The sequence below is a fragment of the Polyodon spathula genome, chromosome 18, assembly GCF_017654505.1.
Source record: "Polyodon spathula isolate WHYD16114869_AA chromosome 18, ASM1765450v1, whole genome shotgun sequence".
Lineage (NCBI taxonomy): Eukaryota > Metazoa > Chordata > Actinopteri > Acipenseriformes > Polyodontidae > Polyodon > Polyodon spathula.
The window spans coordinates 24,841,886-25,130,243 of NC_054551.1; the positions used below are offsets into that span (position 1 = coordinate 24,841,886).

General features: G+C 37.7%; 13 protein-coding genes across 35 annotated transcripts in view; 7 read left to right on the forward strand and 6 right to left on the reverse strand.

Annotated features, from left to right (window-relative positions):
- Positions 1-606: 606 nt before the first annotated feature.
- LOC121330543 (laminin subunit gamma-2-like) lies at positions 607-15,155 on the forward strand. The gene is made up of 22 exons (XM_041277131.1): positions 607-779; positions 4,423-4,593; positions 5,022-5,142; positions 5,422-5,558; positions 5,770-5,892; positions 6,017-6,206; positions 6,320-6,432; positions 6,672-6,887; positions 6,997-7,170; positions 7,283-7,528; positions 7,812-7,951; positions 9,102-9,258; positions 10,328-10,533; positions 10,752-10,831; positions 11,059-11,196; positions 11,498-11,642; positions 11,841-11,990; positions 12,236-12,350; positions 12,897-13,096; positions 13,714-13,872; positions 14,268-14,367; positions 14,623-15,155. Exons 1-22 carry the CDS (start codon positions 701-703, stop codon positions 14,874-14,876), a joined length of 3,414 nt encoding a protein of 1,137 aa, XP_041133065.1. The 5' UTR covers positions 607-700; the 3' UTR covers positions 14,877-15,155.
- Positions 15,156-17,351: 2,196 nt separating this feature from the next.
- nmnat2 (nicotinamide nucleotide adenylyltransferase 2) lies at positions 17,352-59,483 on the reverse strand. Its single transcript, XM_041277224.1, has 11 exons — positions 59,283-59,483; positions 38,823-38,911; positions 36,853-36,920; positions 29,762-29,840; positions 25,026-25,152; positions 23,817-23,897; positions 22,531-22,575; positions 21,864-21,940; positions 21,267-21,368; positions 19,978-20,045; positions 17,352-19,506 (listed from the first exon to the last, which is right to left on the reverse strand). The coding sequence occupies exons 1-11, from the start codon at positions 59,365-59,367 to the stop codon at positions 19,404-19,406; spliced, it is 924 nt and encodes a 307-aa protein (XP_041133158.1). The 5' UTR covers positions 59,368-59,483; the 3' UTR covers positions 17,352-19,403.
- Positions 59,484-62,172: 2,689 nt separating this feature from the next.
- Positions 62,173-90,013, forward strand: smg7 (SMG7 nonsense mediated mRNA decay factor). Of its 8 annotated transcripts, none has more exons than XM_041277525.1 (25): positions 62,177-62,713; positions 69,521-69,552; positions 69,947-70,064; positions 70,480-70,612; positions 73,509-73,680; positions 75,498-75,569; positions 75,763-75,913; positions 76,171-76,306; positions 77,342-77,504; positions 77,698-77,851; positions 77,961-78,031; positions 78,240-78,300; positions 79,100-79,141; positions 81,584-81,706; positions 81,853-82,285; positions 82,493-82,616; positions 83,312-83,685; positions 83,871-84,245; positions 84,887-85,033; positions 85,392-85,478; positions 85,717-85,879; positions 86,524-86,724; positions 87,495-87,665; positions 88,542-88,693; positions 89,067-90,013. In XM_041277525.1, exons 1-25 carry the CDS (start codon positions 62,685-62,687, stop codon positions 89,178-89,180), a joined length of 3,798 nt encoding a protein of 1,265 aa, XP_041133459.1. In that variant the 5' UTR covers positions 62,177-62,684; the 3' UTR covers positions 89,181-90,013. The 8 variants fall into 8 exon arrangements, with proteins under 8 accessions (XP_041133464.1, XP_041133466.1, XP_041133465.1 ...); XM_041277528.1 differs by having other exon boundaries at positions 69,525-69,552; XM_041277530.1 differs by lacking the exon at positions 86,524-86,724 and having other exon boundaries at positions 62,173-62,713.
- Positions 90,014-91,749: 1,736 nt separating this feature from the next.
- LOC121330627 (neutrophil cytosol factor 2-like) lies at positions 91,750-98,282 on the reverse strand. The gene is made up of 15 exons (XM_041277272.1): positions 98,027-98,282; positions 97,260-97,342; positions 96,854-96,962; positions 95,908-96,042; positions 95,637-95,744; positions 95,256-95,315; positions 94,850-94,893; positions 94,318-94,459; positions 94,140-94,205; positions 93,842-93,905; positions 93,667-93,719; positions 93,273-93,424; positions 92,972-93,083; positions 92,603-92,723; positions 91,750-92,339 (listed from the first exon to the last, which is right to left on the reverse strand). Exons 1-15 carry the CDS (start codon positions 98,198-98,200, stop codon positions 92,242-92,244), a joined length of 1,521 nt encoding a protein of 506 aa, XP_041133206.1. The 5' UTR covers positions 98,201-98,282; the 3' UTR covers positions 91,750-92,241.
- Positions 98,272-102,217, forward strand: LOC121330712 (nmrA-like family domain-containing protein 1). The gene is made up of 5 exons (XM_041277435.1): positions 98,272-98,319; positions 99,792-100,055; positions 100,211-100,466; positions 101,340-101,533; positions 102,008-102,217. The coding sequence occupies exons 1-5, from the start codon at positions 98,272-98,274 to the stop codon at positions 102,215-102,217; spliced, it is 972 nt and encodes a 323-aa protein (XP_041133369.1).
- LOC121330629 lies at positions 101,447-107,164 on the forward strand. The gene is made up of 6 exons (XM_041277274.1): positions 101,447-101,533; positions 104,631-104,847; positions 105,122-105,178; positions 105,490-105,594; positions 105,776-106,435; positions 106,736-107,164. Exons 2-6 carry the CDS (start codon positions 104,659-104,661, stop codon positions 107,024-107,026), a joined length of 1,302 nt encoding a protein of 433 aa, XP_041133208.1. The 5' UTR covers positions 101,447-101,533; positions 104,631-104,658; the 3' UTR covers positions 107,027-107,164.
- A 3,334-nt stretch (positions 107,165-110,498) lies between these two features.
- Positions 110,499-114,019, forward strand: LOC121330644 (heme-binding protein 2-like). Its single transcript, XM_041277298.1, has 5 exons — positions 110,499-110,610; positions 111,001-111,081; positions 111,497-111,632; positions 112,415-112,580; positions 112,814-114,019. Exons 2-5 carry the CDS (start codon positions 111,007-111,009, stop codon positions 112,989-112,991), a joined length of 555 nt encoding a protein of 184 aa, XP_041133232.1. The 5' UTR covers positions 110,499-110,610; positions 111,001-111,006; the 3' UTR covers positions 112,992-114,019.
- An 884-nt stretch (positions 114,020-114,903) lies between these two features.
- On the forward strand, positions 114,904-119,854 carry LOC121330680 (5'-AMP-activated protein kinase subunit beta-2-like). 3 transcript variants are annotated; one of them, XM_041277385.1, is made up of 8 exons: positions 114,904-115,065; positions 115,543-115,715; positions 116,115-116,281; positions 117,357-117,450; positions 117,578-117,692; positions 117,784-117,917; positions 118,306-118,374; positions 118,548-119,854. In XM_041277385.1, exons 2-8 carry the CDS (start codon positions 115,545-115,547, stop codon positions 118,623-118,625), a joined length of 828 nt encoding a protein of 275 aa, XP_041133319.1. In that variant the 5' UTR covers positions 114,904-115,065; positions 115,543-115,544; the 3' UTR covers positions 118,626-119,854. The 3 variants fall into 3 exon arrangements, with proteins under 3 accessions (XP_041133319.1, XP_041133317.1, XP_041133318.1); XM_041277383.1 differs by lacking the exon at positions 114,904-115,065 and adding an exon at positions 115,072-115,181 and having other exon boundaries at positions 115,541-115,715; XM_041277384.1 differs by lacking the exon at positions 114,904-115,065 and having other exon boundaries at positions 115,241-115,715.
- A 1,714-nt stretch (positions 119,855-121,568) lies between these two features.
- On the reverse strand, positions 121,569-200,732 carry LOC121330681 (myomegalin-like). 10 transcript variants are annotated; one of them, XM_041277394.1, is made up of 50 exons: positions 196,375-196,575; positions 196,211-196,297; positions 193,432-193,484; positions 192,990-193,057; positions 172,504-172,614; positions 166,320-166,396; positions 164,224-164,347; positions 163,568-163,728; positions 163,320-163,476; positions 161,708-161,761; positions 153,855-153,992; positions 153,464-153,583; positions 153,219-153,311; positions 152,838-153,062; positions 152,467-152,625; positions 151,997-152,110; positions 151,149-151,286; positions 150,831-151,010; positions 150,482-150,676; positions 150,184-150,375; positions 149,258-149,348; positions 149,052-149,122; positions 148,605-148,721; positions 148,302-148,415; positions 147,989-148,095; positions 147,728-147,867; positions 142,335-142,468; positions 141,988-142,190; positions 141,354-141,777; positions 140,134-140,326; positions 139,583-139,699; positions 138,463-138,955; positions 137,496-137,731; positions 137,200-137,251; positions 131,711-131,952; positions 131,284-131,427; positions 130,605-130,802; positions 129,473-129,754; positions 129,247-129,378; positions 129,036-129,155; positions 128,196-128,385; positions 127,748-127,872; positions 127,247-127,483; positions 126,837-126,956; positions 126,388-126,593; positions 126,142-126,285; positions 125,920-126,058; positions 125,449-125,495; positions 125,058-125,109; positions 121,569-123,977 (listed from the first exon to the last, which is right to left on the reverse strand). In XM_041277394.1, the coding sequence occupies exons 2-50, from the start codon at positions 196,237-196,239 to the stop codon at positions 123,829-123,831; spliced, it is 7,407 nt and encodes a 2,468-aa protein (XP_041133328.1). In that variant the 5' UTR covers positions 196,240-196,297; positions 196,375-196,575; the 3' UTR covers positions 121,569-123,828. The 10 variants fall into 10 exon arrangements, with proteins under 10 accessions (XP_041133328.1, XP_041133326.1, XP_041133330.1 ...); XM_041277392.1 differs by lacking the exons at positions 196,211-196,297; positions 196,375-196,575 and adding an exon at positions 200,490-200,732; XM_041277396.1 differs by lacking the exon at positions 196,211-196,297.
- A 20,018-nt stretch (positions 200,733-220,750) lies between these two features.
- On the reverse strand, positions 220,751-232,331 carry LOC121294138 (paired mesoderm homeobox protein 1-like). 3 transcript variants are annotated; one of them, XM_041217725.1, is made up of 5 exons: positions 231,417-232,331; positions 225,040-225,215; positions 223,387-223,568; positions 222,504-222,569; positions 220,751-221,631 (listed from the first exon to the last, which is right to left on the reverse strand). In XM_041217725.1, the coding sequence occupies exons 1-5, from the start codon at positions 231,661-231,663 to the stop codon at positions 221,499-221,501; spliced, it is 804 nt and encodes a 267-aa protein (XP_041073659.1). In that variant the 5' UTR covers positions 231,664-232,331; the 3' UTR covers positions 220,751-221,498. The 3 variants fall into 3 exon arrangements, with proteins under 3 accessions (XP_041073659.1, XP_041073661.1, XP_041073660.1); XM_041217727.1 differs by having other exon boundaries at positions 222,508-222,569; positions 231,417-232,330; XM_041217726.1 differs by lacking the exon at positions 222,504-222,569 and having other exon boundaries at positions 231,417-232,329.
- A 10,143-nt stretch (positions 232,332-242,474) lies between these two features.
- Positions 242,475-247,267, reverse strand: gorab (golgin, rab6-interacting). Its single transcript, XM_041217644.1, has 5 exons — positions 247,109-247,267; positions 245,966-246,300; positions 245,493-245,593; positions 243,930-244,070; positions 242,475-243,265 (listed from the first exon to the last, which is right to left on the reverse strand). The coding sequence occupies exons 1-5, from the start codon at positions 247,161-247,163 to the stop codon at positions 242,881-242,883; spliced, it is 1,017 nt and encodes a 338-aa protein (XP_041073578.1). The 5' UTR covers positions 247,164-247,267; the 3' UTR covers positions 242,475-242,880.
- Positions 247,268-273,447: 26,180 nt separating this feature from the next.
- mettl11b (methyltransferase like 11B) lies at positions 273,448-281,145 on the reverse strand. Its single transcript, XM_041277219.1, has 4 exons — positions 280,910-281,145; positions 279,087-279,262; positions 278,133-278,385; positions 273,448-276,943 (listed from the first exon to the last, which is right to left on the reverse strand). The coding sequence occupies exons 1-4, from the start codon at positions 281,061-281,063 to the stop codon at positions 276,687-276,689; spliced, it is 840 nt and encodes a 279-aa protein (XP_041133153.1). The 5' UTR covers positions 281,064-281,145; the 3' UTR covers positions 273,448-276,686.
- A 1,039-nt stretch (positions 281,146-282,184) lies between these two features.
- The window catches only part of LOC121330817 (kinesin-associated protein 3-like), a 26,538-nt gene continuing 20,364 nt past the window's right edge, over positions 282,185-288,358 (forward strand). For all 3 annotated transcript variants that reach the window (XR_005951901.1, XM_041277641.1, XM_041277642.1), the window contains exons 1-8: positions 282,185-282,370; positions 283,383-283,514; positions 283,695-283,849; positions 284,072-284,130; positions 284,212-284,353; positions 285,233-285,332; positions 286,228-286,352; positions 288,092-288,190. Coding sequence is in view for 2 of the 3 variants with exons in the window: in XM_041277641.1 (XP_041133575.1) it covers positions 282,339-282,370; positions 283,383-283,514; positions 283,695-283,849; positions 284,072-284,130; positions 284,212-284,353; positions 285,233-285,332; positions 286,228-286,352; positions 288,092-288,190 (844 nt within the window). In the remaining variant the exon portion in view is untranslated. The remainder of the gene's footprint in view (positions 282,371-283,382; positions 283,515-283,694; positions 283,850-284,071; positions 284,131-284,211; positions 284,354-285,232; positions 285,333-286,227; positions 286,353-288,091; positions 288,191-288,358) is intronic.

A 288,358-nucleotide genomic window follows, 5' to 3' on the forward strand; every position in this document is an offset into this window, starting at 1 on the left:
AAGTTTAGCATCACCTAAAATTTTAGGATTGAGACAGAATTAAAAAACAAAATAAAACAACAACTATATGAACGTTATTTAGATCTATTATATAACATCACGTAATCAATGAAACTGAAAACTAGGAGGTTGCTACTAGGTGGTTGGACATGAATTTAGAAGTAATATAAGGTACATCATAACAAAACTATAAAACACCATGTTTACCATGTATTTAGAAAAGAAAATAAACTACTATTGACTGATCTAAATCAAAGAAAGGGAATTATTATATCACAGAAGGTAAGAGAATTCCAAACCCTTTTCTAGTGGCAGAGCTCTCTCTCTCTCTCTCTCTCTCTCTCTCTCTCTCTCTCTCTCTCTCTCTCTCTCTCTCTCTCTCTCTCCAATAGTGTAGTTTGATATAAATTCTGCATATAGACGTTTCACAGTTTTACCAGTTTATAGTTAAAGTGTGTTGTTAATGTTACTGTTTATGCAGCAACAGGGCTTGATGTTTATTCATGAGTGAATAAACTGACAGTACTGTCTGGAGGTGATGAGTCACCATTAATCAGAAAGAGGGAGTTCATATAAACCAACACCTGGTGAAGCCAAACAGTTTAATCAAGCGATTCTGAGCTACCTGGAGTTAACAAACATACTTCCTAATAATCCGTCTCACCTTTACTGCAAGACTCTTCTTCTCAGGAGGAGTGCAATGCAGTCTGCATTGACATTATGGTCTGGAATCTTCTTATTCAGCCTGCCTTTTGTACATGGTACCTTTAGATATGACTGTAAGTGTATGATATATTATTCTATGCTTTAATATATTGATTGAGCAATATAACCATTTCTCATTTTTATTATTAGTTCAGAAATGTTTTAAACAAAAATGTTAAACAATATAATCTTTGTTAATTTCATGGACAGATAGATGAGAACACTAATAAACAAAATGTAAAAAAGTTTTCATTTAGCAGAATACAGTAACTGTACTGTACACAATCGTTTTCAGTGTCTTTATTTATGGTGTTACACAGACACTGATATAGTAGCTATAGGACTAAATATTATGGCATAAAAAAGGGCAGACAAACTGGTAACTGTTTAGTGGGTTCTGGGTTGGTTTATCTTGTAATAGCCGAGGTGTTAACATGTTTAAACTTTTCCTAATAATTCTGATCATGCCTATTTATCCTGCAGCTATACTGTAGATTAACTGTTATTATTTACTGAGTAAAAGTATTCTGTTAGAGAAATGACTAAATAGGGCCCTTAACGTTTCTTCTAGGACCTTTTCTCAGTCGCATGTATGATGATAATATTCAGAATATATATATTCTACTAAAGGTTAACCCACAGTACAGTACAGAAACAAAACCAATTACTAATATTGCGGATTAAATCTGTGTACAACATTTTATGTGAAAAAAGAATAGTCTTTGATTCCACACTCCTTCGTGAGCTCTGAGTGGAGCATCACTGTATGATTGTGCATGCTCCTGTTCTAGATGGCAGTCAGTGTCATTCATTAAAGAAGATAAACAGTGCAGCCTATTTTTTGGTATTTACCAGCAGTGCAGGAAGATATAAGGTCTTAGTTCAATATTACACTAGCCTTGGAAGTTTATTTACAAAGGTGCAATTAATCTAATTTGTTGTGCACAATTTTCATTGAACAGTTTACGTCAATGCAGGACATGAGAAAAAAAAAATACTGATAAGGCTGATGATGCAGTTACTCATAAATGCCAGTCACAGGCTGTCTGGGGTAATGAATCGACAGACAGTTGTTCACTAGTACTGATGGAAAAAAATCCATCCCCTCATTCATTTACACCTCTGAATTTGAGATAAGGATTTTTTTTTTCTCCTCGGGAAGTATCAAAGTCTAGATAGATTGTGCACATTAAAGTTTCAGTTTTGGTATTTAAAGATCTCTAGATTTTAAACGTAAATTTTAAAACTGTTAAATTAGGACTTATTTAGATCTTCAATATTGTGAATCCACTCTAGTATATGTATGGTGAATAAAACTGAAAATCGCATTGCAATCTCAAGGCATGTCAGTTCTGTAATGCAGTAGCGGCTCATATTTAAATTTCTATTTTTTTTTTATTTGTATTCCCACACTTGTACAGTCATCAGTGATTTTAAACTGAAGAAGACAATAATGCTCCAAGAAGCCTTCCTGGAATTTCAGATTTTCAGAAAAACAAAATAATTACATGCATATTGGGTTGTTTCACTTTAATCAATTCAAAACCTCATAAATTCCCAAACTCTGAAAATTTCACACCGGTAACTGCTCTCTTAAAAGCAGTAAAAATGTTTGTTCAAGTATAGAAATGTTGGCAGTGGTTTTGGTGCCATCATTTTGGGAGACAGAATCAGACAAGACTGTAGGGCTGAGGAAGGATTAACAGGCCCCAAAAGTCTGTTTACATAATCAAGTAACTGTTGCATGATGTCAGCAACATCTTGTTTGACCCTAGACATTCGTTATTTTGTAAGGAAGAAAAGGTTAATTGATCTTTGGGTTAGCTTGACAACAGCGACTTGATAAGCTCTGGTTTAAAACCCCAGCTGCAGGCCTATACCTACGAAAGAAGGATTCGCTTAACTCCTGCATTGTGGGTAACTGTCTACTAGAAAGGCACTTCTCTTGTTAGGACATGGGGCTTTGGTCTTAGCAGAAACTCACTTCACTTTGAAGCGTGCACAAGCTCTTTATGATACATAGTCATATAAAAGGCAAAGGATTTTTGGAACACCTCGTACCGCTGCAGGAAACAGGTCACCCTTGTGCTGGTGGGCATGAGACCTGAAACCTGGCACACTCCCCAGTGTTAGGATTTTAAATCATGCTTGTCTTTAAAGGCTTTAGGTACAAGTATTGTTGCATATGGTTGAAGCATACTAGAAAATAATGAAATTAAAATACTCTATTATTGAGAAATGGTCACAATCAAATTTACTGAATTGTCAGACTGTAGATGTTTGCGATTGTTTTGTCAAACTACAAGTGTTCATGTTTCTCCTTATGGTTACAGTAATTAAGACTCAGTTCCGTTTGAATTGGTTAGTCTGATATTGTAAAACTAGCACCTACTCTTCATTGTCTTCTTTGAAACATGTTGTCACTGAATCTTATTAGGACTAAACATAAGGTAGTTCAAGATTGATGCTATTCATTGTTTCCAGTGAAATCAGCCAAGATTCTGAGACTTGTTTCATAATCATATTATGCTTTCGTATGCCATGGATCATAGGGTAGGCACCATTTAATCATTCACTATTATTTCACTATTATTTCACTGTTTACTGTGCAGTCACCCATAGAAAAGACACTGAGTGAACTCACCAAGTCATCTGTGCTCAGACCTGTATGAACCTGTGTGTGGTCTCTCTGAAAAAGCTTTACCAGCTCAGTCAAGCAGCGTGTTGAGAGGGTATAACTCACTGTGGGCAGGAAGAGATCTCGTCCTTTGATAAATGAGAGAAGACAGACATTACCAATGACCAGAAATGGCACAAGGTAATTACAGAATACAAATGTAAGCCCTATGAATATTTACAGCTCCTAAAAACAACCAAACTACCAAAAACACTTAGCTTTAAAACTCCCTCATATAAAAGTACCTTCCAATATATCTGTAGCCTACTAGCCTCATACATGCTTGAAAAAAAGAGCAAATTGAATATTGGTGTTAGTTTTTTAACAGAGAGTGGGTGGATAAACCCATATTTCTGTCTATTGTATCTTTTGCATCAGTATCTGCTATACCGTATAGTATGTTTACAGATTTGATTCAGTTTTTCCTACTTTGTTTAACCCAATAGACAACGCCTAGTGGTTCACCCAACCCAATAGTTCACTTAGTGGTATAATTAGGGTTAATTAGCACCACCAGCTGCATCTGCAACTATAAATCAACCATCAGTAAGAGCATCTAAAACAACAGTGCAGCCTTTCTCAGCATATACTGCCAAAGCTATACTTGTACACTAAGTGCTTTAGGTAAATTGTGGATTAATTTGAAATGAAATCACAGGGAGTGGGATGTTCCAAATAGAATTCTGTTTTTGTTATGTGTGAAGAGATGCTTTCACATTTTGAGGTTTTGTGGTTTTGTTCTGCTAGACGATAAGTGACATCATAGATTCAACATTTTGCAACAATAATATTAATTTGTGAAGTGGTTTGAAGATTAGCAGCTGACCCTGTGTTATTGGCAGGTTAATGGGGCATCACACGAGAATGGAACCTCACCCCAGGTAGTTCATTATTATTGTTTACAGCAAAAAAAACGTTTTGTAAAATAACAGGGAAAGCATGGTAAAGCAAAGGCATGCATAGTGAACCATGTGACAAAGCATTAGCGAAACTCTCCTGTTCTTCTAACTGCTGAATCACTGTGTGTGCTTTCCCTTTAGCTGACTGTAAGTGCAATGGTAAGGCTTCCCATTGTACATTCGACCCCCAGGGATACATCTGTTTGAACTGCATTGATAACACTGATGGACGAAACTGTGAAAAGTGTAAGAGCGGGTTCTTCCATCAGAGGCCTGAAGAGCGGTGCCAGCCATGCCGCTGCAACACTATGGGTATGTGAGGGATGCAGTTTTATATTTAGTGATAATGTAACTTTATATGATACCCAACCTATAGTAAAAGCATCCTGCAAACTAATGATTGTTTTACATAATACACACACACACACACACACACACACACACACACACACACACACACACACACACACACACACATGCACACAGTATTTGTGCATACGTCTTTGCGGAAAATCATCAAAAAGCCCAGTTAATGGAATAGCTCCCAGATTTCCCCCCTCAAAGGGAGGTGGTGTTAAACCATGTTATTATAGTTTAGGTTAACTGACCTCTGCTTTGTGTATCTCTAGCCATAAGCACCTCATTTAAATGCTGTTCTTGCTTCATCACATGCTTCATTCACTTCGTATTTACATATCTCTAGCACTCTCCTCATTAAATTAAAATGCCTCTTACTTTAGGATCCCTGAGTGCTCAGTGTGATAATTACGGGCGTTGCAGCTGCAAACCAGGAGTGATGGGTGATAAGTGTGATCGCTGTCAGTCTGGGAGCGCTCTTACACAAGCTGGGTGTGGTGGCAGGTAAGACAAGCAATTCAGCATTGGAAAGAATCCCTTGTACAAAGAGATTTGCAGAAATTACACAGTAACTACATATAAACTAAATTGTAACCAATCATATAGATGCATGAGTGTTCATGGAAACTAAGATTATCCTTCCCAAAATACCCCAAAAAACCCCCAAAAATAGTAAATACAAATATAATACCAACAGTTTAAACTGATAAGCAAACTAATACTGGGGAAGGACTATTGACCTACAAAGAGGCTTCTGTAAACATGATTTCATTGTTTTCACAGATGTCGGTCACGTGCCAGTGGCTTGGGAGCAGGTCACCCGGCAGAGTGCCTGGTGTGTTTCTGCTTTGGGCATTCTTCCGACTGTACCTTTGCAGAGGGGTACAGCACTCACAGCATCACCTCCACCTTTGACAATGGTAAGCTTAATTTCAACTCTGTCTACAAGAAAGACTGAGCACAGCATGGTATTCTCTGTTGTAGGTGGACCAAAGTGTCTGCATTATAGTGATTCAGAATGACTCTAATAATATTCATATTTTGTTGTTTCAGCTTGACTAGTGTCATATTGTATTGAATTGTTGGAAGTTTCTTGCTGTTATTATAATTTTCAACTTCTCTTGTGTACAGATCCCGATGGATGGCGAGCTTCTTTCAAAAGTGGTTCCCAAGTGCAGTTCCGCTGGTCCTCTAAGCACCGTGATGTTTTCATAACATCCATGGACAACAATCCTGTCTACCTGCTGGCACCAGGTAGGTACTGTAAAGGAATTGAGGGGGCTAATGGGTATTAAATCATGTTCTTACGTTATCTCATGTAGTTCCGAAGATTAGCCTTTAGATAACATGTTTGCTATAAGTTTTGACTTTCTTATAGATTCGTTTTTGGGGAACCAGGTGCTGAGCTATGGACAGAACCTTTCCTTCTCGTTCATGGTGGGTCGAGGAGAGCGGAGGCCATCCCCAGAAGATGTGGTGCTGGAGGGAGCAGGGCTGAGGGTGGCAGCTCCCCTGGCAGACCTAGGAACAATCCTGCCCTGCGGCAAGATGAGTGCCTACACCTTCAGGTGAGTGGCGGTCCACATGCTTGTTGAAATGTTAACTATTTTTTTTTTGTTGGGATTCTTTGTCATTTTGTATAACCCACTTATTGTATTGAAATGTCTTCTTAATATTATAGGCTTGATGAACAACCAGGCAGTAAATGGAGTCCGGTACTCAATGCATTAGAATTTCACAAACTGCTGAATAACTTGACTGCCATTAAGATTCGAGGCACCTATGGGGAAAAGAGTAAGGATGCTTTAATGAATTTAATTTGTTGAAATTTTATGGTGTTTGTGAAAATGTGAAACAGATAAGCTATAAGCCTTGTATGTCAGTCATGAAATGAATTGTAATGTATTTGAATCTTCAATGACATACAAAACACAGGACAAAAACGCAAAAAAAATCATTGACTAACAGTACCGGTACACTGGAAGCACCCATTTGTTACAGCCCCCACAAAGACGTTCCCTTGCTTGTTTCAGGCTATGGATACCTTGACAATGTGCGTCTGGAGTCAGCCCGTCGAGGTGCTGGAGCCCCTGCCTCCTGGGTTGAGAAGTGTAGTTGTCCCATGGGCTACCGGGGTCAGTTCTGCCAGGAATGTGCTCCAGGGTACCGGAGAGACTCTCCTAGCAGTGGATCTTTCAGTGCCTGTGTTCCCTGTAATTGCCGGGGAGGCACCTGCGACCAAGACACTGGTAAGAGAGAACACTACCAAACCTGGTGGATTTCATCTTGCTACGATATAAACTGTTTGGCCTGAATATGGTACCGACTGTAGCTAATGTGTCAGTGTTAATGTTTTAGGAGACTGTTACTCTGGAGACGAGACCCCGGTTGTCCAGTGCCCAACTGGTACCTACAATAGCCCAGAGAACCCCAGAACCTGCCTGCGTTGCCCCTGTGCCCCAGGAGTCAGCTGTGTCGTCGCTCTAGGCCACCGAGAAGTGGCATGTGTTGGGTGCCCTGCGGGAATGACAGGTAAAGACCAGTAATTTATTTCAAATAGTGCTGGACTTGCAATATAATATGGTCCAGAATTACAAAACCCTCACTGAGTCCTGACTTCTGGAGTGCCTTGTGTACCTGACAGGCTCCCGATGTGAGATGTGTGAAGATGGTTACTACGGCGACCCCCTGGGTGAGCGCGGTCCCCCCCGGCCTTGTCAGCGCTGCAGGTGCAATGACAACATCGACCCCAACACTGCAGGCAACTGCGATCGTTTGAGCGGGGAGTGCCTCAGGTGCCTCTACAACACTGCCGGCTTCCACTGCGAGCAGTGCAGTGAGGGCTTCTACAGGAGCACCTCCATCCCCAACTCTGCCGAGCGCTGCACACGTAAGAGACCATTCATTCAGCTTCATTATAGTATACTGTAGGGAAAACATGCTGCTTCTACTAGAGATTATTGCTTTATTTTATAGCCATATTCAATAAAACATCAGCCCCAGGAGGTCAATGGAGTTGTGTGCCTCGTAGCAGAAATCAGTCGCATGAGTCACAGTATAAAGCCAGGAGCACAGTTACTGGGAGACACAATCAATAAACAGGTAACTCAGTTGTAGGTAAAACAGGAAAAAGTATAATATCATGTTAATTCCCTCACGTGTTCTGTCTACAGCATGTAACTGCAACACTCTGGGCTCACTGTCACCACAGTGCAGCAAGAATGGCCAGTGTCAATGTAAAGAAGGACATGAAGGAACAAAGTGCGAACAAAAAACAGTTTGTCCAGCCTGCTACAGCCAAGTGAAATACCAGGTAGGCCATCATGTTCACCATCAATACAGATCACAGTTTATTACAGTGTTTTCCAAAAATTACAGTATTTGGTAAAAACTTGGTGTCATAGAGGCATAACCAGACCTTTGTGTATCGCATACAACAAAAGCGTGTACAGTGGGAGACAAAAATATATAGGCCCAATTGAAGCAAGGGCAAAGGCATATTTTCTAAGATGAGTGTAGTTGCTAAAAGGAGTAGTTCAGGTGTTGTTTTGGGTGGTTTCTTAGGCGTTTTATTCCATTTCAGTCCTGAAAATGTGCCTTTTACTTTTCACTTAAAAATTGGGCCCTGTTTGTACAGCTGGTATGTAAAATGGATTTAACCGTCAATCATTAAACAGTATAACTGTTTGGTTTTAATTTATCACTGTTTGGGGTATTTCATGTGAAAGTAACTAGTTGGGCTTTAGACGTAACAACTAGAGAACAAAACACACCTGGTCGGTGTTGTCTGTGGAGCTTTATTATGACCATTCTTTGCCCCAGGACCTTCCTGTTAACTCGGCGAGCACTATTTCTGTAAAGGGATATAATGTATAGAAGTAATTTTACAGTAAATTGATACTGTTCAAGTAGTACAGCAATGGTATGACAGACAGATTATTATGCATTCCCTTGCTAGAAATAAAACTGAAGCATTATGCATCAAAAGCGTGAGTGGGTTATTAAAGCATGGTATCTCTTAAAAACATGACCTTGTTTGTATATGCCAGAAGATAATATTTTTTCTTAATGTTTCATAATCAGGGAATACATTTACATTTTCGATGCAAGAGCTGTCATGTTAGTATCTATACCCTAGCTAGTTGCATTGATTCGATTTGAAAACAAGGTGGGGTTATTGCAAATATCAATCAAATAAAGACAGAGGCAAAAGCCTATTTGTATAATGTAGCCAGGGGCTATATTTCTGATATATCAATTTTGCTGTTGTTATAGGTTTGTCTTTCACTTTTAACTGCCGTTATTGTGCACTTTAGAATATTATTATCATCTATGTTCTTGTTTTAGTGTCTGTGCTTTTCAAAGGCTTTTAGAGTAGGTTCTGTATGAAAGGTGTAGCAGAAAACCGAACAAGGGCTATAATGCCCAGGTGTGCTGATCCTCCGGTTCTGTGTGTGTTCTAGATGGAGAGGCATTTGCTGAAGCTGAGGGATACAGAAGCTCTGTTTAAAAGAATTGATACCAGCCGTACCCCCTTCTCTGAGATGGAGGTGGAGAAGGCCATCAGAGAGGCTGAAAAAAACATTGCAGACCTACAGAGAGACACAGACCAATTATCAGGTATGGGGAGGTCAACAGGAGCAGCAAAGCTCTGCATACACCTTGTTCAGTCTTTAAAACAGATGGATGATTTAACTTTACCCTAAAGAACAATGCTGAACCAGCAGACCAACACTAGGTGACTCTATAAGAAATACCCTTCTGCATTCAGATTTTAAAAAGATGATAGCCACTACAATTCTATATATTTCATTATACGTCATCTTATAAAAACAATACCCTCCACAGTAAGCATTATCTTGCAGACAAATTGATCCATGCAGTGATTAGAGCCAGTTACTGCAGGGTAGTATTGCTTAATTACTATATTTCACAGGCTTTGTATACATGAGGAAAACCAATAATTTCTAACTCATGAGGGCAGGTAGATCTGTATTTATTCTGCACAAACACAGACATTGCCACAGCTCTGGGGTTCAGGTAAGTTTATTGTGCGACAGAAGGTGCAGTGATTGAAGAGAATCCTTCCTCTAGACACTAGAGGGAGAAAACAAAAATATTAAGGATTGCACAAGTTAGTGTTTGTGCAAAAAAACACCACCCTCATCAACAACAAATAAAATAATCCATGTAGCAATTCGTTCTCCCATTCACAGTCGTACTGTATATCATTAATGGATCATCAAAAAATAAAGAATACTGTTACAAATGATGTGTTATGGTTCTTACATGCAAAGATATTGTTAGCAGCATTTTATACAAATGAACACTGCCCTCTATTGGTCCTGTGGTCAATCACAGGTTTTATAAACAGCATTAGATTACTGCAAATATTGTAATCATATGGAAAATCACAAATCGTTAAACAAAAAGCATGCCCTATAAAGAGTTGTATATAAAATATCATAGTAATGAGTTTCATCATGGTTATGAAAACCTGCAAACCATATAGAGTAGACTAGTCCTATTAAAACCTTACACCTGTTGTACAGTTAAGGACTCGAGTCTCCTGAAATTATACATATTTCCCAACTAGATCATAATAGCTAAGACTAAGGTGCTGCACCATATGTCTTTGTTTAACATAAATGAAATGCTGTTTTTATTTTTCTCCCTATGCATTGTATAGGTTCTGACAAAGCGCTGCTCAGTCGCTTGGCTGGTATAAGTAACACACAGTCCACTCAGTCAAGAAACCTGGATGGTGTTTCCCGGACAGTGGATGGGATGAAGTCTCTTGCTCAGCAGTATCAGTACCAGGTTGACACTGTCAAGGGGCTGATCAGCAGTGCCAGACAGACTGTGGACAAGGCGAAAGTGGAGATGCGACAAGTGGTAAATATTGACTCATCAGCTGCAGAAAGAGGTGTACTAACCATATTCAGTGTTACAGTCACACAATATGTGGGTGTAATGCTGGTAAGATTTGTTACAATTGCATACCTGCATGCTGTCCTCCATTTAAGTATACTGCTGTGTGTTTTTTGTTAAGACACATGAATTAAGACACATGAGTGCAGTTATTTAATTATTTAGTTTACAATTTTCTTCAGGAACTTCCCTCTACGGACGCTGGGACAGGCACAAACAGCCTCTCAGGCTTGGCACATGAGGCAACCACATTAGCAGACAGGTAATTCTGATTCTTTTGCAATTACGAAACTCAGGTCAGAGTAAAAAGCATAACTTTCAAACTGTATTTCCTCTTGTGATACTCACTCCAGGTGGGGTTAGGGAGAGTGGGATCGCAACATCTACCCTAACAACATTAGCAGACTAATAGAGCAACTCTGTTAATAGGACAGGTTTTCAGAAGGTCGTCACAGTGCATATATAACCTGTACAGATATGCTTTTGCAGACACCGCACTGAGGCCGAAGGAATCGCGCGAGCAGCTAAAACCAGCAGCACCTCTGCAAATGAAGCCTATCAGCTGATGCAATCAGTGATCAATGGAGAGAACAAGGTGGCCAATAGCATTCAGGATCTGAACACAATGTGAGTGTCTTTGTGTCTTTGGACCTCCATCGACATGCCTGCAAATACTGTTTCCTACCCTGAAGAATAGGCAGTGTTCTGGGGGCCATGTGAACCTGATAAACTTGCTCATGAAATCACAAATGACAGATATACTTTCAATGAGGCTCCCCAGAATATTCAGTCTTATATATAACTATAAAAAGTTAGTGAAACATAAATTTTAACTTTACTAGTCAAATTATTTCCAATAAAATAGGTATGGTGTGTGTATATGTGTGGAAGGATGTGGGCTAAGGCAGTCTGCTTGTGTCTTTCTTAGGTATAACAGAGATATAGCCACAGTCAACGACCTGGAAAACCAGGCTGCCAGGCTGAGCTCTGCTGGTGAAAAGGCAAGCCGTTTGGCGACAGAGACCTTTAGGGATCTCTTAGGGTTTCAGATGATTAACCCAAGTTCTCTGCAGGTATGTGTCTATGTTTAAGACATGATGATTTATGATTAAACCATCATATTGAACTAAATACTGCAGTGATGAACTGGAGAGACATTTATGTAGAACACTATGCATGTGCAGTTGCATTAAGTTGCATTAAACACAAGCCCTTTATCAATTCAGTGTATTTTCTACTTGGAATTGACTCCTATTTTTGTTTCATTTCAGAGCGAGATGAAAAGGCTCACTCAGGAGGCTAAGCTCTTGCAAGCCAATGCGGAGGGAAAGCTCTCCAGTATTCAGAAATTAAACCAAGAGGTGACGGCTGATGAGTCTGAGGCCACAAAACTGCTGGCCAAAGGGATATCTGACCAGCAGGTAAGTGTTATCTGAGCTCTCTATTGTCGCTACAGGACAGATATGTTCTGAATGCCCTTACAGAGTTACTCAATACAATCTGATAGATAGTGCATGCTATTCTAGTAGTTTACACATGGGGCTAAAACTAACCTGTACTATAATGCATGAAACTAGTTTTTGAGTCATAATATAAAAAGAAACTGATTGCACCAAAAACGATCCTAACATTCTGCATATTTATTGGTATTATTATTTGATTGCAGCTTGGGGATCAGCTCCTAGCAAGAGCAAATGTTGCCAAGGCTGAGGCGTTGAGGGCATTGAACAACGGGCAGGCTAACCTGGAAAGGGTGGAGGACGTCCTAACCAAGCTCCAAGGTGAGTAGCAGATACCGGTAACCTTTAAATTATGGATTTGACATAGTGGAGTTAATATAATATTGTATAAGAAATAATTTCTAACCCTTTTATAACACGTTTATTTAAATGTATTTACTTATTTGACCAATTTCTTCTAAAGGCTTTGTTGTTGGTGGTGCTTTTTGTAAAAAAAAAAAAAAAAAAAAAAAAAAATTATAATAATGTTTTACAACATTCTAACACAGCTAAATCTACGCAAGACTTTATCAAAGCCAATATGACCCTTGTTATTCTATGACTGACACGGCCTTTTCGAGAACTGCTTCATCTGCTCATCAGTTGCAAACTTGCATTTATTTTGCACACTTTATTTTACTTGACTGCCTCTCCAAAATAGTTTTCCCAAGCAGGGGTTGACAAAATGAATGTAACTGTGGGCAGTCAACAAGCCAAATGTGGTTCTTCTTTTCTTCCTTCCTAATTCATTTCTGAAAAATATTATCAGACTATGTAAGCCTCTAAATTCTGCATCCAGACCTAATCACTGGGAATATTTTTCAACAGGGTTCAATGGACAGCTAAATCAAAACAAGAAGGAAGCTGAAGACGCAGTGGATAAAATCCCTTTCATTAGAGGCCTTGTTCGAGAGGCCACACAGACAAACAAGCAGGCAGAGACGGTACTGGGGAATGCTGACAAAGATGTGACCAAGGCAATACAAAATGCAAGAGATGCAGGGGACATAGCTGAAAACATGGGCACGGTAAGGAGCGAGCCACTGAGGAAGTGAGGGATTTACAGAGGGAGAAACAAAACAAAAACAACAGGTTCAGGCAATCACTGTATTCACTGGCCTGGCAATGCTTTAGAATATAATCCTTTGACAGTGACAGCCCACAACCAAGCAACAACAATACAATGTAATCAAACATACAAAACTCTCTGCTTCTGCAGCAAAAAGATTTGTACAGGATAGTGATGTTACAGTCGCAAACCAGCCACAATCGCAGACTCTGGTACAATAAGAATGTTTTCTGTAAGTTAGATTAATGAATCAGATCCAGTTTACAGTGGTTTGGTAGGGAACAATGTGTCCTACTGGAAAATACAGGTATCCGAAATATTGATACATAGTTAAAAATAAAGATTATAAACAAGCAGTACATGTTTAACAATCTCATTTAATCTCTAAAATAGAAACTGCTTTGCAACATTCTAATGCAATGTACCTGTATTATTGTCTGACAGATACAAAGTCTATGTTTAGTAAAGTTATGATTATATATATATATATATATATATATATATATATATATATATATATATATATATATATATATATATATATATATATATATATATATATATTTTTTTTTACAGGAAGCACAAAACTCTCAATTAAAATTGAATGGATTGTTCAATAATGTGTTGACGTTAGACAACGACCTAAATGGCTTGAAGCTGGCAACGTTACACGTTCAGGATCGGTTGGCCACAGCAGAAAATAATGCAAACCAGGATGCAGAGGCCGTGAAACAGGTACAAAAAGAGTTTTTTTTATCCAAGGCTTTATCGACAACAGCATGACATGAAATGCTCTTATAATGTTTATTAGGAAAATAGAATGATCCATTATTCAGTGTGTTTAGCAGAGCCTGCAATCCAGTCCTAATGCATCCATTTTCATACCAGATTTATCCCAAACTACACTACAGTCACACACGTCTATTTTATAGTAACACAGTGCCCTCTAGTGTTAACTTACTTCCACCGCCATTCCCAGTCTCTCTCAGATCAGTAATAGAACGTATGCCAAAACACCTTAACTACTATCCCTTCGACCTTTATTACCTGTTACCTGTATAACAGGGCCAGGCCAGCATTCAGAAGAAAAGAATACAAAGATAATTAAACACTAGAACATTTTGTTTCAGGCTTCTAAGGAGGCAACTGCAGCTTATGACAGTGCAGTACAGACTAAAAGAGCTGTTGGAGATACACTGTCCATCATTAGCAACCTGCTCAATCTACTTGGTATGTATTTGCAAAAAAAATAAAAATAATATATATATATATATATATATATATATATATATATATATATATATATATATATATATATATATATATATATATATATATATATATATATATATATATATATATATATATATATATATATATATAATATATATATAATTGTTCCTTATAGTTTCACTATATATGTGATATTTAAATCACAATGTATTCATTCCATTGCCTTGGTTTGTTTCTTCTTGTTCCTCTCAGACCAGCCAGGCAGTTTAGATGAAGGTAGACTGAAGCAGCTGGAAAGGTCGATAGCAGACAGCATGGAGCAAGTGGAGAGTCAGCTGAAACCCAGAATGGCAGACCTGGAACTAATGGAGGCAAGACAGCGACAGAGAATTACTGCCCTCACCACTGACATTGACAACATCTTAAACGACATTCAAAACCTAGAAGAGATTCGGGATAAAATCCCTAAGGGATGCTTCAACACTGCACCCATAGAGAGACCCTAATGATCTATTTATTCAAGACTCAAATGGTTTTATATAATTCTGTTATTTGCTCTGGTAAATGAATATTCTCATCTAGTTCGTCTATACGTTCCAATGTAAGTTTTTGGCTCAAAGTTAAACCTTACCCCCCTTTGTTGTGCACTGCAATGAAATGTTTTTTGACTGTTTTAAATATAATTTGTAAATGCATATAATTTATATTGATAGTAATATGTCTGGGCACTTTAATGATACTGGTAAAAGGTGTAGACTACCAGTAAAAGTTAATTTTTTATTTTCTACTTGTTGCTATTTATTTGTGTTGTCTTATTTTCCAATAACATCTTTGAAAATTTTCCATTGCATGACTTGAATACCAATGCCCATTTTTCTTTTAAAACAACACTTTATGAGCTAATGAGCACAGCATAGTCTAGTGCTCACTCATGATTTGTTTTATTAACACTGCATAACCCTGAACAGAATGTGTGAGTCAGTGACTGACTTGGGGTATATCAAGGGAGTCCTGCAGAGCAGATGCTGAATTTTGCATTTTGTCAAATCAGGTAAAAATCTATTTTAATGAATAAAGACTTGGGTAATTCTTAAAAGTTCAATAAATAAACATCACATTAGAATTAAAACCCTGGCATCTTATAAGCCATAACGATGCAAAGGTAAGATTGCAGTTGTGGGACCAACAGTATTCAAGTCTCCTTGGGCCTCAGCAACAACCAGCTGAACAAATCTGGATATATTAGAACAACAAACTTCATACCGTAGTCTGCGGAGAATACATAATATATGTGTACAAAGATGTTTTAGGGTATTTTGACTTCATCAAGAAGTTAAAAGGGATGAGTCAGAGTTTGCTGTCTTTCTCTTTCTTAATAGAGATCTTCTTATATAGTTATTGATTCTGAGTTGCTTTCTTTTTGGATATATTTGAGAACATCTATAATTGCTCAGGTATGATGTCAATGGCCGTAATGAATCACCTACAATATGCAGAATGCTACTAAGCCCGTAGCTCTCTTTTCCAATCCTCAGTGTTTTGTAAAATTCCAGAAATTATAAATGACCTGCAAGAATGTGCCCTGATGTTTACAAGAGTTACCAACTGTTGTGTTCATGTTTAATTAACACTCTGTTAGCCACCCCTATAGTGTTTACTGTGGCACCCTGAAGGAGATGCTGCTTCCAGCGCAGCATTAATGACAGAAGAAGTAACGAAAAAATTATGCAACCTTCCACAAACTTAAGAAAGGTGCTTTCCTGCTATTGCTGGAACATTTACCTAATTACCCAAAACGCAAGGTGAGAAAAGGGGAGTACGCCCAGCTCCAGGGATAATTTCAGGAACCAAAGTTCATGCTGTATTCATAGTAACATATTGTGGAGATACAGTAAACAATATATAACAAAGTACAATTAAATGTATACTGTAATATAAGAAAGTGAATTACAGTGTATATAGAAAAAATGGGGAATTGAAGAAAGGCTCCAGTGAAGCAAGGTGCTCATTGTGAGTGGATATGTATCAGGCCACAATACCATGCTAGCCCCAGGCAGAGTCATCCAGCTTTATAGAGCACAATAAAACTATTGCAATAAAGTAATATTCAATTTATATAGGGGCAGTATCCCCAGCAAACTGTACTCTGTTAAGAAAATGAAAACCACAATCCCCACCTACTGTGACCCATTTCATTGTAATGCACAGTATTGTGTTACCATATAATTACACCAGGTATCAAAACATTACTTTCTTTCTATGGAATTGCACGATAGTTTCTATATAAGAGCAGTAATTACCCAGTTATTACAATGTAATTATGGGGCTATTCATGCCCTGCCACAATTATGTTGTAGATTACTGTAATAGCATATCCATGGAACATATATTTTCCTTGCTATTTACTTTTTCAATGTTAATGAACCCTAATTAAAATGATAATCAACGCTTGTGTCGCTCACAATTAGCTGTGGGATAACAGTGGGATCCCTCACTGTCCCATAGGAGGACATCTCTGATCAGTAACAAACTCCAGGTAAATTCAACTCCTTAATTCATTTATTTCTGAACAGGTGTGCAGCATCCATGTTTTATAAATACTGCTACCCAATAACTTTATATGACTCAAGCTCCATGAAATTCCATAGGTTTTATTTATTTATTTATCTCTAAATAAAATTTAAAATTAAGACTGAAAAGAAGTCCAAGTTAAAATTGAAACATGTCTTGAAGATGTTTAAAATAAACCCCTACGTCTGCTTAGCCACTCAGAAATATATCTTTAAAATCTACATTTTTCTCTGGCTTCAGTAATGTGCAATTTAGACTAAGACTGGTGCTTACCAAGCTGATGTAACAAGACATAAATATGCTGTTATAGAGATCAGACATAAAACCTATAAAGAATATGAATCCAAAACCTCTTCAGAAACTAAATAAAGAAACAAATAAATAAATAATAACTTCACATCAATGGCAGGTATTTTGAACTTTTATTAATTTAAATGGAAGAATCACTCTAAAACAAATAGCAGTCAATAATTTTAATACTAGCCTTATTATACAATGAACCGATACAAACAGACAAAAATAATCTTAATGAAGTTACACTTTGAAAAACATCCAAAAACCACATTGCCCTTGATTATAGTGTAATACTGGGCTGAAGGAGTAATCCAATCTGCAGTTTAAATAGATTTATGCAGGACTTGTTTGGTTGTTTTTCTTTTAAATGTCACTATCAATTGAAAGTCTTTTTGTGGGCTTAGCATTTCCTTCGCTTCAGCCAATATGATATTCTCTCAGCAATCTCTTGCCTGGTATTTGTTCTGACTTGTTTGTCAGTTATGTAACCCAATCTGCAGACTGCAATGCCCTTTAAATGTCTTACACCATCTAAAATATCCCTGCTGTACAATCTCATGGCAATTATTATTCTTTATCAAACAGTCCATATTTATAACATACATAATATAGAAAATAGATACACCCAGAGACATAGAAGCACTAAGCTGGTTATTTTGTTAATAGGCATGCTGCTGTCTTTAAACTGGACCTGCGACCAGAAAAAAAAAAAAAAAAAAAAAGCCTTGATGACATCATGACTCAAGTTGGAGCTAAATGGAGAGAGGTGGATAAGCTGGGTAGTGATTGTTCAAATGTTTTTTTTTTTTTTTTTTTATTAAAAAGTTACCAAGGGCTCTAAAGGTATACACATGCCATGGTTTGAACTCAATCTGCTGCTGATGAAAATGAATAACGCTGATGTCAAGTCACTCCCAGTAGCAAATGTTAACATGGCAAGAGTCCAAGAGCAAGACTGTGGAGGGCAGTGGAGTGCGAAGGGGCAAGGAATACTCCGATTGGTTAGCTTGCTTCCATGAACGGGACAGTTCTCCAGAGAGTGTATACCTGAACAAGCATTAGCTGAAGGAGCTCATGTTGTTATTTTTTTAAGTGGGACAGCCTGCTTGTCAGCTCTATCCAAAAATACGGCATTAAATTGGCAATTTCTGGAGTGTGCCTTTTATTAGGATACTAATGCTCAGTTTCATGATCTGCCTAAAAGAAATTGTATGTCATATATTTAATTTATTTTGTAAATATATATTTTTTAAACAATTTTGGCTTTATCTGTGCAACGGACGGTGACATTGGGTGACAACATGAACACCAGTTGTGGGGAATAGGTGTCCATTTTGTGACTGACTTGAAACCAAAAGCACCAGGATTTGGCAACAGGTAACTGTAGATTAGCCCTTGATATACACAGAATAAGCCAACAAACATCCTGGTAAATATTTACAGTAGTAAGGTAGGCTTTGAAAATCTGCAGGTTCTACAGACAAATAAATCACAATTTTGTCTTCAGAAATCCGAAATACCGAAAGACATTTTTTTTTTTTTTAATGACTTGTTTCAGACCATCAAACCTGCCATTTTAAACGGTCCACCAGTGACTCTTTCAATTTATCAACATCGCTCCCTGTACTGTATAAACCTTGATTACTGGGAATCAATAACAGTGGATAAAGAATGCACTAATCAACCGGAGACAGTTCTTGTCATTTTAAATGCCTCATTGCCTCCTGGTCATTATTTGCCAATACGTTTACCACAGACCATAAATTTACACTGCAATAAAAGCAATCATGCCAAAAATATGAAATAAAACACATTAGCACATGCATGAGAAGAACAGTATTAAATGTACAGCAAATGCCAACAGCTTATCGTTCGAGAATATTCCTTGCACCCTCCTTCCACACCCTCCCCCCAGCAGCCCCTTGTGTGCACAGAAGTAAGTCTAGTCAAGGACGGATCCATGTAACCTGTGCCGTCTCATTCAGCGCAGTACCCCTGGGAGGCCCTGCTGCTATGTTACAGTTAGGAGGGACAGAGACACTGAAGACTCCCGTACATGGAAAGCAACAGAGTAGGAGGAGCATAAGTTTTACACAGAGAGAGAGAGAGAAAGAGAGAGAGAGGAAGCGAGAGCCACCCCTAAGCAGGAGAACAGAGAATGGAGGGCTCTATCCGGAGGTGTTGATGTACAGCTGACTCTGCAGGATGTAGTCGATAACTGGCTGGCTCAGATAGTCCACCACATGCCCGTCTCCGTGTTGCAAGGCCAGTCTGTGGGAGGGAAGAGGAAGGACAGCTATGTTAGCAATATTATTTCTTAAGGTGAATGAAACAACCTTTTAGAATGCTCCAGTGCATGTTTATGCACCATGTGGATTTGAGAAGCTTCTGCTAGAAAACACTTCCGTTTGCTTTCTGTGTGCCATGCTGCTTTCCTGCTCATAGCCACCTAACAAATAGGTGGTACAGTAAATACCATGAATTTTCACTATTCCATAATATGGGGAGAACTGCCTTGCCTGAAACATATGCATGTGAAACTGTTCATTACATAAAATAAATCTCCCTCACTAAACTTATCTTAGCAAAATAACTGTACAATTTTGTAGGGTAAGGGACAGGAAAAATGCAAACGAAACAAGTTAAGACCATCCTATCGCTGGAGCCTTAAAACATGATGATGGTGATAATTGTGTTATGTGTTTTTTTAATGAGAATGTTAATTTCTAGACTTTCACTTACCTGCTCTTGGTAGAACTGACAATAGACATGGGATGATTCATGTCATCTTTAACAACAATTATGTTATCCTGAAGTTAGAAAAGAAAAATAACCATGTAAACAGCAAACAAATCAGCTTAAAAAAACAAACAAACAAAACAAAACAAAAAAAACCCACAAAATGTCTACACAGTAGACACAGTTCCACTTTATTGTTTTTCATCTATAAATTAATCTATTGTAGCAGCTTTACAATCATATTTTGATAATACTGCTGACCTGGACAGACAAACGTTTACACTTTGGTGAACAATAATCTGTACCCACCAGAGGTGGTGGTGCTACAGCCCTTCATGGTTCACAAATCAAATTATTTTCAAGGTGCTGACATAGAGAAGGGGGAAGGCAGGGAATAGTCAACACTAAACTCAAAGCCCTTGGCTGGAAGGAAAAGCCATGCCCCATCCTGAATATCAGGTGTATTCTTCATGTTAGCTGACCTGGGTGCCTCATTTAAAGGGCTGATGTTGTGTTAACCAACTTTTTACATAACTGCCTATTCAGAACCAAGCATTCAAAATCAAAAATGACTCCTGCAGTTTTGCAGTGCAGTCTGTATTAGTTACAATGGTATCAAAGTGACAGGACCAGAGTGCAGCGGAACTGACAAGCAACGCTGAAGAGGAATACTGGAGGTATCGGAAATACAGCAGGTGACACCAGAAGGGAAGGGTCATGTGAATTAAAAGATGAACTTATAAAACACAAACTGCTTTAACACGATGTAAAAGTGTTGTCTTTAGAAGTGCTCCAGGCTACTACTCAATCCACACGTTGTCTGGTATTGTCTTTTCAGGAGTATTTGATGAAGTCTGAGTTCCAGTTTTGGTTTAGTTTAACTGGATGTCTGTGCATAGCTAAGATTCTTGATGTATTGATAAGGGAGCGTGATTGAAGTGTCTGTAGGAATGCTCGCTAAAAAGAAAGGTCTGTATCTTGGGAAGACTATCCTGGTAATATGGGTTTATCACAAATGAAAATGTGAAACAACTTCTAAAAAGCAAAATTAAAAAAAAAATTATTTGATTATATGATGTTAAATAAAATATCTAAATTATGCTTATATAGCTTTTTTTTTAATTAAATGTCTCAATCCTGTTAATGTGGGCAAATCCATTTAAAATGCAAGTAGTTGTTCCCTCATAAAACATGACCATGGTAAATTTGCAGTTTTCCCATTCTTGTATTATTAAATGACTGCCTCACCATAGCGATGCCTGAAGTGTCAGTTCTGAGTGTGTTTAACTCACCTTGTACTTGCGGAGGACCGAGGAATGGTTCATGATTCTATCTGTGTCCACGTTGTCACGGGGTACCACCACAATCCCAAAATCCCCTACAATCACCTCCATCTAGGAAAAAAAACAATACAAATACAGCCTTGAAATGCCAACACTTTAAGCAGCATGCCTGTATGCTACATAAACTGTAAACATGTTTATATATGCACAGGTACCCCACTATACACCTGTATGTTCTTAAAACAAGGGCTTGCTTAATACTGGACAGTAAGACCATCTGTAAATCTAATCTTTTTTTAACATTACATTAAGTTTAACAGATATTTTCTATTCACAAACCTTTGCTACATGGCGTTATATTTATATTTAGTGAATACAGTAGCAAGTTTTAAAAACCCAGTATGAACACATGTGATCAAAATAAAGTACTATAAAAAACAACCAAGCCTGTACCTGTACTTGTACTTGTCAATGGTCCATACCATTACTGTTTATTATTTCATATTGTTTAGTCTGAATTGACAGTACAATCTGATCACACATGTAAACAAGTTGTTATACAGCCTTTGGGATATTATTGAGATGGAGCGACTTAAAGTAACTCACGTCACTCTCTTTCCAGAGGCCTGGAATGCAGAAGGACTCGAGTAGGTCACTGCCACACAGCAGTAGGATGCGCAGCTCTGGGGACAACAGATTTTATCACACAGTTCACACATTCACACATCTCTAATGGTTTTGCATTTAGGATAATACAGTTTTCATTGTTAAAGTGTCATCCTGTGCATTTTTCTTTTTATCTGTATCTTCAAAATGCTAAGGCTAAATATATTAGAAACTGAAGAAGGCACTAGCTAATGTTGGTCTACTTGAGTTTGTTTCATGGTTTCCAGTAACACTGATACAACAATTGTTTTTTTTTTTTACATCATGTCTCTTAGATTATGTTTGTCAAATATGAAAGAACTAGACACATGTGAGAACTGTGTCAACACAATTATATTTCCATTAGGAATTGTTTAATCACACTTTCCAAGATTTATAATTTAAGCTTCAGCACTCTTTAGTTTAAGAGTTGTGAAACTGAGGCAATACAGCTGATTAATTGTATATTTCTGTAGTACCTTTAAACCAGCCACTGAAATGTTGTGTTTAATAATTAAAATGAAAACACAACTAATTGCAAATGTTTTTCTGAACAGTTTTAAATTCTACAGCTGTAAATAAGTCACAATTAGTGCAGTAAATGAATGAACAGAAAACAGGTTCTCACCAATCTCCTCGTATCTCATTGCAGTTCCCAAGTTTGCATTCTCATCTGCAACATGAGAAAGAAGATGCATCAGTAACATACCATTTTCTGTAGGGTGTCATGCAATTATTTGAAAGAAGAAAATACCTATTTTGAGTTAAATAGGCACACCAGTACAACAACAGCCTCTCTGGGTATGCTGATTAGACATAATTAGCAATTAGTAAGAATAAACAGATAAAGACAGGATTTTATAAAACACCTCATTAAAGTATTGGTAGTTCATTGTTAACAGCATTAAAGTTTTTTGATATATTCCAGATGTTCTGTATGATTACATATCGTGATGATTGTGATAAAGACATTAGCCAAAACAAATGATTTAGAGATATCTCTAAATAAATGGGAAGTTATTTGAAGATATCTTAAAATGATTTACAGATATCTTTAAATGAACAGGAAGTTATTAAGATATCTTCAAATGATTTACAAATATCTTTAAAACCCTCATTTTAAGATATCTCTAAATGACAGTTTGGTGCACCATGCTAGGCAATTCCACTTACTATTTTAAGATATCTCTAAATCATTTCAAGATATCTTCAAATGAACAGGAAGCCATTTCAAGATATCTCAAAATAACTTCCTATGAAAATGCTCTATGTTTTGAATGGACTTCCTGTCTATTTAACGATATCTCCAAATGAACAGGAAGTTATTTGAAGATATCTTCAAATGACTTAGAGATGTCTCTAAATGAACAGGAAGTAATTTGAATATATCTTCAAATTATTTAGATATATCTTTAAATGAACAGGATGTTGTGTAGAACTATCTCTAAATGATTTAGAGATGTCTGAAAAGTATTTAAAGGTATCTAAAAATGCATTTTAGATATCTCATTTTAAGCTCCATTTAAAGATATCTGGAAATAATTTTGAAACATCTCTAAATGCATTTTAGAGATCTTAAAATGATTTAAATTTATCTTCAAATATTTAGAGATATCTATAAATGAATTTGAGATATCTCTAAATGATAATTTGGCTTGCCATATAAAAAAGGTACTCCTATGCACCAATGTGATTGAACCACTATAATCTTAAATGAACAACTTTACTAATATAGTCAAGTAGACAAACGTTTTGGATGATAAAGGCATTATTCTACTGCTTGACTTAATTACTTATAAGATCTTATTATTATTTTAATGGTAAATGTTTCAGTTGACTATTACTTATGCACTATTTTAAATGATACCACAACCCTTTTAAATTTTTTTTTTAAAAACTGTTTGCTTTACTTACCCACAAAAGTGAAGCGATCATTGTGGGGGCGCACACAGCAGATCTTTCCCAGACTCTCACTCACCTTTCCCAGAAGCTTAACTGGAAGAAGGCAAAGCATGGAATGAAGGTATTATGACATCAATGGACTTAATTACAATACTTAAATACCCCAAACCTCAAAATTACAGTTCTTCCTAACAATATTAAGCAGACATTGATGCCCGCTAGTCAGAGTTGAATTACCTAATGAAAAAATGAACTACTTTAGGTTTAATTGTTTTGTTATTGAAGTGTTTAATGAAAAAAGCTTGTTCCCCTTTCTGAAGCCATTTTTAAGCAAGATTATATGATAAGTATGTTCATATGACATTTAAAGTCCATGTCATGCATGTCCTTTTTAAAAAAATGTAACATAATCTGTTACCACATTTCATTACCTCAAAAAGGTTACAAGTAACTGTAAAATGTAATCAGATTACAGCAATGTACGACATGTAATGAGTTACTCCCCAACAATGACATGTGAAAAAACCAAATACAAATCTGTGAGCGCACTGTGTTTGCACTGCTGCCAATGTGTTTGAAACAATCCTTCTTAATTGACACATTACCAGGTGAGGCTACACTTCTGTCCTCAGCTCGCTCAGCAGGAAGCCAATCTGTCTGTGTGACATTGCACTGCCAATGCAGACTTGACAGAGTAGTGGGTGTGACCCAAATCAAAAACATGGGAAACTTCCAAAAGAGGGGGGAAAAAAACATTGCCAAAAAAGATAGGAAACGGGCATTTAAAACAGCGACAATTTCTCTTAATAAAATAAAATACCAGGTGGAAAAGGGGGACGAGTGTGCTAGATATAACTGTATCCACATCATTTACTTTTGTCAGTATAAAGACTTGGAGTGACTTTACAATTCAATCTTAACAAGCATTTCATCTGGTAATGTTCTCACTCTGAAATAAATTGCTTTTAAAATAGCTGTTTCTCTGGCTGTCTGTACTGTATTAGCTCTTAATAACTGACTGCTCTAAAGAAATCTTAATTTTGACTAAGATTAGGCTTCTGTCCAACAGGCTTCTTTCTGACACAACAGGTATTGGTGTCCATAACTAGAAGCAATGACACCTAACAAAAGAAGAATATCTGTACAGAGGGGTCCACTTTATTTTGTTTATGACACAATGTCCCCTCCAGAGGATGGATAGAACACAAGAGTATGACTCACTTGCAGTGGGCTTGTTGTCTGTAATGTTGGTGTTCTGGTAGATGGGACGCGTCTCGTTCTGTGGCTGTCCAATCACTGGAGTCGTAGACGGGGAATTCACGTTTGAGAGAATGCAGCCCGTCACTCTCTAAGGAAAATAGAGATGAAAAGCTCAAAGGAGAGAAGAGACAGTTTGAGCAGTTAAGTATTCATTCACTATCAGCCTGTTGAGTTTTAGTGTAATTGTTAATATAATTAGGAGCTTGCACACAAGGTGTTAAGTGATTCTTCTCAAGTGCTTCAGAGGAATGTTCCACAGTACAAAATAAACAGTGCTTCCAAGTATTTTTTTTTTTATCTGCAGTGTAATCTTTTACCTTCAACATACACCATTCAGGGTCATTCTACTGAATTAAGTAGTACAAATAATGTAATAACTGCATGTGGGCTAATCCCCTACATTCATTTCTATGTGCAATGTAAGTGCAATAACCCTAGAAGGGGTTCTTATTAAACTTTCAATCTCAGGACTACTTAGCTCTGGGTTCCATTTAATGACACAATGTTGGAAAACTGTAACTAAGAACAACCTTCAACACTGACACTAAGGATGGTGACTATTGAGAGAGAAGGCTCCAGATCTATCGACAAGGCCTAGGAGACCCCTGGACTGGGCTTGAGGCCCTTTCCTGCTATTTTATAGTACAGCCTGTGTGTTCATACAAGAGCTATTCTGAAGCACCATATACATTAGTAATTCCAGTGACAGGCCTTCTTGTTAATTTGAGAAACGGACAAATCAGAATGTCAGCAGATAGGAGAAATACACTGAGAAATACTCCTAAAGGCCTTTTTTTCTTCAAAGATTGAACAAGCAATGTATTATACAAACTGAGTTTACCCAGCCACAATACAGAAGCAGAAAAAGTTCCTGCATTAAACTTTGTGTTAACCCCTGCCTGGTGTTATTGTGAAATTGAAATCACAGCAGCCAGCCCTAAATAATCCCTTCTTATTTTTTGATGGTAATTTAAAAAGAACACAAAATACACAACGTAAAAAAAAAAAAAAGAAAGAAAGTTGTACAAAAGGCAGATCAATTAATTAGCTCAGCGTGCTTAACTTGAAAACTGTACTAGAAACACTTTTCCAGCTTCTGCCATTGCTGGTAGAAAATACCGCAAGTAGAATCCTATGGACCATGCAGAATCACAGGCTCCTCCCAGCCTCCTGCTCTGACCTGATCTAAAAATGTTTGCTTCTGAAATGATAGCTATTATAATCCGCAGCTAGCATCAGGCTTTATTAAAGACCTGGGAAGTCAATGCTGTGATACTGGGCCTTCCTGGAGGCCAATGTTATGTCAGCTCAAAGGACGAAGGGTAGAGAAGCCTTCTGTTTTCCTCCTGGCCAATTGTACATTCACAATTCATTTGCACTCAGACAGGTTACATGCAGACTGCCCCTGTTGTTCATACATACTGTATACCGCTGCTTTTCTTATTAACAATCTCTGAAATAATTAATGCAGTTTTTTTTCATACACACAGTGTATGGGCTGGCCTCAAAGGAGTGCTAATATGAGCTGACGATAAGGCAAACAGCTTTGGAAAAGACCAGCTTTGAAAGTTCCTAAAAAGGTGTTTTCTCAATTTGTGTTTTTGCAAAATAAATAAATACACTTTGAATGCAGCTTATCCTTTTTGAACCAAATACCATATGCTCTGTTCTAAGGCAACACCCACGCCATATTAAACTATGAGAGCCTTCAGAATTTGGCGGCTAATTCATTTACTTCTGTACCATAAAAAGTTTCACATTGCTGAAAATCAATTCACTACTTTCCAGAACCACAGTTAAATACTCACTAGTCCAGTTTGTGGTGCTGTTTTATCATTCCTTAATCAATGAAGATCCTTATACTTTTCATATCTTGAAATTGGACTTTTTTTATATATATTTAAAATATATTTTAGTCTGTAATCCATATATTTATTTTATACGGATTACAAATTAATGAAAATATATGGTGCACCATATATTTTCAACATATAAAATAAATATATGGATTACAGATTAAAATATATTTTAAATATATCCCATATATATGGGGCCAATTTGTATATATCAAAAATATAAGGATCATACTTTTTTTTTACCATCTATATTTTAGACAGAGTGAAGGTGGGGCTGGCTGAGTTTCAATTGAATGAAGAAGTCTGTTCAGTGCCAGAATATTCGTTCCCCCTAAGAACTAATATTCAGGAATATTGGTTCCCCTTCCGAATATTTATACACCCTTTTTTTAAAATTTTTATAACAAAGTAATTTTTCTTTGCATACAAGTCTATATCCATGCACTTTCAACTAAGACCACTTTTAAGACCCCTTTCCCTAACCCTAACTCGAACCCTAACCCTAACTCTAATCCTAACTCTAATCCTAACTCTAACCCTAAACTTGTACCACCCAGTCTCTGACAGGTCCAGTCTCAACTACAATAATACATGATAACAGCCTGTAAACATTGCTCCCATTTGTTAGCATTATAAGTGCATAATTTGGTCCCACCAGTAAACAAATATTCATTGGTGGGACCAAATATTTGTTCCCCTGGGGGCACAAATATTCAGGGGAAACATATATTCTCTGACACCGGTACTTAAAATCTCTAAGTGCAAAGCCAATAAAAGGCAGATTTTGAGATGAAATATTATATCTTAAGCAACGGAACCCAGAATCACTCTGAATGATACACTATTAACAGAGATGAAAGAATCCATTAAAATTACATTTGAAGCATCTTAGTCTTTTTAAAGTGATCAAAAATGTAAGCCAAAGAAGGTTTATTAAAACCAAAAAAAAAAAATAGGGAAAGCTACACTGTGATAGATCCTTAAACAGTGCTAGGACTACGATGAAAGAGACTTTAATCACATACACCCTGAAGTTGGTCTGAAAACCCTTCTGTCTCAAACAGTTATATACCAATGAGATATAGTAATGCAGGGGTAGGGCACCTTGGCGCTCTCATTCTTTTCTATTGCAGAGGATTTTTTCAAACCCTGCTGAAGGTCAAGAACAAAAGTCCTGCAATAGAATTGTAACGGAGGAGCCAAGATGCCCATTCATGCTGCAAGGCACCTTAACAGGTATTGGAAGAAATAGGAAAAGAGTACTGTATCTGTTTTAATAATCTGAAAAGCTGCTAATCAAAATGCTGCTGCCTGTTAACTCTATGTTAAACAATGTTATTTTTAAAATGTAATATTAACCTTTGTTTTTTTTGTAAACCTATATTAACATTGCCAAAATAAACAAAAGTAATATGATAGAGGGAGCTCCACAATAGATCAGAGTGTTAGTATTAAGATCATTAAAATATCCCACTATGAACACAGAACCGCTGCATTTTTCTGTTCAGCAACTCCAACACGATGCTTCATTGAGCAACAAGGGAGACAGAGAGGACCACAGGCACTGGAGGGAGATCATGGTGCAGTCCCGGGGGTAAATCTATGGCACATACTCAATACCACCAGGATAAAGCTGGGGATCTAACACAAAATGTACCGATTGCCAGATTAACTGCTTCACAGATCAACCAATACCAGGAAGATTTAACCAAAACGGAGATGAATTCCTTTGCAAAGCTCTCTAAGAGTCACGATCCTCTTTGTACCACCAGAATAAAAAAAAGACGACTAGTGTGTGCCATCGTTTAATAGAACATGAAATGACTCTGTAAAGTGAAGACAATGTCTTATGAGACGCTTTGTCTGACTAATACAACAGTTTAATGACAATGAATTGCTCTTGCCATCGTCATAATTTAAACAGCTGCCAGTGATAATAGAGGTATTCTGTGGGACAATGATCACTTTTTTGTTCCCTTTTTTGTGAATTTAAACATGTTAAGAAGACATTCAAAATAATTTTAATGTAGTGGTCATGGCAGGTGTTGGTACTGAATATATATCTGGTTTCACAGCAATTAGCCCTCCTTTTGGGCCATCTAATATTAACAGGTAAGGTAGTAATATGTGTGCTTGTGAAACCAGCCGATAGTCTGCTGATCAGATTCACGATAGACAGCGGCTTTGGAGATTTTCCACACACACTGCTCTAGTAAATAGTTAGAGAGTATACAGATTGCGGTTTTATTCTGTGTAAACCATTGGGAATGCAATCTGCTTGAGCACTGTGAGCTGACAACACTCTAGCACAGGAGTCTGATCAGTCTACAACATTAGGACACTTTGTTGTTTACGGAATAACCTTACGATCTGAGGCAATTTGCTGACAGTAGGTGAGGCTGTCTGTCTCAGTACTAATGAAGACATAGAGTGCTCTTAGACAATGTAAGTTAAGGGAGAGATTGCAAAATTGCTGTTAGATGTAATCAATGGACCTTACAGGAAATCCAGTCACAGAGTCAGTAAATCAAAAAGCTGCACACATTAGTACTGATAGCTACCTAGCATGCAGATGACCTTCACTTGAGTGTGTCATATTAATATTGGTATTCAAATCTCAATACCCATAGCCCATATGAAACCATACTGTGCTTAATGAACAGGGCATTTTAATGGCTGTCCTGTTGAAATTAGGTAAATTCATTGGAAAGAAGTCACATAGTTTGCATTAGATTGTTTTGTGCAGAAATAAGCATATCAAGTCACAGCTTATTTTTCTAGCAAAACATAGAAAATAGTAGATCTGTAGATGCCTACATACAGATACAGTATATGTCTTACTTTCATGAGATCACGGTGGTGTTCCAGCACACTGCAGGTCGTCTGCCAGGTGTCCTGATAGCATTCCCAGGGGTCCACTCTTCAGAAAGAGAGAGAGAGCGAGAGAGCGAGAGAGAGAGAGAGAGAGATAGAGAGCGAGAGAGAGAGAGAGAATACTGCATTACAGTACTATAATGACATGTTAACTATAAATGTCAATGGACAATTAATTTTATAAAATGCCATTACAAGTTAGAGAGAGCTGATAAAGGATAGGGAAATCTAGGGTATCCATTACAATCCCAATCACTGGGAATCATTCTGTAAGGTTTCTTCAAATGAATAAAACCACGAAGCATTGAAACTGAATTACAGATAATATGTCAGTGTTATGTCATCCACGGTCAGGGTATGGTGGGCCATTTCTGTATCTTTGCAGGTAACCTGAAATAAATAGATATCACAAATTCTTTGGCTGTCAGTACTGCTAATTTCTGTCAACATCAAATAGTACAATGAATTGGAGTGCACTTCCTAATTAGTAATCATATTGCTCACTTCAGTTGTTATATAATTAAACACCACTATGATCACAACGCAATTTATTCAAAATCATTTACTATAATTAAAATGTTTCTTAGCCAGCTGATTGGTGTTTTATAAAGAAACACGCAATTCCAACTCTTTTGAAAGCTTTTTTTTTTTTTTTACCTCAATTCAATTTGCACCCTATTTGAGAAAATAAAACAGAACTGGCAGCTACAGGATAGTGAGAAACATAGACGACTACACCCAGGAAAGCCTACATTTAGCAGTGTGATGACACCACCCAGGCCTGTTTGAATGTAGTAACACTCTTGCCTAATGCTGGTGCTAAAAGCTGCAAATGATCTATGAAGTCTTTCTCAGCATGCATAACCCCCTCCTGGGAGCCTGCTGTGCCTGAAACATGATTAAGTCAGTGTTATTTAGAGTATTAACTATTGATGAACAATAGGACATGTTTCAACATTTCAATAACAGCTTGACACCACTGTAACAAGTTCTATAGTTATCTCCACGACAGGTGCGTACAGTATCTGAACTATTCAACTACGGCCCTGAGCAGTCACCACATTTACATATACACAAGGGTCTTGTATCTTAATCGTTTCCATTTAACACATTACATTTCACTGCCCTTGATCCTGTCTTGGAGCAAGACTCTTCCCCAGGCAGCAAATCGTTTGCACTGCAGTATACTGTATGTATGGACTGGCAGATACTAGATACTGTACCGCTGTCTTACTGCTGCAAAATTAAATTTGGTTAGCTTGTCATCAACTGGAAAGTTCAAGTCCTCAGTGTCTAAATTACAAAGAGGTGAAGGAGGCTGAGAGAAGCTCCATGGATTAGTTCAAGGGAAACGGAGGCTTACACCTGGCCAGCTTCATGCCCTGGGTACTAAATCACAGCACAGAAATACTGAATTTAACATTCCACTGTCACACATTCCTGCTCTACTACTGTCGTCACCTACAAGTATAGTTCTTTAATGGAATATCAGGGTTACATGTCTTTCAAGGGATCTTTATAAATAATAATGAAACTTATTAGATAAGCTTATGGAGGTTGAATTGGAGAGTAGCTCTACCAGATAATCATAAAGCCATAGACCAAGTGCTTATGTTCTAATATTCAGCTCAGACCAATCTTGCCCTTTTGCTCATGATGCATCTGTGTTGTCATCACGATAGCATACAGTTATATCTACGGTATCTGAACCACAGCAGAATCAGTATATATAAATATAAATGGAAAAATGATAAATAAATAAGCAGTAAAATATTGAAAACAAAGGAGCATCTCTTAAGCTACTGTATATAGGTAATGCAAATTACTTTGCAACAACAAAAAGCATCATTACAAATGTATACATTCCTATGGAGGTAACATAATCAACTTCTGACTTTACCTCTTCCAATACTCAGATCAGACTTCATGTTGGTGTTGATAATTCTGAAAAGTTGATATGCTGTGAATGTGCACATTAAATGAAATGTAAAGGCATCTGTCTTTGGAGGACATTGAATATGTCTTATGATGAATCCGGCAGGGTTGTGTGATGCACTGCCATTGTGGATTATGATCCCTGTCAGTGAAATGAGATGAGGTTAAAAGCTCAATAAACCACAAATGCAGACGATTCTGGCTCTTTTTCACGGTGGTTTTGATGCAAACTGGGGAAGTGTTTCATCACTGGTTCAAACTAGGGAAGTGTTTGATCACTGGTTCATGCCAGACCTCCACCCTGCTACAATAGTTAAAGATTGGCAGGCATGTACTTTATAAGCTTTAAACATTTAAAGATTTAAAATGTTTAAAGCTTCAAGGGTAATCAGAAATAACATTTACAAATACATTAATCAAGGTGCACTTGGAATTAGAACCCACAGCACTAAAACAAGTGAGGAGAGAGGGCACCCCCAGCATTACGAAGCTTCATTATAAGCAATCACAAATTGAACTCTCCTCATTATTGCACTGGGAGTTATTATTCTGTTCAAATTGGGCTCTATTTGTCAAATGTACCCCTTTTGAAATGTATTTAAAATGACTGCTTATGTTTATGCAATTCTAATTTTCTATATCTGTTATTTTTATTATTTAAAGCAGCTTCATTTGCAATCACTATTTTTCCTTTTTTTTTGACAGCAAGTCGGTTTTTCTGGCTGCATCTATGAATGATCTATTTGTAGTTTGTTTTACAGTTATTATGTTGGACCTTTTCAAACTAAGGAGACAAAAGAGGCTGCAGGTTCTGTACAAATGCTCCCCCATACCACATAAACTGCAAATCGTAATGATACCGCTCACTCAGAGTAAACTGTAATCATATTTTGTGAAAACATATGTTCACAAACCATATCTAACCAAATTCAGAATTTCAAGGACACATTTAATATAGTAATTATGCAACCCCTGTTGATACGGTGAATTTCCCATGACCCCAGTTATCAGTAAAATGTTCTGCTCTAGAATTAGAATCCTGCCTATTGTGAATAATAATCGCTGTTTCTAAGATCTCAAAGCTTCAGCCATGCTGAATTGATTACTGCAGTCTGCGACATGCACACAGGAATCCAAGTGGCATGTAAATGCTATAAACAGCCCAGCAATTAGAGTGCCCTGCTGGCCCATTCCCTCCTTGCATCCTCTTTCATTTACAAAGTATTCTGCCCCAATAAGCAGTCCTATTTTTTAAGCTGCAGTCACAACGCTCAGAATAGCTGCATGTGGCTGTGGGAAACACTTGCTATAGTTTTGTTTTATAATTGTTTTTTTCTATTAACGTTTGAGTGCTGCATTAATCAAGAGCTCATTGCAGAGCTGAGCTGTGTGCTTTGAAGCCTTTCATACAGTCCAGACTGAGTTCTGCGACTGTATTGAGAATTAGACGTTTTTAATAAAGTCATAAAACAAAGGTACCAATCTCAATGGCTTAAAAATCTAATATACCCTTTATTGCTCTTTATTGTTATATCATTCAAGCAAAGTAGTACTGCAATTAATTAATGCTGGGAATGATTACAGATAATTACCTCAAATTAGAAGCTGCAGGAAAATCTATATAAGGTTCACAATTTTAAGTCTGATAAGAGTGGTATCACCTTGAAAACTAAAAAGCAATTTCCTACAACAATCGAGGTATATGTTCTGGATTAGTGACCTACTACAGTAAATTCCACCAGCTGTGCTTGTCAGGTGACAATTAGGGTATAGTACACATTTTATCAATGTGTTAAAGGTTATGTTGCTTTTATTTTCCATACTGCCTTGGCTTCACTGAAAGATGTTAGCTGCCTGAGAGGTCAGGGTGATAATATGAAGGAAATCACAGCGGTGATGTGATTTTAATAGCAGGATACAAAACGGGAATAAACAGATCTGGGAAGAAATCTCTTATTTACTTACTTTCGTTTATGTATGTAAACTGTAATAACAAAAAACCAAAAAATAAATATTGGAAAGGAGCTCCGGTGTGACTCTTAACAACTGAAAAAGGCATCTCACAAAAACTGGTGGCCACAAGTTCTGGGTACATTTCAATTGATTAATGTAATTGTATTCTATAATGGAATATTTAATGTGCATGTATAGGATAAGGCACTGAGGGGTTCAAAATGTATGACATACCAACACATTCCTTTAAAGATTCATATAGGAGAAAAACAGGACTTTGAAATGGAAATAGAAAATAATAATTAGAATGTTAGAACAGAACACACACATCTTCATAATCAAGGTCTTGGAATGGGAGTGAACAGAGAAGCTTGAATGATAAGGGTAGATTTCATCAGCAATAAGATTAATTCCAAAGGTTTTAAAAGCATTTGCTCTAACAACATCAATCTCTGTAATCTAATTATCAATTTCATAGCATTTATTAATTATTCATTCTCTGCCTTACAGCAAAAGCATGAAAAAGAATGTCTTAAAACACAACAGTTAAAAAAGTTAAGAGATGTAGATCTACCTTCTAATCCATACAAGCTTCAAACAGTTTGAGTCAAAGAGCCTCTGACATTCCCTTGTCCCAAAGTATACATACTGTACCCTGCGCAAGAGCACCTAGTGAACCTTGACTAATCCGGGCCCGAGTGCCAGGAGGTAAACACTAAGAATTTGCAGAGTTTGGGATGTTTCCCGCCGAGTTCACTACACTTAAAAACAAATCGTCGCTATTATACACCATTAATTTACAGAAAAATACCTTTAAACATGCTCTGTTTACTTTCTTTTTGCTTCTTATTTTCTCAGATACCTGAGTAATTCGAGACATTGTTGGATTTTACTTTGCTCTCTTTTGCGGTAGTCTGCATGGTTGTCTTAGTGATGAACTACTATTTTTCCTAGCTTAAGCTAGTTCAATTTCATACACTACAGAAATCAAAAGTTTCAGTGTATCGTAACATAACCTATGCCACAAAGCGGTGTGATTGGTTGGAAAGGTTGTGATGGTGTATAATAACCAATAACCTCCCAGTTATATTAGTTTTACATTTTATGTTAGTGATGGGGAAACTGCACTGTCTGTGTAAGGTTCAAACATAAGCAAATACAGCTGCCAGCATACATCTGTTCAATTCCTCAGCATTATCTAAGTTTTAAATAATATTTAATGAACACTGTGTTAATTGTATGCTTCACTGGTGTTCAAGAGCCTTCATCGCAAACACTGCATGTCATCAACAAAACTGGTAGCAAACCAAACTGCAGTACTGTGAATACACTTATTAAGACTGGGAAACCCTTGGCTATAGCTTTGAAACAACAAGGGTAGGCTCAGGCCAGCCACATGCTCCTCTTCTCTACAGACCAGTATATCAATCTACCTACACTCACGTATCTTTCCAGTGATGTCTCATTATTTAAAGGCATGTCAATAAGCAAACAAATAAATGAATTTATGTTGAAAGCATCAGCAGTGTATATGTAGGATCCTTTCTCATTCAAAGGCTAGTATTTCAGTACATGTTCTAGGCTACTCTCACCTCTGTTCAGCCTTCTCATTACAATTCTCTTCATTTTAACAAACCTCACAGTCAAGAATACGCTAAGTACCTTTCTCCCCCAGGCAGTGTTGTAATAAGGGAACAATGTTCATATCATGGAGATAAATATAACTCTCAAAAAGTCACTGGTCTAGTCAAAGTTCTAGTATGGGTAAAAAGTTCTGTCCCCTTTTTACTCTCAAAGATATATTCTCAAAGTCGTCTATTCATCCATCAGTATAATGGATGGCAGTATATCCTCCAAAACAAGATTGCATTTTAAAATGTAGTTTGTGTGTCAGTTGTCAGTTCCAAAGATGATTCTTTCAAAAGGACAACCAAAAGGGTACCTCAATCCAAGCATAAAAAAACAGATATTTCTTACTGTATGATTATATGTGTGTTTGTGACCTAATATTGACACACTTTAATAATGCAACACCAGTCTTTTGAATAATTGATCTTTTCAGAATAACATTTTTTTGCTCAGTTCCTTGGTGGAGGGAGAAAGAGGATAGATGCAGTAGCAGTATAGAAAACAAAAATCACCAATTTAGAGAGAATATTGCCAGTTTTCACAATTTCTGTCAATATTTAACTCCCTGATCGGTGATAAATGAATACATTATAGTTAATAATCACATGTTGATTGCAGCTTATCAAGCACTACAGAGAAACTACTAAACCCCATCTCTGGAATAATTTCTTGATGCCTGCCTCTATTTGTAGTCGATACTTCAACCTGTGCACACATAATACACATTCCGAAAATTAGACAGGCTTAATGCAGACAGATTGTACACAAGAGCTGTACACTACAGCTGCAGCTGCGTTTGAAAACAAAATGATGGGGATACATCACTGCACTGGGGTAGGGGTTCTTTGCTTCAGAGATAACAGCTAATGGAAATCTTCATGAAATTATAATTTCTATTCAGCACTGTGAGCTAATGGATTGTTATAACTACGGTTATGTTTCATATTTCTGGCAGTTTGCAAAAGCATTGCACCAGTTTCCAAAGTCTCCAGATGTTTGTTAATAATGCTGTAGCAGTGCGAAGATATCTAGAGTTATACGATTCAATGCTGCATACTTTCATTAAGGTTTGCTCACTTATTATTATTATCCTTATTATAGTAATGAGTGTGCATCCAGATGCCAAAAAATAAGGGTGAGTTTCCTTGCATGTTTCTATGCCAGTTGGAAAATTAATCTAAGAATATGTGCACCATTTAGTGTCTCTAACTACACTGTAATTAAATGTGGTTACATATTAATAACCATGTGTGTATGTGTATATCTATATCTATATCTATATATATCTATATATACAGTATACAATATATATATATATATATACAGTGTAATTGCAGTGTAAAAAGATGCTAGCACTGACCAAAGTTTTCATTTTGTACTAAAACATTTTGTTGCATTGTATTGAACCAGAACCTGACAGACAGTGCTTGGGTGCAGTACTGGACATTACTTGCTGTAGCTAATTTACCACAACTTCAACTATTACTTCAACACCTACTCTAGTACAGAGCCCAGGATAAATAATGACAAGCAAGACTCACCTAACCCAGTCAGATGATTGGACAGCCAGCTGACACATGATCAGGCGATGTCTGCTGGAGACCAGACCCTGCAATTCAAGAATTATATCGTAATTACGTTATTATTTTTGAATTCTTTTTCAAACGGATATTATTTAAAAGTTTCTCTGTAAAACACCTATAGGCTAATGATATAACATGCAGTGTCGTTTAAATTAGAATGGGTGGAGAGAAGATGTGTTTGGGGACTATTCTTTCAGACAGAAGGAAAAAACATTAAATCTTGGTTTCTGAGCAGATGGGTTTACATTTTTTGAAACATTCCCACCTCCATGGAAGCAGGCACAGCCCCTGTCAACACAGGCCCTTCCATCTCTGCAGCTGGCAGCCATCCACCTCCACAGGTCCTGCCTCGCTGCTAGCAAACCTCAGCCAGTTAACACATGATACGCCCAGGAGACTGAGCAACTGGGGTTAGCAGAGAATGAGGCTTTATTGTGCCCTGACAAGACCTAGAGTCCCACATCCTCTAGCACTGCACTGCTATCAGCATACGCTATCACTGTCAAGGGCTGAGAGACAGGGCGCACCATGGACTGCAGGCCAACAAAGAATATGAAACCCAGAGGCATGTATAATTGGCAGTGTTGCAGGTATTTGCCTACTTGACTGAGACAAGAAATGTAATCGAGATTCTGTACTGTGCTGTTTCCTGATAGGATGGACTCACAAACGTTGGGTTTTAATGTTGTTTTACATTGCCATATTTAAACCCATGTAAGTTGAAACTGGGACACATATGCTTGCACTCAATTTTCTTTTTCTAAAAGTAAAAACAAACTGTCCGTTAATGTTACAAAATAAGTACAAAACAATACAAGTGTGTATAAACGTCCTTGGATTCTGTGTTATTTATTTTGTTACTGTGTTATACATTTATTATAAAAAAAAAAAATACAATTTAAATACGAGTGGTGTAAACGTTAAACTGGTGGAATTGCAGTTTCTATTATACTGTATATATTGTAACGACCCAGGATTTGTACCGTTACACGACTGGTCTACAGACCCTGAGTTTGTGTGTAAACAAGGAAGCAGTAAGCTTGCCTCAGCTGGGATTGATTGATTGATTGAATGCCCACATCAATCCGGACAGAGCTGAGAGCTCAGTCAGACAAGCTGCTTTGTGAATGCGCAAGACTGTTTGTTATTTTTGGCATGGCCCAGGCTGACAGGGGCCGGGAATAATCATCCCAATAAACCATGGATTCAAGTACCTGCAAATTGTGTGTGTCTCTTTCCTTCATTTTCCACGGTACACTATAATATTAATTTGGCCATTGTATATCATTCGGGGAACAAAAATGCCAATATAACAGAGAACAAAGTTTTTCTGAACAGGCTGTAGGGTTTAAATCATAACACATTTCTTTGTCTAAATGTCTGCTTTTTTGTACATATCCCTGTAATATCTTTTTCAACATAATCACAATTGTTTTGTTATTTTTATTAACATATCCCTGGACATAATATCAGCTATCAATTATTACTTTATCAGTTATGCATCAGATCTTCCCATCAAAATGTCTTTTGCTGAAATTCAACCTGAATCTGATTCAAATCAGAAATATTTGATTGGTTCCCAACTCTTGTCACAAAGTTTAGCATTTTGATTGGTTCATCTGTCCATCATTTTTCCCAGTATCGTACCTGCTCGCTCCGGCACAGGTTCAGATTGACGGTAACAGGTTTGTTTAAATAATTTCAGCAAGTTATTTGTTTCCAGGGCATGCTAGCAGAGTCACATATATGCATGAAGCCAGTAAACATGTCCTGTTATGGGTCAGTTCACAAGTCTTGTACAACTTACAGCTAAATTTAGTTCACATCAATAGAAAATGTTATGCACTGTAAAGTTGAAAGATTTCATAATGAGAATACTTTTAAGGTACTGTATATGTAGTATTATATTTTTTTAATTCGTTCCTTACCGGTTTTCCGTAGGAGTCATGAACTGGCGAGATGATTCCCCCAATTACAATAAATCTCCCTGTTTTGTGAAGGTGATCTCTTGCCTTTTCTAAGAAAGACAGAAATAAATGCTGTTAATATGAAACTTCACTTGATTCTTGATTGTGTCCTGTGGTCTTAATTATGTAAACTCAAAATCAAAATGTGGCTTTCACATAAGAGATTGGAAAATACGAACAGGTGAAAGATTTTATTTTCATTTTATTTCCACTTTTAATTTTACTTAAAACAAACAAAGGATGTTTTGTTGGACAGGAGAGGAAATGTTTAGTTATATTCAAGTCACTTTTCCTTCTCCAGCTCGGTGTATCATGTAGTGAGAATCTTATCCTCTACAGCCTTCAATGCATTGCAATAAGTACTAATTGTCCCTGTGAACACCCTTTATCCTAAAACTCGCATAACCACTAGGAATGCCCACCACTTTCAAACAGTCTTCTTGTCTCATTGGCTCTGATCTCCCAGCCTTGTACTGTACATCAGATTGATCTCACAAGCTGCAAAGTGGTCACCAGACCTTTTCACTGAGAAGACTTTAAGCTCCTGTGCTGATCGTTTAAGCGTGTTAACTGAAAGTATTGCCTTGTGGATCCAAGCATCAGGACCATACCTTTCGCACAACGCAGACAAGTAGAATCTAAAATGAGCTGTTGGCTCCAGGAACAAACAGATGGTCTACGTTACAGGCAGCATCAGTAGCCCAGATCACAGAAATGTATCACAAATCAGTTTTTACTGGTTGGTTCAATAGAGTGCTATTTATAATTTCAGTATGGTTAATAAGCCACTGTAGCATTGGGTACAATGCCAATGTCCCTTGGTTTCAATCCAGTCCAGATTGGTTAGTGACTGGAGTCTTTCCATATAGCTGGTTGTTTGTGTTCTGCTATGGTTGTCATGTGAAATTAGTTCTACTGGATCAAAGCCTGGGGTTCATTAACAATCTACAACCACATTATTGTCTACACTGATTAAAGTCTAAATATTCTCTAATAATAATGCAATGAAACTGCTCAAATTAAAAAGCAAGGAGCTCTGTTTGTAGAAAGATTCCTAGTATCTTCGTTGTTCACAGCAGGCTTTAATTTTGTCATTCCAGAGACACATCTGCACATAGCCCTCAAGAGACTGCTAACATAGGATATAAAATATTACAATACAAAATAAAATGACTGGAGCAGACACAGGGCCAATGAAATCTACTTATTGTGATGTTATTGGTCATGATATAAAACCTTTGTGGACGTATCTGTGTAATTTGATTACAATAGAGAAATCAAACCCATTAGCTATTATAATCTCAACAGGAAATAATTAGTAAAATGTGTACCAGGAATCCTAACACAGGGGCCTGTTTTAATGATCCTCTGTCGAGATTAGCAGCAATCCCTGCAAAGTCCGGACAGACACTCGATCGTGCCAAAACAGCAGCTGCCAATCCTTTTGACATGGTGTATATATATATATATATATATATACCATCCAGAAGCAGAGTTACAAACCCTTAGGTACTCTTTCAGTGTGGGATAAACACTGATTTCATTTCTGTTTGGGGGGGGTTTGTTCACAATGGGCTGAATGACCTTTTCTCGTTCATAAACCTTTCCTAAGAACTAAGTGTTAAATTCAGAAACCTGACAAAGACAGACAGAAATACACTTGATTTACAGCACTACTTCTGCAAACGATATTCAAGGTTCTCCCGAGCGGTGCATGTGGAAAAGACACTTTGCTCCAATAGCTTAGAGATCGCCAGTTAAAATCCAAGCTATGCCACTGTGGATGGGAGTTCCCAGGGGAAGTGCACAATTGGCCAAGTGTTGCCTGGACTGGGGATTCCTTTACTTACTGCACACCAGCCACCCCTGAACTGCATGGTCCTCCGAAGCTGAAAGTTCTGAATATGGCATGCTTGCAGAGCAATGTGTTTTGCATCAAAAACATGAAGAGCAGGACTAAAGCATACCCAGCATGCCTGAATGTGAATAGAGAATAGAAAGAATATCAAATAGGACACAGTGGGGAGGTTCAACTTTAAAAACGTTCCTCTTCATTAACAAGTATCCTGAGGCCAAAAGCAGAACAGCAATGAGAACACTGCCATTTCTGAGCTTCAAAATAAAAGAAATGCTGAAGCGCAGCTGTTATAGCATTTAAATATAACATCTATGTCTGATTGTATTACTCTTTCAGTGATTTCTCATTGAGGCAGAACTGAAGTACCATAGTCACGTACATCAGGCAGTTAAAAGTAGTTCAGAATATTTAATAAATCAACAGTGTTAATCTAAGCCCAAGAAAAACAACTGTCTACGGCATTCAAAACAGGTGCAAAACCCCCATAATGCTGCTGTAAATCGTGTTTAGCTACTGTAAAGTCTGATTTTACCAGCCGCTAAAAATGCAGCATATGTAAAGAATAGTGATCACCTGCCTCTCTGCACCTGCTGTCAAATTTGCACTTTGCCATCATTAATCCATACAATGATATCTAAATTCATTTAAATGAAGAAAGGAGCATGGAATTGGACTGGATCTGGATACAAAACGGGGCGCAACCATTGTAATGTGATGTAAGGATTTTGGCTTGCACTTAGGAAACTGCTGACCCTCCAAAAACTTTACACCTTCTTTACAAGGTTTAAACCGTTGTAGAAGAGAGTAACTAAGAGCTGTATAAAAGCACACACCTGCAGAGACCTGTCATTGGCTTTAGCATGGCTGCTGTGGTACACTTCCTGATACAGCAACACTTGGCTCTTGTTGAGGAGAGACCCTGGGATGCTTTTATTTGTATATTTGGTATGGAACTTTTTGGCCTTGTTCAAATTTTAATATCAACAAATGGCACAGTTAGTGGTATTATTTAACACCCTGTGAATATTTTCCACACAGCTGCTGCCTGTCCTAAATGATAAGACTAATACATTATAATCTAACAAGGGAAACGGGCCATGGTCCATGTCTACCAGTCAATACAATACATGTAATACAATAGCTAATTCACATTAGCCACAGGATCTGAAACAACTAGTCAAAAGTGTACTAACAACTGAACTGATAATAATACAATTGTGCAAGGTCAATTTCTCCAGCACTGCCTGTTCCTCCATCGCAGAAGCACCAGGAAATAATGGAACCATGTGAAATAATTGAATTTAAGGTTTTCAGATTACAACTGAGAAGCCTGGTTATTACTGCTGAATATAGACATGATTTTGATTCCGCAGAGGATAAAGGATCGACTGTATTTGAATCTATCTCACTCTCTCAGGCTTTACGCAACGAAATTAGAAATTACTCTGCTGATGATTGTCTTGATCTACTTGTATGAAAATGTCTCTTATAATGAAACTGGGCAGAATAACCCAGGCATGGTGTTTGAATAACCTTGAGGTTGGTTTAAATGTTTCACTTGGTGTCATTGCCGTCCAGTACAGCTGATTCCTACAGATACAAATGCAGCTTCATAACTGCAGTCCATTTCCTTTCTTCAGTAAAATGCGACTCCTTGGCACTTGGAACCTCATTTGAAAAAATGGAAACACAAGGGAATTAGTGTACAATTATTTTTATTATCATGTTTATGGTCTTCTATCCTCCTTCCGGCACCGTTCTGCCTCAGCAACAAAGCAGGGGGCCAACCCCAAAACCAGCAGTGGGTAAGATTCTTCTTTTTTTTTAAATATGTAGCTGTGTATTTCTCTAGAGCGAAATTCAATGACATGAGAAAAAAGTAGCACAGAGAGCAGCAGTAAAGATTCAGACAGTTATATACAATTTCTTTCACCTGGTAGCACCTTACATTCCATTAGAGAAAACCTAAAGTAATGTTCCAAAGCATAATCTTTGTGCATTACCCTTCAACACTCTGCTCCCATTGGATGTAAGAAGCTAATGCATTGCTTAATAATTGCTGAAACACTGTTTTAAGCGGTTACACAGTAATTACACAATTACATTGTAAAAACATCCTGTCTGAGCTGCAAATGTAATGTTTTAAAGAATTACCAGATTGTAATTTTTGATTATAGCATAATAGTAATTATTCTGTAACTAAACAACTGCACATGTAATTTTAGTAAAACATTGTATTATTATTTCTTGCTGGGCTGAGCTGTCACTTGCCTCTCTTGTTGAGTAATAGTGTTATTAACCATACAGTTTGGTACTCTTTAATATCTTGTCAGAAAAAAAACTTTTCTAGCAACTATTCATTTATCAGCGAGTGCTTGTGTATGGGTGTTAAAACACTTCATTTGTAGAGATGTTGAAGCATCACTGTCAGCAGCTTATCAGTTACCACTTTACAAGAGATCATTTTCCACAGTTTCTGGATTGGCATTTCCAAAAACCTGCCATTTACTATATTTATCTCAGTGTGCAATAGCAGCCTAAAATGTATTTACAGTATGTGCAATGACTCTCAGCTAGTCATGCCAAAGGATGTTGGGAATGTTGCCACAATGGAAGGCACTGTAGACTGACTCACTAGCAGAGCATTGCGGTAAAACACAGAGTTGTATCTCATGAGGAGTGAAGGGCACTCAATCGAGCTAGCATGAAAATGAAACTGACTATCTGTGCTACTGATCCAGATTAGTCTAGACAGAATTGATTTTGCACAGCAAGGTTTATGCGCCTTGCAAAAAGACATATCATAGTGGGTGATTATCAGTGCTGTATCTAGGGGTGGTTTTAGGGGTTTGAACCCCAGCCCAAAATTCATTATTCAATGATCTGGGAGAAAAAAAAAAAGTCAGCCCTCTACGACACTGCAAACCCCTGTCCCAACCCAACCAATCCGTGAGCAGTTTGCTTCGCTGCCTGCTTAAGCACACTTCAAAAAATTGAAAACAAAATTAGTCATCACTCATTTCTAATTATGATTGGGCAGTCCTTTCATTTTTACACAAGATTCAACCTTCGACTCCATTGACTGGACAACGTATGTGCATGTACTGTTCAACCTGATGTGAGATGAGACGTCCAAGTCGAAGATTAATATGAGATGGGCGAAAATACAAAACTTAATTGCCGATGGATGTTTTTAACGGTGCATGAGAAGATATGTATGGAAACACATATCACTCAAATGACAAAATGGTTATTGTAGCCATTTATAAATCATGCACAAAGCGCCTTCTCTGGCCACAACATCACATTGTTTTTTAATTTACCCACTTTCCTTGATACAAATCAATCCACGTTTGGGAGGTTACTACTGGACGTCCTCTGCTTTTGACCAACTCTGGGGACACCTAGGTTTTAATCTTTTTTAGTCCAATGTGAATCATAATTTAAATGGCTGCTGTGAAACCGAGACCAAAGTACTCAACAAGTTTGCAATGAAAAACAGGAGGATGGACTTGTTGATCTAAACAACAGCTAATATAGGTCATTCTTTTTTATTTTGTGTGTTTCATAACTGCATTGGAGTAGTTCTAAATGTGATTGAGAGGTGAAACATCATGGTTCTTAATAGGGCAATTTCGAGTACATTGCAAGTTTGGAGTGTAGTTCATTTTTGCTTAAAGAATCATTTTTATAAATTATTACTAGGCTGGAAGCAACTCAAAAAAATTATCATGATTAATCCTGAGATTAAAAAAATAATCTAAGTTGATCATGGTTTTAATTGCATATTTAATAGTAATACCCAAAAAATCTCCATCCCCAAAATCCTGGCTATGCCACTGGCGGTTAGAACTGCAGCTTAAAAGTGCATGATTTCAGGCATGTGTTCTGCTGTATAAACCCCATATACAAAATACAAACAATTACTGTAGGTAAAGGACAATAACTGATATAGCCACACAGCCTGGCAATGCAATCACAGTGCCAACATGCCCACACAACGTGCCCACACAGAAGAATGTGAAGAGTCTTTTCATATCTGCTACAATTTTATACAACCGTCTAAGTCAATAATGTTGTATTGCTATGGAGCACAGACACCTTGTTTATTTACAGACACAAACTAATATAGTGCTTAATGGGATTCGTTGCAAATGGACGGCTGTTGAGTGTTTATTTGAGTAAATAAATAAATAAAAAAGTCTACAACCTACAGCCTCTAACTTATTCTTTGCAGAGTATTATCTGGGCCGCCCGTTTTCTGTTTGTATGATAGGTCCAAGAAAATGCCATTATGAGGGATGCTCTGGCAGTAGGCCAGGGTTTCTCAGGGACAAAACACAGAGAATGCTGACTCAGGGCAAATGGAAACTGCAGAGAGTTAACAGAGTATGTTGAGATTTCAAAAAGCTTGTAGTTCCCCAAATCTGACAAATCTCCTACCAGTATCTAGATGACACTGTGATGATTATTTTACAAGGTGCTAGTGCTAACTGGTACCTAAAGGTAATGTGTTTGAGGCCAGATTGCTACAGTGACAAGAAAATTGTCCAGAGTATAAAAACTTTAATGATATGGAATTTGAAACAAATGTATTATTCCATGTATGTGACAGATTATTTATTTGTTTCTGTGATAGGATATGGAAACATTTGAGCTTAATCAATTCTAGAGATATTCTATGTTTGAACAAGCTTGACGAGCAAGTTTCAGATGGCAGGAAATCTGTCCATTGATATCTAAATAAAACAAAAATCCCAATATCAGCATATGTGGAATGTATAAAATAATTTTAGAGGCCAAAATGATTCAGATTTCAAATCCATTGTTATGTTGTTCAAAAATAATGACATCAGTACATTTGTCATCACAGTACGCATCGATTGAGACCCATGATAATTGTATTACAATTGCGCAAAACAGGATAATTAGGAATGGTTCCAGTCCCTCAAGATTATTAGCTCAGATATTGCATAAAAGACATACCATAATCAATACAAAGCAGTAGCAAGGACTATTCATCTTTCTGTCACCTTTACAGCCCTGGCCATGGCAACATACAGCTTTCAAATGACAAATGACATTTCTTGGCAGCGCAAGTTCGCTTCATTTTCCACGGTGAGCAAAGAAGCTCCTTGTACTGTGGAAATGTCAGACCTCCTCTCCTGTCAGAGCTCCATCAGCCTGTAATGGAGTCACTGAGGATTTGCAATGGCTGGAGAGATTTTTAGTTAACCACTCACTGGCTAGCTGGGGTTGCGCTGATGGTTTTAGCTGTGCTTCCTTGCACTCTCTTCAGAAACAAACCGTCGGACACATGTCTGGCTTGGGTCATTAAAATGGAGATCAGGTCTGTGTGATGGAGAATTGCTAGATAAGTCATATCACTATACAGCTATTTGTATTGTTACAAGTTTGTTATTTGTTTGGCTGGAATAATGGTTGCTGTAATGATGTAACGATGACAGTTTTGGCAGTTGTAAAAAATCTAATACAGCAGAACGTCACAGCTAGATGCTACCTACATCCAAGGAGAGACAGATTAATCAGCGGATGTGTGCACAACAGGCCAGAGCCATGCCAGCAAGCATGTGTAATCACCAGTCTGGTGACGCCCTTTCCCTACGGCTACTGCTGACAAAGACATGGAACAGTATCCTCTCTGAGGAGCACAGGGTGACTGCAGCATCTGGAGAAATTAAAAGTAATTAGAATTTTAAAATATGATGTCAGATGTACAGAAAAGGATCCAGGCGCTAGTTAGCTTGTGTCATTGCCTTTGCAGTCTAAATGTCCTGTTCCTTTTAATGTGCTCTATTTTAACATTCTCAAACGACACTGAATACTTATATAAAAAAGTGAAAGACATACTGCACTCCATACCTTATTCTGCAACTCACGATGATGCAATTGAACAAAACCCATAAAGTGGTCGCTCTTTAAAAGTAAAACATATTTCTGTTGTTTCATAGATTGTTGTGGGCAGAAATGCATTAGAGACAAACAAGAACTTTGGATTTCATACCCTTGATTCACAGCAGTCTAGTTTAATTATCTAAAAAGTGGTATTTGAGATCAATTGAAAAGTCAAACTTGATATGTTTTTATAAATCAGTCTATGGTATATGTTTGCCTTAATGTTTATTACTTCCTATAATATGAGTGGGGTAGAGCAGAGGCTCTACTCATGGGGGTGCATGGGTGTGTGGGTGATTTGTTGCTTTGAAGGATTAATTATTTAATTGATAGTGAATGGTAGACTGTGGAATGTGGCCAGGTGGTGGTTGATTGAATGATTAATTGTCAATCATCCCCTGGCCACATGGTATATGAGGAGAACAAAGAGGTTTGTTTGTAGAGAGTGTGTGAGTGTGAGTGTGAGGGAAAGAGAGCACATGGGATAGTAAAGCTTGGGTGTTTTGGGGTTTGTTTATTTGAAGAGTTGTGTAGTGTTTGTTTGCAGCTGTTTTGTTTAAACCTTTATTTTGTTGGGTCTCATATTTCGGTCCCTTTTTCTCCACTCTTCTCCCTCTGACTCTCACTCCTTTATTCCTTCACTCCTTCACACTCACTTCTCTCCCCTACACGCTGCGGTAAATCAATATAAAATAAAAGACAGACACGCTTGCTGCTGGTGGGACAAGACCCGTGTATTGTTGTAATAATACTGCGCATTCTTTTTCTAACAATGCTACTTGGCAACTGTGAACTGGGACAACCGCTTGCCTGGACTGGAGTTACAACATTGCACATGCTCTCTACAAACAAACCTCTATACCATGTGGCCAGGGGATGACTGACAATTAATCATTCAATCAACCACCACCTGGCCACATTCCACAGTCTACCATTCACTATCAATTAAACAATTAATCATTCAGTCCAACAATCAAATAATCAACAACCATGTGGCTGTGCAAATGGTGGCCATCTTGGTTACAGACTGTCCCTTCACTAAGATGGCCACCAGCCATCAAACTCTCTCTCACTCACATACATGTTCTCACCCACACACCAGTGCACCCTGTGGGTACAGCCTCTGCTCTACCACAATGAAACATATCCTAATGCACAACAGGTAAGACTGATAGAATGATTTAATATTTTGCACATCACAAGTCCAGTGCAAAGGAGAGAACCAGAAAATACAAAGAAAACTTGTATCTGGCCGAAAACTCCCACTTTCTAGTTCCTCCTGTGCCACCTAATTAGAAACGCCAACAGACCTTGACATGCCAACAGCTTCGAAAAGAAAAAAAAAATCCTTCAGTAACAAATCAATGACCTTCTAACTGTAAAAGATGGTTGCCATAGCACAGCCACCCACATAAGCACATACAGACACACTTAGAAAACACTCACTCACCAGTCAGCTGAACCCCACTGCATTAACCCCTGCACTGCTTAAACCCTTGAAGTGCTACTTGGTATGAATACGAAATATCACACTCATCTTAACTGAGGGTTTCTTCTTCTTGGTCAGTCATCCTGAACAACATTGTTCTATAAAGTCTAATAATTTTTGACAGCTGCCCATAACCAAACAGCAATAAAATGTGTCTATCTGCAAAACCTCCTGCATTCACCACACTAAGTATTGTACAGGTCAGTGATGCTGTACATGAGTTACAGTGACCACTGTAATGCATTATTGGAAACGGACAGGGTAACATATCGGATATAAATCATTCCAGAGATAAACGTTGTTAGTCATTGTGGTGGAGTGGAAGCCCTGCTGGTACAAGGTGTGTGTGCGTGTGTGTGTGCGTGTGTGTGTGTGTGTGTATGTGTGTGTGTGAGGAGAAAACATGCGGGAATGTGGCTGGAGGTATAAATTGAATAAATTATGATTAATTAGGATCCAGTCGCAAATGTATAAAAAGGGTGATCACGGGTATTAATGTTAGTTAATGTTGGTTTTAGTTGGTGAAGGTATGTGTTGCTGTGTTGCTGTGCTCTGTTTATGTTTATGAGTTTTTGTATAGACCTTTTGTTTTGGCTCTTGTGCCTTTTGTTTTGTTAATGTTTTTTGTTTTATCCACTGCAGCTTCTGTGTTCTGAGTCTCTTACCACCATTAAGAGCTTGGTCGTAACGCTACCCTATCACATATACAGCGTTTCCCTCCTTTTTAAATGCTGTGATTTTGTTCAAGATATAAAAATAAACAGGCAGAAGATGGTCATCTCTTTCTTTGAAAGTCCCAAAGAAGTGAGATGTATTTATCACATCTAAACCCCTACAAACTGTTCCATCGAGGGATGAAAGAGTTAGCTATGGCAGTCTAAGAACAAAACAGCTCCGGGTTTGAAGACGGCCTCAACAAGAGAATACTGCACGTGCATTGATGAACACATCTGACAGGTAGAAAGATTCAATATGGTATTTAAATATAAATACAATAATAAATACAATACGCTAACAGTACCACGCCATAAGACAGTCACAGGCCTTCCTAGTCTGTAGAGAATATTCTGGAAGGATAAAAACAGTATACAGTGAAACAATACACAGAAACGTTTTGGCATATTCATTAAAAGACAATGAGGTCTTTGAGATAAAGGAAAACACTGTAGCTGCTTATTGCTGAAAAGCCATACAAGGAAAGGGAAAAATAAGTTGTTTTTAATCAAGCGAGTAAATTAAGTGGTACATTGCGGCACATTGAGGCCTCCCACTCTTAATACTGTAAACTACAAATTTCCCCATCAAGCTCCTTTCATAGACTCCAACGTACAATGTGATAGAACTAAGCTGACAGGGTGATAAACTGAATCAACACCATTGAAAACAAAATCTGAAAAAACAATCAGCATTACCTGTGAGTGAGAAAATGAAATGCCTGTTGGACCTTTCTGGAGTGACCTGTCTCTTAAGAGGGTAGTTTAACCTTCATGGCTGTATGAATGTCTTACCGTGATTTTCTCATTCCTAAACTATTGACCTACAGTATTTTACCATGTTAATATTCTCTTTGCCATGCTTCCTATGGTTTAACATGCATTCATTATGCTTTCAAGAATGAAATATGTTGTACTTCTACTGTGATAGAACCTTAGAAAGCTTGAGTCAGAGATATGATCAATTAGTTCACTTGGAACTGGGCAACAACCAACAGGCCTAAGACTACCATTTGTGCACAAAATAGCCATCAGTCACATGAGCAAATGTTTATATAAGACCAGTTAATCTGACCAAACATCTGTGACATCTCTGCAACCCTGCTGAGCAACAGGGAAGCAAAGCAACTAATGTATAACCAAACAGACTCGGCATTACAAGTGACAGCCATTATGAAAGTCAGTGGTAAGACCATGAGCAGTGAGTCCTCCCTGAAAGTTCAGCTGTCTTAATATCTAAGTGGTAATCATCCATCATTCACAGAGGCTGTTTGATACCCTGACTTTAATAAACAGTGTCAGCATTGCCATGCAGTCTTATGAGTGGTGCCAGCCAGTTGTGTATCCTGCAAACAATAACATCCAATCACTTACTAATGTGTCAAAATGAAAAATAGTCCTAAAATCACTGTTTGGTGTGTAAAATGGTGCATTTAAAATGGCTGCTCTAAAATCAGGGTGGGGTTGTACCCACTGAAAATCCAGTCTGTGGAGGAAGATAAGAAAGTATGCACATTTAACTTAGCATATTTTGGTGCATTCAATGTACTATTTTTTTCCAAATATTATGTGTTATTTATTTGAAATCGTCCATTTTATAGGTACACTCAAAACGTTTGTTAGAAATGAACTGTTCTGACTATGGCCACAGATAGAGTTGAGACTGAGCTGGTCATCTTGATCCCAGAGAGATATGGAAATAAGGCAAAATAGACAGACTCAGCTACAGTGTCGTTCCCTCATACAGTATCTGTGTGTCACTCAAGGGTGTATGAGGCTAGCAGGAGACAACTAAGTTGAATTCATGTTTGTTACCTACAGTAAACTAACCAGTTCCCCCTGTGTAGAAATGGTTCAGATTTGAATGAGTATGAAATGGCATTGAATGAATAAAACACTCCACCACTCTGTTGGCACCTCAGATTTTCTCTGTTCTCAGAGGATGGCGATTTTGTCTCTCAGCTGTCAACATGTTACCCCCGAATGGCCTACGAGCATGCAAATCATTTTCATGCAGATGGCGAGCTGCAGTCAATCTGCTGATGCACGGGTTATTTCTTCCTGGAATTTCTCATGCTGTAGCCACTGAGTCTGAAAAGATTACGTAGGTGGATCAGTCGGATCAGTCCTGGGCCCCGGTGTGGTGACCCCTCTGCCTTCCAGGACGTGGCCTGTCCCACACAGAGCCGGTGTCCTGGTTTCTCTGGACTAGTCTGCTGATTGTTGAAGCAAAACATCTCATTCTCAGGGCAACTTCTCTCACAGACAGGCCGCCTTCAATCATGGCAATAGCAACCAGGCGATCTTCATTACTCAAGTGGGGCATCGTTGTATCTTTCGCTGTTCTTGCATTAATTAAAATCATATCTTTTTGAATGGCTATTTATACAGATTCATAATCAACTCATTTAGAGTCGTAACTAAAAGCTTTCATATTTCAAAAGCTGCTGAGGAGTTTCTTTAAAATGATTTCTATTTGTCTCTGTTCTGGTTGTTTGTCCAAATGCAAAAAATAACTATTATAATTGCACCTCTGTAAACCCCATTCAAGGATACTTACATAAGAATGTACACCTTGAACACCTCTTAGCTCTGCCAACAACCAGAATGGAAAATGATTGTAAGCATATAAACTGAAGATGGCAAACACTGGAGCACAACTGAAATTAAATTAAAATCCACAAATGATTTAAGCACTGCAAAGATTTGTTACTTCCCATCAAAGCTATGTGTTGATTGTTGCAAAATAATTCCAGGGCTGTGTTTTTGAATGAATCTGTCTGTCTGTGTTGAAGTTAAAGTTGTTTCTGTTACAATAAGAACAGTTCTATATAAGTACAGATTAAAAGTAAAGAGCCTTTGGAAGGGCAGGGATTTGAGTGCAAACTCCGCACCCCGTGATAGCACATTGAGCTGAAAATCCCTGTCAAAGACAACCTTGGCAGATTGTTCAGACTGTTTCTTGGTCCTGAAACAACATCTGCACTAACTAAGTACTTCTCCCCAAAGCAAATCCTCAGAGTGAGGGAAGAGAATGGGAGAGAAGACAGATAGCACACCTTGCATAATATATTGTTAAAGCAAAACTATGACTAACAAAGTGGAATCCACAACCTGTGTTTAATAGAGTACTTTATAATCAGCAAGGAATGGAACAGCCTTGATGCACTGGATGGAAACACGAGATTTTTCTTTTCAAAATAAATTATATTATGGATTTTTTTGTTTTTGTATTTATGTGTGCTTCTTGTAATTGCTTTGGCAAAGCCAGAGAACCTGTCACACCAATAATCCTGGTTTTGAATTTGAAAAAACAGGGAGCTGTGTGAGAGAAACAACAATGCATAAAGAAGAGAAAATGACAAGGGTGTCAGGAGATCCAGAGTGAAAGAGACACATGGCAGTCAGGAAGCTTAATAATCATTCAAGGGGGATAGGTTGTAAAAAATGTATGCTTGCTGTCTGTGCTCTGCCAGGCATAATGTGCAATTTAGTGCTGGGAGATGAAAGAAGAAATTGGGTTACGTGGGCCGGAGCGTGTGCTAATATATGGCTCCCTGTCAGTGGAGTCAAGAAAATAAAAACATATATTCCACTTGTACATTCAACACTGTATTCTAGAAATGTAAAACTGATCTTTGCAGATGTGTTTACATTGTTATTCATGATTGTGGGAGCATGTCTCTTGTACAAAGAAGGAAGCTACTGTAGGAAATAAAAGGCATGTATGCTATCACCTCTGTGTCAGAACTGTAAGCACTGCACATGTGAATGTTAGAGAACGGAGACTAAAACTGCAGCAATAACCAAAAAGAACAATTATTGCCAATGGAAACATAGCGATAGGGACAGATACAGAGACTGAGACACACACACACACACATGCACACGTATTCCTGTGTGAGTACTGCAGTTCATTCAAATGAGCACAAAAGCAGGTGCTGCACAATTAAAACTGGTTCATCCTTTTAACCACCTATATGTAGACCAGGCACTGGAGTGTTTGCAAGTCCCCCCTCAGCCAGTACCCCTCAATAGCAATAAGCTTCAACAGCCTTAAAGGTCTCTTTACTGCTGCTGCCTGAACCTCCAGTACAAATAGAACCCACAGCCAATGAATGGGGGTGAAGACAGGAATTATATAAAATCTTCTAATTTAATTAGTCAAGTGCAGTTATAAATATTGTTCTTTTTTATGCTTTTTCTTTTTATATATCAAAGGTTTGTAATTCTGGGCTTAACTATATAACCATTTTGAGATGGTTGTATGTCCAAAGAGACAAACAAAAATGCATTTAGTATCCAAAACCTTCACCAACCTTTGTCACAGTTAGAATTAAGGGTGATGTTAACCAAGGTAGTTGCTCTGTTACTAGTGTAATGCATGTATTGATTGTTTTAGTGTGGGAGTCTGAATTAGTGTACTGCTGGACCCCTTTCAGTACAAGACTGGTGTTATCCATAGAATGTATGGTCAATTAAAAAGGGTGTAGTTTAGCAGTCCTGGATTAATGCAGTTGTTTTTTTCTATTCATTTACTGCAACCATGTGTCTTCCAGTTCAGTTTCTTAAAGCTGCAGTTGCTAAAAGTTGAATGAACAGCTCCCATGGTGCTTCCATTCATGTGCTGCATGATGGATTTCAGGCCTTCAGTTCTATTTCACCAACTGAAGTGAAAAGCAGGATCTGTGAGGGAATGAGAAGACTCTTTGAGCACAGCCATATACTAGCCAGCAATACACTCAGTACAGTCGAATGCCAGAGTGGTCGCTTCAAAGCTGCTTCTGGGTGAAAACATCTGTCTCCAGTGCTATCTCTCCTATCCCGGATTTCCACACAGATGTGGCAAGAACATTGGATTGTTATGAAGATAAAATTGATCAGAATGACTGGAATTAAAGGTTACAGATAGTGTACCCAAAAAGATTCAATGCTGACCTAATTTAGCTGAAGAAATCTTAAACACTGGCATTACCTATTTTAACGCCTTCAAAAGTGATCTGGATGTGCAGTTGTAGCTATAATTTCTTTCTGCATTTTCTGAGCATTTTTTATGTCATGGCAGCAAGCGAACTGCAGATTTACTGTGGCTATTATTCGAGACTTTAGGTCACGACTGTAATATAATACTGGCAAATTATTTTAAACCCTTGAATCTATGTCAAATGAACAAAATGTGAACCGACGTATATAGGATTCAAGTTTCAGATATTTAACTGTCCATTCTGGCAAAGCTGTTTCTGAATTATAGTCTAATTTGTCTACTGCTACACTCACTACTCTTGAGTCAATTCTATTTCTGTGTGCTTTTCTTGAATGGCTGTCAGGCACTACCATATATGTTACACAAAAGACTAAGCTTACGAGAACCACTTGAAAAACATGGTTGGGAATTCACCAATAATTACATATCTGACCATACATTTTACATGTACAGAAACTTCAACTGATATGCATTAGTTGTTTATATGGGTATGTGGCAGGGGTGAGGCCTGCTCCTGCAAATAATATGTTTTTGTTTGATTTGCACATAAGAATGTTTATTTCTTTGATTAGATATGGCAGGGCTGGGAGATCATACTCCCCTCCCTGTCTAATTGAAAGGAATGTGCAGCAGGTGGCCAGGTGTCAATTGTACAATTGACAACCCATTAACCCTGGTCAGCTGCCTTTAAAAAGGGGCTGGTAAACCAGTCCTTTGTTCTTCTTTTGTTTGTTCCTGTACCAGTGTGATGATTCATGCCAGGGTGGAGAGCCAAGGAGAGTGAACCGAATGGACCAAGGGAAGGTGACTGGCAGAGGCTGGAGTTCTTTGGGCAGTTCTTGTGCTGCAGTGGAGTGAATGTGCACCTCCCTGTATCTTTTGATTATTGTAAATTATGTATTAAATATATTATTCTGAAAGTAATAAAGCCAAAAATGTCCCCAGCCCATGAAAAGTGTTTTTGCACTCATTGGAATCCTGAAACCACTGCTAGCCAGAGTACGAGTGGAGACCTCCCAGGTGGGCTCTAGGTTCAAGGTGTAAAAAGAGGCTTTTACAGTGAGAATGAAGGTCACCCACTGATCTTCAGTGACCTGTTTGGTAAGTGGAAAGCACTGGAGAAGCGACACTCTAATTAGGGTGAGGTAGAAAAAGAGGGAGTAATACCATGTCTTGCTGTTCTGTTTGCTAATCTGCTATTTATAGCATTCAAGCCAATAGGGATACTGGGGAAAAAAAGAAGAATTCAGCAGGTTAACAACCAATTTGACAAGCCATATATTTTCAAGCAATAGTTTTGCCATATTTTCTAATGTTTTTAGCCATTTCCAGCTACAAAAAAAAAAACTCAGGGCCACACTGGGATTTGAAACAAGTACCTGCTGGGTACAAGCCTGTTTCTGTAACCACTGGACCACACAGCATCCTCGTGTTGTTAATTAGCGGGTCTCTCTCCCAGCTTCCTCTTAGATCTGAAGATTTCCATTTTTGCTAATCAGACCTACTGTACTCCACTTTTCTACCAATCAAACTTTATGTTCTTGGGCAAATTTGAGCTTTCTTGTTTACTTAAACCTGACAAATAAGACTTGGTTCTCTATCTCTCCTTTGCTGACATGCTTTAATGAGCTGACAGAAAACACAAGTTCTTTGCACTTGTTCGGCTAAAATGCTGCTTGAATTCCTTTAATGATGCTGTCTTTGGATTTATTGATCCAGTATGGAAAACAGACCATTCACGGTGACAGCATTGACAGACAAGAGATTAATGTACTTGTTTCAGAAAACCTTTGTCAAAGGTGATGCAGCTTTTTCTGGGGATTGTGTGCATGCATGTGTGTGTGTTATACACAAAGCTGCCTGAAACTGAGGAATAAGAAGGTAAGGTGACTTCTCCAAAATCAAATAAATACAGTTTAACCAATTCCTCACTGCCAACCTCTGAATGACTAACTACACAAATTGTAGGTTTTAAGCCTCTTTTTACCTGATTTATACTGTCATTGCACTTTCTCCCTTAGCTGGTGGAGCTCAAATTATTATTTTTTTTGATTAATAAATTATCACAAGTTCAAGGGTTTACACTGAAAATGATTCCGCACTGGCAGAGTAGAAAATCAATACAAACCGTGCACACACAGATTCATATGCAATTTGACACCTTTGATTCTGGTTTCCAAGTTTCAATGACAGTCAAAACCATTGTAATGCAGATTCTCCAGATGGAAATCAAGAGGTATAAACAACAGAAGATTAATAATATAGATGGTCCAACTTGCAGAAAATAAGTTTGTAAAATTACATATAAGCTGTACTAATTCACACTGGCAGTGAGATTATTAGATGCAGCTCCTACCACAAAATGACATCACTGTACCCTCATGCTCACCCCAGGAGGGTTAACTGTCCCAGTTGAGCCATTTCCTTCCAGATAACTGCCACACCTGGGACCATTACTGCCTATGTTCTAAGGTGTATTTACATTTTGTTTCAAGATCAAATGCAAATCAGTCATTGGCACTGTAAATGCCGCTGGGAAAACTACTGAATAATGCCATAATAATAAGCATGAAACTTTTCCCAGAAAATGGAAAGCAATCTCTCCGCCACATCAAAGATTCTGTAATATAATGATACATTATTTTGTATTGATTCTCTGTAAATAGGAGCAGGCTATTTATTTAAGTACACTTGCAGTAGCAATATAACAGGCAAACCCATTATAGGGAACACTGTAGTTTTACAGAATTTTGCTGGATGAGATGTATCATCTTCTATGTTTCCTGCCAAATGGCATGTGGCATAAAGATTGTTTACATTACCCTAGCCAGGAGACACAGATGAATAAAGAAGCAATATAAACAGAAAGCAGAATGCAAAACTAAAGGATAAAAGAGGGAGTCAGTGAAACTCACAATTGTCAAACTACAGCCAGAGCGGATGGACAGACAGACGGCAAGGCAGAAAGACATGTGCTAAAGGCATGCAAAGCTGAGGTCGGTCTGGAGAAGACAATGTGTCCTATGTGATTGGAGAGAGACAGAGGGAGATAACTGAGCCTTTGATGCTGCATAGCACAAGATAACAACAGCCAGGTCAGTTGTACACAGGGATAGTGGAAGAGGTAGGAAGATGAAGTAAACCATTTTAAAACGAGTTGAAAGCCATTGCTCACTGAAACAATATTGGAACTGTAAAGTGTACTGTTTAATAATAATAATAATAATAATAATAATAATAATAATAATAATAATAAATAATAATAATAACAGACTGTATCTCAGACAACAATAGAGTTTAGGAGCAAATCCTGTCTCCGTGGGGAATTACAAAACTGACAAGCCTGAATTGCAATCAATTGCTCACACGAGATGCAGTCAGGCTAATCAATCGATTACACATCATAATAAGGAAGGATGGCACCTTTTACAATGCAAATTTGACAAACATGACAAACTGATAAAATGTTCACAATCCGACTTGCAATGAGTTGTTACACAATAACACAACAAAATATATTAACCGTGCTGGAGGACTGCACAACTATGTAAGGTCAATATAATGCTACAATATGCTGCAACCTAGTGCTTTTGAAAAGCTCGATGAAGACCTTGTCACAAATTTCCAACATAACAAAAATTAAGAGTATCAGTCTACTGAGTGACTTAATAGACCTGTCTTAGATTCTGATAAAGTTGCACAGTATTCCACAATGAAAATACAAGTTGAAAATATGCTCGGTCTAACAGGCTTAACTGCCAGACTGAATGCTTCATCAAACAACAATAAAAATCAACAAATATTACTACTTTGACAAAACATTCGGCACTGCAATGAGTCTGACAAAGAGGTTGAAGAATGTAAAATGAATAATGTAGCTTGCCATATTGATGGTCTTCAACAAAGAACAAAGTGTGTCAGTAATATTTGACAGATGCAAAAAGACTATCTCAATTACATCCCAGCTGTAAAAAAAGAATTCATTTTCATAACCAATAAAGTCTGACTGACAGTGAACCCTTTGTCACTGGATTAAAGCCACAACATTATTTTCCAGTTTGAAAATATCATGTTTCATCTGAAATTACATTTGTGAAGTAGGTGCATTCAAATTTCATTGATGCAATTAAATAGCCTAGTGTCGCTTGAGTTTTGAAGTATGACTAGCAAAAGCCAGTTTAGACAATTATTGCAAAATGATTCATATTACATATTTAAGAAAAACATATTTAAATAATATAACCATTATATAATTAATAATGGTTATTTCTTTCAGTCTACATCTCCTTTCCTATGGACATATATATTTTTGATTAAAAATTTTAAAAATTAAACATTTTGGTGTATATAAAAAAATATACACCAAAGTCCTAAAGGCAGCATCATAAGCTACCCCATTCTAGAATGGTTCACACCAACTTCAACCAGATTCCCACTTCATTAAAGAACTCTACAAAAGGCTTGAACCATTCCAGCAGGGGTTGATCTGCTTAGGAATGTTCATGGCATTATGAGCCACTAGTAACAAAAGGCATATTATACACTCGTTTTTGTTCTACTTCTTTAAATCAACTCAGAATTAGAACAGTTAGTAGTATTATATTTGATAATTTTGTCAAAATCACATTCTTTACAGGGTTTGTATAAAGGCTGCACAATTTTTTAATCTTGTGCTCGTTTGGAGAAAATCTTTATATCACAATTGGTTGATGGATATTTTCTAGATTTGTTCAGATTATCAGTTTATGTTTAAACTAAACAAAGGATGTCGTTCTTCATCCAGATGACGCAGTAAAATGTGAGCAGCAGTCCAGTCTACTAATATTTAATTAGAAACTATATACATATTCGGTTCCTATAGCATTAAAAGTGAATATTTGAACTTTGTGGGACAATAACAACTAGGTATGCGAAGGATAATTCACTTTTCAGTAAATTACATGATGCAGGTCTTCCACATAAATAATAAAAACAATCCACAAACCCATTGATTAACCTCTAGAACCCATAAAATAAACTTTGATACATGTTATTATCCAGCAAACAATATTGTGCTGTTTTTTTTTTTGTAATCTATGTGTGAATTACCTAAATTGATATGAGCAATACACGTGTCAACAAAGGCACGTCGCTTTGCTTATCAATATGCACCAATCACCTTATAATACAAACTCCCAATTCCTAAACCATTACGCAATTTCAGCACCACGAGTATTGGACAGCGATCGAAGTTAACGACCCAGATAGAAAAAAACAAAGAGCAAGCAAATTAAATTAGATACGTGCTGTACACTATGTTAACTTAATACTATGCAGCTGTTTTATTTTGTTTTATTTTCTTCTCTTTAATCCCTTAGCTAAATCTTACATTAGAACATCACCCAACAGATGAGAACCCCAGCCAGCAACTAACCTTAAAGCATACATCCTTCCCAACAAAATATTAAACATAAAAACCTACCGAACATATGGATGTGTCCCTTGGTGATGGGGTTAAAACTGCCACAGGATAGCAGGATAACGTGAGTCTTCGTGGTTTCGGTCATGATTAGGCTTGTTTTTTTTATTCCAAGCACCGTTTTTAACGCTCAGTATTTGTGTTCCCTGTGCGTCTGCAGTAGAGCAAGGCGAGGTTCAGATTGATTGCTGCACTAACTGATTCTACCGTCATATACGCAGTACGTCACTCCCTTACCATCTTTAAAGGTACAGAGCAAGAACTAAGGATCTGAGTAGGATGACAAATCATTTTTAATATGTATTTTTAAATAAATAAATAAATAAATAACATAATTCACCTAACAGCCACTTTTGACAGCATAGATCTTCCCGTTCTTCTTGTTCCCTTTCAGAAGTATGCTGGGATCTCTGGAACCTGTCTCTCCTGGATATCCTCTTACCTATCTGGATGCATGCAGTCTGTTTTCTATGCTGGATGCAGTGGTGTCGAAAACCCAGTCACTTGTAGTGTCCCTCAAGGGTCTGTTCTTGGGCCTCTGTTCTTGGACCTCATCCACACACACACAGTCCCATGTTTCACTTCTATGCTGATGACACCCAGCTCCACTTAAAACTTGACCCTAGGAAGCCCCTCTGCCATGGTCTGGCTCTCGGCTTGCATTGAAGACATCGAGGCGTGGATGTCTGCCAATTGTCTTCAGTTCAACCCTAGCAAATCTGAACTTCTAGTAGGATCTAAAACTCAACTTAAGAATCTCAATATAGCTACCCTGAACCTTGGAAACTGTCTGCTGCTGCCTTCCCCCACTGTATGAATCTTGGTGTACTTCTTGACAGCAACCTCTCCTTTGATGCCCACATCTCCTCCATGGTCAAATCTTCCTTCTACCATCTTTGAAACATCTTCAAAGTCTGTACCTACCTTTCCCCCTGTCATGCATTTGTCCCATCTCGACTTGACTACTGCAGCTCTCTCTATGGTGGTCTCCCGGCATGTGGCATGAACTGACTGCAGCTAGTTCAAAATGCCACTGCCAGGATCTTTACCAGATGTAAAAAAAAACAGGAACACATCATCCCCCATCTTTCCCAGCTGCACTGGCTACCTGTAAAGTTCAGGATTACTTTCAAAACTCTCCTGCTCACCTACAATGCTATTCATCACACTGGTCCAACCTGCTGACCGCTATGTCCTTGCCCACAAGCTGAGGTCCTCCAACTCTGGCCTGCTTGCTACCCCCAAGCAAAAGTGCACTACATTGAGATCGCTCATTTAGCTTCATGGCTCCGACTCTCTGGAACTCTCTTCCAGCTTTGGTGCATGATGCTCCCACTGTTACTCACTTTAAATCAACTCTTAAGACCCACTTGCTCTCTTTTGCTTTCCATGCACTTTAAGCCTGATATTTGTCATTAGCTGTTGTGTCATTGCTACTTTTTTCTTGCATCCACAATGTTTTAAAATTCTTTTTACATCCTAGCCTTGCATTTAATGTATTATGCATTGTTTTTTTAATTGTATCTTGTAACATGCTTTGTGATGGTGGTCCACTATGAAAGGCGCTATATAAAATAAAGATATGATTGATTGATTGATAAACTACAGTACTAAATTATCAAGTGCATTATGAAGAAATGAAGAAGATTCTCCAAATACACCTAATGAACACACAATATATATATATATATATATATATATATATATATATATATATATATATATATATATATATATACAAACAATATATATACCCCAGCACCATCTGGAGTGAGTAGATACATTTGAACAATTGCAACAATTGGCTTCTGGCTACAAATAATTCAGTCTTCACTCTACTCTTTCAAAAATTTAACAATAAGAAGGAAAGCAACAGGTCACTGACATGACTGTATAGCACACATAGCTTTTGCTATTTAACTATTTTCTTGTTTTTGGACATGTTATTGCCATATTAAATGATAATGTGTGAACATGTTTTACTTTTCTCAGTACATAATAACTGTCAATATAACTGTATCATCTGTTTAAGCCATATCACTGATAACACAGGCACCATCCAAATGGTACAATTATTAAACACCTAGATTAGATTACATTAACAAAATGTGGGCTTGATTACCAGCTCTCTTTGATTTTAAAGGATACTGCATCATATGTTTGCTGTAGATGTTTTGTGGGTTAATTTTTTTTTGTTTGTTTTAATGCAGTGAGAATGGCCAACTACTGAGTGAGAGAAACTAGAAGTGAAATGCAGGCGATTATATATACAATGCACTGAGAAAATCCAAGCCCATTCTGCCTACATGACAAGACAGAGAATGTAATACATCAAATGGCAAGTGTATTCTATTCCATAAAGTATATTGTATAATATTTGTTTTCAGTTCATTAAGTATTATTCATTATAGATAGTTATAGCCTTATAGTACAGTACATGATTTACTGTTTTCCCATGCAGATGCAGAGCATTACAAAAGTGGTGTAGCATCGAACTTTTTTCGACATCATACACTGTCTTATGATTTAGTTCCCGATTGTTGACCCCAATGAAACAGTCCCCCCTCCCCAGACTGTACTCTTAGGCATTTCAACCCACTGCATTCGAAGGGCGACATCTAGCTAACTGTATTTCAACTACATATTACAATACAGTCTTGGTTATGTTTTTGGGTAATAGTATCAATCACACATACATTTTGATTTTAATTAAACTGGCAGTACATATAGTCACACACAAGGCGGTGCTGCTGCCTCTGACATCTCTTCATATTTCGTCGCAACATCTAGGCCTAACTGTATGTCTGTGGTATTAGCTGCCGGTTTCCTCACTGGGTATGTGACACACAGAGGGCGGGGAGGACACGGTTTATAAGGGTATGAAACGATTCCCTGTGCTCGCCATATTGGCTCCATTTGTGCAGTGGTTTACTACAGGAGGGTAACTCTGACGTATCCAAAGTTAAGTCAGTTTCATAAACACTTTTAATATAGAAACCTGGAGGAGGAGGAGAGCGGGACTAGCTGCTGGCAGTCAGTAACCTAGAATACCGTGTTGTTAATGTTATTGACCTGGAGCGCGGGATCAAGCGCGAGCTTGTAACGCTCCTTCCTTCAAGCCAAAACGTTAAAACACGTATTCATTTTAAAAATAAATAAAACGTTTTCTCTAATTAGAAGATGGTTCTGACAGTCTGTACATAAGAGAGCAGGGCGGAGACTGGTCTGTTCTCAATTTCTCTCTGTGTTGGTGCCTGGTTTTGTTTCAAATTCCCCTTCCCTCGGAACCCAAAGATTTTAAGTTTCTCTGCTCTGGCCGCTGCTAGTGACGGAGAGAGGAACAATATGGCGCCGGGAGTCGGTGCTGCTTCTGGTCTAGTCCTAGACTGAAGTCGGGGATATTACATGATGAACCTCTGCACCCAATATTTACGGTAAATGGCGATTTAAATATTTTATTTCAAAACATGATCTTATGTTTTCAGTGTAATGGCAGTATTTGTATGAGTTTTACCGGTTAAAATGTAGCATATATTTCAGCTAAGATGAAATGACTTACTATGCAATAAACTGACAGGTAACAAATAGCCCGATTAGCGTATTTAAATACATAATTCAAGAAGCTTTCATTTCAAATTCATTCTGTGAATTTGTTATTGAAATGTGTTTGGTTGACTTGAACCAAATTAACTGAACTGTAGCCGGTCTCAAGTTTGAGCTGCAAAACACGCAAATCCAGGTACTGTGTTGTTGTGTGTGTGTGTGTGTGTGTGTGTGTATTCTCATCCTTTTTTTCTATGGCATTACTGTGCAGCCAGTACTGACTGTATGAATATGTATGTGTACATGTACAGTACAATCATTAAGGGATCAATTTCTCGAAAGTGATTTTTGGCAGATTTTATATTTAAATATTTTATTTATTGATTAATATTATATCTTTCTCCAGTACCAATTTAACCAATGATATCCAATTGTCGATTGACCAGGTTGCTGCCTTACATCTGTGTTTAATTTGGGGGTTGTGTACATTAATTTTTGTAGTGGTTTTCTTTGTTTTGTTCTTTGGTGTATGTTTTGTTTTACACCCCTGTGTTTAACCTATACATAAGAAACTATTACAGTCCAGCGACACAGAGAGAAATAAATAAACACCGTCGGAGAACACACATGCAAAAAACAAAAACCACAATTATTTGTGTCTGCATTCTGGTGAAATCCGGCAGGTACGTCAAGACTCTTCCGACGTGTGTTGGTTTCTCTTGATTCGACCCTCGTACATTGAATATAGCACGGAGTATAGTAATATGAGTCTCTATTGATTTGGAGGTTTGCACAGGAATAGGGATTTCCTCTGTGGCCTAGTGTGGCTGGTGGAATGTGAGTTAAGTCATCGTGTTTTTGGGCGATCTGCCTTTTCCAATTAAGAAAGCGAATTGGAAACTAAATTTCTCACACGTTTGAGAAATAGACGCTCTTGTATATTGTAACATAAATTATTGTACACATGTACAACGATATACAGGGCTGTGATGCATGGCTGTACACGGTTAAGGCCTGAGTGATATGGGAGTTTTTTTTATTGTAAATTCTTGTTTGTAAATTTATATATATATATATATATATATATATATATATATATATATATATATATATATATATATATAATTTACTTGAGAACTTGATATTATTGTGTTCTTTAGAGAAAATGTTTACATTAAACACGGCATTGGGAATGTACAGCGTTCAGTTTAGCAATAAGAAACTGCCGCAGTGGTCTGTTGCTAAAAAGTGAGACTGTATTCGAGTTACGGCTAGGAGCTTCCTGTGAAATAGTGCACTAGTTATATTCTACTTGCAGGTGATTGTTTCTACCGATTTATTATCTTCTGTTTATATGGATGTCGAAAGAGGGAAGATAAAAATAAGTTTGCTGAAAACCAATGTATTGCTTTTTATTTTAAATGTTAAATTGAAACTGCAACAAATGGGGGGGAGGGGTAACGTTTTTGATTTGAATAACAACAATATTTATGTATTTTAGTCTCTTCAGGCTGGCAAAAAATAGCCTAATTTCATGAAAGTGTTTGCTTATAAAGCTGGAGTTTAAACACAATGTGCTATAGAAGTTGGCAAAGTATTTCCCACTTCAATTAACAATAATGTGTAAACTTATTGTAGCAATGGAGTCTATTCAATACAATAAAGAGAGCTGGATCTAAATAAAGCAACACTTTTAATATTAAAAATAGTGACAAAAAATAAATAAGTCTAAACCAGGGGTGTCCAATCACAATCCTGGAGGGCTATTCCACTCCAGGTTTAGCAGGTAAAATTTTATATCATTAACTCCTTCAGGTGTAATTGGTTCAGTTAAACAATTTAGAACAGGGTTGGACCAAAGACCAGGAGTGTATGGGCCAACTTTGGCCATCCCTGTAAACTAAACAGACTACAGATGTTACAGATAGAGATTTTCAAAAAGTTACCTTAAAAAGTTACCTTTTAACCACCATTTTGTTTAATTGAATAGTGTGTGTTTTTGTACTAGCTAAGCATTTAAGTACATTTGGTGGCTTTCTGACATTTAATATTCAAGAGGAGATTATGAGCAGTAACAAACCCTGGTCTTGAGGCTCAAAGTAGGAGTAAGAGACAGGATTCAGGTGCTAACGAAAATACTTTTAATTTAACAGGGCCAGTGTTTGGGTCAGGACCACACCACAAAAACAATAAATCCTTCTTCCTAAAAACTTGCTCACTTTCTCGCTCGCTCCATTCCACACACACACACACACACACAGACAGGCTCCGGTTCTGTCAGTTACCTCACACACAGAGAAGAGAGTGGACCACTACTCTCATGGAGGGGGTGGCCGAGCAAGGGTGTCTAAATGACATGGTCCGCACCCAACAGCCACACACACCCACGCTTCCGAAACTAGTGGTGTGGTCCCACCCAGGAATATAGATAGTGCGAATACACAGACCAGATGAAACAAGTCTGCCAACCTGCACTGACCGATTCACAACAATATATTGAACTTACATTCATGCAAAGATATATTATAATTATTTTGAGTACTCTAACCCACCTCTACTGTGAAGAGCACCTGTCTCCTATGCCACCCAGCATCACTGTGCTAAATCCCATTGCAACCTCTCAAGCTGGTCTGTTGCTTAAGGAGAACCCAACAGGTCTCATTTAATGTAGCCCAGCAAAAAAAAACACAAAAACTTCACAGTAACAGTTTAAGAAACAATAAGTCCTCTTTTTATAGAGCATCGTATAAAAAAACCCATTCAGACAAATCCCGATGTTTTAAGACCCGTTTTATAAATACATTGGCATTTAAATATAGAACATTGAACATTCACATGGAAATAATTCGATCTCTCGTAAATTTGCTGTTGGTTACAACTTATAAATTAAGTGGCCCAGCTTCTGCTTGCGAAAGCAGCAGTCCCTTCCATTGTTCTGTGGTTGCAGTGTTGCATTTCACTTTTTGCTGTCATATTTTAATCAAAGATTTACATGACTTTGCATAGCCACTTAGAATACAGTGAATACAACTATATTGTAATTTTTCCAAACGGTACATTAGAGGTAGCATACCCTTTCCTGCAACGGAACTTCAGACAGCGACAACTCTGGTTGATAATTTTTTTTGTGTCTCCATACTTGAATATGTATGATCTCTTTCATACATGTATGTGGATTTATTATTAATTTATTTACTGCCCACATCGCAACCAATATATGTAGAATATCTCTTTCATACGCGTAGGCCTAATTGTATAGGCCTAATCAATCTACATACCAAGTCTCAACCAAAAATGCGTCTCATACTGAAGTGCTCAGAGAAGCCTTTTGCCCACGTGGCTTCGCTTACACTTATATAGTACATTACTAAGGCCCTACCTGTTTCACAGCTGTGAAAAATGTGACACGGACCGCGAAATTCATTTTTCACTATGAAAACTGTCTTTTGTGTACTTTTACCCTGCACGTAAATTCAATTTAAGTTATGTTTATCGGTCCAGCAACTGAATTAGAAAAAAAAAAAAAAAAAAAAACTCTTCAACGGGGAACACAAGAATAAATATTTACAAGTCCAACGTAACAAACTCTCCAGAGCTTATTTTCTGTTATTGTTAATAAATATTATGGCATCCACATTCTCCGGTTTCAAAGAAGGATGGAGTTTGTTCACGAGCATCCCTGCTTTGCTGAGCACATGCTTGCTTGGGACCGATGTTGCAGGGATAGTTGACATGCTCTTTGCCAAGGCTACTAGGTTGGGAAAGCGTGTCTGGCTATTTTTCCACCAAATCAATAACTGGCCATTTTAATTCAAGAAGGCGTTCAACCATATAATAAACTTTGTTCCACCTTGATGGATATCCTTCCTATATTAACTTGAGTGGTGCTTTTTCTGTGTTTTAATATTAGTTTGTTTCCTATTTTAAAGCACTTGTTGACATCTCACTCTTTAAAATGTGCAACCAGTCTCCTTGCTGCTGCCACTAACATATGGACTTGTCGTACATCCTCCAAGCTTTTTTGAATGCAGGTATTTATATTGTGCCTGCACTGCACCAGCATTGCCACGCTACCAAAAAGTAACACAGCATGCTCGCTTGAAGAAAGCAAAGACATTGCTCTGCACACGTTGTCAGCATTGTCATAAACGAAAGCTATTATTTTTGTAGCCTCATCAAACTCTGTTTTTATCTGATTGATTGCTTCTGCTAAATTCACAGCTATGTGTGTCACTTGTCAGACGGTGAGTCAGTCAGTGGCAGTGGTGGGATTTGAACTGTGGACCTTCTGGTTACAAGCCCTGGACTTTAACCACAGGACCACACTGCCACCTTGTGCCATGCTTATCCATATGTCGGTAGTGATGGACATTGAATTACACTCTTGACTTAAATCGTCTCAAAGCTTTTCCTTTGCATGTTCGTGATCCACAGTAATGAATTTGGAGATTGTCTTTTGACTGGGCATTTCATAGTCTGGTTCAAGATTTGCAATCAGATTTTTAAACGCAGCTCCCTCTACTATACTAACAGGTCTGATATCTTGTGTGACAACATCCACTATCAGGCCTGTTATTTCTTTTGCTGTGACACTTTGGATCAATTTCCTTTCCAAAATAAGCTGTCACTGAAGGTGGTGCTTCCTTTTGTTTTTTACTTGTGTTCCTGCTGTCGTATTTTGTTGGGTGCTGTATTACTAAGTGATCCCACAGGTTGGTGGTACAGAAGCGTATTAAAACTCCTCAAACAAGTGCATTTTACCTTTCCATTTTGTTCTTTTGTAAAAAAACAAAAAACAAAACAAAATAAACTTCCAAACGTCTGACGGCACTATTTAAAATTAAATTGACAATTTTAACTAGCCTGATTCTGAAATGCAGCCTACCTCTAGTCTCTCTAGTGTTTTTTTTTTTTTTTTTTTTGTGTCATGCTTACTCTGAAAACATCAGGGTTCTCGCCAGCGCCTTTGAGTGTAATGGGCTGTCGCGTTGTTACCTGGAAAAATGACGCTGTAATCGGCCCGCTACGCTGTGTTTTCAGTTTGCATAACGGCCAAAAAATAGTAATAATCCTGTGAAACGTTGTTGATTATTCCTTTATGTGGGAAATTGGTTTGCTTAAAATACTTGTTTCAGCTCTCTACTCTTCAAGGGGTTGGCTGTGACAGCATGTTCTTCAGCGACACAGATTCGAAATTGAATGTCACAGATGAGATACATCCTGATACATCATTGCAGATCTTTATTATTATACCATAACTACATTCCCTGTAAGACTTTCATTTAGTTAGTGGCTAAAGTGACAAGTGTTTTTTAGCCAAATTTGGGTGGTGGGCGTGTTTGTGGCTTGCAGTCTGTGAAAATGTTCTTTCATGACCAGAGGGTATGTTTGAAGCCATAATTGCTTCAACTGTCATATTTTAGTTGTGTGTACATGGGTGACTGGTATTCCTTGGGCTACATCTTTCGGAATATGATTCTGGTAATTGGTCTGTACAATAGTTTTATACATTTTTTTTCCCGTTTCGGTGCCATGTGGGTTTTTTTTTGGTTTGGTTTTGTTTTTTACAAGCAGCGCCGTCTGCTGACCTGTTTTTAATTAGAGCCTCTTTCCTCACGCCAAATACGTTTCTGGCATGCATATGTTACGTGATCAAGCTAAAGAACTTTCATTGGGCAAAATGAAATCAAATTAAACAGTCTGTATTGATTCATCTAACAGCACATGTTGAATGTGCTGGCAGTCTTACGCAAGTACAGTTTTCAAAGCCTTCGTCACCGTGGCAAGCTTCGGGAAAAATAGTTGAGCCACAAGGGAAAAAGTTTTTGCTTGTGGCGATGTGGCCAGAGGGTATGTAGCATAACAAGCTGGGTTAAATAAATACGTCGTTCAGATGAAGAACAGTAATGTGTATTCTAAACAGTTGAGATATTCAATCTTTTTTTATTTCAAGGTCTTTAGAAAAAAAAAAAAAGTTCCACAATTTTGCAATAATCCTTTTGTATGACTTCAGTTTCCAGATAGATTTTTCATGTAGTATGTAGGTTTTAAAATGTAAAATGTGGGACACAATACATGTCTAGTTTTTCTTGCAATAAGTGGGGGATAAAACAACATAGTGTGTTTCTTACAACTGATGCGATACAAAACAAGCAGTTTCAATCCTCACTCCTGCATTAACTGCACATGCTACAACTGCTTACATCAGCGCTTTAGAAGGGGGCAGGAGGATATGGGTCACTCCTCCAATTTAAACTCTTGCTCGGATCACCCGATCTACTAGTGGGAGTGCTGGGTTTCAGAAAGACAGGCGTTAATCATCGGAGGCAAAGCCTCCTCCTGGTAAAAAAAAAAAACAAAAACAAAAAAAAAAACCCTGAAACACTGGTCTCCACTGCTAACACTGTGTTTAATGGGAGAAGAGAGCCTCACCTCTGTTATTAAAAAAAATAAATAAATAAATGAATAAAAAAAAAAACTTCTCCAGGACACACACACACACACACACACAAACTATTTATTTATTTTTTCCTTTGAAAAGTTGAAGGCTCTGCCTCCCTTGCCTTTTCTAAGGAGCCTCCACTGAAATGTAGGAACACAGTGTTCTATAGAACATGCAAATGTAAAAATGCTGCATAGAGTAATGTAGGTGTTTTATTTGTGGATAGTAATTAATAAATCTGACTTTATTTTAATAGGCAGGCAGAGGCCCTGAAGGTGGACATGACAGGTATGATTTCTTCTACCACACCTATTAATAGAAAAACACAAAGCAATCATTACTAGCTCTTTTATTGCTGTTTTGGCAATAGTAATATGAGAGTATGTTGCTATTAAGAAACGTTTTCTGCATTGTCTGTTACACTCTAGACATAGCCTTTCTTGCATTCTCTAACAATAATCCTAGTACTCTCCTATGCATTGATGTAACTTAATTGAAATGCAAAATGCGAAGCATTGTTTACAAATAATACTATAAAAATGAGTGGTTTGTAAATGTATAAATATAGTACCATTTGAAGTTAAGGTCTTTTTTTCACAATTTGACACAGGGATTGACAGCTGGTGTTTTCGGGTCTCTACCTTAAAGGATCAAACAATTAAACTTTTTTTTCTTAAATCAGATTCAAAGTTGGGTCCAGCAGAGGTCTGGACATCAAGGCAAGCTCTGCAGGATCTTTACCAGAAAATGTTGGTGACAGACCTGGAGTATGCTCTGGACAAGAAAGTGGAGCAAGATCTGTAAGCAGTATTTATAATTTAAGAATGTAATAAGAAAACAAGCCATTGTATATTAAAGCGTCCTCATTTTCATATATTATTAAAATGTACTGTCATTAGAAAACTTTGAACATGTCTACACCTTCTAGTGATCTTCCTGTTTTTGTTTACAACTGATATCCCTGTAGTACCAGCAATTGCTGTTCTTGCCTTGTGCGAGTGCAGCTGTGGGTCAGGTTGTCTTGCAGTACCACAGTGTGTACTGATGTATCTGCCATATAGGTAACGAATTAACCTTTTACATTCTGACCTTTTTTTGTATTACTGTAAAAAAATTATTTGATGTATAAAGAACCAACCCATCTACCTACATGGAAAAATGCAGAACATTTATTTTTTGACTATGGTAAACCACTGTAAAAATCTGTCTTTACAGCTGGAACCATGCTTTTAAAAATCAAATAACAACACTACAGAGTCAAGCGAAAAACAGGGCGAATCCCAATAGGAGTGAAGTGCAGGCCAATTTGTCACTTTTTCTTGAGGCAGCTAGTGGCTTCTACACACAGGTAAGTAAAGTGGATGATGACTAAATATCTTCAAGTTCAGAAAGATTATATTGCATGACAGCAATTTGGACATCTAAATAGTCCAGGATTTTGTGATCGTGGAAAAAATTGCGGAATTTGCAAAAAAACAAAAACTCAGACATTTGCTCCCTACTATCAATGTACCTGTCATTAGAGCGCATACACTGTATTTGTGTAGTGAGAAGTTCGGCCATGGAGAGATTCCTAATGCCATCGGTGAGCTCCGGAAACGAATCTAAATTGGCACCGAATATAACGGTAAAAGGACACATACGCAAAATGCAAGTCCAGTATTTCTAAAAACTCGCCGTCATCGCTTCTGTTAAAACGGCATAAGACCGTGACAACGACCATGGATAGATAAATCGTGGCTACTGAAGAATGAAATAAGGTAAGTATTATTATTTTACAAAAGGACAGAGACAGACAACAATATAGGCAGAACATGGGTGCAAAGCATGCTGCGGTGCTGTTTTTATTAACACAAATAAAAGATTTGAACAAAACGCTGCTCACAAAATAAAGAAGTTCAATAAAACAAGTCACGAACACTAAAACAAAACTGACATAAGGTCAGGCCGGGCAGTTGCCTTTACTTATCCTTATGGATTTCATTCGGTTTCATTCTCCTCTCTTGCTCTCGTTCTCTCCTCTTGAACACCCACCTTTTGCAGCCAAAGCTGCAGGTCTTTTATATCACAGTCAAGGGGTTAACTGGCTATTAATTATCTTATTACCCCTCGGCCACTGTCTGCACTGGTAGACTAATTGTGTGACTGCCAGCTAACTCAATAATTACTAGCTGAGAGTCACGCATTCCCATTAGGTATTTAAAAATAAAGCAGCAAAACAGTAACACATCATGGCGGGCGGCATCTTGCTTGTCCTTGCCAAACAATAACAAAACCATGGCTTTTTCACCATCACATTTACAATACATAAATCATTAAAACAAAACAAATACATTTTGTAGCAGGGCTTTGTTCTACCCTGCCACAGTCAGAGAAAAACAATTAGGACCTTGCTTGTACTCCCTATGTTGCAGGTCCTGAAAGACCTGAAAGTCATTCTTATTGTATATGGAACTACACACTTTTTTTCTATATGGTGTAGTAACATGAATGCTCAAAAAGGAAGGGGGCAGCAAACTGTATTAGATATCAGATTACTTGGGATGACTTAACATTTTTGTGAATCCCGCTTTTTTTTTTTTTTTAAATAAATCGTTACTTTCCTGTTTTGTGGTATGTGATGGCAGCACTTTCACATTGTGACCTTGGTCAAAGAAACAAAAATGCTAATCTGTGTTACCTGTCAGTTTTCCAATCGCTTTTCACAGCTTCAAAACAATTTCTATGTGCTGTCTTGATGTGGCTACATCTTAAATTACATTTTGGTGAACAACACATTTCTAAAAATACGCTGTTACATTCGTACAAAAATGCTCCACGCCTAGTACACATTTCTAAAACCGTGCATTTGTAAAATGTACCAGTGCTAATTTGAATCCCAGTACACAATTAAAATCTTATTCTGCTAGGCAAATGTGGTTATTACTCAGGTGTAAGGTCCTGTGTTTTACGCAACCTGTTTTTTTCAATTGTAATTGTAACTGCTATCCCCTAGATGTCCCTGCAGCCACTCCAGTTATAATAATCAAATTAAGAAATCAGCACATTACACTTTGACTAGTTAGAAAAATAAAAGCTAATTATGATGAATTTTTCAACCAGCTTATAACTTTTTGATGGCAGTAAGGATATTCGACCCACAACACGTGTGGATCTGGAAGCCCTCCCATTATATTCTGTTCAAGGATTTGATGCTGACTGTAAATCAGAAATGAACAAATACCTACCATATGCAAAAGAAAACGGCAGTAGTATGACTTTGAATTAATTTTGGATTAAAGCTGAAAAAATATTTCCCAGTTTAACACAAAAGGCTAAAATATTTGTCAGTTGTTACCAATTCTGTAGATGCTGAAAGAAGTGTTTCTTATGGCCAAGTTTTTACAGAACAACATCAATCTATGAAAGAAGACAGGGTTAACCAACTGGTGATGCTTAAGTTTAATAGTGACATTTAATGCATGGGACAGTTCTTTCATGAAACTTAGTGACACTTCATGTGCTGCTTGTGAACAACTTTGTGGTGGTGTTGTTGTTGTTATTATTATCATCATGTTATATTTTATATATATATATATATATAATTACATATTACAGCATTGATATGATTTCAGTAGTTATATAAATTGTTCTGGGAATCAGTGCTGTTTTTTTTTTTTTGTACTATTTTGTTTGACAAATTGTGTTCCTACTAGTAAACTGAAACATTAAAATTTTTTACACATTCTAAGAAATAATATTGAATAGGACGTATTAGTAATAAAGGGATGCATGACTAAATAAATGTCCGTAGTTGCTGCTGCCGCCTAATCAGTGCGTCAATGCGTGTTAATAGAATGGCTAATTGAGATGATTAAAGGAATTGGGAAATTATTAATAAAGCAGACTACTTGACCACCTTGCGGTGGAGGAATGAAGTGCAGCCTAAGAAAGCGGGTCGCGTAAAACGCAGGGCCGTACTTGTGATTAAATAGTCATATGTTTTGCCCATAACTATTTCATTTATTAAATTTTTTTCCATAAAATGTGGCAGACGTGTTTGTTTTGTTTTTTCTTCAGATTTTATTAATGTGATTTAATAATAAAAAAAAAAAAAATTAACTGTAGGGACTAACTAAAGGGCATATATTAGAAGTGCAGTTTGTGTTTTAAACTGCATTTTGTACAGTTTTATTGTGAAAATTGCTTTATTAGAAGATTTTGGTTAAAGTTAGTTGGGCTAATTGTGTGTTTTGTTTTGTTAGTTGTTACAGGAGCTGTGTACAGTGTTTAATGTGGATCTGCCGTGCCGGGTGAAATCTTCACAACTTGGAATAATAAGCAATAAACAGACTAACACCAGCGCCATCGTAAAGCCACAACCTAGTTCATGCTCTTACATCTGCCAGCATTGCCTTGTCCACCTAGGGGACATTGGTAAGTCAAATACTGTTTTAAAATATAAGATGTACTAAAACACGTGGAATATAAGTGTGGTTTTGCAGGGCAAGTTTATAGTTTTAATGATCTTGAAGTATTTATTGATAGGGACCCCACTATAACAAATCGATAATATTTTAATGAAATTGAATATTCCATGAAATTAAAAACTTATATATTAACTTGCTGTCAAGAACGTAATCTGTGTGTGTAGTTGCTTCTAAAAGTTACTGAGAATATGTGTCTGAACAAATACAGGATGATGATGATGATGCAGAGATGAAGGGTAACCTGCTTTGTTAATGAATTTTATACATATTTTGTTTTAAATCGGTCTCAACTGTAGCTGTCTGTCTTGAGCGAAACTAATTATATTTAACATTACTACGTTGTCACGTGTCGCTGTTTCAGGGGCTTTTTTTTTTCTTTAAACCTTTGGTTTGAAGCAATGCACTACCAACATCCATTTTCGTTTTTGATTGCTGTTTGATTCTAAATGCCGCTGGATCGTAGCTTGATGTATGTGTTGCAATGAAACATTGCAGGTTGTACAAAATAGGTTGCCACTAGTAGAATGCAAAATTATTGTACACAATCCACTGCATTAATTGTAGACTTTAAAAAAAAAAAAATAATAATAATAATTTGGACACTCGCAAAATGTTCAATCGCTTAACAATATCAGTTGATCTCCTAGGATGCTAAACCCGCCCAGGATGCCCATATCTACCAATCAGTGAGGCGAGCCCAGAGTGGTTATTGGCTTCTGTTAAGTGTCAATCAATAAATCCTGTCCAGTGTTCTTTTTGAAATTTAAACAAGTTTATAGTCACATCGGAACCTGGACCAATAAACATATCTTAATTGGATTTAAGTGCAGGGTGAAAGTACACAAAATAGGCAGTTTTCAGGGTGTAGAATGAATTTCACGGTCTGTCATGTTTCACTGCCATGAAATAGGTAGGACGTTAGTAATGTACTGGTATAAGTGTAAGCGAATCCACGTGGGCGAAACGCTTCTCTGAGCACTCCAGTATGAGACGAATTTTTGAGTGCGACATAGTATGTAGATTGATTAGGCCTATACATGTATGAAAGATAGATTCTACATCTGCAAGTATGGAGACACAAAATAAAATTATCAACCGGATTTCCGTTGCAGGAAAAGGGTAGGCTACCTCCAATGTACTGTGTGGAAAAATTATATAGTTATTCACTGAAGATAATGCAAAGTCTTGTAAAGTTCTGATTTAAAATATGACCACAAAAAGTGAAATGCATCTCTGCAGCTGCAGGGCACGTAATTCATAAATTGTAACCAACAGCAAATTAAAAACAAATCAGCGATCTAATTATTTCCATGTGATTAGGCCATAATGTTAATGTAGTTTTCAAACTTTTAAAACAATTTTTTTTATGTTTCTCCTTTGGAAATATTTTTTTTTTAATTTACTGTTATGTTTACACAGGAAATTTGTCAGATTTTAAACAAAACAAGGCAAAGGCTAATGACGGCAGGAATATGAAAATTGGAGAGTGCGCCATTTAAATGCCATTGTAGTTATTAAAAATTTATCTTAAAACTTCGGAATTTGTTTGAATGGGTTTTTCATTCCATACTGTATAGAAAGAGGACTTATTGTTTCTTTAAACTGTTATTGTGAGGGAAGTTGTGTTTTAAAAAAAAAAAAATTAAGCATTTTAACTTGATAATGAACGATAATTGTTGTTAGAATTTGCACGATAATCTGTCAGGGTTCAATTTACAACATATCTATTTATTTATTTATTTGTTTGATTCATTTTTTTTACAGCACGCTACCGTAACCAAACCAGCCAGGCAGAGTCTTACTACAGGCATGCAGCTCAACTTGTACCTTCAAATGGTGAGTTACAGCTAACAAGTCTGTCCTCATATAAACACATTGATATTTAAAAGTACTTATTTCAGACATGGTTTGGACAAACAGATGTATTTGAATGTCTACAGTTTAGAAATATTACCTTTTAATAAGTGGTTAGGGCTTTTGTGTTTTTAAAATTGCAAATTTGAATATTGTTTTTACCTTCATCATTAAGGTCAACCATACAATCAGCTGGCTATTTTAGCTTCCTCGAAAGGAGATCACCTCACAACAGTTTTTTACTACTGCAGAAGTATTGCAGTCAAGTTTCCTTTTCCAGCTGCTTCTACCAACCTACAGAAGTCTCTTTCTAAGGCTCTTGAGAGGTAAGGAAAAAAAAAATGCAGCAGTAATATCAAGCGCATAGCATGAAACTTGTTTTATACAGTTGTAACGTAATATCTAAACGTTTCTTTCGAATATATTTTAAAAAGTTTGAACTTACTATTCCATACCTCCAAGTTAACAGCAAATCAAGATTTTCAGAAACCCACAGATGCATAGAAACTCTGTTTTTGTTTAGTTTTATTCATAAAATTAGTATGTTCCTGATCCATAAACCACTGAAATCTTTTTGTTGTAGCCGGGATGAAATAAAGACCAAGTGGAGTGTACCAGACTTTGTCAAAGCCTTTATTAAGTTCCATGGTCATGTGTATTTGAGCAAGAGCCTAGAAAAACTGAACACCCTGAGAGAGAAGCTGGAGGAGCAATTTCAGGTATGCTGAAAAGTACATTGTTTTTAATTCCAGTAGCAGATATAAGCATTGTTACATACATTTTACATACAATTGCTATATTACTTTAAAGACTACCAGGAAACTTGGAACTTATCTTGAATAAGTCAAGCCATCTTAAACTTTTTGTGTTTTTTTTTTTTTTTGTTTTGTTTTTTTTTAACCTTTGTTTTTTTTATGAATTTTTGCTGGTCATGCATGGTGCTAGATTAGCAGTTTTAGAACACATTTCTTCCCGGTTTATCCACAGGGCAAGAGTATTTAGCACACCTGTCAAATTCTCACTTTTTTGTGGCCGTCTACAGAAACTCTGAGTTGTGTGCTGGTTTTGTTTTGAATTGCTTGTTAGCGAGGGCTAAAGCGAACGGCTTGTGCATTTAACCATAGTGACATTATTGTTGCGATTTTACTTAAGATGTTTTTTTTTTAATTATTAGCTTTATTAGCACTGCTGGTCCTATTCTAGATACAATGCGATTGATAGATTTATGAATCCTGGTATCTTTTCTGAAGATTCCATTGTCTGATTGCAGCTAGACCAGTGGTTCCCAACCTGTGATCCTTGGTTAAACTCCAGGTGGTCTGCAAACAACTCTCAGAATTTGGTTACGCAGTTCATAAACCCATGTCTACACAACCACATGTTGTGCTACTATTAATACTAAGCAACACAACAAGCAGCTTTAACCTTGTGATATATAATTCTAAGATATGTATGTACCTGCATTTTCCCCCTTTTTATCTGTTTTCTTTAATTACGGGTGTGTTTATAAATCAATGTCTATTACAGCTCCCTTTGATGAAATACCAAGCATTGCCTTCAAAGCCACCATTAACTGAAACAGCTTTCTAATGTGAAACAAGTATTAACTAAATTACACATTATGAAGGCACATTTGTCTTGTCAATTTTTTATTTTTTACATCTGACATTCATGTAAATGCACATCTTTCTACTTTGCTCATTCTACTGCTTGTGGTTTTTTCACTTTATATTTGTTTTTTGTATCTATTGCAGAAACTTATTCTTCAGAAGGCGTTCAGCTCACAGCAACTTGTTCACATCACTGTAATTAACCTGTTTGAACTGCATCACTTGCGAGACTTCAGCAGTGAGACTGATAATCACAGCTATAGTCAGGATGAACAGCTCAGCTGGATCCAACTGTTGGCACTTTTTAGTAAGTATAATTTATTATAATGTGTGTAGAAAGTGTGTGTTTGTGTGTGTGTGTGTGGGGGGGGGGTTAGCATTCATCTTGCATGTTGCTAGTTTATTTCTAGCATACAGAAACTTCAAGTGAAACCGCAAATTTGAACATCTGTTTTTACATTTTTAATTTTTAATTTTTTTTTTTTTTTTAAATATATAAGTGTCTTTCCTTGGAGTCATGTGCAGTCGAGCATTGCTGAATAAGAATCGGGAGGAAACATTGGGTGAATGTCCTCTCCCAGCTATCAAGGTTTCCTTGGATTGGCTGAAGCTTAGACCTGTGTTTCATGAGTGTTCTGTAAATGAAAGACAGCAGTGAGTATTTAACAATTTGATCTGACAATCTGACAGGAATAGCAGTTGCATTTCTTTTTATAATAGACAGTGCAAGTGTATTTATTTTTCTTTTTTTCTTTTATTATAGTATTTGGCCATGGCTGGCATCTCTTTTAAACAGTTTTCAGGCAAAGGAAGGTGATGTTTCTGGGGCCTCAGGTATACAACTGCTTTTTAAAAATTATTATTTAGACATGAGTTAAAACATCAAATTGTGACGTTTTAATGCAGAAGATTTTTTTCAGTAGTAATGCTTCAATTACACTAGAAAATACAAATATTATATTTCAGTGCATGTTTTCAGATAATTCAAGAGATACATTTTGCATTTGTTAAACATGTTTCAACTTTTTAAAATGTTTTTCAGAAACCCCTCTACCAGAAGAGTTTGAGCTGCAGGGGTTCTTAGCCCTCAGACCTGCACTTAGGTGAGGGCCTTAAAACTGTCATGTTTTGAGTGGGGGGAATTTAAGTGCGCCATACACTAGAGAGCAAATAGCATTTGAAGTTTCCAACATGGTGTATAAAGTTAACTTATGCCTTTTTTTCCCTCTGCCAATGGAAATAAATTGATTGTGAATTACAATCAATCCCGTTGGTTTTCAATGGAAGAATGGTGATTTGACATTGAGTTTGTAATATCGTCTGAGATGTTGTTGTATGCCGGCCCTGTCCCTTCTGATGAAAACCGTGCCAGTCTGACTGGCCACAGATAGCTGGGATTGAGTTGTTCCTAGTGCCAGATGGAAACAAGGCATTATAACCTGCTCCTCTTTTTTATTAACCCTTTAAGGGGAAGAAACAGGTATTTGTATTTAGCCTTAAGTAGGCCAGGAGGACTGGAAGGACTTGGTTCAGTATAAAATCAATAACTCCATAACCCAACCTACAACTGTGGTAGGGTACAATTAACTTGAATGCTGTTGCTAAGCAACCAAGGCCACGTGTAATTGATCAATAGAAACCAAACGGTAGCGACTTTGAGACAGAAAATGATGATTGATTTTCTATGCTCTGGGGAGAACTACAGTACTGTGTTTTAATTAATTTATTCTCAACAAAGAAAGTGTGTTAAATAACTTATTTTTTATTATTTCTTGTGAGTAGTCGCATAGATAGGAGGAGTAGATAGATGTATTAAATCCTGTATGAAAGTACAGTAGATGTAACGGTTGGTGTGTATGTATTTGTCAGGGTGTGGTTTTTTTTTTTTTTTTTTTTAAACAGGTATTTTTTGGAATTCCCATTGTCAGTTTCACTTCGTGCCAGGTAAGATAATAGCATTTAACTAGTACTGCTGCTTTGCTGACTGCTGTCAAAAAAATTGGTATTTAAAAAGTACAGGATAACAGCTTCATTTTATGGTGTGACTCGAATTGACATGTTGAAGTATATGGAGGTTTGCCATATGGGCTTTACCATTTAAAAAAAATAAAAGCAGACCCAAGTCATAACTAGTTTTTCCATAGTGTCGTGATGGGCATGTATAGCTATGGCCAAAAGTTTTGCATCACCTAGAATTTTAGGATTGAGCCAAACATAATATATACATACACACAGCCTATAGACTCTACACTTTTTTTCACATTTTGTTGTGTCAGTGCCTCAGTGTTTCATGCATTTTAAATGAGGATTTTTTTCCATTTATCTACACACCAGACTCCACACTAAGGGGAAAAAAGTTATATCTTAAAAATACAAAACCGAAAGATCATAATTGGATAAGTCTCCACCCCCCTGAGTTAATACTTGGTGGAAGCATCTTTGGCAGCAGTTACAGCTGTGAATCTGTTGGGATAGGTTTCTACCAACTTTGCACACCTAGATTTGGCAATATTTGGCCATTCTTCTTTGTAATACTGTTCAAGCTCTGTCAAGTTCCTTGGAGTGTTGATGGACAATCTTCAAGTCGTGCCACAAATTTTCGATTGGATTTAGGTCGGGGCTCTGACTGGGCCACTCAAGGACGATTTACCTTTTTGTTCCTTAGCCACTCCAGTGTAGCTTTGGCTGTGTGCTTTGGGTCGTTGTCATGCTGAAAGGTGAACTTCCGTCCCAGTTTCAGCTTTCTTGCAGAGGGCAGCAGATTTTCCTCAAGGGCTTCTCTGTACGTTGCTCCATTCATTTTCTCTTTCTATCTTGACAAGTGCCCCAGTCCCTGCCGATGAGAAGCATCCCCATAACATGATGCTGCCACCTCCATGCTTCACAGTAGGAATGGTGTTCTTTGGGTGATGCGCTGTGTTGGGTTTGGGGCAAACATAACACTTTGCATTTAGGTCAGAAAGTTCAATTTTAGGTTTGTCAGACCACAAAACTTTTTACCACATGGCAACAGAGTTTTTTTGCATACTTCAAACGGGGTTCAAGGTGGGCTTTCTTGAGTAATGGCTTCCTTCTTGCCACTCTACCATACAGGCCAGATTTGTGGAGATCTTGGGATATTGTTGTTACATGCACACTTGGAGTAGTCTTGGCCATTGCAAAGTTGCCATTGGCCTCTTGGTAGCCTCTCTGATCAGTCCTTCTTGCTTGGTCATCCAGTTTTGGAGGGACGGCCTGAACTAGGCAGGGTCTTGGTGGTGCCATACACCTTCCACTTCTTAATAATCGTCTTGACCATGCTCCAAGGGATATTCAAGGCCTCTGATATTTTTTTTATACCCATCCCCTGATCTGTGCTTTTCAACAACTTTGTCCCAGTGTTCTTTCGAAAGCGCCTTAGTGCTCATGGTTGAGTCATTGCTTTGAAATGCACTACCCAGCAGAGGGAACCTACAGGAACTGTTGAATTTGTCCTGAAATCATGTGAATCACTATATTTTAACACAGGTAGAGGCCACTTAACTTGGTGTATGATTTTGAAGGCGATTAGTTACACCTGAGCTAATTTAGGATTGCTATTAAGGGGGGTGGACACTTATCCAACCAAGCTATTTCAGTTTTTATTTTCAATTAATTTTCTACACATTTCTAGAATCATTTTTTCACTTGGGAGTTGTGGGGTAGACTGTGCAGATAAATGAAAAAAAAAAAAAAAAAAACTATTGCAATGCATTTTAATTCCAGGCTATAAGGCAACAAAACATGTAAATTTTGAAAGGGGGTGTAGACTTTCTGTAGGCACTGTGTGTGTGTGTGTGTGTGTATATATATATATATATATATATATATATATATATATATATATATATATATATATATATATATATATAAAAAATACATAAATATGAACATAATTTAGATATTTCATTTAACATCATGTAATCAAAGAAAGTACAAAATTATCGCAAATGCCTACCGGAAGCCATAATAGTGGTATGTTATTTCATGTTACGTTTTGAAATGTCAAATTTTGTGTTACTGCTCTTTAGACAAAGTATGAGAAACTAGTATTCTGCACACCCCTAGAGATGTTTTCAGTAATGCATACGAATTGTAAAGCTCATTAACAAGGAGCAATTTAGTGCCCTCCATCAAGATACATATATACCTAGTGGCACAACCTTCAGTCTGCGCAGGGTTAATGTTAGTTATGACTGACAATTTGTTATTGTTTCAAATAGCTTGTCTCCCAGTTTGGGCAAGAATTAATATTGTTTTTTTTTTTTTTTTTGCTTTTTTTTTTTGCTAAATTTTTTGTTTTTTTTTCCAGCTAAATGTATCATCGATTTTCTGTAATGGTGCGTTTGTTACTTTTGCTCACGATAGGAACCTGGATTTCTTTAAGGGTCACCAAGGCATTGTAGTAGTAGACAAGGAAGGTCAACAACTGAGGACACGTCACCAGACTTTGATCTGTCTAGGAAAATGGGTGGCAGAAAATCATCCTAGGTACTGTGCTAGTTATGAGTAACTTTTGTTAATGAGTGTTGTGGCATTGATAGAAATGGTTGCTACTTGATGCATCACCTTATGAGCATCAGAGTTGGCTGTATGGGATTTGTACTTGAGTCTTTATCCTATTGCTCTCCTTCCAGGCTGCTTCAGTGCAGAAGTGAGGAGGGTGTTCTTGTTTTTGTGACTGACATCCCAGAACTAGACATTGAGGAGCCACCTGAGAACAAAGATGGTCCAGTCTTGCAGGAATCTTCCAATGCAGAGCAAACTTCCAATGAGGGCAGCCAAGGACTTAAATCGGTACTTTCTATTGGCAAGACCCAGAACTGCAGTTCAGAGTGTGGAGAGAAACCTGTTGTGACATTCAAAGAAAATATAAAGCCCAGGGAGCAGTCTAGGGATCCGACAAGAAACCACCATCCAAAAGAAGGGATGAAGGAAAGGAGGGACTATAATAAAGGCAATAATATGGCAAACAAAACTGATTTAAAGAAAGACAAGAGAAAGAGTGAACCCAAGAAAAGCAGCAATGAGAAGACAACAGAGCTAGGAAAGCAGAACGTGGCAGTGCAGGTACAGAGCTTATAATTTACTATGAAAGAATGCATAATTATCTAGATGGAAGAACAGTCGACGTATGAATATGTATGTAAAAATATACATGAATGTTTGTATATATAATTTAAAATTAACTTTAAAAACAAACATTTATTAACTGACTTTTTTTTTTAACATTCCACTGGAAAATGTGAGTAGATTAAACAAAATATTATTTTTTAGGTAAAGGCACAATCTGAAGTGAGGAAGACTCCAGTTAGTCAGACTCTGACACAGACAAGCAGCTCCTCACAGTTCATCCCAATTCACCACCCAGGAGCTTTTCCTCCTCTTCCCAGCAGACCAGGTGCATGGAAAACTGTATTATGGATTATTGACAATTTGACTTTTTTGCTAAATAAAAATGTCTTTTAAAGGACTTGGACAGAAACTAATTTTATCTTGATTGACCTGGTTTGTTCTACCCAGGTTGTCTACTTGTAAAGTTAATGATGTAATAATATACCATATTCCTTCTAATTTAAGATGCACTTTTTAAACCAAATTTCAGTTCTAATCAGACCCACGTGTTTTTATACTTGCCAAACAATACTACAGTTCACAAAAAGGAAGAAAAACTGGTGTGAGTAATCACAACTGAAAATGAGAAGCAGTGCATAACTAATGCTATGTGTGACGCCAGATAGCTTCGCTTACATGAGTAAATGCATCTTTTTATTTTTTTCTCCCAATCAAGTTGAGGGGTGGGAAATTTTGGGCTGCATCCTTAAATTCGAAGGAATACAAGACTTGTTTGGTATTTGACAACTGAAATAATCTGTTCTTTTTGATGTTATCAAGGGACCTGTAGTATTGTAATCATTTTGTTTTTAATGCCATTGACTTTAGTTAAACCTAGGGAGGATAGGATTTTACTATACTATAATCATTTGTGTTGTAGCCTTCTTAAAAATGTGTAAGTTCAATAGATTTTTTTTTTTTTAATTTAAAAACCAAAATTCTGTTTGTTTTATTCTATTCCTATTTTTCATGCTCTTCCAGGATTCCCTCCACCTGGGTATGTTATACCTCCACCAGTTGCTTTTTCAATGAGCCCTGGTTACACGTTCTCAACTGGGGTATCTGTACCAGGACCTTTCCTCCAGTCTGCCACCCATCCCCAGACAGGTAGTCAGGTCCAAGCTGGGAAGCAATCGCACATTCCCTACAGTCAGCAGAGGCCATCGGGGCCAGGGGCTTTGAATCAAGGACCTCAGCCACAACAGGGTCCACAGCAACCACACACCGCACCACCGCCACAACAGGGGCAGCCCCCAGCTCCGCTTCAGGTTCAGACTATGTTACAGCAACAGCAGTCGCCAACTAAACCAGGGCAGCAGCTTGGGAAAAGCCCCCCTTATCCTGGGATGCAGCAGGTAAAGCAAAACTTTTTACATTTTTCTATTAAAATGACAAAGGTGTCTTACAACCTGTAGTAATATAGGAAAGACACTATTTACTTGTATTTACTATTTACCTTTCAAGAACAGTTTAACTCTATCTATTGTATATGTTGATTGGATAGATAAATGGAAAAGTTAACAAATCTGTTTCTATGCAGTCCAAGCAACTGTGGAATCAGCACCAGACACAGCTGCCAATCCAAAAGATGCCATTACAGATGCCTGTAAAACAGTCATTTTACATGCAGACTCAAGATCCACTAAAGCTGTTTGAGCAGTCTCTTCAAACCATACAAATGCAGCAGCAACAACAGGTTAATATGGAGAAGAAACTGAGGCAGTTCCCGGTGGAACCCTTCCCCCAGAGCACTTCAGATGTTGAAGCGCAGGATTTTTACTGGGATTCTCCATACCGCATGACTGACAACAGGCAGATGATTGGACAGCAAGTAAACAATGAGCGCTTGGTCAAGAGGCAACAGGGGGTCTTCCATACAGACCAGGACAGTGTACCAAGGGTGCCGTCCTTTGAGGTAACAAGCCACCTTTTATACTGTCTCCTTTACTTGTCGTATTCATTTTAAGGTACAAAACTTTTTGTATAGTTTCACTGTATCATATTTTTTTGTTTCAGTCGTCACATCTGGGTGACTTTTTTTATTTTTTTTTAGAAGTTTAAATCATGCCTAATCTCTTAATTACATAAGGTACACCAGTGTTTGACCATAAACCTGTCCCCCTGCAGCACTCTGCTTAGTTTAGACATGCTTCTGTACTCCAGAAGTCAACAGGATGTGATTACTGAAAAAAAGTTATACAAAGTCAATATTAAAAGAATAATACACACTGATATTTCATACCTATACCAAGTTGCTCTTTAAGATTATATAATAGATGGTTAATGAGGCGAGGGTTTTTTTTTGGTTATTTTATTCAATATTATTTAGGCAATATTATGTATTGCTTTGTGGCAGGGACTTCCATGTTGTTGGGTTTTTTTTTTTTTGTATCTTAGTATAGTGCGAGGCACCTATCAGAAAGGTACTGTTTTTTCTTCTGAATAAAACCTTGTTATATCTACCCTGTTTAACTCCTCCAGCCTTTCTACTTGTCTGATTCCCAGTTCTCTGTTTGTTTTCTTTTTCCTACTGTTCTATCACTCTCCTTTTTGTAGGACACCAAGAGCTCCTCTTTTCTACCTCCTGATCTGTTAAAACGTTTAGCTGATTTTGAGGAGGAAGAGCTGGCCTTTACTAAACCGCACCATTTTTACCAGGCCTTGGCCGGCCCTCTAGGCACTGCTCCTGGAAGAAACCTATTTGTATGTAGTCTTACTGCCTTGCCGGTTTTGTTCCGTCGTCTCTCTTTTTTTGTTTTTAATGCATGAGTTAATATTCATCAAGTGCCTTCATGTGTTCATTTCAGCAGCCTCTCCAGGATAAAATGTTGAGGGCAGTTTAGAGTACTGAATAATTGTTCTGGCAGTCGGCATAAACAAAAATGTAAAATAATGCCATTTTCAACTTCCGTGTTTGTGCGTGTGTTAAACAAGTTAATATACATTTTTGTCTTTTTTTTTTTTTTTTAAAAAAGAATGGCAGCGTAATTTGTACACTTTTTATTTAATTTTTTTTGGTTTGTTTTTTGCTGCAGTAATTTGTATGCTTTCTCTGTTGTAGTTGCCAAATCAATTAAGGCTGGAAAGGCCATCAGAGCTGATAGCACAGCCTTCATCACTTCTCTCCTTGTCTGGGTTTTCGATTCAGGTCAGTTAAAGAATGCCTACAGAAATCTTTACGAGCAGTGAAAGCAACTGCCATGTGAACCAGATATGGGTTTCATACTGGGAAGCATTAGGTGGTTGAAACCTGGTGACATGAATTAAAAAAAGAAAAGAAAGTTGGTTATCATGAGTTAACTTCAGAAAGTTGCAACTAATGAATTTCTTATATAAAATGTAATGCATGCATACATTACACTTTTTGTTCCTGTTGTCTCCTGTAGGAGAACACCTATCAAAATAACAGCATTTTCAGTGAAGCCTATGGTAAGAACATGGCAACCAGTACAAAGCCGGAGGTAACCTGTTCCCTGTCACACCAGGAGCCTTCGCTGTACTCCCTCTTTGAAGGAACTCCATGGTCTCCATCCCTTCCTGCCAGCTCAGGTACTGTTGTGAAAAACCATTGGACAGTGTGGCGTATTATGCTTGCCATACATTGCTAGTCTTACTTAAATTTAACCTAAAGTGTAAATTTTAACCTAGTGGTGAAATCGGTATTAAGTTGGAGTTGTAACTTGACAAGTTGGGTACCTAAAATTAGTATTAAAAAAAAAAAAAAAAAAGTTTTGGTTTGGTAAAGAAATTGATAGCATGCTGTTGGCATCCTTAAGCTATATTTAGCAGCAGACAATACTTTTTTTTTTTTTTATTATTTTTCTTCTCGGCCTCAGTTTACTTTAGATCTGTTTATGCATTTGTTTAGACATTTGTTGAAAAATACTGACCAGCAAAAGTAATGCACCATTAATAAATATAATTTACTCATGATATTTTATAATGTGAGCTGCTGCTTCAAAATCTAATTCCCAATAGTGCATAAATATTCCATGGGTGAAATAGATTGTTTTTATCTGAATTGAGCCTATGACTGGAGCATACAAGAGTTGAATATTGAAGCTAGCACTTTTATTTGGCTGAATAAATAATGCCTCGCCTGTCACAGGGAGAGACATCCCAAACAATTTGGATATTGAGGTGGCATGAGTTCTCGTCAAGTTTCTACTACAATTGTACTCCACAATTTGTAGGGCTCCAACAACAGGAAGCACAGACCAGATGTGTAGATGACAGACCCAGAGCAAGCCATCCTAGAGAGATTTCCCCTGTCCAGGACCAGCACATCTATCTGCATCCCCTGAGAGATCGGTTTAGAACAGCAGAACAAATGGCCCGAGAAACAACTGATCATCCGCACAGGCGCATCAACAGTGATACAATATGCTGCCGAGGTAATATACTGAAACCTCCTAGAGAGCAAGATTTGTTGCTGTGAGCCCAATAGCACAAATTGTGGAAACCTCGTCAGTGCCCTTTTTATTGATGTGTTTCTGCTTCTACTTCCCAGACAGCAGATTCTGGAGAAGGCACTGTGGTTTTGGCTCATAATTGCCATTTTTGGCAATACTTGGTGCTGCATGGGTTTTACTACAGTAGAACAAAAATCTGTACGTTCTTGCCTGTGTTCATCTGATTTTAAACCCCATCGAGCACAACTGGAAGCAGTTAGGACAGAGATGCTGTCAAAGATAACACAATATGAGAAGTAGAATAACATTCCAAACCTTGAGACTGATCGGTCAGTTTCATGAGACACTCAATACTGACTTGGATTTTGTGTTTGTTTGAGTTTAAGTGTACTACAGTTAACACTGCACATATGTAAATTGGTCTTTTTTTTTAACATTTTACAAATAGCAGTTACAGTTTACATTGATATCACTTTTGTAATAGACAGGAGTGAATTATCTGATGTGCTACTTTTGCTGGTCAGGAAAGCCTAATGTTCTTTCAACTTGTGTAGGATCAAGATTTAGTTGACTGTTCTGTTATTCCCTTGAGTGGTATTGGGTTTTCCTAAAGCATGCGTTGTTTCATTTTTCTGTTGTATTTTAGGTAGTTAAACTTCTGCATTTAACGGTTTAAAAAAGTTTATGGTTTGAGTATTTTTTTAATCATTGTAAAGCTTTATTGTTCGTGTATGTTTTAATTTTACCTACAGATCACTCAACACCAGCAAGCCAGTCTCCTCACTCTTCCAACCCCAGCAGCTTGCCTTCTTCCCCACCAACTCACAACCACAACTCCATCCCTTTCTCTAACTTTGGACCCATAGGGACCCCTGACAGTAGGGATAGGAGGATGGGTGATCGCTGGAAAATGGAAAAGTCAGGTAGTGGAAAATTTTACTTTAAACTAGTGTGCAAGGGGTGGTTTGCCATGGTTAATTGCTTGATGTTAAAGGCAGGTTAGTACTGGTTACTTGGACAAGAAAGACAACAAAGCCATTTTCCCCAAAATAATATTAAATAAACTAGTCCAATTTTCAGAAAGTATTATAGTACTAATTTTTTGGGAAATTAGTAAACACTTTTTTTTACTGAATTTGAATTCAGCTGAATTCAAATATGGTGTTTATGAAGCTGTATTTAGGGTTTTTTTTAACTAGTAAATGCAAAAACAATACTGCTGCCATTGTAAACTTACAAAACTGGACTGCCAGTATACTTTGACTGGACCTCCAAGTCATATGCCAATCTGTTTTGCTTGCATTCATGTTAGAAATGCTGTGAATTGGAGATAACATAGTTCTTGAGAGGTGATACGTGAGGGTGTAGAAGGTGTCATTGTGATAGTAAGTAGTAGATGCAAAGTAAACAAGGCCATTGTGCTTTGGAGTCCACTTTGTCCCACTGCTTACACTCTATACTAAATCTTGTGCAATGCAGAGGACCCTAGATTTTTATGTATTTACATACATGCATCACCGTAAGAAATTATATACCATATGTACCTTGGCTAAACTACTGACTTAAACTGTTGAACAAATTTACAGAATATAGCTTGACAAACACCAATTTGAATTCGGCATGTCCAAACTGTGCAGAAAAATGTGTTTTACCACCTTTTCCTCAATTGCCTCCTACAATTTTTAATGTGAATAATTCAGAAAAATCTAAAATCTAAAACCAGTCTAAAATAAATAAATATAGTTAATTGAGCTTGTTTACAATATTTGATTTTGGATTCTGTATTGTGGTGTTTTCAGCAATGAGTGGATTTGGACTGGACTATTTGCCTGCTGCATCTTCCTCTGCTTCGGAAAACAGCTGGCATAAGACTAGCACTCCCTGCAGCACCTGGGCTGCCCAGGAATCCCCCATGGAAGAATCCTCCACTGTCCTCCTGGACAGTCTGAAGGTAGGGGCAAAGACAGTTATGTGGACATTTGCTTTAATATATTGACTTGTGTTTTTCTTATTTGCTCTTAATAGTATTATAGTTTTTTTGCCAAAAATTGTTTATGGGCAATTATATCCTTTTATCTTTTGTTTCTGACCAATGTCTGCAAGCATGTTCCTCCTCACTTTTCTAGTTTCTGATTCAGCTGTTTATATAGCCTAGGAGGTTAATGTAGAGTAGACACACAGCTGATAACTTGAAAAACCAATACTACTGTCCTACAGAGCAAACGCTGAGGTAATTTCCCAGCCTACCTGAATTGTAGCCCATTGGCTAAACAACAACAAATCAATAAATATATATTTTGAAAAGAATGTCTTTTGCTTCTCAGTCGATCTGGTCAAGCTCAATGATGCATCCCGGACCTTCAGCTTTGGAGCAGCTGCTGATGCAGCAGAAACAGAAGCAGCAGAGGGGGCATGGCACAATGAACCCACCACACTGAAGGCAAGGATGGGCACAACTTGTGAATCCAAGCTCCACTGAATTAACGGCATGTTGGGTTAGCAGTAAATGACCCACACGGTCCCTCGATGCGGGTGGCAGCCCTCTCCTCTCTCTCTGTGTCTCTGTGACAAGAGGGCGTAAGTGCTCCACCAAGCCGCTGAGTGTGCACGAAGCTGCGACTTGGCAACAAACAGATTTTTAAAGTAGAAATAAAAATCTGAACACTATCATGCTTCCTGACAACCTTCAGGGGAAGGACCACCATCTGTCTCACTCGGTTACCTAACACCACTCATCCACAGAGCCTCCTCTTATCCTCTCTACATTGTATGTCCAGAAGACTGTCAGGCTGTATAGAGAAGTGAAGAAGGTGGAAAAGGCATGCAGACTGGCTGGTTAAGTTAAAGATAGTGCTGTAAAGTCTTGATTTCTTTTAAACAAACTAACATGCTTTGCTCATTAAAGTAAAATTGAATATTTTAACAACTTTATCGTTAAAGTAGAAGTACACTTTATTTCTACTGAACACAAATCTGCTTGTGATCTGAATGTAGACACAGCAGACCCATTCGATTCAATGTACTGTCTGCTGAATGATGGGCACTGGGAGATGCTTTTGTAAATGTATTTAATTTAAAAGGGGCATCTCTTTAGTCTTGAAAGAAAGGTGTTGTGTAAAAGAGCAGATGCCTCACAAATCAAGCACCATTGGATAAACAGATATAGATGGTAATGTTAACAGCTGCAGTAGAGATTGCAATTAGTCAATACTGTATTTTGTGATTTATGTTCTGTAGCAACCCCTCCCCCCCCCCCCCCCCCCCCCCCCCCCCCCCGCCCCCCATGCAAAAAAAACTGGTAATGTGCACTGGAGTTCACTGTTTAAGCATCCGTCTACTTACAGGGTTTTAAATGGGTGTTCCTCCTTTATTCCCCCTCCCCCCCCACCGTCCTTGTTTGATTATAATATCTGAAATTTTACTATTGTTTACCAGAGCTTGATTCTTTATTTATCGTGTTCTGCTGCCTTTTTAATAGTCTGTAAACAGCTTTAGGTGTCTTTCTTTGTGACTGGCTCGTAGTTTTATATCCTGGTGAGCAGTGTCTTTAAATAAAACATCTAAAAACAATAATAATAATTAAAAAGCAAAATGGGTCCAGCGAAGCTGCTAGTTCAGCAATACATGGCACAAAGCCAGATCTGAGGGTAAATAATGTGATTGACAGCAATGCAATGCTTGTTTGCAATTCTCCTAAAAAAAAAAAGACCGGGTTGGTACTACAAAGCTGCAGCAGAAGTGAAAAGACTAAATGTAATTAAATGTAGACATCCTCTAGTTTTCTCACAGGATCAGAACCTACGGGTCACAGATATACAGGGTAAGAAAAGTATATATATGGTTATTTCGTTACAATCTGGGCAGCAAAGGAGACATTTTTTTAATTGATATTTAAAGGGTAAAAGAATAACTATCATGTGTATGAGGGAAAACAAGCATTTCTTTATATTTTCATGTAGGAAAGCATTTTGTTAAATGGAGTAACTATAAAGGAAATGTCTTCTTGCTCTGTGATTGGCTTTTCTTGTTGCATTTCAAGTAAAAAAAAAAAAAAAAAAAAAAAAAAAAAAAAAAAAGAAATAAAAGAAAAGTTTGGGGGCTGGGACGTATCGGGTCAGAAAAAAAAAAAACTTTTTGCCATAATAAAGGTTCAATGTTTCCTCATGATCGCATTCTTTACAACTGGGTATAGTTTCAACATCGCCTTGTTTTCATTGGCCAAAAATTAAAAAAAAAAAAAAAGTTTGGGTTTAAAATCACCCAGCAGTTGTGTATCTTGTACTGTTTGTATCTGGATCATTGAAAAACTAGGTTTTTTGGCAGTTACGTGGAAACAAGGCATATTACTGCAAATGCGTGACCTTGATCTTGGAATAGTCTGGCTTCACTTGTTGTGGCTTGATAGTTCTAGGTTTACCGCTGTTCTGTGTCCACTATAAACTGATAATCATCATTATTTATTGAACATTTTGGACCTTCGAACACAGTAACATCTTGTAAGATAACATGCAGAAAATATTCTGCATTTCGGCAGCTATAACATTCCAGTTTTCAAATAAGAGCATTACTTCCACCCTAAATAATAGAGCTTGGCACAGTATTAAACATTCTTTATACCAGCCATCCTGTCCCAGTCACCCAGTTGTGGTGCAAGGAGAGAATCATTTCCTCTGCATGAGAATATGGTGTTTGGAATGTTAAGAGTTTTTTTTATATATTTTTTTGGAAAAGGAGCCCCCAACTGAGACGGGCCAAAGGGTTCATCATCAGAATTTGGTTTGTGTTTAAAAGCTTTTGTGTTTTCTGTCTTTCTGTGCAAGACATTCTGCAGAAACTGCTGCAATCAGCTATGCCTTTTAATAAAGTAAACCATGTTCTCCCTAAATGTCAAGTGTGTGTTATATATATATTATATATATATATATATATATATATATATATATATATATATAGATTATATATATATATATATATATATATAGATGCGCCTTTAAAACAGCATGGTAGAAATAGCTAGGTAGTGTGTGTATGTTCATGATAGATTTTCATCCTGGTCTTATACAAATTATTACATTTAAGTTGAACCCCACTTTGAGGTTATTGGATTTTGTGGTGCTTTTTTTGTATTAGGCTAGTTTAGTAATAAAATAGATAGTCATGCTAAACCTGGTCCTTTTTCTGTGTGTATATGGGTATACAATATGGGTTTTCACTTTCATTTATTCTTGCAACATGGTATACGAGTAACAGTGGATCTAATACATGTATTTTATTTTTCATTTGAGAACAAAATGATTAATGTAATATGCATGTGTTTCTCATATAGTAATACACAAGTACATGGAATACACAAAGCATCACCAACAATAATACATTGATTGTTAATAACTGATTAGAGTACAATATTCTAAATTTCAATCTGTTTAATAGCATATGGAGAAAGGTATCACTTGTGGGTACAGATGCAAAGGAACAGTCCGGGGGTGGGCTTGAACAGTTTCAGATTATTCTGTCTTCATTAATGTATTCTTCAACAAAAGCAGCTGGGAAGATGCCCACTTTTCCTTTACATTGTCCTTCGAACCATTCTTCATTTACTGTTGGGAAATATACATTAGAAAATCTGTTGTTTTTTTTTTTTTTTTTTTTTTTTTTTTTATTAGATGTAGTTGATTTTTACACTAGTAAAACACTCACTTTTTGTGATTCAGACCTGTCCTTAAAATCATTGGCATTTTAAAAGTAAAAAAAAAAATATGTACACAAAACTTGCATTTACTCTTTTGGTTTGGTCCATGAAGGATCTTATTTTATCAATTTTAAAACAATTAAGAGAAGATAAAATGGCCTGAAGCCATACCTTTTGACAGGAGAGTGATAATATCCCCTGTTTGGAACTCCAAATCCTCTGGCTGTGTGGCCTTATAGCAATGAAGGGCAACTAATAGGGTGAAATCTTCTTTTGGCAAATTTTCTTTGTTCTGCAAATTATTGATAATATTGATAATACTGTACATATAGAAGATGGTGATCTATTTTGACACAATACAGGAACTGTTGGAAAATATTTGACAATTTACCCATTGGTCTGCTTTCACTATCAAGTAATGTGTTGTTATTCCTAATTACCATAAAAAAGCAGAATTGTTCCTTCATGTTTGATTCCCTTAAATTTATGAGAAAGTAACTCTTTCTGCTGCTTCGGGGCCATTTTTTTTTTTGTACTTACCTCTGTTAACTCGCACCAAAGGGTAAGATGTCCCTTTTGTGCTTGGCTCCATGCAGTCTCCATTTCTGATTCATCCAGGCACACTTTTTCACTGCTGCTACTTTTCTTGTATCTGTTTTAAGAAAAAAAAAAAAAAAAAGCTGTTATACAGAATTACTATGTTTGGTTAGTGTTAAATAACAGGACTACTGGTTTAAAAAAAGCACTTTGCTATCTTGTAATTAACTACATTTAAACACATCTATCCAAGTAAAATGACATGATACCAAATGGCAAACTAGAGGTGAAAAGCAGCTCCTACCTCAGGATTATTCCTCTGGGGGGATGTTGCAGTTTCTTGCAGACCTGTTCTAGGAGGTCTCTGTATGAGAGTCCTAGTTTCACTAGAATGCTCACTGTGTATGTGAAATGTACTTTAACAATGCAGGATTTTAATTCCTTGTGTTCTCCTTCCTGCACAAAAAAGTACAATAGTTTCTGTATGGATTGGAACATCATCCCAAAGGTTTACAATGAAAATTTAATTGATATTTCTTATTGACCCCTAAATAAATATGGTCTATATGTGTACAGTTGTTATTCATGTAAGCCTGTGCATAACTGCTTAAAATTTCAATTACCAAAAAAAAAAAAAAAAAAAAAAAATGAAGGTTTAAATGCAGACTGCGTTTAAACGGATTATTGTAGGAGTATACCTTGGCGCTTGATTCTTCAGTTTCCTTTGCGTTTAGCGTTGAGGTGTCCAAAACTAAATGAAAACCAGTAAGTGTTTATTGACATATGTACAAAACTAGTTCCACTGTCATGTCAATTTCAAATAGCTAAACATGCAGTACATATGATTTGATTATGATAAATACTGCAAATTACCTGCTGGTCTTTCTGGTAGTTCATCTTCTGGTGGCTTTGGGATATCGTCACTCTGATCAGTTTCCTGCACAACACAGTGGTAACTCAGCTTATTTTAGTTTCATAGTTTTAACTGTGAATTTTGATTTCTGATTCTGGCAGCCTTTGTTAGAACTGATTCTATATAATTACCTGAACTAATGAGGGATACAAAATGAAAATGAATCGGAGGAATTTTACAAAGAAAATGTATGGCTAATATCTTTTGTCAGCCTTTTGAAACGTTGAAATACGCAAACCAACTGAAATACCACTTTACCTGCTCTTTCTTTGAACTTAGTGTCAGTTCCACAGGCTCCAAGTAATTGTAGGGAACCAGTCCTTTCTAAGGAGGGGATGGGACGGACACAATAAAGAACATTAGAGCTGTACAAACCTTTAAATAGCTATGTTTTTATGAGTTCACATTTTTGAAGTGCTTTGCTGGGGGTGCCTACCTTCCCATTAAAGATCACAGTAGCCCAGTTGTCAGCCCCTTTCTGCAGCACAAAGACAATGTTTCCTGGCAACAGTGACAGCTCCTTTGCTGTTTCAGAGAAGAACTCGTAACGTACGCGATGGGGCTCCCCTTCCAGCACCCTATAGATCACAGCAGCAGATTTAAAGCCACGAGTTTGCAGCATTTATTTATTAATATTTTTCAATTTTGCACATTGAGCTGAATGATCTTGGATATTGTTTAGATTGACTTTTTATAGGTTTATTTAAATAAAAATAAGACTGATCCACTAGGGGGCAGTGTAGCCTCCTTTTTTGATTGTTTCCCAGTGACTCATTAAAGTTTAACTATCTACATGAAATAAAACACACGATAACTTACGTAATAACAGTTATCTTGCTGACTTTGCTCATACAGTATTCACAAGTTGATCCGGATTGGTTTGAAGAACACAATGGTAAACTATCCACTACCTCCCCTGGTCAGGGTGCTCCCCAGATCGTAATCTCCCTGAACTGCTGTTTAATTACCTTAATATTTCTGGTGTTTTGTGTCTGGTAGGGGCTGATTGAACCTGTTTGTCAGAAAACAAAATGCTAATTAGCATGAGTACTGCACATCTTTTCGATTTTGAGTAATAAGGAACATTAACACTGCAAACAAGCAAATTTCAGATGCATTTATTTTAGACAGTAAGTACAAATAAACTATATGGATTTTTTATGTTAGTTAATCCTTGTTCAGGTGTAGTCATTCAAATTGGAATCCATCTTACTAATGTCTTTCTGAAGCTTGTGCAACATATCCACAGAGAAACAGTTTTCACTGGGTCTAAAGCTCTGAGCAGGCACTGTGAACTGGCTCAAAGTTGAAGTTTATAGTGTGCCAGATGCCTATGATTTAAAGTAGAATCAAACTATACACAAAACGGCTTACTTGTGGTTGAAGAGGTGCAAATCCTGAGAATGCATCTTGATGGATGACTGAAGCAAGTACCTAGGAGTGGAAAATGCAATATGAAGTATTTTTTTTTTTCATATGGTCAAGCAAGACGATACTAGATCTTTTTTTCTGGGGGGGGGGGTGTTCGGGTCCTGGCCCCTCAGTGATTTCCCAGATTTACCTGCAGCAATCACTGGTTCTGAAAAATAAGTCCTTCAGTTTCACTATAGATCAGATAACCCAGCCTTACCGAGAAATCTAGGTGAGTATCATTTCAATACAAGAAATAATGCTGGATCAGACAAAAAAGCAACAAATAAAAAAAAAAATCTTCCCATCACAAGGGAGAGAGGAATCTGCAGTCAAGTCCCTCACCGTGGCCTTGCCCAGGTAGTCCTTCTTCTCCAGCTGAGCCACGTGGTGTTTGTTTGGTCTGAACAGCTCACCCATGGGCAGTTCCACCAGATCAAACAGCTTGTGTTTCTAAAGAAAACAAGATGAAGTTACAGAAACGAGTGTAGCCTGATTTATTTAATATTTCTGCTAGTGTGTTTGGCACATTGTTTGGTACATCAGATTGAATGTGTTTAGAGCACACAGAAACTGGCTTTGACCTTTCCAGAATCAACCAAGCGGGAACTCCTACCAAAATGGATCCCAGTGCCCGGTCAATGTGGCTGTGCTTGGCCTCAGTCTTCAGGTTTAATGCCTTCAGCAGGTTCTCCTTCGCCTTCTCCCATTCATTCTGCTGCGCATGAACCAGAGCCACGTTGTGCAGGACCTGGGTGGAAGACCAGAATGAACATTCTTATTACATATTGGAAACAGCTATTTTGGGCATTTTTTTAAGGTAAAAGTTGTAGTCCGAATGAGTAAATACTATAAATATTAAAAAAGACAAGTAAGGCATAGGTGACTTGCCCTGTGACTACACATCTTGTTTATTTGAAGTGTATTGGATTGAGGTATACATGTATTTACTTCAGCAGTCTGAGAGCAGCAGAAGAAAAATCATTAAAGTGGTGCGCTAACAACATGCTCAGTTTAAAAGTCTTTATTTAAGCTTCTAAAGATCGTATTTAAAACACAGTAGGTTTTTTTTTTTTTTTCTATTTTTGGGACGCAGATAATGGTGTCTGGAAAAAGCTGATTAATAAATGACTTCATATCAGCTGAGTGGTTAGTCAGTTTTAGCTGCTGGATTTACTTGTGTCCCCATCCCTGTTTAATTTAATGATAATTATTTCAATCAGATAAATTTAACAAGATAGTCATGTTATTTCTATGATCTCCTTGGTCTTTACTTTTTAACCCACGCTTTGTGTTGACCTGTAATACCTTTGTTGTACAGCTTCATCCTTGAGCAAGTATCGATATAGATTCATTCATTAGATTAGAATTGTAGCCAAGGTTATAGTCTGGTCGGGAGACTAACAGGAGTTTGCAAGTATGTAAAAGAACAACAATTCCATGAAGGCTATACTCTTTATGCATTTCCACGACCTAATGTTAAATACCAATGCATGTTCTTGCACCTCAACATTTTAATTTGGGAAGATGCTTCATTTATCTTGTGGGATTTGTAGACATACCTCACAGGCATACAGTTTGTACCACAGACCGAGCAACTTGTAGTCGATCAGCTGGTTCCCCCGAAGTTCATGAAAGGTTTTTTGAAAATCCCTTAGCGCTTCCTCGTATCTGCAGCAGATGCAAATAATAAACGTTGTCGTGAAAGCAACAGGGAATGTATTGTCAATGTTATGCTAATGAAATGGAAACAAACCAGTGCTGTACTTTACAAATTGTCCGGAAACTGTCTCATATCAAGTGGGTTAAGTGTAGAACGAACAGAACAGCATTCAACAGGTACACTTGAGGTTGTCAGGGTAAAATAAATTGTATAAAAAAATAAAAACATAATTTCCGTTTGAAATCCCTTTGGAGTAAGCCAAGTCATGTTTATATTTAACTGAAATACAGTTCTGACTGACTTACTTTTGTTTTTTGTAAAAAGTTATGCCCCTCTGGAAAAAGGCAACAGCTAAATGTTTGTCCTTGCATATGCTGTTGTCAAAGGCCTGTGGAAAATGAAAAGCAGTAGTGATTGAGAACAATGCAGGTGCTCCACATCAGGAGCCCATTTTCTAGGACAGTGAATAATAGAAACGAGTCAGTAAAAACTGGTAAGAAGCTCAGAATTTAATAAATTACACCATGAAAAAGGAAAAACTCCATTACTCTGTTCAGAAATGCATTGTGAAATTGAAATGAAGCTATTTTTCTGCTGGACCAGTTTTGACAACTTTTTAAAAAGTTTTACTTTAGAATTGTACATTCACTTCCCTTTTTATAATGATTTGCATTTTTTTGTGTTACTCCACTGAAACATAAAAAAATTATTTCACTTTACACTGAGTTAAGTAACAATTACTGGTTATGATTAATATGCTTATACTGTTTTGGTGAATTATTCATAGATAAGAGGCTGAGGAGATGGGATTATATTATTTAACAACCATTTCAACATCAACGATTAACGAAAAAACTAAAGTTGCCTGTGGTTCATTTTTTAAAAATATTTAATTGATACTTCCCCTTTAAATGCAACAAAGCTTTCTTGTGCACATTGTGTACTCATATAGAATGCTAAAGTGATTTCAAAACTACAGTGGATCCAAACCTGTTACTTTCTGAACCCAGCTGTGACTACTTTTTACCCTGCACTTAAACCAAAAAAAAAACCCACATATATATATACTCACCTTTTCAGTTGCGTTTAGGTCTCCATTTATCAAGCAGAGGCAGCCGATGTTAAAGTAAATTTTGGAGTTGGGCTCCTGTATCTCACAAAAAATTTGGAAGGCTGCTGGCCAGTCCTTCTTGTCTGCTGCAGCCACCCCTTCATCCCACTGCCTGATGGTCTCTACTAGCGACATGGTTCTGTATCCAGGCTGGGAATGTGGTCTGCTTCAGGACAGCTTGCTATTAGTAGACTGACTGTGCCACAATGAATGACAACCTCCGTGGTCATCCTGTTACTAAATTTACAGGACCTGTGAGGCAAGGGTTTTGCATACAGGAAAGCCATACAAGATCAGCTGAGACTAACTATTTCAACCGCAGTAAGTCTGGTGGAAATGTTCCATTGTGATTAATTATGACCATTACAGTATAATGCTGCGAATGTGATGTTTTCAGAATGATCTAAAGTAGTTGAAAGGTTCAGTATTCCCTTGCCTTATTATTACTATTACTATTACACTTTTTCATTTTTCAGTCTTTGCATAGACTTGACTTCGTATCAGTTAGTAACAAAAATTTATACTGTCTTGTTTGTGTGTGGGAATTTACGGTTGGCAGGGATGGGGTTAAATCCGTCCCTGTCAGCAATCACAAATGTGGCTGTTCCCCAATAATGTAATTGGTGCTAACTGGGGAATAGCCACATGTATAAAAGGAGACCGAAAGCCTGTGAGTGAGTTTCACAGTGAAGGTGAACGCCAACCCTTTATTTTGATTGAACATTTGTTTTGGCCCTCACACTGTGTTTATTTGTTTTGTGTTTAATAAAGTGTGCAACAGCGCTTCACTGCAGTGCTCTAATTCCTACAGGTAACATCTTGGGGAACAAACATAATTCCTTTTATATAGTGCCATATATCTATGGCACTCCATCCCAAAGGCTCTTTAAGAATAATGGGTGTTTTAATGAACATTAGAAGTTTAAGGAATCCATAGAAATGTTACATTTCTGAACATACTGTTTTCACAAAATAAGTGTGAACAGCCCCAAGAGAAGAAAAGCCGTATGAGGCTGCAACAGCTATTTTGCTGTAACCCTGAATAGCCATTGTGTCAGACTAGTTTTTCCATCAGTTTGCCAAGAGGAGGCAAGTCTTGCCTTGAGAGTTACCATGGAAGCAGAGTGACAACAGAACTGTGCAGAGAAAATCAGCTGCTCAGAATCTGAGCAAGCATTGCAGGAGAAGAAAAGAAATCAAGGGAAACGCAGATCTCTTGGTAAGTCATGATCACGTCGTAAGATCAGACCATAAATATCTTCAATTGCCACTATTGTGTTATGTATTGGTATGCGTGTTGCCATTAATCAGACCATTTTAACACAGATACTTTAGAACGTTTGTCTCCAGGAAATCTCATTCTGGTCAGGAAACAGTCCCATTAAAATAACAAAAGTTGATCTAGGCAATATCATTAGTACTCACAACTAAATGAATACACATTGTTATATGACTTTGTATGTGTTGATATTATTTATTTATTTAAATGCGTTTTTTGCTTTTGCCACATTCTGGACAGAAATGTGTTTTTTTTTTTAATTGGTGATAATCTATTTAAAATGTGGTATTTGGAATTTTTGGTTCCACTTTTTAAACCCTAGTCTTAATATATATGGTTAAAATCTTTTATTTTTAATTTTTTTTAATGACTATTGTAAATTTAATGACTAATGCAAGTGAGTGTGCCTGATTTCTATTTGGTTGTATTTCTTGTTTTTGCCTCCAGATTATGGACACGGTGACAGTGTTTGGTGCTGATGCGGAGGAAGGACACAGTGTTGCGGTTGCTCTGCTTCAGGATGGCACTTTCAAGGTGCGTGCGGTGGTTCAGGAACTTGGCAGCCCTTTGGCACAGCGTCTGCAGGTGTCCGGGGCCGAGACAGTGAGTGTGGAATTCAACAACTCAACAAGCATTCAGGAAGCTTTAAAAGGAGCAGTCAAGTGCTTCGCTGTGACAAGTACTGATTTCACAGCTGCAGATCCCTTACAGGTACGTTGTCCTTAGATTAATTCTATTCATTATCACTTTCAAGCACTAACATACATTTTTCTAGCTAAAATATTTTGCTCTACAGCATATTAAAAGGATCCACCATGTTCTACTAAGTTTGATCAAGAGGACTTTTTTTTTTTTTTTTTTTGCAGTGCGAGATTCAACAAGGTTATAAAATGGCTGATGCTTGTAAACAGCACAACATAAATCACTTGGTGTTCCGGGGCAGTCACCATGTGCACAGGAGGTATGGTCTGCCAGCAAGACACATGGATGCCAAGGCATGCATTAACGACTACATGAACGAAATTGGACTGCCCAAGACTGAGCTCATTGCTCCCTTCTATTACGAGCACTTGCTGACTTCCTTCAAACCAGCACAGACTGGGATTGACTGTTACAAGATAGGTAAGATGAGACAGACATGTTCTATGAGGCCTAATGTTTTTTGTTTTTTTTTCATAATTAGGAAAGCAGCTTTCAAAATACAAGGAAGCAGGCTCCAGTATTGTATGCTTATCTCATCATGGTACTAACCCATTACAGCTAAGGTTGAGAAGTCTTTATATTAACAGGTTCCCTTTTATTAAATAATCTCTCTACTCCTACATAATCTTCTCCAGTATATTAAAATGTTACTGAACAGGCTGTAGGGTTTAAAACACAACACATTACTTTCTCTAGTTTTCTGCTTTGTTGTACGTATTCCTGCAATATCTTTTTCCACATAACTGTGATTGTTTTGATATTTTTATTAACATATCCCAGGTCATAAATCAATTATTATCATCGGGCCTTCCTGTCAAAGTCTGAATTCCCTGCTAAAATCCAAGCTGTTCAATCAGAAACATTTGATTGGTTCCTGGCTCCTCTCCCAAAGATCAGCATTTTGATTGGTTCACCTTTCCTACCTACTAGCTCAAGCATAGGTGGGGCGGGAACAGGTTTATGAATATGCATGACTGACTGAACAGGTTGGATTGAAGCTGCCATTGCTGCCATTTTGACAGGAAGATGAAATGCATAACTGATGTGAAATAAATTGTGTTAATAAGAATGTCAAAACAATTGCAATTATGTTGCAAATACATATAAAGCAGAAATATAGAGAAAGTAACAAATTGTGTTTTAAACCCTACAGCCTGTTCAGTAACACTTTAAGGTGTATTTTATATGTTGGCTGTAGTATACAGTAATTGACCCTAAAACTCGAACTAGAACATTTTCTAGTATGCTTATCTTTTGGGTGTTCAGTTTGTTAACATTGTGTTTGGTTGGTAGCTATTCCTATGGGAGAAACAGCCATGGACAGCATAAGCATCAAGCAAGTTGGTCCCATTGTGACAGCCATACTTAAACATTCCCACAACTGGATCAGAAAGAGTTGCCTTCTGTCAGCTGACAAGATGAGGATCGATGAGTATGCAGCAATCCTAACAAAGCACCTGCACCCCAAACAGTTTAAGGATTCAAGGGTAAGACATGGAATCAATAATACACAACTATAGTGATGTTTACAAGACATGTTTCTAAATCCTTCCTTAAATATTCAACAATAGCTGTGTTCAGTTGGGATATGTCTTCCCCAGATTCATAATAAATTAAACACAAACAAATGATTAATGTTTCTAAAAACATACAGTGCTCCCTCTTTATAACACTGTAGTCGGGAGCCATAGTAAAGAGACTGTGCTGTTTGTGTTCCACTTTATAATGAGAATACTAGAGTTAGTGTAATGGCATTATGGGGCAAATGGGAGCCCTGACCGTACCACTTTATAACCTGTTCTGCAGTATAACGGGCCACCTCATAAAGGGGAGCACTGTATTATTAAATTGATATCAAAACAGGTTGATAATGCTGAATTTCAAATGTGATGCTTTTTTGCCCAGTTTTTATTTGATTTATTTATTTATTTATTTATTTATTTATTTTTTTACGGTTACAGATTTCTGTAAAAACATTCGTGGCGGATTATAAAGGCCCCGGTGGCCAGGACTTTGGCAACATGTTTGAATTCTGGAAAAAAGGTGCCCAGAAAATGAACGGTGCAATAACTTCCTCTCTGTGTCCCGAGATACAGAGCTTCTCCGAGTGGGTCTCGGAAAACAGGGAGTTTATCATTAGCACACTTGAAAAAGAGTCTGGAGCTTCATAGCCATCTTACAAAATATCTACATTTACATTTGTGTGCGTTCTCAAGCATTCTTTAGTGTTGTATCTGTTTTATCATTATTTACCATGCTTTATAACTATTCTAGGAAAAATCACCCTTTTCACCCACTGGGTCTGTAGATAAAAGCTTAAGTGAGGTAATTTGAAATGTTACCACTAGGGGCATGCACCTGTAATGTCTGCTTCCTTTGACACTGATTTATGGAAAAAAATAGCATTAGTTAGTAACAATGATAAAAGAAGTAAACACTGATAGAGAATTACACAAAACGCACATTGTTGTATATTACATAGGTAAGGAAAGAAATATTATGAAAAGGTTTATGGAATAACCCCTTAACTACCAACCCTTTCTGATATAGTTGTCTGCCCAGAATCAATTCTAAATAAAATGACATCAATCTGCAACGCCTCTCTGACATCAAATTGTACAGAGAATGATACATTTCTTACCGTGATGAGAAGGATCAAAAATGCTAAGCTTGGTGGGAGAGCTGAAGTATATTGGCTCCTGTGAGGTTAAGGAGGTAAACCAGCTGGAAATTCTCCTTATCACTCTACAGGGATCCCTAGTGGTCAGGTGTCCCATGAGTCCAGGTGAGAAGACTTCCCAGTCTGGGCCTTGTCTCCACGGCTCAGTAGCTTGGTAATATCTGTTGCTGAGATTGAAAAGCTGGGACTGGGTGACTGCGGGAATGTGTGGTACACAATCTGTCATTTTTAAATAATCACTTTAATAAACGGTCATTATCTTGCTCTGTGCATCCTGTTGTTTTATTCTACATTCACAACATAGAGAGAGATCCATCTCCTTAATTCAGAAGGTCATTAATGTACTGTATACATATTCTCCATTGAGACCAGGTCAATGCAGATGTGCTCTCCTGGTCTATAGAAACTGAATTCACGCATTTCTGCTTTCAACAAGGTTTAGAAACAACTCTTAAACGAAAATGCACATTCGTGTCAAAGATTGCTGGTCTACTACATGTAAGCCCAAATGATAAAATTGGAGTAGGAAGCACTATTTTAACTTTTATGTCTCCTTTACAAACTAATGATTTTGATTGTGCAGGAAACAATGTACAGTACTTCCTGCAGAAAGGGTGCTGACTAATATAGAACTATAGTGACAGAAACAGAAGGGCCAACACGTGTGTTGTTTATTTTTGTTGAATACAATACACAATATCCAGAATCTATTAGGTATTATATATTTTTGAAGAATGTCATCCCATAAAAGTGTACCATATATAACTTTACATTATACTTACACAACCTACCAAATATTTAAATGTTAGCACATCATTAAGGAGCTGACATGTTTTGATGCCACTCTTACTAGTTGTCTGGGTGCGCATCATAAAGGTACAGCTGCAGACTTCTGTGACTTCCAAAATTATTGTGGATGTTACCATGGAAACGACGTGTGGTCCATTGTGAGGCACGTGTGGCTAAAACCACATTGGCAAGTTGAAAATCTGAGACTGAAGGAGTGAGACGCTTGTAGGAGGGAGTGCATTATTATTGGGTGAAGATTTTATTTAAATATTAGAAAAATACATAATATTTTATGGTTAAGCAGTCTATGTTATAAGGATTTTGTAAAATTTATATAAATATTTCTTTAAGACATAGAAAAAGTACATTTTAATCAATTCGATCACCACCAAATTTTGTTTCTGGTTATTATTTATTTCATTCATTTTATTATTTTGTACCAGTCTTTTCTTTTGTTTCTCTCTCTTTATAAAGTATTGTTTCATTTATTACCTATTACAGTCCTGAAATCTCTAAATAGAAAAAGTATGTTCTTCTTTTACCTTTAAAATTCCTTTTCATAACATATCTCTTTTTTAATTATTTATATGTTTCTTACAGGTTCCTATGCATGTCATATACAATAATACGATTTATTTCAGAAAGCCCTAATTTTGTTTGGGTTCCATAGAAACCCATTCTTAAAAACTGTACAGTGGGTTCCATTTTAAACCAAACAAAACTACATGCAAACCTACCTTTATCTTGAACCCATCACTGTTATCAATATGTCAAAAAAAACCCCAAAAAAACAACCTGTATATAATGTTCTTAAATAGTTATTTTCTTCTAAATGAATGACTCTGTCTATTTTACTAGTAAAAGGGCCATGTGGTTTATATTCACTGTTGTCCCTTGTCTGAAGGTGTTGTTTGTGTTCTCCTTCCTAGAACACCAAGATTTATCTTTTGTGGTCAAACCGTGCATCTCCGCTTTATTTGAATTGGATAAGACCTACATTTGTTCTTGAAAAGGATAGCACATTGAGCAATTCTAAAGTCCACTAAATAACCTAGACTAGATCAAGGTAATGAACATTGACTTGATTGCGCATGCCCGACTACATATTTTTGTAGTTTTTAGCTCAACGGTGATCTGGATGAGATGAGGCTGGAACAGACTGTAAATGGACTTGACCTAAAGGACTCCAGTGGGGGTGATGAAGGGAATAATAAGAAAAATCCAGGGCTGATAAGTTCTGATAATGAGGAATATGGCTTCTGCAACAGGAAGTGTGTAAGTGTGAAATATGGCCCTCAACCACCTAATAGTACCAGACCAGGACTGGACACTGTAAGTAACCCTCACGATATTTTTTAACAAGCTTTTGTCTTCTTTAGCTTACTTATCAGTAAATGGAGTCTGTGTTGTGGCTACAACCAGATATTTAATTTGCTTACAAGTAACCCTAAGGCAGGCAATTACAATATTTCCTTCTGCTTGTCTCTGATTGTTAGTTGTAATTAATTCCATTACATATTGTTTTGTTGCTTGACTTTGCTGAAGACAGTGAGATGTGTGCAAGCATTATGTAACACTTGTACACTGTATATGCTCTGTTCTTCAGGTTTATGAGATGAGAGAATGGGACTCTGTAGCTCAAGATTCGGAAGACTTCAAGCAGGTGAGTATGAAGTACAGGAGAGCCAACAACATTCATCATGTTTTTGTAAAATTCACTTCTAGTAGAAAAAAAATGATGAAGAATAGAGCAACTATTGAAAGACGGCTCACCAGAATTGTTTCTCCATTATTCATGGTCTGCACTGATACTATAGGTTCATAACAGCAAATGTATGGACACTGATTCAAAAGGCTATAAAGTAGTGTGGTTACTACACTAGTTAGGTTTCCTAACCAAAATCTACATCTAGACAACTCTTATCTAGAGTAATCTACAGCTATCCCATAAACATAATGTGTAAATACTTTCAGAAAGAAGCAAAGATGGTGGATCCCTGCAGCTTTAGATATAATGAGGATCCAATGGCTCCTTTCTGCCTGCTGGAGAGGGAAGAGTCATACGTGACAAACGACAATGTGAGTGCTAATCACAGTACCACCTCTGCCCCAATACTTGTGAATGATTTCATACACCATTATGTTACACATCTATGATCAAGCCAATGCTTACTCAATGTGAATCTTATATTGTAGTGTGCAGAATTTTTAAATAGCAGATCTGTGACTTAATAACATTAATTTACTTTCTACTATATAGATGTTCAAATTGGAGTTAATGTCTAGTGATGATTCAGAAGATGAATGTTCATCAAGCTTTACTCATACTGTTATAAAAATCGCAGAAGCTGCTATTGAAAACAGGTCTCCATTACCTGAAGTTCTACCAGAGGTTGTCCCATTCAAAGACTCTTCTAATATAGATGGAAATGAAGAAGGGGGTAAAGTTTTTAGCAACCCATCCACAGTAGAGGTTAATGAAAGGGCATGCAAATATATTAACGGTAAGCAGAAAGAAAGTAACCTTTTCCATGGACTGGAGCTGCAGGAAAAGAAGAGACTGAATATTAACACTAATGCAACAGTGACAGAGGAGAGCAGTGTTAAACTCCTAAGCAATTCAGAAGGGTTGAAAAGAGAGCATGCTGACTTTTCTGAGCAGCAGAAAGAAACGAAGGAAAAGGGAATTGAGGCAGATCTGAGCCCCCTAGATGAAGATATTGAAGAATGTGAATCCTGGGCAATGGATTTGTCAGAAATGTTCAAGGGTAGCAGTAACGAGGAATGTAACAAACAGGAAGCACTCCAGAAAAACACTGTGAAAACATGGCAGAAGAGCAATGCAGCTGAGGAGAAACTGTTGTTTGATCCTTTGGACAAGACAAGTGATTCCTACATTGTGCACCAGAATAAAGATTCGGTAAGATTATTTCTGATTATTATCTCTATGTATGCAAAATGTCATGCTTTTATCCATAGAATGATTATCCGTTTATAATGTGGAAAAAAATGACATCACAATGTAGGTCATAATAATCAGTGTATGATGTCATAGCTTGGTATAACAATATTTAACCTACTTTTCACAGTACTAACATTTTGCCTTGGAAACCACTTGTTTTCTTAAACTATGTATTGGCATTTGCTATAAAATTAAATTCTACATGCTATGGATTCTGTTCTGCATTTTCATAGTACTGACAACTTCTTCTTTTTGTAGGAGGAAAGGGTCACTCATCATTTACCATTGTTGCCAAAATGCCCTGACACACATAGCAGGCCAATCACTCTAAGTGAAACTGTACCCATTGAAAAATCTACTAGGAAGATGGAAAGAGAAGAGGCGGAAATTGAAGAGCCTTCCTGCTTCTGCATCTTTGGAATGTTTCTGCCAAAACCAAATAATAAGGGCAATAAAGAAGTTAAAGAATCCCGGGAATCTCGTATGAAGAAGAAAAATAACTTCTTTAGAAGAATATCTGTCTTGATAAGAAGAAATTGTGCTGTTTGATTGCTCCTGTGCCAAAGCTTAGGAGCCAAATACAGCCAGAGAAACATGGCATGAAGTACAACTGATATTCTTTGGGCACGAAAAGCTTAATTTTTTTATATTTCTATATATCGATTTTAAAATAATATTAAATAAACAAACGTCTTGTGGTATACCGAATATTATTTATTATCAAGCTCAATAACAAAGTCATTAAATCAAAGTGAAGTAAAATTCAGCAAAAAAAAAAAAAAAGTATACTGTGGAAAACAAATACATGACTGAAGCTTACAATGCAGAGCAATTCCTTATATTGAAGTGTCCAACAAGGGAAACACACCTGTATAGGAGAAAGATTAGCTTGTGAAAATGCACGCTTCACTGAATGCTGTATGCGTCTTTCAAAAGGCATTGCTGGCATGCTTTGTGCCATCTTGCAGCATTGATGTATTGATGCGCATCTAGCATCTCCATTCAGCCTTCTCATGGGAGCTCCATGCTCCCACGTTGGCCTCCAAGCTCAAGCATCGAATGTAAGAAATATTACCCTGCAAATTTCAATACAAACTGTATCATGTATTCAATGATTAATCAGTGTGTTGTTTTATCCTAATGTTTGGTCTGTGTGTTTCAGATGTTTTGGTTTAATCCACTTCTGCACATGTGCAGGAGCTTCTGAATCAGCCGGTCCATGTACCAGCCAATGTGATCGTGTCCCGTTAAAAACAGTGACATTTACAAGCTTAGATTACACAAGACATGAGGAGAAACCAAGTTTCTCATAAAGAATGTTAATACAGTAATGTAAAAATGTATTTTTGCTTCAGGATGTAAAAGTCAAATATCAATCAATCAATCTTTATTTTCTATAGTGCCTTTCATAGTGGACCACCATCACAAAGCACTTTACAAGATAATGAGGAACAATGCATAATATATTAAATTCAGTGAAATACAGGGCATAGTCCATTAAATACAAACAGTAAAAAAAAAAAAAAACTAATACATTAAATACAGGGCTAGGATGTGAATTGTAGACATTGTGGATGTGTGTGTTATACAGAATCAGATGGAGTGAGAAACCTGAAATAGCAATTTGGACAACTTTGAATAACTGATCAGGCTTAAAAAGCAAGAGAGAACAACTGGGTCTGAGTTCATTTGAAGCGAGCGACTGTGAGAGCTGCACGCATTAAATCTGGGAGAGAGTTCCAGAGAGTCTGGGCCATGAAGCTAAAAGAGCATTTTCCGAGTGTGGTGCACTTTAATTGGGTATAACAAGCAAGCCAGAGTCAGAGGACCTCAGCTTGTGTGCAGGGACAAAGCGGGTCAGCAGGTTGGAGAGATACTCTGGACCTGTGTGATGAAGGGCCTTGTAGGCAAGCAAGAGAATATTGAAAGTAATCCAGAACTTTAGAGGTAGCCAGTGCAGCTGGGCAAGACACGGGGTAATGTGATCATATTTTTTACATCTGGTAAGGATCCTAGCAGTGGCATTTTGCACCAGCTACAATCAGTTTATGGCACGTAACGGAAGACCACCAGAGAGAGTTGCCTTAGTCGAATCGAGAGGAGATGAATGCTTGACATAATATCTCTGCATCTGGCAGGGAAAGGTAGGGACAGAATTACCCCACCACTCCTTGTACAGTTCCATCAGACACAATGACCCTGGACTTGTCTCACAACAGCATGGAAACAATACTTTTACGTGATTTCTCAGGTGTCAGAGGACTGAGGAAACAGTCCCTTAATGAACTGAAACTTAGCAATAACCTTTTTGCGTGTTACTGTGATACACAAGGTATCTCCAAATATTTTGAAAACACAATGACCAGAATTGTAGGTTGGCCCGAAAAGTACCAGTTGCAGGTTCCACCGAGTCTTACAGGAACATCATTTGGTTCTGTATATCTGTCTTTGACACACTGTAATCCAGGCATTATTGCGGTCATAACTGTTGTCTGTACTGCCTTATGCATTTTGCTTTGTATGAAATATAATGTACCCGTGGTACTTATGAACTGTATTGCTTTGGGTTAGAGCCAAAAAGCTCCAGATATTGACCTTGTGGAAAAGAACTTGGAATAGTTATTTTGCGCACACCACCAGGTCTTTGACAGGAAGAAGGACTCGTTCATTCTGCTGCTGCTGGAGCCCATTGTATTGCCAATTTGTTAAACAAATTGTGTATTGTTGTATTTATTTTTGAATAATATTCTAGTTATGGTTTTCTGTCATCAGATGTGTTTGTAGAGCTGTCAGTTATTGTATTATTATTATTATTATTATTATTATTATTATCGTATGTGAAATAGGGTGGTTTCGCCTGAATGTCCTTAGCGACTTACAGGATATTAAAAAATATATGAAAGCATATAGGTTACAGACAATAAAACATAAGTATACAATGTATACAAATAAATGAAGGAAAATTACTATCAATTATATATATATATATATATATATATATATATATATATATATATATATATATATATATATATATATATATAAACAAACAAGTCAAGTCGCCCAGTACACGATGAGTGAAGTGGGCGAGAGGGACTATAAGGAGACACGAGGGATTGGAGATAAGAAAGGACAGTATGGTGAATAGATCGACAGGCAACAGCGAGGATCTTAAATTGAAAAAAAGTTGAAAATAACAAGAATTACATATTATCCTGACTGGTGGGAATGAATGGACGCAATCATTATTTAGTGAGTATATAAAAAACATGCTATTACAATGTATTCTGTACACACAAAAACATACTAGATCATCACCAGCTTAAAAAATAAAAACATCCACTAGGTGTCACTAAAACCTAGTTTTAATTGTTTTGGTTCAGTTATTCTGGTATTCAAGTTACACACACACACCAGTTAAACCTGATTACTTAACCTGGCTATGTAATTTCAGTTCACTATTGTTTTTATTTTTTTGTTAAACAACAACAAAATCAGGCATATTTTTTTCCCAATGATTTTTGGTTTTCAAAGTCTTTTCGATACAGCAATATTCTGACTTCAGAATGAAAACTGCTGACGTGGGGAAACAAAGTTAGACGTCAAGATGTTAAAATTGGTTATCCTGCTGACAGTTCGCTGGTTCAGATTGCGGCTGCTGCTGCTGATGTAACGTACGGAATCGCCAAAAGTGACCGTGGAGTAACAATTACACAGCTGTGTGACTGGACTTTCACTCTGATAGTAAACAGAATGTCAAAATTCTTGCATATTTATGTTGGTTTATTAAACAGCATGTTACTTACCCTGTACAAAACACAGCTTTGTGCATCAGGGCAGAGCTGCTGCCTGTCACTATGACAACAAAAGACCGGCCAATTACATAAAATTGCCTACCAGTCTGTTACAAAACATTGGATGGAAGGTTTGTATAACACATGGGCTTTGCCCCACCCCGTTAGACACTAGAATTGGTAATTGGGAGAGGTTGTACACGTGACAAGGAGTGGCTCATTATATATCGTAAGAACTACCAATCGGTGAGAAGCAAATTTGTTTTTAGAGTATTAATATTTAGAATAAAAACGTAACTTCACACAACATTGACAAACGGAGCTGTGATCACAAAACAGGTATGATGCATTGTATAACTTTACTGGCATCAACTCCACGCATGTTCTTGCTGAATTATCTACTTATCTGATGCAATGGTATTGTAGCTACAGCGTAGTCTGCTTATTTACCTTCATTTCTAATAAAGGGAAGAACATGCTATACAGTATATTCTTGCTTAGTTAATTAAAGGGCTTATCACAATGTGGTTACATCATAATAAAAAGTGTTTACGCTAATTAGAGAGAGCTCTATTATCAATAATACGGTAAACGTTGTTGGATGCGCCTGCTGTAGCTGTATTATACCTGTTATTGTGCAAACACCTTGAAAGCAATTACGTCAGATGCATGCTCTCGCTAAGGTTTTTTCAATGATTATTAATGTTTTTTTCTTTTTTGACTCCGTAGTCAGCTATGAGTAAATCAGTTAAAGACGTGTTCTTGTCAAGGGGTCTGAATTTTCCCAAATTCGACACTGTTGATTCAGAGGTAAGCAATCGAATGAACACTCAGAAACTATAAAGAAATGATGTAATAATGAGTGGATTTATATCATGTAACCCATCCCTGGAAACTTGACCAGGGATTATACTGTTGTACTCAGTTATAGTGCTATTATTATTATTATTATTATTATTATTATTATTATTATTATGATTATGATTACTATTACTACTAATAGTAGTAGTATTACTGTAGATCATCTTGTTTAAATCAAATATTGTTATTTGAATCAGAGTTACATCATAACAGAACCTGATCATTTAATAATCACATTCTGGCTGAAATATTTTGGTAGTTCAATAAAGATATCTTGAACATATTCATATATTTGACGTTTGCCTTTCTTTCTCCTCTGAGCAGATATCCCTTGATAATTTATTCCCTTTTTATTTTGCTGCAGCCTGCCGACTATGAACAGCGCCACTATGAGGCAGCGAAGTGGGTGAGCACTGTTGTCACAGCAAATGAAGAGAATGAAGCAGCCAAGAAAGGCTTCTGGAAACTATTTAACTATATACAAGGGAAGAATGAAAAAGGTAACTCACATCTCATCTGACTGTCACTCATAGAGGTGTCAAGTCTCGATTTCATTCTTATGCTGTATACACTACCTTCCAATAAGTATTTTAACACACTCAATACGGTCACATGGTAGTGTATGTCTTTGTAACAAATAATAAGCATCACCAGTAAATTAGGAAAATCACTGGACAAGTTAGATGTGACCTACTGCTGTTCAACTGAGATAAGAAGTCAAGTAAGTGGCTGATGTTTTCTGCAGTACTGTTACCTAACAGTAGAACTGCCACGGTACTCATTTTGACAGGTTTGGATTTACAGTGTAAACTAATCTGCATTTGTGAATGCATGTGGTTGTCCTTTTTTATTTTCTTTAGTCATTTTATTTCTTGCTTTTTTTTTTTTTAACCACAGTGCATTGACAGCACGCAGATTAGCTTTTTTTTTTTTTAACCACAGTGCATTGACAGCACGCAGATTAGTTTACATTTTAAATCTCATTAATCCCACGGCAGTTCTAGTGTTAAACAAGGTCAGTTTGGGTACTTGAAAGATAAATGCTGCCTCACAACACCATGCCCTGGTGTGGGTGATCTGTAACCTCCGCAGGACGTGCAGCTTTGTGATGACACAGGGAGGTGCTGCACTGTCAGACAGTATGCGGAGCATTCTGGGAACTCTTTTGTGTTTCTTTTGTTCTTTCTTTTGCTTTCTGGTAAATTCCCTTCACTTCTAAATGCAGCTATCTGACATGACTTGTTGTATTGTTACTTACTTTTTGGACTGTTTGCCCTTCCAGGGACTAAAATCGAGATGACCATTCCTGTTCTAAAACTGGTGACACGTGGAAGCGCCAGCTACACGGTTTCTTTTTTTGTCCCCTTTCTAAACCAGAGCAGCCCCCCCGCCCCCTCTGAAGAGGAAGTCATCATTGAGGAAAAGGGGGAGATGACGGTGTTTGTTAGGTAACTACTTGATTTGTTTGTATAAAGCTTGAAATCCTTGAATGATCCAAGTGATGAATTCCAATCTTTAATCTACATTTGTTTTCAGGTTGTGCTAAATATTCCCCCAGATGTTTATTTTTTGCTAAAATGTTAACCACATTCTAGACATGTTTAAAAAGAGCTACCATTCATGACCTTGGAATCTAAGCCATAGACTTGTTTTTGGCATTAATTCCAGGTCTCAATTGCAGGTGTTTTGGGGGCTTTGCCAGAGGGGATAAGAACTCAGGGGAGGCCAGACTACTGGCAGAGAGCCTGAAGCGAGACGGGAAGTCATTCCAAGAAGACTTCTACTACACCGCTGGTTACGACAGCCCCTTCAAACTGCTCAACAGGCACAATGAAGTGTGGTACCTGAAGAAAAACTGAGGGGTTATCTGATGCACCGGTCCTCCCGCCTACCTCGAGGGGGTGCCAGACCCAGCATCGTTCTACAAAGAAACAGTTTTGTGAGCAGTTTTGCCTGCATAGTCAGCTTATGTTCTTGGAAGTTGAAGGGTGATGGTGAGGACTGAATCTGCCTGCTCCTCTCCCAAACTCCCAACACTGCGCTGTGAGGGCAATTATAAAAGCTTTTTTTTTTCACTGAAATGCTTATATAATTGTAAAGTAAAATGCTTTTCCCCAGACCTTTTAAAGGTTCTAAAAGATAGGGTCATTTAGAACGATGACAATTACGCACTGTGTCTGGTGGTTTCACATGCTCTACATGGTGAAAATAATATGTGTCTTGAATAATTACATTAATATAGCAGCCTAGCCTCAGATTGCCTTTAGATTAATAAAGTATGTTTGTGCAATTGTATACTTTTAAGAAGGATGTCACAAAAGCTGACCAGCAGCCGATAACTGGCAATGCCTACAGTACTTTAAAACACTACAACAATACAACAAGTAAACATTTGTGTTGCTTTTTTTTAGAAATTACACACAAGAATGTGTCACAAACTGAATGTACTAATAGTTTACTTATGTGTTTAAAAAATGAGTTGTGCTATGTGTTGTTGCATTAATATCTATAATTAATTCAGCTGAGCCAATTTTTTTAAAGGCAGTTTTCTTTTGAACAGTGATATTAGCTATTCATTTGGGATTCATGAGTTTGTGGCCATGTCTGAGCCCAAGCACTCCCAAAAGGCACGTTTAACAAACAAACTACCACATTTATGGAAAATATTGTTTCAGCTTTGTAAAGAAAATGCTTCTTTTGTTCATTTTTATTTGTCCTGCTTCTTTTTCACAACAGAACTAAAGCTTTTTATTTTTTTAATTTGATTAAACAAAATGTGTTTCAAATATATTATGCTGTATACAAAACTAACGTGTATAGTACTTGTGTTGTGTTTTTATGCCTTAGCAAAATATACATTCCATATTTTTTAGTGACCCCCCCCCCCCCCAAAAAAAAAAAAAAATTATACTCTGAATTGATTGGAATTAAAGGTTTGGTAATAAGCAACCTTGAGACAACTTAGAAGATAGCTATTAATTGTGTGTTTGTTCAATGTTTACGTTGATGGAAAAAATAATTAATAAAACTGTCCCAATTCTAATTAATCTATGTATGCTCATTCCCTAGCATGTATTCTTGTATTAGATAAGCTCTTGCCTATACCTTTAGAATCCTAATTGAAGGGATTTTGTTTTATTATACAGTGCCTGGTGATGGGATAAATGGGTTCTACGAAATAACATTCAGTCCAAGTTCCAGACACGTCCTTTTTCACTGCACAGAATAGCTGTTTAATATAATTCTTGTCACAGTGATGTCCGAATAAGAAAGAAAACTGTTAATATAATAATAATAATAATAATAATAATAATAATAATAATAATAATAATAAATTGAGTTTAACAGTTGGTCAAGTTTGCAGTGATGAAAACTTTACCAAGAATAACATCATGAGATAAATCCACTCATTATTGTATAATTTCTTACAATAAAGCATGTCATCTTCTCCTAAAAAAACAAAAACAAAAAACTGCTGGAGAGCTGGGAATTATATAATCGTAAAATGATTAATACAATAACAACACTATTGTTACTTTAACACCACGTCTATATTTAACAGTACGTCCGTGCTATTTTTAAAACGGGAAGAAAGCCACGACTGCTCGTATTTCGATCACGCGCACAGCACAGCAACTGTTTTAAAACGTCAAGCATAGTAACTGTAATGTTGTATTTTAATCAGACTTATTCGAAAGCCTTTTAACTGATTAAGTGAAAGAGTTTTGAAAAACAAACAAATGCTTCATTAAAACTGAGATTGACTTTTTTTTTTTTTTTAATTTTCGTTTTGTTTTTACACTCTTTTGGTTAACGTGTTCGGCGTGTGCCTATGGGCTCGCCATAGCAGCTGATCATTGTTGTCAAACAGGAATGTGGGCGGGGCGGCTGAGTAGTATCACGTGAAGCAATAAACTAATACCGTAAAGTCAGGTAAGATATACTTTTCTAACATCATAAAATGCTATGTATGATCATTAATTTTACATACGCAAGGTCTAGAGAGATACTATTCTGCGAATGTCAAACTAAGTACTGTGTTTGAAGAGGTAAGTAAATATGTCGGTCTTTGTTTACCACAGTATATGTTAAAAAAAAAATAAAAAAATAAAAATAAAAATAATGGTTGGAAACGATAAGTTTTTTTTATTGAAAATATAATAGGTTAGGGGATCTAGTAATTATTTATTGATTTGTTATTTAAGACATCATTCAAACTGAAGATGACATAAATAGCTACGACGGAACGGCAGAAAAGGCAGTAGTTGTGCTTTTGTTTCTGGTTTTTTAAAATAGCTGTGCAGATGGGCCGAAGATCTGATCTTGGAAAGGCCTGTAATGTTAGTAGATTTTACACTTATATGTTATATCCATTTCTTTATCAATCCAACACTTGTGTGCGGTAAAGAGAAATGGGGAATACATCCAGTGATAGGGTCTCAGGTGATCGTCATGGGGCGAAATCCCACCGCGGTGATGGGGTCTCGAGCATCCAGACAGTTAAAGAACAAGAACCGAGCAAAATCATGGTGGACAGCGCTGACGATCCCAACATCTTCAACACACACATCCTGGAGTCAAAGGTATTTAACACAAGCATGGGCAGTTATTGGTGGTAAGTATGCATCCTGCTGTAAAAACTGCGCTTGAATCTCCCAAATAATGGACTCCTAAAAAGAGAAATGTGGTTTTTTCTATGTAATATTCAGAACGGTGAATATTAATATTTATTTATTTATTTACACAAGATTGCAGTTGTATTTCAACTGATAGTTCGTTTCAACTTAAATGCATGCTGAATTGCAAAAGTGCACAATAATTATAATATGTAGATTGTTATATTGCCTGATAAAATAACCAGTGTTGCCATACAAATTGACTAGAAATAACATTATTAAGTTGGTGTTTTCTTAAAGTAACATTTTAAAAGGTGTTTGCCCTCAGTCATGGATTGTTCAGTAAATCTGTGTTCAATGTTTCAGCCTTCAGCAGAGAAGGAGTTTATGCATTTCATACCTGATTCCGAGGAACCAGTAAAGCCACTGCAGCAGGCAAGACCCACTGTGATTCGCTGGGCAGGAGGTGGGAAGGAGGTGTATATTGCAGGGTCATTCAACAATTGGGCCACTAAGATCCCACTCAACAAAAGGCATGTCCATATAGTACTGTTTTTTTTTTTTTTTTCTTCTAGAGCTTTTAAAATCTGATTTCTTGGAATTTCATGTTGTTCACAGTTCCTCAGATCTTTAATTGAAAACCATTGTAAGTGCAACTTCATTTCATGTAATTTGACAAGTTGCACTGTTATCTTGCCTCCCTTCAAGAACCTTCTTTTTACTGCAATTAATGGCTTCCTTACACTTAATTCTGGAAGATACACAAATGCCTGACATATCTTTTGTATTCAGCCATTCAACTTTATTGTGACAAAAACAAACCGCCTGAGACCATGTTGTGTTTAATGGCAGAGATAGCACAAATTAAAGCAAATATTTCTAATATAAATTGGACTAGGATTACTTCCCCAATGATCTAGCTACTTAGATGCCTTTGTGTAAGTGGATATCCTGTTAAATATGTCAGAGTTGGCTGGTTTAATATTTCATTTTTTAACTAGATTTTAAACATTGATTATAAATGCATTACTTGTACTTATCTGCAAAGCTGTTTTTCTCTCTTTTTAAAATTTTCTGATGGTTAGTATAATATTATTTTTTATTTTTTTCAGCCATAATTTTGTTAAACAAACATCAAGTAGTTAAACTACTTGTGAAGCTGGATTGGCTGTGGATTAGTAGATCATTGCTTTGAAACATATGTTTATAAGACTAAATCTTAAGTGAGTCAAAATGCCTTGGACTAAGACAGCTTATTCACTTTGAAACCAGAGTGCAATATATAAGAAATAAAAACTTGAAACTAAATGTTTCTGTCGCTCTGCAACAGCAACAAGATCTAAGGTGTTATAACCAAGGCTTTCAAATCTGATTTCCTCCCTTAATAGAATTAGCAACATCATCAGTGGTCCACTTATCTTTGTCCTGAAGGTCTTTTTGTTCTTTGGTTGATGTGTCAGACTGTGCTACATTGTCTTCCAGAACAATGTAAGGAATTGCTCAAGCCAAAAAAATGAAGCAACGGCCTTTAAATTGTGCTCATAGACTTTGAGTTTTTCTGTTTTTAGCCGTATTAGTACAGTGTTCCTATTTGTGTTCTGTCTGCAGCCACAATGACTTTGTTGCAATCCTTGACCTGCCAGAGGGCGAGCACCAGTACAAGTTCTTTGTGGATGGGCAGTGGGTGTACGACACCTCGGAGGTAACGCACAGGGGCTCGGTCTCACAAGAGCCAAACACAGTGAACACTTTGATTCTGAACCACTGTTGTGTTCCACTACAATCCAGTCGTGTGTATGACTAGGTTATTTCTTATTGTTTCATTTTAGCCAGTGGTTACCAGCCAGATGGGAACTATTAACAACCTGATCCAGGTGAAGAAGTCTGATTTCGAAGTATTTGATGCCCTGAATGTAGATTCTCTTGAGTGCTCCGATTCGTCAGGTAAATTCAGGACCGATTACACAATAATTGAAGTATTCATGGTGAGGGACGGTACAGTTGGCATTGCTAACTGTTCTCTGTTTGTGTCCAGACCTGTCCAGCTCTCCCCCAGGCCCCTATGGCCAGGAGGTCTACTCATTTCGACCTGAAGAGCGCTTTAAGTCTCCACCCATTTTACCTCCTCACCTGCTGCAGGTTATCTTGAACAAGGACACCAATATTTCAGTGAGTAACCTTTTTTATCTAATGTTTATTCTACCTTGGGTTCATTTAAAAAGAAAAGAAAAGGACATTCTACTCTGAAAATATCTTGAATGTTAGAATTCAAAATATCAGAAGATCCAAAAATTAAACATTGCAACTGACTATGTAGACGTACAGTATATTTACATGGTGTTTTAATGGGAGTGAGTAGGCAAAGAAATCCTTAAATTGCATTGCTATGACTTTTTTAAGTAATCAAAAAGAATTATTAAAAATTGAATGGGGTTTAAGTAGTTTTAATGATCTCCTACCTTGGGCGATTTTTAATTATCGAAACCACAGCAGGCCTTAAAATGGACCCATATGTTTACTATCAGTATAATTATAAATTGGTGTTATTATTTTTCAGTGTGACCCTGCCTTGTTGCCTGAGCCAAACCACGTGATGCTAAATCATCTCTATGCACTTTCTATTAAAGTAAGTTGTACCTCTAAAAGAAATCGCTTGAGTAAGCCTTGTAGTCCATGTAGTGCACAACAACCCTACCTTATTTGTAGCATAGTATTCACAATAACATAGCCTATTAAGCTCAGGCTGAAGTGTTTATTATACAGTTCACGTACTGTAAATGTTGTTTTGTATTCTTTCAGGACGGTGTGATGGTGCTGAGTGCTACTCACCGGTACAAAAAGAAATACGTCACTTCTTTACTTTACAAGCCCATCTGATCTCAACTCCAGTAGTTTATTGTCTCAGCGTGTTCATCCTCTTGTATCACTTTTGTCTGCTGAGGTTGCACTGCAGCTGGTTTACAATAGGGATATGAGGCCTGCATCAACTCATAGGTGGTCATATTTTGGAAGATTGACAGCACAGTAAAACGTTAAATCTACAAAACCCTGTTAAATTGTCTTGTTAAAATTTGACATTTACATCATCTAAACCAGGGGTCTTCAACCCTGGTCCGGGAGAGCCCCTATCCATCTGGTTTCATAGATCTAGAACACCTGTTAATCTTGACTAATTAAGCCAGTAATTAGTTCAGTTAAGTAACTGAGAGATTGGTTGAAACGAAAACCAGCAGCCACAGTAGTTCTCCAGGACCAGGGTTGGAGACCCTTGATCTAAACTTTCAATACATGTACACTGGACCATGCAGTAGTGTGTAAATTTATTATAACACCTGAATATTTGTCATTTTATATCTTTTATATATATACCTACTTGCATGAAAACCTCTTGAATGTGAGAATTAAAAATGTCGGTCAGTAATCAGCGATATAGAAACAGTAGGCTATCGTGTGGTAATGTTATACCACTTTATGCTTTAATTAGGCAATTTAAATGGTTTCTAAAAAGTCTCATGCTATGTGCTCCATTTCTCATACAATTAATTAATTAATTACTTAATTGCATGTGTGGCCTATTAAAGTAATCTTAAAGACTTAAATTAGACACTAATTTGCCTATTTTGACAAAGTTTCAAGATTTTCAGTTACAGTGGTTAGATTTAATATGCACAACAAATCAATGTGGTGTTCTAATAAACTTGCACACTACTATATATACAAACAAGTTATTTTCATTTACTTTGCAGTTATTTTGTGGATTAGTATACTGAATTCATCTAAAATGTATTTATAACAAGGGAAGATACATATCTGTTTTGCATAACATTGTAGCCAAAAGTCACTACACACAGATGGTACCATGGCAAGCTGAGAACATATGACAATTATTGGTAATCAGTGCCAATCAGCAATGTATTTGTATCTCCTTATTGTTCATTTGGGAGGCCTGAAAGTTCAAATCAACTGAAAAATATATACAAGCAGCACAATGTTTTACAATCTTAAATGGAAAGTAAGATTTAAAGACAATAATGTTTGCTCAACCAAATATATATCTTTTTTTTTTTTACAATATGGCAATTGCAAATATATTTATTTGGCATGAATCATGACATTGTTATGAGATTTGTGAAGGGTGCGTGCAGGCCTCACGTTGCCTTCTTTCTCAGAATGCTGCAAGCACATTACCTGTGCATTTGTGAATGCTGTGAATATGAATGTTAAGATATAAGCTTTAAACTATGCAGTTGAAAAATCCTGTACTCTTATTATTTTAAAGAGTAATGGGTCCTCATTAACTTTAATTGCAGTGGTGGCTATGATATATTTATGTGTTGACTTATTAGAAACATACTTATATTTATATAAAAGATACTCTAGTGTTATGCTGGAAAGAACATGTTCATTGTACACAATCCCCCAAACTCTTCTTTTTTAATTACTGCAACAGGTTATGGAAATCTCTGTACAAAGTATGACTAAAGTGAAACCTAGAAAACTTTACTAGCATTAAAAAAAAAAAAAACTTAAACTAAAATAATAAAGCATTAAAAACAAATCCATTTCAAGATTAGTAATATTTAAAGACACAATTCCTATACTGCCAGTAGTGTTTTACAGAGTTTAGAAGGGCTCATGATATAATTAGGAATTGAAAATGGTATTTTACACATACCATCCATATTGTGCCTTTCCAATGTGATATGAAGTATTCTGATTTATTTTTCAAAATGATTGGCTTCCAAAAATAGCTTTAGAAAAGCTTAACTTTATCCATTGTTTGCTGGTTTGTTGGACAGCAGGCTTAACAGTTACAACAATGTATCTTCTAAGCTGATAATGGTGTAGCATGCTCAATTAAATTGGGGCATTGCTGGATCAATATTCAGCAGTTCAAAAAGATCAGTATTAATTTTCTGAACATGTTCTCGTTTATTTTTATTTTAGCCTAAAGGTATAGAAATGTGTATTGTAACCAGAGCTGACATTCTACCGAGGTCAAGCTATAGCTGGCAGTGTTTATATGACTACTTGGTATTTATTATTCAACCTCCAAATCTATGATACATGGCAAACCAACAGAGAAAATTAAGGGGTCTTTTGCACTTTATCAGAATTTTTACATGAGCATCAGCATTGATGATGCAAAAAACAAAGAGGACACGACCTTAGTGACCTCATAGCTAGTTACGGCCATGATTGTCACTGAAAGTTATGTCACTGCAAATAACAAGAACCAAGCATTTAAAAGTATGTCATTTACTAGTAACAGCACATTCAGACAGTTAAATGAACAAGTATGTGAAACCACAGGTGTGAAGTATAATGTACTGACATACACAGAACCTTTATTTTGTTCTAAAGATAATTACATTGTGACTTTTAGTGTATACACCAAGGTGTCTGTGTTTGTTTAGAAGAAACCTGGACGGCAGAAATGTAACTTAAAGTAAGTGGCTGTGCTTCAAAGATTTGGCTTGTACTGTATGCCTTACAGCATCCTTGTGTTTCTGAAGATGTAGAGTGCTGATGTGTTTTGTAATTTATTGCACCTGTTTACAACAAATAAAAAAGGGAAGTACAATCCTTGTCATTCCATCTGTCTAGATACATAAGAAAAGCCAGTGCTTTTTTCTTTCCAAGTTGAAATTTCCACTGTTGGTTCTGAAAGAGGAAAAACATCTGCCTAAAAAACAACAACTCAGGAACACTGAAACGCTGTTAAATTAAATTTCCAGTTTTGGAACTTTGTTTTCTCCTAATTGCACTTTTAAAACCATTCCCGTCTGCTAGTAAGGAAACAATGACATAAGAGTAACATAAGAGTTACTGATTTTATTTTTAAACTAAAGCTTCAAAAACATTTTCCAGTCTTCATAATTTACAGAACAAACACTTTTATCTTTTTCAGAAACAGAGCCAACAAGGCCTGTATCGGTACACATTTAAACAGTTTTGTCTTTTTGCACACTCAACAGCACAAACCGATTCCGTATCTAACCACTCTCCAGTCAGTATATACATATCATACAGGGTTCAACCAGACAAGATCAGAGACCCATAAAGAGGCTTTATTCGCACTGCACCTGTACAATGAACAACAGTTCTCAATAGTTCATTTTTCTCCTTGGCACATTTCCTGATGTAATCATAATAAACTTTTGATGCATCAGAAACGAGCATAAACAAAGCCTTCATATTAGACAACAGAATATTTGATGTAAAACTTTACCGCTCACAATTAAACTACCTAGCTTCTACCTTTGAACTAAACTCCATGTCAGAAGCTTTAAGCTGAAACATTAAAGCAATACATAATTATAGATTTAAATAGCCTGAATTCTGCCCCCAAAATGAACTAAGGGAAAGACAGTTTATGTATTAATTGATATATACTTATCCATAAATATGTTTCTAGAAATCTGTATCAGCTTGACCAAATGTAGATTGAGGACGACATACTGTATACACCAAGCAGGAAAACATATGGCACTTTAAAAGCAAAAAAGAAGATGCAACACATCAGGAAAAAAGCAAACAGTATGCTATTGCAACACTACGCTGGTAGTTCAGTTTGCATGTATATTAAATATACATTACACATACAAAGCACAAAAAACACTTGTAAGAGCCTAATACAATTAACTATTCGTATATTGGAAGCATATTATGTACAGCAGCAACAATGCTTAATGTACAGCCAAAGCAACACACGTGAATTGAAGAAACACCAATGCATGTACATTAGACGCAATGTGCACGTATTGGTGTCACTTTAGGGTTCAACCAGTTTTCTGCTAAAGTTTGTGTGCGACATCAAATAGCTACACTTAGGGGCAGTGTATGGGGCAGTACACAAAACACTGCATCCTGTTAAGTTTTTATATTATTATTATTTAAATGGCCAAATATATATTATTCACTTTCAATGAACTCAGTTTAAAAACATACAAAAATAAAAATAAACAAAAAAGTTAGTTATTTAAAAGTGCATTAAAATACCAGATTAAAAACTCTTGTTTGGTCCATTAAATCCCAAAGTGCTAGAAGAGTGTAATAGTACATCTGATCAAATAATAAATTGGACCAAACCTAAGATATAAATTTTCCCCTTTTTATGAGAGTTTTCCCCATAGCTAAATTTAGAGCCCAAAGGGTGTACCTTGAGCTAGATATGCCAACTGTCAATTGAGACAAATTTCATATTTACCAGACAGAACCATATATTAAATAGTCCAAACTTTAGCAGTAATCTGGTGATCCTCACCCCAACATTCCACCATGCTACACTCTTTAAACTATACATTAGTCAGTCAGTAGTGTTTACTAATATTGCACTGATGGTCTTATATTAATACTTGGTGTTCCAGTGTCTGGCAAAGCAGATGCTGCAACAGCCATTGAACAGCCATGTCTACAACTCAGTAATATACTACATTTTCAGTAATTCACAATGTTTGTATATCTATGAATGTTGAGATGTTGGTGAAATTATCCTGATTCCTCACAACTACTTACAGTCACAAATCATGAAGCTTGATTCTCTGCTCAGTCCATTCCAATAAAGTTTAGTCTTTTGAAACATTTGTTACAAGTGTTTTCAATGGAACGTTCTAGAGCAGCAGCTTATCGGAAAGATGACAGTCTATAAGCCAATTCATTACTTGACATGCCATGTGAAAAGAGCCTTTAGTTAGCAGTAAGTTTGGAGGATAAAATAAGCTTACTGTACTGTTAGCACATACTTTATCTTATGGCTTTTTTTTTTTAATCAGTTGACTACGACATGCATAGAAACTAACCGTCCACAGACTGCGAAAATGGAAGTCTACGCTAGTCAGGACGCACAAATTCCCTTGAAAGAGATATAACTTAAGTCTTCTTGCGCTTCTGTTCTTCGTGCAAGGCATTTGAGGAAAAACAAATTAAAAAGTTTAATGTTCTTTGTTCAAATGAAATATGTAAGCAGTCTCTAGTTATCAATATGACTGTCCCAAGCTTTCCAGCTCTCCCAAGTTGAAAAGGAAATGAATACAGATTGAGACCGCTGGATGATGGGAGACCTGAAGTCTGGGAGGTGTTAATATGTTACTACTTTGAGCAAGCATTGTCCTCTCTCCTGCTTTTTGGTGATCCGGTGGCTGGATTTCTTCCTTGCTGGCTCGTGGCAACGAGGGCTCACACAGTCCCACTCAGTGGAGAGCTCGGAGTGGCCTCTTGCAATTTCATCTAGGGACAAAACAGGGAGAACGAATTAATATCAGATCCAGATCAGAGGGTCCTTAACTAGTTTCAATTAGTGAATTCATGGCTTATCATCGTAAGGAAATAATCCCAGTTATAAAGGTTCTTCTATGTTTTCACTCATCACTTTTCCTTTAATGTTTTTATACTGCATCACCAAAATTGCCAATATCGGTTGTGCAGCAAATCTGAACAGCTGCCTATTATATTTGACTCCATAAGGTAGTTTATAATTACATAATACATTCTAAACAAACATTATCTGAAGCAGCATATGTGGTTTGCATAGTGCAGGATCACATCATTATATAAATCATGTTAATGAACAACATCTGCTGGGACAAGGTTCTGACAATGGCACCACTGTCCATGCCAGCAGCACTTAGTTTTGAATGATGCAGCATTTGTTAGCAGTAAATGACAAAAATTCTAGTAAACTACAGTTCTCTGGCTTGTGGACCAGTGTTGTCCCGTGAGATTATCTGTAAATTCACTTGATTGTCTCAGGCATTACATGCATCATGTTAAAGTAGTTTTACCTTTCTATTCTGAATGCACTGGAAGGTGACTTGAGTCTTAAAGAATTGTGCTACTGGATGCATCTTTATTATACCCAGCAGGAGCAACTGGATTGAAGAGATGACTGGATATTCTATTCTAACCAAAGGACTTCTCTCACCTCTAGATCCAGTGCGACTTCACCTCACAATTCTATTTAATTAATACTAATATAGGCTGTCACACTTGGGTTGCCCAAGCCAGATTCACATGATGCACAACCAAAGCTATTAGTGCCTTTTTAATGTGCTAGTTAATAATGTGTTAGCTTGTGCTAGGCTAACTTTCTAGACTGCAGTACTCTTTTAACCCAACAGGTGGCACTATTTATGAATACCCGTTCAGCTTCCCCAGTGATAGACAACCAAACAGCACTAAAATGAAAAGGGCTGATTTCCTTTTATGAGGGATGATTAGGCACATGCATACACACAGCCATTCACACAGCAGCAAGACGATGGATGTGAAGAACCTAGTGTGGGCACAGGCAGAACCAGAGTGCCGTACCTTTACCAGGGCAGGGGGAGGAGTTTAGAGAGGAAATCTTGTAATCATTCTTCTGGACACACTCAGGGGAAGACAAAGGCAGAGACACAAGAAGACAGTCAAGAATACAGGAAAAAAATACAAAAGAAACTAAAGGATTGCATGCATGCAAAAGAGTTAACACCCATCAGGGCCTAGGCACTAAATGAAAGAAAGCAATCCATTAAGCAAAATACACTTCAGGTGCAGAATTATTTTATTTGTTTAAAATATGTGCACTCTAATCTAATGGTAATTACCAAAAAATGTGTAGTCAACTCACTAAATACATGAAAGCCGTAGTGCATACTTACTCTTTACGAAAGAGAATCCAAATAAACTAAATTGGACCTTAAAAGCTGTGTCTACTCACCTCTAAATTGTTTTTTGCTTTCTTCAACACATCACGTGTTCTTGATACTGAAAATGCAAAGAAACAACAGTGTATCAATTACATAGTCTGAGCATAGAAATCTAATTTTATTAATTGACAAAAAAAGAGTAAAAGTGCAGGTACAGCACACAAAGTCCACCGGACTGAACCCCACCAAGAACCTGGAGCTACTGTGGCTGCTTCATTTCAGCCAATCTCTCAATTACTTAATTTAACCAATTATTGGCTTTCCAGATCTGTAGCCACTGATGATGTAAAGACACATCTAAAACCTGCTGGATAGGGGCTCTCCAGGACCAGGGTTGGAGACCCCTACTTTAGATAATAGTCACTATTGATAAGTAAAGGCTTCCCATTGTGCAACCCAACCCCAGAAGTGTTAACGCACAATAGCAGTTGTGAGAAGATGTACTCCGGCATGTCGTAACTGGGGAGTATTCAGATACATACACTGGCTGACTATGAAGTGCTCCATGCTCTCCTTGCTGCGGTTCGTGCTCCTCAGCCTCTCAATAGTGTTCTGTAGCAGATCTTCTTGCTCTGTGATTTTGTTCCTCAACATCTGGATCTCTTCTTTCATGGATTGTTCCTAACAAGACAAACATTATAAGATGAGCGCCTTTAGTTTCCATGCCAACGTAACTCCAGATGTATGCTGGGATGTGCCCCTACCTTTTTGACATGCTGAACGCAGCTCTCGGCATTAGGCAGAGCCGCCTTCCAGAACATCTTGAGAAGAGAGGCGGCTTCCTCCAGGATCTGCCGCAGGGTCTTAGTGTTGGAGAGGGCAGACTTCACAGAGTTGTAATCCAGAGCCTGCAAACACACACAAGCAGAGGGAAGGTAAAAGGTGGGTTTACTGTAGAAAGGGTCGAGTCAAGTTGTTACGAGGCTAATGTGCGCTGCTTTGGTGGTTACCTTGTTGGAACTGTTCTCCAGGAAGCTAGCACTGAGAGAGGGCTGCAGCACGGCCTCCATCCTCTGCACCAGCACCTTCCCCTCCAGGATCTGCTGCTGTAGGGTGCTGAAGTCATCCATGTGCCCGATGACGTGCCGCCCATTCTTACTGGCAAACGAACCATCTGGAGCGTCCCCTTCTAACACAGACCTTGGCTTCAACATATCTGTAAACCAGGACAGTCTTCTTTAGACATGCACAAATGGATTTGGATATAGAACTGTTCCAAAACCTGCATCTGGGATTTCAACTAGTTAAAAAATGATCATTGCTTTGTTTTTACTCTCAACACGGCTTTTTCCTGAAATACAAAAAAAAATACAAAATCAGGCTAATGGTGAAATTCTGTTTTTGTTTGGCATATTAATAAACTGCCAAGCAAGCAGACTTCTCAGGACTAAAGCCTTACCCTGGTTTGCTGTGATTACATGATCTTCCACACCAAGGTCAGTTGATTTTGAGAAGATGGAGAATGGAGAAATTGAGTTAAACAAGTCTGTATCTCGGACTGGGGGAGACGGCACTGAATCTGGAACAAAAAAGACAACAAATGAATACAGAAAAATATAAACTTAACCCAGTTAGAACCATTCTGATAAATAAAAATAAAAAATACTCCCAATTACAAGACATTTCCAAACTTTTTGTAGGCTTTTATGTATTTATTTATTTATTTTTAACCAGTGTTTCATTGGGATGATTAGAGGCCTTTGTGGCATCAACACATTTCAGTCATTCTAATACTTTATTGATACGGAAAAAAAAAACGCAATGTCTTTTTGGTTTTTCAGGACTGCAATCTCCATGTGACCTCCGTACCCTGGAAGAGTTGCCTCCTGCAGCCTGTCTCTCTGGGTATGGAGAGGTTGATGCTGGAGGGGCGGCTGTCGATCTTCACGGAGCTCCTGACCAGCTGCTGCTCCAGCTGTTGTCTGAGGGAGCTGTTCTCCTGGATACTCTGCTCCAGTTGGACCCGCAGGCTCCGCACCTCCGAAAGCAGCTCACTCCGCTCCAAGGAGGAGGGCACGCTGTGATACTTCCCATCCCCGCCATGCCCTAAGGACATAGGCAAGTACACAGGCAGTTAGTGCTGCAACAGATCAGAGTTGGTAACCAAGCAATTACCACATACTGCAAGGTTTGCTGTGAGCAATTTCCTGCTTGCTACAAAGGTTAGGATTTTACAAGACATGGACATTCCAAGTCTCCTATAAGGAGCATACAAAAGCAAACACTTCCCCTGTGCTGCTGGCCATCACCTTCCTAACAGAATGAAACAAGTCCGGGAGCTTTCAGTTCTGAATCAGGGATTAGATTTACCTGAGAGAGACGGGTTGGCGCACCCATAGACTCTCTCATACATCTGGAGTTCAGACTGGAGTGAGTGGAGCAGCTGTCGGTTCTCAGTAAGCTGCTGCTGCAGAAGGTTCATCTCATGCTGCAGCCTGGAGGGCAGACAGAAACCAGCATTGTATCAGGAACACCAATAGCCAGCTACTTTAACACAACACACAGACTCTACAACTTGAATGAACAATGTTGAACAAACAACTAGTATGCAGTACAGCAGAATTTTACCTTTTCCTGTGAATGAACTGAAAATTCTCATTCTTTTTTTTTGCATCATGTGAAGTAGAGCTGCACTACTGAACTATATATATGTGTCGTCTTGTCAACAAGTGTAATGTTGTAATATTTTTCTTGCGTTCCATTCATAACCATTAGTGTGCTGTGGTGCGTGTGCACTGGCTCGTTTGTGTCATGTTACCTGTTGTTGCGGTCCTGAGCAGCCTGCCTTTCCTTCTGGAGCTGATGGATCTCTTGTTGCTGTTCACAGCTCTGTGCCTGCAGCCTCCTGCTCTCCTCTCTCCCCTGCTCTGTCTCCAGCTCAGCCTGCTTCACTCGCCCCCTGCCTGAAAGCACAGCATCACGCAGCTGCTCCGCCTCCACACAGTTCTCTGTGACCAAACAACAAAGGTGTAACAGGCAGCAAGTACAGGACCATGCCAATCATAACATTCCGGGTATCAAGACAGTCATCAGCAATGGCAACTTGTACAATTGCTTTGTTTTTATCCCTTTGGCATAACCCATTAAGCACCAAATTATTCTTTGAATAAAAGTTGTATTTATGTAATTTGATACATTCTAAATCAATATTTCTTCAGAAAAAAAAAAAAAATTAAATCACTTTGGCTATAAACTGCTGCGTCCCATTTAGAGGACAGTCACGTTACATGTGACCATAACCAGTCCAGTGAAATTTTACGTTGGCTATGAAGATCAACACAGAAAATTGAGCTTCATCATTACTGTCAGAAGGAAAACACTAAGAAATACATAATTTTTAGGCTTCAGTTTCTTGTTTTATATTGAGGCGTTATACAAACACCTGAAGGGCTATATTAGCAGCACAGTTACATTTAGATGTAAGTTATCATAATCATATAGTTAAAGAGAAAATGAAATGCCAGTTAAAAATGTTCAAAAACTTTTTAAAGTAGCCAGTCCTTAAATCAGGATAATACCACGTAATGGGTTAACAACAATAAAACCCACCAGATAGCAAAGAAAAATAAAGTTAAGATGGAACCAGTCAGTTCCTTACCTCTACTGGCCTGGTTTAGCCGGGCGTGAAGACCCAGGTTTTCCTCCCTCAAGACTCGGTTCTCATTAGACAGATGGCTGACTGACTCAAGTCCCTGGATGTAAATGTTAGTAGGAGGCCCTGTGGGAAACAAAACACAGTGAAGACAGAAATGCCACAGAGTGGTAATAAAAACCAGGTTCTGAGATGTACTGTATCCCCTCCACCTTACCGCTGCCTCTCCCAGCCAGCGCAAGCCTCTCCTCCAGCTGCTGCCTCAGGCGTTCGTTGGTGCGGATCGAGTCCTCCAAACGCTGGCGTAGACCACGGATCTCACCCAGGTGCTCTTCAATCAGACGTGTGCCTGAAACACAGAGTCGTTAGGAACTAGGTAGAAAACTTCAGAGGCTTTACTTCATATTGCTGCACATTGATACCTGCTGCATTGTTATCTTTACCTGTGTGGCTGGTACCGGACTGATACCCGGATGATCCTGATGACACGTCCCTATAATTGTTGGTTCCCATGGGCCTGACAATGTGGCTCATATCCCAGACTGCACTGCTGTCAAGCAAGCCAGCCTCAGCTGCCTTCAAAGTGCTGTTGCCAGGAGAGGCCTGGTGAAAGGGATGATGGGACAGTGGGGCATAGCTGGAGGCTTGGGGTTGTGAGTGGCCAGTCATGGAGAAGTTGGCCGTGTGGGACATCGGTTTGACATGAGGAACAGCAAACCCTGTGGCTGGAGGCAGAGACAAACTATCAGGAGGTGGAACAGCCTGTTCTTTCCAGTTACAATACAGAATTATACAATAACAAACACTTAATAGCTGTGCATGCAAGGGAATGCCATGCATGAAAGAATTCATTGAAATGTAAGCCTGCAGCATTTAAAATCAGACTACAATTGAATGAAATCGAATAACTGGGCTGGTTATAGAATTCTTTGTCCCACTTTCATGTGGAATGGACAGGGCCGATCCATATTGCACTTCTTTTTTTCTGTATGGTTTGAATGACATATTATCATTTGTTTTATACTCATGTTTAATAATTTTGGTTGATATGGATATATTTTGAAGAAAAAAAAAAAGATTCTGCTGAAAAACATGGGATTAGTTCCTCTTACTCAAAGCCTTCCAGTCCTTCTCCCCCTCTCTATTAACACAGTTAGATCCGACCATTTGTGATGGCTGATCTATGACTTGTAGACCACTATTTGCTTGTATAAATACACACAGCAACCTTACTGAACCTTAAACAAAAAAAAAAAAAAACTTCAGCAATACCGAGCAAACCCCCAACTGAGGCATCTGTGTTAACTCTCTTAGGATACCTCAGTGTAGGCAAAAAGAATAGCACCAGCCATAATTTGAAGCGTGAAAATCTTAGAACAAAAAGCTGAGTGAATAGACGGTGGTTAAAAATAGGGTACATGCCTAGGCATGGCAGAAAAGAAGTACAGCATTCAAGACTGTGTTATGGCAGCTGCTGATGTCCTGCCATGCAAAGCTGCACATGCGGAGTGGATAAAAAAAACATGCCCACTTCATGATCACACACACACACACGTGTAGATCAAAGGCTCTCACTTTCTCCCAGCTGCCTTTGCAGCATCTGAAGTTCCTGGTGCACTTCCGCTATGGAGAATGGTGATGCACCACTGAAACTGGGGTCAAGGAATGGAGGTCGGGGATCAAAGGGCAGGGAACCAAACTGACTGGAGGGGTCAAGGCAGTAGTGGGTCTGAGGGAAAGTGACAGCACTGGACGGGAGGTCAGAATAGAGGTCTAGAAGCAAAGGAAATAACAAAGAGATGGAATACATTGGAAAAGAAATGGCTTTTCTCTTTGCACTAACCCGAACCAAATCAAACCTTCGAGACAATGCATTTACTGATGATTTCAAATACAACTAAAATGTAGCTTATAAATGTAAAAAAAAAAAAAAAAATATCACATTTTTCATTACCCCAAGTGCACAGAATAATTAGCTTTTCCACTGTTACATCTACAAACCCATTGAAGTTTCTTGGGAACTTGCTGTAGATTAAATGTCCAAAGCATATACAGTTGGAATGTATGGTGCACTGCCCTGCCACTCCTATTCTACAGGATTAATATGATTTAGAAGCAGTAAACCTGTTTATGATGTAATATGGAAGATGTAACAATGAACAGTTAGGTGTAAACGCATAATGATACAACATAGACCACCACAGTATGGAGCAGAAGTAATGCTCACCCATCCAACCCTCTGTTGTTACCCTACCTTTCTGTGCCGGGTTGGACTCCATGGGATTATGTTGTGAGCATGGAATTTTTGTACTGTTGTTGGACTGAGCCCCATGGGATGCAGTGGTGGGTGATGGGATTGATGGGCGTTGTGGCGGAGCGCCACCATGACTGTGAGACTCTGAAAGGAAATGGTGCTCAATGTAGAATCACATTACACTGATATGACGCTGCTTTGTCTGGCTAAACAGTTAGCAATGGAGGCCAAAAACTTGTTGTGTTATTATTTTCCCCTGGAAAATTAAATATTATTTTAAAACTTTTATTTGTGTAGTGTTGTTTAGTTTTGTAGAAACCGAACTTGAAAAAATACATAACACATAATGTTACTGGCAACCGTTTGTGTTTTGCTAGGTCGAGACAAATAAACACTAAAGGAATACTGTAGAGTTGTCGTGATTTACCTGTGCTGGCCTGTTCCAGGCTCACAGTGCCCCCACACTCCTCCTGTGTGTACTCGCTGGCAGCGTCCATGTCAGAGCACAGCTCCAGATCATCATTGGTGGAGGCGTGATCATCTGACACGAAGGAGGTCCTGTCCGAGTCAGAAAGGGCACGGCTGCTTGAGGGCGTGTCTGGGCGTTGCTGCAGCTTGGCACGGAGTGATTCGATGATCTTATCCTTCTGCTGGAGCTCCCTGCTTAGCCTGGAAAGACAAGAGAACACAGACCATAAACTGAGAGACACGTGAGGGACGACAAGCAGCCTATTCTAAGCCATGTTCATTTAAAACCTTGCTTTAAGTCTTCTAATGGTTTGGAAAATCCTTGCTAGCCAACATTGACACATGACTACTTTTGTTGTGACAGGACATATTTTTCCATCACATAGCTTCCATCACTAAAAAAAAAAATAAATAAAATCTTTAAAAGAAAATATGAATCAGCAAAAATCTAAGCTAAATCTTCAGCAATTCTAGAATCAAAAACACTTAACACTTAATTAACTCATTAACAATACAGTACATAGGGGAAGCAACTTCCCCCTGGTCTGGACCTTGCATTGATGCCAGTGACCTTTTAAGCCCCTTAAATAAGAACCTTACAAACCTAAACTGATTATTAAGTAGCTAAAACTATCACTCCATGGGTCATGATATGCATGTGAAATTCCGATTTTATTCATCATTTCAGTATAATTGCCCCCAAAACTTTCTCGCAAAGGAAAAATGTCAAGGTTGCACATTAAGTCAATAAACTGTGGTAAAATGTTTCCTGTGGTTGACATTCCCCATGTAAACCTCTCTCCCATTCCCAGATTCTTACTTGTCGAGCTGCCTCTGCAAGGCCCTTCTCTCTCGGTCCAGCTGTTTCCGTAGAAACACCAACTCCCGCTCCTGTACACGGGACTCCCAAAATGTGAACGAGAAGAGGGATTCACGGTACAGCGGGCTGCTCTTTGAGAGCATTGACTTCCATAGCGGGGCCATAGTGATGACACAGTTATTGCTACCAGAGGAAGCAACTTCCACTGCTGCTGGCTGCTAGGTACCACCGACTTTATTCCACAGAATGGTGTTGGATTTGCTCATAATGTCTTTGCTGAGCCAGGAGTCTAAGCATGCTAAATGGACACACTGGAGAGCAGAAGTGATCTACTCAATATCCACAGCAATCCTCTGCAACCTTCAGTAGCTTCTATGCTGTTTAAAAATGCTGTTCTGAAATATGCCGAGGATGAAAAGGACAGGGAGAACACTTGAAATCCACAAGGACTTTGTATACGTCTTCACTTCGCAAAAATCCTTTTCTGCAATGACTCTCAAAGATTCTTCTCTGTGTCTTCCCGCTCAGGCTGTCACATCAGTACAGAAATCCAAACATCGCCCCGTAAATGTATCTATTCAGCTGTGCTAGAAACCCAGCTGATTAACATGACTCACCTACACAGAGCTCATCTTGTAGAAACCCACAGCATTATACACACAGCATATGTCCTCTATGACAAACTCCTTATTCTGCCTGTTCAAAGTGCAGTTTCTATGTGAATTATTCACAAGCCTTTTGGGAAAAAAAGCTCTAATGTTACCAAGCCTTTGGGGCAATTCCATTCAATAAGCAATCAAAGAAAGCATCACGGCAATCAGTTTCCATTCCATTGAATGTGAGCCAGCTGACAGCACCAGTGGCCTGACCTTCTGCTTACTTCCGCAACTTATTACTTCCACTGAAAATACTGATTACTCATGTTCCTTGATGCTCTTCATATTCGTAGATATTTGAATCTCAATACTTTGTAATGTAGAAATGTTTTTATTTTGGCTGATTCGGCTAATATTTCAACCTTTTTTAAAAGTTAAAGGCAAATTAATGTCATACATTTCCATCACGTGCTTAATACAAATCACTATATACTCTTGTATTCAGGTTTCCATTCAACTCCAAATATGAAACCAACAGCAGATAAGAAGTGCATTTCCTCTCAATCCACAGAAACAGGCTCTTCTGACAGACGTCTTCCTCCACCACTGACAAATTTCACCCCCACATAGAGGGTCGATTGTTATGGTGTGTCCTTGTGTTACCTGCTTCTTAAGCTTAATCACGGAGACCACACTGAGATAAATCAGGTTGCTGTAAACCTACATCCGTCTGCCTTTCTGTCACATCCATTGTTGTCACCATGTAGTCCCCTAGACACAGGATTTGCACAACAAAACTGATGTGTTCAGTAAGACCTACAACATGGCATTTTAAAGGTATAAAGTGAACAAGCTCCTCATAGCACCAACAAGGCAATCCATTTAATCAGAAACATCAGTGCTCCAAAAACACCACATCAAGCCCGATCTGTCTTTTACAATCAGTATCCCAATGTGTTAAACTGTAATAGGAACTAGACTGATCTTGGGCATGCGATAAACCTAAAAACAAACGATCCTCAATCAATGCGCTTTGGAAATGTGTTGGTGCTTCTGAAAGTCCAAGCAAGACTCACAAAAAGTCTGAAGCTGATCCATACATGTAATCCTTCAAGCAGCAAGCCTGCACTTTCACACAGTATTCAACAGAAGAATGAAGACGAATGGGGTTCAAAGACAATCCCTTCCCTAGAAATAAAGAATCCTCTTCTTGATGGGATGTGTCATTGAAAACAGCTTGATTACCTAAGAGTCCTAGCCTCCTCATAGTGAAATCCAAATTACACAGAACACTTTTAGAGCATGCAGGAGACCATGAGCAGCAACTATTCCTTTTAAGAATAACCATATGCACTGCAGAAATATTCTCAGTGTACAGCACTGCTGCTTAAGCTCTGAGTGCAGCTTGGACAACTGGCTAATGCCCAGAACAGATGCACCATGGTGGAAAAGAAGGTCTTATCAGCTACTAAATCCCTCTGGGAATCTGCATTGGCCTATTAATGAGGAAAATGATCCAATCAAAAAGCTGCTCATTATCATCTCCCCAAGGGAGCCTTGAGACCAGTATGACGTTACTCAGCAAAGCAGTCATGCTTCATATTAAACATCCTCAACGACAGGCCCATTATAATTCAGCAAGGGGGCTATGCTGTATGATAAAGAGGAGGAGGCAAAGGCGATTGTACAGAACTACAGTATATTCCTCCACTGCACTTGAATAGTAAAATAAGCTATAAGAAGCTTTGAGAACGTATTTGATTTACTGGATAGTGTATAACATAGAGGTAGGCTATGTCTCCTCATACTGACAGGAAGGAGTGAAGAATACAAACAACTAACAATTATGTAAAGGTGTTATGAGGAACTCTAAGGAAAGCTGCATCAGAGTACGGCTAAGAGAGGCTCAGCACTTCATTAAAAGAACAGGATAAACAACTCCTGTCTCTGTGGCAGATGCAATGCAAAATAAATGAAGACCTTGTACAGTACTACATAGTATTATGATGATAATGAAAATGAAAATTATATAAAACACTATCTGACTCTTTATTGACATGTTGATAATAAATCAAAAGTAGGCAATATAAATCAAGAAAGTTGCACGCTTTAAAAAAAAAAAAAAACATTGATGGAATCTCAATCTACTGTATATGTGTCAGTTACAAATAAGATAGCATGAGCGTTTGGAAATATGCCTTGTTTCACAATGGCTGAGAATTTCTCCTGTGTAAAATTAAACAGAGCTTGGGAGAAAAGCAGCCTTTGTGAATGTATGCAGATTTCTGTACCCCAGTTTATCCCCCACCCTGCTGATAATCTCTTGCTTCAGCTCCAAGGTGTGCAAGGCAATCTGTACACCAGCTTGCTCTTTGTCACCTCCACTGTTTCAGATTTCTGCAATAGAAACCAAGCTGACTGATTCAGTCCAGGCAATTCACAACTGGGAAACAGGATGCCTAATTTACCTTAGACCCTGGTAAGGTTCCATTAAAATATAATTTAAACTCGGATGGGAAGTCTGTACTGAGAGTTCTGTTATATATCATCTCTCTGTGTCCCTCTGTGCTCTTACCAGCAACCAACTAGGAGCAAATCAGGCGTTTGACAGAAAGTAACAGATCTGTCTTGAAATCAATGACTCAAATGCCCTTCACCTCCCCCAGCAAGGGCATGGCAATTAATCAGCAGGATGTTAGGGTTTAACTGATGAAGAATTGCCAGGAAAGTACTGGCCTTGGTAATGAAAACATAAGGCTGATATAATAATACAAAAAGCTTACAGAAAGATGTTCTGGACAATCAGGTGTTGCAACCTCCTGTGTACTTATGTTTGAAATTTCAACTGAAACACAATTGCAATAGCTTTATCCACATATCCTGTGTCATTAATCAAATGCTGCTGGTAATTTCACTGTCCAACTGCCTGAACGTCCTATTGCCATATGTGTCAGTGTATAGAAAGCCTTTGTCATCCACTGGCACTGCAAGTGAAACAGAGAACATAATAATGTGGCAGAGAAGAGACTTCCTGTGTGGTGTTTAGCAATATGATATTGCCAAAATGCAGAAGTAGTGAGAATGTTCTAATAGCCAAACTTTATTTCAACTTTAAAAATAGGATTTCATGTCCATTAAGCTTCCCCAGACTGAAATGTTCACAAGCTTTCTTTAGATGCTTCTTCCTTAGCCCACTGTTCCTACACCCAGCCTGGGGATCAATGCCATGTTTTACTCTCTCTAAGCCCCACATGCAGACCAGCCATTCCCAGTGTATTGCTTGTCAACCCCACACAACTGTCCAGTAAAGTGGAAATATACTGTGCGTGAAAAATCACATCTGTTAACAGAAAATTATTTTTTACAGCTGGACACAGTACCAGCTGTGGCTAATTCTCTATTCCGAACCCCACTTCCGAATTGACCTGTAATTCAAACCAGGCTATCATAATGAAAAGCGTGCTGATACCAGCTGCAGAAACCACAAAGTGTGTAAGACAACGTTTTTGTTTCTGATTTTTTATAAAATGTAAGTATCACAAGCACAAAACAGACTAGACAAGGAACAAATCACTATTCTGAACCTGATCCATGCGGTTCGAATTAGCAAGTCTATAGTTATTTATGTTATCTGAATATAGTTTACTAATGGCTGGTTTAAACCCACTGCACTTTTATATCACATGTTTATATTTTTTTGTGAGAGCTTAGATATTTTCAGACATTCATCATTTCATCTGTATCAACATGGACAGCAGATGAGTTAAGACGGCCACTGAGCTAAGCTTTAAAAGGGTAAAAAGTCAACACGTGAGGGGTCTGACGCAGTCAGTGCAAAAGACTGATAATGAGCTTAAATGGGAACATCTCAGTGGAAAGGATTCATGACACAAAGCTAGCTGTGCAGAAAAGAAGACAAAGCTGCAGTGGGGTTTGTATGTTGTGGTATAAGTAACAGACCACAGTAGTTTTTGATTCTAATACTATATCTAGTTAGCGTGTGTGAAACTGAAAACCTCACAAACTGCCTACCTCAGAGCCAGTAGCTCATGCCCTGTCTTGTCATCAACTTCTGATCGATCTCCTGCAAACAGAAACAGAAAAAGGGTCAGGCTTGTACAGAATACCCTTACAACAAAGTTCCGTCAAGGTTTAAATCGATTACACTGTCATTTCACAAACACTTTTATAAATATTCATATAATAAAAGGCTTAAGATGTCAGAAAATCTCCTTGTAATAACACATGTTTTTTGTTTGTAATGTAGTGCTGAAAAAAAAAAAACTAAAGTAATGGGGATTCCCAAATCTAAAGGAGAGAAGACTCACGGCCGCTGAGTTTGCTGCTGACACGCTCTGCCAGCGAGGTGTCCTGTGCCAGCTGCTCGCGGAAGCTCTGGCCCATGTAGTAGTCGATGTCGTTGGCGCGCAGCAGCTCCTCGAAGGACTTGGTGGTGTCGCCGAGGTGCTGGGACAGGATGTGGCAGACACCCCGGCCCTCACGCATCTTCTGACGAAGGTGGGAGAGCTCCCGGGCCTGAGCCTGGATCAGAGAGTCGTATTTCCTGAAAGAGCAAAGTCACTGTCCTTAACTGTGGGGTTCATCAATGACGCTTTATGTGAGAACTGAGGACCTCACAGGTAAACAAGTAAGCACTGAGGATGGTCTTGCATTGACTGACTCATTTACACTTTTTCACTCCTGTTTGTCTAGCACTTGTGGCCTGTACTTCGATTTATGAACTATTGGTGAACTATGCTCCTGCACTAAACTACCTGTCGGATGCAGTAAATTGCTACTTGAGGTTCTATGCAGCCACGTAAAATAATGTCTAAATAGACCAACATTAAAATTGTATATTTTTACTTCCATCGATGGCTCTTTTTTGTAATAGTGTTTAATATTTAACAACAACAAAAAAAAAAAAAAACTAAAAAAAAGAGTAGATGTTCAAACCAGAACTGCCTCAAGCTTGTTTTACATTAACATATGTCACAATCAGGCAATGGAAATAGGCATTTCTGTAGTGGAATTTTACACTGACCTTCATACGAGTCCTGAATGCTACTTTTTATAATACCAGACTGTTTCTGTCTACATGCTTAAAAAGTACTGGCTGTTACAGAGTCTTATTATTTTGTTTTATTTAAAAACTGCAGTATCAAACATATTGCACCTTGCCATATCAAACAGCAACAAGTTCTGTAAGTGAAACAGAGAACCCTATTGATGTGCATGACATTGTTAGCACTATAATACCATACAATGTATTTCCTCCTGTTGTAATATACTTACCTCGGCCAGGTGGCAGACTTGACATCTTCAGCCACTGCCTTGCCCTCGAGCCTGGAAGTCTTGAGCTGAGTCTCCAGTGAGGCCACACGGGACACTAGCTCCTGGAGCTCCTTGTTGGGCTGAGCAGCTGGGATGGCCACCCCGTCGGACTGCCATCCTTCATCGTCTTCCAGGCAGCTGTGAGCAGGTGAGGCCTCAAAGCTCCAGGCTACCTTGTGGGGTCGCTCTAGGCTGGAGGCGTAGTCACTGGTGGTGGAGAAGGAACAGACGCGGGTCTGGAGGTTGCGGATCACCTTCTCGGATCGGCGTAGCTGGACTCGCAGGTCTTGAATGTGCTGCTGCAGAGCCGACACGTCCTCACACTTCACTGGCTCCTCCTCCGGCCACAGCCTCACCTTCAGACTGGACTTGAGAGGAAGCGGGGTGGCGCGGGCCTCTTCCATCAGGCTGGCATCACTGTACAGTTCTCCCTGCACATCCAGCTCGTCATATTCTGGAAACAAGTAACGTACAAAAATATATAGGTCATCAGAACAACTTGTATATTTCACCCAAACAAATATACAAACACATTCAGCACCCATAAGTGCAAAATAAACTTTTCTGTATCTGTTAACTAACACAAAACAAAAAAAGCCATAAAGGTTCTTCGTAACAGGACCAGAAATGCAAGGCATGCATTTAAAACTGAAACAGATAAATGTTTCAGGGCTCAAAATATATTAAAGATTACATACTGTTTTCAAGGGTCCCTGTACAAATGTTGGGTTTTTCCATTAGTGCTCAATTACATTTTTAAAAATGAAATAAAGGCTCTGCAATGGTCTCACCAATTCTAGTTCGAGAAATACAGCAACAGTTCCCCCATGTGGTTATAAAGATGTAGTTATAAAGACTTTTTTTAATAGCTGCAGCCATGCATTACAAGTAAAACTTTTATTTTCAATCTTTTAGAAAATGAAATTGGTTATTTTTCTTTTTTTTTATAGTTGAGAATTTCTGTGTCATATTCCTCAAGCACATGTTCTGATGCATACCTGGAAAGTTTCACGATACATTATCTAAAATGCTACTCTCCCTCCAAAATGACTTCACTGGAGAGTGCTGCACTCGTCCTCACCTGGGCTGCTTGCCTCCTCTCTGTCAGCCTCAGTCTCACTCCTGCCACATGTCTCATAGCCCAGGTCCTGCAGGTCCACCTGCACCTGCTTACTCTCCTGTTTCACCGACACCTCAGCTGTAGGGTTCAAATAAACCAAGACATGGAGCATAGCCATGTGGAAAACTACAACATCAGATCCAAGTTTTAAAAATTTGTTTGGACTAAACCAATTAACCCTTTTATGCACAAAATTTTGAAAATAGCTGCTAAAGTAGTTTTGGACACAAATATATTTTTCACTGACATTATTTTCATTGCTTTATATGGGGAAAAATTGGCATATGTATTTATCATGCATTTGTGTTTTCCATATGTTCCTATATAAAGACTAGAAGAGAGTTTTGTTTTTATACGTCCCTATATGAGGTCGCCAGGCATGAAAGGGTTCAGTTAAATGTCTTGATTGCATCAGCTATTTTTTCTTTAAGCCTGCGCTTAATTTGACAGAAACACACTGATATACAAACAGTGACAGGGTGTCGGTATTTGTAGTCAGAGGGAGCGCTTACTGAGCAGGATGTGGTAATACTTGAGCTGGTCGGACTGGGCCTGCAGCGTGGCCTCTGACACCTTGAGCCTCTCCTGCAGCTCGTGGCTCTCCTGGCGACTCAAGGCCAGCTTGGAGCGGAGCTGCTGGGACTGCTCACGAACACTCGCCTCCATGTGATCCCAGAACCGCCCTGAATCCACCTGCAACCCTGCCTGCAGGGGGGGGGGGGGGGGGGGGGTTGAGAAGGAGCGGGGGTTGAAAGTAAAGCACTCCCTGTAACGGCTGAGAATTAGGACACAATTCCCTTGGCTTGCTTCTTGACAGTTACCTACACTGTTGATGAAAACAACAATGACACCTTGATCAATTTAGTTCTGCATTTAATTCATTCAACAGTCAAACCTGCGCAAACATCTCTAAAAATCAACTACTGTAAACTCAGATACTCATTTTGGATTCCTTAAATCAGAAACTATAACACTTACGCATTAGTTAATGCACCAGTGATAAAGCTCAAATACATAAAAACAAACCTAGTTTTGCTATAAAGACCTCTTTGCTCTGACAGTGATATTATGAAGTTAAGCAGGAACAGAGCCCCCTGATAAACAGACAGCCCTTCTTGTCCTTATGAGCTTCTTTATGGTGCACTGTCAGTAGTTTTTCAATCAATAATAGAAAGTCTTCTCTAAAGCATGACTGCAGTACTGTAGTTTAAAGAACTACTCCACAAGCACAAGAGTCAGTCTGACAAAAGGCTCTCTGTCTACCACTCACCTGTGTCTATGCTGCTTAAAGAAAGACCCTTTTATCTCCACTCTTTGGCCCTGAACACTCTTCCAGCCTCCAGTCTTATGTAACTGTTTATGTTAGCTGGCCCCCGAAAACAAAATCCCAATTCATCACCCTGGGCTAAGGTCAAAGACTATCCTTACAGTGGATGGTGACCAACAAGCAACATGTTTGTGTTAATAGGAGATGTCTGGCTCACACCCATCGTTTTCCTGTGTCTCCAATGACTACCACTTCCTGAATCGCTAGTCCAGTTGAATGTCAAATCTTTACTGGGCATTATTAAGAGCAGCTTCAGCTTCAGTGACTGGATGGCTTGGTTAGTGACAGACTGTAGGAAAAGACTAAGAAGCCAGTCACTCCCATGGCTCCAAAAATATTTGGCAGAGATATTGCAAGATAAATATATGCTTTTTTAAAAGGCAATAAAAAAGCAGCACTGTTTACCTGTAGAGGGGACTCGTTGGTGGGCTGGGACAGCAGAGCCCCCAGGTCCAGGGAGTGAGACCTGATACTGCGCTTCCTCTTTCCACTTCCCTCTCTGAGCTGCACTTCCGGAGCTGAGCACTTCCCCTGCGCCAGGCCCAGCTCTTCCCACAACCGCTCGATCTTGTGGGCCATGTTCACTATCAGTTCTGGGTTGAAGACCCCATCCTCCCCACAGACCTGGCAGTTTAGCTGCAGCTGCTCCTTCAGAAGTCCCACAATGGTCTCTGTGCTCCCTAGCTTGCCCTTCAGTCTCCCCACTTCCTGCCTCAGACCCTCCTCGTTCAGCCTCCCGGCCTCACCCTTCTGCCAACATCCCGACTTCGCGTGTCCCACCAGACTCTTCAGCTCATCGTTCTCCAGCCGCAGACTCTGCAGCGCATTCCTGAGCACAACAAAGAAACACAAAGCTTTTTTCCAATTTAAAATGTCATGCTACTCTATGCTATCCTTTATACTTTAAATTTAAAACAACCAGTTAGCCAGCGCAGCTCGTTTGAAAAACAACTTTCGGTAGCCTAGTTAATACATACTGTAGTTATGAGCCATCACACCAGCAGCAGAGTATTTAAGAAGTGTATATGTAAAGCTGTACCTCATCTGAGAGAGGGAGGCATAGCCAGTGTTCTCCAGTTGCGTCTTCAGTTCTCTCAGTTCACTATCTGCTGCCTTCTTTTGCTCCATCAGCTGCTGAATCTCAGACCTCATCTCCAACAGACACTCCTTGTCCACCTGTGATACGCCGGTACTCGAACCCGAACCTCCTGCCAGCTCTGTCTGCTCACGGGTTCCCACATTCTTGAGAGACAGACACAATGCTGTGGTTTCTTTCAATGATAACTCAGGTTTTTGTTTGCAGTTATGAACCTTCCATTTATCTAGCTTTACAATACTTTCTTTTGAGTATATTGTATTTGAATTAAAACTGGTTTCCATCTCTACCTGGCTGGTGGACAGGGACAGGGCTGTCAGTTTTGCGTTCTCCTTCTCTTCAATGCTGTCTGTGTAGTCAGTACTGCCATCATCATCATCACCATTGTCCTCATCTTCCTCCACCTCTTCCGCTGAGCTGAGATCTGAGAGGGAAACAACAGCAACTTGAGAAGAGATCCAAACTCCATTTTAAATTCAGTCTTAGTCATGCTTCTTTTCTAGTGTTTTTCAGGGACAGAGAAACAAACTGACATCACTCCTGAAATTCAAAGAAGAAAAACATGTCACCCCTTGAAAAACAAACACCACAGCAAATAATTTGACTGCACTGTAACACTGTAATAGCAATTTAATTCTGCAGCAATTTGCAAGCCTAATGGTAAAATAGAACAGCAATCACAGCTTTAGATATGCAATCATCACTACCAGGTAAACTAAAACAATTCACATACAAAAGCACTTCAAATAACTGGACACTCTACTACAGCTATGAATCAAAATTTACAGGCACTATCAGGATCACTGTTTCCCAGCCTCAGGTCAAGGCAGGCAAATATTACCTACACAGACATGCTGTGATAGTTCCTCACAACCAGATTCAGCTTGAATACTCCAGTGGCTAATAAAAGACTCGGCTGTGTCTGGTTCTAATTAGTGAAGCTGCTGGTTATAACGAGAAGCAGAGTAAAACTAAAAGCTTTTAACATAACAAATAATTAGCATTACAAGAGAGACACTGTGATTTTGACCTTTTGTGTCTCGAGTTTTTGTGCTGTTTTTGTAGTTACCAAGGTTACATTGTATACAATTGCAAAACCATTGATCCCAGGACTCGACAGAGGAACTTCCTAATAAGACCCATTCGTTTTATTCTTATTTCCTCACAACAGCTGACAAGTACATGTATCTGTACAGTCAGATTCTTGTTGCTTTGATTAAATTGAAAGTACTCTTTCCCCAGCTTACTATTGCTCTCCCCTCTAGGCACATATATTACAAAGAGGCTGATTAGAGTAAATAGAACAGAATTGGGACTCTTTTTTTCAATTTCTATAGGGCAGGATAATGTGGCATTACTAGAGAGATAACGTGGGGTCAGTTAAAAGAGCTTCAGGGTTTTTTTTTTTACAGCATCATTAGGGTTTCTATTGCTGGTAAAATATATTTATTTTGTTACAGCTGTTTCACAATTCCACAGCCAATGACAGTATACTCTGTAAAAGCATATTGTGTTCTTTTTAAACTGCACTGAAGGAAACCCTTTTTGAATGTAGATCAGTGTCTGTTTTGAAAATAAGATGCAAATCTAAAGGATGCTTCCTGAAGTATTTCCCAGAAAAACATCAACAAGATCATGCAAATTTATTTAAGTGCTATTACAGACCCCTCAAAAAACTGCACTTTGTCTTCTCCACTTCCCCATTGTTTCTTCCAGCAATGTCAAGCCCTAGTTTTAAATAGATATGACTTGGTTCTGATTTTTATTTGGTTCATGAATAGCAGTTTGCAGTTTTTGTGCTTTCAATTTCATTTAAAAGGCATTTGGAAACAAGCCAATGTGTGTTCCAATTCTCACCTGTTCCTTTTGAAAGCTCCTGCAGGGCAGTAACTCATAAGAGAGACCCTGACTCAATAAACAAACAGCTGCTTTAATGTAACACCAGCCATCATAGCAATCCCTGCTTGTGAATTGCCATTAAAAATGCAGTCAGCTTTTAAAATGGGTGCTTCCTATGCAATTTTTTTTTTCTTTTGGGGGGGTGGGGTGGGGGGTGGGTCTAAAAACACTTAGCACTATTAGGGACTATTAAATGTTGTCTTCAATATTAATGCTGTAATCTGTCCAGTCTGGATCATAATCATTAATATCAATAGATATTAATGATTATGATCATTATAAGAATCCTACATTATTAAATACTGCTACTGTAGATACCTCAAGTTATAATGCAGCTTTCTCATTCTACTTCCCTTTCAATAGTAACCGAGCAGCAGGAGGAGAGAAGCTCAAGTTTGGATTAAGGTGTTTGCATTTTGAAAAAGCTCTCTTTCAAGCTTTATCTGTCTCTTCCATCATAGTGATGGAGGAACTGTAATCTAACTTGATTACATAACAAGATCCAGGCACATGGGATGAAAACAGGACCATTGCTTTTCTCTTTCATTTTCTATCAATCTGTTTTCGAATGGTTTATAATCAAATATGTATTTGAAACATTGGGGTGTAAAATATTTATTTCGCTGATTTGGACAAGTTTCGTTACTAGATGCAAAATAATTAAGCACTAAAGCATTTTGTGTTACAAATCCCTTAGACACACATTCTAAGGGGTCTGTTGGTTATATATACTGCGCTGATGTGAGTACCATACCTTTTACTGCAGTGGGCACAAATGTGGTTTGCAGGTGTTTTGACCATATGCAATTACCACGCAGTAACCCAAAGCAAATGTTACTCAGATTAACACTATTAAATTAATCTTATTTGTTGATAACAAGTGGCTTTACAGTTTATTTCCATGAGACACAACTATAGTGCATAACCATGGTGCAGTGTGCGTGAACTTGAAAGACCTTCCAGGGAACAGTTTTACACAGCTGAGTCCTTTGATGCATGTTACTGTATTGAGATTACTCTATGTAATATAGATACAAAATAATACAAAATAATATCCACACATAAAAGAGAACAATGGACATGCCAACGTTAAAGACAGCATCAAACCCACTGTTATCACTATCCTGGTTTAATGTAAAGAAGGCCATCGCACAGAAAGGGCTTAACTAAAAGGTATAGAACTCATAAAACATTTTTCACTATTAAAGCTCAGCATTAATGTACACCTAAAGTACTAAATCAAATAAATGCCTCTATATCTATATATAAGAAATGTCCTGATATGTGGCACAACTGTTTAGACCATGTTTGTCTTGCATGTCTATAGGGCATTTACTTACCTTTTCATTATAGGTTCTTCTGTTGAAATCAGTCGGTAATGAGAAATAATCCTGAGTTTCTTAACCACTGAGCTTATTTCACACTTAGCCAGCAGTAATGCCCTGGCTGGACAGACAACACATAGCCTTCCACCACTTTGTTACAACTGCTATACCCAATTTAAAAGTTGCTGATAAGCAGAAAGAAAAGTTGTATACAATATGCAAAAATTGAAATTCATGCAGTCTGAAAGCTGCAACAACGCTCCCAAAGCACAAAACAAATGGGTGAATATGTGGCCATTAATGTTTTCATGCTAATAAAGAGAACGTATGAAAATGGTATGTGATGCTAGTTTGGCCCTCTCTCTTCTAAGAACTTCTTATCAGAATGTTTTAGCCAACAACCTCAAAAAAAAAAAAAAAAAAAAAAGAATATTTAATTTAAAAACGTATTGGTCCTTCAAGGATATTTAGCCAGTGAAAAAGTTTGATCTGAGCTTTTCATTAAGTATCAAGGCAGACAGAGAAAGTTACATTTGAAAACCTTGGTTCTGATCATTCTAACGATTATACTTTCTGAGTGTATAAAATGCCAACTGGTAACTACAACATATCCCCCTTTTTTCTGCATCAAGCCCACTAGATCTGAGGATGACTCTATACCTAGCAAATGTGTGACAAGAGGATGACATGAAGGTGAAAAAAACAACAGCAGAGGTTAGGAGCCGACTGCAATGGGGATGGAGGAATAGCCACTACAAGCTGATAGCAGGGAAGGTATTGAGCCAAGAGTAAAATAAGCCTGTACAAACTGGGGAGATGATTGCTGCTAATGGTTCTGTAGTATCATCATCATACAACATGCATCCCATATATCAGCAAACAACATTCAAAACAAAAGTCGTTTCCACTCCCATTCCAATAAGCAAGGTGTAGGGTTTCCAATGAACCTGTGGCGTTTCCTATTCAATTCAATTCACATGTGACATCAATATTGGGAAAACACAGCTGCAGTCAGTATTGGTAGCAATTTATTTGTTGCAAATTCTTACATAATCTCAAACCCATATTTTACAAAATAGTGTGGAATCAGAAATCTCTCTTGATTCGGTTATAAACAAAGGGCTCAATTTTCCAGAGTGGGAAAAATGTTCATGGAGTACATTTACTATGGAGCAGGCAAGAAGCCAGCAGCTTCCCCACACTGGGAAATTAAGGCAGTCAATTCAGTGAAATTCTTGTTGTTTTGCAGATTATTCACTCCCAGGTGCCCTACAAACTATTTTTGTCCATATAATGCAGGTAGAGAATTCAATAATCTAATATATATATATATACTTATAATATATAATATATTATAGACTAGATGAGATAATATATATCAGAGCTCTCTAGTCATTCTTCTACTCAGACAAATGGTGCAGCACAGACGAAAACTAGCTGGCAATGAGCACTAGGTTCCAAATCAGGCTTTGCAATGGAAGGCAGTTTTGGTTTATGAATACAGGTGTAATGAACAGCCTAAGAGGGATCTACAAACAGAAGGAAGACTGGAAAAAAATGCTTGGATAAGGCAAGGGATAAAAATATCTAGAAATGTAAAGTTTACTGCAAGACAACATACAGTGGTGCTCTACATGATATTACATTATATTTGTACAACAATATTCTAAAGCATCACACAGTAAAACCCCATCCCTCTTACAAACTAGTATGCGAGAACTCAATAAACTGCTTACACTTTTTCATGCACATGCTATCGTGATGTACCTATTTGCCAGACAGTGAATAACAGGGTGTCTTTATCGGACATCTAGCTTAAAATTCTACGTAAATAATGGTTATTGTGAGAAAACATTTCTAAGCTTTTCTTCTGAAGTGTTTCTGTGGAGTTCTGGTGACTACAAGGCGAACATGAGGTGAAGAAAACATGGAACTGTATGGAGAAGTATTGTTCATAGTTCACAGAAAAATATCTGATAAGCAGTATGTGAAGTAAAATGAAATAAGGAAGAAATCATTTTTATTTGGCCTGAGTGGATAGATGGATGGGAATATCTCAAAACTGAAGTTTTGTTCTTGTGTAAATACACGCGCTACCTTCTGACACCTTTTGGAAAACAAGGCCAAAACATAAATACGTGACACAAAAAAATGATACACATCAATTGCACTGAATTTCTTTTGCAGGCAGTTTGTAATAAAAAAAAAAAAATAATAGGAAGAAAGAAAAAAAAACAAAACAGAGAGGCTGCACATGTCGTCACTTCGGTTAGTAAAATCACCAAACAAACCCAGAGGTCAGAGCAGGCCCCTCCTGTTAGTAAAGATGATTTCCGTGTAAAAAAACAGTCGCATCCCACACTCTGCCACAGTGGCCCACTAGGCAGTTTTCCCACCTGACCCTTTTGCAGCCAAGGAGGCACGCTGGTGCGGTAGGCTCAAATTCTGTTGTTCCCCACCTCCAAAATCAGACTGCATCCTGGCAGCCCTCTCTAGACGCTGAGCACCATCTCGGGTCCTCGCCAGGGCCTCTTCCAGTTGTCCTCGGAGTACCTGAACCGCATCCAGCTCCATCTGCAGAGCTTGGACATTCTCAGAGCTGAGAGGGAAACGGCAGGCAGAAATGTACATAAGAATAAACGATCACCCAGACTTGCATTTGTAAAAATCCAGTTGCCTGGAGACCTCCCAGTCGCAGGTTCTGGATGCGTTGCCCTCACCTGTCTGTGTTGGTGTGGAGTTGTACCAGACTGCTGTAGAGTTGTCTCTCTGCCTTCAGCGCTTCATTCAGTCTGCTGTGTTCTGAGAGTAGCTTCTCCAGCACACTCTGCGGGGACACACAGCAGTGTTACACACAATCAGACTCACTCGCTGCCAACACCAGCCTTGTATAAGAATGATTATTTAGCAAGTCCCACAGCTAGTCTGATTACCAGGTTGACCTGCTAGCAACAATTCTACAATTTCTATATATTTAAAGGGAGAAACTGAAAAGCTGTCCCTCTCCCAGCGACTCTGAGCCAGGCCCAGTACCTGGTGGTCTGGGGTCTCCAGCAGTACAATGGTTTCTCTTAGCTCCTGAAGCTCTTGGGTCAATCGCTCAACCACTGGGAGTCCAGTGGGCTCCACCAGCTGTCTCTGCAGATCCTAGTTATAAAAAAAAGATAAAATAAGGTAAAATTCAGATAAAATGGGCACTAGCGCTAGTAAACCTGCAAAGCACGTTTAACCATTTAAAAATCCTTACTGCACAAGCATTGCACTGCAGTGGTTCAGAGGATTCAGTAAATCAAACAACATGTAAACCTCCTCTATGACACCAGTCAGCAATCAAACCTTTATGAGCTCTTCCTTGATCTGCACATTTCTTGTAAGGGATTCGATATCTGCAGCTTGGATCTGCATCTCCTCCTTCTGTTTGGCCAGGGCAGACTGCAGAGCAGAGAGGTCCATCTGGAATCAGTGTAAGATATGCAGCTTACACAAATAAGCCTTCTCCCAAGTTACTTCTATACTATATGTGGCTGAATTACAGTTAAATGTCTTGATAGCCCCCCTCTCACACACAAAGTATCTAATTGAATTTGTACGGTACCATAATAAATTCAAATGCTTTATCTTTAACAAATATGTCTGAGAAATGTGAACCACTACAAATTGCAGTACAGAAATGCAATCTCCCCTACAAGTTTCATTATGAAAGGATCCTTGTATTCTGGTAAGCACCCAAGTTTAAAATAAAATGCTACTAATAGAACACCCACAACAGCCACGTGATCTTACCCGGGACTCCTGTTCTTTCCTCATGACCAGTCTCAGCTCCTCCTTCACCGCCACTACTTCCTGGCCCTCCCCTGTGAAGAGCAGGCAAAGTGGAGACATTTTACATTTGAAAATTGCTTTCTTGTAGGCATATGACAAAACAGCAGCCTCCAGGAAGCTGCTCAATGAAAGCAGAGAAACACGCCAGATATTCAGTCGTGACCTACCCTCCTCTCCTCTGCTGGCCGTCCCTGTCTCTCTGGGCTTGGAAGTGATCATGGGCTCCTCTTGGCTGTGTGGGCTACTTTGCATCAGCTCCTGTACAAAAACAATGGAAGAGAAGAGGCTGTAACAAAGTGAGGGGAGCTGTTTCTAGGGTGTTAGGATTTTGTCTCTCTGGGCTTGGAAGTGATCATGGGCTTCTCTTGGCTGTGTGGGCTACTTTGCATCAGCTCCTGTACAAAAACAATGGAAGAGAAGAGGCTGTAACAAAGTGAGGGGAGCTGTTTCTAGGGTGTTAGGATTTGTATCCAGCATCAGCTTTATTGTTATTTTTTTTGTATCTCGGTCATTTATACCTGACACCGTTCATAGTTTTATATTAATGTAATACAAGGATACAGCTTCTTTATAGAAGTCAGGCTGATTAGAGTTCATACACAGACTGCCAGTCTTTTTTCCAGCATGTTACTGCCATATTAAATGTATGTGAAGTCAGGGTCTGTCAAGAAATTATGATCCAACAGGCTAGGAATCCTGGCAGCTTTGGTATGATACACTCTTACCAGAATAGAATCCGCAGCAAGCTTAAAATTGGAAGAAAGTAATGACAGAAACAATCTTTGGCAGGCAGGAAATGTACACTCTTTCATGATAACACTTTAGTCTTCAATTATTTTAATTATAATTATTTGATTATAATAAACAGGGATCTCAGAACAAAGCTTGTCTTGAGGGCTGAGCAGGTGTCAAAACATCCAAACACCACATGGCAGGGCCAGTTGCAATATGTTGTTTTTAAAAACCGTATTTGCAACTGTGTGCTTGAAACTGACAATTAACTGGTTTGGTTTGACTACATTTTGGTTACCATCAATAGCCGCTTGTATCCAGCTCTCCAGATAAAGCTCTTGGGAGTATAGGGAACCCTCACCTCGATGAAAGCCTCCTTTTCCTGCAGCAGGCATTTGAGGCGGCTGATCTCATTGAGGGGAGCCCAGGCAGGCTGCTCTCTCTGCCTGAAGAGTTCACACACTTCACGCTCCCTCTCAGACAGCTGTTTCCTCAGCTCCTGCAGCTCTCCAGCCCGCTCCCCAATCACCTGGCTCAGCCTCTGCACTGTCTCCTGGGCAGAGAAAAACAAACACTTTAGGGAGCTTGCTATTGCATGCACAATTCGCTCCAATCACTTTCATTATTATTCAATATTCCAGGGTGATATGATGGCGTACTGTGATCTGCTGCTCTCTGGTGCTGATGGTCTGCAGCAGCCTCTCGATATCTCGCTCATGCTCAGTGGCCTGACGGTTCCGGTCCGCCAGCACCTCCTGGAACATTCGCTCTTTCAGTTGGAGGCGGAGCTTGAGCTCCTCTGTCAACTCATTGGCTCCCACAGTCATCTTGTTTAGCAACACTTTGGTTAACTCCTGTAATAGAAAACACAGGGGAATTGAAATGTCTGAAAAATTTGGGAGCAATTGACATTTCTGCCTACTATAAGTGGCCTACATGTGGAGTCCTTGCGGGTAGGAAAGAGAAAGCCATATTGTGCCCAGTCCCAGAGTGCTAGATGACCCTCACCTCTGCCTCCTTGGTGCAGCCCTGTAGTGAGGTCTGCAGCTGGGTAATAATGCTGTCTCTCTCCCTCAGGCAATGGCTGTATTTCTCCTCAGCTTCTTGTTTGAGCCACTGCTGATTCCGGCAGGCCAGCGAGGTCTGCTCCAGTTCGAGGTCCTTTATCTTGACCAACCCATCCAGACTCTGAGAGAGACACAGAGACAGAAACACTCAAACACAATAAGCAGTTTCATTCCTTTAAGTATAACTCTGCTGCCAATCTAGACTTACTGAGCTGTAACCCTCGCCTCCCCTTTCCCTTCCCTCTTCACAGTGACCTACGTTGATGGTCTCCTCGTTGTTAGACAGGATGCAGCGAAGCCTGTTCTGATCTTTCTCTTTCTCTCGCAGGGCGAGCTGCAGCTGACGCATCTGGCTCTCCTTCTCCTCTAGGGTGCGGAATTTCTCATCAATTGCTTGCTGTCAACAGAGAAGTGAGTGTGGTTAGAAAAACACTCAGAACACCTATTGGGCTTGTGGCAGAGCAAAGCTCTGCCCTTTAAATTGACAGGGATGGGGTTAATTTCCCCTACCTGCCTGGGTTTATTATGTTCAGGTGGCTGGGGTTGATTAGTTGATTAGGTTGATTAACGATCAATAAGCGCCCAGCCACCTGACATAAAAGGAGGCCTCTGCTTCTCATTTGAAAAGAGGGAGCTGAGGAAGCAGGTTGGGTTTGTGGTTTTTTGTATTTGTGAATCCAGTGAAGGCATTGCCCAGCCTGGAAACCTTAATTTTGTTTTTGTATTGCTTTATTTGTGTTTAAATCCCTTTATTTTGCCCTTGTGCATGTTTATTTTGTGTTTATAATAAAAGTATATTTGTTTGAACTGCAGTCTGTCTCTGGGCCTCTATCCACTCGCCAGCCTGCCACAGGGCTACTCTCCAGCTTTTCATATTCACTTATCCTGCCTCTGTCAACTTGCACATGTATAATATAAAATGCACCCACAGCTACCACTTTGCTACTTTAGCTTATCTTTATCTGGCATGTCCGAAGGTGTCCATCTAATGGGCATTGCGATAGTTAAAAGGTCTATAACTGGACAGTGAGTAATTTGCTTGTTTGGTTCACTGCTTAGATTCCAGCCCCCTCTTGGTTATGTCCATTAAAGCCAACCGTCTCCTACCTCCAGTGCTCTGTCCCGGTTCTTGATGCGCTCTCTCAGTTTATCCAGCAGGCCATCCCGACTCTCGCTGCTCTGTCCCGAGTCCTGCCGATGGTCCAGGAGCTCCATGTATTCCTTCAGAAAGAGTGCACAGTAATCAGAATACTGCTAGGGTCTTTGTTATGCCCATCATAGTGTAATTAAGGACAAAGTATTGTACTTCTGCCCCCTATCCTCCTATTGCCCATGCTTGCAATTTAACATCTACAAGGGTGGAGACATATGCCCTGCTGTACACTGCAAGGGTTTGGTTCAGGTGGTCAGTAGCACAGGATCTCCTGGCTTCACATGGTCTCTACAGTGCATTCTAGCAAACACTGGCACTACAACTTAACCCGATATCAAGTCTGATCCCTGACAAGTTTAGCCTAGACCTGAGAGTGATCGTCTCAAAGTTACCACAGCAAGCTTCTCTTTGCAAGGCCCCTCACCTGCAGCAGCTGCTCCTTGTCCTTCAGGGAAAGGCTCAGCCGCTGGATGCTGGTCTCCCGAACCTGAATCTCCATCTGCTTCTCACTCTCCCTCTCCTTCAGGAGTTGCTCCTTCTCCAGGAGCTCGCCTCGAGTCTTCTGTAGAGCACTGCGTAGCTCCTGGCACAAAGGAAGAGAGCACCCACATACATGGAAAAAATTAACAAACAAAAGGTACACAGTGACAAACAGAATTAAAAAAACATGTTGTGTGGGATAGAGTATCAGTAAAAAGAGTATGCAACATATCACATTCTTCTAACAGTTTTTATAAGTGTGTTCCAGTGGTAAAAAAGCCTGCAGTTTTAGTGTAATAAGAATCAGAGCCCCACCTGATTGTGCTGAGCTGTGGCCTCTCTATGCTGTAGCACCTCCTGCAGGTCACTGCGCAGGCGGTCCTGGGCGCGGGTCTGGTCCGCAGCCTTGCGCTCGCACTGTCTGTGAGCTCGCTGCACACTTTGCAGCTCCAGCTGGGTGGAGAAGAGCGAGCTCTGGAGGGTCAGGAGCTCAGCCTGGAGCTGTGGGAGCTGAGCAGGATCCAGCTCCCCCTCTGAGACCTGGACAAAAGGGTGGAGAAGCTGGTTTAGTAATCAGACTTAAGGGGTGAGATACATTAGTGAGCAAGTGAATTATTAAATCAAGGTTGGAATAGAGAAGCTACGAGTACAGAAAATGTGCAATTTGACCTTCCTTCATTGTGCATGCACTCTCACCTGCAGCTGCTCAAGCTGGTTCCGGTGAGCCATCACTCGTAGTTTACACAGGGTCTCATTCTGGCCTTCGATGACACTGTAAAGTTCTTCAGCCTGAAACACAACAGCCCACTAGTTTGACCTCTTCTAGAATATAAGCCTTTCAGTATTGTAATGTATGCTTTGCAGCTCCTTGTAAATGAGTGTTATTTGCAAGTGAAGGTTGTTTTCTGGAGAGCAGGGGGGGCTTGCTACTTCCTCCTCACCTCAGAGTCCTTGCTGCTCACAGCCTCGTTCAGCCCCTGGATGGTTCGCTCCTGTTCCTGGGCTGTATGTCTGACGGCACGGAGCTCACATTCCATCTCCATCAGCTTCTGGTGCAGCATCTGGGGGCAAAAAAAAAAACATCCATAAACTTTCCAATAAACACACTTAATAAGGGAGACCAAAAAAAAAAACATTAAGAGGATGAGCAACCCCAATTATTTTTTGTTTGTTTGTGCAGTAATCTTTTTCAAATGACATGCCCCTTAATGAGCTTGTCTGGTGTCTCATAAACTTACATTTAAGTATGCTGTATTGTCTTTTCCACTCTAATAAGTGTGATATATATAAAACTCTTGTGTGGTGGAATAACTGCGTATACAGTATACACACCTCATTTGCGGCCTCTGTCTCTTGGATCTTTGTTTGCAGGGACTGCACCTGCAGCTGCGCTTTCTGCAGCTCACTGACACACTGCCCGGCCGCACACTCGTACTGGTTCAGCTGGCTCTGCTGTGCCTCGATCAGGTTCTGCACAAGAGGGGAAACAAGTTTAGTCAGACAGGGGCGTCACAGTAAGAATATCAAGACTTGTACTGCTGGGTTTACATTTTCTATTATTATTTAAAAGTGTTATTTAAATACAAGCTTAAGGCACTTTCCCTCGGACTTGCTTCACTGGTCCCCAGTGGTGTCTCATCAGCAGTAAACATCACTTTGTTTTTAATGAGGCACAGGGTTCCTGACCTGACTCACATAGACAGACCCTCAGACTCTATTACAGTAACTTTGTCAGTAGTGCTTGCCTAATCAGTGAACATGAAAGAAAGAAATTCTACCAATAAAAACACTGGGCTATGAAAACGCACTAAGCAGTAACGGCCTGCTAATGGGTTTGTTTCACAGGCTACGGTGACTCTTTAGAGCTAAACAAAGGGACAAAAGAAACAAAAGCTAACACACAATGCGACACACTTGATAACGTCTGAAGATGTAGTGCTAATATACACTTGGGTTCGTAGAAGTGCTATTCAGGGGGAAAACTTTGACAACACACAGAAAAAAATGCATCTTCTAAAAAATACAGAATTAAAACAACACAACAGGTGGCTTTGAACATTGTTGCAAACAGTGTGAAATAAGCTATGCTCATTTAACACTACTAGACTACTGCAGAACAGTACAGTGTTTTTATAATGGCTTAGCCCGTCTAAGAACAACAAAACGTGTTTACAAGAAAAGATACGACAAGACAAGCATCTGGTTATCTGGCAGTGGGGACTGAAATTAGAGCAGCATTTGAATGGAGGCTGATTGTGCATCACATTAACCTACTTTGGAGGATACTGAAAATAGAAAAAGTACAGAATTATAGAAGGGGGCCTGAGAGCTGAGGAAATAGTCATGTGAAAGACCTTTCTGTCAGATTCTATTTTTGTCTTCAATAAAACTAATGGAAATGAGCCACACCTTGATCCCTCAGGGCAACACATTATACCAAGACTGTGATCAGATCATACAATAAAGAACGACTGTCAGTGTTCTTAAGTCTGTGTAAAGAGCAGGAAAAACCTGTTTTGACCTTATGACTATCTCATCCTTAAAAACCCATAACAATTCACAAGGAAGAAGCTGTAGAAATTCCTCCTTTGAGTGGCCAGCATTTTAAGCAATACCACATTCTGAATTATTGGAGCCAGCAGACACAGTTTGGGTAGTCACTGTACAAGCATATGTACATGAAACAACCGTGTCCACTAAATACTAAACAAGACTATCTGGGTAATCCAATATCTGCTCTTAATCTGACTGCAGGTATAGAGATGACTTTCATTTAGCTGGCAGCCAATAATCAGGGAGGCAGTGACTTTGATCGCAATGTAACTGAATACAGAAAAATATGAAGTATGCCCTTATATTATAGATGCAATAGTGCATTGATTTATGAAAGTAAATTGAAATGATATCCATTTACTGAACAACACAACAATCCAGTCACCAGCACTTCAGTTATTAGGTGCAAATATTTGCATTTCTGTCAGGCTGATTATGGAGTTATTATACTGATAATCTAGCTGTCAGTTAAACCAAAATAAATAAAAACAAAACAACTTTTGAAATAAAGTGTCATTAATTATCATAGAATGCAGAGCAGTAAGTAGATGACTGGGGTGCATACGACAGGATGAGGCAGGGAATGCATCACTTGGGTAACGGTCGCTATGGTAATGCAGGAGCTACTAGGCAGCAAGCAAGAGGGTGGAATCTTATCAGTGAAGACATAAATTACCAGTTCGCTGTTAATAGCTAATTATCTGTGGTGCTTTTTACACCTGACTGAAAACAAACTACTCGATTTATCTTTACAATCCCCAGAATTACAAGAGTAGAATACTATTAACTGTGCTGCCAGACAGACCCATATAAGCGCTACAGTACATGGGGCAGCAAAGCTGCTTTGGGCTACTCTGTCAAGTGAAAAAATCTCTAAAATTACGATATCAAATCAATTTTGCAAGCATATTTGGATTAGACGCTAACTCACAGTAACCTCGAGTCGAGTCATGAGGCCTGCTTCAGGTTTTATTTTTTTTTCCATTTGGAAATGGGTCACTAAGCACCTTTAGAAGGTCAGGAAGCCATTTGGTGAGACAAAATAAAATAAAAATAGCTGGAAATTAGTGGCATAGGTTGCTGAAGATTAACACCTGCATGTGTGCCCTGGCATTGCACTGATAGATGTGCTCTTAACACAGCAGGAGGAGGGAGGTCTACCTGAGAGCGGAAGGGCAGATACTCCACATAGACATCCTGCCACAACTCCTCAAGGTCTGCCAGCTCCAACTGGAGCTCCTGCTGGGCTTGGGGGGGCACCAGCTCCTGAAACCTTGAGGGGAACTCGCACATACTGTTGTGAGACGTCCGGGGGGTGGTGTCTGGGAAGACCAGCTTGCAGTCAGAACCTGGAGATTTGACCAGCACAGGCAGCTTGCTCCCTCGAGGGCTTTGGATGGGCCTGTATTCAAACGTTTTCACTAGCATCAGAGCTAGATCCAGCTTGTTGGTGTGTGCAGTTGAGCTGCATTGGGCCAGATGTTCCTCGGACCAGGAATCAGACTTCTGGTCCTCCTTCAGCTCCCTGTCAGTTTCTTCCTCTTTCCTGGCAGAGTTCCCCATTTCAACAGCGGTGTCCAGAGATTCCACAGAGGAAGCAGGGCTCATCTTCTCCAAAAGATCTGTGTCTTCCAGAGTTTTATCGCTTGGCAAGGATGCTATCATTGACTCGGGCAAAGGGGTTATAGTCGTCAGGTCCTCGCTGAAGACACTGCCTAGCACACTAGCCGAGTATCGTGTAGAAGGTCCACATGAAATGCTACTTGCCAGCTTTCTGGGTACCTTGCACACAGCTTCATAATCCGAATCTGCCACCCGCAGTGCCGCACAGCCTCGGCACTTCCTCGATTTGTGAACAGAGATCTCGGAGACATTGCAGTGGACGTGGGGTTCGACAGTTTGTGCCTCATGTTCAGCCCAGGACTCGTACCCTGAATAAACAAAGTCCTCCTGGAGCAAGGCGCTATACTTCACGTCAGGCAAGCCGGAGATGTCCACAGTGCAGTCCACAGCCTTCTCTTGGCCTTGCTCATCGCTGTTGTTCTTTCGGTAGAGGCTGGCCACGCAATGCCTGAGCCTGTGCTTTTCCTGCAGGAGTTTCTGTAGCCTTTCAATGGACAGCGCCTCAATGCGTGCAATGACAGTGTCGAAGCGGTACATGCGTTCTAGCATGAAGGTACACTTGCTGCAGGCAAACTCGCCCTTGCCGTCGCGGCTCAACTCCCGGCCCAGTACGTGGGACAGCAGCACCTGCAAGTTGAGTTTAGAGGCCGGGTGAAAGATCCACCTCCGCTGGTTTCCGCACAGGTCCCGTGCGCAGATCCGACACACCTCCTTCATCCTGGTCTCCAGCATTGAGGCAGTTAGCTGCACCAATTAGTCAAGTCAATTCAGAATGTATGTCAGTGCAACTGAAATACAAAGTATCTTTCTTAAATCAGCAATACATTGCTTTAATGGAATATATTTGAGAGATATGTTTTAAATAAGACATGAAATATATAGGCAAACTCAGAGCCATTCCGTTGCTATACATATCTTTTCAAAAATGTTTGATACAATTAAGCAGATCTGGGTTTCGGTGCACTTGAGAGATGGAGGTTTGTTTATCCCGTCTTTGCACCTGTTATCCTGAATGAACCCACGTTATTAATATCAGTCAATCGTCGTATCTCCAAGGCATCAATGTTTCAAACAAATAATATGTCAAACGATTATAAACATTCCGCAAACAATATGGATATTACAAACAGCCAGTCTACGTTAATATCCCTAAAAAAAGAAGAAAAAGAAAAGATCGTGAAAGCATTCCCTTCGCCTTTTTAATGCGGATATAGCAGAGGCTGGCATCAGTATTAGTTCACATAACATAGACACTTCACTGCTGGCAGACTATGGCAGTCTTGTATAATGGAAATCCTGATGCAATATGCTCCGGCAGGAAAATGAATACAAATGAATATCTTCAGTATTCTAATGCGCAATGTACACAACACGTTGCTTATTAGTCCCTGTTTAAAACAGCAAAGTACATAAGAGATGCAGTGATATTATGCCTCCTCCTGTCTCTGTCTGCTTTAGTTCAGTCCGTCAGGTTTACAATGTCACCATCTTCATTATCATTTTACTTGTGGCAGAATGGTTCGATCAGCAGTCTGAAATCCGATTATTTCTGAAAGCAGGATTATTTCTGAAATCTCATCTTTAGGTAAACAGCAGCAGAGCCTCGTTATGTTTAATCTACTGCCGGTTTGAGTGTTATTGACAAGATAGCGAGACCGCTATACAGCCATTATGCTGACTACAACAATTTACAGGCAGAAATGATGTGGCAACACTGTAACCAGCGAGCGCCGCTGAAGCGGAATATACCAACTAAAATAGGGGGAAGTGTATGGGAAATTATTCCAGAAGCGTATAAAAACATATGGTTTGGAGTGTTCAGATCTAATTGTTTTATATCAGTTTTCATTTATATTCTGATACTCAAATAATAAAACTAAAAATACGTCAGGCGTTGAAAAGCTTTAAAAAAAATCCCCTCTCACACGCTGGCACAGTCCAAGTGCTAGTTATTTGCATGCACTCTGCCGTTCCCTCTGATGGATATATAGTCCCTAGTCTGGACTATATATAGAGGTGAACGGCTAAACTGGTTTATTTTTTGTACATAAACCAGCGTATAAACATCGACGGCAACATAGTAGGTACAATATAAACCAGACATTAGAGGAATTTGTTAAATACAATAGATTAAATATAGCCATCACTTTTAATACGGGGACAATATTGATTGAAAACGCAATGTCGGTAAGAATTGAAAGAGAAAAAAAAAAATCCTGCAGTAAAAACTATACCGTAACGTTAAAGCGCATACAGTACAATATATTCCACAGATACTCTTATTTTGTGAATTGTATTGGGTGGGCGACCGATTCTGCCTATTGAGAGTTCTGCTGAGAACGCTCTGTGCTGCTTGCACAAATTATAGGCTACATTATTTATTTATTATTTTTAGCTATAGTTTCATTATTGCGAGCAGACGTTAATACAGTAGTGTGCAGATGTTAAATCAGTTTCAGTCTGGACATGTTTAAACGTAGAAAGAAGACGTTTCGTGTAATATTTTTCAATATAAAAATGGTTATAAATCCAGGCCCCCAATTTGCAATTGGCTAGTTTATTGCCGATGTTTTAAGCATTGTGCGATCTGAAACTCTTCAAGTACAGTGTTACAATAGATGTCTTGTGTTGAGAGTCCCTCTATGCATTGACTTTGGTTATAACGTTTACATAAAAACGTTTTATATTATTATTTTGATCAAATTAAATGCATTCGGTTGTATATTAGTTATACAAATGGCTAAAACAGCGAAATGCTGAAGGTAGAATTAGCATCTGGCCAGTAAGCCAAGCAAAAATCTTTTTTTTTTGTTCTCCAACACTAAATAACTTTGGCTTTCTACAAACGATAAAGCAGAATGCTATTTCTGCCTGTGCCGCTGTTTATCGTACTGTGCTTTTCAAATAGTAACATTCACAGATCACCAGTCTAACCGTGTGACTGCAGGGACAGTAAACTGAATCTTTCTTTTTAATAGTGTCTGGAATGATTTATAATGTTTTCCTTTGTTTACAACAACCATCACCTTCAGAAAAACCACAGGGGCCAGGAACAGCCACAAGAGAGAAAGGAAACCAGACCAGCTTTCACCAGTAACGAGAATTGTGATTACAAATCTGCTTGTTGTAATCATGGGAATTACCAGACCTAACAATGCAATTTATTTACATTTTTTAAAAAATAGAAATAGTGTGGGAAAAAAAAGACAAACTTCACCTTTTAAACCTGTTTGAAAAATAAACATGGCATTATAAAGCCATCAATAAAGAAAAAGAAATGAAAAGCCCCACGCATTCCAGGGTTTTAGGATATTTGTTTGCATGTCTTTTCATGGTCCCTTGTTCTTTTCTCTCTGCCTGCATAGTGGGCTGGGTTGGCATGATCTATTTATATTCATCTATCTATAGACCATTTATTATCCTGTATATTCTAAATAAACCAGGACGATGCACATTGAGTGTTGTTTGCCTGCTCACACAGTTCATACCTATTAGCTCTGTGATCAGCTGAGCTGCCCTTCTTTACACTTCTTTAAAGAGCAGTAGATACCTGAGCCAGCATAGAGTAAGACACTGTCTTTCACTGAGACTGATGACACTGAAATGACAGCACTGGAAGGGGGACCCACATCAGCAAACTCAACATGTTCATGGCTTTGTGTTAATCCAGTAATGGCATCAGTGGGTTAATAAGGGCATACCTGCAGCCTGACTTCATAGTGACAGCTTGGTGCCTGTAATCACCCCAAGCTTTAAATCCAGTGAGACAGATCAGAACATTGTGTCTTTGCCATGACTTCCTTCTGCAGTTCATTTTAGGATCTTAGTTTTGTTACACTACCACCTCACATCAGAACAGTGGACACTCGCTGCAGTCTTATTTAGACAACACCTACCTAATCAGAAAGGTAAATCAGGTGTTTGTTTTGTGAACTTTTCTAATTTAAAAGTCAAACCATCATTATATTAACTTTACCATACTGGACTACATTACTACATTGTAGTTTGTAAAAGAACATTGTCAACCTGAGATTTTTTTTCTTCCTAGCTGGCACGAGTACAAAGGCCAATACAGTCCTTTGGGTGAACCAGGACCAGGATTTGAACCAATAAGCTGCTGATTACATGACTCCACCCACACTCCATAGTCTCCGCAAGAGGTGATCCATTGAGGACTCCCACCAAATAAGATTTTTAGGAAGGCTAAGCAAAACGAATAACAATAATAACAAAAGTAACAGATCCAGACACCTACCTTTTATCTATTAGGTCAACTAGGAGTCAGAACTTGTGCTTTAAAGTCAGCATTTCTAATTCTGCTCAACACACTTGCATTTCTATGGAAACTGTTTTACATATGAAGACTACAAAGGAACTGAATGGAGGTGCAATAAAACTACTAGCAAGAAACAATAGCCAAAAATGTGTAGGTATATTGACTGATTGGCACTATACACGTGGTTGATTTACACTTATATATGTGCTTGTTTTTGGTATCCATACTGACATTAAAGAATGGATGCTTTTATTACTTTTGATTCCAGTTTTATAACATCCTGTTCAAGCAATACATAATCTAGGCACTTAATGGGTTTTACAAACCCAAAGGGAGGAATGTCTTATGTTGTACAGCTGTACTACACCAAATAACACAATGCACCTTTAGCTATATCTTAGCAATTGCCAGAATAAATTTCAAATAAGCAATGAAAACAATACTACGGAAATCAACTGCACAGACGTCCTCAAACATAAAGCATTCTGCATTCCCTTTTAAGTAATGCTGACACTGTCATCATCACTTAATAATTATTGTTAGTTTATGTTGCATAATTTGCTTTAGAACACTGAATTAAGATCAAGCGTGTCACCCTTGTCTTGAGAATCGCATGAGTTTTCTCAGACGCTCCAGCAGAGGGTGTGCACTCTCTACTGGAACACAGAGTAATGCTGTGAGGTCCGCAAGCTGCAATTTAACACTCAGGCAGACTTGAACTCTGTCTGCGTACCTGCATCTCCTGCTGAATCCGCAGCTTCTCCCGGCCAAGCTCATCTTGGAAAAACTGCAACCACAAAGAAGAAGTCACAGCTGTGTGAAAGCAATCACCCTGTAGCCAGATATCTGTTACCATTCTGTATTCCACATATAACTACAAAGACTGAATCTGTCAAGTGTGATCAGTTATTTTAGTCAGTACTATCAGAATATAAACACCATAGTGATATATAGCATGCCACAAGGTTACGCTATACATTCTCTAAAGTAATTGGCTGAATGAATCATACCTGCGTTCTTCAAGTCAATGGTACTATCTAACTATGCTTTTTAAAAGCAGTGACATCTAGAATCACAGTAGGCACATCATATATCTGTCAGGACAACCGACCTATTATTAAATACAAGATTATGCATTTTGATATTCTGTTAGACAATTTTAAGAAAAAGTTGTACATGAATGTGAAATATCGCTTTCTAGAAATTCACCAGAACTTTAATTTTAAATTACAGACATAAAAATATACTTGCTTGCGACAGATCTCTATTTATAAAATACAAAGTTTTAAATAAATGGAAAAAATTAAATGGATTCACTTTTAGTTTATTTATTTATTTTTTTTACTAATTAATAGTTTAATTTGTGCAGAAGGCAATGTAGCTATCTCATAGCGGCGCTAAATCACTATTGCTGCAGTTTGAGAGAGACACAGTCTGGGTGCATCATTAAAACTGTAGCCTGTGTCTGCTTAATAAATCATAAACTGCTGCAATAGTCGCCTTTCAGCCTGACTCTTCCAAACAGCACATTGCTTTCAGGAAGATTAAACAGCACTCGAGGGGCATGGATTAGAATTGTGGGTAAGGAAGAAGACTACCACAGAGACCGAAAAAAATGTGTCACTGTACTATTTCAAAATAGAAAATGAAAAAGATTAGCATTTTGTTTTATTTTCTACATCTGAGTAGTCCCTCAATTGACCTTGACCACTGCTAATGTGCTCCAACCCTACAGCAGAGAAGTTGTTCTGTCAGGCTGTTCAGTCTTCGCACTACCTAGAGGTGGAGGCAATCAGCCCTTTGCATGCCAGTGTTTTGAAGCACACTGTGATATCTTGTATCAGGAATGTTGCTGTCAGGCTGTGTATGTCACACGTGCGTTAAATCTCTTGTCATGCACAAGATTATTTCTCAGAATCAACTGCTAGGGATTCACATAAAACATTGAAATTGCACCACTTGGAAAACTTGCTAAACAATAACCCCCATCCCAGTACTGTAGTTTCTGAAATATTTAAAATAGCGGAGCAACTTTATTTATACTGTCTTCTTATGGTTTTGTAAGGTTTTGAGACATTTCTGGTGGTTTTCGACTGAATTTTCTATATTTTGTATTGCGTAAGTTCCTTTACATTATGTTATCTGGAGGGAGGACGTGTGTGGTATATTATAAGCTGTATAACATAGGCAGGCATCCAAGCCTACTTTACAATGAGTACCAGCCACCTCTGTATTCAAGGTCATGTCTTATGTACATTCTTTGTAACTTCCAGGATAAGCCAATTCGAAACCCTTGTGCTTCAGAACACACAGCTGTAAAATGAGAATTGCTGTAGCAGACCCACCTCAACATCTGTCTCTTTCTCCTGCAGAGATGAGGTGAGTTCCAGGACTTGATCTCCAAGTCCTCCCACCCTCTCGTTCAGAAAAGTTTTCTCATCCGATAGTTCGGTAATGAGAGCATCTTTGGATCTCAATGCCTGTGTCAGCTGATCGATTGTCCTGCAAACAGAGGAAGAGATAGCATTAGAGAGAAGCTTTTCACATCAATTCATAAAATAGGTACACTGACGTACGTCTGTCAAGGGCATACCTGTCCTTATCAGTTAGGGCGTGCTGGTCCCACAGGCTGGGGTGGTCTGAGCTCTCTTTGAGATTCTCATTTAGTCTCTTCTCGAGGTCCAGGCACCGGAGTGTCTCAGCTTCTGCAAGAGAAGCCATTCTCTGTGCCTCATTCTTCGCTAGCTTGGCTTCCTGGAAACACAATGGAATGTGGGTAAAAAAAACACTAATTTGGCTGGTTTCAAAGACCCTGATTATGACCAATATGGGACACCTTACCTAAAGTAATATTGAACAGTGTTAATCAGTGCCTAACTAAAACATTTATGGTTGGTTTCATAGACCCTGATTATCAGTAATCCTATAATGGTAAATTGGGTAAGGTAGTGCAACATTAGTGCTAATCAGGGTCTGTGAAACCAGCCATTTATCTTTTACAGTCTTACAGACTCAAGACTTCTCTTCCAACTGCAAAACAATTACTAAATGTTTATTGTCATCCAAAAATATTATGTTGTATTGTATGATGTTTTTTGTGAAAAGATAGCTGCTGCAACCTAAAGACCTTTTTCATTGTCAAGATCTCAGCAAGTGATTTTTTATTTCTAAAGGCTATTTTTGGTTACTTTTGACAGATTAATGCGTGCAGTTGATAGCCCTTTAACTCTTCGAATCAATGCTGCACACCTCTTGCAGGAGCTGGATTTTGGTTTCCAAGATCTCCTGCATGTGGTCAACTTCCTGCTGCCTCTCCTCGCACCGTCGCTGCAGCTCAGCCTCATTGTGATTGGTCAGGCTCTCTGCTGTAGTTCTACCAGGGGAAATGAAGGGGTCAGGTTATAGAAACAGACACTCAGCATATCCATTTCCATGTTTCATGATACCTTATCATGGTATTGTACGTCTATGTCTGTGAATATACCTAACCGGTATAAACATACAGTTCAGGAGTCATGCATTCAGGAAAGAGTAACTTTCATCCCCTCCCTCAGTGGCAAAATTGAGAAGAATTTCCAATCATACTGGCGCTTCTCCCTTTGGGGTTTCATCCAAAGATTACTTTTCCCTGCTATTGTTTTCCATCACGTTATTAGCTTCCTAAATGAGCTAGTCCCGGCTATTACTAACTTACAAAAATACAACAGCAGGATAATGAAAAAAAAAACCTCAGTATTAAGTGCATCCTGTTATGAATTTTTCTATTTGCAAATTAGTTACAACAGTTCAAACCTGGAAAAATGACATTCAAAGTATTATTTTTAATTAAAATAAAAATCATATTTTTATTGGTCAGACTGAGTCCATCAGTTTTGTGTTTCATTCTCACTTGCTTCACTGATGGCCATAGGCCATATGTTTTAGATGATGCATTATCCTGAATTCTTGTGGAAAGCCCAAGGTTTTAAGTTCTACTCATGTTGTGCCAATGTCAATTCATTTCAATCTCGCCAATACGGCCTTGATCAGCCTCAGGTCATGCTAAGGTCAGAACTGAAAGTGAGCCTATCTTTCAGCAGCAGTTGGTCAAGCTGTCAGGCTAACACCACAACATGTATGCACGCAAATACACATGGAGAGGGGCCTTGACTAATTAAAAGCTACATAATGTGAAGAATACTAGCTGTCAAATTATTAGATCACCAAAATGTCTTGATTGAAGTGGTGGCTGACCTAAACCTCTCTGGAGTTTTATATATTTTATTTGGACAGAAACACACTCTTGTTTACTCATTGGCTCAGGAGGTCATGACATAGTAATCATATAAATACTTCTTCTTATCTTCTTGTAATACAATAACTCAGTTACTTGGCTTACTTGAGTCTCCTATGTTTTGTATCAGCTTGAAAAAATGAAATAAATAGAAAAACATTTTAACAATATATACTGTATATATGTTATAATTTTGTACATGAAAAGATTCAGAGCTGTAAGGTAGCAGACCAACTTTGCTTTCCCATGACAGTGCTGTGGGAAATCAGTGCTGGACTACCCATTGGATCTCTGTGAGCGCTGACTGATAGTCTTGATCAGTGAGTTCCCCTGACAGCAGGCTATGTTGTTGGCAGAAAAGGAGGTTTAATAGTGTCTCTCTCTACAGAGTAACCATGGATGTCTTGCCTGTGTAAAATAGACCCTTCTGCTGTGTTCAATCAAGGTTTGAACAAATATCTCCCAAACCAAAAGGCATGGCAGTGAATCAAATCTTTGACTTTTCTGTTTGGCTAAGTATCTCACACATACTGGCACACAGTATCGGGCAGGGGTGGCCAAAGTCATCACTTCCACTCCATGGTCTTTGTTCTAAATTGGTTAATTGAACCAATTAAACTTTCACACAGACCCTGAAGTAGTTAGTGATCTAATTCTGCCTCCAAAACCTGGAGTGCAATTGCCCTCCAGGACCATGATTGGACACCCCTGGTACAGGGTTTAACTAAAGGTAATGTCACTGAGAAGGGCGCCATCATTCTGTAACACTTTGGGCTACTTAACACCTTGACGTGACGTTGAATTACTATGTATGTCTAGATTTAAGCACAATGCAGCTGTTTTAACAGAAACACATCTGTCATTTCAAAACACAAACAATATTATTTCCTAGTGATGTAAAATTATTAACAACAGGTTTTCAGAGTGTTGGACATTATCCAGGACCTGCTTTCACGTGTGATGGTTCAGTTCTAGTCTCGACTGGCTTGACTTGTACTATCATGTTAGAAGTTAGCATGCCACGAGGACCTCCCTGAAATGTACATATAAAGGACAACTCAATTCAACTTACAAAGCCTTGTCAAGGAGTGGTTGTTTCTCCTGCAGCTCCTGTTTCAAGCTCTCCACTTCTACTTTCAACTCGATGTTCTGAAAACAAAAGAGAAGGAGACTGAGACAGATTGGCTAGAAGGATTTTTTTTTTTTTTTTTTTACTGAAAATGAATTAATAAATTTTTCAATGAATCACAATAACACTGCTGTTTATATAAAACTATTTCACAATGTGTCCCACACAGATATGTTTTATGGCATCATGCAGTAGCATTTAATAACATTAATAGACTTATTTTTCTTGGACGCATTGCTTTACTGCACATGGTTTAGCATTGGACACTGTTTCATGTCAGAGCATTACAGCAAAAAAAAGTTATGTCGTCATATTGATTTAAAGATGCAATACATAAATTACATATACAGCTTGGATACAATTTATTGCATATAAATAACAAGAAAGCTATCAAGACAACACACAGAAGGTCCCTATGTCAGTTGGAATTGAAAGTGAATGAAAACCCCAAATGTTACATTTTGAATACTGTACAAAACGTGTGCGTTCACAGTCTTGACTTATTACTGATGGGAACAAACATCAGTGGCTGTATTGCAGTTGTATATATACAGAGGAATGTTTCACTTATGTCATCGCCTTATTTATACTGATATTTATACTGTACACATGGAATGCAGGTCAGATCTTAGTCGGGAGCTGCTTTTCTTACTTGTTTAACTCAGATAACAGGCCTCTGTGGTCTCTTTTGTACATTCCATGTGCTACTTTTTCAATGTTCCGCTTAGATTTGCAGCCTACAGTTCAAGAAATTTGTGACCGCATGATTTTCGAGAAGGGCAAAATGAAAAAAAAAACTAGGTTGCTTAGCAATATACTAAGATAGAATTAAGGATTTTCCATGGTAGGTAAGGTATAAGTAATAATTTGCAGTAATATGCAAACTGAGGCCCATCAAGAGCCAGTTCCAAATAAAAACATGAATTATACTTATAATATTTATAACAAAAAGCTGGGGGGTTGTGACTTTGCTTATCTTATGTGCTGCATGCCTAAAAATAAGATTAAGTCAAAGCACACATTTTGCCTGCCTGCTATTTAAAGCACCTCAGCCCATAGCAACAGCGCCGATTTTAGCTAGTCACGCAGCTAGCTCATATTATTGGTTGGTTGTTCAGAAGACCCCTTCTGTCAAGTCTGTTACCATCACAAAGTGGTGTCAGCACATTCATGGCACTCACTTACACACCAGCCCAGGAATGAGAGGCAGGTGAGGCTAAAAAGGAGGACAAGGAGTACAGTCATGAAGTGACTTCATTCAATCACTCTTAATAATACTACAAAAGATAACAACCAAAAGTACTAATTTACTCTTATAATAATAAAAAAAATGAAACTGTGGAAAAGTACTGTTACTTCTGCAGGTATAAGTACTCTAAAAAGAAAAATGGGGAAATAAATCAGATTTTATATTTAACATTATATGTAATAATGCAGCTTCTGACAAAGTATTATGTATTTGCATATAACAGTGGTCCTCAAAGTAATTTTGGCACACATAAATTGATCTTACTTGGCTGTTTGCGGGCATGCTGACTATTGCATAGGTTCTTATCTTACACACTGCCTTCCCTCGACATATACAGTATATGCATATATTAAGAGTTTTAGTGGGAGTTATTCTTGGCTCACTCTGATAAGGCCAAGTCTCAGGCAGTAATTGTGCTTGCTGTGCTTATTCTTTAAATAATGTATATAAAATATGCAATGCAAATATTTTTTAAATAGCATGTTTACACAGATAACCATGAATAAACTAAAATAGCGTCTCACTTTGTTTCAATTTGGCAAATTTGTCAACACTACTCTGCTTTAAAGATTGCTCATCTCCAGTATTACTATTCAGAGAAAGTGGATTTGTAACTAACTATGGTGTTTCCCTTATCTGGCAAAATTAAAAATATATAGAGAGAAAATTAATTCTAAATACTGAAATGTATTATTTTTCTCAGTAACAGTTGGCAAAGTGCTTACTCGGCATATTAACACTTAGCCTCTGCTTACGAATGATTGGACAGCTGTCAGATCTTTCACTTTTCTATTGGCTACTCAATCGCCTTCAATTTTCATACAGAATACTGTATGAACAGCCTCTGCTTGCTTATGATTGGACAACTGCTTAAAACTTGGCAGATATTTCACACTCCTGTTGGTTAAACTTACTGTCAGTAGCTGTAACTGAAACAGACACAGTTTATGTCCCACCTAGTTAACTTATGGTTGGGTTACCGCAGAGAGAATGCAGATATTCAATTGGTTGATCGTATTACAGAGGCCCTTCAGGAAAAAAAAAAAAATGTCGAAGAGTACGTACAAGCATAGCATAAGCGAGCAGCACTGTCAACAGACTGCTGTAACACTTTTGTTGGAAAACGTGTTTAAAGCTTTATTTATTTTCCCACACTATGACCCGCTAGAAATGTGTTCACGACCCATAATTTAAGAACAGCTGCCGCGGGCAAGAGGGCCTGGCTTTGCAGGCACACATTTACTCGCGGGCACCAGGCTAAATAAATCACTATGAATAGTAAAATGCTCATAGTTGTGACACTTCTACATGCTCTATAAATGCAGAAATTGTGCCTCAAGGCGTCTAAAATTTACAGCTGTTTGCCATTCAGTGTTTAATGACGTTGCTGAGTGAGAATGCATTGTCTGCTATGGAAACATGTACAGTTTAAACTGGGAACACAAACTAAGAAAAGAGTTTCTGTGACAAAGAAGGTTGTATTGACCAGGTCACTTTTCGTCGTCATAGCAGTCCATATATTTAATCACCTTGTTAATTTGATGACCTACAAAACATAAGCGTGTACAAAGATAAAAGCCAGATTTGTCCACAGTGAAAAAGAAAATGTAGCATGTCTACTGTACCGTATGTATTTGATTTCTTTATTGCATGTTGCAGTGCACTTAAACACATTAGATACAGACAATTTTGTATTAACTACATTCCTACATTACATTACATTCCTGGTAAGCATAGTATGAGAATTTCATGGAAAACAATATATAAACATAAAGATGTTGGGTTCTATAGGTCTGTGGTTTTCAGAACTAAATAAGAACTAAAAAAATGCTCTTTTTAACTTCTGTAACTGTGTCTGAACAGTCTTCCTTTGCACAATATCAACCACGATGATAACTTATTCTACACCATGCCTACTATCTTTGACATGTTTAATGGTGCAAGTGCAAATATGACTGACCTAAGACATGTGTCAACTAACTGAGGCAAGAGATTACTGCAGCAATACAAATAATACAGGTTGTTCTCCTTGCTGGTTTAACCCATAACACTGAAACTGAACTGCACAAAGGATAGTGAACTATAATGGCAGGTGCAGTAACTCAGCAAACTTCTGTATCATTGGTTTAGCCTCAGATCTGAATTCACTCTGGCTATCATACTTTTCTGAGGACTGGATCTTTAAACTAGAAAGAAATAAGAGCTCTGTCTATGGCAGGGAAATCTACTGAAATCAGTGGAGTACCCAGCTGCACCAATCCCAGCCCCTCTAAAGAGGTAAGAACAGAAACCTACAGAGATCAGTGGAGTACCCAGCTGCACCAATCCCAGCCCTCTAAAGAGGAAAGAACAGAGAAATCTACTGAAATCAGTGGAGTACCCAGCTGCACCAATCCTAGCCCCTCTAAAGAGGAAAGATCAGAAATCTACAGAGATCAGTGGAGTACCCAGCTGCACCAATCCCCCCTCTAAAGAGGAAAGAACAGAGAAATCTACTGAAATCAGTGGAGTCCCCAGCTGCTCCAATCCCAATCTAAAGAGGAAAGTATATTCTACAGAGCAGCAAAGAGTTAATAAACATGGCTGATCCTTTGCACACAAGGGTTACCAATTTACTCCTAATATTTTTTTTTTATTGTTTCTTCCCTGTTGGATTTTTATCTCAGCAATGAGCAGCACTGGTTTATCCTGGTCAGATCTTGTTGGTTTTCAGATCAATGTGTAGGTTAAAAACTGTACAGGTTTACAGTAAGAACCCATTTAATGTGTGTTTTAGTTCCCAACTTGAGCTGGTTCACCACATTACACCGTGTAACAATTTAAAAAAAATTTTTGGTTCCTGGGTAGTAAGTGTTATTTTCTAATTGCTTATGCCTCAAAAGTATAGAAAATGGAAATTATTCCCCACAAACTTTGCTTTTGTGACCAGGACAGTGATATTTTGAAATTTACCTATTTTCCAGAACATTCCAGATAGATTCAGTGCTGAGTAAACTTGGAGTAACTTCTAGAACTTTCCAGTAATATAAATAGTAGTATAAATACAGGGGCCTTAAGCCCACCAGTTCAGTTTAGTTCCAGCTGCCTAAGTGGATACATATCTGCATTTTTCTGAGATGGCATCAAGAGGCTGCAATGGTGGCATTCCTGATGGGTCTCCAAGGCGGTTTTACCAAGTTTCCCTGCTATCTTTGCCTTTGGGACAGCAGGGACACCAAGGCGCACTACCACCGGCTGGACTGGCCACAGCGGACCGAGTTCTCTGTGGGGAGGAACAACGTCAAGTGGGAGCCACTGGTGGACCCCCGGAAGGTGCTGATGCCACCACTGCACATCAAATTGGGCCTTATGAAACAATTTGTCAGAGCTCTAGATAAGGAGTCGGCAGCCTTCAAGTACCTTCAAGACTTCTTCCCTAAACTGTCTGAGGCAAAAGTCAAAGCCGGTGTCTTCGTCGGACCACAGATAAAGAAGATCCTGGAGTGTAATGAATTCCCCAAAAAGCTCACTAGTAAGGAGAAAGCGGCTTGGAACAGCTTTGTCGCAGTGGTTCGGGGCTTCCTGGGCAATCACAAGGCCGAAAACTATGTGGAGCTGGTTGAGACTCTTGTGAAGAACTTTGGCACAATGGGCTGTAGGAGGTCCCTCAAAGTCCATATCCTTGATGCTCATCTTGATAAATTCAAGGACAACATGGGAGCGTACTCGGAGGAGCAAGGCGAGCGCTTCCACCAGGATATACTGGACTTTGAATGCCGCTAACAAGGACAGTATAACGAGAACATGATGGGAGACTACATTTGGGGGCTGATTCGTGAAAGTGATTTACAGTATAATCGTAAATCTTGAAACACTACTCACTTCTAAATCTTTTGTAGTCATTTTTATATTACTTTAGTATAAATACATGTTAATTTGGATTCATATGTTGTTTTTCTGACTTTGTGAACGAACAGACCGTTTTCTCATTGGAAACAGGTAAATTTCAAAATATCACTGTCCTGGTCACAAAAGCAAAGTTTGTGGGGATTAATAACCATTGTCTATACTTTTGAGGCATAAGCAATTAGGAAATAACACTTACTACCCAGGAACAAAAATGTTACAGTGTTACATTATGTTATCAGTCATTACCAGAATTTTTAGCAGGGTTTATGACAGCTCATCCACACAGCTATAAAAACAACAAAAAGCCCTTCTGAAGCCATATGCCCACTCAAATCCTTTGTATAGCTTTTCAGTCAGAACAAATAATCATTACTACCAAATAATCTATAATATTTAAATGTTAATCATAAAGAAAACCCCAAAACCACTAGACATAAAAATAACTTTCAACCAGAAGCAAATAATATGAATTAACAGAGAATAACATACATTTATATTAATGCATACTTTACCATCTGTATTATTTGCAAATTGTGGTGCTATCCTATAGCATCCCTTACATGAGTTTATCATAGTAAAAGCATAGCAAAGTGTAATAAAGCATAATGAAAGCATGGTAAAGCATAGAAAAGCACTGTAAAGAACAGTGAGGTATGGCAAAGCATATTACTGAACATGGCAAACCAGAGTAAACTATGGTAAATGCATAGTATATCCAATGGAAAAGCATGGCACTGCAAAAGTACCGTAACCTTTAGAAGGGATTAATTAACAGTATGTATTGTTGTTCTCTACTTAAAACTAAACAATAATAATAGTTCAAGCACTGTATTCCTCTCAGAAACTGTAGGGCTAATGAGTACAGTCATGGCACTGGTACAAGTGGAAGTGGAGCCACATGTAGTACAATATAGTGTAAGAAAAAATGTATTAAAACTAAGCACCCTCCCTTCTCCTTTTAAACCAAACCCAACCTCCTTGCTCACTCACCCGCTTGTAGACATCCTCACTGCTGTCCTCATACTTCTGTTGCATGCGCTCCTCCAGAAAGTAGATGCGGAGCTTGAGGCTGAAGTTCTCCTTCTTCAGGTCATTCAGGTGCTGCGACAGAGTACGGTATCCGTTAGACATGGCGGGTCCTGCCGGGGGGCATCTTGAAGCCCCATTCATTGAAGTAGCATAGTGACACAAAAAAAAACAGACAAAGCTTCCTAAACCTACTAAAACAACACACAAAACTAAGAAATGACACACATGGTGCTGTGAGGCACTCCTGTCAGAGCTCAGCCCCTGCCATCTCCATGTCTTGCTTTGGGGCAGAGGAGAGGCTGAGATTCTTTTTTTACTTTGGGGAGGTATGTGAGGAATCCCTGGCAAACAGGCAGGCGGTCTACAGGAGCATAGGCACACGTGGTATATAAGATGATCCTGCCATTAGGCTGGGCAGAGAGAGGAGAGACAAACAGGCTGAGGTGTTAAGTCACTGGCCGGCTATTTTTGACTTCCACTGGGAGATAACTGTCAGGAGTCTCCCCCTGTCACTAATCTGAAGGGGCTGGGGTTCACAGCAGCTCCACACTGTTTACATGTAACAGGAGAGCACCCTTAAACAACATGTTCCCTTCTGACAGACGTTAGGGACATAGCTAACCTGTGCTGGACACAGATAATCTACTACAGGCAACCACAGCTGACTATTAAGACTGAGCTGACCCAGGCAAACTAAGTGCTGTAGATAAAGATTTACACAAAAATGCCCTTTGCCATTGTTTTCAGGCAACATTTGTCTACTTGACATTATTACAATATTTAAATGTATATATTATAACAGAACTTAACAGAATTCAAAACTTAATTTATTTTTAGTAACAGCCTTGAGTCCGCATCAAGCTCTGAACTACTGGTCAAGTTCACAAAATGACAAATAATGAAAACTACAACGAATACTGCCATAATAATACCAGGAACATGCTGGAGATGAAAAGATTAACAGATTCAAAGAAGACTATTATCAGATGTCTCCCAAAATTAAGATGAATGATGGGAGCTTGAACATGACCAAGAGAATCACAAAAGACCAAAAAGCACTTTTTATCCAATTTTCTTAGTTAGTCTTGTAAATATATCAAATAGTTTATGAGATATGGGGTGTTGAAAGGGTGGCAGTGCAGGCAATAGATACATTAAAGTGTTTGTTTCCTAATGAGATAAATGCAGAGCCTGTTGACAGATACAACACCCCTCAGACAACTTAGCTAACACTCCAATAGGGGTGAGATTATCTCATGGCAACCCATCTCGGCTCACTCTCATAGCCTAGAATATCCTATATGAAAAAATAAGTGAGGGGAGCCCCAGAAAAGTATTTAAAGAGACTTCCTAATCTTGAAAGCACCAAGTCTCATGAAAGATTTAAATACATGAAGACAGCTGCAACCTACAAAGAGAGAGAGCGAGGGATATCGAGATGTGAGGTCATCATGTGCAGAATACGTGAATAGCAGACTTGATGAACTCAAATGATTACAGCAAGGGAAGAGCTCTTGGCCTAGTGGTGAAACAATAAACAAACCTCCGACCAGCGGATATTTAAAAAATTGAACATGAAGGCTTGAAAGAAACATTATGACTGGTCCCCCTATTTTCTTGTGCTGGTTAGCTTTTAGTTCTTTGCCTGTTTTTTAATAGATTAATTGGGGGATATGAAGCTATTTCAGATACAATCTTTTTTTACTGTTTTACTGTATTTGAACTATATTATGTATACAAACTTTTCAGACTGTATTTCCAGAATACAACACATACTTTAATATATGTAATTTCTCTTGCATACATTGTTAATCTGCAAGCACTGTATGTGCAACAAGCAGTAGAGTTCACTTTGCATTTTAACTGCACTCTAACTATATTTTAACTGCAGTCTAAGTGGTTGTTTTTTCCACTTGGTTGTCACAAGGTCCAATCCAATTCCCTAGGATTGGATTGGTGAATAATAACAGCAGCCAAATACTCATAGTGTTGAAACCTTGACCTAAAAGGGTGGGCTAGCCTTACACAAGACAGCTGACTGCCCAATACTGCAGAGATTCCTTTGTACAACTCCTGTGCTTGTTTAAAGGGGAGAGCTCTGGAATAAACTTGGAATCCTTAAAAAGTGCATCGTTTAGCAATGGACAGAGCAAACTGCAGATTTTCAACTGAGGGGGGCACTGTGACTCCACAAAATCGAGCACTTTAGTAATGTTGTCAAGTTAGTGATTAATTCAGCCTATTTTTAAACAGGCTTCCTGGATTTACTGTAACTGCTATCTCAAACCCTCAAGGACCCAGAGTAAAAACTTCTCACAGCCCTGTCAACGCCACCACTGACGCACGGGGGGGATCACAGCATACAGTATCTAAAGTTGTTTTGAAATCCGATAGCCCTGTTTATAAGATGTCATGCTTGTTGTGTTTGGCAGAAACATTCTATAGTACGTGCCTTCCCTCTAGTGGAGAGGAATACAAACAGTCCTAAATGATTCAGGGAATACAATAGTGCCTTAACTGTCAACTGAAATTTGATGAGTGGTTTTTGAACCCAGGATCGTATTCTTTAGCTCTAAAAATATATAACCTTTTAAACAATCCTACAATACAAAAATTGAGCTCATAATACCGATACAAAAACATACAGAAAGATTTTATAAATATGAACGCGAGGTGAAGAAGTAACGAGGCCCTCCATCAACTTGCTTCCTGCAAACCAATGAAATCTATGAATGAAATTTCAGCAGGCTCAGAACGGATGTTGTTTTTTTACCTTCTGGATTCAATCGGTGAGAAAAGTCTGAGAAAAAAAAACACACAGAATGGCATCATGCCTTGTTTAAACAAATACGAGCAGTTGGAATTAATTTTTTTCCGTTCCATCCTGCCTGCTTCCTAATTTCTCTAGTGTAACTTTATCAATACAAGCCACTATGCAGAGTGGGTTCAGATTTCAGTGCCCTGGACTGGATCTCTTAGTTTAGGAGGAATGGCAAAGTCTGGTTAATGTTTGACACACAATTCCAAACCCTTTGCAGCCATGTCAAGCTCCGAGTTTGACTCTGCTGTCACCACACAGCATTGCAGACAGCCAGGCCAGGAAAATCAGCCTGTCCTGGTGTGACCACAGCAACCGCACTACCTGAATTATTGTTCATACATGCTTGCCTCATTCAAGACAGTTCTTGCTTCCACCTCTAGATTCTGACAAATGCTGTTATTTATTTTATATAATAACTTTTGACAGGTTTTAATGCCACTGGTGTAGATTGTGTGCTTAGTACCAAACTGCCAAGCACATTAGGAATACTCATTACATTTGATTTTAAAACTTACATTTAATTATTGACTTAATATTTACAACTTGATGGGAAGTAAAGCTATGTACACTGTACATTGATTGAGTCCACACTGCAGAGTTTGCATTAGCAGGTCAGTGACATGCAGTCTCCGTCCTATTGACCCTGCTCAGCAAATCCCTGCCCAATCAAATACTGAAGAAAAGATGCAGCTCCAGATTTATTAACCATGTTTCATTCACAATGTAGCTCACTTTTCAAACACTGCACAGATCTCTGCAATGTGAACAAGGGGAGTTTTGCACAGCTGGTGACAACATTTGTGAAGCAGATGTACCACAGGGTTCTAAAAACCTTTTTGTTTTTACAGACTACAGAACAATTTCCTTTGTTGTGGCTGAAACAAAATAATTGTGCCTCAGTTGCCAGAAGGTGGTAAAGGATTTTTATACTTTATAAATCACACCCAGTGTTCAAGCCTAAGGCCACTGGGTAAACTGCTTAGCCGAGCTTGCATCTCTGGATTATGCTCATATTGTTCTTTCCACTATCACTACATCATGCCTCGTGAAACTGGAAGTGCTCTTCAACTCTCCACTCATTGTTTAATAATCGAGATGGGCTTCCATTGCAAAATACGGTAACAATACGCCCTTCAAACGAATTATTCAAAATCCAAATGCATTGAGAGTTCACCCCAAGGAATCCTTGAAAATTAGGTTTTCTATATTTTAAATACAAAAATCATATCCCACAGTCAACTCTAATTTCAGGGGCTATTTGAAAGGTGCAGAGTTACACTTGATTCACTAATGATGTGACAATTCAATACAAATACTGTTCTGTGTTTGCTTATTGTTTATTGAAAGAGCATGTCATTCCTCTTAACATCTCCTAAAACTAAATAGTAAAGGGAAGGGGCCCTGGGCTACACTGACTCCTGAATGCTGGCTGTTTGTTCTTTGTTTTGAGCAGCCCGTGTTAACATTCCTGTCTGCGAGAGTCTCTTTGGAAGGCTTGAAGATCTGGAGTGTGATTGCTAGCCTGACATATTATTACTCACAAACAATAAAAAGGGGTTAATTAGAGGTGCCACCCTGAGGGGTAGCTTGCCTTTTTTCATCAGGCGACCTTCTCTCTCTCATTCCCTCATTCTTCCCTTCTCTCTCTAAAATTGCTTCCAGATGGGGGTGCGTAGGTGCCAATTGTGTGAAGGCACAGAGCTGGGGGGCGGCCTCAACTGCCTGCCAGCGGCTCGTCAGAAAGGTTTTCCACTGCGCCTTGCCAGAAACGCTTGCGCAAGTTTCCAAAGGCAAACGAAAAATTCTTCCTTTTAATTATCGAATACATAATCTGACTCCTCCCACGTTTTGGGGTGTAACAGCTTATTATTTTGATAGCTGAATGTTAGATTGCATATAATTAATGTAATTATTTGGATTATGGTCCCAGTTGAAAAAACAAAAACAAAAAAAAAGAATTTCCAAAAGACTGGGGTGTATGACAACTCAGAACAGCCACAGCATCCAAACACACTCCGAAAAGGACTGCACCATGGAACGACAGCTTGTGTTAGCAAGGGTTGTAATGAATCCAATATTATAAAAAAACAACTTGCCTTAGCCTCCCCAGTGTTTTACAGACAGTGTGAGCAATATAAGTACATTCAGAAGGGTTATTATTTTATTTATAATAGTAAAATACGTCTCAGTATAATAATTAAGTATTATGGACTATCTGCTAACCTGTGTGTAGATACCCTGGAAACCATGGAAACCACAGAGTAACAAGTTTAAGGTCCATGGGCAGATTATGTCACTGGTAGAAAAGCAAAATTTGTTAGGATCTCACAAGCTAACTTAAATAACTGATGCTAGTGGTCCACTGGGAAGGGAAACATTGTATACTTACATGAAGATGTTTCTTATCCAGCTCCTCTCACAGGGCCCAATTATATATTCTGTGCAATCCATGAAGATGTTGGACACCTTTAGCACCTTCTCAAAGGAGCGTCATTAAAACCAGGAGAAGACTTTAAAATGAGGTATTAACCTCATCCTTATACACAGGAGTAGTAGGGAGATTTCCAGATGACACATTTGTTAAAAGGATTTGCCTCACACAGCAGGCAATATCAAAATTATGCAAGGAGCTTAGACCTGAATAGTTATCTACTACCAGGTAATCACTTGCAATATCTGTTGAGGTTAAGGTTTTATCAGCAAGTTTAACCTGCCCATAAATGCTTCTGTTTATGTTGCTGTGAGAAATGACCTGTAATTTAAATGTATCAATCACCAAACAATGTATAGATGTATAGATTTGTTGATTAGCCTGTTAAGTAGACTGCACATTATAATTAAAATAGATTCAACTTTATAATGGGAAGTGTTACATGTAGTTGGACTCATATTATATTGCTTTCCAAATGAAGTCTCTTCTTGATTGGCCATGTTTTGTTCCTTGACTTCCAAATATCATTTATTAATAATCTCTTCAACTAAAAAGAATTTAGCGGTAACAGTGAGCATGTTTAATGGTAGTGCTTAAACGCCGGTCCGAGATAAAACTGCCAAGCGTCTTCAAAAATATACCTGGTGCCGGTCGTACTAAAGGGATCCGATCCTGGATCCAGGTTCCGATCTTGATCCTACGTATTGAGTTGCACTAAAAAGATCAGAGATGATCTTGATCTCAGTTTCGGCTAATAATCTGATTTTATTTCGATCTTGCTTCAGAGCAGAATAAAAGATGTTTTAAATTGAAGGAACTATTAGTAGACTGTAACACGACAGCGTGTGTTTTGTGATTGGCAAAATGAGGTTTACTGCATTGTGTTTGCATCATGCCTGATGCAGATTAGGCCTAGTATTGTAATATTAATTTTCATTAAAATAAAATAAAAAAATCAGTCTGGTACAATTTAAACACACATTGCTAAACGAGCCAAATATCAACGTGTCAAAATACTTAATCAATTCTAAATAAATAATTGAGTGTGTATTTAATAAAGCTTTGTTTGTTTTTTTTTTTTTTTTTTTTTGGTCAGCAAAATATATACTGGAATTATTTCATTCAGTTGCCCCCTAATACACAGATAAATCCTAGACATGCGCATAACAATCATTAACTGCTCCTAGTATGTGTTGACAAATCACGTTATCCTTTTACCGATTTTAACAAATGGCTGTGTAAATTGTTTACTTAAATCTAAAAATCATTTTAAAAGTATATCTATCAATTAGCGTGCATATGAAGATGAGATACAGCAATCTCATCCCAAACTCTACTTTTACCAGTGGAGGTTTGAGACCTTCCAATTGTCATGTTAAAACACGCTCTTTATCTCAACGCTAATGCGAGTGTGGCACAATGCAAAGTTAATGGGAGGTATGAGAATTGCCCTTAATAGATTTTTAGAAATGTTGAGGTTTTCCCACAATTTAAATATGCAAGATAAATAGAGCGTTGCTATAAAAATGATACTAGTACTGTGTTGGTATAAGAAAAAAGTGTTTTTAAAAAGTGTTGTAATGAATTTAGCTCCCCACCCCTGATTGTTTAAGTGACTCACCTGCAAAATGTAATGGGACTGATTAACGGCTAATAAAATGAGGCTGCCGTGGCTGAACAGGGGAGTTTTTGCTATGGGCTGATTGATGCAGGCTGGTCACTGCAGTCTGTCTGCTACAGGACACAGACACAGACACAGACACAGATAGAGACAGACAGACAGAGACAGGCAGAGGCAGAGGCAGAGAGTGAGAGTCTGGACTAACCCTGTTTTGAGGCTGATTGTGGTCAAGCTTCAAAACTGTATGGAGCGAGTGTGTATGAGCTTGGACCGCAGTTATATTGAAGAAAAGTGAACAAGACTTTTCCTTGGATCTTATAAATAAAAGGACTGTTCATTGCTGCCATTTTGGGAGTCTGGGAGCCGACTCGAAAGAGACTGTTCAGAGCCTTCAATGTGTTTATACACAAAGATAGGTAAAGTGCATTTTCTTTTGCTTCTGGCAGAGTCCTTCTTCTTAAATCGATCTGTGTGTATGTTTGTTTGTTCTTTTAACTATTCATTATTTTATTAATTATATTATATATATTATTATATTTATTTAATTATTATGGGTTGTATCCAGAACTAGGCTGTGTTTTATATGTCAGGGGAGGGTATTGTGGGGGTGTATTTTTAGAGCTGTATGTACATGTTTTAGAAGAGTAGAATTTTCTTGCTTTTATTATTTGTGTTTTGGAGATTACATGGTGTGGTTTATTTTACTTTCACGAGTGGCACGATTTTGATGTTGGTTCTACTGAGTTCCTTTTTTGTTATTTTGTTTATTGTCTAACACTTTAGATTTTGAGTTGTTCCCTGTCCCCTTCTATAAAAACAGAGGCTGTATTTCCCTGCCTAGGATCTTGTCACACTTTCTTTCTATTACCGCTATACTTACTCTAACATTGTTAGACTTGCCTAGTCTGTATTTAAGGGGATACTGTTAATTGTGTGTTGTAATAAAAAATGGTTTTTATGATTGTGACTTCTGCTCCCGGACTCTCTTGTATTTGACCCAGTGGTTTCCACTCTCATTTTAATACCTACTCAAGTGTACCTAAATTTTCCCCCCGGACCTTCTGAGTTTTCAAAGGTCGTGGCATCAGCTACGCTACCTGAACCCAACACTTGTCACCCCGAGGCGTGGGTTTGCTAGAATGACGTGGGATCAGGTTTGAAATTTGATTAGTGCAAATTGCATGTACGCTTGTGCATTTATTAGGTGGATTGACTTGGTCAAGTACTGTGTAAACTCAATATGCTGCTTAGTATAAAAATGGAGAGGGGTGAGAACCCTGTTAGTCATAATGGCAGAGAGGCTTGTATTCCACGCCCAGTATTTATGCCTGAGTCACTTAGTGGAACAGGGTGGAAATTGGTAGACTGGTTGGAACAGTTTGAGGCCGGAGCAGAGATTAACAGTTGGAATGAGGAACTCAAATTAAAATTAATGGAAATGTTGTTTATTGGGCGAGCACGTGAAGCCTGTGAAGGGTCACATCAGAGTGCAAAAGATAGTTATGATCCCCTTAAATCTGCAATGAAGAGGAAGTTAACACCTGAGACTAATGAGGAACTAAATAGAATAGACTTTAATAGTCAGAAGAGGCAAGAAAGAGTCAGTAAGGGAATTTGGTAATGCAATACAGAGGCTAGTAAATCAGGCTTATCCTAGTATAGATCTAGATACCCGAGACATGTTGGCTAGGGATAGTTTTATTTTGCATGTGGGTAGTGGGGATTTGAGAATCCAGCAAGCGGAGCTTGACATGATCTGAGAATTGGAGAAGGAAACTTCCCCTCTGTGATTGCTAGGGTGAGAGAGGTTGGTCAGGCCACTAGTAACATTAATACAGGGAGTGATAATTTTGAGAAGTTGATGAAAATGATAAAAAAAACTTACAAGGGGAAATGCAACAGATAAAGGGATTTCATCTCAGGGATCTGAAAAATCGATAGCAGGGCCCTGCCCCTTCTCAATGGGGTTGGCAGAGATAGTGCGTAAGAGCCCTCAGTAGTAATAAAAACACTAGCAGATGGTGCTGGAGCTGCAATAGCTGGGAACATTTACAGCGATACTGTAGGCAGCAGCCTCCTGACAATGGTAAGGGCAGGAATGACTGGCCCTACTGCTGCCCCTTTTGTACCCAGGCCACTGTTGGTTCTTTGTATCATTCCCCCTTCAATAGGCCTCTTTTTAGAAGGCCATATACAGAACATCCTTTGTCCATTTTTAATTGATACTGGAGTGCAAGTGTCCCTGTTAAATGAAAGATTTTTCAATGATGTACGTGATAATGTAGAAGTGACTTTTCAGCCATACTTGGGTACTGTAAGCACAGCGAATGGGGGTCGGTTGGAAATGCAGGGTGTGCGGGAAGCACCCTGTAGTTTTAATGGCCTTAAATTACAACATGATTTTTTGGTTGCACGCCATACTACACAAGTAGGTATTTTGGGGTTAGACTTCCTAACCAAATCTGGGGCTACTATAAATGTGCCGGAGCGTTCATAAACCCCGATAGGTAGGTAATTCCCCCCTGGTGGGCGTGTTAGATGAAAATGAAAGAGTTTGTGTTGGGGAGGATGTGATTGTACCTCCACGTTCCAAAGTCTTTTTGTTAGGTTACGCCGAAGGCTGTCGGGCAGTAGAGATGGAAGGAGTGATGGAGCCAAACCCTAACTTTATTGAGAACCACGCCCTTTTGGTAGCTAGGTCTGTGTGCAAGACTGAGCAGGGACAGGTGATCGTGCGGACCATAAACCTGACATTAGAAGCAAGAGAACTGTACAATGATTAGGCGATTTACGTGAGGGGGGGAAATCTCAAATGGGGGGGGGGGGGGGGGGGGGGGGGGGTCGTTTTTCCCAGGTCATTAGTACCAAATGTTTTAAACTGACTTCATAGTGGGATTTATTTGGCTGGGACATTGTTATGCCTGTGGATTTATTGTATAACACTTTTGCTAATGATACTTACAAATTAGTTAGTGAGTATGTGAATACTTAGAATGTTCATGGTTGGTTAATGCAGCAGTCCAGACACACCAGAATAAAGCGTCTGGGAAGCAGAAGTCTCTTTTTGACTTGCAGATAAGGCCCTATGCTGTAGGAGAAAGGGACTGGATGAAGGATGCTGCTAGGAGAAATGGAAGATGTGCAAAGTTCCAATAGCATTTCAATAACAGACACAAGACCCTATACAATAACAGACACAATTCAGAGGAACTGTATAAATTAACAGGTCCAGATGGGACCATAAAGGTCCTGCATTATAGCTGTTTAAAGCCTTGTCTCAGCAGCTCTGTTACAGATCTGGATCAACGAAAGCAGCAAACACCAAGAGGCCATGCACCACAAAGATCGAAAGACAGTGCCTCGGAGAGACCGGACTTTCCTGACCAGAAGTACCCCCCAGCATGGTGGGTCCAGCAGAGGAGGCCAGTAACACGTGCAGCCACCCTGCCAGCCGTGGAGAGGACTGAAGCAGCATCTGGTCCCGCGGCACCTGGAGGTACAGGACCTGGTCCAGAGGACAGCCCTGAAGCCGACCTAAATCCAATCAAAAATTTGTGGCATGACTTGAAGATTGCTTTCCATAAATGCTCCCCAAGGAACTTGACAGAGCTTGAACAGTTTTGTAAATAAGAATAGTCAAATATTGCCAAATCTAGGTGTGCAAAGTTGGTAGAGACCTATACCAACAATAAGGCAGGAAACTACCCAGGCTGGTATGTGGCATGTGCAGCACCCCGAACTCTGACCATGATAAAGTGATAATGCAGCTTTGCTTTAATCAGCGTTGAAGCTCGATACTACCCCAGGGCCATTGGGATAGCTGCAGAACACTCACAACAGTACAAGGCCAGGGTCTTGCAATGATTGGCTGGAATTTCACTGTGCTTTTTTTTATGGCAACTAAACCGTAGAGAATGTTCCAAATGTTTTCTTGAATGCTGTGCATCCATGAGATTTGATACCTTCCTTTCAAAAAAACACCCTTGTTTTTAAACTTGCTTTAGGTTATGTTTATTTCTAATTTGAAGTCTATAATTTAGAAGCCTTCTACATTCACTTTAAATCATCAATATTTTATTCTTTCTATCAGCGGAACTTAAAACCAAAAGAGTCCCATGAAATGCTGAAATCCTAACCATCACTGCTTCATTTTCTCTTTGAGACTTTTTTGAACTACTTCGCTCTTTGATGGCCTTTAGAAACACATTGATAACACTCCTGGCCAACGCGTTATTGAATTGGCCTGGATGCCTAAATACTCAGATTTCATCTTTTGTTGGGTACAGATTGAGAGTTTTGTTTTCAATTTTTTAGAGAGAGGAGGGTAAGATCAATTTTTTCTATTTATATTGTATTTTCAATGCTCATGATATTATATTACATTATTTCCCAGGTCTGCAGCCTAGTCATGCTGCAAAAGATAATTCAAGCAGTATTTCTGAGTACTAACAGTAGAAATGCTACGGCCAAATTGAGTTGTACACTGTAGACCTTTTGAGAAAAACCAGTCAGTTCAGGTCCAAAAGCCTTTGGAGCCAGATCAGTGAGAGAAGCATTCTGTAACACACACCCCAAATACTGATAGACCTGAATGACTGTAGTACAGGAGCCATATGACTTCATCAGCAGTCGCGCTAAGATCTCAGATGAAGTCTAAAAGTGCACAAAGCTCAGGAGCCTCAGCCATTAACACCTACTGTTATGAGCTGCTGCTAGAATTCAGTTTAATAATGTTGCCTGCACATCACACAATGCAATGAAGGATTGCATCATCTAAGCCTAGAAAAGTGGAAAGAACATCTGGAATCTTCAACGCATATAGAATATGTACAACGAGTGGTTAAAAATCAGACGTTAAGGTTGCAGTAAAAGGAGCTTATGTTTGCATGCCATGATAGAGGGTGTCCTAATGCCAGGGATGGGATATAACCTTTCACCTCTAGGCTGCTAGTGTAATTCCAGTCAAGGCCAGCAGTGATAGAATGTCATTTCCATCTGACAGCTGTTGGGAGCCTTTGTTAAATTTGTTTTGGTAGTTAGGTAGGTGCAAATAGCATTAAGTGACACTTTTGTGCTCTCCTTCCCTCTGAGGTAGGGTGGAGGGACAATGTATTGTTGTACATGGCTGCCTGTGCCATAGCGATCTTCAGATTGTGCTCCTGTACGTTGCCAATCTCCTCACTAGACTGGTTTGTCAGCATATCAGCTGGAGGTGGCAGAAGATTCATATATCTTGTGACTTATAGTTCAGATCACTAAAGGAATAGACAACAGATCACAGCTGTTCATAGAAATGTCTTCCATCTCTTGGCACTTATCGACAGTTTCAGATGAAAAAAAACAGGTTGTAAAAAAAATAATCGACAGTCTTTACAGACTTTCCATACATTAGGGAGCTGCAATAAAATAAAGTGGAGATTATTCAGAGCAGAACCTTAGCACTTATTGGTCATTTAGGGTCAATGGAGCAACGCAACTCTCATCCTCTCTCTCTCGGCTTTCACAGTATAATTTGCTGGGTTTTTCTTTTTCCTTTTAAAATGCTGCAAAATTTGGTATTGAGATACAAAATGTTGTATTTGCCCTATGAAAACTGCTATAGTATTTCCAACATAATAGTCTTTTAGTCATGGTAGTTCATGCTTCCAGATAGAAGAACATAAGAAATTCTAGAACAATAATAGACCATTTGGCCCACCTATGCTCGCTCACTTTGGTGCCAGCGTGGTCCGTTAGCACTCAGGAGAGGAAAAAGAAACCCCCCTAACCAGATGAGTAGGGGGAATGAAACCTCTGGGCATCCGTGGCTAGATGGACTGCCCTTCCTCCAGACTACTAGCTATATCTAGCTCCACTAATATGTATGTGCTAGTGTTGAGGAAAGTGTGACACAACCACTTGTGACAGATGGCAACTTGCCTCCTACTCACTCACGCCCACTTACTTATTCAAGCTAGTCACCTACTGCTGTAGCAATGTGGCCAATGGTCGTATTTACATACACAAACATGGTATACTTTAAAAAGTACTATCGCAAACTAGAAATAAACAAGTAAAACAATGTTAGTTAAACAGCTTTAACCATCTCACACTGTCTATTTAGAATGTTTGATGTTGTATTTTCTTTGTTCTGGTTAGTTAACATAACAGCTGCTTCATTTACTTTTACATGGCTGTAACCCAATCTCAGGGAACAGATGACTTTATGACCATATTGTTTCCACATTTAGAACTATTTCCGATAAACAAAGTTTTAACAAAACACATTCTTAAAAAAAAAAGGAAATTCCATACAAGTATGCATTCATGAATAATACCAGCTGACTGTTTAAGACTTCCAGAGCATCACTCCTGTGAGTAATGAAAACATTATTAAAATACCACTAACATGCACCAAGCCATTTGTTATTACCTGAACAGCACAACATATAGAATCATTACATCAAGAAACGTGCTGATTGTTCTCATCCTATTTGATAGCTCGACACAGCTATAGAATAGTCTACATAGACTATTCTGTCCCTGTTGGAAGCAAAAGCAAGCCAGTACTGGTTTCATGCAAAGGGGAAATACAATATGTTGTAAACTGCCATCCATGGTGTAACTTATTTTGTTAGCTGTGGAAATTAACAAACAACTGGAAGGTCACAGTAATCACAGTTTGTGATTGAGTTGAACCCAGTGTCTGTAAATTAGCTTGCCATTGTGAGGAGGGGCGTAGTGGGTGGGTGAATGAGTGCGCAGGATACGCTCAACCTGCCACTGGAATCGAGGCATAAAATGCACTTAAATGAAAGTCAGATCTCTGGAGGGGAAAGACAGAGCATTAGAACAGTGAACAAACAGATTCCTCAAGCACTCATTTCTTACTGTTTTTACTGCCTGGGGAACAAAATTGCTTTTGTGTTTTCTGCATCCATCGGTTTCCAATGGGATTAATGGGATTACAGTGGGGTCAGTTCGCAGCAAAAGGGAGCAGAGTCTGTGTAGTGTTAGTGTTATCTTAAAAACACAGAAAACACAATGTCTGAGATCAGTTTCTGATCTTTTACTGCTTAGTCTTTAGATATAGGGATATGTAATGCCTTGTCTTCTCAACAAAAGAAAGAGAAAGTAAACCTAAATGACGCATTTAACTACTGCTGTAGGTAGTGTCCTGTACAGAAGTGTTCCTCAGAGACCTTGAAATCACAGTCCAGCGTCACTCTGCTGATGAGATAGCAATGAAGTCATAATAAAAGGTGAAACTGTATAAATCTTTGTTACTGTTTGTGTCTTTCTTCAATGGTAGCGGGTTGCAGCAAAAATATATAGATTTAAAAAAATGTAAACCTTTGAACATGGAGGCTCTTTCCCAGCCCAAAATAACGAGCAGAATTTGAAGCATATTGTATCAAGATAAAACCTTTTACTGAAACAGCACAGTAATTCAACATAAATGCAAAATAACAACACCTGGAAATGTTCCAGGCAGACCCTCCCAGGTGACACAAGGGTACATTCTAGTGAGGCTGAAGTTCAAGTTCATGCACTTTTTAACAGGAGAGAACCGTTACACAAAACTGTGTATGTCCCTGCAATAAACATAGAATATGAATGTTGTTTTTTGATCAATAACTGAGAATCTGGATAAATATTGCTCCACTTTTGCTCATTTTATTGCAGGAATGTATCATTTCCTAAAACATTTCCCTCCAGATAAAAAAAGTAAATTGAATTGGCCCACAGCCCAGATGGTGTCCCTGAAGTCCAGTGTACTCTCAGGTGAGCTGGGGTTTCACAAAGGGCTTCTTAATTAAAGTCATGTCTACTTCTGTGTCCCGCAGAGCCTGCGTAGATCACACAGCTGTCAATACAGTAGGTCCTCCCTGTATTTAAAGTGAGTTTACAGCCCTCTGCTGGTGTACGGGTTAGACAGACCATTCTGCAGGGGATAGCACATCCACCAACTTGCAATTATCTGAGCAGAAAAAAAAACATGACAGAACAAGCCTGCCAGTTCCCAGAGCATCAAAGCTCTTTTCAAAATGGCCGTTCTGTTGCATTGTGGTTTCAGGCCTGTCCTCTAAATCACTGCAGGAAGAGCAATTAAAAAAAAAAAAAAAACTAACAAGTGCTCTGTCTTTTCTGTTCCGTACCACATCATGGATCATTATCGCAGCATTACCTGTTTGACAATGTGGGCAATAATTCCTAAACTATCAGTGCATGATTAGGACGGACTTTTTCACTGTGTTGTCTGACAGCAAGTCTCCGTTGTTCGTTTAACTGCAGATCAATGTTTGTCCACATGTTTGTAATTGTATACACGCTGTTAGATGTTGCTGGCTAGTTTCATGATGTTTGTAGACATTGTGTAAATTGTTTAAAATGTGATATCCAGCCTTATTCCACACACTGCTTGTTAACTAAAGGTAACTGATATCCACAAACCCTTTAACACCTCTTTAACAATACAGTGTTTTGTATTTGCTCTTATTTGCTCTTATTAGGACTGAAGTTATTGTATTTTGTATCTTGCTCTTAATTGTACTGTAATTCTTTATGTATTTTTTGTATACAACTGTAAGCCGCCCTTCGGTAAGGGCGTCTGCTAAGAAATAAATAATAATAAATAGACACGGCCAGCAGAATCGTTTGTTTGTTTCCCCTCAACCACAGATCCACTTATACTGCTTCACTGAAATACCATTTCAACTCTTTCCCTGCTTTTTAGTACATGCTCTCTAAGTTGGTTTTGGTGGTCCGTTTCTTAGATTTCTTCTTTCCAATCTCCTGCACTAAATGGATTTGACAGAATTTTTGTTGTACTAAAGTATCCATTTCTCTCTCTGCTTCAATGAAATTATGTTATCTAGTTTTGCCAAATAACCTTTTTTTTTTCTGCGTTCCATTTCCGCTCGTTACCCGAGCCCCACAGGTAGCAGCTGTGAGTTAGCCTGTTGGCACAGTTCCATCATGACGATTCTTCTTACATGCAAACCTATACATATTATTATTATTATTATTATTAGTGTATATGCTATAATAATAATGTTCGTTTTTTTTGTGCGAGCTACAGGGTATGCAATGTATAGATGCCATGCCGCAGGAAGAAATACAGTCAAATAAATGGCTGAGCAATCTAGGGAATAAAGTTTAGACTTCATGGTTTTCATGTGTTGCATTTATGAATAAACTTTAAACATATTTCCGTCGGAACCGTTATAATTTCCTGAGAGCTGCCAAAACTGAATGTTCCGATTTAATATGCACCGTTACACTCAAAACTGCATGACTTACATTTCAATCAGAAAATGATTTGTGGATTTTCTGAATTTGGATCTATACTGGATTGTTGACCACTCTGTCCCCAGTAGCACCTGATGCCAAGATAATCTACAGCATTAAATGCCAATTTGATTAATCTTGAAAAAGGTTGATTTAATATTAAACTTGTAATGACAGACTAAGCACAATTTTCGGCTTTCATTTTCCCTCATGCTGAAACCAATTAATGGCGCCAGGCTCTTATTATGGGAAAATCAGAGTGGGACTTATTAATACCACCTTTGCAGTTCAAATTAAATAAATATCCAGCTGCTTCAGATTATGCCCCAATTAAAGATAATTGAAACAGTATTTACTAATGGTACCTCTATTCTCTGCTGATTGTTTCTAACGTTATTTTTTGTTAAGGAGAAAATCATTCTAAAACAACAAGTAATTATTCAATATAATGACCTCTGTGGGTAACTTTAGTGCTCATATGCTAAAGTATTACAAGGCCTTTGTGTAAAAATTGTTTCATAGGCTATAAATGTATTTTCAGCGGGAATATCAAATTGATGTTGTAAGAAAAATTCATTATATTAGAGAGTTATGTCTAATGTTAATTCTTGGAGACTGAATCTTGTTTGCCTGTTTAAGAGATTGCACAATTTTATAAATATGCTTGCCTACCTTTCTTATCTGTACTCTGGATGTGAATGCGTTCATAAGAAATGTGTTTGAAATCCTGTGTGGGTAGCCCCTCATAGTAAAGAAAGTGAAAAAAAGTATTACAAATTACAACCACGACTGTATACCACTGTGGGAAACTCTGAAGCTTCAATCTTGTAACCAAGACTAAAATAAAAAAAGGATTTTCATTGATTTCTTGAGGAATGGAATTACAAATATCAATGTTTAAGTAGGACACAAAAGACATCCCAAAATGAGCTGGATACTTATAATCTAGTCCTGAAATGAATTACTGATAAACACCATGATAGACAATTTGATTATAGGTTACATTTTAAATGATGTTTTAATGTTAATTCAAATTTCAACAGTGGAAATAAACAAAACTTCCTTTTGAGACATCCTAGACAAAATCAACCACAAAAGTGCATATTAAAAATATTATTTTCAGTAACGGAAACTACAGTTTTGCTCAGTATTACCAACAACTGTGTGCCATCTTCCAAGAATAGCAGAATGGGTCAATGAGTCTGATCCAGTGTCTCCTGCTTCTTGCCACACCAGTAGTTTTAATGGATAAGACATTGAGCACTGAAAGACACTTTCTGGTATCTGCAAATCACAGTCAAGGAAACACCTTTAACCAGCTTGAAGCCACTGACTAACTTGAATGCAAAGGTCACGCAAACATATCATGGTAATATTCCTCCTCTACTTTCCAGCAGGTTCTAATTAATAATTTAATACAAATTTCCCCTATCATGTGATTCGGTTTTGTTTCTTTTCTACTTAAAATGTTACAGCAAGTGTGGTATGTGGAGTGAATAAGCAGATCGACTTGTGCAGTCCTGACCTTCCCAGGCTCACTCGACACATGGCCCAGATTACATATCTGTCTAATTCGAAACAGAATCAAACTCTGCTCTTGATTAAGAGAGAAGAGTTTCAATCTGTTCTGTATAGGGATGCCAAGTGGAATAAAAAAAAAAAATACTTGTTCATGTTTCTTTCCCCATTTTTTTTTATTTTTTTTTATTGCATTATAAAACACACATGAGGGAGCACAGAGAAACATTTTTCAAAAGGTTTAGTCTTGAGAAATAAAGTGGAGGTCATAATTAACGATTTTCTCAGAGAACAAAGCCAGCTTTAAAACACTGGTAAGACACCACAGCGCTAGGAGATACAATGAAGATTTGTGTGCAGTGAAGCTCACTCCAGTCTACTGCATGAACACAATGAACTGAGTTAGAGGGGCTAAACTACAGCAGATGACAACATGTACAGTATGCTAGGTAAACGGGTTAATGCAACCAATTGGAAAACATGCATCCATCTGAAACCTTCTTTAAAAAGATATGGAACCCAATATGAATTTAGAGGTGAAAACAAGTGCCTTTGATAGGAAAGGTGAACAAAAGTGGACAATAGCCCTCAGCTTTAAGAATCATCATAACTGACTGCTGGTCACTTCTTAGACTAACAATTTAGACTAAATGTATTAAGTATCACTCATATGTCAAGAAATAATAACCCACGAGTCAAACTGAATTTGCATGAAATGGAAGAAAATGAAATTCAATTCAATCCAGATTCACTGTGTAGACACATGTTAATGGTTACCATTTAAAGAGATACAATCTCAAGTGTGTTTTATAAATGATAAACCCAGACCAGGCATGTACAATTGGGTTGTGTCTGCCATCCACACATGGAATATATGTAATATATGTAGTGGACTATGTTTTACTTATGCCAGGAATTCCTGCTGCTTTCAACATCCAAGTTCAGTAAGAAGTGGATTAGATTCCTGATATGGTGTTCAAATACAAGACTATCTCTATCAAATCACCCCTTACCAAGCAGCATCTGAAATAACATCTTGGTGGCCAACAGTATATGATATGAATCAGCCCTCCTGTATTTATCAACTACTGTCAACTCTATAAAGCCACCTGCAAGTACAGTTTTGCTAGTTATTTCTATTATTACTTTAGTGTTTGTATTTAATTTAATTTAATTAAAGCAACTGAATTAAATGAACATGTTGTGAGACATTGTATTCATTCAACTGATTTTTACATGAATAGACAGAAAGAATATAAAGACACTCTCATGAAGCCCTGGAAAAGAAAATCTCCCAAAGGACTGATCAAATAGAAGCCTTGACTCTGAACTGAAGGGAAATATTTTTTAAATGCTTCCTGTGGCATAAACATGGCATCAAAACAGGGTTTCCATTCAGGAGAACATATCTGGGGGTGGGAACGACAACGACATGATAGGCTCAGTTATTGATTCCTCCCAGATGTTCCAAATTGTTCTTTATTTTCTGTGAATCCCTAACTCAATCAGACTGCACTGGGCACTGGGATACAATGTCTGCCTACAATGTCTGTCTCACGTCCGGACAAAAGAAGCAACAACCGCCTAGCTTCCCCTAAGTGGCAGCTTCTTGCTATACACGCGTCTATAGAAAACAGTCCGTAAATGAAATTCAACGTTCAATATTCCTCTGTACAGACAATGGGTATAATGTCAAGGTGGTCAAAAGAAATGCTTTTGTAACAACATAATGCTGGGGATTCCATTTATTATCCACATGTGACTTCTCTTGATCTTTTTTTTTTTATTTGAAACCTCCAATTATTTTTCTTATTTTCTCACCAATTTGGTAAGCCCAATTATTGTTCATTTCAGCCCGGCTCAATGCTGCCACCCCAGCGCTGACTCGGGAGGGACGAAGACGGACATACGTGTCCGAAACATGTGCCATCAGCTGTCCGCTTCTTTTAACTCTGCAGGCCCGCCATGCAGTCACCTCAGAGTCACAGCATTGGAGGAACACACAGCTCTGGGCAACTTACAGGCAGGCTCGCAGGCGCCGGCCAGTCTACAGGGGTCGCTGGTGCGCGGTGAGCCGAGGATACCCTGGCAGACCTAAGATTTCTTGCCGTTTCAGAGAGATAATTGCAAGTTACATTAAAGCAGCAAGATAAACAATATGGCATCTTTCCCAGAATATATTTACTTACGGCTGCAATTTAACCTTCTTGATTTAATATACTGTACATGGAACATTAAAAAAATGTACATGGAACAGCACATCTACACTGTATACCGAACAATACCTGCAACCTGGGAGTCAATTTGATACACACCGCCTCCATTGTCGATGACAAATAAACAGCTGAGTAACAGCTTTGCTTTAGTAAAAGGCCTTTTTTTTGCATTGGCTATTAATATAATCATAATGAATTTACCAAAATGCAAACAAGAAAACCAGAACAGCAATGCCACTATTCCGAATGTAAATGTACCAACAGAACCTCTTGATAGTAACTATGGCAACCACAGAGCTTTCGTATGGCCAGTTCATTTTTGCTTTCCCAATTAAATTAGGGTTAAAGATTGAGTGAAATAACATGTCATTCTTGTGCTTCATAAGGTGTTCATTGTCTATCAAACTATCAATCATTCTGTCAGCTATTTGTGTTCCAGTATTACACCCAGGCTTGAAGCAGGATCACAAAATTACCATACAACATCTTACATTCAGGTACCCTACCCTCAAACAAGTACCTTTGTGAGCATGTGTTATAGACAAGCATATCCACAGAAGCCTCTCCTACCTTCTCAAACTCCCTCAGGGTGTGTGTCTGGACTGGGGGGCCTGTCTCCGTCTCGTCACTTAGAAAAGCTGTGAGTGCAAAAGCAAAACATGGAATTATAAACGATATTAGATATTATAATAGATATTATATATTTGTTCACAGGATTGTTTACAGTATGTTAGGCATTGGTATTTTGTGTGCAATGGGATGTTCCAATAACTGCAGTCCGTTCAAATTCAGTTTTAGCTGCATTGTGAATGACCAGCACACAATGGCCAATTTTTCATCTAAAAGTAGATCAAGTGGAACTTTTTTTTTTTGGTTCCTGGTCTGTATATTGGCTGTATAATTGACAGCAATCTTTTATTTACGTCTTACAAATGTTTAAAATTGATCTTAAAGCAGGCCAGCACAGTGAGATGACGAGGGTGCATGGACATCAAAGCACCGCTGATCTTACCTGTCATGTGGCTCATAGTCCTTGAGCGCATGTCCCGGTCCTCCATATAATCCCTGCAATCAAATAAGATAGTGAGCCTCCAGGACCATTACAAAACAGACACAGAAAACAGAACAGTGTGCCTCATGGGATCTGCCTCTTAGTAAAGCATGACACAAAGTACATGTGACATGAGGAAAAACTAAATCTGCCACCTGATTCATCGACTCATGTCGGGAGGTGCTAAATTCACATCTACCTCTTCCCAGTCAGTGATTAAAACAAGTATACTGATTTAGAAATGTTTAGTTTTCTCCTGTTCATTATCCTGCCTTCATCGCGAGCATCAATCTCTCCAATGATATGAGAATCTAAACAACTAAAGTCAAGTGGATTGAAAAAGCAGGGGGAAATCAGACTTCCCACACCACCCTGTTATAACTGGATTTCTGGAACTGAACACATTCAATATAGACCTTCTTGCTACTGCTCAACTTTGACATCAAGTCATCATTTGTGGATTTTTAATGTGTATTGGAGATATAACACATCTTCAATTGTTCAAAACTTTTTTTTTTAATTAAAATAAAACATTTGGAACAGCATCTGGAAAAAAAGATTTCTGTATAACGAAAAATCTGTATATTTGGAAAAAGATCATTTCTGTTTTGCTTTGTGGTATGTAACAGCATGAAAAGATCATTTACAACCTCCTTCTGTTGCAAATAATATCAGTGGTGTACCTATTAGGGTGATAGGGGGAGGATGCATGTGTATAACAGTTAAAACAAGGGCAAAGGCTTTACCCTGGAAGGAATTATGTTCTAGAGTGCAAACTGATCACAACTGTGGGGCCCAGCAGCTCTGTCTAAATCGTGCCATGTGAATAATGTTTTTTCTTTGGTTGTTACCATATTGGTAACAGTACAAAAATCAGGACAGAGCAACAACAAAAGCAAGACTTACAACAGCAGCCCAACTGAAAAAGAGTTTCATCCCTCTGCTCACACTTCAGTCTGGACCACAAATCTCTCCCTGGTCAACTCTCCTGAATGCCTTGATTAGTATTTAGTAATTTGACAGGCTTCAGCCAAGACTCAGTCTGTAGGCTCCTCAATTAAGAAGCTACAGTTATATTAGATTAGCTCCATTTGCAGATCAGCACAAACCCACACTTCTCCCTGGGGGCTGGCATAGCTGGGAGCAGAGTACATCTGCAAAGTGCAAATGAATCCCAGTGGCTTTTAAGCTAAAGGCTGCGTGATGGCCTTTGTTATCAAGCCTTCTGCCGCACCACAGGGGTGCCATTTTTTTTAACAAGGTCCCATCCCAACCATGACAATACAATTACCTGCAGCCAGGCAGCAAAAAGCCTCTGGGGCTGAGTTAGCTGCATTGTGCGCCAGCAGTGTGTCTCCTAAAGACCTCCACCTGCTGGCACGTCTGCCTCGAACAGGATCTCAAAATGAATACAGCCACAGCCTGGAAGCCCTAACCCTCCAAGAAATCAATTGGAAAGCTGGTCTTTACTAACAGTTGTGTTGATATGGAACCCACTTTGTTTTTTTTTTAAACAACAGCAAAGAAAAGAAGTAACCAATAATTTATGAACTTAGCTGTTATATACCCCAGTTTAAACATAAGCAATATCAGTGCAAGAAAAGAAGTTATGGCCTGTCAAGGCTCAAACAGTATCACCATGTACTTTCCCTCATGGCTGCATCTGGTCTAATTGCTTCTTAAATAGCCCGATGTTTCAGCTCCAGGACCTCAAACTTTATCACTGTAGCACATTGAGTAGCATGCTGATTTACTCTCTGACAAGTGAAAAAGTGCTCCCTAAATTCTGCGTGGGATGTTTGTCATTAATTTTCATTTATTCCTCCTGGTCCTAGCCTCTTGATTTAGTGCAGTAACTATCGTTATCAAGTCCACTCTGTGCAGTTCAGCTACTGTAAACTCCCCCTTAAAAAGATTCAGGTTGTGCGTTTTATATCATGGGAGTCCCTGCTTGTTTTTATCTTATCTTTTTCTTTTAATGACTATGAAGTATGTTTAGTACAGCACATTCCCTGCATTCCTTTCACAAAAACAAATGAAAATGCAGGCTTACTGCTATATAAATCGCATACAGTTTTTGCTGCTTTTATACGAAAGAAAACTCCATCCATCTTGGAAATTGTGACAAAATAAAATCAACAATTCGATATTAAGTTTAAGCTTATATATTTTGTTTTCCAAATGTGTAAAAAAATAGAATGTTTATCAGTGTAATTGATTAGGGTTTATATTTTTTTCCTTATGTGTAAAAAATTAGCTAATAAGTAATAATTAATATAATAATAATAATAATAATAATCAAATACAACAGTTGTAACCCCCCACCTTCCACCTGATGTTCAAAATACTAAAACTTTGTCTACTGTATTCATAATTTATAAGGTTATTTTTAAAGGCTGGCCAAGGAAAAGAAAGAGTACTGCACAGAAGTGGAAAAGCATGGAGATTACTGTAATTATTGGTATTATTAATTATTATGCTTGCCACGGAATAAAAACACAAAACCAACAAAGACATTTACTGCACATAAGTGGTAATGCATTGAGATTACTTTAATTATTGGTATTATTAATTATTATCCTTGCCCACGAATAAAAACCAAACCAACAACAAACCTTGAAGGCATTATAAAAGGGAAATATATATAATATATATATGTAGAAATGAATATGGACTTTTCCCACATGACTGTTTCCCTTTAATTGAATCTATTTCTCTAATTATAAGATTCTGCACTTACCTTCCCCTGTACAAAAACCCACTCATCATGAAGGTCTCTTCTTCAATGGCTAAAACTTTGGCACGTGCAGCCTATGGTCAACTTCAGCTGATGAAGAAGCAAGTTACTTTCGTGTAAATAAACTTTTTGAAATGACATAATTCCAGAAATCATGAAGGTAATACCTTAAATCAGGGGTTGTGTTCCTTTAAAAAAATAATTTAAAAAAATAAAACAAAAACAACAGCCTCTTAACGTGGCAGACTTGAGTGAAATAGATGGTGTATATAGTAGGTAGTGAGAAGTGAATGGCAGATATGTTAAATGGTTTCCTCACGGTCCAATGAAACGATACAGTGTCAGTCAGTGAATTCCAGTCAGGGCAAGAAGTAAATAATTACAGTCTTTGGTCTGAGTACAAAATGAACTGCCAAGGTAGAACACACCCCAATTCTGCTTTACTCATTTCAACAGGTTCAGACCTGCTGCCTCATAGGCAAAACTTGAGAAACTAAAGCTGAAATTTGGAATCACCCGGTCTTATATAACCAAATTGTAACTAAAAGTATTCACAGATTAAGACAAATGTCTATGTACCTTTTCACAGTGCAACTCAATATACAATACATGTATATAGTATATATTTTTTACTGAAAATCATTATTTGCATCCCAAGGTATGAAATATTTTCCATCACCATCACCATCCCATACTGACTTAATGTTCTAATAACAAACAGAAGCAAATCCTGTTTAGATTTTAAGTACACCACAACTTTTTAGAGTACCTTTATTCAGGGTTATTTTTATTATTACATTGTTTAACCAATTAATTTGGCCAAAGCGGTAAAATGTTACTATTTATTTCACAATCTCAAATTGAACAAAAACTCCCAGATAGTTTTGAGAATATCACGCCAATGTCAAACTGCCATAACTAAAAGGCATGCCTTTTAGTTATGGCAGCATTACAGCATTAAACAATGTGCAAACTGCGCAGCTGTTATTGAAATGTTATTGAAACTGAGATTACACAAGACACATACATTATCACAAAGTAAACAAACAAAACTGGGGCTTTTTTTACAAGCAGTTTTCAATGAATCCCTTCATACTTCATAGGCGCCGTTTACATGCACAAGTCATAACAGTTTTCCTCACAACGTGTTTGCCGAACTTTTCAGGAAACGCGTTGCTATGCAGTTCTGATTTAGGAAAAAATATCACCCGTACCAATGCAGATTACTCAATTAATGTAATTTAGGGGAGGGGATATTTAAATGTCCATGTCTGCTTACTAAGTAGAAAAAGAACGACTCTGAATATGGTGAGGAGAGATCATGCATTGCCATGAAGATAAAAACATTTAACAAAAGAAATTAATTCACATGTTGAAGCGCACATTCTGAATTACCTTTCCATCACAATGCACGCACACACACACATACAATTATATAAAATATTATTTCTACTAAGTACAATTTTTACTACTTAGAATTTATATTTGTGTGTGTGTGTGTGTGTGTGTATGTGTTAATGGAACATCTAAAAGTAAAATTTCATTAATACTAGAACCCCCTTTTACAATACATGTTTTTATTTTTAATATAACCTACAATATTCTGTTATTTTAATATACAAGTCTGTTGTTATCTCTACTGGACCTGGCATCCATCAATTCCTTTGTTTTGTACAAGGAATGCACCGGGGAAAATATCAATAGGAGAGATTTAATCTTGAAGCTAGCCACAGTGCTTCAGCTACTGTCCAAGGACCACCCTATGCCTCCCTGTGGTTTGGTCAAACTAGGAAAGGGTGGACAGCCTGCACAGTTTTAAGGAGGTGTTCAAGTCATCTGCTCACTAATGTTGCCTTAACTTCACAGTGTTGTGAAAAGTAAAACAACTTGTATAGAAGCCCTAAAGAGCAGGAGAGAACATGACCAGACAAGGGCTGGAGGCACCACTTTCAAGCTTTATCACTTTAAAAAATATTCATGATACCCATCTCTCATGAACTGAGACTCGTTCATTATTGGCTCCCAAAAGCCATCTGACTAAACTCTTTTTCAAATACAAACTGAGAATTCAGAATTGGCAATATGGGTACGTGCTCTGAGGTTATAAAAGAATGGTTTCTATGTTGGAGGAGTACACAAAACTCTGAAAGCTACAAGAATCTTATTCACTTCTAAAGCACATGTATTGCAGTTATTCAGAGCTGGCGCTTCAGGCTGTCTGGACTGAAACTTCAACTGATCACTACAGTATAGTCTTAACAATGAGTGTTTGTCTGGAATTGACTATTATTATTAGGACATCTGATGGTATACATGGGAGTTTTGAAGTGTGGTCTAACTAAAAGAAAATTCATTGCTAAAGGTACAGTACCCTCAAAACAGCTGAGACTTGGAAGATTGAAATATGAATGGTACTGTTGTGTATATGGATTCCACCTGCATGCATTTGGTAAGTACATTAATAACCAAACTAATTGCAGTAATTGCATGCTGCTGCAGATGGTGTTCCACAACGTTTACCCCACAACATATACTGTAAGAATATTGTACAGTTTCAATACAGGGCTTTTAAGAACTAAAATAGTGACTTGCAAAACAGGACCAATAACAATGACCAACCAATAGCTGAACTATCAATATGCACAGTGGGGTACTGTGACAGAAAGACAATGATTCTTGGTGGTAAATCTCCCTCCCGACCTGTGAGGGCACTAAGTAACAGGAACAGAGTACCCTGGACTGTTTGGCTTGACACTTCATTCCTAGGGTTAAAAGGAAGTTGGCCATTTAGAAAGGGGGCGGAGCTTCGGTGCACTAACTCATCGACCCGGAAGAGAAATTATGTGGCAGCTGCGGATTGGAGGAGTGGCTGCAATCGTTTACCAAGGGGTCATGTGTGACGGTATAAATAGGGGAGGAAGCGACGTTACCTGTTCCTTCATTTTGGTTAGAGAACAACCTGGAAGGACCTGTGATTTTTGTAAGAAAACGTATCACAAGCGTTTGTTTGTTTTGTCTGTTCATTATCACCTGCACCTGCACACTGCTAACCACTCTGCCACGGATACCCTGTTGGAAATTACTATCTAGTGCAGGTAGTAAAACTAGTGCAACTGTTCAACTTATCATAGTGATTCAAGCAACAGCGTTAAGGGTTTAAAATTATCCCTTTACTTAAAATTCTAAAAACAACTGACAGTGGTCTGCTGTTGTCCACAGACTTAAATAATTATAATTGCTGTAAATCTGTGTTGAAAACCAATTGAGCATTTAACTCTCTTTTTGATCACCACCTCACCAGCATTTGCTGGGCAGGGTAGTGTATAAACAGGTCATTTTGGAATGATACTTTCCCACCCAATCTTTATTCAATTTAAAACAGTTTACATAAATAAGAAATCACTGATGCTGCCACCTCAATCCAGCAAGCACCACTCTAGAACCCGACAAATTACTCAATGTAGTTGGCAAGCTACTTTATGATACCCTATTACTAAAGGGTAAAGTATGAACAGAGACGTTCTCAGTAAAGCAAATACACAAACAAGCAAACAAACATATCAATCAATCAATCAATCAATGAAGTCTAATACAATTCAGAATATTCAAAAATTAAAGTATTTAATTATGGTCAATTTACATTTTAAAGCTGAGGCATTATTAACCTGTTTATTGTCCAAGCTACTGTGGGCTGCAACTGTTGTTGATGTGTTCAGTCCACTCTGTGTTGACATCCTTTCTGGATAGCATAAATATACAATCTAAGAAATACAACTCACACCTTTAGGCACTGTAGCTAACTGAAAAGAATGCAGCAATTTTAGCACAGGGGTAGATAATAACAATACATGCGTCAAGTGAAACGAAAATGGCTAAGTATAGTAATTTACTTTGTGTACTGTGCCTTGCTCCCGCAGTATCGTTTAAGAAATAGCCCAGAATAAAATCTGCTAGTAAACCCTTTAATTGTAAATCTTTTAAACTGAGCAGGCATTAGGGCCCTGAAGGTGTCTGCCCCATTCAAAGGCATCCCTTACTGGGAAGGCATGCGGATGATGTACGTGGACTAGAAATATTCAGGTATACAATTATTTTAATGTGTAGTAAAACAGTGACGTGTCAATTATATGAGGTCCACCACCACCCCCTCCCATTCGCATTTATTTTATTTTAATAATAATATCAATAAAAGATAGATTTATTGATCCAGGAATTGAAAATCATATTTTCCAAAACATACCTTTCATGATAAATCTGAAGTCGAATGATGAATTGAATTTACCTTTCTGTCATTCCGCAGGTCTGCTGTTGCGTGGGAGCCCGATGCATGTAAATAGAAATATTGGGTAACCTTGGAGGATACCCCGATCGCTCGTATCATCCAGCCATTAATCCACTGATAAATTACTGTTGCTGAGAAAGCATTGTTTTGTTCCCAATGATAACTTCACTGAAGAGGCCGCATGATGCTGCCTGGTCTAGACTGGAGGTGTAGCTCACCATTGAAGACCCCAGTCCCCCTGTCTTAGTTACGCATTCAGCCCGTCACACGCTTAGCGGAGTCTGCCAGTTTTCTAGTTTGTCTTATTGCCTCTTACAGTCTCAGCAATCTCTTTTGGCCTTGGATGTGCAGGGTTGCAGGACAGCCGTTCATGTAAGCAACTGTCTGCACAGTTCCAGAAACAGCAACTCGGTAAACTGGAAGAAATGTGCATTTCTGCAGCCGCTTACAATCTTGCATCTCCCTGCAGTCGTGCTAATAGAGGGTCACCAATGTGAAAACATTTTGAAATCTGCAAGCTACGAAACGGTGACTTTCAAGTAAAATTTAATTTATGCTCAACTTAGTATATCTTAAACGACATTAAATATATTTGAGTACAACTGTACTGTACATAACTTTATTAATGTACTTGCATAGCAATGCAATATAATGAAACACAGCAAGGTCACATTAATAGGAAACCATACAAATATAGATCACAGGGCTGTATGTCATCATTCCTAGGCAAAAATCAACTCAAAAGATACACATATTTGTTGCTGTGTAGTGGACATTTATAAAAGAGGATTATTTTGATGTGGTGACGTCAGTCCAAGTGCTAGAAAAGATTGATAGCCCAGAGAATAAATGCATCAGTATTTCTCAGGCAAAATGTATCCATTTGTTAGCACCTGAACCAGATACAAACCCTCAGATTTAAAAACACCCACATAAAGCTTTACTATCTCCCTCTTCGATTAACCAAGGAAATATGAGTGCAACAGAATCATAATTTCTTTGGAGTATATAGTGGAATAAATAGATTTTGCTTTGGTTGAGTGACGCATCTGTTTTATATAGTGAACAAAGCTAATACAATTCTATTCTGCTTTTCTCTTTGCAGACATGTTATTGCAGGGTTTGAGATCAACACACATCATGTAAACAGCCATCTTATTAATATTATGTCAGTCTATAAGGGCAACTCTGGATAATAAGCAGGAAAAATATATATCAGAGGATCTAAGAAGAAGCTGGGACTAGATGGCTCCCAATCATACCAGTGCTTGCATCATCTTGTGCTTGCACTGAACTGCTCCATATTCTGCCCTATTCTACTGCTGCTCTTAATTACAACATTTTCTGTATTTTGTACTTGATTTTACTCTTAAAGTAAAATTGTTCTTATCCATTTATCATACTCACTATGTGCTCTTAATGGAATCTACTCTTATAAGCACATATTTTTATCTTTAAGCTTAATTTGATCTTATTTTCTACTGATTTTACTGTAATTTATACCTGCTGTTATCTGTAATGTGATATTTTGTAATGTGATATTTGGCAACGTGATACTTTGTATTGTGATATTTTGTATTGTGATACTTTGTATTGTGATATTTTTTAACAACTGTAAGCCACCCTGGATAAGGGCATCTGCTAAGAAATAACTAATAATAATAAATAATTTGAACCAGTGTAAAATTAGTTCAAAATCAATAAGACACTAGAGACCCACTATTGTCATATAACTGTACCAGCAGTTTTTTCTAGATAAACAGCTTCAACAGTGCACACTGGGAATGTTAATGAATGGTTTTGCATATGACATATTTTCACAAGTTTGACATAAACTTGAGTTGCAGATGGTTGCTGGTGGCAACTGCAAACATAGCATTGTAAAACAAATCACCTGTTAGAGGCAACTTTCCAAATAGCTGCCAGTGTCTCTGGTTTAGAGAAACAATCACACTGAAAAATGAGGGCTCAGTTCCAGGATTTGATCTTGAGCTTCTCTGTTGTGCTGTGCTACTGTGCTTCCTTGTTGTGCTGTGCTACTGTGCTTCCTTGTTGTGTTGTGCGACTGAGCTACTGTTGTGCTGTGCCACTGAGCTTCCTTGTTGTGCTGTGCGACTGAGCTACTGTTGTGCTGTGCCACTGAGCTTCCTTGTTGTGCTGTGCGACTGAGCTACTGTTGTGCTGTGCCACTGAGCTTCCTTGCTTACTTGCTGGTCACTCCTCTATGCGTCTGTTCTAGTGTTGTCTTTACCTGACTGCCTATCTGCTGCTACCCACACAGCCACACCACCTGACTAGAATCAGTTGATTAAATGGGACTTTACCAAGGAAAATCATCCCATATGTACCTAGTAGCCTCCCAACAGGTAGTCATATGCGACTTACACTTAACTTTAAACTTAACCCTTAAATCTAAACCTAACCCTAAACCTAACCCTAACCCTAACCCTAACCCTAACCTTAACCCTAACCCTAACCCTAACCCTAACCCTAACCCTAACCTTAACCCTAACCCTAACCCTACCCCTACCCCTAACCCTAATCTACCCCCTACCCCTAAACCTAGTCTCTACCCCTAAACCTGTGTTACTATTAAACTAACTGTTACTATTATTTCAACAGTGCTTATTTAGCACCCTCTAGCGGCTACTACACCCAACGTCTATGAAAGCGCTTGATCTGGACCTAATCTAGGTAGCTACTGGCCCATTCCTATAGCATGATTTTCCTTGGTAACGTTCCATTTAATCGACTGGTTCTAGTCAGATTGGGTGGCCACACCTAACCTTTCTCCCTTCCTGACAATTTTGGGTTGTTATCGACTGATAAAAGAGACAAACTGTACAACTCATGGGGGGTGGAACATGTAATCCAAGAATTAGACTGCTCGCCTATCCCATTGACAGTGCATTTATTAGAGCAAGCAATTATGATGTCTCACTCAATCCAACAAGCTGAAGGAAATAATATAAACATTGATACATTGTTCAAGTAATACCTGAGCATGGTGTTCCTGTGCAGCTCTCCTTGTATAATTCAATGTATATTCAATGTATATCTTATTTTGACATATTCACTCCATTTGTCTTGTTACCAAATGTAAAAATGACTTCCATCCTTCCGAGTAGCTGTCCTTTTGCTAAATGTAAAATCTTGAAATACGCTTTTAACCTTTAATAGCTGGGCATTTATTAAAGTTGCTAAAATAATTTTAAAATTGTAAAATGTTTCAAGTTGCATCATTATAAAATCTGTATATGCTTCCTCAAGCAATATATCCCTGAATCTGTGCATGATTCACACATATTAGTGAAGGGGGTTAGATATAATATGAATTGATTAGAAAAGAGGGCGCATAGAGCGAAAGTAGAAACATCAATCTTTCAATCAATCAATCTTTATTTTATATAGTGCCTTTCATAGTGGACCACCATCACAAATGCTTTACAAGATACAGTAAAAACAAGAATATCCATAATACTTAAAATACAGAGAAATGCATAATACATGATATACAGTAAAAAAAAAAACAATGCATAATACATTAAATACAGTGGAAAGTACATAATACATGATAGTAGCATAATACATGAAATAGTACATTAAATACAGTGGAAAGTGCATAATTCATGATAGTAACATAATATGTGAAATAGCAGCAGCAGCTAATAGCAGACATCAGGCATAAAGAGCATGGAAAGCAATAGAGAACAGATGGGTCTTGAGAGGTCTTGATTTAAAGTGAGCGATGGTGGGAGCATCACACATCAAAGCTGGGAGAGAGTTCCAAAGAGTTGCAGCCATGAAGCTAAATGAGCGTTGTGCAAGTGTGGTGCACTTTTGCTTGGGGATAACAAGAAGGCCAGAGACGGACGACCTCAGCTTGCGGGAAGGGACATAGCGAGTCAGAAGGTTGAGGAGGTACTGGGGACCCGTGTGATGAAGGGCATTGTAGGTGAGCAGGAGAGTTTTGAACATAATAATCAATATACATTAAAAACTCAATACTGCAGTCACACTTTATAATGTTTCGTTGCATATGCTGTATAGTTAGAAGGCAAAATAAACATCAAGCTTCTTCTTGAACATCATTTCCTGTCCATTACTAATGAACTAACACCTCTGTAGAACTATGCTGCTTGCATGTCCAAGGTTTTCCAATCAGCAGTCAGCATACTGTGGTTCTTATATTACAATCTGCATGAAAATAATAGACAATAACTAGACCCTTAATTGAACTAATAATTTGCTTAATTAGACTTTGGTTTTACTTGTTTTCAGCTCTCAAACAGTTGCAGATTTCAAGTTAGCTATAACATTTTATAAGTAATCTATTTTATAAGGTCTAATTAAGCCATAGTATTAGTTCAAGTAAGGGTCTAGTTATGTAATTGAGTGCTCAGTTGCAATGAATACCAGAAGAAACAGGGGGTCCCCAGGACCAGGGCTGGGAAGTCCAGGTGTAGAGGGTACCTGAGAGACATTTGAGGCTCAGATGACAAATATCTATAGTACAATAATACCTGGGCTACATGTTTACATAGCATAATTGTCTTCACATTTGTAAACCAAAAGTTGGCATCAAACAGTTTCTAAACCAGCATATAAGCCTTGGCATGCAGTCAGGGTTGAAAGGATTACAAACATATTTTTTAAAGAAAGTATGCTGAAAGTCTATTCGTTTTTACCTGGTATAATTGGGTGACTCACAAGGTTTCTGTAGGTCAAGTATTATACTGAAGATGTCTGGCAACGTTTATAATGTTGTTTTTCTGAATTTTGCAGCTTCATGCTTTCAGAGCACCACCTTGTGGTCAGGCCTAACATTGCCTCTGTAAGTACTGTTAAGACCACAGTCACGGTATGGTTAAGAAACCAAGACCGGCAGGATATAGCTGTAAACAAATACAAACGAACAGTTCAAGTAGAATAGCAAAAATAAATAGATACATATACCTATCATCAGCTGTGGTACAGGTTTATTTTTCTCATCAGTACCTAGACAGTTACGAATACTGAGCCAATCCATTTTCCATTGACAGAAAGAGACTAGTTTTGGAAAATGGGTTTATAACAAAAATAAGTTACATCAGAAATGTTTTTTTTTTCCTTACAAATATATAATTATTTGTTTGTTCATTAAAACCATGCATAGCCCACATTCAAAAGACTGCTTAGTTGCTGCAGCTCGTGTTTATACACACGCAAAACATTCAGATTATAACGCGTAAAGTGAAAAGTGGTCCATTAGACATCTCAGAAACGTTGCACAACTGTAACGGTCTACGTGGCAAAAGGGTTTTTTTTTTTTTTTTTTGTTTAATATATGTCAAAGTAATACTTCTGTAAGAATGAAATGGGCTTTGTAACATATATGGACATTTAAGTACAACACAGATGTTAATGGTACACAATCATGCATCATTCTCATTGTAATTTGGTTCCAATCAAATCTGTTTGGGCACCCAGAGTGCAAACGGGTTTGGGTATTTCAGAGTGGAATGCCCCCGCCCTCTGCCCCTTCCCTCCAATTTAAAATAAACACATTACCCTTGATAGGATTACCCAATCAAAACACTTTCATCACCAGCTGCTTGGCATGGAAGTGTCATAACAAACTATGATATTTCGATTCTCTGAAAGTTAGATGTTAATATTTTGCCTTATTTGGTTCATTACCAATTCCTCAGTTTCCGTGGAAACTCTGCTGGGAGTAGGTCACGTGACACAGGCTGGAGCCAGCCTGGCAGAGAGCTCACGAAGGGAAATGCATTGCATTCCTCTGCTCTCCCTTCGGAGAGTCTTTTGCTCTGGACTGAAACAAATGCCCATACTGCAGATGTTAATACACAGCATGACAGCCTTTACCAATTCCCTGCATGATTTTTCCACTCACATGCTCAGTCTAGCCCAGCAATAATTACTTCTATATGGCTTAAAAACCTATACCTGTGTTTACAGCCACTTCCTTAACGTTGAACACAGGGTCATTCATTCTGCTGTAGGTTTCATACTGCCAAACACTAAGCCATGTAGACAGAGTATTGAACGCTGCTTTCCAGGTCAAGCCCTAAGAGCTTAAAGGGTCTGTATCATGAACTGTACTTAATACAGTTATCAGAATCATAAAAAAGCCAGGCTCGGTGACATCCATCTACTGTACAGTACAGTAGAGTATCATATCTGAATCATACATGAATATTACAAGAATGATCACTGTGGTGTACACTGTATACAATATTGAATAGGACATAACATGTAAGTTTATGTTTCTCCAACGATATATATATATATATATATACATCAGTTAATCAAAACCTTTTTTTATCCCAATGAGTCAACTGAGAACAAATTCTCATTTCTAATGCCGACCTGGCAAGAGGTTCTCGCTGCCACAGCAAACAACATAAAACACAATACAAAAGGAGTAGAAAAACCACATAATGAAAAATAAAATATAAAACATAAAACATAAAACTCAGCAGCAGTTTAGCAGGCACAGACGTCAGTCAGCAATGAGTCGCCCCATCGGCTAAAAGCAACCTCAGATATGAATTGTTCTAATTTTAAATTTTGTTGAAACCCAATCCAGTCATTGGAAACTCCCTCCAGTCATTCGTTTAAAGTCCTCTATGCGTTGGTTTGGGGACAGTTTTATGTAACAGACCTTGGGGTTTGTGTGGGATTCCGGCTGACCAAAGGCAACTGAGGCTGGTGTACTGGGATGAGGGTTAACTCTTATGTCTGTGTGAATGAAAACAAATATTTTAAATAGGTTTGTGATGGCTGTGTTTCTCACTTTCATTCATTACAAAAACTGGCATTCGTTTTTTTTCAACAGGAATTATTTCAGCACTTGTTATACAATGTAATATAATTTGTGGCAAAAGCCCTGCCAGTGTGGGGAATAATAGGTTGGAAGGGAGGGGGTTACACTTCTCCCTGTCAAAACGTGGGAATGTGGCTGGAGCCATCAATTGAATAAATGATTAAATGAAAAATTAATGCTCCAGCCACAGGTGTATAAATAGGGTGATCATGGGTGTTAGTTAGTAATGGTTAGAGTTGATGTTGGTGATCTGTCACGTCACGTCACGCTCGTTTTTTGATGTTTCCATAGTGTTTTGTAGACCTTTTTTGTTTTGGCCATGTGCAGTTTATTTTGTAAATGTGTTTTCTGTTTAATGTCTAGTGTTTTGTTTATGCTTTGTATTTGTTATTAAAGTGCACCTTTGCGCTTTGAAATTGTTATGTACCACAAGTCTCCCTTCCTGGTACATAACAGCCTCTTACTAGTGACGCTGTCCTGTCACACACGCACACACTCTCACACGCACACACTGTACCCAGTACAGTACATTATTATTGGTTGAGTCACAGTGTTAATTTAACCTCTCCCTAATGTGTGGTAGAAACTGACTGCACTACTGGAGGACAAGCGGGTTACAAGAAAAAGAAAACATGCATAACTCACAATCCAAAGATTGCTTGTTATGCCAGTTGATGCAGTGCGTGGTTATACACATGCAAAACATATTGCAATTGTAATGCTTAAAGTGGGTACATGGACCATTAAACATCTCTGAAACATTGCACAACTGTAGCTGGGGGCATGACAAAAGGAATTTGTATGCAGCTTTATCAAGCCTTATGTAACTATAACCTTTTTTGTTTTTAGGTCAAGGGAATACTTCTGTAAACAGGAAAGCTTGTTGTCATTGGCTTTCTGCACTGACTAATAAAGGATCTGATGGATAGGGTGAGTTTGGTTTACATGGTGACAGATGGGCGCTCGTTGGGAGGGGTAGTTTTGGGTTAGGGGGTGAAACTCTTACTGTGAGAAAGATCTGATGTGTACATACTGTAGCAGTAGGGGATATATTTTTAACATGAGCATTATTTATTTGTAAAACAAAAGAACATGCAGAGTAAAAACACAAGATGCTTGTAATAAAATAAATAGTAAATCTTCTTTAGATATTCCAGTACAGGCTTCTATTAACTCATGTTCAGGTACAGATTTTGTAAACTTTATTTGTTTGTACACAGAGAAAGTAAAGGCATAATTTAAAAACAGCTCAATGCTGTGTTAGTTTCACAGCACATTATTTCTGTTTTTATGAGAACAGAACATTACGTCTGGATTACAATCTATTTTAATAATCTGGTAATGTTGCTGGGTAAGTGTTGCTGGGTGTATCAATAAGTGAAACAGTGTTATTGCTTAGAAACACTACAAATGGATGACATTAATGGCACCCGAGTAATTACAACACACGACTAACAGATTTAAATAGGAATGATATCCACACAAATGAATAATTGCGATATAACTCTGAGGTCCGATGCTGAGGGAAAAGTGCTTTTTGGCACTGCATCTATGATGCTCTGCTTAGAGCTGTCTCGTTGAGGTGCGTTCAGTCGCCTCTCAAGGAAATAAAAGAAACAGAAAACAGAGGGTTTCCATAATGACACGGATAAAGTGCTGGCTGTAGGCCAATGCTGGACTGGGTGAGTTAACTGAGAAGACACATGTACAGTGCAACAGCAGACGGACAATATGACTTAGAGTACTTTGCATTTTCAAGGAAAGCAAAAGCAAGGTATCTGAAACAAAAATAAAGCACTGCCTTGCTTGATGCCCGGCTGTCCTCTCCGTGCAGTGTCAGGGGTGGACTCGCTGAGAGGCTGGTAAACTCACTCTGGTCCTGGAAGACCTTTCATTAACAGATGCAATTGTATGTTTAGGAGGAAATCTATGCAGAACATTGAGAGGGCAAGCAATGTTTATTTATAAAATTCAGTGTGTGCCACCTGTGGCAAGCTTGAAGGCTAGCAAGAGCAAACATTAAAACAAAGAGAGACTTATAAGAAAAATGTATCTTAAATTCTGTACATATAAACTGATGGCTGTGGTAAGTGTGAAGGAGACATAACTATACCGTATTTTCATAGCAAAACATGCAGAAAAAAAACATTCTTCTGCTGAAGACTGATATTCTTCTGCTATACCATTACATATATATATATATATATATATATATATATATATATATATATATATATATATATATATTATATATATATATATATATATATATATAAAACGATTGAGTGCGAACAGCCAATCAGCTTCCAGATTTAGCGGGCTTCTATTTTGCATAGATGCTCCCTGAAACGTACTTAACTGTGAATTACATTTTTAAATCAATCCGCGCATAAATACTGGCTTTTTCACTGAACATTCTACAACTAATCTGATAACATGAAACGCTAGTAAACATACTATCTGTCGTTGGTCTACAGACTGTAGACTGTATTTGACAGAACACCGTAATGAAAGCTCAATTCGCACTTACCGGATAGCAAATCAACAGGGCAGACACGATTCTGTCATTGGCTGGATCCACACAACACCCTCCCTCAAAACCAGCAGCCACTCAAACTCCCAACCCTAGTTCAGTTCTTTCCGCACCAGCCAATCCACTCCCTGCCAGCTTGAATGACGCCCCGCCTCCAACAACAGGTTTCGAGTCACTCAACACCGAACGGACTGTTCAATAATTATACATATCCAGATAAATTATAAGAACGAGTAAGACCCCAAATAAATAAATATGTTAGAAATAATAATAATAATAATAATAATAATAATAACGTTTTCCCAACGTGTATGTCGTTTTTCTAATCTAATTATGTTAGGGACTATTTTCCTCAGCGGAGTGTTACCTGGTGAAATAGCAGAAGTTCAAGGTAAATATAGGTTTTAAAGTTTTTTTTAAAGAGAAAATAAAGAAACAAATCGTTTTCTAATAGCGATAGAGCCCTCTTGATGCGGACTCTACCGTGTGGTAGATGACCTTGACTTTCGTTAGAGCCGTCGTCTAGGGCTCGGGACGGATCACAAGGTAGGGGCCGCATCAAGAGGGCTCTATTGCTTTTATATATATATATATATATATATATATATATATATATATATATATATATATATATATATATACACACACACACACACACACACACTGCTTATTTCAAATTTATTTAGACTTTAAAATGTCACAAGGAAATGGGCTGTGCAATTTATATATAGCTCTCCAGTTACAGAACACACCATTCTAAGTAAAAGTCTGCCTACTTTGTTAGAACTGCGACGCCAAGCTCACAGCCAGGGATCTGAACACAATTTACAAATATTGAGGCTTAGTGTTCTGATAAGTTATATGTCATTTATTTTTTATAGGAAAGCCCTTAAAACTGACTTTAAAATGATACCAACATTTTACTGTTTGTTTCTTTATTCACAGCTGGGTTCAACCTATTTGACCTCTCTCTTTAGCGTGCTTGTATATCATCACCCATTGTTTTTGCTTGGCAAATCGAATCAGTTGTTATACAATGTCAGCAGTAATGTACGATATGCTGTCTAGAATGTGCTTTTTCTTTCAAATGTACAAAACTAAACTGAACTGATTTGGAAAAAAGAGGTTTCAAGCTATAATCAGCTTCTGCCTTTATACGACTGTCCAGATTGGTTTCACCATAAAATAATTCCTACAGGGAAACATTTCCTGTAACCACCAGAGGGCTACAGTATCTGAAATACCTGAATCCCCACGTTTTTAAAAGTAATCCAGAGTTTGCATGTTTTTGTTTTCAAAATGCATCCATATTTGTGGTCATGGTGTTCATTCAGTATATAACATGAATAAAAATACTCATGAGGAAAATGGATTGTCATTACTTTTACAACCCCACTACTTCAGACAACTTAGCAATATTCCATACCTATTTTTGTATGCCTATTTCAATTAATTGTAAATTATCACCAGATAACTAAACTGCTCATTGAAACCCCTTCAAGTGGAATCAGTGTTTATTAACAGACATTTTATATGTTAAAGAGATACAAGAAGTGCCATAAAATTACTCAGAATTTAGTCAGAATTATTGCAATGGTCTCTGCATTACTTGACTAGGAACTTGAGTATGTATTGAGCACTGTAAACTGATATTGTCAACATTAAAAACTCTGAAACTGATTTTATTCAATCTGCCACTACCACTGTGGCCCTTAAAAGAAAATAGATTAAAAGCATGTAACTAAAGTAAAAGCTGCATGACATTAAACAGTGAAGCGAAAAATAGTATTGGGCCTGTATGTTGAAGAAACAAAAACAATATTGAAACCCATTAAAAACTAAATTTTCAATTATATCTCAATGGCTTAAAAACTCGCAGTCCTCTGAGATATTGTTTTGTAGACATTACCAAGACCATTATTATGTTCAACTGGTATATAAGTAAAATCAAGAAACTTCATCTATCTTGACAAAAAAAAAAAAAAAAAAAGCAAATGGGATTAGATTGTTATCTTTGACTTTATTTTAGACCACTTAATCAGGTATTAAGTAAAATGCACTTGTATAATGATAAAATTTCCGTTCAACAGATATTTCATCTTAAGTGTGCCACTTCCACTTAATGGATAATTGAAATAATAAACTCTGAGGTCCAGTTTCAAATCAGCAGCTGCCTGCGCTAGTAGAAATGAGTAAGTCAGACCATCAGGGAGCAGCCAGAAGGGAAAATTAAAGTCAGAGTTTGCAGGCAGGCATCAGTTCCAAATTGCCATGTTTGGACTGAATTTGCTCTGGCAGAAGATGTGACAATTATATTAATTTAAAAACCAGCACCATATATACACAGAGTTTACAAAAACTTTAAACAATAAAGTTATTTATAGAAAGCAGCACTGTCTTCAAAAATAAAGAAAGTGTTTAAGGCATTAATCTTCCTTTAATTAAAACAATTTTTCAATATTAAAATAAGTTTCTAAGGAAAACAAAGTCCACGCTGTAGATGGTAATAGTGAAGCAAAACTGAATTATGAAAGAGCAGTTCGTACTAAGTATTTAAATCTGTTAATGAGTGGAAAGGTGTAATGTAAACCCTCTGAGATATCCAATGTTGCTGCCTTTTTAACTGTAAGATTTCAAAGATTTATTGTTTGGGATTCTTGTTAGAAAAAATTTGTTCTGGCCCTTCTACACCACACTTTGCTTTCATTCTCCTGGTGTTTTAATGTGGTGGAACTTCCTTCGAGATGTCAGTCTGGGCTTGAGCTTCAATAAAACCTTGTGCAGGCTCTGCTAAATGAGTGCTGTTTTAGGAGATGGTTATATGGTAGGAAAGAGCCAAGAATTATTAAGGGAGGAGGTACTGTAACGTAAATTAGTAATACACTGTAGTTCAGTGGTGAAGTCAATCCAATCGGCCTGTTTCAAACTCCTCGAACACCTCCACAGAAGTGTGACATTTTACAAAAGACATGTGCTGACAATTAATTCAGTACAGACACCATGGTTTTAATTACTTCTATTCAAGTAATATTTTCTAATTTAAAAAAGACACATTTTATTATTAACTTCACCAAAACATAAAGGACAACATTGTATAATAATTATTTTTTAGTTTTTTGATATTTTGATTTAGCATGTACTACAGTGTGTGTGTGTGTAATATATATATATATATATATATATATATATATATATATATATATATATATATATATATTACACACACAAAAAATCTTATTCCATAAGACCCTAAATTAAATAATTGATTTGTTTATTTCTGCTTTGGTAACATTGTTTGGATGCAGATTTAGGAAAAAGTGAGCCCTTGAAAGGATTTGGTTGTTTGTTTGTAGTTGTGCAACGTGAACATATTTCTATAGTGAAAGAGTGTAAATTAATGGCAATCGGACAGTGCAGTGGTCTGCCACACAGATCAAGGTAATTGATTCTCTGACCCAATCTATAAAGTCACCTCAGGATTTTCTTGTATAAACAGAGGGATGCATATCTGTCTGTTTAATTAGACTTGTCAGGAACCTAATATGCAAACCACATTTCTATTGGCTTTTAATTTGCATTTTTTTTATTTCTTAGTTGCTCTGAGGAAGTTGTGTTTGTATGCTTTGATGTCTTTTATTGTAGTCTTTGCTAAAACTGTTCCAGAAGGCGTATTGTTCTGAAATGCTAGTGTTGTGCTTACTAAGGTGCTTACCTTTTTTTTTTCCAGGGATATTAATCCATCGCCTTCGTGATTGTTAAATTGAAGCCAGAAACAAAAGCAGACAGTGTTTTTGTAACATTTCTTGAGGATCTGGATCAGCATGTCCCTGCCAATAGCCGATTTCAAGATGCTTCAGTCCTGACTTTACAATAACAAGACATGTGCTCTATATTGTAATACTTTAGCACACATCAAAGTTATGCTAATTGCATCTTAATCTCAACCAAAACATATAACTGTCTTTTTTTTCTTTCTAGCTCACAATAATTTCATGCATTTTATTTTTATTTAAAAATGCACCAACTAAAAACTTTTATTTCATGATTTGATGAAATAACGAGGCCATTGTTGACAGTAAATTGTGCTGTTTCTCTGTCCTCGATATTTCAGATAATGTGTTGTATTAGTCTTGACACAATTATTGCATCTGTAAGTTTCTTGTCACTCCTTCATATTTCGTGGAATTATTTAAAGTAATTTACACCAAACTATAGCTACAACTATAGCTTTTTTCAGTTTTTGAATTGTTTGTCACTGATATCACTTGTTCCATTAAATTATCTTGAATACAGAAATATTTGATGTTAAAGCACTGATTAAATTAACTTTATGCCAAAAAATAGATACATTGTTTTTTTCTGAATGGCTGCACCTAAAAACACTTTTTTTTTTTTTTTCTTTTTTAAGAACTCACTCCAACAATGTAACTCACTGGCAGTATTGTTCAGCTCTGTCTAAAAACCCACTGCTCTCAAAAAGTATGTTTTACTTCCCTGAGACATGGCGTGTAACAGTTTAAGTGCTCATTTTGCTGTGAATGACAGATCTAACTGTACTTTGTTTAATTACATTATGAGGTCTTCATGGACAGTGTACAGTATATACATTAATGCTTCCTTAGTAGTTTGTGTTTTCACATACATTTGGATTTATGATGTATTTCTGTTGGTTTCCAATGACTTGAATAAACTTCCAATAAAATTGGCTACATATATGAAACATATTTAAAAAGTGAAATTCAGATGAAGCAATTCACAACAGAAAAAAAAATACACAAGTTCCTTAAAACTGACCTTATTGTTAGTCATAATGATATACTCTCCAACAAAAGTAAAATGGAAATCTGGTCATGAATTTAAAGTTAAAATCCAACTCAATCCTCAAGTAGTCCCTGCTGAATTAAACTTTCAAATTTGTAGATGCTAAAATGGAAGAGCCAAGAATAATGAAGGAAGGAAGTACTATAATTTAAATGACTAACAGTTAAGTGCTGAGGTTAATCAAACCAGTCTTGCCTTAAGCTCTTTAAATACCTTCACAACATGTGTGACATTTTAGAGATTAACAGATAAAACACCCCTCTCTTTTTGTCCGGGGTCATTACTAAAATGAGGCTTATGAACTCAGAGGAGTGGTGGTGGAAGCAATGATAGTCGTCCACTGGGTTGTATAACTGAACAGATTCTGAGCACTGGTTTTAAACCTTTTGAGTTTCAATAATGCACACAAAGACCCGTATTCTAATAGTTGAGGCTAGTTCCCATAAGAGGAAAGGACCTAGGAGAAGGACTGCTGTGATTTCATTTCTCATAGTTTGGAACCTAAAGATCCTAGGTGAACCAGAGATAAAGTTAGTGTTGCCTTGTAGTTGGTTATATTAACTTTTTCTTTGGGGGTGGGGCGCTGGTATCACAGCAGTCCCTCAGTTGAAACCACACCCTCATCCCTCCCCAAGGTCCTTTCCTCTTGTGGGAACTAGACTCAACCATATTCTAGTATATCTTAACAACTGGTCTTTTGTAACAAGTTTAGAACAGTTTGGCACATACTAAAAAATGTTTTTCTTTCTGGACAGAACTGAAGTAACTGTATGTGACAAAAGCAGTAATATACAATCTGGTTTAGTTATTTGAATAACAAGTGAAAAGGTTTGGAAACTAAACATTTCAAGCCATTTTTCTAGCACTGAGTAATCCCCAAGAAAACAATAAAGTGACTTTGTAGAGCACGGTTTGTTGAACTACTTGACTTTCAATTTTCATTGTAATTTAGGTCATTTTTATTTTGGAATTGTATGTGGATCACCAGTAAAATAATACAGTGGGCGTGTGCAGAGCTTGCATGCAATGTATTGCCAGCATAAAGACAATACAGGAGCTGCAGAGGAAACCACCTTGTGTGTTTCACACAAATACAGTAATTATACATTTACATACTGGTATTTGTTTCAAACTAAACTTTGTTTTTTTTTTGTTTTTTCAATTATTATTTTTACTTTAATTAGTACTTTATTCTTTTCTTTACTTAAAAACAACAACTAATGTTAGTCAGAATTGGATGTGCAGGCCCATGTTTTAACAATAAATAAATAAATACATATTTTTCAAATTCAATATTTACAATACTGTATGTAGATGGAGCAACATCAGGTTCACATTTGGAAGGCTTACCTGAAAGTGGTTTGATCATTGTTTGCTGAGGTTTAATCTTCCCCAGACAGCTTGGCTGCAGATCTGTTAAAATGTGTATTCGATGAATAATGTAACCATTTTAATATATCCTGCTATACTGTGGTTGATAGCAGGGTTTGTTAAAAACAGTTGACATACTTAAGATGCTGAGGAAAATGCAATTCTAATTGGATAAATTTAAAGCTGATTATAGGGTAATGCTGCCACAAATGCACGTCATGTCCACAGCCATAATAACAAATCTCTATTTAGTGGCCTGTTTGTGGCTAAGAAAATTAAAATGCTGAGCAAGCCAATGTTGGGGATATACAGTTGCTGGTGGTTTAAAAGTGTAATACTCCATAATCACTTTTGATACAGAAAAATTATAATATTGCATTGCAATACAAACAAACAAAATAAACAAATAAATAAAATGAGGGTTGCGTCAACAATGGTTCCTCAAGAACCGTAACAGCCATTAGTATTGGTTAATGTGTTGTGCGGTTATGAAAAATAAAGAACAAAACCCATTGCACATGGCTTTTAAAATCCATGTCTGAATAGAAGTGCTGTACTCAGTGTTACAGGCAGGTCAGGGTGTGCATGAATAGGAAAAGTGTTGTGGCCGGAACAGAAACAGAAACATTGTGCCTGGTCCTTCAGCTGTGAGCAACATCCTTCCACTGACAGCAACTCTCGGGGATCGGGATCTTCATTACATTATGGGCCCCTGTGTTAAATATATATAAAAAAGGTTTTGTGAACCAAGGCTAGGAATTTTTTTTAAATCTTTAACAGTGCATGTGATTGTCTTTAGTGTATTTTTGTCTGTAAAAGTTTATCAAATATGGGAGGACCTTATTTTCATATTGAAACAATGATGGCATTTAGGTCTGCCAGCATTCCTCTATAAGAGAAATATAATATAGTCAGTTAAACCGACAGAGATTAAGTGGTGAAGATTATTATTTTTTTTATATAAATGGGTCTGTTTTCACTTTTTGGTAAAGTGTTTTTACCAATATCTGTGTAACCATTTTTCAAACAGGAGTGTCATGACTACATTTGATATGATTTAAAAAAAGGTGTCTTTTTTTAATAGAGTGGATCAGTTTGTCAAAGTCATATCAGCTACCAAGCCCTCTCTAGAATCTGTGTTTCAAAATAACTCAGTCTATAACTGCGCCACGTATAATTGCCTCCAGATGCAAAGTTGAAGAGGTGAACTCCATGTATGTCATCCAGCAGTGGAATAAGACGGCTGTCCGATGGGACGCTGTCAGCGCTGATAGAAGGCTGTGTTTGGGGCTAGGAGCAGGAGAGACATCTGGAAGCATTCTGGGCACCCTGCAGCTCTATGACACCTGAGTCCAGAGTGAGGCTGAAGGAGGTGGGGGCTCAGTATGGTCTGGGTGCTGCATAGGGAGAGGACTGTAAAAACAATACATGTCCAAACAGTTTCTGTCTTGCATGTTACAAAAAAAGCCTCTGAAGTATTTTGTTCTCTAAAAGGCTATCACAAAGTTTGAACAAGAATCCAGTTTCTACACAGTATTCAAAATTAATCTTTCTATGTTGCAATGTTAAAGAAAATATCTTATTGAGAAAAATATAAATATACAGTATGTGATGCAGAACTGGCAGTATAATCAATGACAAAGATATCTGCTAAGTAATTATACAAAGGTTTTTGTATCCAAAATGTATTTTGGATACATTAACTGGTTTCACATGAGAAACAGTCTACTATTTCACACCCAGTTGGTGGGTATCGGTATCAACAGAGAAATAAATACCTGATAACCAGTGCCAATCATTGACAAAACAAGACCAAAATAATTCAGAACTCCAAATAAAGTTACAAAAAATAAAAGTCTAAAATTATTTCCAAAACTGGAAAGATTCTAAGTACTGTAACTTCGTTCTGTAAGTTTATTGAGCTGGTGTGACATAATCACTGGCAAAGGCATAAAGATTATATTTCCAATTAAATTAACTTGGACTTGCAACTAGGGGATATAAAAACTCACCATCATTTTACTTTTATAAGGAATGCATTATAGGTCTTACATTTATGTGAGAAGAGCTAATGGGACTTGTAAGAACATTTTATTATTTCCAGTTACAAAATGTTTTATTATTTCCAGTTACAAAAAATATGTTTCAATAATCTTTAAATAGTCTCCCAAAAGACTATACATAAAAATAGTTGCCCTTTAGTTTAAGTTTACCTAATGAAAAGATATTGTCATTCAAGTATTTTTTTTTTTTTTTTTTTTTTTAGTGCTTGTATTGAAATATCTAAAAATGGGAATCAACCCAACTCTATAAAAAAAAAAAAAAAGGTCTGAAGTTTTTATTCTTCTAAATAGCCCATACAGTATTTTTCTACAAAGACATTCTAAATCCAGTTTCAAGTTGAGTTCAGCAAATACATCCTGCTGCTTCTTGCTGCCCAGCTTTTCAACACTAGAATATCTTCCAAAAAAGGAATCTTCTCACCTGGGAAAATTAAAAAATGTGTGGTTACCAGAAACCAAGCTATTAGTGAGCCAGCAAGTAGCGGCTGCACTAAAAAGAAAGAGAATCTGGATATCCACTAATGTTCACAACTCCCAGTGATTAAGGCTAACAAGCTCCCTGGAGACAAGGACAAGTTACAAGTGAAGCATGGAGGCTCTAAGTCAGGGGTGTCAAACAATTCCTGGAGGGCCAGTGTCTTCTGGCTTTCATGCCACCCGAGCTCTTAATTACTGAATTGGTCTAATCATTTGATAACTTGGACACATTTAACACTTTTCTCCAAGCCTCAAAATGTTTCATAGGTAGTGTACCTTGAATTGACTGCTTTTCTTAAAATAATTAATTGTAAAACACATATTAAATATATCCAATTGAACAAATTGAACAAATAATTTGATCAATTATGTTAACTGAGAGCTTAAGTTGGAATGAATGAAAACCAGAAGACTGCCGCCCTCGAGGACTGAAGTTTGACAAGTTAAACGGAAGTTTACAGAAGGCAATCACCCAGCTGATTGATGAATTGGCCATCAGATTGGGTTTAGCTGCAGAGTCACTGCTATAACGTAGCCCTAACTGAGCACATCTGAGTGGTGATGATTTGCTTGAGGTTTCATGTCATGTTGAAGTCAATGCACTTATCTCAGGGTCTGTTTTGGTCTTCATCGACCAAACATGTCATATAATACTGATGATGCTTTCTATTCTCCCTGCCTGAGTAAGGCAGTTCATACTCATCGCTGATAATGGATTATTACAATATTATAACTTGTGTAGAGTAATATACTGGAGTATGTGTAATTTGCTATATAGTACAACTGCATCTGTTATATTTAGTGGCTAAGATGAAGTTTCACTGATATGACTCAATTGAAAATGTGTACATATTGTAAGGAAGAACAGGGTTTTAAATATTTACAAGACCACATTTTCAGTTCAGAACCAGGCCTTCTTCTTGCACAGCTGTAATGATTTCACTCTGTGGTCAGGGGGCATTCCTACTTCATAGCAAACACCGCTGAGTACCACGGATTTCAAAAGAGAAGTGCAGCTAAAATAGCATTGACACAATGGGGCAAAGCAATAGAACTGTGACCTTAAATCACCACCTACAGTTTCAGATGGGTTTCTCAGGAAGACAGCTGATGCTTCAAGCTGTGAGAGACTCCAAGTCTTAAAGACCATGGCAGTGCAGCAATGCAACTTTCACAGACGCCCCATCGTCAGAGACACTGGACACGGCTGCCACAGACTGAATGAATTTCCATTCACGCCTGATCTAGGACTTGTTTAAACTCACTTTTGGACTATGTTACAGTATATTGCAATTCCGCTGATTCCTTCTTAATTTCTTGGCTGAGCAGAAAAAAAAATGGCCTTTTTTTCCCTCAGTCTTATATTTTTAACATATTTTTTGTCTTGATCCTTTTTAGGTAATGTGTAATTTAGAAGCTAAGGCTAAATGTGGATGCAGAGAATAGAACACAATAGCTCCCTTGATCAATCCCTGCTCCAGGTAAACGTATGCTTCCGAAGCAGTTTGTATAGATGTATACGAGTCACTGAGCATCTTGCTTAAGATCTTGAAATCAAAAAGTCATATGTACCACATATGATAAGGTAAACCAACAGGCCTTTACTGAGAGCTAGGCAGCATTATGGGAGCTGAATATGGGAGTACTGAACGATTGAAAACATGAAAACAAAACATGCCAAAGAATTGGATGTATGGTAGGGAAAACGTGGAAGAATCGGCAGCTTAAAAGTTTCTTAGGACGGAAAGTGAATAATCTCCCCTGCAAGCTTAAAATATTTGGTACCCCACATCAGTGCGTATAAGGAAAGCATGAGCTATCACCTTGGCTTATATTTCACATGCAAGTGGCAAAATTAGAAGAGTGTCTGGTAGAAATTACATTATAACTGCCTTTAACCATATGAGACCACAGGGTCCACTTCTAAGAAACAAGGATTTCCTGTGTCATAAAAAGTTGTTTTTAAAATAAATATTTCCATTCAGCAAAGTCAGTAGCAGCATGAACAAGGGATGTCTGGGTTCTCAGAAAAAAAGATAATAAGCCAGAAAAATAACCAGCAGCCCCAAGACACTACTGTGAAAGACCCAGACTTTTACCAGCACTGGAAATGATACCCCTTCTCAAATTCACAATGCATTTCTGTACCAAGCCATGTTTCACCAAATTGTTTGTACGGCATATTTTATTATATTCAAAATCGTAACCTTCAATAAGAAATACAGATATAATACAAAAAGAAACAACTTTTTTTTTCAAAAGTATGGTTTTGTTTGTTGAAAATGAGTTATATGAAACAAAATGCTTTGTTGACACATGTTAGTCCGTGGTATAAAATGAAAAAAAAAAATAGAATCAATTAATTAAGACAACCCAGTCTATAGCTTTTATATTGTTCTTATAATTCCCAGCGACATCAGTCGATAAAATCCAAAATCTTTCTTTAAAGTTGCTTGAGACAGAAAGGTTGTGCTTGTTTGCTGTCCACAAGGATAGCGTGATTGAGAAGGTTCACTTTTTTGATTGAAGCTTCTCAAATCCATGGTCGTCAATAAAGGCGTCTCTGAATAGACAAGGTGATACCTTCTCAAACACTGAATACTAATGCATGGTGTCTGCGCCTGTTTATTTGCGGGCGAGAGACGTATTGTTTTTTTTTTTTTGGGTGGGGGGGGGCTTTTTGTTCTAATTATATACAAATGTATTAGGGTTACAGCATCCAAAGTTTTCAGTCTTTTACTGTCTGATTGGATTTCGAATCTTAGAAATGTTCATCAATGGAATGATGCACCAAGTAGAGTAAGCTTTAGTTGTAATTCCCAGGAGATGGATTTTGCCAGTCATGGTCAGTCTTGGGCAGGTCTTTGTGAAAGCAGGTGCAGTCATAATCCTGTAGCACATATTGGTTGTTGCTTTCAGTTCACTGTTGGCACCTGGTTTAAGCTGTACTCCTTTGCTTTGAGGCGCAGGTTGGCGATGCTATTCGCCATGTTCATTCCCTGGGTGGTATTGGTGTCAGCACATGTGGGTGGGTAGGTAGCCATGGCACTACAAAAGAAAAGGAAAGAAGATTATATATATATATATATATATATATATATATATATATATATATATATATATATATATAAGGGAGACTTTGCTGCAGATTGAAGTTATCCTACTTGTGATGCTATAGGGTTAAGACTCGCTGATACAACAATCTTTCTTTAACAGAGACTACACTCTCCCACAACAAGCTACCTCATTATATTCTTTAAATAGATGTCTTCTTGGATTAGACCAATATGTTTTGCATGCCAGTACCCACATATCTAAGATGGGTAAAATCCTCCTTATCTTAAAGGCTATTGGAATTTGTAGTCAATGCTTTTATCTGGGGAAAAAAAAATAAATTGAAAAAAAAATAAAAACTTGATTGGTGTGTGCCTGTAACAGTACTAACTGAAACTATTCCAGTATATATACCTCAGTGTATGGAGAATGTACATCTAATTTCATTAATAACAACCTGCACAATGTGATGGCTGTGGCTCTTTTAATTGTAATCTGGGACACAAGCTAGACATTCCAAACAGTAACAGTAACAAGAGGCAGAGCTACCAACCCCTTTAACGCCCATAAATAAAAACACCTTTTCTTATTATAATCAGTGTTTACAATGTATCTGGTTGTGTTTCTTTGATTTATTTATTTTTTACTGTTTTTCTTTCTCTTTTTTCCCCCCAGGCTTCTTATTAATTTGACCCAAGTACACAAAAGAATAATACATCTAAACAAGACATTGAAAGAGGTTTTATATCTAAACAAAACATTGACAGTTGTTTATGGTCACTTGACATGTTGTGTTTTTCTGATTCAAAGGACAGAAACCTAATTAATGGGTTTAGAAGTAAGCAATTAATAAAATCAAAAAGTACTTGCATTCTGAAGGCAGCATTTTCTGTGAGACTCTCATTGGCACTCCTTCCGGACTTGGATACCAGCTTGAAATATATAAATTGTGAACATGTAATGGCTCTGTTGTGCCTGCATTCACTTGTTTAGGGGTTTCAAATGTTAGTGGTCGGTTTGCCTATTTTTTGTAAAGTATCCCTAACCAAAAAAAAAAAAAAAAAGTAGCATTTGAGAAATTAATTTTAACAGAATTATAATAAAATCTATCTTTCAAATAGGAAATAACAATTCGAGCCAATGGGAGTCACACAAAAATCTGTGCCAAAAACACTTACAGTATATATATTTTATATATATATATATATATATATATATATATATATATATATATATATATATATATATATATATATATATATATATATATATATACACACACACACAGTACTAATAGTACATTTACAAAGGTTGGCACCCCTGTGCAACTGGAAGTGACCAGCACTGATTGAAAATGGGTGAAGGCAGACTGCGTGGGATTTCAGCCTGTTTTGCAGGCTCAAGCAGTTTTGATTATGGTTCAGGATTTGCTTGTGCTGGTTTTAAAAAAAAAACAAACAACTGCAAGTTTTTTTTTTCTTTTCATGCCAATACGAATGTTTTCTAAAATTAAATGGGTAGTGTTGTATATCGATTTGCTGTCAACTTGTGCTGCTTTTTATTGTAAACCAGCTGAATGACTAGAAGGAAACCAGGAAAGTGGGAACAAGAAAAAAAAGATGGGGGCAGTCTAAACAAGAAGAAACAGCAGAAGAAGGAGCAAAAGGGAAAGAAAGGCAGAGATGGAAGGAGAGAGAGAATACAAGATGGACAGGGGAGGCATAGAAAGAGTAACAGAAGTGTTCTTACCTGTATGGAGAGGCAGTGCCCCACGACAGGTAATCATTGGGTCGGGGTGCAGGGCGAGGCACGATTGGCTGCTCCACCGCTGTCACGTCCCCAGAGTAGGACTTGAGCAGGGAGGCATTTTTACTGGCCAACATGGCTCGCTCATTCCGGCGGAACTTGGCCCTTCGGTTCTGAAACCATACCTGTAAATAGTTTTCAAAGAAGATATATGTTTACAATCTGATATTGGCATTTGTTGGGAACACATGAAAACAAAAAATATATATTAAAAGTTGATCCACACACATAGCAAAATGAAGGCAGATAAATGTTAACTTTAGTGGAGTTCAAGGGAAATGAGCCAGGGCTTCACCCCTTCCAAATTTCACCTGCCTATCAGTATTGACTAATTTCACCTGCTTATCATCATTGACTCCCTATTTAAACCCAGTCACAGCTCAGCTGTTTCTCTTGCATTTTGCTTTTTCCCTTCTCCTCCTCCTCACTTCTTTCATATGCTGCATGCCTATGTGTCGGTCCCCTCTGGGGGGATAATGACTCTCACTTCCCTGACCTGGAGTTCCAGTAACGCCGCAGGTTCTTCGTGTGGTCAGAGGAGACCACCGGACACACTATTCTTTCACAGTTCATGCACTATATTTTGCTTCAAGAAAGAAGGCTGTCTTACTTCCTTATTTACCCTCCTGGGAAGTGGCCCTCTTACTTGTAGTGCTCAAGTCCCATAACTAACAATCATTTTTGTTCTTTCAGATTCTCTTCTCTTCCTTGCGTCAAGGTTTTGTATGAGCTTTCTGTCCTCTGAGGGTCGAACCCAGTCGCTAACTGGGACCCAGTCACAAAGCCAAGCCTATAACAACTCTTTGAGAAGTCAGAGGACTTTTCAGGGGCCTGGAGGCCATTAGGGCTAGCCTCAACTCCACAGGGAAGGCTCTCTTGGTTGGAGTCCTGACTCGTCCTTTTCTCTCTCCCTTGTCTAGAGGCCAAGCCTCCAATCCTAAGTTGCAAAAAAATCCCTTCCTCTCGCAGCTGTGGCTCCCGCCCAGTGAAATGACTTAAATACATATATTAAAGTTTCCCTTGTCACCATAAATATAAATTCTATAATTGAGCTAAATAAACTGCTACACTAACTTAGGTCAGTAGAGATATTTTCATTGCTCTGACTGAACTTTTACAATCAGTCTTGACCCACTAATACAGTGTTAGTGAAATTGGCTGCTGTGGTTTATGAAAATTGAAATGCAAAAAAACTTCTTAGCCAATTCTTAATTAGACACTGGTTCAGGGTAAAGTTGAAACAACTGTCTACTGTTGATATTGGTTGTGCATTTCTGTGGTCACATTTTGCCTTTTACACAGGTCATAATTTTAGAATCTAGCCTTATCTGACATTGCAAGTGATGTCTTGTGTCCTTTTCGACAGTCTATAACAGGCACATGGCCGACTTACAATAAACTACTGAGCGCATTTAAAATGCTGAGCTGTTTGACTAAGGCAGAGAAAATAGCATTGCAATGCTGACACAGTTTCATAGAAGGTCTGCTGGTTTTGTCAAATTCAATAATGCATATAAATAGAAATTAGGAAAGGAACAAAAACAAACTATGTAAATCAATTTCCTTATGATGAAGGATCCCTTGTGTGTGCGTTACCTGGACTCGGGCCTCGGTCAGGTTCACTCTGCGTGCCAGGTCCTCTCGCACAAAGGCATCGGGGTAGTGCGTCCTCTCAAAAACTCTCTCTAGTGCCTGTAACTGGCTGCTGTTGAACGTGGTTCTGTTACGTCGCTGTTTCCGTTTCTTCTTCTCCTCTGAGTTTAATTGATCATCTTGAATTAAAGAATATTAAAAAATATGTTTTCAGAAATGTCACTTGTGTAAGCTAGAGAATCCCTAGTTACATTTGCATGCATGCACATATTTTCTGAAATATATAGGCAACAATTAAGTAGCACAAATGGGCATTTAGAAGTTATAATATGTACTTTGATAATAAATGTAATGGTCATATTGTTCCACATAAGATCATTTCTGATGGATTATTATTATTATTATTATTATTATTTTTTTTTTTTTTTTACTGAAAACTAAAGTGACTAAAACAAAGTAGTCATATATACTGACTTTCATATACTTTAAGAATCCACCCTTTTATATATGTTAAAATCATAAAGAAGTTGTTCACTATAGGATCTCATTGCATAGCTTTTCGACAGACTTGTGGTGACTGATTGATTTGTACTGGACTAACACAAACGTTGAATGCATTTGAATAGATAAAGATCAGTGTCCCCCTGAAAGGGTCTACAATTATACTGCAACTTCAGAAATACAGGCTACCACTATGGCTTACAGTTTTCTAGAACTTGTTCCGGAAAAAAATAGTATGCACCACATCAGCACATCGTATCTCTCGTGTAAGGATAATACTATGCGATTTTAGATTAAGGGAATAGTGTATCGGTGGTAAAAGTTTCCTAATGCTGCGATCGTTTGATGATGGACTTGTAAATAATTGTACTAAACTAAGCACATGTCATATATAGTGCTATATTAAAATTTTACAAAAATTACAATATAAAAGAAGAAAAAAAAATGAGTAGGCCTATACGTTTTATTGGGTTAAACCTTTGGAGGCTTGATTTAAGTTTTTTTTTTTTTTTTTTTTTTAATTTGGCTTCTCTTGATAAAGTTAAGGATTTAATCATTAAACACAAACATAAACCGTTTGTACGACAAAGAGCTTTTTATCGAAGAAGAAACAATGTTACCATCCTATACCTGACGTTGGTATATTAAATTTTGATTCCCGGTCTCGTATACTTTTTTGCGTATCACCACCCATTTTTGTAATGATAGTCCTGTAAATTGTCCGTTTCGTCCTCCCAGCCCCCCCCCCCCAAGCCAGTCCCAGGGGGGGGGGGGGTCAGGTGGGGGGTCAGGTGGGGGTGTTATTCGTAATAAATTGAAGTGGAACCCCACAGGAATGTCAGCTAAAATGCATTTGGAATGTTTAGCCTTTTCAAAGGACCAGAAGGAAGATCGTTCGTCCCGTTTTCGAGTGTATCGTGTATGTTTAATAAGGCTAATAAATTATTCAAAACGGTCAAACTGTTCTGTTTATTTCTACGCAATAAATTAAAAATTGTTAAAAAAATAAAAAGTTGGTAGAAAATGCAGGTTTTTAAAATGTTAAAAAAAAAACAACGTTGTTTTAAAGTTACAAATAAATGACAATTTACAGTAGGCCCTCTTATAAGACTGGATATCCACCTGGATAATATAATAATAATAATAATAATAATAATAATAATAATAATAATAATAATAATAAATAATAATAGGAAACCGTGCAGAATTATTATTACTTCTGCTATAACAGAACTCGCACCTTACAGATGTTATTTCCTTGTTGGTTAGACTCCATTATTATAAGAATGATAAAGAGCCTATGTATATATTTTTTCCTGGAGATTACCTACAGTTTTTACAGAATGCTGTTTATATGTCAATTACCTTTTGTTTGCCTTTCAGTGTTATTTATAGAAAACAAGCAGTTAAAATTACTGTTCAATGTATATTTTAAATAATGTATGACGCTCAAAAAATAGTGTTATTGTTTTTATTTTCGCACATTTAAATAACTGTAATAGCGTTGGAATAATACGTTTTTTTCAAATGATAGATCTTAAAATCTCGGTGGTGGAAGTCGCCCACATCTACTGTTAAATATATAAGCGGTCCCGTTGAATTATCTTAGGGAATACAGGCTAGACGTAGCCTTCCAGAATAGACACATTTAAAATAAACAAGGCCATTCTCAAAAAAACAAAAAACAAACAAAAAAAAAAAAAAACACAGTTGAAGTTTAAAATAACTAACTCGGTTTATTTGCACCGACGTTGTATATAACATAACCTTCATTTTTTACTGTCAATTACTTAAATTCATTAAACCAAAAATGTGTTTAGTGATTATTTGACTGGTTTGGCAAATAGGGGCCTAAAAATAAGTCTTAGCATAAAGCATATAACCTTTAATTATATTGATTAGGCCAGTTTTCACATGTTCATATATTGTCTATATGAATTTCATTGTAGGCAAAGTGATAATTAGGGTTACGACTACTGCTTGTACATCTTTGATGCGTAGTCTGATTAAAGACTTCACCATTAATAAGTACAATTAATGATTGTCTTTATCCTTTGATTCATAAACCCTTAACTAACACACATAACAACCAAACAGTAACACAGTGACATAGTTTCTAAACGTAAATATATATCGATATATATATATATATTATATATATATATATATATATTATATAATATATATTATGGATATTATATAATATAGAATATATATATAATTGCATATATATATTAATTAATTGCAGTGCTAACATTATGGTTTGTAGATTGTGAGAATGAAAAATAGACCGAGTAAAATTTGTTGTGCAACCGAGTGTCAATAGAGCCTTATTTTGGTTAGTTAATGTGACTGTTGTAATACCATGTGCATTCTCTCGCAGTCCGCAAGTTTTAGTTATCAAAACCGATCTTCCGTGTTCACTTTACCAACGCCAGTCTCTCTTTCATCTCTGTGGTTTGAGATAAAGAGGGTTTAGAGTTCAGCGCTGATCCATTCATCACGGGAGACTTTCCCCTCTTTGTTCTGAAGTTTTATTGCTGTGGTTTAAGGTCTGATTGATGTATATAATACAGAGTGTGTCTGTGGCACGGCTGGCTTTCTCCTGTGGCCTTTCGTCTGTACAGATTTAAGAAAACATTTTCCATTCTATTTACTTCCACGTTAACAGGTCTCAATGAACAGATATCGATAACATTTAAGATATTGACCGAGAAAAGCAGATAATCCAGACAAAAAAAAACAAAAAAACAAAACAAAAAAAAAAAAAAAAAAAACAACAACACCAGACATTTGTATTTTCGCCAAGGTTACTTTAACCGTTTAGGCAGTGAATTATTTCACTTCACAGAAAAGACCTCATAGTAGTGCGTACAAGGGCTAGAATGTTTTTACAATTTGTATCAAGATCATATCCGATGATAGGACAGAATTCTATTATTCCAAAAATGCAACATTCAACAATTCGTGTGTGTGTGTGTGTGTGTGTGTGTGTGTGTGTGTGTGTGTGTGTGTGTGTGTGTGTTTGCCGCTTCTACTTCAAATCGAGGTCAGATTCTAGTTTGTCTCCAAAGCAGAGAGCTTTTTTTGTGCTATATAAAATGAGGCTATTAAATAAAACACAGCATCAGACTAGTCACTAAAATTCACTATTGGACGGATATACTAAATGCGTCATAAACATTAACCTATACTGCAAAATATTATTAAGAGATTGAATACATTGTACAGGTATGCTTTTAAAAGAAAACAAATGGACAGCTATAAAAAAAATGGAGCCATATCCACAAAGCAACCACGAAAAGAAAACTGCGGTGTTATAACCGCTGAAAGCAGTACCTCCTGTGTCACAAATGTTACTTTTGTAGTCCTTACAAAACATTGGCTCAGGAGGCGTATAGTTGGGTTTTAAATGAGTGCACATTCATTGTAGAAGTGTATGCTTTTGTCTAACATCAGTTCGTTTGAAATAAATTAAATCATAAACAGTTCCTGTATTTTGAAGGGTCTTATTTTTACTATTTTATTAAATTAACAAAGGGCAACTTTTGTTTTTTAAATAAACAGTTTAACTTATATTTATACACTGAGAAAACAGACTGTTGAACTCGAGGGGCCACAAGGCTACAATGTTTAAGCTTTAATGATGGCACAACACCCTTATCAGCTTAAATCATGAGTTAATTGTTATTACATTCGTTATTTATAAGTTAAACCAATAACTTGAACTACTGTTAAACATGTTTGTGTGTAAGTAGGTTTACTGAGAGTAAAACGAGAAATGAAAAGACTCAAACCATGTAAAAGGTAATGTTGTTTAGGTTGAAAAGGGGTGGGAAGTTAAATATATTGTTTTTCTTCTTTAAGTGGTACATTCGTTCTACCCAGAGAGCTCTGTATTAAATTTGATTCATGACTAATCGATGTAGCCTATGTAATTAGGTTAGTGACCAGTTAACCCCAGCTGCGCAAGGACATCTCAGTGAGAATATACCTCACCAGCTGATTCAGTTTGTCTACCGTTTTATGGTTACATGTGTTTCTCACGATGAACTTGTTAAAATAGTCTGTTCCCACTAATTTTGGAATGCTACACTGTGAGAGACATGCTCATTTCATATATGCAGATTAAAAGTGACACAGCAGCACGCAGTTTCTGTGATAGAACTGTTATTTCACACAGAACCCTCGTTTCCATTTCGATATTAGATTGCAATCTTTATTTCTGATTTTACCACTGCCCTAGAGGTGTTACTTTTAGGTCAACTCACTGTCATTGCTATAAACTGCTATCACCGAAATAATAATAATAATAATAATAATAATAATAATATAATAATAATAATAATAATAATAATAATAATTGGAGGTTTGTATTCATATTTCATGTGTTTTTAAGTATACATTTTTAGGCAGGCTAATGTGTTAAAATCGAAGCCTCCTTTTAAAAGAATTTTTAGTGTGTGTGTGTGTGTGGAGGGGGGTCGATCGAATCTATTAAGAAATGAGATAACTACATATCTGTATGCTTTTTTATTTAAGCAATAGGTGATACTAAGTTACTGTGTTAATTATGCAGCACTTCAGCAGGTACAGTAATTGTTACAAATGACTGTTTATTATTGCTGAAATGTTTGACAGGTGAAAGAGCCCACAATTGATGGAGCTGACTTGCTCTCGGCTATTTAGAAGCGATTTCGCCGAGCAGTGCCGAGTGCTTTCTCAGATTGAGCCACTGACAATATGCCGCGGAACTACAAAAATACAGGTGATACATTATTAATGTCCCCAATCAAGCGAAACAAACTCACACATTTTTTCTGAATCTGTTTATTGGCAAAAAAGTGTGATTTTCTTTTGGCACACATGTGAACCTAATTCCAAATCAGAAACCCTCGTTACCACTAAAGACGATCTTAATAAAGGATGTCGTTAGTCTTTCTGAAGTTAGATGTTTTATAGCACAGTAGGCTATAACCCGGAAGTTCACTAAAGCAATAATTAAAATGAAGTACATAGTGCTGAAGTGTAACCGCTGAATATGCTGGCATCAAGCTTTATTCTACACTCTCAGAAAAAAAAGGTTCTATCTAGAACCATTAAAGTTTCTCTGCATCGATGCCATAGGGGAACCTTTTTTTGGTTCTTCAAAGAACCTTTTTAAATGGCTTAAAATTGTTTAAAAAGAACCAGCTAATAAGGTATAAGGTTCTTCATACGCAAAAGGTCCTTCAAAGAAACTTGACAATACCCAAAGAACCCTTTAAGAACCCCCTTTTTATGTGAGTGTACTTATTCCATTATTTTGCTTAAGCCGTGACATTATCCAGGGCCCACTTGTTTAATACACTAGGCCTATTGTTAAAATACGAAGATCGCGGGGCGCAGATTCCAATTAACACACAGAAGAATATCAACCAATATGTTCGAGCGCATGGGTTTAATGTCACTCTGAACAGATGGTAAATACCTGCATGCTTTTTCTTTTGTACCCATTCACCCGTACGAAGACTCAAATCGATAATATCAAACTCACACTGCCACGCTTCTTGCATCAAATATTAAAATAATGTCCGTATATGCCTATATATATATATATATAGATATATATGATATATATATAAGATATATATATATATATATATATATATATATAATAAAACGAGAGAATAAAATGAATATAACTCGCTTCATTGTATAGCACTAACACAGTATGAAAGACTGTGTTAGTGCTATACAATGAAGCGAGTTATATTCATTTTATTCTCTCGTGTCTTTCTTACAGATGTCAGATCATTTGGCGCCGTCTAATTGACATGTAGGTGTTAATCACAGCTCGAACCCCCAGACATTTCTCCGCGAGTTTAATTCGCACTTACTCTCCTGCTGCGTGGTGTCACTGCCGCTTGTCAGCCCAGGAGACTCCAGCATACTCCTGCCCGCCTCTCCGGCAACTTCCTCCGGGTGTGTCCCCACCATCTCCCCTGCCTCCTCCAGATCCAACAGGTGACTTACTGTGAAGTTCTTTTTAGCCTGAAGATTTTCAAGATTTGCTGTAATCGGGCTCTCCAGACGACTGGAAATAGAAGCTTGCCTGTCCATTACATGGGCATAACCAGAAGTCATGACTCACACCGTTCAATGCAAAGAAAAATAAAAATGAAATCCCACAAAATATTCCTTATATACAACAAACACAACCAGCACCAAAAAACAACAAAAAATAAATAAATAAATAAAAAACACCAGTCTTTTTATTCTTTTACTTTTTCAAAACAAAGGTCACAAAGTTCACAGTAATAGCTATCCAGATGGAATAACAGTTACCAGTAAGCCCACAGGTTTCTGTAACTTGTAGATCACGGGTCTTGTCGCATAGATCACGAGCGTGTTTTTTGCAGATTGGTAAACACGTTGTTTTCGCTTCAGCCCTCGCTTACTTCCACACACAGAACATTCGGGACATAACTTGAAACGCCTTGTCTTTTTAAAACATCTTCGGGAAAATCGTTCCCCCTTTCTTACTCCAGTTGACTCGCATAGATGACTAAGTTTACAGAAAAGATGATGCTTTACAGCTATGAATCAACTCCCTCGGATTACTCTCGCGGAGGAAGGCGGCTGGACACTGCTCTCAGTTGGATCAAGGAACTCTATTGCACTTCAAAAGGCACACACTGGCACGCTGGTGAGCATTTCCAGGGAATACATGAAAATGTGAGACCCCTGGGAGGGTAGATCGACTTAATAGGAGCCTGTAATTACGTGGCAATGCCTTTGTGCTGCTTCTGACGTTCCACAGACCCCTCACTCCATCACAACACTCCTCCCCTTACACACGCACACACGCACACAGCACCATTACCACCAAAACAGTCTGATTAAGGCAACATCTGAGCTGGGCAGTGGGCTCCGGGGTTTCGTAAGGAGACCTAATTAGCATCTAGCGAAATAACACAACAAAGAGAATTTGACAGCTACGCGGTCCACTTCAAACACAATGATTATTTTGATTTGGAATTAACTCCTCCTAATATATGTTACATACTGGTCAAAAATCTCCTTTGCATTTTTTTTTTCTTTTTTTTTTTTGAGATGCAGGGAGACTTTTTTGGAAAAACTCCACATCCAATGTAATCAACTTCGTTGTTTTCTGCTTTTTCTGTAGCTTTCCGCTCCGGGCTGGAAAGAATATAAAAAGCAATACATTTCTAAATAGACACGGTGTAGTAAAAAGGAAATTACGTTTAGTTGAGTGGGGGTCTTTGGGGACCTCGTTGGTCTTATTATTATTATTTTTTATTATTATTGTAGAACACTGCATTGTCTTGTATGTATGTAATGTATAGTTTGTAAGTGGTGTGTACACCCGACCGACATTCTAATGATAATCCAATGTAGCTAACTATTGTACCTCAATAACCCGTTCACTATTCTAGAACCAAACTGCGTTATTTTGACAACGGGTAAATAGATTTCTGTTTTACAGGGTTTTTTTTTTTTTTTTTTTTTTTTTTTTTTTTTGTTTCTTTGTTTTTTTTTCCTAGGACGCTGGAAAAATAGCTAAATGGTAACTCAGGGGAAAAAAAGGCTTACATGCGTTTGGGTGTTTTTAATATTATTGTTTTTTTTTTTTTTTTTTTATATTATTATCCCTGTTAATCTTCTCATTATAAATATATTACTATCAGGCAATCAGTTAGAATGTGATATTCTAATCTGTTAGTATTTTGTCCATTAAGAAATGCATTTAAAGTAGGGATTGAGTGCGCTTTGAGGAGATGGGGGTCCATGTGGTCAAAAGGAAGGAGTCTGGGCTCCAAGCTGCCATACACAGCCCATAGCTTCCAGCCCCTGATCTGGGAAAAGAACACTTGATGCCATCAAAGGCATCCAGATTGAAACCAGATGTGCCTCTCCGTTCATTCCAGCATTTAATTAAGGCGCTGGGATGGAGGAGACCTTTTTCATCATTAGCTTTCCTCCAGATCCCCTTTCTCCTTTACGTCTAAACGCCCATATTGGTGCCAGTGCAATGTGTCTGTCTTTTTCATCTAGTACAAATCTGCCCAAATTCAACCCCCTGTCAACACGTGTTTGCAGAAAGTATGTTTTCTTTTTTTTCTTACACAAAGACGAGGAAGGAAACGTCAAATGAACTCTGCAGGAAGTTTATTAACTAGCTTTTCCTTGATTTTTTAATCGCACCTTTCAGAGATGTGTTTATTTCTCAACAACTTTAAAAAGCTTTGTATAAAAACAAGCTATCAAATGTTTGAAATGTTGTTATTTTCTCTCGTAAAGTATTTTTTAACAACGCGGTCAGTTTTCGTTTTAAGCTTAGACTACCTCAGATGCAAAAATTACATTTCTTCAACAGCTGCTATACAAATAAATGATGTCCTCTTCTGGATCCAGTGAGATAAATGCAGTCTACTTCTGTAATAATAATAGTTAATTCTGAAAATCAGCTTGGGGAAAAAAAGTAGGCTAAAGGGAAAAAAAAGAGTACTATTTAAATATACTGCGGTGTTTTTCTTGGTATCCAACAAATAAACAACAGTTACACATATAAAAACAGACAAGTGTTTAAATGTAATGTTGAGAAAATTACGATTTTACGATATAACTGAGGCAGGGTAGCTTCTATAATTTAAGGCCGTTTTAGAGCGTTCTTCAAATATCCTATCCAAAAACTCAAGACAGGCTATCTATATCCGAGTTTGGGAAATCAAAAGAACATAAACATATGCAATTATATACCTATGTTATGTATTTTTTTTCTGTGGGATATACTTTTATTAAAAAATCGTTATCCACATTTTTAGAGGCATCCCACAATGGTATAACTTGCACAGCAGTTCCAATGTCCTTATTTATATATAATACATATATATATATATATATATATATATATATATTATATATATATATATATATATATATATATATATATATATATATATATAAGCATACAGTATACCAATATTACTTAAATAGCCTATATGCTGCCTTATAATTCATGAATACCAGGCCGAATCTAGTATACGAGTCCCCATTGTGTATTTAAAACCAGTCTCTAATTATCAGTCGTTATATTGGACAGAGTGCCTGGTACAGCCTTCCTACTTGTTTGATGGGTAACAAAATCAGTGAACCACTTGATCCCCATGGACCTACTCGGCTAACGGTACGAATGATTAAAGCAGTCACTTTCAGGCGTCTCTGGGCAAGGCGACGCCAACCCACAACACTATTCTCTCTGTTTGAGGTTTTGAAGCTCCCCTCAGGCGACATCTCAGCATCTTGTAGACGTCATGCCGAGGCGTGTCTAAGATGTTACAGGAGTTACCCCCAATTTAGTGAGGTGCTAATTTTTGCAAAAATATCGTTTGTAGTAATTAGTAATGTAAATGTCAATGCAGAGCAGAAAATACCACTCTGCGCCACGCGACGCGTTGCCCTTTTCTCCAGCTTGTTGGCAATATGGAGATGGGTGCGTTTGAGTCAGGTGTGGCTTGACCCTGGACCAAAATATATGAGCTCATAAAATGCTAGCTATCCGTCAACTATTTTGCTTTCCAGTGAGGGCAACAAGAAAGCGGTGATAAAAGTAAAAGCAGTAGCATGAAAAGCTGACCGGCAGATTAGCCACGCATGGCTATAATAGTTTCGGTGACATGTCCCATTTTTTGTCTACAGAACCATTGCTGGGTGACTGGAGCATGTTTCTTAAACAACACACAGGCTTATCAAAAGCAGTGCATGAACCATCGACAACTGAAGTAACACATAGAAAATAACAATACAATTAGATGCTGAAATCCGTCTTCATGAACGATTTGATGCAGGAGTTTTTTTTTTTTTGTGGGATAACATCTGTAGTGTTTTAGTACATTTGGAAGCCTTGACACATCAATTGTAATGAAACAATATAAACGTGTTTCACGGGGCGTAGGTTGTGTCCATTCATTAAGTTAAATTCATTTCACACCGGGCTTGCTAAACTATATACTGTACATTGCTAATTCACAGCAGATTAATCTCATATGGGAACACCGCAAGCAGTTTGTAATTAGTGTTTCGAATTAGTGTTGAACACAGTGAGAGTAATACGGGTGGTTTTAATGTGCAGCCGCTCTGGCTCAGCCAGCCGAGATGAACCATACAGGAGCACGGCGCTACACTCAGGTTAACAAAGATGCACTGTGCTACACTGGGACAGATTAACAAAAATGCACTGTGCTAGGGTTAGGTTAACAAAGCTTCTGCTCCAGTGCAATGTTTGCTCATTTTAATGTTAATAAATGAAATACCTACACATAGATATAGACATAGATAGATATCTAGATATACAGATAGATAGATAGATAGATATGACATGTATTGTAATCAGTCATTGTATTTCAGTTGTGTTGGGATTACCGCAATGGTATGCAGCTGGGGATTCAAATCTTCATTATAGTGACTTGGCTTTAAACGATTACAAATGTTTGCGTATTAGAAACCTAAACAAAGCAGTATGTCTCTAAAATACTTTACATCATTGAAAGATTACACGTAAAGGAATAAATATAGATTTTAAATATTACTGTTATTGCAGCAAAATCAAACGTTTAAGAATTAAGCAAACAACTGATGGGACATATTAGAGACACATATTGGGGTTTATTTTAATTATTTACTCCGCTCACTATAGTTCGGATTGCCAAATTAATCATTACAGTGGGAAACAACGCAAACCTTTTATAATCTACCGCAAAATATACTTATCAAAACAACAATGTGTTTCTTCATATCAGCATCCTAGAAAATGTTATCGCGCAAATAAAGAAATAATTAGAAATTCGATTTTTTGTAAACGAATTCATATTTTTGGAAAAAGAAACGGCGCAGCATGACAGCGAAACAGTCCGAGGTCACGACGCCCCTTTAATCAGCACCAGAGGTCACTGGACAGCGCTGTTTCACCCGAAGAGGGGCAGGCGAGAAGGGTAAAAGGATCGAATCAATCAGGTCAGGTTGGAGGGAGGGAGGGAGGGGGAGAAACGCGATTTGAGTCTCGAGAAAAGTCAAAACGTAATTGCCCAACGGAAACTGCAGATCTGATACACATTTAGTCAAGAATTTGATACATGTTTAGTGTGGAAAAAAAGGTATTTTGAAGTTTGGCCCCAAACCTCGGTCCCGGTTGGGTATCAGATAACTCCCCCGGAGGGACAGAATTCCCACCAATTTTTCTTCACTGAAAACTAAAGCCAAGAAATGAGTCTGAGCAGACAAATTGGCACCACTGTTTTTTTTTTTTTTTTTTTCAGAGGAAAGAAGGCACTGGATATTTTTAAAATTTTCATAAAGAAGGCACTGGATATGTTTTCCATAAAATGCAAATTACATAACTTAATGTGTGTGTGTGTGTGTGTGTATATATATATATATATATATATATATATATATATATATATATCATATAGATATATATTATATATATATATATATAATGAGAAGACCTAAGAAAATCAGCTTTCAATGTTGTTTCCACATGCAATTTTACATGAATTATCAAACACACACACACACACACACACACACACACACACATACATGAAACAGTTTAGTGCAAATATAAAATGTAATTCTTGAAATGTCATATTTGAGTCAAATAAAATTTATCGAATTGTCAATTAATTCAATGTGGTAAAAAATATATAGTCTACTTATATGTCCACCGATAATGTATCATAAAAACAAAACACGAAGTTCACATAAGATAAAGCAACATCAAATAGCCTACACTTTTTATTTTTGAAAATTATTACGAGATCATAATGAAGGAATTTGGGGTAAAATAGACTCCTACACCAGACAAAAACAGTATTGTTTCATTTTATATGGGAAGCCGCTGAGGACATTCTAAACTGCTGTTTACTCGGACTTCAACTTACTGCATACATAGTACAACGCCTTCTTGTGAATGGTCTAAAAAATTTATTGAAAAAAAAAAACAAAACATTGCTATTTACATTTCAGAAACAAACTTATTATGGGTTTAAACCAGTGTTTGTTTGTTTGTTTTATATATCTGTGTTCAGTATCAATTAGCAACGTATATTTGAAAAACATCCGATTCAAAGTTTTTAATTCTGTTTGTAGCACATGAACATTTTAATATTGGTTTGCTTTAGATTTTAAATAGGATTTTAGTTAAAAACGGCAGATTTTTTTTTCCCATTAAAACAGAAACTGTTTGCTTCGCAAATGATTCAAATTTGACCCGCACCAGAAATAACATGACATTTCAAGCGATTACCCCACTAACAAAACCGTGTCTATACTGCATGCTACAAACCAGAAGCAAAGGTACAAGCCATATACTCTGCGAAGAAGTTCCACTTGACTAGAATTAGTAGGATGCTTGGTTTAATTTATGTAGCAATTTTACTAGAAAAACTGAATCCATGTTTACGCCGTTCATATTAAATTAGATTATGATTTAATATTATCAATATGCCTAATAATCGTCACAATCATCATCGTCATCATCATCACTATTCTTTGAGTAACGTATAGATTTAAACTTACATAATAAAAACATTGCTGGTGGTTTGAGCCTTACTCAATATGTGCTGAGGTCTTAGGTTGAAAATGCTTTGACAGCTATACTGCCAGTGTTTGTAACAAATACCAGGATGTTCCTTCCTTCTAATGCTATAATTACCGCCTTACATTTCAGTTCCCAGTTTAGGTATAAGTTGTTTTAAGGCATAAGGCGTTACCAAAAGAATATATACATACACACATTGTTAATCAGTAAGTCAAAGCATGTGTGGGTTGAGGTACAGTATTATTCTAGTCAATTAGACAAAAAAGCTAACCACTTTTTTTGTTTTTGCGTTGGAGTATGTATTTTTTTCTGTCCCGATAAAAAACGATTTGGCTACATTTGACTCAAATCATAGCCTATACTGCCTTATCGTACGCATGTTAATTAAACATTTGTCTTTTTGGGATGCACATATAGTCGAACGGAAGGCTACAAGCACACACATTCTGGAAATCAAAGTATCCCTTGTGAAAATGCCACATGATCATTGTTTTTGGATTCTGGGATTCAGCGTTTGCTAGACTGTAGAAAAACACAACGGAATAATTGTGCTGCTGAACAGTAAAAACGTGTGTTTGTGATTTCATGAGCCATGCGTATTAAAGGATGATGACTTCGGTCTTTATCTAGTAATTATCCATCAAATAGTATTTCTAAAGGAATTGCAACCCATTTTTTCATGTTTATTTTCAAGAAACAATTCCAATGGGGCATTAACTAAATACATTTTAAATAGCCTACTACATTCAAACCCTAAATGTCAAGTTATGGAATCTGTTAACGATAATGTTATTTATGCGCCACCTGATTTTATTTTATGTAAATAATTTCAAAATGTCATTTGTATGTGTGTGGTTCATAGCTTTACTGACAGATGCCACTTTGTATTCTTATGAAAGTTAAAATTATTCTTTGCTTTAAATATGTTTCAAATTATATTAATTAAAAATGACGCTGGAAATATAGAAATTGCTATTACTGTAGACAAGACTCAATTCGACGATTTATTGGACTCATTCGACGTTGAACAATTGATTCAGTGCTTGTTTGTTACACGTATCTTTTTTTGTCAATTTATGAATATCATTTAACTATCTCTTTCCTTATAACTTTTTTCTTTCCTCATAACTTTTCTTTCCTTCTCTGTTAACATATTCCGTATTTAATCCATCATAACTATAACTGTACAAAACTATTTGTCAAAGCAACACGCACAGCTTTGATCCTTACTTGCATATCTGGGTTTAAAAAAGTAGACCTACGTACATCTGTGCAAGTAAGCATTGCTATAGGCCTATTTTAGTAATAGGCCCCAAGTAACATTTAACTGCAGATAAATCCGTAGATTCAGCTTAAACTGCTCGAATATACTGTTTACAGCAGTCATATATAGAAGCGCTTAGGCATTGCGGTACTCGTTTTTAAGCTTCGTGTTGCCTTTCGGAGTAAAAGGTTAACAAAGCAGAGTATATAGTTCCAGAGTTAAACTACACATTTAAAATACCCAACACCAAACACGCGCCTCTAATTATTAACGATTTATGTTAATCCAATTAATTTAATTCATTTCATATACTCAGCGTGTCAATGTTTAAATTTGGTAACGAATGCGTGGCCAGAGCCACACATTTTCAATAAAAATTGATCTCATCGTCTTTTCACTTCTCGGGTTACAGAGCCTTTTCCAACCTGTCTGGGGAAACTGTCTCCACATAAATCAGGAACAGTTAGTGGGGAAAGTGGTCCTCTGAAGTCAAATCTACATTTTACTAAATGTTATACCTATATGCATACGACCCCTCTTCTGCGCCGGCGTATGGTTTATCTCATGCCGAGGAAAATTCAAGTCGTTATAATCAAGTTGTTAATCTCCCCTATGTCTAGATCACTGATGATTATTGTTTTGAAAAAAAAAAAAGGCGATTATATTTGTATAGGAAATACAAACCTCACAAAAGTTACAGCCCTGCTTAATTCTTGAAGATAACAAAGTGTGTTCTGTTTGGAAATGTGCGCTGATAAAGGGCTGTCATTTGTATTGGTTAGTAAATTATTTACAGGTGTTTGGAATGATTGAAAGCATCTACATCTCCATGTATCTCTATATTTATAATCGGCTGTTAAATGAGTCAAAACTATATTAAGGTGGGGATGGGAAAACAGTGGTTCTTTATGTAAAAACAAAAACGATTTGTGCAGCTTCCAGAGATTGATATATAAACGTTTCGGGAAGCAAACCGTCCTAGACCTAGAATATTTGAACTAGCACCATATTTCTATACGTGAAAAATAGTTTGTTCATATAATATCGAAATATTTTCGTAAATATAATACTTACGTGAAAAAAAGAAATAACTCTTAATCAAATGTTTTCGAATGTAAATGGCACACTGCAGGCAGCCACATTTAAGGAAATGATTTACTTAACGAAATGTTGTATTCACGTGTATTGTAGTTATGACATTTTTATAACGGTATTCAAGGAAAGTTATCATACTTTGAAAGTAGTTTTATGTTAAAAAAAATCTTGAATGACACAATAAAAAAGTAAAAATAATATTTTATTTACCAAAGTATACATTAGTGTTGATTACAAATACTTTTCATGATGTAATTGTTTAAATGAAGTTTGTAAAAAAAAAAAAAAAAAAAAAACATACTTACACGCTGACCGGCTGTATTTAAATGGCTACAGATATATATATATATATATATATATATATATATATATATATATATATATATATATATATATATATACATACATACATACACATTGTTAAAATAAGTGTCACCATCATCAGTTTTAATTTTAAAACAGAAACAAAGCACAACCCTGACAGAGTAAATCTTACTCGGTAACATACCTTATCAGAACAGTGTTTTCAATGAGATTAGCCTGCTCTAACTCAGAAAAGCACACGGTCATGGTACCTTTGTATAAACTGAATGTCAACTTCCCATAAAAGTGCACAAAGATAACCTCTTTAGTCAGACCTCCTACAATCAATTACACAAGATATAAATCTCTCAGATGTCACTTCACACTTTAGACACTCAGAAGTCACTGGACAAAATGTGATAAACACATTTACTCATGAATAAACATTCAAGTTAGATACCGGTCAAACTTGTCCAGTGACATTTCATTCTTCAAATTGAAGTTGGAACAGCAATGTAATGATTGTGTTTGCCAAATCATAGGTGTGTTCAGATTTCAAACGTTAACATTCATGCAAGATCAGAGGCTGCTATTGTAAAAGTCAGGGACTTATCAGTAAATGAAAATGTATACTTAAACAACTTGTTAAACTTTGAAATGCAGTATCGTTATTACTGTAGAACATTTATTATTTAGTCATTTAGCAGATGCTTTTATCCAAAGAGACTTGGGAGTGAACTATGAATCACAATTGCTGCTCCAGAGTCACTTACAATAGGACCTTGGTTTTTCGTCTCATCTAAGTGACTTGCTCAGGATCACACAATGAGTCAGTGGCTTGGATTGAACCTGGAACCTCCTGGTAAACAAGCCCCTTTCATTAACCACTGGACCACCAAGCCTCCATAACACACATAAGATACAAAAGTACTAAACTAAAAATAAATCTCTCTAATTTGTCAACTATTTGAATATTACGTCTTTAAATGATATCTACATCAGCCATTTGTAATGTAATTGATGTTAGTTGATTAGCAGAAGCAACAGAATAAAACATGCAAGGCATCAAACATTAATAACCAATACCTATTAACATTTATTTTGTACAACCCCTGATTTTAGCCAACAGTTTTGTTTAAAATTCATGTATTACAAGACTGAACCAAAAAGTGTAAAAAATTAAGTACACTGCTATCAAGCAACCTATTGGAACAGTCCTAACTTTTTTATTTGTTGCCAAAGTCAAGATGTCATCATTGACAAGGTCTGTAAACAAGATGCAATTGTAAATACCCCTTCCCTGTTATTACAGAAACACAAATAAACCATAGTACAGGTGAAAATGTCTAACACCCACCTCATTACAACTGAAAGGTTCCCAAGATAAAGACTTTAATAACTTAAACTTAAAAAAAGTCACCATGGTCTACACCCACAGTATGCAGAATCCTGTTACAACCATCCATCAAATTTAGGATGCTAGTTCTAAACCTAACCAATCAGAGCTCTCAAGAAACTAGAGGAAAAGGAGACAACCATGATCTACATTCTCAGACCCTGAACACAATTCAATACCGCACTTCATCACAACAGATGAGCGGTTCTCAAGACACATTATAAAGTCATTCAAATGTTTGACATATGTATGACACTTCCATATACTGGCAGATAGAACAAGAAAAGGTATGGACGTTCAAATTCAGTATTTAGACACTTATTCATCTTTGTATCAAATATAAAATACAATATATAACTTTCCACCATCCTGCTCAAAACAATTAACAAGCAAAACATTGGATGTGTGTGTAAAGATTGGTTGGAAATAATGTAAATGAAAATGGTTCCGATTGCCCCTGTATAGTGTATGATTACTGTAGCATCAGACAACCCTTATCATAGCAGTTTACTGTGCACCATAACACACATGTACCTACATGTACATTACAGTAAATGTGTTTCTTTTATGCATTAAAGGCTTTAAGCACAAATATAATACCCCCACCACCCTTCTCATATTGTGCAGGTAGGCCTTTCATTCTTTAGCAGCTTGCATTTCACAATGTATATTAACATTCTGTCATTTAGTGTCTTCAATATTTTTCTCCTTTGCAGAGTCATACAGCTTTGTGTCCTCTGCTTTCCTCTCCTCCACCTGTACACTGGCACTGCTGCTGTCCTCCTTTGCTTGGTCTCCAGTCTGTGCGTTGTTCCCCTCCCCATTCCCAGACTGGGCTTCTTGCTGGTGCAACAGCCTCTCAACCTCAATCTCCAGCTCTAGCCTCTCTTCGTCGGTCTCCATCTCCAGCAGCATCATGAGCTCCTCCAGTTTGTAGGCTTTGCGCAGCTCATTCTGCTGGATGATGGTGTACAGGTGCTCTGTAAGCTGCTCCTTCACATCCACCTTCTTGTGTAGGTCCAGCTTCGCCGACACATACTCCACTTCTGCCTTTTCAAAACGCTTCCTGGAAAGAGAACACAGTGACCCAGACAATACAATAAGAATGCAGAGACTTAAACATATGCATCTTAGAATACTTTGAATAATTAAATAACTGACTTGTTCGTTTGTTTTCCTTTTATTTATACATTAGCATGCATTTGACCCATCTTTTTTAATGTTTATTAAGGGATTTTTGTTTATTACAAAAGAGAACTCTACTCCGCATATGTATTTGTTTGTTTGGTAGAGAATAGAATGTGGAAAGGTTCCTAATTTACATCTTCAGGGGACAGCTTGTAGGGGGGCAGTATTACTGTCAGGAGGACAATCAAAACAGACTACAGTTGAAAATTCTGTGTTGCTTTGTGCACAGCAGTAGGATATGCAATCAGGCGTAAGGACTAGTCAATACTGCTATTTCTCTGCAAAAGGTCCAAAAGTGTCAGCGAGAAACAAGAACAGGCTGTCAACCCTTGACACAGTGGTCAAATATGAACTTAAGAAAAACAAGGTTACCATACAAACAAAATATGAATACATGCTGCCTTACATTTACTTTTGGGAGGCCCTGTGCTAAGTTTGGTAATGTTTCAGATCAACACACTAATGGAATATAATATAGATCTGCAAAGTCTCTTTTTAAAAAGAAAACTACAGCCCCCAGCCCGTTTAAGTGCTTATAGTACCTCGCTTGGGAGTACTCCCAGCTGGCTTGCTCGATGCGGCTGCGCAGGATCCCGATGCCATTGGATACCATGTCATCCAGTGTCTGCAGCTCCTTCTGGATTCGCTTCAGTTTCACAGCCTCTGCCTGTGTGTGCTTAGACCTACAAAGAAAATCAGTTTCAACTTTAGAACAGAAAAGAGTAGAGCCTTGCGACCCGAGCCTGACGGGACCTGACAGCAAGGGGTGGGTGTAGTTTGTATATTTACAGTTCAGGCTCAGGTCAGGTCAGTGTGTTATCAGCGAGTGGATTATGGCATTTTTAAATTGAGTTTTTTTTTTTTTTTTTTTCTTCCTCTGTGTGCAAGTGCTTCCTAAAACTCACTTCTTGCTTTACGATTTTTGAAAAACAACTCATCATGCACCACAGGTTCTTTGAGAAATTACCTCTAAATATCTTCGCACAAACCCGCTTATTCATTTCATGTAGTGTGTCAAATGCTGAGTGGGTGGTCTTAATAGGATACAATTCAGTTACAAAACACCAGTGTCACCAAATTAAGTCAGTCTTCTACAAATGCACACAAAAAACCCAACAAGTATTGATAGCTATCATCAGGGTGACAATTTATGCCTTTTTTAGATAGACACAAACTGTTTCACTCCAGTTAATGATACAAAGGACTTGTCCTGCAGTAAACTATACGCATTTTTAATGCAAATAAAGACTAAATGTACATTATTAAAACACTGCTCTTTAATTCGCCATTAGTTTTCTTTCTTTTCTCCCATTCGCACTTGTAATGTGTGGTCATAAGCAAACGCAAAACTCTGTGTATATCAAATCCCATTTTTTATCACAAATTATGCCTGCACAGCAATCATGACGAAGTGGGTTCATCTGTATATAGGTGGATAGATTTTTTTTTTTTTTTACTCCAACAGGTCAATGTGTAGCAGTAGAATCTTCTGTTGCTTGAATGGGTACATCTAAATCCACTGTTTGGGAAAATTACAACATTGTTTTATTCAGCGATAATAAACATCCATGTGGCTTTGTACAATGCAAATCTTGCAAAAATATTACTTAAATAAGACAGGAATTTCATTTTGCAGCGGCACACTGAAAAGGGAAGTATTAGTTCTGTAGCTGTTTTAAGCCATAGTTGTGGCTGAATATTTGTTGTTGAACATTAACTTAGTGGTTTGATAGGATGTAAGCTTGTCCAAAATGATTATGCAAATTTGCAAGAGCAAATTCTATGGGTCTATTTATCAAAGTTTTGAAGAAGGATTATTAGGAAAGTAAATACATGAGATGATTAAACATTTTAACTGGAAAGCAGAAATACACAGCACGGATGGTACTTGATTTCAATAGTGTATGTTTGGAATATATTTGTGGAGATGGTCGGTTATGTAAATATTTCAAAGGTCTCGGCCCGGGTCAGGTTTGGGTTTGTTTGGCTGGGTTCGGATCAGCTTTTACATATAGGCCCAAGCAGACCTCTAGAAAGGAGTATTAATGATCAACACTTTTGCTACTGAGAATCTTATCTCCATTCGTAATGTGCATTGCTCCTACCTTTCTGCAATGGCTTTTGACAGAAGTGCCTTTTTCCGTTTATTCTTCTCTTCCATTAATCGCTGTTCCTGCTGCAGATGTTGAAGACGTGTCTTCTCTCTCTTTTTAAGAAAACACCAACAGAACAGTGTAAATAGCTTTCAGAATTAACTCACAGCTTTATAATATGGAGCAGCTACAGTGTTGTTCTGCACCCTGCAATAATTTCTTGTCAAAATCAGACAGGTAAATGAAAATGACTATTACCTAAATTAATAGGGTTGTCCGATTTCTATGTAGTACTGTGAAGTCTTGTATGTAAAAACGAAATCTGATTAATATTCAATAGTTTCAATTTGTAAGAAATTCAATCTATCACTGTATACATAAGACCTATGAGGAAAGTCACTATTCAGGTTTATATTTATGAACCACATGCCTTACATTTTTCAAGCACTAAATCCTGACCCCGCCTTAAATGTCATTAGACTTACTAACAATTCCCCCTGCTGCTTCTTTGGTTCTTCAATGACTGGACACTTTTCTGCTTCTGTTCCTTGTGGTTCAGGATAGCTCTGGACTCTAGCCTCATCCTGCTGGCTCTTGGCTGTGTGAATGGCCTCCTTCTCCCGAGTTAGTGCTGGTTCTGGTGCTGGAGCCGTCTGGATAGAAGGTTGTGGTTTGGGCCTGGAGAGCTGCTGCTCAGGAGGGATTGAAGGGGCTCCACTCAGCTGAGCTGCCTGCTGCATGGCTCTCTCTTGCTGCAGCTGCTGCCGGCTCCTATTGGTCGGAGGTGGTTTTCGGCCCCGCACTGGGACATTAGGTGCAGCTTGTTCCGTAAAAGAGAATGCAAAACAAATGACAAATGAGCTGAGACTATCAAGCAATAATTGGGTATATTTGAATGTGACCATTAAGTTAAGTGATCGGACATACTATAGGGCACGGGCAGAAAATAAAAACATCCTAAAATGTAGGCTTTACTGCACTAATAAAACTGGATCACTTTTGTAATATTTAGTTTTGTGTGTTTTAATAAGATACCAGTACATCATTACAAACAATAAGCCAAGACTCCATCATTGTAGACATGCCTCAATTAAATTATTTATCATTTAACAGAACCACATTTAACAGAACTCCCGCAAAACCCCCACTACAAACGTAATTGCAGAACAATTTGACATGTATGTTGTGGATTTCTGCGTTTTGTTTGATATAGGCCAATATGTTACGATTTGTTCTTTTACTTGTCACTGGAGTGTGACAAGAATTTATTCACCGCTTGTTTTGAAACACAAGAACCCTCAATTTACATTAAAAAATATTATCAAATGTTAAGAGAAAATTTAACAGCAGATTATTTATTAACATTCTGGTCAATAGAGTTGCAGTAATAATAACAAATACATAAATCAATTAAAAAAATTGACTACTGCAGTACACAGACATGTCATCTATGTTAATTAAAAATACGCTTCCTCTTAAACAGTATCTTGTAAGGACACATATTATACTACAGTACTGTACTCATAACACAGATCATAGCTAGGCATTTTGCACGATAATGGCGATATGGTCAATTAACAATAATATGAAGCAAAGCCCTAATCAATAATTGTTTTAGTGTCCGATACCTTTCTGCTGCATTCTACGAAGTTCTTCCTCCGAAAACCCCGCCCAGCCAGCCATTGTCGAGCCTCAAAACAAAAAGCACGATAAAAATCATTTAATCAACAACAGAAAACTCAAAATTTCTACACTCTCTGCTTGCTAAACAGCCATTACTACTCTATAGCCACGTACAAGACCCAAATGAGGACCCTCCACCTCTTCCCCCCCCCATTGCTGTCTGGGCTTTCAACAAGTTTTAATAACAACGCATATGATTAATGGCATAGTTTTAAGCTGGGGGAAAATATACGATTTATATCTGGTAGCAATTTAATTCTTATTGGATTGATGATGGGTACCCAAAAAATTTGCAAATAAAAAAAAAAACAATCAACATTATAATCAATTACGTATAAAAGCTGTCGAATGCATATTTTCGACAGCTGGGGGGAAAAAACTCGTCAAAGGCACCGTTGTTCTGGCGACAAGACGCTGTAGTTTTCAATGTTACAAGAATCCTTAGCATTTTTTCATGTTTTTTTTTTTTTTTTAATAATAATAATAATAATAATAATAATAATAATAATAATAATAATAATAATAGTCAAAAGCATGAATAAATTGAATATCGTCACATTACGTTTCAATTGCAGACAGTGTGTTATGTCAGATTAGCTGGTACACAGGGCCTCATTACAGCGAGATGTAGTCTCGATTTCATTAATACGTTTTAGTTTGCAATAATCTAGGACAAATTGTTTACAAACGGAAGAACTCATTTTCTCTCTTTGATCAAGAATTAGTTTAAATTATTGATTGCTTAAACCGTCGCTGTTACTGTGCTGTGCTTCGAACACAGTTTAATTGCGCTGTTTCAAATTCCAAGACTCCCAGGAGATCTCACGTTTTTTGAAATCGCGCTCATTCTTGTATTAACCTCTGACCCGAATGGTTGGGAGGTTCAAGAAATTCACTGTAAGGAGCTAAAGGTTAATTGGTAGCTGTAGGTTACAGAAAAGGAGCAAACGATAGTACAAGATTAGACCTGAATATATACAAGTCTTCTGTTTACTATTCTAAAAGATTTTAACTTTACTCAGACAAATCAGTTAACTTATTTTCTATTAATATTTTTTTGAGTGAGATAGTTAATTAAAAGCATGGACTGTCTGTGACGTCTGCATTTGTTTGTATGCACCAGACAAGGGTTAGTGCTGTGGATTCCTGTGGGATGTATAGCAGCTTTGTTTTCATGATTACTTCGGGACCCATTACATCATGTTTAAATCACCACAGCTATTAATTGTTTTTACATTTCTGCATTGCTCTACAATAAAACCTGTTTAATGCAAAAACATTTTCAGGGCTGGTATTTTTCATCAATATACCTTGACACGTGGACAAGCACATGTCATTTTTTTTTAATCAATTTTGACATGGAAGTGATGGTGATCATTTTACATTTGTGGTCTTCAAATTGGAAAGTACTGGTTATCTCTGGATTGTGGAAAGCCACTTGTGTTTTCTATAATGGGCTCCCTTTGGTACAGTTTAATATTGCGTAATTATCACATCACTGGTAAGCACTCCAGAAAGAGCCAAGATTCAAACATTGAACTATATCAGCAAACAACAATTTCTAGGTTTTATTTATTTATTTATTTATTTATGCTTTGCAGTAATGTCAAGTTTATATACAAACACTCCTCTGTGTGTACAAACTTTAAAATTATTTATCCAAGTATACACATTATTTATAAACAACACAGCCTGTCCCTCTGCTTGCTTTTTTGAAGTTTTGTTTTCGTTTCGCCTGTGGTTATTCTTGCTTGTTTCAAATTTCAGTCGTTTGTCCTCATTTGCATTTCAAAAATAAGAGCTTTCATTATTGGAGAACTATTAGCAGGAAATGTTTCAACAACAGTGTATAGGTTAGAGCCCCAGACATTGCCCTTAGGGCTGTGGGGTGTCCAGGCGCCTAGGAGTAATCGAGGAGTAATCCACTGGACACCCGCATCATGACTCCAGCGCCTCTGAGCACTGAAAAAGGGGTATTTTTAAAGGACCATTACTCACAATATTTTCTACTGTGCCAGACTTTACTGGCAAAGCTGAGAATTTGATATGGAACATCTGGGGCCGAGCTACGTTGGATAAGCCAGTTTGGGGAATTCAACAAAAACACTCTAAGGAACAAAATCTGAAAAAACAGCTTTGAACAAAAACACACACACCATATAAATCGAATCTCACTAGTTGTAATTGCACTTTAAATTGATATGAAGTGTAGTTGGCAGAAGCAAGGCTGAAATCCAATAAAACAACAGTCACGCAATATTTGATCCAAACTACTTTGTATTATTATTATTATCACCATCATGCAATAACACTGCAAAGGGTTGTAGCTGTGATGTGGAAAAATGAGCTGGATAGTGGAAGGCTGATGAAGTTGTCAACTCTGTAATGAGGACATAACAATGGGAAAAACTAATTCTATTGACACTGATATGGGGCAGTAACTATATTTAATTCCACATACTGATTTAAATATTTTATTTGGTTCATTAGTTCATATAACACATTATGTACTGTATTCCTATACAGGGTATATATGTATCACACCCAGGGATTTTGCCTATCAAGCATTTGCAAGGCTGAGTAATTTACTAGTCTTACACCATTGACATATAAAAGAAAACAGAGTAATAGACTAAACAACATACTAGCAACAATATCCACGTGTATTTGTAGACAAATGACCTTTTTCAACCCAAACAGTGTTTATTAAGAAACAGTTTAGACAATGCTAGGGTAATTCCTGCCCAGACAAAGCTTGAATGTTGAGCTGCACTGATTCTGTTTTGTGGGTAGAGTCTCCACTCGTCAAAACAAATTGTGCCTAACCTTTCTAAGACCCATTTCCGTTGTGACCACCCAGTCACCTTCAATGGAACAACCAGTCACTATTTTTACCAGACTGTACTGCTTCACCCTATTTTTATTGTTTTAGTTTTGGTTGCTCTCCCAGCATGATGAAGCAGAAAGAGGTCTGTAGAAAACATGTAAGACATACCCATTGTGTCCACTTGCCACAGCACACAGTGGCCAGATTTGAGTCTTAAAACCATTCATATTCAGATTAGCTATCCATGTTCTCATCAGTCCTTCACAGTAGACTGTCATCAAACTGTTTAAAATGGACACTATAAAGGGCAGTTAGCTCATTGCTGTTTTTATTTAAAATGTCTATGAAATCCCAGTAGACTTTATAAAAGCTGGTGGTGTATTATGCACACTAGGGACTCGTGGACTCCAACTACAATGTAAGGATGTGAAGTTTATTACAATCCATAATTTCAGGAATTAAAAAAAAAAAAAAATCCAAACGTGAGTATTTTTTTTAAATTTAAATTAACAAAGAATGTCTTTGTGTAATATCAAATACATTAACAAAAGTGTCTCTTCAAATCATTTGTCTTATTTTAGTACTGCAGTATTGCTTACAGACCGTTTCTTCAAGTTTTATAAACACACATGGATATCTGTTATCTGTAAAAAAAGTATTAACCACAATTATTGACTGACAGCCCCTTTTGCAATTAACAGCAGAACACATTTTTTAAACCACTTTCTTCCTTATAGCTGCTTAGATGTTACTCTTATTTATATGTGCCAAATCCTACCATGTTGTGAAACCCATATTTGGCCAATTTCTTCATTCAGCTTCAGATTGTCATTTTTCATTAAAAACACAAAACACCTGGAACTTTGAGGCCCCCCCCCCAAAAAAAAGACAATGATTTATAGCTCATATCCATTATCTTTTACATTTATTAACTCATGGAAATTGGCAAGACTTTTTGACAAATGTGTTGTGGTATGTACCCTGTCCATAGAGGGGATGTGCCGTAGCGGTGTACTTATTCAGACAGGAAATGGGGTTTCATAACATTTTACACTAGCCTGAGCGCTCTAACTGTACCACTGGCTGGCAGCAGAATGCATCATACTGGGATACCGGAAGACTCGCAGCACTCAGCCCCACTCATATACATTACCGTACCTCCAGAGAAACAGCAAACCTGTATTAATAAATCAGACAATGTATAACATTAGGTTACTTACCATAACCCTGGTTCCCTTTCAATTCGAAGATGACCACCAATGACATTACGTATGGGATGCCTGCCCATTGAGTAGGTATTGCTGAGCTCTCTATACCAGAGCTGCTGATAGGCCCATTCCTGGGATAATGCACTCGGTCCCGCCCACCAAGGGGATAAAACTGCCATCTAAAGGAAGCCATTTCTCTTTTTCCATCGAACCCGTGAGGGTGACCGAAGCGACCTCGCGGGTGGTGGTTGTCTTCTCTTTCAGGGAACCAGGGTTATGGTAAGTAACCTAATGTTCCCTTTCAATTCGAAGACATTAGGTATGGGATAATGTATACCAGAGCCATCGTGAGGAAGAAGAAATGGCAGTATACGAGGGACCCACAACGCTGTCTAACCCAGAGACTAGCGGTGAGAACTTACACCTTAAGAAGGCAAGGCAGGATCTACCACATTAAGACAGTAGAACCTGGAGAAAGTATATGGCGTAGCCCTGCTAGCTGCAGTGCAAATATCAGACAGTGAGGCACCTTTTGAAAAGGGCCCAAGATGTAACCAACCCTCTAGTGGAGTGTACGGCTACCCTACAAGGAGGGTCCACAATCCAGTGTGACAGACGCTGCTTAGAGAGGGGCTGTCCTGCGGAGGCGCAGAGAGGGAGCAACATGGCCACCTGCTGGGACGCCTCGCGTTCCTGGTGGGATCTCTCTAAGATCTTCTCCATGGCTAACCCAAAGGTATGTCCTGGGGATATAGGTGCGTCAAGTAACGCGGCCTTATCTGTATCAGGAACTCTGGCTAGTGTCAGCCACAGCTGTCTACGAGCCACTACTAAGCTAGCCAGGCTCCGACACATGGCAGAAGCCGCAGTGGGTGAGTTGAAGCAGACAGCAGAAACACGGTAGAAAGGTAGTATAGGGGAGAGCACACTGTTTGTTTACAAAGCCTGACTCACTGAGGGGGGCGGGCCTACACTGCCGGCAGGATGAGAGAGTGCAGCTGGGAGAGTCACTCAACAGCAGGATAGGGCAAGGCCTAGCCCCATAAAGGAACTGTGTACTCTCAGTAAGAATAGTCAACTACTCGCGGAGGACTGCACAGGCAGCCACTCACACACGACAGATAGATACAAAGAACGGCCTACCACACAAGCGAGGAGGCTGCTGAAAGACAGAAAGGCAAAAAGCCTCATTCTTTTTCAAAGTCGTTGATTCCGGGAACGCAGTGAGCCAGCTTTCAGCACGAATACAAGGGAAATACAGTCTATTCGATTCGACTTTCTCCATCAACACGCTCAGCTCAACACAGAGGTCTTACCATACCATCTTGAGAGGGAAAAAGAGAAATGACTTCCTTTGGATGATAGTTTTATCCCCTCGGTGGGTGGGAACGAGTGTATCATCCCAGTAAGTGGCCTATCGGCAGCTCTGGTACAGAGAGCTCAGCAATACCTACCCAATGGGCAGGCATATACCATACGTAATGTCATTGGTGGTCATCTTCGAATTGAAAGGGAACATTCTTTCACACACAGAGCTTAGCTATTATTTCCTCCTGTGTAGCATTTACAAGTGAAACCTCACAGCCAATGGGGGAAACTCAGTGGGCATCATTTCCACTTCTCCAGGAAAACACATTTTAACCAATTCCTTTTAGAAAGTGTGTACTTACTGTTAGATTTTGTGAGCTATAAGTAGGAATATCAGCCCAAAAAAGAATCCACTAGTTTTGTATGCATTTACAGATGACATGTATTGACATGTATTTACAGGTTGAAGCAACAACTGATTTAGCTTATTTGGATTATAACCAGAGATGCACTCTGTAGTTTGTTTTGTTCCTCAACAGGTTCTCCATTGACAGCAGACATAGAGACACACAAAGGCTGCTATCAACAATACAAATAACTTGTTGGTGTGCCAAGTCTCCCCATGTTGTCTCCTAATTATTTTTGTTTTTTTTAGATCACCCTACTGTTTTAGCCTCTTCTGCGCATTGATAATTCTCTGGCTTCTGTTCTGAATTTGTTGTTCTTCTGCTTCCGTCTATGACCCTTGGTCCTGCTATCCTTGGTCCTGTGTTGAGTTTGAAGTAATAACCCTGGTTGACATCAAGTACAAAACTCATCTCCTGTATGTCAGAGAGAGCTTGAGGAGGATGGGATCTTTGACAATTTAGACTTGCTCCCTACAGATAATTGATATGTGCCATAGCCCTGCACCTCTCTGTTTCTACATGCTTGTATCCTTTAGTGCCACTATACACAAGTAATCCTTGTATGATAACCCATTTACTTCAATAGTCGACTTGCTGTTACTTGAAATTTGGCATTGCTACGCTATACAGAACATTGCTCCTGGATATTTGATCAAGTGCATTGCATGTTTCATACTCATAGAAATAAAAATAGTATTTATTTATTTATGGTAAAACTGTCCCTTTACCTGACCCTCAGGCCGACAAGACTGGCAAGTGTTTTAGAACATGTAATTACAGTTGTAGTAAAAATATTTGTGCATCATTTAACTTTCTTTATTGTAAACTACTTAAAAACACAACACAGTAATTGTCAGTTGAGGTTTGAAAACCAGTAACTTTTTTTTACAGCTGCAAAACTGTCTTGTTTTGTGGCTTGTTTATTGCTTTCTCTTCGCTTAGCAAGGGTTTCTTTCATAATTGCAGGTTGGCATTATTGTTTCTGGCTACCAACATAATAAATCAGCTAGTTATTAAAGAGAACAACATCTCCTCCTGGTAAACAGGTTCAGCTAGACATTAGCTTTCTTTGTTACTACACTGTCAAAGTGACATTTCGAATGAATATTAGTGGGAAATGTCTACAATTTGCACAGTTTATCTTCCCAAGTTTATATTAACATTGAGACTCAGTATTAACGTCTGGTAGCCAGCAGTTCTAAACGATGTCTATACCTGAATAATCTGTACTGCTGTGCTAAGGGTTGAATGGGTTGTAGTTGAATGCGGTGAGTGGGTTCTTTATGCATCAAGTTGGAAAGAAGCGTTCTTGAGATACATCAACCTACTATAAACATGGTAACAGTCATAATGTTTGCTGAGAAAGAAAAATAACCCATTTTGATGAATATTGTTGTTGACCAGGTATGGGTCAATTGAAAATAGTCCATTTGGGCACAAGAGCCAGGGAGGAGCACTTTCTTCAACGGGTTTTGGCAGAGAGTGAAAAAAATATCTAACAGCTAAAGGGTTACAAAATAAATATACACCATTGCCATTTAACTTGCAGTTGAGAAGTACGGTACCATATTGCACCTCAATCTTTGTCAGCTATTAAATAAATGATGATGGTTTTTGCTGATGTTGCATCTCTTTTATTCTTTACCTCTTGCTCAAGCTAAGAATTTGCAGACATCTGGCAAGAATTATAAAAATCTTGCCCATCAGCAACAAAGGCTGGCATAGAAACTCAGGTACTGGCTCTGTGCACCTTTGTGTGTGTTATTAGTAATGTGCTAAATTATTAACTATTTTATTATTTTAAATGAAAAAATAAAGATAAATAAATAAACAAGGTATGACTATACTATTAAAACCCTATTGAATTGAATTAAATATTGAATGGATTTACATGTGTAATGTTTAATTAGATCATCCCTTAGACTGGACACTGTTCTGCATTACCAAGTTAAGTCAGAGTATCCCTATCTGTTTTGTGATAAGTAGAATAGCATATTTATTGAAATGGTAATTTAAACTCTCTGGAAGAAACAGCAGATACAACTTCTAACACTGTGACTGTAAGAATGAATAATGTAGTCAAGCAGTTTTAATAATAAATCTTCAAGCAGTGACTGAAAACAGGATTTTTTTGGCCAGGCCAAATGATGAATGTGATCATTTACATCAACATGCGCTACCATCTGAGCATAGCATTTAACAGTGGGTTAGGAAGTTTAAAAAAAACCAGGAAAATCTGCAGGTCCTGCAAAGAAGACTGCGATACAAGCATCAACACACCCAACAATGTATTTATTCCATCTGATGCTTCAATTATATTTTATGATATTACAAACCAACATAATAACAGGCCTTCTATATCTACAATATATACTGTTTTCCTCTCAAATGTTTATGTGAATATAATGTGGAAAACCCTGAATGGGATTGTTTCTCGATTAAAAACAAAAATAATGAGATGACAGTCTTCTTAAGAGCCCTCCAGGTGAGACACATTTCTCCAAAATTGTAACTTATTGTTTTTGTTGCGCTGTTTATTAATGAATAATGAAGTAACACGCTGCAGGAATAGGTCAGCACTAGAGATTAAGTAATAGCTTGTTCTTACCACTACCAGTGTTTGGTAATGATGCTTCAACAAAGATGTTTGTGTATCTAAGTAAAGGCTTAATGCAAAACACTGCAATCTTTAAAAATAGTTTGATATAAAAACAATTAAACAAAAACAAAAAATCTCTCTGCATAGATTAAAATAACTTGGAAACAATGCAATAAAAGTTATTGTGACACTAACAAAATGAAAAAAAAAAAATCCAAAATAACATATTTTTAAATCTCCAAAGCTGCCCTTTACACAGCTAATGAATAAAGTGAAGCCACATTGTCAGGTTCTTTAATCTGATAAACCAGGCTATGGGCCATTTTTTCTAGTTTCAAAATGCTTGCCAGTTCATTATAAAATTCAATAAACCGGTTGACTGATCCCACACAGTGATTTCAAATCACTTCTGCACAAACTCTCTCATGAAAGCCATCTTATATCTTCACACACATAAAGTATATGTGTTATTATAATATTGATTCCAAACACACTTTCCTAATCAACCCTATAACTTACTAACACATATGTAAAACTGTATACTGGCTGCATTAAGTGTTTTATAATAAACTGAAACTGATCCACATTTTATTCAGTGATTAAAATAATGGCCTGGCATTTTCAACATCTTGGACAAACTATCATGGGAAAACGACTGCTTTGCCCTGTCAATCAATACAAATATACATGACATGCACTACAAAATACTCCTCACTGATGGTTAACTAACATTCTTCTATTAATACTGATGTGGAGAAAAACAGGGCAAGGCAAACAAAACAGACTGGAATGCAAACTCAGTATCTTGTGCTTTGCATCTTTGTCAAATAGAGTTTTTGTGAAGTTGTAAAGCGTTATACAGGTGATACGTTGCCTGACGTGTACAGCCTACTTTACACCACAGGGTTCCGTCCATTTCCACAAGAATATGCTAACTTTTATTACGTTTGGTACCCATGAAAGAGTTCTCAAGTGTTTGAAATAAAATGTGGATGTAAATTTTAATGAACAGAGCCCACAGAGTGGGTTGATAATTTTTCTTTTTTTAGAAAGCAACGATTCAATTTCAGAAGTCTCTCGTGCTTGATCAATCTTCTGCACCTTTCCCAGTTTCAGACAATATCACTTTTTACACTTCTCCTCCTGTAAATAACATCCAGACTAAGCCCTGTTCAGATCAGATTCCCTCTGGGCACTAGAACAGCTCATTCCCTGAAAACTCATTAATGAACATCTGCTAAGAATTACTAAATTGTAACTATCAGCATGACACATTTGGCAAACAAACTGCAAATCTGTGTGGTTCGACTTTATTTCTTTATTTTTTTCCCCCCTCCTGAAAATAGTTTACTCAGTGTTTTGTATATTAATTTTAATAAAAGGAGCTGGCTTGAGCCCCAGTAATGCTTTATGATCCATGGGCCCAGAGGACCAGAGCTGATTTATATGCTTAATGCATTTGTACTCCATGATACAGTGTCCCACCACTCCAACCACATGCAAACAACACACACAGACAGCTGTGATTTACTATCTAAATCTCGTTATGAACTTAATTAAATGTTAAGGGATTGGGGCATTGTGTTTACCTCAAAGGCGACAGCAACACTCAGTTTTAGGGACTCACTGACATTTTAATGTCAAGCATTATGGTCAGGATGGGGTAAACTGGTCACATTTAGTTTCAAATGTAGGAAGAAAAAAATGCTTTGAAAAATATACATCAAACTCCTCATATAGAACTCCCTGTGCATCAAAAAAGTCTTTTTTTTCCCTTTGCTCAACTTTAAAAGTAGGCTACTTTATTAAAGTTTCCATATGGGTAAAATAATGATGTCTCTCTCAGTACCAACGTTTTAACAATTATATACATTTGATACCTTAGTCTAGAAGACTTCTTACAACCTTTTCACCAGCTCCCCAATCCCCACATGTTATTTTAACTGTCAACATTTACCATCCAGATGGACAATATTGAAATGTGCATTGGTATCAACCGTGCATTCACCAACCTTTCTGTCACATCATCTGTTATTGAAGGGTGGACTAAAAAGCAATTTCCCAGTAATATATTTAGCCATGATTTGTCTAGATGATGTGTACTTTATTATTTGTGGCTGTCAAATAGGAATGTTCCTTTACCGCATGAAGCCTAACAGGGCTGCATTTAAGAAAGCAGCACTAACACGGCACTTCTCTGCATGGCAGAAACAGGTTTCTTGCTCATTTGATTGATTTCTGAGGTATGTTTAGTTTAAAAGCCAGGCTTTTGTCCAGGAAAGCAAGCTTACTTGTCACATAATATATCAAAGCATAGTACTAACTTTAAGCAAAATCAGTGATCAAATATAGAACTAATGCTTAATTATCATAGTGGTAACCTGTCATTTTCCCTGCTGGCAATACCTTTAAATAAGGTTAAGGGTTATGGTGAGGGCTAGGATTATGGTAATACAATACACTAGGCACTATAGTAGATGGCTATGGTCAAAATGTTTATCCTCCATTGTATTTAACTAGGAAAACATGTTTTGGATATGAGAAGTTGTGTGTTCCACAACAATTCACCCTGGTTCCAATTGAAGTCTATTTGTTGGGTCTTGTATTATGGAACTACAAACCGAAGCCCAAACAAACTCAATTTGGAACCCTGGACCTTCTAAACATCCCTGTCTAGTATGTATTACCACTACAGCTTTTCACATGGCAGTGCTGCTGTCAAAAAATAAAACACAAATGTATATTTAGTACACTTTTAAAAAAAAAAAAGAAAGTATAGTAACAGTCCCTGTTCTACAGCTTTGGCCAAAAGTTCATCTAGAATTTTAGGATTGAGACATTATTTAATAAATATATATATATATATATATATATATATATATATATATATATATATATATATATATTTAGATCTTATCATCACATAATCAAATAAACTACAAAATCTACTGGAAGCCGTAATAGTTTCAGTATTTCATGTTAGATTTCGAAATGTCACATTCTTTTATTTTTTGTTTTTCGTTAAGTATATGGAAAACTACAAAGCAGTATGTAATTCATTATGTTAACATAACATTATTCAGCATGTTTCATTTGAATTTATCAAGCAAAATTAGTTCATTCTATAGGATGCAAAACTTTTGGCCTTTTTGCTGTACATCGTGGATAATGCTTAATATTTTCCCTCTAATGGATTACTTTTTTTAAAACTATATAACAAATATTTTGAAAGGAATATGTTTCCTGTTAGTAATCCGCAAACAAACCCAGGCTGTGGTATGTAAGGAAAATGAACTCAACTCTCATTTATGACAATCTGAACAACAGCCTGTTATTCTACAGAGCACATTTAGCAGACCATTATTACATAAAATATGAGGTTAAAAGCCAATTTCTTATAGAAGACATCACAGTATATAAATATTAATGCTATATTTTTAAAAGGGAACTTAAAATCTAGTTTTCTAGACTTGTAAGATTTTAAAAGCTTAGCAAAGTAGCAATAGTTATTTTTTTTTTATTTTGTCTTTTTACAGTCAATAGTCTTCAATTGTGTTAAAAAATAAACATACAGGGGCCCCCGAGTGGCGCATTAGGTCAAGGCGGTCCACGTGGAGTGCAGGATGCGCCCTATAGCCTGGATGTCGTCAAGTTCAAGTCCAGGCTATTCCACTGCTGACCGTGGACGGGAGTTCCCAGGGGGCGGAACACAATTGGCCGAGCGCTGCCCTGGGGGGAGAGTTTAGGTCGGCCAGGGTGTCCTCAGCTCACCGCGCACCAGCGACCCCTGTGGTCTGGCTGGGCAACTGCAGGCTTGCCTGTAAGATGCCCAGAGGTGCGGTGTTCTCCAATGGTGGGCCTGCAGTGTGTAAAAGGACAGCGTGTATTCGTCTTCGCTGCCTAAAAATGATTGGCTATTCCAAATTGGTGAGAAAATGATACAAAAAAATTGGCAGCTAATAAATATACAAAAACTGCTTGGTAAAGGGTTGTCTGCTATTTCCTGTGCTCACAAGCTTCACCAGAGTATTTTACAGTGGATTTGAACTAAGCTGATATGGTCCAAAGAAAAACTGCAAGAACAAAATATCAGTAGGTTGCAGTGACAATCTCTGACAGATTGTATTGAACTGTTCCTATTATCTACATTAAATAAATCAATCCAAAATAATATCACCAATATGTTTACTTTCACTGAGGAAATCAAGACTAACAAATGTAACTTTCCTTACATTGCTGGATGCTTAGGCAATAAACCACAAGTTTGGTCAGTGTCAATGATCATATTAAAATAACTTTGCCCAACTGAAATACTGTCATAACTAAGTTACACATTTCACAAACAAGGCTATACAATCAACAAATTACTGCGTAGATCTTAGGTTGCTTTTCAGATTACAGTGCTGTGAATGCTGTGTTTGTGTGCCTTGCAAAATGAATGAATCATTTTGGAAAACCAAGACTACATCTGACAAGATCATGTTTTTGCATGCATCTAGTGATGATGAGATTTCATTTTCAGTAACATCTTGGTCAGTGTCTTATTTATAGGAAATCAATTCAACACAAACATGGGATTTATGGAGCTCAGCCATTAAAGATGAAAATAAGATAGTTTGGAGTTAGATTCAAGAATAGATACAGTATTGCATCAGTGGAGGCATTACATTATAACACAAAACCACCCAACCAGTATTTTCTATCTTATTTTATTAGTTAAGACAAGCAGCCTCATATCACGATAAAGGATTCCATAATACATCTATACTAAAAGGAAGTCATTGCATTGCCCATCAGTGTTGAAAAAAAAAACTGCTGTCATTTTTATAGAGCTTGACGGATTACACTTTCTATGATGTTTGACTGAAGGATATTGAAAAGTAAAAATCTTAAATGGATGTCTGCTGTCCACATGATGTTAATGTACAAAAAAAAAAAAAGCTGAAGGCCACAATTACGATGTAAGGTGCTCACATTAATGGATCTCTGGAAGATTTCGGCAGGATAAATAAGAGGCCTACATGCTGTCAGATCAAGTAAAAACATAAGCATAGCAATTGGTGTTTGGCTTTGTTTTGAAATCAGGAATGAAGATAGCTCTTTTGTTGCAATTTTCTTGAAATCACAAGATTTGTAATAAAATGCTTTTGAAGCAACCTCGAGACTGTTTGAAATGTTTAATATTTTCCACTCTTTGTGTCCAGGACATTTACAGTTGGCGTCAGAACACTGAGCCGGTCTGAGGGAGGCACTTTGAAGTGTTTGTGGTATTGCCACATCTGCAGGCAAGATGTGCATACTAGGGGATCAAGTTTTGTCGGTGTTCTCAACATCATGTGACAATGAACAACATGTCTTAACTCTTCAGAGGCCACTGAAGCAAAAAGAAAATAGTTATCTAGTATGTGTTTATAGTTCTGTGTATGAAAACAGATCAGCTGGAAAGTCTTTAAAAAATACAATGCAAGTTTAAGTTCTGTGAATGGGGCCCCTTCAGGCACAAGCACAATACAATATACAATCCATAGCTTCAACTCATGCAATCAGAATTCTAAGGTCAAATTGTAAGACAAATGTTTGAGCTGGTGCCTTCTTCATATTGAAATAGTCCAGAACTGACTACTTGACTTAGTTTCATATATAATACAATATTTATTAACTGCCTAAGTTTCACAGCAGTGTGACAAAATGGATGGTCTTTCCAACATGAGAAGCCTATCTGCTTCTATTAGTAGAGCTGGGTAATTCAGATGTGACTCTGCTCCTTTTCTACTCCCATATGGGTGAAGAAGTGGAGACTTTTGAACAAACTTATGGCTCGCGAAAACGTAGAGAATAGAATCCAACACGACTCTACTTCAGGGCTCCAGTCAGGCTCCACATCCACATGCAGATCACACTTACTGGGGTTTTCATTTAACATTGACGTAGATTGAGGCATGTTTGCATTCCTTTATTTCTGGGGACTTCTCATTGACTCCCACTATATTTTTATTTTCTATTTCAAACTACAGTCAGACAAAACTCGACACAGGGAGAGTTTTATAAATATTTTGACACTTTTTGTTTACTATCTTTGTGGGGAGATTTCCTCAAATTTTATCCGCACATTGATAGTAATTCCCCCCCCCCACACACACACACACACACACACACACACACACACACACACCTATGAAAACTACTTAAATGATGATGCCTGCTAAAGACAAGACGACATGAAAATGAGTAATGGGTCATAACGAATAAATTGTTTGTATTTTACTTTTACACCTATATAAATTGTCCGATATTTAAAGGATACAGGTTTATCTTAAAGAAAAACCCCCCCCCCGCCCCGCACCCCCCGCCCCTTTTGCTGCCTACCATTTCTGTGCTGTCATTTTATTTTACCAGTATTGCTTTTTTTAAATATAAAATGTGATGCCGTGTTTATCCAAAAAAGCTTCCTTTTTTATCACAAAAAAGAAACTTACAAAGGAAAGAAAACAAGCATGTATGCAAACATGTAACACCCAGAGTAAATCCTACCTCAGACATGTGGTTGTTGGCACCATGTGTCTGTCTGCCTGACACTTAGACTCTGCATATATAAAAGTGTCTTTTATTTAATCACATGAAACCGCAGGACAATGATTTAATCAAGGGTTTATGGAATGAGTTTGCAATACTCATAACAGGCCCACCACAACTATTTACACATTGGATTAATAATAAAGAGCTGGCCACAATGGTTGGCCTTTATATAAACTTCACCAAAGTATTTATTTACCAGACAGCAGTCCTGACATTTGGAACCATATTTCACAGCTCTGTTATAAATAGATACAAAATGTGTAAATTCAAGATGGATTGTATTTTTTCCTCTTGGCTTTGACAGAATCAGTTGGCGTTATGAAACATCATATTAGATATGTTTTTCAATCTAGCTGTTGAAAGCATTAGCACAGTTAAATTAAAAAATGTTGACAAATTAATTTACCGCCTGTGACAGGGAAGACCTGTGCTGGCTATCAGGTGCATGCATGATTCTGCAGGGGGTGGCCGGGAGACACAGAGAGGTTGGGTGAGGGTGTGTTGCGTCTCCCTTTCTCATAGTGGTCGAGAGGCGGGTCTTGGGGGGGGGGGGTTCGATTGACCAATAAAAATGACTCTTTGCTGTTCCTTCGCACTTGTCCTTCTAGGAGAAATGACAGTGGGAGCTGGTTTGGGAAACCTGGAGTACACAACATAAAAACAGATCGCCAGTTTCTGGAACGAGAAAACGGGCAAGCAAGCCCGGCTAATGAGACTGCCCTTACATATTATAATCATTATTACGTACCCAAGAGGGACATTGACGGTTTATTTGGGGAAGTCTGGGCAACCCTGCGAGTAATAACGAGCAAACAGCAAAGTGTAACTGGGACCTGAGCCGCACCAAATAGCCAAGGCTGCGGGAACACTGCAAGAAGCAGCACCTTTTGTTTGTAGTTTTGTTATTGTGTTTTATTTTCTTTTTTGCTTTCGCCTTTTGTTTTTGGAATATTATTTTCAGCACCTGTGAGTGCAAACCAGGATTGTGTTCACCCCTACCATTGTTGGTATTTGGGCCACGGCATAACAGCGCCCTCTGCTGTGATAAATAAAACCGTGCACCCTAGTGGTGTTTCAAATAAACGTTCTGATTGCTGTGTCTAGTGAATTCCACACACACTCTCGCACGTGGTGTCAGAGTGGGAATCACTGGCCCTGCTAAAACACAACATCGCCATACACTGGTAGCAGAATGGATCACAACCAGTTTGCCGCAGTGATCACTCCACACCCTCTTAGACTGCTATTGAAATGCATCCATGGTAATCCGAAAAATAAAATAAGCAGTGCTTTTTTCTTTACTGCTGGTGAGATAAATTGTGCTTTTAAATGTCTGTCTTTTGTACTGTGGCATATGACCAGGAGATTTATCTAACTAAACTCACCTTGGAAAGAAGCTTCCCTGGTTACCTATTCATCCTCATACTAAACTGTTTCTATCTGTGTCTCCTGCAATGACAAGCTGACCAGTATCAAGCCAAAACGTTTTGCTTTGTCTCCTTATATTAGGACAGCCAGACAAACCACATTTTAGGTTGTCAGCATTGTCCTTGCACACATGACAAGAAATTAATTTCTCCAATTAAAATTCTTAAAATTCACATCCTGTTTTCTTGTTTCCTCTCTCTGAATATGATAAATACCATATATAAAAATATCTGAGGAGTTCAAATGTTCTTGAAGCCACTGTATAAATTCTGCTGTGTGTGGGAGTGAGCAGAAGAGGTTTTTTGGCCGTCGATCTTCCTTTCAGCCAGACGCCCTCATGAGCCACAAATTGGTGCAAAAATCCTTGCGTTTTTGTGCTGAGCTGCTATAAAACTTGAATAATAAACTGCTGGCATCAGTCTACAACTTATTATAAACTGAACCCTGTGGAGAGAAATGTGTTTTGCCTGCCTAGATCAAGAGACAGGAAATAACTGCTATTAAAACTATTCTTTTTTAAGTCTTAGTTGATTTAATAGAATGGCTCTCCTTGCATTCATTTAGCATCAGAACACACACCAGAAAGTTCCCTGTGCTCATCCAGATCTGGTTTGGCTTTGTGACTCACTTGGAAAAAATATTTAATCATGGAAGTAAATTGGTTTGGTGGAAAATGATTCAGTGGGCATAATGTGCATGCTTGAGCCATTTTGGCTCATTATTTTGTGCCCTAAAAGGTTATGGAATTGATACCAGCACAGGGAGCTGTGCTTCCAGAGGTAAAAATTGCCTTTTAACATAGTTCCACATGTTTTACCTAAGAAAAGTATCCAGTATGTTTTTTGTTTTGTCTAATTGGGTGGCTTATTGTTAACTCTGGGTAATGAAATTAGGTATTTGTTACACCAATTAGAATATGTGAATGCATGTACTAACACATGTAATTTTCAACCCACTATTGCCACTACTATTAATTCCCAGCTGTGAAAGTAAGTTGAATGGAAAGGCACACTTAGCTTTAATAGCACAGACATGCACCAGGCCTTTTATGCCAAGTCAGCTGAGCAATTTAACTGAGAGATGGTGTGCCTGAGTGCAATGCTTACCATTTTCAGACTGCTTCTAGTTGGTTTCGCTAATCATTCTTCCTACACACAACACAGTACAAACCCTCTCAAATATTGTCCCTTTGCCCAATTGCATCTGCAAGCAAGACAGTCACCCAACTGTGAGCCTTTGCTTGTGAAAAATTCAGTTCTATTATGAACATATGGTATAAATATAGCTAATATTAAATAATGGCACACTGCAGCATGGTGTGCTTGTTTTAAATGCAAGCTACCTGGTTTTGTAAATCTGAGAACTCACAGAACTTGTACTCCCAATTTAATCTATCTTATAATAACTGTAAAATTGCTGATGAATCAGAAAGGAAAATAAGATGTCAGTAAAAGCTTAAAGTGTATTTGGTTTTTTAGTAAATCATTAGTAAAATGATTAAATCATCGTAGCACATGTGCATACTTTTCTAAAAGCTCATCATCTCCTACATTTGTAAACGGATGACGCTGAAGAAAATGTTTTAACAAAAAATAAAAACATTTAAAATCATTACCTATTCAATAATTAAACATTGTAATAATAATAATAATAATAATAATAATAATAATAATAATATACATTTTATAAGTATAATTCAACAACTTACACTTATAGCCATACAAAATGCTTTATAAATAAATCCCACTGTTGCAACCATAAGCCAATGGGAATTTCAATAAGGAAGTCTGTTTTTTCCCACGCTGGGAAATGTAACATATGCCCAAACTTTTTTTTTTTTTTTTTTTTTAATTTCCCAAATGTGGGTTCCTGAGGTCACGGGATAGGGCACAGTAATCACAGACAATTAAGTTTTGTTCACCAATAAAAGACTGGAGAATTATAAAACAAGTTCTGACAAATATTTGAAAAATACATTTATAAGGAACTTGTATACCAAAACCCAACTTTAATTGGTGTCATAAGAACATAAGTTGAACAAGGTTCTTAGACCAATCAAACCTGACCTTGGTTGGGTTCTTTATATCTTTTTTCCCCACTATCCTCTTTGTTTTGTTGCTTGTTCCCAATGAGATTTCCATTTTGATTCCTGTCTCTGTGGGTCTGTGAGAGTGACTGGGTGGACAGAGACTCAGAGACAGTACAAGTGCAGTTTAAGCGCTGCTGCGCAGGTTTATTAAACAAAATTAATAAAACAAAACACCTCACAGAGCTAAATAAAGGTGAAACAAAAAACAGTCACACACACACAATAAACAGGAACAGAATAACCAGCTCAAGGGCCAAAACAAAAGGTTTAAACAAAATCCAAAAACCGTAGGCTGGGCATTAACCTTCACTACCAAGTTTTCAAAATAAACACAGAACGAACAAACAAACACTCACCAAAAAAACTCCTTCCTTTAAACAAAGGATTACTCTCCCTTTTGTACTATGTGGAGCCTAATTATCATCAATTATTCAGTTAGCTCCAGCCACATTCTCACATGTATTTTGACAGGGGTAGGAAATTAACCATCCCTGCCAACCACCACCAAAACAGTATTATTTACAGGCAGGGCCCTTCCCTGCCACAACCTAACACCTCCTTTGTGCGTGGCAAACTTGGCTCCCACAGCCACCTCCCCCCCTCATCTGGGGCTTCGGCCACACTCGCTCCAGCAGTGAAACTGTTAGGGGTGGAGCTGGCCTCCTGTTGCCATGAAGGGTTGCAGCAACCCCATGCGAAGCAGAGCTGGCAGCAACGCTAGTCAAAGCAGGACCATCCGCAACCCCGGGCAAAGCGGCGAAGCAGGCAACCTCAGGCGACGGCAGCAGAGGATCCTCAGGAGGCAACAGTTGCAGCGGACCCCTGGCCACGAAGGAGGCAGCAGGAGCTCCACTTCTCTCAGTGGTGGTGGTGGAAGAGGTAGCTCCTGCTCCTCTCCTCTTGATGGCGAAGGCGGCAGGGGCTCCTCCTCTTCTGGCTGCGAAAGCTGCAGGAGCTCCTCCCCTGGAGGCGGAAGTGGCAGGGATTCTTCTATCACTGGGGACTGGTGTGGCTCACCTTTGGTCACGGGAGACAGCAGGGCTTCTTGCGCTGGATGTTTGGCCTACTCCCTCTTGCGCGCTGTAGATGGCCGGGTTTGGTATACACAGCCCAGAACTAATTTGCCACATCCCCAACCAGGCCACGGTCCTCATGTAAGGAGTTTCCATAGGGGAAGTCCTCCCGGTCGTGCCTAAACTCTCCACAGGTGCCGCACATGGGGGCCCCTTCAGCCCTCCACTGTTCCTGCTCAGGTGCCCAGTCCAGGGGTCCCAGAAGGGTCGGAACCCTTGACCACCACCTTTTCTGTTGCTGTTGTTGGTGCTGCAGGTGTTGCTGTTGCTGTTTCCTGCAGCTTTTTCTTCCCATTTTTTTTAAACTGCAGTCCCACTCCGAGTCTCTAGTGGATGCTATTCCACTCTTACACCATATGTGACAGGGTGGCTGGGTGGACAGAGACTTGGTGACAGTAAAAGTGCAGTTTAAGCGCTGCTGCGCAGGTTTATTAAACAAAAATAAGAAAACAAAACACAGCTCACAGAGCAAAATAAAGGTTAAACAAAAACAGGTCAAGCACACAATAAACAGGAACTATATATATGTCCTACCCTCATAAGCATTAGCTTGATACTTGCGTTTCCATTCCATTCATAAATTCCGTTTGTATAGTTCCGTTCTTGTAGTTCTGTTTGTATAGTTCCATTAGTATAGTTCCGTTTTAGGTATAGCAGGACGGGAACCAGAGTGTGTGGAACACCAACCCGACAGCTTTACAGCCATTTTGAAGGGGCACTTAAATAGTGGCACACTTTACTACAACTTGGCAGTCATCTTGAAGTGATTATTTAAAGTTACTAAAACTCTTGTCTTTTAAAGGGATGTTCGGAACAAAGGTGGGTCACAGGGAGTTTCTGATTAGCTAGTCATGTCAGGGCTGAGATAGTTTGAAGTAAAGGTGTCAAGCACTGATTGCTATGTCCGACACTTTGAGTAGGTTACCTTGATTAATTGGGCATAACCCGTGTCTCTGCATTTGCATACTGTGTAATTGATCTTGATTAATTGGGGATAGCCAGTGTATATGCATTTGTAGACTTAAACTCATTACTGAAAATACCCATCTATCTGCAATATGACCTACATCTACTTATCTCAATGAACAGCTGGTCTCAGTTGTTAAAATCCCCTTGGTCCTTTTCTATGTATATATGTGGATTACATAGCTGTATCTGACTTGAATTAATGATTTTAATAGAGGTACATGACACACAGCCACCACCTAAAATTGAGGAAAACAACCAAACTTCTTTGGTTTCTGTGGCTCTGTGGCTCCAGATCCATGAGTGGGGTTCAGGTTTTGGCTTTGTGCATACACCCAATATCATAAATGACTATCATGAACAATAACCTTAATTCCATCAATCAGTATATAGGGTAGATAGTAAGTGATGTACATAAGGCTGATAATCACATCCCCACTACAAGTATTTTTGAAAGTAAATATCGAACAGCTGCCCATATAAATACTACTAGGAAAATACTCTTTAACAATACAGCATAATTCTGTCCTGCTTGTAAAGTGTGGAATTGATAGTAACAAGTGAGCTGGATTAGCACTGATAGAATGATCTTTGGACGACTCTCCTTTTGATCTCTATAGTAATTCCCTGGCAGTACTTGTTCCTGATACAGCAAATTACAAATTTGCCTTTTGTTTGTTCTAAATATATATATATATAAAGTGGTAAAATAATAATTGAAGCTTAACTAAAACTAATGCAACTTTCGATGAAACATAACCCTGCAACACTCTCTGCAGCATCTGCCCTTCATGCAAACCCTGTAGGGGGATTTTGGTGTTCCTTACCCAAACCATGCATGATCTGGGCTCAGACCAGGATTAATTTCACACAGGCTCTCAGTGTCTGTCAGTCAGAAGTGTCTTCTGCCACCGGGGAACTCTGAACCTCAGATCTCAGAAGTGAAAGCCAAAAGTCCTTATTAGCTGACGAGATCACTTTACCCCACAGCAGCATGGCGTAGGTCAGGTGTTCCCAGTAGATTCACACACAGTCACAAATAGACAATATTTTTTTTAAAGGCCAATGCAACCCGTAATGATTCTAAACATGGTCGATGAAATTAGCCCCAAATGTATTTGATAAGGATACTAACGAAGTAGTGTATTCCTCTGATACCTTCTGGTGAACTCCTTGTGGTCAATTCTTATTTTCCTTTTCAGCACTCAGTTATTATTTATTTATTTATTTATTTATTTTTAATTGTGTCATTTACACTATTACCAATCAATTAATTTCGTTTTTAAAGGAATCACTCCCAGTCAAATAGCTAGCAAAGTAAACACGGAGGGTTCCAGATAGGGTTTAAATGCTGATAGCCTTGTGGGTTTGATACCGCTGATCTCTTTCTCACATCGAGAAGAGTTCTTATTACAAGCTGATACTCCATGTTGACAGAGTCTGTTAAATTTAGTTTCCAACTTCATGGAAAGGTTAGCGTGTTACAATTTTGGGAAATTTCAATAATTATTAGCTTACACCTTTATGTATTATACTACACTATAATTACTATACAGCACATAAAGAGTACAGTAGGCACATACCAACAATGATGACCACTGACACCACAAGAAAACAAAACCAACACTGTACATAAGATACACAACACTACCTTAAAGGTAACATTATGATTATCGGGTGTATCCTTATGCTTGTTGTTGGTTTTTTTTTTTGTTTTTTTAATTAATATTACTATTATCTTAAATTTTATTGACTTTGATGATCAGATTAATTAAAACCCCACCAGTAACTGTATGTAAATGCTCAGGTTAAATATGCACGACTTTGTTCAATCTAAGAAAAAAAAAGCATTATTACTATGAATAAAAATAGCTATCTATCTGCCTATCATTTTTAGTGCTTGTTTTGTCGATTGTTGAATTGAATTGAATTTGTTGCCAGTGCTATTGCATATTGAAAATTAGACCTTCATCAATAAATGAAAGAAAACTGGCTGCGTGTCGTGATCAATTGAGAATTAAGAGAATGGAGGTGCTCCTCAAATCCGCCAGTACATCTACTGTACACTCCTCTACAGAGATTTGTCTGCATGGCTTTGGGCCCATTTTTCAAGCTTAGTGTAATCACTTATTTAGAGAATGTTCATTGAGATGTGTTTTAGACTTTTGAAAACTAGCTCGGGAATGTGTTGTGAATACCAAACTTCATTGTATTCCTCAAAACAGACTTTGTCTAAATAATTGTTTTGCGTCTGCTAAGAAATTAATAATAATAATAATAATAATAATAATAATAATAATAATAAAATAATAATAATAACCTGCAGTATTTGCTGGTTGCCAGACCTGTGCAACTTTCGGAATCTAACAAGGTAGAACTTGAACTGGGAATCATTTATCATTTACAGTGAGTCAAAACTTCACATTAATATCAAACTTCAAAAAGGGAGCACAATATCTGAGGGGAAAGTTAGATTTATGAGTACAGCGGAGAACAATTGGGCTTTAGTGGATCCCAGAACAGAAACAGATTGTACCTTCTCTAAACTAGTGGAGGATTACTTGTGCGCAATACAGTCATTTTTTGTAGGTTCCTGCACAAGGAAGCAGAGACAGACCAGGGAAGCCTTTCAGTCAAAACTCTGTTTCAGGTTACTTTTTGAGGTCCATGTCATTATGATCTGCTTTTGAAAGATTTAAGCCTTCACGCTCCATGAGTTTTTATATTCTTGTCTGCATCGGCAGAGCTCCATACTGGAAAGGGTAAGCAGGACCCTGAGAGCAGACCTATGTGGTTGGAAATGGTCATACTTTAGGTTTGAAATGGACATTTAATAAGTGATTTACCACACCAGGCTCTAAACCTGCAATAGATCATGAAACAAAAAAACTTTTACTAATTATGACATGGGAAAGATTTGCTTAGAAAATAGAATTTTAACCATTGTAGTATGTTAATCACTTCTGGGGCATTGCTTGTGTAAAATGAGGTCTCTGTCTGTTTAAGTACCAGGCTCTCAATGAGCCGTAATGTTTTTTGTTTTCACTGAAAAACCTCAAAGGTGTTTCCAGTCACCTGCTTTGATATTGTACACCGAGTTGGATAAGCTTGCGTTTGCAGTACAAATACAGTAAGCAATTATCACCTCTCCCCCACCCTCTCACAGAGATTGTTTCCTTCACAAATAAAGAACCTTACAATGCTGATCACGCTACAAAAGGCGTTATAAAGACAACACCTTGATTTGCCTTCTACAGCTTGCATCATGTTCTAGGTTTGGAACATGTTCTAGTTTTGGAACAAGTGGAACTACCAGCACAAGGAACAATTGTTTTCTTTTAATTATTATTATTGTTTTATTTTTTTTCTCCCCTCTCTCTCTCTCTCTCTCTCTCTCTCTCTCTCTCTCTCTCTCTCTCTCTCTCTCTCTTTCTCTCTCTCACAAGCTGAAGGTCTTTTATATTATGTTCGAGGGATAAACTGGCTATTAATCATCTTATTAACCCTTCAGCCATAGCCTGCACAAGTTTAATAATTCTATGTGACTGTCAGCTAATTAAATAATCAGTAGCTTATCAGTCATGAATTCTCACAAGGTATTAAAAATAACAATAATGGTGGATGAGTTTTTGCCCATCCTAAAAAAATTATAAAATACAAAACATAATATGCACAGGGGCGGGAGTACCCCATCACAGACCATCTATTCAACCCTGGACAATATCATTCTTAGACTGAATTGTATCACATATCTAAAGAGCCTTTTCCAACAAGAGGGACTGCTGCAGAACACTGTAAATCATGGATAATAATAGAGATCATGACCTGTGGCCTAATATTATGATATATAGTTTCGTAGTCATTACTTTGTGTCCAATACTGTTCATCATTATTGCTTTAAATGAATACCATACTTAAAATGAATGTCTTTTAAATGCTCTTATAGCTGGGTCAGCTTCTATTAATCTGCTGCAGTACGCCTTCCTTGAGCCAGCATTTGTAGATGGATGTGTGCCTAATTCTATAGTCGTCTGGCCAAACATATTAGTGTTACTTTATTTTCTAAATTCTAGTCCCCGTTTAGCTGAACCTCAAAGACAGGAGATATATTAGAAATTATATGCTTGATTGTCAAGACTGCTAACAAATACTGAAAAGGAGAACATAAAATTGGCTATGTGTCTTGCCTCGTTTTGCACCTGCACTGGAAAAGCATAAAATAAACTTCAGGCACTTTGAACTTTAAAGGATGTGGAAGCATATCATTTTCAAGGAATCCAGTTGAGACAGAGAAGAGCTTTGCTCACCAAAACTGTTCGATGCAATCATAGCTTTATGTGTGTGTATATATATATATATAAAACCATTTTTTAAATTTTTAATTTTTTTAACACAGTAACCACTTTCCAGACCTTAATCTGTTTTTTCACAAGGCTTTCAAAAACAGCAGTCCAGTCCTTATGTAACTTCAAACATTACACTGGGGCATTCAGACAGAATTCTTGAGGAAACTACATAATGCATTTATGTAGATCATTTATGACAACTTTGAACTGGAGCCAAGTCAGATAAAAAGGGAACATTGTCTGCTAAACTGGGAACAATTGTACCCTACAATCTATAGTCCCATCTGAAACTAATTTTTCAGAACGATGTGGTTTCTGATTGGTAATTGAAAAAATACTTACAAACATTTTTTAAAAAACTACTTAAATTGATCTCAATTATCTATCCCCCCCCCCCCAACAAAAAAAAAAATAACATGATTTTTCGTAGGAGTGTTACCCAAATTTGACAATAATTTTAAAATTTTGATCAGATTGATTTTTCTCAACTAGTCTTCAACCAGTCTCATTACTTCCGAATAATCATGACAAGGACAAGTGTGATGGGTCCTGTGGTCTATACATTTTTAAATGTAATGATTCTGTAGTGTTAAAATAATAATTGTAAAATATGACCTAAAACAACAAAAACTATGTTTTTGTGTGTGTGTTTTTATGTTTTTTTTTCTATACTATGCAGCATAGCCCTTTTTTAGTTAAAATAAATGTTTTATTGATTAACACATTTCAAGGGAATACATCTGGTATCACATTTTAAAAACTGTAATTGTTAAAATCGAGAAGTTATTAAAGTCTAACTTGCATAATATTATATAGTATAGGCTCCCATAACTTCAAACACTCCAAACTAGCATGGAATAAACACAACCTATTATAATAAGTACAAATTGAATGAGCAATAATATTAATCATACACAGACGTTAGCAACACCTAATGTTTTTTTTTCAGTGTCTAGAAGAAAACCTAATACCATCACCAAGAGACCCAAGTGGTTAAAGAGCCTTAAGGGTTTTTATAATGATTTTAACATGCCTTCCTTTAGTCCACAAATCAATGAGTAATCAGACACTAATTGAAACCACATTAACTAACCCTTTAAAACATAATTCGATAAAATAATAGAGGATACAAATATTTCATAAATATGTTTATAAAGCCAATTTGAAGCTGTTTAATGTAATTCTGAAAATGCCAATAAAAAATTGAAACAAACTCCAAGTGTACTGTATCAACGACTAGAACAATTCAGTGCAATGGGTTAATGATTTTATCAATGTATATCACAGGTGATTCTGGATAAACTATAGAAACTATATAAACGAGTTTAAAGATTTTATATAAAAACTATATGTGATCAATAATACAATATCAAATGAAGTAGAGAAGCAGAGAAGTGCAATACTTTCATTTTTGTAAAAATTATTTTAGAGAATGCAGTTATATTTAAAAAGGCATACTTTATTAATTTATGTAATTTTCAAGTCTATATTTTCCAAAACCATTTCCTGTTATCTGTAGTGTAAAATGACTTCATTCCCTTTGTAGACTCCACCAGTACATCAGATTAGACACTAACAGAAAGCAGATGGCATCAAATATAACAGTTAGAAAACAATTAGGACAATCCCATTTTAATAAAGTCCAGATAATAAAAACATCTCTAATGGAGGAATCTGATATTCTGTGGTCATGGAATAAACCATCATCAGCAAACTGTACAGTTTGAGGTATTTACAGACTGTAACATTTACTATAGGCTTATGATTCCACTTACTACATGAATCTTTCCATTTTTAACACATTTTGAGCTGGTAAAATGTCTGTCTGGCCTCCTGTTATTAACCACCTACTGCTGATGATAATCACTGTGTAAAATGCATTGCAATTTTAAAGGAATACTGTCTTATTTTGCATATAAATCTATGGCTATTATCCAATGTGTTTTTAGTTTGTGCATGTTTGATAAATTCAGTAGCATGTTTTACCTTTGGGACTGTCTCTGAGCAAGCCTGAGCAAGGTGGGCTTTTGTCACGTGTTCGTTATAAAAATGACCAAAAGGGGGGAGTGCACCAGTATCCCCCCAAAGTGAGTTTGTTAAAGATTTGCAAAGAGAATGCAGGAACAAAGAACAATTTTTTACATGCGGCCACATGGCTTGGGTTAACTTTTCGTTCTGTACGATTACAGTACAGATCTTGACGTGTGGATGGTGAGCCTGGGTGTCCTTCTGGTAGGTTTCTATCATCTAATCAAGACAGTTTCTTTGCCATTGATCCCAGATTACAGATTAATATATTCTACTCATTGTGTGGTCTTTTATTACCCTCTTTCTTTCCATGCCCTTAATCTGTACTAGTCGCAATAATTTTGATTTTTTTTAAATACATGTAACTGTTTCCATTCATGAGAATATAATCCAGAGTCAAATTTAAATTGTCTGACAATTGTCTGATTAGAATGCTCTACAAACAGCAGAGGAGCAGGAAAACAATAACATTTTGAAAGAATCAGTTTAAACCGCTTCGCCTGGCTAAATTCAACAGATATTTTCCATGGAAGTTTTTTTTTTTTTTTAAAAGATGTGTTGATTTGTAATAGCAATGGTTTTGGGCTGGTATATTCATGACTTTACCACTTGTTAATATGCAAGCCAGAACAAACTTGGGGGGATTACTGCCTTGTAATCAACTCCCCACCATGTGTCAGGGTGTATTTAAAACTTCTTTATAGATATTGAAAAAACAAGGAAATGCCAATCATGTCTGTTCTGGGGTGTAGAAATTTTGCTGCAGCCTTTATTTTGCCACTGGCGTTTGTTCTTACTGAGGACTGTATTCCACTGAAATAGCACACACTATATATTATCTGATAAAATACTTGTTTTGTCGTTACAGTTTTCTTTTGTATTTCACCCTCTAAAAGTAGGTGATATTGATTCAATGTAACATAAGTAGACATTCTGTTCTGTTCAGTTAATTATTAATTTTATATTTCGAGTTTCAGTCTTTGAGATGCAACACATTGCATTCATAAATCCTGAAGATTACAGCATTCAATTTAAATGTCACAAATCAAGTCCCACTCTCATCAAATCTTGAACTGTGACAATTATTCAAATTTGTGACATGATAATAAGTGGGGAAAAAATGAAGACAGGCTAACAGATATCACTATTTATGCCCTGTAATCTCAAGTACCAATCTCAAGTTTATGAAATGACAATATTCTGTACCTCTGTGGGTATGCAATTTACAAGATTGTTTCATGTTTAATTAATAACAGCTTGATCAAAACTTATGAAAGGATGACAAGTAGCAATTCTGGTTAATTGGCACAAAATCTAATCAAAAACAAAATAGCATTAATAGTTTATAAAGTTTATAAACATAATTTTGTAAGTGCAATTCAGATAAATAAACAGTTAAGCATACCGAGACAGGTAGAAAGCATTTTTACTGCTTTTTTACAGAAACGCTTTGATCAATTAGATGTTGTAATTTCTTGGTAAAAAATTCAGGGGCCAAAAGACCTTAGTTACAACAAATGACATGATTAATAACAAAGGAATGCATATCTGGATAATAAGAAATAAATATTAATAAACATGGTTAAAAGATTTTTAAAAGGTATCTATATAGACTAAACTGGAAGTTTTTTTTCTTTTTTTAATAGACAATCATTTCAACATCCTGCAAATTATAGTGACTTAGAAATTGAACATTGTGGTTTTCCAAAGCCTGAACCAATACTTCATGACTAGAAAACACAATGTATGTATTATTTTAATAAATTGACTTACATTCAAATATTTGCTAAGTTTTGGCACAGAGCACATCACCTTTTCTAATCTATTCAAAATATATATTATAAAAACAGATAGGTATAAATATAGAGACCAAAACTGTGGAACAACTATTTAAGGAACAATGCATTTTGGTGGCAAATGTAGGTAGATATCACACAAAAAATAAATGTACGCCAGTCTAAAATAATTGACTGTTTTCAACCACACGCTATAGATTAAATTTTAAATGCGGTTTTTGTTCTTGGATTAAATATTTATTGTAAAGGATTATACAATGATTGCCAGTAAAAAGGTGTTCTACTCAGTTTGCAAAGGTTTCCTGCATACAAAACTAATTAATCAAACAGACTTGTATACCAAATAGGAAAAATGTATACCGGCATTCCCACCACACGAAAAGCTATTACTGTTAATTACCCCTTGCATTCCAAGAATGTGTGGTTGTTGTGCATGAGCGTGTACATGACAGCAATGACATCAAAATGCTCTCATTTCAGGGGATGGAGGGGCCTGTCTCAAAACCTTGTCCCAGGCCTGACAATTTCTGTGGGCACCACTGCCTACAATTCTGTGAGCTCCGTGCGTGATTGATTTGCAAATTATCTTTAACCAAGTGTCTGATCACCAGATTTACAGTAATATAACGCTATTAGCCAAATGTAGTACACTGAGAATGGCTTTAGTTAATTCTACTCTGATTGTTTATAATGATACTGTATTTTTCCTTTCATATGCACAGTTTTTTGCCCTGTTGAAGTTGAAGTATGAAGTCAAGGGATTAATAATGTTCAATCATGTAGAATTGAGATCCTCTATAAGGTGTTAATAAGATGGCGCGTACTAACTTTTGGTCTTTCTTTCTACAACAAACACCGCAATCCTAAGTAGTCTACTTCAAGGCAATCATCCATACAGGAACGAGTGATTCGGGTATGCCCTCCTGCTTCTGTATGCAGATGATCTCCAGATCAGTTTTCCAGATAATGCTCTTGACTATGTCAATGTGTCTGATCAAACTGCTGTCATCTGGGTCCAACCTGCAGCCCTCTCTGGCCATGTTATCCTTCACAATTATAACTCCGTTCAGTTTAAGGCTGGCTTTGCATCTCATCAGAAATGAGAACAAATCTTTGTCAGTGAGGTGACCTGAAATGATAAAAGAGAAGCCTAGTTTATGAAACCTCATACAAATCAAGCTTTGTAAATAATATATCAAAGACACAAAAGGAACAACTCAGACGACAGAGCCATGGAAACAGCACTGTGAGGTGACCATGACATACATCTATATAGAGAGAGAAATTTGCAAGTAGGTCACTGGTATGCTGAAAAAATTGTAACCAATGAAAAGCAAACTTGCATAAGTAGGTCATCTTTTGATTTAAAAGGTTGTTCCCAAGATTCATCAAACGTGATTAACATTTTTTAAGGTACAGTGTATTATAGTGAACAATACAAATGCGGCACACACATACAAACGTACTAATGAATGGACATATAATATATCAATCCTATGTGAAAGGATCTTCAACTATGTACACACCTTAAGTACCCCCAAAGTTTGTATAATAACACAGTGAGTGGGCAATAATAAACCTTTGTGTTAGCTAAAAATGACACGAAAAATGTGTTGGGTTTTTTTGTAAGCTATTTAGATTTTGCTAAATATTCCACAGGTGTCCCTATGCTTACCTTTACCGAATAGCAAGAGAAACCACCCTTTAATGACACAAGTTAATTAAGTCCTGTGTAATTCAAACATGCACCTCCTGACACTATATCATGCGTGCCGCTGAAAGCGAAACCAGACACTAGAACTAAAAGAAGTTAAAAATATCCCCAGCTGCTTCTACTCCCTGTGGATCGTGACGAGATCTCAGAAAGAATCACCTACCATTCCTAATTTATCCAGTGATAGCTCTGCATTTTGCTTCTACAGCAAAAAAAGCATCTTAAGGGTTGTAAGTGTAGTGCAAATATTCCATTATTTCTGCATCATTCAGTAACACAAGGACCCAGCAACATTGTGATTAGGGTGCTAAGGGCTCTCCACTCTAGAAGCACACTTTGCTCCAACATGAAGAGCAACTGTCGCTCAGAAAGGTGACCATCCTTAAAGTTATGTTTTCATTAGTTCAAATCTGCACAGTTTATAGTTCTTCTAACTTCTCAATCAATATACTGATTACCATTAATGTTTCAAAAGGGCCGTTTAAAGGCTTTGGGCTGATAATTCTAAAAAAGTTTACCAAAAAAAAAAAAAAAAAAAAACAGAATTAGATCCCGGGCATATACCGATATATCTAATTTTCAAAAGGTTCCTGACAACACTTACATGCGACCCATTGTATCCAGATGACATCATACTTCTCAACGGGAGGGGTCAGGTCCTGCAGGGAGTAGCAGTAGTAGGTCTCGACGCGGTCTGCATCGTCGCCTAGGTAATGCTCGTGAGCATGGATGAGAAAGTTCTCCATCATGTCAGCCATTTCCACTGTCTCAAACACGGGCAGGAGGACGTTCTTACTGACCCTGCCAATCCCACTGCCGCAGTCTAGAGCGCATGTCGTGCCAGCCTTCCCTGGACCCTGTCAGAGACGGAGACAAACTGCACTCAATGGGTTTCAATGCTAGGAGAGAGACAATTGTCTATCCATTATATACAACCCACAATCCAAATAAGTTCTGACTGTGTAGAAACTGTGTAGCCCTGATTTTTAGATAGCTGTGACTAGTGCACAATCAGACTGTGCAATGATGGCTAGCTATATTATTGTGTAAATGCTAAGAGATTATGATCTTGAGAAAACCTACAGAAACTGTCAAGTAAATTATACAGTCAGTAAACTATAAATTGTACACTGTCACATAAATTATTAGTCTTCCACTCCCCTTCATATACCGCCTATGGCAATAAAGCTTGTGAGCACTCGTTATTTCATTGGAGGTGACTGTTTGTATCCTATTGTCACAGAAGGGTTCAAGAAAGAAACATTAATGGGCAAACAGTTGGAGATAAACCCTAGTCAACGAGTTCAGTGCTAGTGCAGAGTTAAGAGTTATTTCAGTATAGTAGTTAGGAATCCCTGACATTTAAACTGTTGTCAAAGTTGACAGGTTTAAATAGACATTAAATAGACAGTCATTACAAGCAATGCGAGTAAAATGTTTTCTTCTTTCTACACTGAAGGGTATTTATAAATATTAAAAAGGGGGGCTATGTTCCTTTTTGGAAGAAAACAATGAGAGGCTGTGTAGATTAGGGACATGCCCACACAGACTGGCTTACCCCAACAAACTTTTTTAAGAATTCTCTGGAGCCTTCAATGTCAACTTCTGACAGTTCAAGGAAATCGCCCATCATCCCCTCTTCTGTGGCAGGCACGTCTTGGTAGAAATTTTGTGCTCGGGCGTAAAACTGTTTTTCCCCATCGATGACTTCACTGGTCAAGGCATAGAGTTTAACTGTCAAGTAATCATCATACATTTAACAGGTGAGTCATGCCACTAAATAAAACAAACTAATAATAAACAGTAATCTACTGAGATATAGGCAAAGAGCTTGTGTAGGGTTAGAGTTAGGGATACTGCATGCTACTGTAATTTACAAAAGAGGATACATGTCTGTTAACAAGATGTATGTTTTTATTTATAAACACTTGAGTGTGTATTAAATGTGTTTTTTTGTTTGTTTTTTTTTTCCAGCCAGATTACAGCCCTTTAAAATTTTATTAAGTTAGCTTACTAATTTTATTCAGACTCCTCCTGGTAAAAATATTTTATACTGTGTCAAATTAAAGTATACTTCCATCATAGCTTGTTGCAGATCTTCCCCAAATCAAAGCTATACAACCGAAGGAAAAAATGCATGATTAGTGAGGGAACAGACAACATGTGACAACATTTCCAACGTTACATTGGCATAGATACACATGCTGAGAGCTGTTAACTACAAGATTTATTGTGCGACAATATACTTTTAATTGCACATCACTGCTCAGACTGATTACTTTACAGTTGGATGCCTTCTAAGGAGTTTATGGTGCCACAAACAAGAAGCTGGTCTGGACCCCAACCCAGCCAAAGAGTGGTTAAACTGCCACAGTCCTGCCCTGGAGGCACACAATCCCGGCTATGTGTGCAAGCTATCCAATTACAAATAACATGTTCAGAACACAGTGGGTATCTGTGATCACCTCTTTACTTTAGAGCGGTTTGGAGTGTCACTTTTGGCTAGCGCGATGTATCCTGATACACATGTCTGTTCTTCAAGAAGTTTCCCCACTATAGGAGACACAACAAAGATACAGCTTTCAATCTAGCTTTTGATTTCAGATGTATCTGTTTTTTTTTTATTTTGTTTTTACTAATCACATTTGACATAATATAATTTCTCTTGAATTTGTAATAACTTTCCAGATGTGCATCAGCTATGCATAATAACTGTCTGTGCTAAACCAGCCTAAACCATCAAGTATTACTGCTTTAAAGAGAGTTGTCAGGGCTATGTACTACAATGTGATAGCTATTCTAATGAACAAAGCCGTGACTAGCATAACAGCTGCCTTGGGTGCGTGAATATCACCAAGCTAACAGCAACAGAGAGACAAAGAAGGTTATTGTTACAGTGATGACACCATCAAAGGTGACACTGAATACATCCTATGATGCAAATACTATTTGAAAACCAGAAAGTGAGAGAGAGAACTACCAGAGACAACAAAAAACAGATAGATAGATAGATAGATAGATAGATAGATAGATAGATAGATAGATAGATAGATAGATAGATAGATAGAACACTTCTAGTGGTTTGAATATGCATTTTTAGAAGCAATCTTAAAAATAAGATTAGAAAAAAATAGTTCAGTGAAATATGGATACATTAGTTTTAAGCATGCTGACATCCAATCCAATTTTGCCCTTTAGATTTTGACACAAATGCTATCAATAGGACTTGACAACATGTCACGCAATAGCCAAGCCTGGGTTGGTTATGATTTGATAATCCAGAGAAATCAGAAAGCAATGCGTTACTCAGCACTCAGCTGTGGAACACAAATCCATGCCGTGCAACACAGTGTCTCCCTGGCCCTTCACGAGAAGCCTTACCCAGAGGGATTTTCTCCAGCAGGAACAGATAGCTCACAAAGAAATCGTTCCTAATGCAATTGTGCAGAACGAAAGACATGCTGTGCCGACAGAGATCGACGTCTGTCTCTTTCCAGCGTGATTTAAAGGCAAGATGAGCACCCATGTAATCCATGTCTGCAGAGGAGTTCAGGCCCCAGCTAGCAGAGATGTGGAAGAACTGTGAACTGTGAACTGTGTGTGTGTGTGTGTGTGTGTGTGTGTGTGTGTGTGTGTGTGTGTGTGTGTGTGTGTGTGTGTGTGTGTGTGTGTGTGTGTGTGTGTGTGTGTGTGTGTGTGTGTGTGTGTGTGTGTGTGTGTGTGTGGACTGTTGCAGCTCCCTGTCACAGCTATTTCAGCTGGGTCTTGGAAATGACATTGAAACTGAACAGCTCTGATCCCTCACTCAGCAGGGGCTCAAAGCTGAACAGATATATTGCTAAGTGTGAGGGAATACTATATGATACTTAATAATCTCCAAGTTTAAAAAGACCCTCACCCCCAACAGAGAGCACACTAAACTGATTTGTAAGAGATAAAAAATAAGCTAATAATATCCCTCAAGGAACTTTGCTGTGATTATACTATCAAAAACATATCTGGTATTCTGAACATGCTGAACCTGTATTTATGTGTATTAGTATGCATGTGAAAACATAGCTTAGCTAACATGTCTTATAAATCTGTGAGAATGTAACATATTTATTACTTTTATTATTATTATTATTATTATTATTATTATTATTATTATTATTATTATTATTATTTTTATTTTTTTATTTTTTGCATACTGTTATGATTAGGGGGTACATGATTTGAAGGATTACAAATTCAAAGTTAACTTTCCTTAGTGGAGAATGAGGTCAAAGAGGCCAGATGTCCTCTAAGCTAAACTGTTTTTATCTAAAATGACATTTGTAAAATGGTTGCTATATGTCTCTGTAATTAAATAAAGCCAAAAGGCGTTGTATCAAATTATGTCAGGAGTAGTGACCTTAATGTGGGTGTCTGTCTCAAGATTTTGTGTTCTGAAACCAGCAGAGATATTATTTATTTATTTATTTATTTATTTTAATTATTATTTTTATTCGACTGTTTCGTTTAGTCTTAGGACCAAGCTAGCAATATTGTTTTCATTGAATAAAAAAAATGCCTGAAAAAAAGTAATGTCCTCCTCCCCATAAGATGGCGCTAACACAGAAAAGGACACGTAATAGCGCTGTGTTCAGACTGTATATGCTGGAAATTGTCCCTTGAAGTGCATGCTGGGATGATTTGGGACGCTCCCTGGCAACAAAAACAGCTGAATGTTAAATCAGTACAAAAATAACAATATTATTTTTGTTATTGTTTTGCTAAAATAAAAAATAAAAACTTAACCCCTTATACTCGGGTAGGAATCTAGAGCACAATGCAGGTAGAAGATGCGCGGTATCTGAAAAGGTAAACAGTTCTATTGATTTTTTTCTCTGTTGCAAAGCGACTGTTGGGAGTGAATATTGTGACTGGCCATTGTTAATAGTTTAACCGATGAATCGGTGTCATACATGTACATTGTGACCTGTTTAATACATATTTAGTACAGGAATAGCAGATTATTCGAAACGTTCAACTGTCATTGTATTGACATTCATTGATTGGTTGATTATTCTGGTTATACAAACATTAGTATTTGCATGACGTACTGTTTGCTCTGTAATGCAGATCAGTGTTGTGTTGTTGGGTGAGGACTGTTTATTTAAAAATAAAATGGCTTATTTATTAATGAGTTTTATTAACGGTATACTACGTGTCTATGACTTTGTATCCCGTTTTTATTTAAAAAAAAAAAACAATGTAATTAATACTGTAATTTACAGTTCATTTTTATGTGTATTGTTATCAGATATTCTTCCCATTCAAATGCTTAACCTGAACACCTGATCTATAAAACAAACAAACAAACAAAAAAAACAGTTTAATGCGGCGACCGAGATGATTCATACAGCACTAGTGATGTTATACGTTGTATGTTGCATGAACACATTGCAGTTTTCTAAACTAATATAATTTGGGGATTTAAAAACAAAAATCAATGTTATAATTGATGGGTCATTTACTGGGATTCAGGTTAACAGTCAATATGTGTCCATCCCTGACTTTAACCAGTTTATTTTCTGATGCCCACCTCTGCAAATTGTGGGCATCCCAATGCAGTGGCTGTATTCTCTTTGGATTGTCAGCCACTTTTTATACCTCTTTGCATACGACTAGGTGTCTTGAATGAAACATGTTTAACTAGTGAAAGGAGAACAGTTTGCATAGTTTTAAAGCCTATATGTTTCTGTGTGTCATGGTATACAGATTGCAATCTGTTTATACTATTAATATAACCCATTCAAGTGTAATGCAAAGTATGACAACAAGTAGTGAAGTGAAAAGTATGTGACATATTTGTTGTATCCCTTTTTCTCAGGAAAGTGAAGGGAGGGAACATAGATGTCCACCCAACTGAAAAGGCCCTTGTTGTTCACTACGAGGTGGAAGCAACTATTCTTGGGGAGATGGGGGACCCCATGCTGGGGGAACGAAAGGAGTGTCAGAAAGTGTAAGGGGAAATATTTCTAAGCATAAACTAAATAGATGTCACACATGCATTTACCATTACTGGATATACTTATATATTCATATGTAATACACTGCATTTTTACCATTTCAGCAACTATCATATTAGTGGCAAACAAATTAAAAACCTTAAATTATTATTTTTTTTAATCTTCCCTCCTAGCATACGTCTCAAGAGCTTGAATGCCAACACTGACATTGCATCCCTTTCACGGAAGGTAGTGGAGGAGTGTAAGCTGATCCACCCTTCTAAACTGGCTGAGGTGGAGCAGCTGCTGTTCTACCTGCAAAACCGAAGGGACACTCCCACTGGGAGAGGTGGGTGTGAGGATCAGAGCTGATGGCACATCAGTATTTTGGTAACAATCACTGTTGCTTTTATGCAGGCATACAAATCTTTTTGTCAGGGTAGCAAGAGATGATCAGGTTGTTTTTTTTGTTTTGTTTTGTTTTGGGTTTTTTTTTTTTTTTTTTTTTTTAATAACCTGCATTTAAACTACCAGTAGCCATTTTCATATTTAAATAAATTAACGTTTGCAGAAAAGAAAGAGAAGAAGCTGAGCAAACCAAAGGACCCGCCTCCCTTTGAGGGGATGGAGGTAAGGAGCCATGGTGCTGATATGAACATTTCCAATTGAAATGTATTTTGTTCTCTGTTGATTATAGCCCTGTTGTTTCAGATTGATGAGGTGGCCAGCATTAATGACATGGACGATTACATTGAGTTGCTGTATGAAGAAATTCCTGATAAAGTCAGAGGTTCTGCGCTAATCCTACAGCTGGCTCGCAACCCTGACAACCTGGAAGAACTGTTGCAAAATGGTAAGACAATTTCAATGTACTTGTGTCTTAAATCAACAATGATGATAAGAAAATATTAAAAGATGAAACTAGTGAATTTATTTGAATGTGGATTGGCAGTGTAACCCTATGCATGCTAGTCACTTTATATTCTTGTGATTCAGTGCCACTTGGCTATAAAACTAAGTTCTTCTGTTAGTGGCTTGTTTCTATTTTCTTTCCTTTATACACCTTTATACACATTTATAGAATAATTAGGAGGATTTAAAAAAATATAGCGTCATAAGCCCCCCGACGTGTTGCTAAAGATGTTTAAGTAACGTACCTGTTTTTTACAAAATGGCTTCTCTAGTGCACTGGGGTTTGAGATCTGTCGTCTAAATTACTGCAGGAAGAGTGATTAAAAACAAAACAAACAAAAAAAAACAAGAAGTGCTTTGTCTTTTCTGTTCCGTACCACATTATGGATCTTTATTACTGGGTTACCTGTTTGATAATGTGGGCAATACTCCTTAAACTATCAGTGCACTAGAGCGGATATTTTGAAGCTTTGAAACAGGCTTTTTAAAGTTATGTGTAAAAAAGTTGTCAGGGTTTTAATAATGAAAATAACAATTACAGCTACATTATTTAAACAGTTGTGGCGACACATGGTGACGTGTAACGCTATATTTTTCAGAACCCTGCTACCTACTCTTTAACACCAGGTAAAAATGTCCTTTGTTGAAAATCAGACCTCTCCAATTTTGTACAACTAATTTTTAAACTAAGCATTGCCCCTCCACGCTAAGCATGCTTTTATTTTGAATGTGCATGTTTTGTACTTACTGGTACTAAACATGCTTCTTCCAAAGCAGTTTCCAATTTGCATCCCATCCTTTTGTATTTGTTTTTGCTCAGAGACTGCACTAGGGGCTCTGGCGAGAGTCCTAAGGGAAGACTGGAAACAGAGTGTGGAGATTGCTACCAACATCATCTATGTATTCTTTTGCTTCTCAAGGTAAGCTTGCTAGTTAATCTAAAATATAGGTGGTACAGCTGTTTACAGAAAAACAACTAAACTTTTATTTCTCCCAGAGAGAATGTTGCACTTAAAATCCCAAATTTAAAAGAGTTTCCTACAAATTATAAAATTATTTTTGTTATCAAATTTCTTGGAGTCACCTGATCACAGTGCACCACCTCCTGTCTAGTCCTGATTAAGACATGTTTTCAATGGTATATGATTTAGCAGATATTACGCTGTAACGATTAAGTGCATCTCTATACAATGCATAACCATGTACAAAATACTAAATATTTACTTGCATTAACAGTTCTTTTTATTCTGAAATATAAGGCAGATGTACAGTACACATTTCCAGTTCCATCCAACAGCATTACTTCCTTTTGTTGGCATATTTAACACAATTAATTATATTAGAGATTTAGTCCATCTTCAGATGATCAATGCAGAGGCTCTAGACACAGGACATAGAAGCTAGAGAAGTTTTTCAAAAGTAATTGCAATTATATATTGTCAAACAATATACATAGCTATAGTTAAATACTACATTGTCTTTGTTTTAGTATAAAATTATATTAATGTGAAGGAATGCAGATCATAATTTGATTATATTCAGTAAGTTTGTTAATTTTTGGAACAAACAGAATTTATGAACTCGATTTATAAAATACTTTTTGAATCTGACTGGTTAAAGTGAAGTCTCCACTGTAGAGTTTTAGTACTTTTAAATGTAATGTGCTACGTTACATATTTAACAGTTTTATCTAGATAAATTAAATTATAAGTTCATCACACAGTTTAAAGTTTTTTTTTTTTTAATGACAAATATAAGCATTACAAAATGCTGTAATTATTATTTCAAAGGATTTATTTTTTTTTTTTTTTTCAGCTTTTCACAATTCCATGGGCTGATCACTCACTATAAAATTGGTGCTCTGTGTATGAACATCATTGACCACGAGCTGAAAAGACACGACTTGTGGCAGGAAGAGCTGCTTAAAAAGAAGAAAGCTGATATCCTTTCAAGGGGCTGGGTTGTTTAGTGTAGTCCAGGACACACAGTAAATGGACGACTGTTCCTTTGGATAATTTCAGATACAACTCGACACTTAAGTTGTACCTTCTTTTCTTTGCTGTCTTTCTCAACAATACCTTGATGGTCACAGGCACATTCTTCTGGGGTTTTTTAAATCCTCCCGATTTAACTTTAATATAGCTTTGAATCCCGCAAACAAGTCTTTGTTCCTGTAATATCGTTTTAAATCTCGCAAGTGGAGTCTCCAATAGAAATGGGTTTAACGGGTTCAGATCGAATCAATGATAGATACAAGTCAGGAAGGAGGGACATTGCACATCTGCACTGGAAAAGGATTTTTTTTTTTTTTTTTTTTTTTTTTTTTTTTTTTTTTTGTGTTATGGTTTATTTTTTATTGGGATAGGGGTGGTCAATATGAATTGAGTAACCATAACCCTATTTCCAGTGTTTACTTAACTCATGTTTGGCTATATACTGATTTAACATTTTTTATTTATTTATTTGAATTTTTTGTAAAAAATGGGGTGTTAAAAAAAATAACCCACAAAAGCCAAAATTGGTTTTTTTTAGTCTTCGGGATTAAAATCGATTAATTTGTCGTAATAAACAGTCCCAATTCATTTTATGAAGTCGTCCAGGGAAAAATATGCAATAATCCTCAATAGGACATATATTATATATATATATATATATATATATATATATATATATATATATATATATATATATATATCCCCACCTTTACAAAAAGGGACAGAAATCAAATTATCATAATTTAACATTTGTAGTTTTGTATATTGTTTCATTTTTCACTATGAACAATGTTACAAGCGCAGAACCCTGCAGCCGATCCTGCACATTTCAAAAGTGAGGTGATGCAGGGATCAATATTTACAAGCAGATCTCGGTAAAAGTAACCAGTTACCCAAACGTGACACCTTGTGATTGGAGGAGATTGACACTGTTAACTTTTCTTTCCATCAGTGAGAAATAAACATGTGTAAATGATTTATTCTTGTGTCTAAGTGGTGCAGTTTGTTTTGAAAAGTCTTAGTCTACATAAGTAGCGCAGCTGTGTGTAAATGTTAACTTTAGATGTTAATTAAATGGGGGCTCCCACATTACTGGATGCGCCCTATAGCTTGGAGATCGCCGGTTCGAATCCAAACTACTCCACTATAGATCGTGGACTGGAGTTCCCAGGGGGCGGTGCACAATTGGCTAAGCGCTGCCTGGTGGGGTAGGGGTTTGGTCAGCAGGGGAGTCCTTGGCTCAGCGCACACCAGCGACAGCTGTGGCTGGACGGGCACATGCAGGCCGGCCTGTACGCAATTCAGAACTGCATGGTCCTCCAACTCTTAAGTTCTGAATATGGCTGCAAGGCAGGCTTGCATAGCTGAGTTAGTTTGGGGGTTGCAGCGGTGAACCAGGTTGAATAATAATTGGACATTCCAAAAATTGGGAGAAAATTGGAAAATGAATAAAAATAATTATTAAAAAAAAAAAAAAAAAAAAAAAAAAAAAAAAATATCTCTTGAGTTAGAGTGTATAGGTGAACTTTGGTGCTACCTGACTGGATAAGACTTGTTTTATGTAAACACAGCATCAGGATAAATCATAGTTACCCCAAGATGATATTATATAGGGCAATCGAAAGAAAAACTGGTGTTTATCGAATGAACTTGGTTAACACCTTGACTTAAGTTTTTTTTTTTACTCGAAGATGATCCTGAAAACCAAACCCTGAAGAAAGACTATGAGAAAACATACAAGAAGTACCAAGGACTTGTGGTCAAACAGGAACAGTTATTAAGAGGTATTAAACTGTTACTGTAACCATTCAGCATCCTAGATCAATCACATTGTTTATGCATTACAGTGAATTTCTAGCTTGGATTGCAATATTACATGTCTCTTTTTTACTGTCTTGTTTTTGGTAATGACACTTTACCTTGTACTTCACAAAACCCTAATATCTAGTTCA

What these genes read in the sequence shown, in the direction of transcription:
- mettl11b (XM_041277219.1), bottom strand. Translation starts at nt 281,063, where the DNA reads ATGGATTACATGGGTGCTCATCTTGCCTTTAAATCACGCTGGAAAGAG. An exon ending in TCTTAAAAAAGTTTGTTGGG is followed by an intron (nt 278,386 to 279,086) that starts GTAAGCCAGTCT and finishes CGTCTCTGACAG; the next exon opens with GGTCCAGGGAAGGCTGGCAC. An exon ending in CTGGATACAATGGGTCGCAT is followed by an intron (nt 276,944 to 278,132) that starts GTAAGTGTTGTC and finishes TTATCATTTCAG; the next exon opens with GTCACCTCACTGACAAAGAT.
- smg7 (XM_041277525.1), top strand. Translation starts at nt 62,685, where the DNA reads ATGATGAACCTCTGCACCCAATATTTACG. An exon ending in CTCTGCACCCAATATTTACG is followed by an intron (nt 62,714 to 69,520) that starts GTAAATGGCGAT and finishes TTATTTTAATAG; the next exon opens with GCAGGCAGAGGCCCTGAAGG. An exon ending in TCAGTTTCACTTCGTGCCAG is followed by an intron (nt 79,142 to 81,583) that starts GTAAGATAATAG and finishes TGCTCACGATAG; the next exon opens with GAACCTGGATTTCTTTAAGG.
- LOC121294138 (XM_041217725.1), bottom strand. Translation starts at nt 231,663, where the DNA reads ATGACTTCTGGTTATGCCCATGTAATGGACAGGCAAGCTTCTATTTCC. An exon ending in TGACACCACGCAGCAGGAGA is followed by an intron (nt 225,216 to 231,416) that starts GTAAGTGCGAAT and finishes CTTTAATTCAAG; the next exon opens with ATGATCAATTAAACTCAGAG. An exon ending in ATGCTGCCTTCAGAATGCAA is followed by an intron (nt 221,632 to 222,503) that starts GTACTTTTTGAT and finishes TTTCTTTTGTAG; the next exon opens with TGCCATGGCTACCTACCCAC.
- LOC121330681 (XM_041277386.1), bottom strand. Translation starts at nt 157,430, where the DNA reads ATGCTGGAGACCAGGATGAAGGAGGTGTGTCGGATCTGCGCACGGGAC. An exon ending in AAGTCTGCCACCTGGCCGAG is followed by an intron (nt 137,732 to 138,462) that starts GTAAGTATATTA and finishes TTGCTCTTTCAG; the next exon opens with GAAATACGACTCTCTGATCC. An exon ending in AAGCAAAAAACAATTTAGAG is followed by an intron (nt 125,110 to 125,448) that starts GTGAGTAGACAC and finishes GAGTGTGTCCAG; the next exon opens with AAGAATGATTACAAGATTTC.
- LOC121330627 (XM_041277272.1), bottom strand. Translation starts at nt 98,200, where the DNA reads ATGTCGCTAGTAGAGACCATCAGGCAGTGGGATGAAGGGGTGGCTGCA. An exon ending in CTGTGATCTTTAATGGGAAG is followed by an intron (nt 94,206 to 94,317) that starts GTAGGCACCCCC and finishes TCCCCTCCTTAG; the next exon opens with AAAGGACTGGTTCCCTACAA. An exon ending in TAAGTTCAAAGAAAGAGCAG is followed by an intron (nt 93,906 to 94,139) that starts GTAAAGTGGTAT and finishes TGTGTTGTGCAG; the next exon opens with GAAACTGATCAGAGTGACGA.
- nmnat2 (XM_041277224.1), bottom strand. Translation starts at nt 59,367, where the DNA reads ATGACCGAAACCACGAAGACTCACGTTATCCTGCTATCCTGTGGCAGT. An exon ending in ACCACCGTGATCTCATGAAA is followed by an intron (nt 25,153 to 29,761) that starts GTAAGACATATA and finishes TATTTTCCTTAG; the next exon opens with AGAGTGACGGGCTGCATTCT. An exon ending in GTCAGTTCTACCAAGAGCAG is followed by an intron (nt 19,507 to 19,977) that starts GTAAGTGAAAGT and finishes TCCCTCCCACAG; the next exon opens with ACTGGCCTTGCAACACGGAG.
- LOC121330712 (XM_041277435.1), top strand. Translation starts at nt 98,272, where the DNA reads ATGAATGACAACCTCCGTGGTCATCCTGTTACTAAATTTACAGGACCT. An exon ending in TTACTAAATTTACAGGACCT is followed by an intron (nt 98,320 to 99,791) that starts GTGAGGCAAGGG and finishes TTTTGCCTCCAG; the next exon opens with ATTATGGACACGGTGACAGT. An exon ending in CAGCTGCAGATCCCTTACAG is followed by an intron (nt 100,056 to 100,210) that starts GTACGTTGTCCT and finishes TTTTTTTTGCAG; the next exon opens with TGCGAGATTCAACAAGGTTA.
- LOC121330543 (XM_041277131.1), top strand. Translation starts at nt 701, where the DNA reads ATGCAGTCTGCATTGACATTATGGTCTGGAATCTTCTTATTCAGCCTG. An exon ending in AGACACAGACCAATTATCAG is followed by an intron (nt 9,259 to 10,327) that starts GTATGGGGAGGT and finishes TGCATTGTATAG; the next exon opens with GTTCTGACAAAGCGCTGCTC. An exon ending in AAGTGGAGATGCGACAAGTG is followed by an intron (nt 10,534 to 10,751) that starts GTAAATATTGAC and finishes AATTTTCTTCAG; the next exon opens with GAACTTCCCTCTACGGACGC.
- LOC121330680 (XM_041277385.1), top strand. Translation starts at nt 115,545, where the DNA reads ATGGGGAATACATCCAGTGATAGGGTCTCAGGTGATCGTCATGGGGCG. An exon ending in AAGATCCCACTCAACAAAAG is followed by an intron (nt 116,282 to 117,356) that starts GCATGTCCATAT and finishes TTCTGTCTGCAG; the next exon opens with CCACAATGACTTTGTTGCAA. An exon ending in GGGTGTACGACACCTCGGAG is followed by an intron (nt 117,451 to 117,577) that starts GTAACGCACAGG and finishes GTTTCATTTTAG; the next exon opens with CCAGTGGTTACCAGCCAGAT.
- LOC121330644 (XM_041277298.1), top strand. Translation starts at nt 111,007, where the DNA reads ATGAGTAAATCAGTTAAAGACGTGTTCTTGTCAAGGGGTCTGAATTTT. An exon ending in TCGACACTGTTGATTCAGAG is followed by an intron (nt 111,082 to 111,496) that starts GTAAGCAATCGA and finishes ATTTTGCTGCAG; the next exon opens with CCTGCCGACTATGAACAGCG. An exon ending in GAGATGACGGTGTTTGTTAG is followed by an intron (nt 112,581 to 112,813) that starts GTAACTACTTGA and finishes TCTCAATTGCAG; the next exon opens with GTGTTTTGGGGGCTTTGCCA.
- LOC121330629 (XM_041277274.1), top strand. Translation starts at nt 104,659, where the DNA reads ATGAGGCTGGAACAGACTGTAAATGGACTTGACCTAAAGGACTCCAGT. An exon ending in ATTCGGAAGACTTCAAGCAG is followed by an intron (nt 105,179 to 105,489) that starts GTGAGTATGAAG and finishes AAATACTTTCAG; the next exon opens with AAAGAAGCAAAGATGGTGGA. An exon ending in TGCACCAGAATAAAGATTCG is followed by an intron (nt 106,436 to 106,735) that starts GTAAGATTATTT and finishes TTCTTTTTGTAG; the next exon opens with GAGGAAAGGGTCACTCATCA.
- gorab (XM_041217644.1), bottom strand. Translation starts at nt 247,163, where the DNA reads ATGGCTGGCTGGGCGGGGTTTTCGGAGGAAGAACTTCGTAGAATGCAG. An exon ending in AGCAGCAGGGGGAATTGTTA is followed by an intron (nt 245,594 to 245,965) that starts GTAAGTCTAATG and finishes TTTCTTAAAAAG; the next exon opens with AGAGAGAAGACACGTCTTCA. An exon ending in TGGGAGTACTCCCAAGCGAG is followed by an intron (nt 243,266 to 243,929) that starts GTACTATAAGCA and finishes TTCTCTTTCCAG; the next exon opens with GAAGCGTTTTGAAAAGGCAG.